We start from the raw sequence: 208,694 nt of genomic DNA, 5'->3' as shown, positions 1-208,694 counted from the left end.
GACAGGGTAGTGTGGTTTATTTCTGATGGCTTTTGTCACACGGGGAGGCTCTCCATGGTGCAGGTGGTGAGAGCCATTTATCCACGTGTTCTGCATAGCCAGACAGATAACAGAAGTCAGTTCACTTTTCAGCCCCATTGAGTTCTTGGCTTCTGTGAAGCTTAGAAATGGGAATTTGGGGGCCAGGTTGCTGCCATGAACATGGACACCAGAGATTTTGTTTCATGCACATCACCAGCAAGAGAACAGCATCACAGAGTCTGGTGCAGATGTGGGAAGATGAGAGGCAACGTCCTCCCCGAGCCCTTTTTCTCCATCACCAGGAGAAACCCAGCGTCCTTGAGCTTCAGCACACGCCATACGTAAAGCCTGACATTTCCCTGCAGTCGCTCAGCACATCCCTCGTGGCTCAGGCCAGTTTGCTTTGTGGGGATTGTCGTTTCTGGAGCTGTATGAGAATTGACAAAAGCTGCCCGAGCAGCTCGCATTCTGTATTGTTTTCCACGGTGAAGTCATTGCAGTGCAGATTAATTTTTTGGCTGAGTTCTGTTTGTCTGCCTTAAAATGGGAAGTGAAAGGGTTTTACCGAACAAATTAGTTCTCGCCTTCCCTGGAGGATCCGCAAAATGTGTCCTTTGCTGAGTGCTTCACCACCATTTGCTGAAGTACTGTTTGTTTTTTCCCTCTCCTTTTTAGGGTTGCAGCTTGTGAATGCCAGATGCTTTCTCTCCCGAGCATTGCAGGGACGGAGCTGCAACTTCCCCTCTGCAGGGAGAGGGGCAGCCCTCCTGCAAAGCACCTCCTTGTGTACAAACACATCTTGTTTTACTTCCAGCTTTGGTACAAATAAGGTGGCTGCTCTCCTTTTATTGGAACTAAACGGTAGCTTACAGCTGGAAAAACAAAACAAATTAGAGCTCTGCAAAATTCATTTTTCATTACTCTACACCACGCAAATTGAATGCAGACCTGGAGCCTGGCTGCTGCCTCTCACGGCGGGTTTCCTGCGCGTGGCTCTGACAAAATACCATCCCCTACAGCTGAGGATCACATTTGCTTTGCCCACAGCTTCACCCACTGATAGCTTTTGGCTGGCCCCTGATCAAGGGCACCCAAACCTTTCCCACCTCCTTTCTGCTGGGTCCTTGTGTGTCTGCAATAAGGCTGATGCCACCAAACCCCACTGCCACGTCTCACTCCAGCTCATCCACTTCTTCCCCTGCTGGCAGTGCTGCACGAGCCCGCCTGCTCAGCAGTTTTCAGTAGAAATCTCCAACTCTACGCCAAGGTCACTCGTGAAAACACCGAAGTAGCGTGGTTTCAAAGCCGGTCTCTCTAGGGGAGCCAACATCTTGCGCAGCCACAGCTGAACCAGGCATCAGCTTCCTCAGAAACTCACCATGGGCAGATTTAATTACTCGCATGCTAAAATATCCTGATTGCTCCTGTCATTGCCATGTTAACCCCCTGGATCCCCAGCCTTTGGCAGCTGGGACCTCCAGGTCCTTCCAAGGAAGCAGGGTGCCTACAAAGCCCCCAGGAAGGGGGTTTCATGTTGGAGTGGTTGGGCTGGAGCGATGCTGGTGAGACCCTGATGAGAAACGTGTTGCTCTTGCAGTGTGTTAGTCAAAGCTCGTCTCACATGGCATGGAATGTGACAGAGATCCACAACGCAGTAATTTTACTGCTTTTCCCCATGATCACACTTCCCACCCGGGTCCATTTAATCCCACTCTCCTCGGACCGCGTGTGACAAAACCTCCAATACAAATACCCCTGGCAGGAGCTGTGCCCACCGCACGGCCCCAGCTGGGCGCCCCGGGTCTATTTCGGGACATCTCCCCAACACCCTCCTCCTGCCAGCTCTCACAGCTCTTACAGGATCTGTCATCTGCACCAGGAGCACAGGCGAGGCTCTCCAGGACGTGGTGATGGGCTGGAAACCACCTCCTTCACTGGGCTCTCCTCTTGGTCAGCAGCACGTCCCTGAGATGTCCCCTCCTTGTTCCCGTGCCTGAGAGGTGTGCTTTCAGGGAAGGGCACCCTAAGAAAGCTGCTTTGCACTTAAATAAAGCAGTGGTGAGGGTTAATGAATAGATTTGGGAAGATGGGTAGGTCTTTTGAGCGGTTGGGCTTGGCTCTTGAAGGTGGGCATGGAAAGCTGGGGAGCTTTGTGGGGATCGACCCGCCTTAGGGAAGTGCTTCTCTGAGTGATCTGAATGATTTTGGCCCATCATGACCCCAGATTCCTGAGGAATTGGTCATCTCCTGGTGGCAACTGTGGGGACCAAGGAATGGAGGAGGCTCCAGGAGAGCTGCCTGGAGAGGGGCAGGGCTGGTGTGTTACTGAGACGGGAGCAGTAACCAGACGCCTGCCCTTGAATTATTGAGGAGCTGCGGCGTGTGCCTCCGGGGCATCGTGAGTCACAGCATGGTGAGCTGGGGTGGGCGGCGTGGTGCTGCCACCAGCGTGCTTCCAGGTCAAAGCCACGATAAATCCCGATGAAAAGAGGGGAGCCTGCAAAAGGCAGCTCGCGGCATGGCTGGGACAAGGCTCAGCGTGTTGAAAATGCAGTTTGGGTCATCTCCATTGCAAGGAAAGGTTCCTGGGGCACACCAGGCTGTCCTCCACGCCCCGTGGATAATCCAAGGACCTTTTCTGTGTCTGGGAAGCATCAGGCCTTCATTAGGAGGAATTATTAGGGAAATTTTCACAGCAGGCCAACCTGGGCATTGCACAAGGCGGGGAGCACGCTTACCAGGGGGGGCTGAGCTCCCCACAAGGCAAAAAAAACCGTGTTATTAAAGTGCCTCACAGGCCGGTTAGTGGTGGTTTTTAATCCGGTTTGGCCACCGACATTTTAGCTCGGAAAATGCGGTCTGGAAGCAGCCGGTGGAAGGCACTAGATGGCACCAGAGCCGGAGGCACGGGCTGCAGCCGCATCCTGCGCTCCCATCCCCAGGAGCAGGGGATCAAGGCTCCAAAAATCACGCCAAAAAGGGCTGGTGGGTGTGAAAGCATCCCAGGCATCGGCAGGGTTGGATTCGCACCTGGCTGCAGCATCCTGGCTACAGGAAAAGTGAGCCCAGCGGGATTTACCTGCAGCTGGACAAATACAGGGTGTAAATGCCGCCTTGCAGCGCTTGTGTATGTCCTGGGGCGAGCTTTGGCTAAAACGGGCACATTTAAACACTGAGCACACACAAAAGATGAGATGAAATTATGGAAATAGCAAAATAAGTGTGAATTTAGTTGAGCATAAGCCTCAAACAAAGCCTTGGGGTGACCCGGGTGTCAAAGCCCAGCTGGGGCTCCCATCGCACTGGGCCATGCTGTGGTGCCACGGCACCACCTCTCCCTGTAGGATTTCCTCTGATCACCACCCTCCAAGCCCAGCGGGGTGTTTAATCCCCCAGCAAGACCTTGAGAGCCCCAAAACCCTGTCAGCGTGCCACCAGGCGTGCTGGTGGTGTGGACACCACATCTTCCCATCTGCAACCCGATGGCATTGCTGCTGTGGGTGCGAGACGTCCTCCTGGAGCCGGCTGTGGCAATTTCTGAGGGAAAAAATAAAATTAAACGATACATTAAATAGATATATATCTATATATCCGTGTGTGTGTGTGTGTATAGGTGTTCACCAGGGCTTTTCTGCTGCTGTGGTGGAGGTCTGCAAGGAAAAGCCAGCTCCGGATGATGTTGGCATGTGGGGTTTTGAGCTGGCTGATCCCACTCCCCTGTCCTGGAGGGTTTCACCCCATTTTTGTGGAGATGGCAGAATCCCTGCCCTGCCATCCCTGCTGGAGGACAACTCGGGACCCCGAGACGGGGCTGCAGGGACCCCAGGGGGAGCCTGTGGGTGCTGAGCTTCAGCCGTGAGGACAGGTGGGGACCCAGGCCTCACTTTAATTTTAATTTCATTTATAATGCCGAGCCGTGGTGTTGGGGATTGGGCTGCTGTGTGTGTGTGTGTGTGTGTACGTGCCGCAGCCCCAGCCCCCCTCCACCACCTGCCACCCAGGCAGTTGGCGTTGGGGCAGCCGGCAGAAACGGGCGGAAAGCGACGATTTTTTGTGCGTGCGTTTTACTTACTTACTTACTTTATTTATTTATTTATTTATGTATTTACTTATTTATTTATTTATTTCCCATTCTCCCGTTACCCTGCGTGCACAAACGGGGCAGACCTGCCACAGGATAAAGATTAAAACCAGGATGGGTTTTAATCTTTATTTTATAAATGTAGTCAGGAAGCTGATTTAGCTATATCCCCCCCCCCCCCTCCCCAAACCCCCCCTCTCCCAAAAAAACTCCCCTCAGCCACACTGCGCGCGTGCCCGCGCCCCCTCATCATCATCATCTCCCCCCCCCCCCTCCCCTTTTAGTGGGCGGGCACGCGCGGGCCCGCGCCGCGCTGCCATTGGCGGCGGCCGCCTTTGTGCCCGCGTGCGCGCGCGCGCGGGCGGGGAGCGCGGCCCGGCCGCCGCTGCAGCTGCTGCTGCTGCTGCTGCTGCTGCTGCTGCTGCAGCCACCGCCGCGGGAAAGCAAGCAGAGAGCGCGAGCAAGAGCAAAGGGGGCCGGCGGGAAAGCGGGAAAGCAGCGAAGCAAGGAAGGAAGGAAGGAAGGGAGCAAGGGAGGAAGGAAGGGAGGGGAGGGGGGTTGGAGCTGGAGCCGCTGCAGCCGCTGGAGGAGCCGCTGGGGCCGGGGCCCGGGCCGCGCGCCGCCCCGCGCGCAGCATGGTCCTGGTGCACGTCGGCTACCTGGTGCTGCCCGTCTTCGGCTCCGTGCGCAACAGAGGTACCGCCACGCCGCGGGTTCGCGTCCCGGGGCCGCCCGAACCGGCTGGAGGGGGGTGGGGGTGGGGGGGGTTAAATAGGGTGGGGGATGCTCCCACACCCCCCTAAAACCCCGAAAACCTTGCCCCAAACCCCAGCCGGGCCCCCACGCCCCCTTCCCTTAATTCCCTATATTCTTTTGTTTCCCCCCCCCCCCCCCCTCTCCCCAGCATCCCGCTTGTTCCTCCCCCCCCTCCTTGCCTGCGCTTCCATAGATCCATCCCCCTTCTTTTTATTATTATTGTTATTATTGTTTTGTTGTAAACGCCGATTTCCGTTAGTTTTCGTTCCGTTATTTAATTCACCCTTTTTTTTTTTTTTTTTTTTTTTTTTTTTTTAAACCTGCCCCCCACCCCCGCCCCCACTCCCCCCCACCCCTCCGCGTAGCCTAGCGGCCACCCCCTGCCATCTGTGCCCCCATCCTGTGCGGCTGAGGACATGGCACTGTAAATCCCTGCTCCGGGGATTCCTTTTGCTGGGGTTTTTTTTTTTTTTTTTTTTTTTTTTTTTGGGGGGGGGGCTGCAGGGGGGTCCCGCTGCCAAAACCACGAGAAAATTAAAAAAAAAAAATTCCCCCAAAATTTAAAAAAAATTTAAAAAAAAATCACAATTCGGTGCGATCCGTAACATCCCGAATCAAAGAGGGGGGGGGGGCGGGATGGCAATTGGGGACCCCCCCCTTAAAATAAAGCCCCCCCCCCCCTTAGACACACACCCCACCAGCAAAATGGATTTCCATCAACCAGGGATAACATTATTTTCTGCTGTGCTGAATTACTTCCTGTTCTTATTTTGTGGGTAATTTTCTGTACCGAATACCCTTTGGTTGTGTATCTCCACCTTTTTTCTTGTACTAAAACTAAAGCATGGTCTGTATTTTTTTACATTACCTAGTTTCTGATGTAAATCTCTCTGTAGAGACATACCCTGCTGAAAAGTAATGTGCTGTAGCCTATACATCTGCTCAGTGTACGCTGCTTTTGTTCTGTTGCCCTTCCATAGCATGGTGGGCCTTGCCTTTTTGTATTGTGTGCATGATGACATTGTTACACACGATTCCACTAATACTAATATACGATCTCTCAATAAAGAAACTAGTTTTCCTATATTAACCTAGTGTGCTTTTTCTATTGCTGTTTTCCCATTTATTGTCGTATCCTGCTGTTTAGATTTTTTCCTTGCTTTCCCCCTCACCCCCCACCCCCCTCATCGTGAGGTCTGAGTGAGTGGATTTCTCCCTGGCGCACATAGGGGGGCTTTTTAACATAGATACATTTTTTTTCCCCATCCCATATCAACCCTCAGCATTACTCTGTGTATACATTGCTCCCGCAACGCACGCTCTGTGCTGCCAGTGTGCCGATGCAGAATCCTGCCTGATAACTGAATAGCCAAAAAAAAAAAAAAAGCATAAATCCAAGCTATTAATCAGAAAAGATGGATAATTAATGAAGGGTCCGCCACTGATTTTATCTTAGTTCTGTTACACCTTCCTTAGCAGACTGGTACCAAACCGAGGGACGGCCTCTGGATGGACGGGGGGAGTTCTCTCCCCCCTTAACTCTGATTAACAAGAGGTGAATGGCCCTGGGAAATATAAAATCCCCCCTGCCCGTGGCCCTATATCTGAGCACGGATGTGTGCTCGCCATCTGCCAGGCGAGAAGTCTCCGTGCCTTGGTCCCAGGGCTGTAAATATCCCCGCCGGGGCCCTAAAACCGTCCCGGCTGCTGGTGCCCTGGCTGCCTCTTTCTGCTCCGGGCCCTCCATCTTCTGACGCCCGCTGTGGTCACGGAGTCGGCCCCCGGGCTCGTGAGACATAAAATCTGCTCCAGGCCCGCAGAAGGGTCCTGTAAAACCCTCAAATTTTGGTTGCAGGGCGGTGCATGGGTGCCAGGGCCAGCAGGAGAGGGGCTGGGGCGCGGGGGGGGACCTTGTCCGAGCGGCGCCCTGAGGAGACGGGGAGCCGCAGGGCCGGGTGCTCATCCTCACCCAGGGCAAGGCGGATTTTGGCAGCTCCCAGCGCTGAAATCCCCTTGCCACCATCCCCACAGAGCTGCCCTAGCCAGCCAAACAAAAGCAAGCGGTCCGAGGCGCCCCCAGCACCCCTCCAGGAGCCGCATCATTCTGCAAAGGCCGTGCCTTTCCACCTCCCTCCTGGCTTTTCCCTCAGTTTTTTCTTTTGTTTTGTTTTTGTTTTTGTTTTTTTTTGTTTTCTGTTCCGTTTTTGAGTCACGACCTCCTCCTCCATACTTCCTCCTCTGTCTCTCTGGGTGCCTGTCGGGGCCCCCCCCCCCCGTCCCTCAGCGGGCCCCCCTGGGTGCAGTGCGTGCCGTGCCCCTTTGTTCTCCTCCATCCTCGCCCCGGGCCAGCGCTGAGCTCCGCACACATGTCCCCGCGCACACCCCGAGGAGGGAGACTGTGCTTCTCGCTTGCATGAAGGGAGACGTGCATGCCTGTTGGGGCTGATCATTTTCTGATGTGACCTTTTTTTCTTTTTATTTTTCCTTATTATTTTTTTTTCCCCTTCGTTTCTTACAGTTACTCAACCCCCCCCCCCTCCCCACCCACCCCACGTGAAACAATGAGAGTTTTGGTTATGGTGTAAAACAACAGCAAAAAAATGAATCCCTTCCACCCCACCCTGCCCCAAAACCCTGTCGTGGATAAACCCTGTCCCCCCTGGACCTGTGGGTGGCTGCAGCCCCTGAGGTCCTACCCTACAAAGCGGTGCTGGTACAGAGCAAAAGGGGGCGGTCAGCGTGCTCTCTAATCACACCTCGGTAATCTGGTAATAAAAAGCTGCTGGGTTAATGGCGACATGTCCTAAGCTATTGATCACCCCCATCATATTTTGACCTGTCTTGTTAGAAACACACCCATAGGAGAGGAAACATCTCCCCCCCTCCAGCTCCCAGCGTTATTAGTCGGTAACCAGCGGGCTTCCGCGGCTCATAATCCATCAAACACATCTGCACTTTAACGACTTAATTCCTTTGACACCCTGAGTCTCGAAAAGCCACCTGGACGGAGAAAAATAATCTTTTTTTTTTTTTTTTTATTTTAGCATCTGCGGGCTGAGGAAAGCCCAGACAGATCCCGTGCGGGTGCTGCTGTGGGTGTGGAGGCACACGCAGCGCTTCTGTCCCTCCAGCACCAACCCCAGCCCGCGGGCTGCTCTAAATAACCTCTTTCTGTAACAGGGAGGAGGATAATCCCGAACACGGACAAAACCGGCTCTGAGATTGGTTTATGTAAGGGTTGTGTAAAGGTCTTAAACGCATCTGCGGGAATTTAATAACCGTGCTGCTAAAAGGGGGCCGGACCCATCCGGGCTCGGGCTGTGGTCACCATTTCCGTCGTTTTTTAAGGAAAAGGTGAAGGGATGGTGGTCACGTTTTGCTGTTCCTCGTTTGGGGAATAATCAGCAAAGTCTGGTGAGCGTTGATGTGGACTTACCGTGTGGATCCGGCCCCATGGAGGTGTGTTAGTTAAGAAGCGGTGAGTTTGTGCCCAAGTGAAAAAGCAAATGTGTCTGGGATGGGATGGGAAGGGGAGTCCCAAAATTCCTCCTGGGGACCCCTCAGCCCTGGTGCTTGGTCACCAAAACCTGGCCCCATTTTTTGGGGGAGAGCAGGACCCCGAAACACCCACCTGTGGGCTTGGTCACTGCCTCCGCGAGCTGCCTGGAAGGAGCTCCACGGAGTAAGTGTGAGCTTGATTATTTTTGGATGGGGGGGAGATTTTTGTGGGGAAAATGTCTGGAAGTACAGAGCTGGGAGTATGTTGCAGGTCTCCTGTGCCTCAATCAGACTCAGCACCTTTAAGCCCCAAGAGCAGAGCTGACTGCAACTGGGGGAATTGTGACGGCACTGCCAGGCGTCAGGACTTTGGGGAATACCACGGGATTTGGGTGGTTTTACAAAACACGCAGCTCCCAGAGTCAAGCAATTACACCAGGGTTTGCTTTCCTGTTAAACGGGGGTCTCTGAAATAAAGCTTTGAAGCACTGCTTCCTGCAGGCTCCCTGCTCGAAGCCCAGGAGTTTGGGCCACCTGAGGTCTGGGACGGAGAAGGGCAATGTGTGGTTTGTGAGCATGATGGTGGGCTCGGGGCAGGGACAAGCACCCAGTGGGGAAAATGCCCGTTTTCCCCCGTTCTTGCTTCAGTTTGGGTCAATCTGCGGTAGGGCTGGGCACGGGGGTCAAGGTTCCCCTGGCTGCCCACACAGGACCCCATGGGAGGCCCTAATTTAGTCCTTCCTTGGTCTCATCTTACTGCTGAACCTTCTTAGGGTGAAACTCAGGTCTGTGGGGAATGGCTCAGCTCTCCCTCTGACACGGCAGAGCCCCACATCGTGCTGGAGAGCTCGGGTCTGCAGAGCTCAGGGCAGGCAGCACTCAGATCAAGCTCACTTCTGCCCCGAGTCCCCTCTGCTTAACCCTTTTTGCTCCTCCTCTCCTAATTTTGCAGTCTCCAGGACCTTTTCTCACCCATTTTCCTGCCTGCTGCTCCTTTGCATTTCACGGCCCCAGCAGTGGCTGGGTTGTGCTGTGGGGCACATGCTATGGATGTCTCTTGGTAAGTGTCCTTAATCGCCGTCATTTTCTCTCCCTTCCTTTAAATGTCCCTGCAGGAAAGTTGCATGCTTGTGGCTTGTAGCTCCTTAATGAAAATTATGGCTTTGGTTTGGGTGGATAAGCTGAGCAGGGTCCGCAGCAAAGCTGTGAAGATTATGGGGAGAGGCAATTTGGGGCACCTTGGTGGGCTCTGACCCTTGGATGTGAGGATGTACCTGTAGGGAGATGTTCCTAAGAGGATTTTGTTAGCTTGGAGGAGAACCTTGGTGTCTCCATCAATAACTGAGGGAACACAACTTTGCATATGCCAGCGTGCACAAAAATCCTGGTGCTTTCTGGGGGGGTCTCCCCCTGAAGGAGGAATTGGAGGTGATGGCTCTGCTACCGTGTCCCCGTCCTCCTCCCTGCCTGGAGGTGACACCCAAGGAGTGGGTGCAGGGGGAGGTCTGGGTGCCCCTGTGCAGAGGACCTCTCAAAAGAGATGAAATCCATCATTTCAGTGAGAGGAGAGCCTCTTCCCTGACAAAGGACCATCAGCCCTGCAGTGTTTGGCATCAGAAGACGTTGATCTCAGGTGGTGATCTTGGCCAGCTGCTTTGGTTTCAGATGGGTTTTGGCAAACGTTTCTTGCTCTGTGAGCTAACCGAAGCCAGGGATTTTCTTCTCTGCTTCGAAGAAACTGCTCTGAACAGTTCAGAAGGCACTGAGCAGGGACCCTGTGGTCTAGCAAAAGCCTCCTTTGAGTTTTATTGCTTCTGGGGATGGCTCACCGTGGGGTGATGTTTTGGGGGACTACCGGCCCTGATGGTGCTGCTGCCCATTGCTCATTTTCCTAGGAGGGCTCTGGTGATGCTGTGGAGCTGTTATCGTGTGTCTCTCTTCCTTGAATGGTGCAAGGAGCAGGCATTTCCCTAAAAGTGGAGAAAATGAGGCAATGTGTTCTTCATGGACATGGCCTTTCTTTGAAGGGCCCTCGAGGAGGACTCTTGGAGCTGGACAAGGCTGATGGTGGCTCTGGTGTCCAGGCACCCAAGGCTGGCTTTGGGTTAGGAGCTGCTCCAGAAAACTGCTCTCGTCTTCTCCAGGTGTGGGGAATCTCCAAAAGACGTCCAGAAGCAGAGTGCCCTGTGCTTCTGCCGTGCTGTGCCTGCTCCCAGTGCTGGGCTCCTCCCGTGGGGGTCTCTGGGCTTCCTCACCCACCTTCTGGGGGCATCCATCTCTTCCTCTGCTGCACTGCAAGCCCAAACACGGATGGATATATCCAAAGGGATCTGGGTGGTTTTGGAAGCTGTGGATGTGTTAGGAGCCACCACTCGTGAGCACCCCAACCTGTTTCCATGATATTCCTGCTTATAATCTGGGCATCTACAGAAAAAGGAGGCTTTCTCCTGGTTTTGTTTATTTGTTTGCTTGTTTGTTTTGCTGGTGAGGCAATGCCTGTTCTTGTGCAGCCCTGCAGGGCTGGATGGGATCTCATTTGTCTGTGCCCCTTGGGCACTGGGGGACGTTTGTCTGCTCCATTCAGACCATTTGTTGGCAGCTGGTGGGAGGTGAGGCTGAAATGGGCTCAGCTGTGAGCCCCAGACCTCAGAGAGGAGAAGCTGGAGCTGGAAACGAGTTTTGGGTTGGTGGTGAAGCTGCTAGGACACGGGACCTGGCTCTAAAGGTCTGAGCGTGCTGATACGTGCATAAAATCAAAATTACCCCTCAACCTTTAAAATAGTTGCTTGGGATTTATAGTGAGGTGAGTAAGATGAGAATCTAGTTTCAGGTGTTAAAAAATAATTGGCAGCAAACTGGTCCCAGCCTAATTATTTTGTTTTTGTGTGAGTTTGGCAGTCTTTGCAGGACTATCGGCATATTTTCAAAAATCATCTAATATTTGCTGGCAAATTTGAGCAAAGGAGCCCTGGGAGGAGCTTTTTAAACCTCAGAGAGTGTCTGAAGGTACTGGAGATGCTGGTGCTCGAGGAGAGGTGTCCATGTCCCCTGGGTGGCAGATGCCAAGTCTGCAACACGCCCGGTGGGACGGGAGCTGTAAATCCCATGCCCATCGCCACGCTTCTTCTTCTTGTTGTTGTTATTGCTAAATCCACATTTCTCTTTCTTCTAGCCTGGCCTTTAATATTAATACCTTAATTTCATTTATAAATTCACTTATCAGCTTTCATTAGTCATCCCATTAATGATCCCCGGCAAGAAGTTTGTCACTTGACGTCAAAAGGCAGATTAAGGGACTGGTGGAGCCTTGGGAAGCGGCTTCGCTCCGCACCAGCACGACAGCGGCTGGCATCTGAGGCTAATGCCATGTATAATTTGCATCTGCTGCTCGGGGGGTGAGCGATTATTTCATATATTTAGCCGAAAACAAGAGCGTTTCTCCATCATGAATGGTGCTACGTCTCCCCCAGACTCGGCGGCGCTGTGAATCACCTGCCTGTTAGCATCCTGCTGCTGTGGTCAGCCCCGAGGGGACAGATCCTGGCAGCCCCGGAGGGGTGCTTTACTGCAGCAGCTGCTAATTGGAATTAAGAAGCTCCCTCGGTGCTTGGGACTGGGAGAGGATTAAGATCTGCATGGCCAAAATCAGGCGTCCTTGGTCTCTGCTCCTACTGGTGGGATGTAGGGTTTGGAGATGGGCATCTTGAGGCGTGAGAATGGGGGGAAAAATGCAAATTTTGCTCAAAGCATGTTGAAAAGAGCAGGGTTTTGGACTGGAAATCGATGAGATACAGCATCCCCTGGCACAGGTCTGTTCGGGGCCATTGTGGTGAGGCATTTTAGATGCTAGGAGCTGGCACGTTGGGAAAGCCTTATCTTGTCCAATCATTATTTGTGATATCCCACAGATCTCCAGGGGCCGAGATAAGGAACGAAGCAGCTTTCTGCACAGAAACAGCATGACATGAGCGGGCTTGGACGAACAAGCCCAGAGAACACGTTTTCTAATAGTTATTATCTCAGTTGCATGCAAGCCTATGAGAAAAGGACCAGAGCAGGGAGGTGCTGGGTCTGCACAAGGGCGACCCCAGCTCAGCGCCCCATTTTGAGCCGTGCAGGCTGGTTTTGCTCAGCCCTCATTGACCTGAAAGGGAACTTCTGCATTAAGGGGAGATAATGGAGTATTGTGTTCTCTGGGAAGAGCCCTGCGGCCACAACGAACCTGGTGTGGGGCATTTTGATCACTGCCTGGGGTGGGAAACGGCAGCGTGGGCCAGCCTGGTGGGCAGGAGGCAGCTGGAGGTTGGGGACGAGGGGACACGGAGCCCCTCAACCCCAAATCTGCAAGGGCTGAAGGGTGACCAAGGGAAGAGCTTGGTGTTCTTGCTGAAGCAGCAGCACGCCCATCACCCATCCTTGCTCAGTCTCAGCTCTTTGGCTCCTTCCTGCGTTAAATTCATTGCTGGGGGCTGGATGTGTGGCTCCGAGGTCACTGATGATGATGATTTTCCGGTCCACTGGCTGAAAACCTATTTTCCTGGCTTTATTTTATTTTTATTTTTATTTTTTGAAATTTTCAGCAAAATGACAGGTGCTTTAACACCCTGTGATGCCATCCAGGCTTCTCCTGTAGGGTGCAGGGGTGTCCCCGGGCAGGACAGCATTTCCAGGAGGCTGTTACAAGCTTAGAAAAATGGGATGTGAACCAAGGGGAAGGGGGCAAAGTGAATCCCCCGTTCCTTGGCCAGAAGGAGGTTCCTCCTGAGCAGAGCCGGTCCCAGATCTAAGGCCAGAAGTGCTCATTACCCTTGGTTAGTGCAGGGGTTTGGACCAGGCAGTTTGGCAGCCAAACCCACACCACCCCGTGCCAGCACAGCCGTCCTGGCCAGCACTGCTGGTGGGTTTACCCCCACGGTGCTCCCTCACCTTCACCTCTTTCCCATTTTTTAAGCACCTGCCACGCTTTTCCCTCTGGATGTGGTGGGTTTTTCTCAATCGCTGTCCATGGCACAGCGTGTCCAGGAGATGGGGAACCTCCTGGGGAGCCCTGTGTGGGCTGACGGGACGGGGAGGCTGTGCTTGCAGATGCTGCAGAAGGAGCACCTGCCTTGGGAAGGGTGATGGATGCTGCACTAGCTGGTGCTGGGAGCACCATGGGGATGTTGGAGGCCTGCTCGTAACCTCAGTGCCAGCTTTAAAAGTGTGGGCATGTTGGGCACTTCCAGAAAACGCTGCTTTTAGAGGAGGGAGGTCTGGACAGGTGCTTTCTATAAAATAATTTTGCAAAAGCGCTGCTGCTTTTTCACCACATTGAGCAGGGGGTGCTGGTGCCTCGCCTCCCCCCACCTCTTGGCACGCTGCTGTTGTTGGTCACAGATTTTTGGTCTCAGTGATAGGAGCAGGGAAGCAGTGAGGGCCCCTGCCCAAATCCCTGCAATTCAAATGGGAAATGTAAAGATGGAAATCCTTTGCAGAAACCCAACTCACCAGCAACATCCCTTGATGGGAGGTGACATCCCTTGGAGGGAGGTGGCATCCAAGAGCCAAAAGCCTCAAATTGGTGAGTCCCTCCTGCAAGGGATGGCCACAGGGAGGAGAGAAGTGCCAGGGCACCCAATAACCCCACCTGGAGCTGCCACCGCTGCAGAGGACCCTGGTGAGTCCTCTCCAAAGGCAGTCCAATGGAGGTAAGTTCAACGTGGGCGTGCAGAGGTGGCACCCCAAAATGCTCCTCTCTGGATAGACCCAGCTCCTGGTTGCTTTTGTTTTTTTTTTTTTTTTTTTCAGTGTAAAGCCCAAGTCTGTTCCTAGCGATGCCGTGACGCACGCACTCCCGCACCACGCCAGGGAGCTGGAGCTTGGAGAAAGCCAACAAATATAATGAGACTTTGTGATTTAAAAAAAAAAAAAAGGGAGAGGGGGATAAAAGCCCAAAACACAACAGTAACATGAAAATGCAAATTGTTTGCCAAGGTCCAGGCACCAAAAGGCTAATGAAAAGGTGCTTTGTTCTTACTCATGCCTGCCGTGGGGGCTGCTCCCCGCGTCTCCCTGGGGTCTGGGTTGGCTGTGGTGCAGCCCCTAAGGCTCAGGAGTTGCTTTCTCTGTGTGTCCACACGCAGGATGCCTTCCCAGCATGGAAGGGGACTTTCATGCTCTTGTCAGGGCTCAGAAATCCTGGAAATCTTGCAGCTGTGGGAGAGGATTTGGCTTAGCCTTGGTGTGGCTTGGAGAGCCGTGGGTCTCCACCACGTCCAGTGCTGTGTTTCCACAAAACGCAGCGAAGTGGAAACTTGTCCGAAGTTGCTCTGAAGGACTGGGCAGCTCAGCTGAGCTGGACACAGCTCTTCACTGAGAAAACGAGGCTCTGCCCGAGCTGCATCCACAGTACAAGGGCATCCCAGCCTCCACAGCTGTGCGCAGGTTAATGCCAGTGGGGGCCACACTGCTGTGCGGCTCTCCGAATCCCAGAGCAGAAACCCATACACACCATCAGAGCAGGAGAGCAAATGACCCGAACCCAGGGGCCCTGGGAGGAGGTTTTCCATCAGTACAGCTTGTGTTGTTACTCTGAAAACCAGAACGATCCCTCTGTAAAGTGTCAGAAGTCGAATTTTCTGCATGAGGGCACTTGGGGCTGGGGACGGCCCCTGGTCTCCTCTCTGGGCTAGAGGTTTGCAGACCTGCCACATCGTGGGGGACTTCTGAGCCTGCTGGCACCTCCTCGTGGGGCTCGGGTTGATTTGCTTGGTCAAAATGCTGCTTCTAACTGGAGGAATGGGCTTTTGTGCGTTGTAGTTTACCTTTCTCAAAGAACACGAGAGAAATTTTAGAAACACAGTGTGCAACTCGGCAGTGTCCTAGGGACAGCGGGCTTTAATTAACGTAAACTTAAAAGTTCAGGTCCCAACTTTAATTCCTTTTTGTTTGTTACTGAGAGCTCTGTGGAGTCAACAGGGTTTGTGGCTTGAGCAGATGGTATTTTTCCCCAGAGCTGGGCTGGGTCTGAAATACCGCATTGTAATCGCTGCTTTTCTCTCTTCTACTTGGTATCTGCCAGAACCACCAACCACCGGGCATTGCTTGGGTTGGTATCGCTTGTGCCCTCTTATTTCAACTCAGGCAGAAATGAGTTCTGCTCTGGGATTCAGCAGTTAGCACCACAAAAAAAAAACACAACAACAAAACAAAACAAAAAAAAAACAACCACCAACTAACCAACCAAAACCACTTATAATCTATTCCTGCCTTCCCTAAAGGTTCAGGTACGCTGCGAGCTGGTGGTATAAATGGAAAATGCACACCTAGTGCTATTTTTATTCCAGTCTTTGAGTGAAATCTGCACTGCTCATGATGCAGAAGTGCTGTGCTGCATGCAGGGGTGTGCAGTCACAGGCACGCCCCTTGCAGATGAGGAAGAGGAGACTCTGCTGTGCTGTCGGTGCTTTTGGGGCAGTAATGGGGAGGCGCACACGCCGCTGCCCCATCGTGCTGCTTGTGGGTGCTTTGTGGTTTTGCTAGAGCATCTTCTGCCAGCTGACAGAGCTGCTGAGTAATTAATTTGGGAAGGGACCTCTGGAGGTCTCCAGCCTCCTGCTCGGGGCAGGGTCCTGCCCAGCCAAGGCTGGGATACGTGCAAGGATGGAGCTGACAGCACCTTGCTGCTGCCTGCTCCTGGGCCAGTGCTCCCAGGGAGGACACCTTCTCCCAGGGCCAGCTGGGTGCAGTTTGCACCTAGGGCATCTTCCCCGAACCAAATGATTAAAAACATAATGGAAAAGCAACTGTTTCCCCCAATTCCCACCTCCCAGAGGGCAAAACTGAGCCCTCCTCTCTCTCCACCATAAAACTCAGCGTAGGACACCTTCTTTCTGCTTGGCACCAGAGTCCAAACAAGGGGAATCCCTATGGGGATCCACAGCCACATCTGCCCAAACATCACCTGTGGGCTGGGTGGGCAATGGGTGTGTGGGCACATCAGGCTGAGCCCAGCTCTGTGGGACCCTCTGGGCTTCCCTTGTGGTCTCCCACCTTCCTGCCTCCCCCTGTACAACATGTTGGTGTTTGTCTTGCAGACCACCGGGTGTAAAATTTGGGGAAAGCGTGGATGAGTCTGCTCCTTGGTGGGTAAAGTTCCTGGGGAAAGGCAAATGGGGATGGGGAAAAGTGGATGTCTGGTTTTCATTCTCCTTTCCATGCTCCTTATGGAGGAAAGATAGAGGAGAAAGACTCTTCTTTAAAGAACGATTTTAACCTTATTTTGTTTTAATCCGAGGTCACGCATTTTCCCATTATCACCTATTGCAGCAGCTGGAAGAGTGACTCAGGCCACATCTTCTCTATGAAATCTGCTTAAAAATAATGATCTGGGGAAAACCCAGCTGCCAGCAGCAGCAGCTGTGTGACTTCCTCACCCAGCCGCGCTGATCAATAGCTTTGCTTTCCTCGTCTGGCCGACAGATCTCGGCTTTTCGAGCCCGACTGGTGCGGAGCCTCGTGGGCACCTCTCCATAGCAGGGGATTTGTCCAAGTCGATCAGATCTGGAGCCACCGAGAGGGAATTAATGCGAAATGCCTTGATGTTAGTTTTACAGTCTCTTTAATAGGCATAACTACGCTATTAAGCTGATCTGCCTATATTTAACTCTTATTTGTACTCAAGTGGAATAAATGTTTTGCTTTAGGAAGGATGAATTTTACGGAGTAAAAGAGCTATTGTAAATCTCCCACATGCCTCGGCAGTGACAACATGACGGCTTCCAGCCTGCAACCCAGGCTTTCCATGCTGTGGTACTGCCCCAAGGCCCTACCTCCTCCTCTCCCCCACCTCCTCTTCTCCCCCTCCCCGATCACTCACAAAATGCCTCTGAAATGATGGCGTTGGGCACACGGCTGATTAGACGCTGGGTATCACAAATGACTAAAGTTTTCATCCAGCCCAAGGGGGCCCCAATTTTGGTGGCTGCCGGTCTGTGAAAAGCAGGTGGAGAATAGCAGCCTACAGGTCTGAGTGGGTGGGCACATCCAGACCCAAAGCCCGTGAGTCCAGCAACAGGGGGGAAGCTGAAGCACCTTTAAATCCCCTCTGCCCTCTTTGTGGCAAGCAGGAATCTAACAGCAGGGTGGAAAACCTTTAACTTTGCTCATAAAGCGAGGGGCAGAAATTGAAACAGATCAGCCTTGCTGAAATCTGTGTCTTGCTTTTTCTCTCTTTCTTTATTTTTTTGGTGTTTTTGTTTTCCTTCCTCTCTTGGCTCTATCTTCCAGCTGAGGCTCGTGCTGATTTGTCACAGGTCAGGAAAAACGAAGCCGTGGTTTGCAGAAGATGAATGGACTTTTTAAATCAATTGCGTGGTCCCGGTGTCAGCAGGGTGCCAATCGCCCTGCATGGCGCTGCCTGGTCCCTCTGCTGGTGTCATTAAGGGGCGCGGGCAGCATCCATTACGTGGGGGCTGAGCCTCGCCACCCCGTAATGGAGCTGAGCTGCCTGACCTTAATGTGTGACTGAGATTTAATTTGAAGCTTCTCTGAGCACCATCAGGCTGTAATGGAAACAACGCCGGCCCAGCTCTGTGAAGCCGTAGCCCTGAGAAGACAGCAAAATAAATTAAATTTGGCAATCAGTAAAAATCCTTGGGGCTTGGAGGTCACATGCGGGGCTAGAAAAGGTGTATTTTTTTCCACTTCAGAACTCCAGGTTCTTGGTAGGCTTCTGTGTGCTGCTGGGAAGAGCGTGGCACAGTCTGTTTGCCCTGAGCTGGTGGGAGATTTCTCCAGGCTGGGAGCAGCACCCGGGTTTGTTGCCTGCTTGCTAAGGATGGGCTGTGGCACATCTGCTGTGGTGGGACGGGAGAGGCATGGGGCCTTCCAGAAGTGGGCTCCTGTGGGAGAGAGCAAAGCTGGGGAAGGAGTTCAGCATCCCAGCTGCTTGGCAGGAAAGGCTCAGTCCCCCCTCGGTCTGCAGCAGAGGGAGACGTCTCGCTGGAGCTAGGATGAGGCTCTGGGGTGGCAAAATGCCAGATAAAAAGGTCAGGTTACAAGTCCCTAAAGGCTTCCTGAACATCCAGGGCTGATGCTGTAGAAGGTGCTCCGAGATGCTTTGGGATGGCTGGGCCTTCACCCCCTGAGATGCAGGAGTGACACACGGAGGTGGAATCGAGCTCTCGTGTCTGTAAATCCACTGCCCCCGCCCAGGGCTGACCCAGCTGCTCCTGGGGTAACTTTTCCCATTCCTGGGCACACATCTGTATGGCTTGCTGGGCAGAAAACTGCCTGAGGCTGAGACAAAGGGGGTGTGTAAAGCAAAAGGAGCATCAAGCTGCTAATGGTAGGAACCCAGCCCTGCTGTTCTTCTTTGGTTCCTCTTACTAGCCATGGTAACACCCAAATCAGTGTTAGCATGGCCAGGATGGCATCCCTAAATGCAAACATGGGTGATGTAGGAGGTCTTGGCTGGCCATAGGAGAAAAGGTGGCTTTGGTCCTCGCTAAAGTGGGGAAGGGGATTGCATGGCATCAGCCTGTGGTTGTATGAGCACTTTCTCATCGGAGGTACTTGATCTGGCCACAGGTGTACCACCACCACCTCTGCTGCCCAGGCCAGGCTGTCCTCTGCCCCTCTCCTGTCCCCTCTGCAGAACAGGGTCCATAAACCAGCTTGGTCTACACCACACTGGGCAGGAGCTTTGCCACCTCCCTGTGTTACTTAAGCCCAGAATCAGCCAATTTGGGTGCGCTGTGATTTGCCACAGCACAAAAAATCTGCTTGAAGGTCCTGCGGAGGAACTGAAATCAAGCAAATTTCAGATGGCCTCACAAATGGAGCTGAAAGGTCATTGCAATACCAAGCAGGAGGTGGTGTGCTGCGCTGCAAGCCTCTGCTAAATATCAGCCAAAGATTAGCCCATCCCTTCTGAAAGGCCAAGAGCTGCAAAGGCTCTGAATTCTTCCTGTCGTGCGTTCGAGCTCGCAGAGTCTAAAAATGGCACCAGCCTCCTTATCAAAGGGAGATACAGCTTCAGGAACAGCAAATTCAAGGGAAAATGTCAGGCCGGTGAGGTACGTGAAAAGGAATTTGGGAGATTCTAAAATTTTTGAAGCCAAAAGGGAAGCTGTAGATCGTGTGGCTAGCACTAATTAACTTGGCGTTGTGCTGATTAAACTTCATTCCAGTTTAATCAGCAGCTGTGGAGAGGAGCATTGTCGCTGCCAGCCTCCCGTCCCAGCTCCTGCTCCACTTCCCTTGGCTTTGATGGATGGACAGCCATGCTCAGAGAGGAATTTTTGGGGGTGGAGGAAAGCTTGAGCTGCTCTGAGGTTTATTCACTGCCCGGCTGAGTCTGCGATGAGGTGGGAGCAGTCTGTGGGCAATGATCTGCTGTAGGGTTGGATCTGCATGGCCATTTTGGGATACCCACCAGACTCATCACCAGATCTTGTGTTTGTTTGGAAATCTGTTTTTTTAAAGGCTTCACCAGACCTACATGTTGCCAGTTCAGGGACTCTACTAAATACAGATTTTATATGGGAAAAGCAGCATCAGAGTGTCAGTTTTACCAGGGGATAGGCTTGTGGAAAGAGCTCAGCAAGGCTGCAGGTGTCTCACCCAGGCCTCCAACCTTCCCTAATGGCATTTTGTTAATTTACCTGGCAAATTCCTCACCTCTTGTGCTGGCATGTCTGGCTGGTCTAACTGGGCTCAGCAGTTCTCCCCACACCCAGTTCCTGGTGTCCAACACTGGGGCCTCCTGCCACCGCCAGAGGTACAAGACCAAGAGTTTGGAGAGCTGCTGAATCTCACAGCAACCAAAGCCACTAAAAGCCTGGATGAGATAGTTTGCAAACGTGAAATAACCCATCTGCATGATGGAAATCTCACCTCCTATGTGGCAGGTAGTGCCTGGCCCCCCAAATATGTGGGTTGATGCATCGGTTGGGTTAAAAGGTGCCTGTTGTGCCAGCATCAGCAGGGCAGGAAGCCTGGGGAATGCTCGCCCTGTCCCGGCAGCAGTTTTGTTTCTCAAAAGCTTTGGGAAACGAGGTAAGAGCAGCAACCTGGTGTTGCTGACAGGCTTCCCTTGGGGGAGAGCTGGCTGAGGGCTGCAGGGCCCTCCCCTGCCCGCCGTGCCTGCGGGCTGTGCTGAACGGCAGCACGCAGGTTTCCGAGGTGGATGTAATAAAACAACATCCACGTGGGAGAGGAAAAATGTTTCTGTCTGAGCGGGCTTGGCAAAACCGCTGTCAGGAACAGTAAAACTCATAACGGGAGGTCAGCTCGGGTGCCAGGCAGGCGGCTCGCTCCCGCGCCGCACAGCGGGAGGAGGCCGTGCTTTAAAAGGAACTGGGAAAGGGAGATAAACTGGGCTGCCAGCGCCTTGGAAACCCTCCCTCCAGGTGACTTGAGGCCACACGGTTTGGCTTGTGTCCCCCGGGAAGTGCCTTCTTATCCCAGCAGCTCCTCTGCTCCCCAGTGCTCTCCATCCCACTAGGTGCCCACCGTGCCACTGAGGCTGGTGCAGTGCGAGCACTCAGGACCCATTTCCCACCCCTGTGATGGATTTTCCAGTTTAGCTCTGCCTCACCTGGCTGAATCGTCTGATGGGGAGTAGGCTGCTGGAGGTTGTGTTTTGCCCAAAGGAGAGCACAGACCTTGCTGCTGGGGTCCCCCTGCTCCTCCCCACGCACCCTCCCTGCCTGCTCAAGCGCCTCGCTCCTCCCGTGGTAGCAAGGCTTTTCCCAGCCTTGGACCACGCTGGTGCTTTCTCCAGAGACCCTTATGAGATGTCTTATGTGAACGAGAGGTGGGAAGAACCTGCTGTGGCTGGAGGTACCTCCAGGAGGTTCCTATTCCCTCTGGGGCAAGAGCAAGCTATGGACCTTGCTGCCAGCCAGCAATCTCCTGGTTCCTCTCTCTTGCAAGCAATTCTCCCCTGGGTCTGCCAGGATTTGAGGTCAGCAAGCTGTGGGGTAACTTCCTGGGGAGGTTCTCTGTGTGTTGTTGGGTTACAAGCCTGGCTTTGAAGAGGGGAAGCTGGTGGGAGGTTGTTTTGGGGGAAATTTCCACTATGTAGAGTCACCTTCAATCCTCACCCCAGCAAACAGGGACATGGCTCAGAGGGGATGAGGGATGTGACTCCACACCAAGGAGAGGACTTTTTCCTAAGGCAACACCTGCAGAGTCCTCCCCAGGCTGTGCTGCATGACCCTGAACCAGCACAACCTTCCCATACTCCTCCAAAAAAAAAAAAACCAGCCCTACAGAAAACGAAACATTCAAATAACAGCACCAGCTGGGCAGCAGCCCAGCACCCCGCTGGGGACGCTCTGACATCCAGAGCTGACCTCCTGAGCAAAACCACAGCTATTTCCCTCTGTCCCAGCTGGGGTGGACTTTCAAAGCCTGGCCAAGCCTTTGGGCTGAGAGGCTTGGAGCATCTGTTTGGCTTTTTGGCCGCTGGAAAGTAGCTGATTGATGTAGGGTAACCTCTGAGTGTGGAGTAAATCTGGAAGTGCTAAAATCCTGTCAGGTGCGTGGTGGAAACCGTGGGGCTGGGGTGCAATAACCAGAGAAGTGGGGTGTCATAGGGCCACAACTAAAACAGAAATCCTTCTCCAGCATGTTACTGACATGGATTAAAAGGCTTGGGGAATTTTGCTGTGTGGTAGCTCTTCCTGAACACCAGGCAGAAGGTGCTGGAGGTTGAACCACCCGGTGCTGCAGCCACTCCTGGAGGTCTCGGACGAGCAAAGAGCTCTGGCAGCAAAGCTGGAGCTGAGCTGTGCGAAGGACATCGATCCCGCTGCAGGGTTGGGATTCAAAAGGCCAGGCCTTTGAGAAATAACACTGTAGGTCGTGCTCATCTGAAAACAAAAACAAAAAGCAACACCCTGCCATTCTTCAGTATAAGCTGCTTTTTCAAAATTTTCTGAACACAGCGAAAAAAAATCCCAAGCATTTCTGATTTCCCATTTTACATTCTTAAGCTGGAAAAAATAAAAGTGGCTTATGAGGTTTAAGCTATTTATTACCAAATAAAACTTCATTTGGGCCGTCTGCTTCTGTGCCAAGTTTTGGTCTCCCGAGAGCAGGCATATGGAGAGTTACGAGCCCCTCTGAAGCGAGGCTGATGACAGGAACATTGACTTGGTCTTAACTCTGTCCAGGCTGTCAGATGCTCCTGGGCTATTTTGGAAGCCCATCATGGGGACACCAGAGGCTGCCTGTGCTGTGGAGCCGTCCCCACAGCATCCCACCAGGATGCTGCCTTAGCATTATCCCTTATCCCCAGCCATCTCCTCTGGGTATTGCATTTACTGGTGAAATCGTGTATTTCTCTCTAAAGCTGTGTGTGAGCTACAGAGAAAGGATATTCTTGGTGGAATAAGCAGGAACATGATTTCTGTTCCCAGAAACATGATTTCTGTTCACACCATGGCTGGAAGGCAAGTTCCTTGCAGTCAGCCTCCTTTGACCTCAGCGGGAGGGGAAAATATCCACAAGCGGGTGGATGCTCAAGGTGTAAGTGAGAGCTGTTGTCACCTACTCCGTCATACCATCCCAAAATTAATCCCTGTCTGCGCCAGGGGATGCTCTTCAGGAAACCATCCAGCCTCAGCTTGGGCAACCCTGGTGCCACGGAGGGGATTTTGGCTGCAGGTACTGGGCCAGACCTGGTTTTGTTGGGCTTATTTGCTAGACCCAACCCATGCAAGGCATCATTTAGGCTGTCCTAAGCCACATTTTTTCCTCTTTTCTCAGTGCAGTGGGGCTGCTGTGGTGCTGCCTGTGGGGTGCTGGGTGCGAGCCCCTCTCCAAGCCCCCTCCCCATTTCTGGCACCCATGCAAGGGGCTTGTTGCTTCCCCTGCGTGCAGCACCAGCCTGGCATTTCCTAGGTGAATGACTTTACATTTCTCCCCATGAAATACATATTTCTCACTGTCTGGGTAGAGTTTTCCGCTCTGTGTTATTACAGCAGGACTCAGGCATTAGCTCACACCAGGATCGCGTGCAGAAATGTAAAGTAAGAGTGATTTCCACCCTGAGAAACTGATATTTTGTTTGTGCTTTAAACACAGCTCTCTTTCCTAGAGTGACACATACCTCTAAAATCAGGACATTAAGTTTAATGGACAGCAGGCTTCCAGGATCTTTGATTTCAGCTGCAGATTTCTTATTCACAGAGCATAAAAGAAGAATTGCCTGGGTGTAGTGGGGTAGGACCGGGGTTTCCCAGCCCTGAGTTCACCCAGCTCAGCTCAGGGACCTGCTGAGCTGCCCTGACCCGTGCATCTCTGGCTCTTGCTGTGGTGCTGGGGGTGCAAATGGGCCCCAGAACATCCCCTCCAGAGGATGCACGGTGATGGTCTGACCTGCAAAGTCCTTTTGGTTAATTGAGTGAGCAGGTCGGGGGGTGTGGGATGCTGTGGGCAGCAAAGTGTATTGGGTGTTGGGCACTTCCACAGGCTGGGGAGCCCTTTGGCCACAGGGCAAGCAAGGAAATATCAGACATCTGAGTGTTGGATTTGCTTCTCCAAGCAGCTGGCAGCACATTGCTGCCTGTCACAGCGGGGACACAAGCACCCAGACTTGTACATCACCAGCCCTGATGGGGACAGAGCTCACCTTGAGAGCTCCTCACTGCATGCGTGTATCATCATCTTACCTGCTGCTCTGTGCAGGCAGAGACAAGTAGCACACCTCTGGCATGTCAGGACTTTTATTATTTTGTTTTTTTAAGTTAGGGGTAAACAAGCTCCCTAGTGTCCCAAAAAGGTGAGCATGGAGGAACAGGCAAGTTTATTGCCTCAGTTATCCCAAGTGTTTTCTGTCCCCCTCCAATTTATTTTATTTTATTTTATTTTATTTTATTTTATTTTATTTTATTTTATTTTATTTTATTTTATTTTATTTTATTTTATTTTATTTTATTTTATTTTATTTTATTTTATTTTATTTTATTTTATTTTATTTTATTTTATTTTAATTTAATTTAATTTTATTGTATTTTATTTTATTTTATTATTTTATTTGGTGAATTGGGCTAATATCCCAAAACCTGGGGAAGAAATTTTGGGCCCAGGTGCCTGCCAATAATCTGGGAAAAACTCGTTTGCTCTGCCTTTCCTGCTGTATGGAACATAGAATAGGCTGGGAGATGCTGCAGCCCCCCTGCCCCTTAGCTCCCCCCCATGCTCCCCCTCCTTCCTCGCACCCAGATGGAGTGACATCAGGACCATTACATCTTGGGAAACATTTTTTTTTTCAGCTCATTTTGGCTTTTTATTGGTGTGATGATCCAAAAAGCATGCATACACCCTCGAACGCGAGGCATTAGAATAAAGCTATAATTAAAACATAGTGTGAAGTACAAAAGCAAAAAGACGACTTAGAGTGTAGCAACACCACCAAAGTGTTTCGCTTTCCTCCTCTGAAAACATTGCTGCATTCAACATGTTCTTGCAAAATGGCATCTTCAGTGGAAGGTTTTTCCCCTCCTGAAGCTATGGGAAAAATGTTGTAGGGAGAAAAATCATAGGAAGAGGTACGGGTCTGGGCTGCCCGGCTGTATCTCATCACTGCTCTCACTGAATCTGGCTGCTCAGTACCAGTTCAGCCTTTCCTTTCATCCCTGATGGAAATGTGCTGAGGAGTGCTGGTTGTCACCAGCTGTAAACATTGTTTGCTGAATGCTGAACCCGGGCTCTGGAAGGAGTCCTGTCCTGGACTTTTTGGGGTCCAGCGGGGCTGCATGTGGTTCCTGCAGGAGAGGGGTTGCTCTGCGGGGGATGTGGAGGCTCAGGAGAGCTGCAGGGGTGTGGGTATGTGCACGAGTCTCTGCTCTGTTCCATGGTTTTGGGATGAAGTGAGCTCTGCTTTGCTGTGCCAGCACAGAGGTGTGGGGAGGTGGGATGCAAGGAGGATGGCAGCAACCACCAAACAATTAAAAGGCAACAAGGAGCCCTTTTCTGCCCATCTCAGTCCTTTTCCCCTTAACCCCTTTGCTGCTCTTTCCAACCAAATATGCAAGACCTTGAGAGGCACAACGATAAAGAAAAACCCACCCCAAAAACGTGGTGCTCCCGCCCAGAACCCAACCACGCTTGACCATCAACCATCACATCAACCACGTGGAGCCCACCACGAGGGCTCAATCCTGACTGAGTCCTTGGTGCTGCACAGCACGGCCAAGCACATAAAGCAACCAAAAACCACTCCTTACCTGTCAGTAATGCTCACCAGGGCTGGAGCTATGGTCTGCTATGCTCGGCATGGCACTAGACGCGTGGGACGGCAGCCTGCGCCCTGGGCTGGTTTTGAGCCGGCTGCCTATTATTTTTGGCACAGCTCTTCCCATTTGCTAAACAAAATGACAAAGCTGTTGGCGAAGGTGCTGAAATCGGGACAGATTCCTTCCCATCTGATAAGCTCTTCTCCAGTTCTTTCCACCTCCTCGTCTGTCCTCCCCTCCCTGATCTCCTCTCCTCGCAGTTTGGTGTCCTACACCGGGAGGGAGAGGGCATGGTATCCCCTTCTGTGCAGGGACACTACATCTTTATGCACCTGAATATGTGGTGGTTTTGGCCTATAGATTTTAAAATTATTATTTATATATTATATTATATTATATTATATTATATTATATTATATTATATTATATTATATTATATTATATTATATTATATTATATTATATTATATTATATTATATTATATTATATTATATTATATTATATTATATTATATTATATTATATTATATTATATTATATTATATTTTATTTTATTTTATTTTATTTTATTTTATTTTATTTTATTTTATTTTATTTTATTTTATTTTATTTTATTTTATTTTTATATATATTATGTTATGTTATTATGTATATTTCTTCAGATTTATTATCTATTTGTACATTTTCATAAGGATTACATTCACAAAAAAAATTGCAAAGGGTTAAGAAAAGACTGACAGCACTCACTCATGGTGCCAGGCAGTTTGTAGCTTGTTTGTAAACACAGTGTGAGCCCCGTGGCCACATGAACCTGAAGCTGCTCCCACAATTTCTGCCTTTCCTGGCCACAAACCGTCAGGACAGATGCTGACATCTGACCATGTCTCTCTCCATGGGGAATGTGAATACACAGCTACAGGCATGTCCAGGGAAACAAAGTGCAGGCACCGTGGCGGTGCTATTAAAAGCCTGGCTCTGGTTTTGGGGGGGTTATCTGCCTTCCCAGGAGGGCTCTAATTAGCCCCAAATGGCCGAGATGGTGTGTCTCTGGTCCTCATCTCGGCAGATTGCAAAGGGCAGACCTTCCGTGGTGGCAAAATTTGTCAGTGAGCAAAGCCAGGAGGATGTATAAATAACCCCAGCATCCCTGCCACCCCCTGCCTGCCCACCTCCCCCGGCCCCCACTGTTAGAGGCTCAGCGAGCAGGGCCAGGTTGCCTTTCCCAGGGGAACAACTTGCATGTACCGTGGCTGCTTAACCGCATCGGACAGATTTTGTTTTCCCTGCAAACGCTGCTGCAGCTGTCTGCTCGAGATGCCCATCTCCAGTGTGAGCTGCAGGTCCGATCCTGCCCAGTCCTCATTGCTCCAAAAATACCGCTGCCACGAGGAAAGGGAGTGGAAATTGTTCTGATTTCTGTTTTTATTTTATTTTATTTTATTTTATTTTATTTTATTTTATTTTATTTTATTTTATTTTATTTTATTTTATTTTATTTTATTTTATTTTATTTTATTTTATTTTATTTTATATTGTTTTTGTTTTTGTTTTTAGAAAGCTGTAGTATCTTCTGTCTCCCGCCACACATTACCCAGGGGCTTTGCATCTCCAGGGTGGGCCATCATTTAATGAGCACTTGGATCCCTGCATCCTTACGAGGTGAAACATTGGATAAATCCACATGTGCATATGCACAGTCAAATCCTGCCTGCTGCCAAAGGAGGATCCCCAGGGACCAAAGCAGCCAGTAGCAGACCGGCACATTTCTAAGATTCGGTGTCACCTACCAAGCTGTAAAAATACATATGAGCTTGTCATTTGCAGGGGTTCACCTGGGAGTGCCAAGGAATTCACAGCATGTCTTGTTTCATGTTTTAATGAAAAAAAGGTCCAGGCTGCTTCAAATAATGTATAGAAACAATAAATATAACTGTAGAACTGAGAAAAAAAATAGCTGTGGAAGAGAGAAAGAAGCTGTGAGGACACGATGAGTTTCCAAAACCAGATTTATATCTCCTAAATTTAAGTCCGCTGCCTGTAATGCCATCTTCCCACGAAGCACTGTGAGCACTTCCCAAATAGCTGCTGAGTGATCTTCCTGGCACGGATTTTGGGTTGAGATCATCTTCAGGGTGCAGGTAGGGAAAGGGGCTGTGACATCACTGAGATGTGCAGCGATGGGACATACCCATCAATATCAGGGTCAGAGCAGGCCCAAGAATAAAAGTCCAAACTGCTTATGTCTTCTTTAACTCTCAGGAACCACCTTTTGGGCACTAACTTGTGCCAAAGAAAGCATCTGTGTAAAATCAACTGCATTCTGGTGATGTTCCCCTGTTCCTGCCCAGCCACCCAAACCCACGGTGCTGCTCCAGGGCTTGCTCCCGTGGTCACAGACCCAGACCCGTGCCGGGTCCTCAGCACCACTGCTGGGGGCCACAGCACCAAGGAGGTGAGCCTCCCCGGGGGGGTGGCCGCTGGTCTGCATGCCTGTTTTGGCAGCAGCAAGAGGTAGTGAAGTGCTGATTCCCCACCCTGTGGGCCCTCTCTGCTGGCCTTGGCTTTGGGGTGTGATGGAAGAAGCCAAAGAACAAGGAAAAAGTGCTTTTCTTTTTATTTTACTCCCTCCACTTTTCAGTGGCAAAGACCAATGAGGCTGGTGAACCTGCTAGGTGCCTTTGCAAAAGGTCATCAAAAACCTCCCAAGAACTGGCCAACTCCTCTTCCTGCAAGGTCAAAGCATCCCAATGGAGAACCTAATCCTGCAGCAGGATGAGGACCAAAACTTGAGCCCATGGTGGTGGGGAGCTGGTCTCTGTCCTGCAGAGGGATGTTGCCCTCCTGCAGCAGCACTAGGACAGGCAGTGGGGAACAGCTTGTGGATGATGCAGGTGGTGGCTCTGGAGCTTGATAGACAGAGCTTCCAACTCATCGCCTTTGCTGTAGAAAAGTCCTCGGGGCTTAGCTGAGAAATGGAAATATCAGTCCTGCCTCTGTCACGGGGAATAGAAACAGAAGGTGAAGCGAGGTGCCTGGACTGGTTTTCAGTCAGTGATTGCTCTCTGCGGTGGCAGACATTACTGCCCAGATAAAAAGCAGATTAAAGACATGAATCAAATTTTCTTGAGGCATTTTATGGGCCATGATTTTAAGTTAGAATGCAAATATGGTCTGGGACCAATCTGAGGCTCAGGAAAGAGAAGGAAGATGTGCTGGTGAGTAATCATTAATAGGCACGGACCAGGAGTGGGTGTCAGTGAGCCAGGCTCTTGTCTTGGTCACAGTGGGTTGTCTGGAGCAGTTCTGCTCAGCAGGGGTCACTGGGTTGTCCTCGTGTGTGCAAGATCAACTTGTGGCCTTGGAAACAAGTCTCCAAGATGCCCCCTCGCAGCTGGATATGACAAGCAGAACAGGGCAAACTTGACATAAGATAGCACAGGGATGAAATGTTCTTTTTTGTGTGCTTGTTGGCTTCCCAAAGCTTTCCAGGGTCCACCAGAGCTGTGTTTGGCAGCGACCGGCTCTGTTGTGCAGCCTGGCTCAGTTATGCCAGCTGCATGATTTGATGACAGCTAATAAGCACAGCTTTGCTGAAATATTCTCTGAAGACTTTGCTTTGCCATCAAAATCCTCATCAGCAATTGGATTAACTGTAGGAAATGAACAGCTACAACACAAGATAGTGAGTTATGTTAAGACAAATTGGTGGGGTTTATTTAATCATATGGTCTGCGTCTGGATAATATTATTCCTATGGAGTTAAATACATCATAGAACCTGTGGGTACAAGAAAAAAAAAAAAAACACTAAAAAATAGTTAATTCCAATGACTAGTGCCTAAAGTAAGAAAGATTAACTCTATATCAAAAAACCCTACAGGGCTGGGCTCTTACCTTAGGTTATATTGGCTCTGCATGGGCTGTGCATGCCCTCCCACCCAAACATCAGAGATGTTCTGGACCACAGCGAAGGGTATGACCAAGTCCTTTGCCAAGATTGTTGGCATGGGAGTAAAAAATCAGGTCAAAAGCCCTGACTGCATGATCTGCCCACCCTGTGCCCTCTGGTCGTCATGCCTCTGGCATCAAAGACCCTGTAGACATTTTGCTAAGTCAGACTGAGGTTTCCCCAGACACAACAAAAGGCTGAAAATCCTTGGGTGATGTGGCACCAGACATCAAAAAAAAAAAAAAAAAAAAAAAAAGCCAGAGACACAAAGGATAAGAGACTGGCTTTTTCTAGTTTTATTTTGTGCTGCAAAATTTGGCTCAGTAAATGTGTGATGAAATATCTCTCAGCTTCATTGCCCTGTGCTTTGTCTGACCTACAACCAAACTGCTGCCCCAAGGCACAGGCTGGTCTGTTTGGGTCAGCAGTGGGATTAGCACTTTAACCTCCTCTTGCACCTTTTCTTGAGGCCCCATGAAGTCCTGAAGATGTTAAATCTGTCTCCTATCACTTGCTGTAGCTGTTTTCCATTGGGAGGAGCAGAGCTGAGCTATTCACCATGAGTGACTCTGCCAGTGTCCAGCAAACACAAGCGTTAGGAGGCATCTCTCCATGGTGGTGGTGTTGCCCAGCTCGAGCGATGGGCCAGGTCCTCAATTCATTATTCATTTTTTACCTGGGAACTAGGGCAGCCAAAATAGCCTGTAGTATGGGGGGACAGGGTACACAGGCACCTCTTGGATGGGGTTGGTAGCTCTGCCATTCAGGAATGGTGGGTCTGGTCCCACCTCCTCTGGTTTTAATTAATAGGGCAGTCAAATCATGCCATTACCTGACAGCATGAGAAATTATCACCTTCAGAAGCTCTGCTGCTGGTGGAACACAAATTTGTTCCCCATTGCCTCTCTCAGGGGGGCACTACGGAGGATGAGTTTGCATTTAAGAGAAATTGTGTATAATTACTTATGCACTGTTTTAAAAGCTTTTCATTTCCTCTAAATCCTCTCCTGTTCTTTCTTCTGCTGGCATCTGGCTTGCTTTGTGCACCCTCTGTTTCCATAAGGGTGTGAACAGAAAGAGCCTGGGGCTCCCCCAGCTCTTGTGCTGGCCTGGCCCAGCCCATGGGTGGAAGGGAGATGGAAGCAGAAGGGATCTGGGACAAGGAGGCATCACCTGCACACCTGGCCTATGTCTTGGGATGACACTCAGTGTCTCACAGTGCTGTTACACCTTGACATCTTGTGCCAGTTCCAAAGATTAACAAAATTATAGGAATTTCCTTCCTAAAAGGAAGATGAGGCATTCAAAAAAGTGCATAAAAAGGCCGGTGTCCTATCTTGGGGCTGATACCCAGCAAAGAGCCTCTTCTAATGGTCTCTCTAGAGTCTCATCCTTCAGTGCTGAGCTGCCTCTCTCCTTAGTTCAAGAGCCAGAAGTTTTACCGTGGTGCCTGGAACTGTGCTGGGAATGTAGGAATTAACGTGCTGGGCTGGGCCATGGGCCCATCCAAGCAAGGACCTTGAGGGAGATGAAAGCCAGTGCCAGACGTTTGCAAAAAGCCTCCAGCACGGATATCTTTCACACCTCATTTCTTCCTCATCCCCACCAGCCTCACGGCTGATCTCACAGCAGCTCATGTTGTGTTTTCTGCAGCCATTCTCCATTTCCTGATGAGGCCGGGCTGCTGGAAAGGGTCTAGGCAAAGAAAAAAATATCAGCCAAAATCATAGCCCCTGCTTTCAAGGGAGGAAGGTGTCCTGTCCATCTCCTGCAGCCACTGAGAGGCACTTTCTCAGGGCAGAGACTATTTCCATGCCTTTTTAAGGGTCAGACAGGCAAATAAATACCTTTTTAGACAGGCAAATAAACACTTTGATTTGCATGCATGGAAAGTCAGCGACTTTTGGGAAGTTCTGTGGGCTGTTAACCTGCAGAAACGCATTTCAGACAATGCATTTTTTCCTTCTCTAAAATGTTGAGCCTTTTGTTCCTTTTTTCTCTTTAAGACAGGCAAACCAAAACAAGCTGAAATTTTCCATCAGCATGCACTTCAGTTCAGAGCCAAAAGACTACTTTAAACCCAAACCCATATTTTGGTTCCAATGTTTTTTGGAGGAAAAAAAAACTATTAGTCAAAATCAACATTTTTTTTTCCCCTGTGCAATCGACAATAGCTGACCTGCCCTTTTCCTCTGCCTTTTGGCAGGGGAGGCAAACAAACAGCTGCCTGCATAAAAATTCCTCTGGATCTGCAACTGGGTGCCTCGGCCACCGCCGGCCCCGGTGACGGCCGTGCTCTTCTCTTCCAGGTGCTCCTTTTCAAAGGTCTCAGCATCCCCATGCTACCTCCTGCCGGCACTTCCACCTGGGTCCCCAGCCTCAGCTCTCGGCCGACTTCGCCCTGCCTCACGCAGTGCAGCCCCAGCCGGGGCTGACCCCCCACATGGCCCCTGCGCACCAGCACAGCGGCCCCCTGCACCAGTCCCTGGCGCCAGTGCCAGCCCTGCCCTTCCAAGACGTGGCCGGACCCTCCTTCCTACCTCAGGCGCTACACCAGCAATACCTCCTCCAGCAGCAGCTCCTCGAGGCCCAGCACCGCCGGCTCATGCCCCATCCCAGGTAAGGTGTGGTCTGAAGGAGTCACAGGAACAGAAGGGGTTGGGTTGGGTTGGGTTGGGTTGGGTTGGGTTGAGTTGGGTTGCGTAGGGTTGGGTAGGGTTGAGTTGGGTTGAGTTGGGTTGGGTAGGGTTGGGTTGAGTTGGGTTGGTTAGGGTTAGGTTGAGTTAGGTTGGGTTGGGTTGGGTTGGATTGGGTTGAGCTGGGTTGAGTTGGGTTGGATAGTGTTGGGTTGGAAGGGACCTCTAAAGATTGTCCATCCAACCTCCTGCCATGGGGAGGGACACCTCTCACCAGACCAGGTTGCCCAAAACCCCGTCCAGCCTGGTCTTGAGCACCTCCAGGGATGGGGCATCCCACATCTGGGATGCTGGGAAGCTGTTAGGCTCAACTTTGCCAAGCAGCTTCTGGAAAGTCCTGTCAAAACTTGCTGATAACATTGGGTTGTCTTCCAAAGTTTGCCTGTGTTTTCCCCAAACGTATCCTCCAGGAGGCTGCAGGCCAGGATGCACTAGGGGGTGAACCCTTCCTGTGGGGATCCACGCCATGCTCACCTAGCACGTCCCAAGGCCACCTAGTGCCACCACTTGTAGGGGACTCACAGCATAACACCCCGGGGTGGCAGTGAACCTGTCCTGCATCCCAGAGAGAGGCAGACTGCATACATGAGCTGCTGCCTCAAAACCAAGTAGAAGATGAGATCCACGTGGCTCACAAGGTTTTGCACGTGCAGAGCTCACTCGTCTGGACCTAGGTGTGCTTCCCAGCTGTGATCCGCCTCTGTGAAGTGAGACAGAACAAAATCATTGATCTACAGCACATTCAATCAGGAAAAACAGCCTAAATTCAGACGGGGCTGAGGACTGCAGAGAGAATTACTGCAGCTCAGCAGAGGTGGGAATGGGCGCCCAGCCTCATCCTGTCAGTGTTTGTGGGGAGAGGGGTTTGGATAATGTGTAGGAGCAGCGTGCTTTTTTTGGAAGCATATGGAAGCTGCTTGTGGGCTGTACCCGTGCTCTGGGAACCAAAGGATGAGTCTTTGTGATAATACTTCATTTGGAAAGCATGCTACAGACGGAAAATGCTTTCTTTCTGTATCCTTTCTGTCTGCAAATTGCGGATTCTTCTCATCCAGCTTTTGTTTTGCATAAGCTGGATTTCAGGTGGATTTAACGATTACTTAATAATTGGGTAGCAAATATGTGCGAGGCTGAGGCACTGATGATACAAGTGTTTATCCCTTAGTCATAAGCCGAATTCAAACAAAACTACAGAGCACAGTTTCACATAGAAACTTCTCCACTACCTGCTGGCAGTGTTACATATGCAAACAGGTTGTCAGAGAAGAGGGACTGTGGTGGGGGAGAGGGTAGGAGCCTCTCACCCAGCCCTGCAGCCTGCTCTTGAAGGCATCCAGCACAGCTGCTTCACAGGAGGCTGCCAGAAACCCTTGGGTATGGGGCACGAGGTCCTGGTAATGGGAATATGGGGGTGCCCTAAAGATGAAGCCTCTTCATTGTGCAGTTTTCTTATGTGTTTGTCCAATGTTTTCCTGTGGATTATCTTTGTGATAGCTCCGTTGGTGAGTGGGGACTCAGCAGAGAGTGTGGGGTCTTGGTCTGTAATGCAGAGCCTGCTTGTGCAGCCGCCTCGCAACTCTCCATGCACAGACAGTGACCAAGCAGCACATGCTCTTCCCCTGAGCGGAGAGTAGTTCAATTGGATAAAAATCACAGGAAGAAACTTGATTCCCTAGAAAAACCTCACTGTATTTCCTACTACTTACTTCTCCCTGCTCGCAAGGGCAGCTGGAGCAGAAGAAGCTGGGTCCCAGGCTGGCACTTCCATCACCCACAGAAATGTTGGCAAAGGCCAGCAAGAATAAATTCTGCTGTCAGTTACTCCTGAGTGATCCTGTTATGAATGAGGTTCCCTGGGAGTTTATGGACTGCATGGGGAGACAAGACAACCTGCCGCTTCCTCATGATGATGGATAACACATGTACCGGGAAGATGCTTTGTCCTGTCTGTTGTTTATGGGGCTGACTGTGGAGAAAAAGAAAATAGTGAGAGAGACACAAAGGTGCTAAGGAAGAAGTTTAGTCTCCTCTTTATTTTTTTTCCTTGTTGCCACCAAATAACAGCTCATGTAAACTGAGCACATGAGGATGATTCAGGGGGTGCAAGTGGAGGTCTGCATCATGTCAGTGGTGACCTGACAAATGCCATAGCAGTGGCAAATGCCATAGCTCTGGGTTCCTCTTCCTATCATCCTTGACACCTGTCTGGGTTCTTCTGACTTGGATGCATGATAGCGATCCCAAATCTTTGGGTTTTCCCATTGTTTGTTGACTTGGGCTTGTGCCCACCCATTGTTAACTCGCTTCTGGTCTTTTCCTCCCGTAGGCGGGCTCAGGAGCGCATGTCCGTTCAGCCCCACCGCCTGCACCCCAGCTTTGACTTCAGCCACCAACTGCAAACTCCACAGCCCATGGGGCCCCAGCCCAGGTATTTAGCCGAAGGCACGGACTGGTAAGTCTTCCTCATCTCCCCAGTGTGTTGAATGAGGCACTTAAAAAGTTCCGTGGGGTTTGCAAACCCCTCATGGCTTGGTGCTTCCATGAGAGCTGGTGGTTCAGTAGAACAGAAATAAACTGGGGAGTGTGCAATGGGGAAACTCATCCCTGAGAGCCACAAGTCCATGCTAAAGCATTTATGCATGTCTACGATAACATCAAGGCATTGATATTGCCCAAACCTCTCCATACATGGATGCAGAATGCACCTAAACCATAATCTTCCTCAGGGGCTTGTCATGCTGCATCCTCCAGGGAAGCACCTTCCATGGTCTGATTCATCTAGACCAATATATCTCTCTGAACGAGACCCTCTGCTGCCCACCAGGCACTCAAAAACAGTGTCCATAACTCTTCCAGAGCCTAAATTAGTGGGCACAGCCCTGCCCTGCCCCGAAGGGTGGGGTGAACGAATTAGTAGCTGTTAATTGTTCTCCCATCACATTGTCTGATGCCTTGGAAAAGCTGAGCAAAGCATCGATTGCTCTGTTTTCAGAGCAAGTTTTGAGCTCCTGCACATTTAATAAGGCACAGGGCCCTACTCAGAAGAAAAGGAGAATAAAAACATATTTCTGAGTAGCTCCTTGTTAGCTGAGCAAAGCCCATTCTGTGCGTTGAAAGGAAAAAATAGCATGTGAACATGTAATTAGAGACAATCGTAGTGTGTATGCACAAGGGGACCAAAATAAAATGGCACAGGAAATCTTAATTATGGCATTTCCTAACATCTGAGTGGTTTGCTCTGCAAATGGAGAGTTCTTTTAACACAGTTTTTCTTCCTCCTCTGGGGTAATAATATACAACCTAAAATATGGCCAGATCCTTCTGTCATTTTCTTCTCAGGTGTTCCCATTACTGGTACTGCCATGAGGTGAATTTGGCCGATGTGACATTGTTCAGATCAGGCTGCAAAGCGTTTCATGCTCCATCTGGGTAGAGCCACTCTTTCTGCTTCTCTTTCTGTGCATATCGCTTAATTATAATCATTAGAAGGATCCGATAAAGCATCATTTAATCTTCCCCTCCTCCTCCCCTCTCCTTCTCCCTCTGTGTTGCTGCGTTGCCTTACAAAACCTAAGGAGTGGGCACGCCAGAAATCACATACCGTGTACACATATTGGGGTGACTCACTTCCCCTCGGGGCACATGTACAGTTTTGCCCAGTGATGGATATAAAAACTTCCCTCTGATGTGTTATCACCATGTGAGCTGTGACAGTGCTTGCTCAAAGGCAAGGGCAGTGAGGTGGGAAGTAGGGCTGGAAGCTGGGGCTGGAGGGTCATGGGTCATCTCAGACAGCCTAGCCTTGGTTAAAATCTTCTGCTGGAGGAGGAATAAACTCCCCCTGAGCTCCATTCTGCATAGGCATTTATTGATGACCATTCAGCCTGTTTTCTTGCCCTTATCCCTCAGTTTTTAGTTGTTGGCAGCCCACGGACTGTACGCATTGCAGCTCTTGAACCTCACCTCTTAACCTGACGATGCAGTACCTGTAGCACAAGGCAGAAGGTGATGGTTAGTTTGGGTTTTCTTTAGCTAACGTGCTCTGGATGCTTTACAGGGTTTGGTGCCCCAAACCCTGTAAAAACACTGTTACATGCAGTGTTCTGCATTCGGCAAGCATCACTTTAGGAGCTTCAGTGCTGGGCTTTTAGGATCCAGATGCAACACTGCACAGCAGTTCAGCAGTGCTGCTGTTGCAATTACTTGTGCAAGTTAATGATGCCCATTTGTCTTAAGGAAATCCCTTCAGCCCCTGGTCTCAAGGCGCTCTGTGGGTTATCACATCTGTCTGCAGGCAGGGAATATCAGCAGGCAGAGAGGAGATGGCTGGAGTCGTACATCAGGCCAGAGGCAGGGCTGCGATGAACCCAATATCTGATAATTTCCAGTTGAGCCTTTCATCCACCTGGGAACCATCTCAAGCAGCAGGATAGATCTCCAAAAATGTGACATGGGAGTTGGTAAATGCCCAGTCCTGTGGATTCCCACCCTGGCTCTGTTCCTGCCTGTCTCCTGCTGTGTCTTATCCTCTGCCAGGCTTTGTCTGTCCAGGATATGGCTAGCACACGGCCAGCACACAGCCAGCAAAGACAGACCCCCTCTTTGCTCCAATTTGATGTGGGGGGAATTATTAGGGGGCATGAAAGCACTGCAGTTATTACCTGGTATGCAGACCATGCTGGGCAAGAGATTTTTGCATTTAGAATCACAGAATAAAATTTACTGTCCCCTCCTGTCCATTAACTGCCGCTGGGCACACTGCTGCTGTTTCACAGCTGCTCCAGGACACGTCTGGGTTGCTCCTAACAAGCCGTGGCACTCGCTGCTGCTGTCCTCCGCGGAGAGAAGGAGAACTTCAGGCTGGAACGAGGAGCAACCCCTGTGCTCTAATTAGTTTTGCTTTGACAAATGCGAAGACAATAGCTATCAGAGCGCTGGCTTTTGTAATTACGATAAAGTGAATGACATTCGGAGCACTTGTTTGCTGAGAGACTCGGTGGCTCGGGGAGAGACAAGGGACCAGCTAATTGGGTTACAGATAGATGGATTATGGATAGGTGCTGTGCTAGGTCTCCTCCCATCCCATCCGTGCAGGCTGGGATGGGGTTTGCAGTTGTGGACTGGGCAGAGCTGCGGTGTTTGTTGGGATCTCGGTCACTTGAAGTGGCAGGGTTGAACTGGGCTGATTTCTGGAGGGACTAAGCACCCAAACCCACAAAAATGAGCCTCAGGACAGGCTGTGTGCAGGACAGTGGGACGGCCAGGGATGTTCTGCTTCACCAGTGGTGATCTGCTGGTTGTGTGATGCTGTTTCCTACAGCTGTATCATCCAGAAATATCTTAGAACCTTTATTATTTTTTCTTTATTGTTATTACTATTATTATTGTTATTATTATTGTTATTATTGTTATTATTATTTTGTACAAACAGCATTTCTGGGGTGCCCCGAGGCCAGGTTTGATGCATTCTCCCTTGCAGGCAGGGAATACCTCCCTTGTCCCCTCCAAACCTTCTTGTGACCTGGGCTGGGAGACCTCCAGAGAGGTCACAGGCACGGATGATGGGCCTAACAACCACCCAGAATGGCCCCTTGTTTCTTTGCCCTCATGCATTTATCTGCATTCCTGCAAAATGAGGGCAAAATGTGATCATCTGCAATGATGGTGGCACAGGGAGGACCTGGCCAAACTGAGTTACTGAGTCTGGGGATTGATCAGAGCCCTCAAAACACTGCTCTGCAATTTTCAGGCTACACCCTGCAGCTCTTGACCCCAGCTAGCACAAATGCTAAGTGCAATAAAATCATCCCCTTGCTCCTTCATTCTGCCCTGGTAGAGGGAAGGGTGATTGCCCAAATCCAAGGCTTTTAAAGCAGAAGCATCACCTCGTGTTGAGGCACCCCTGGCTGCTCAGAGCCCTCCCCTGCCGTGAGCGTGATTTATCACAGCCCGTACCATGCTGCTAGACAGCCACAGCTCCACCTTCCTCCTCCTCGTACCCACAGGGACCTCAGCGTGGATGCAGGCCTGACTCACGCCCAGTTCCAGGTCCGGCCGGTCCCTCAGCCCTATCAGCATTACTTGGCCACACCTCGGATGCACCACTTCCCCAGAAGCACATCCTCGACACAGATGGTAAGTGAAACGCCTTTACCGAGAAATGTTTTATGCATTGTCTGCCAGAAGGCAGTCAAAATAAAGGCTGCTATCTTTCTATCACCTGTCTTCTGCGAATCCCACTTATCTCCGGCCGTGGGAGGGAGTGTGTGAAAGGATAAGGTTGCATCATTGCACTCTGGGCTAGGGAAAGGAAAGAAAAGCTCAGCTGCTCTGGAAAGATTTGGTCCATTGCCTGCAGAGCACACACAGGCTGGTCTGCAAAACCTGGGAGACTCAATAATTATCAATAATAATGTTATTAATGCAGTGAACTTTGGGTTCCTAAGGCTCCCTTTATGCAGAAGGACTGAAGTTAGGTGGCAATTCCCCATGCCCAGCCCCCAAGACCATCCCTCCTCACATATTTGCCATCTGCATCAGCCTCGATGCCTCCTATTAAATTTGTGTGTGACCTGTTGCGCAGGTGGAGCTAGGATTTGACAAAAATATCTTAATAACATTAAGATGGGCAGACCAGGGTCATTTGCTGGTCCTTCTCCTAGCAGGGAGCTGCGTTTGGAGCTGAGCCACCCAGAGCCCCACTCATCTTTAAAGCAGCCTCAGAGATCCCACGAGGGTGCTCTTCTCTTGTACCCACAGTCCGACCCTGACACCTGCACACTGCTGCAAAGCTTTAAATACCAGAGGTTGGGTGAAGAGAAATCAACACATTTAAAAATGAAAATTAAATCTCTTTTTAAGCTAATCCATGTTGAGAGTTTGGAGCTGCAGTGTTATGGATGATATAGGAATAATTATAACAAAGAGTTTATTTGACATGTTTATAAGACATGTGAGTATGTTGTTATTATTTATAGGAGATCTACTTTTTTTTTTTTTTTCCTAGTTATTAATCTACTCTTTCTTTTTTTTTTGGTTATTAAAAGACTTCCATCGGGGAAGGTGTCAGCCTGCTCTCTCATTTTCAATTTTTGTAGCGCTAAATTTAAATCAGGGCACACAAGGGATTTCTTTGTGCTAGCACAGGTGGCTTTATTTTTCTCCCTCACTTCCTGCAGGTTGTTCATGAGATCAGAAATTACCCTTACCCTCAGCTCCAGTTACTTGCTCTTCAGGGACTGAACCCAAGCAGGCACACGTCGGCTGTGCGGGAGAGCTATGAAGTACGTATCTTGGGGACTGTGATTATTAAATTTTTAAGCCCTGGGAATCCATGCAAGCTCTGGCATAAACTCATAAGGCTGCCTTATGGCTTGGCAGCCGCAGATGGGAATGGGATGGAGATCTGCAGCCATTTGAGTAATAACCAGGCAGCAAAAGGGGTTGGGTGGCTTAGTGAAAGATGTTTTATTCCAGGGTGCCTGGGTCTGTCTCTGGCTGACTGGCTCCCTTCATGGCTGTAAGCGAAGTGCTGCAGTTCTACAGGGTTTTGTCTCCTGACCTGCCAAACAGGGCTCAAAATCCACCCCAGTTTCTGAAATATTGGGTATCCTGTGCTCCTCCACCACTGCCTCCCGTGAGCAATGCTGATGGCATTTTGTTGCTGTTCTTGTGCCGCAGGAGCTGCTGCAGCTGGAGGACAGGCTGGGCAGTGTGAGCCGGGGCGCCGTGCAGAACACCATCGAGAGGTTCACCTTCCCACACAAGTACAAGAAGGTGAGCTCCCCAAAAATATGGCATGGCTGCCACCCCCCTGCAGCTGCCCAAGGGTTGTGTGCATGGAGCGGGCAGAAGGAAGGACTTCAGTGGGTTGCAATCCTCAGAGGTGGCAAACCAGCATCATTGACTGAAATATTCCCCCAAATGGACCGTGAAATCCAGAACTGGTGCTTTAGCATCTTGTGGGACTGCTGGGTTGACGTGGTGGTGTAGCTCAGCTCCCTGTCGATGGTGTGGGGGCAGCTTGCCCTCCTTTCTCTTTGCAAGGAGCATCTCCTCCGTTGGAGCTGAACTCTTGCCCTTAAAAAACTCGATGCCAAGTTTTTGGGGTAGTGCTAAAGAAAACAGGAAAATTGCTCATTTGGGTAGAAATGTCATGTTTGTCATCCCCTGTGACAATAAATATGTTTCATTGCCCAGGTTGGAAGGGACCCAGCTCCTGCTGCACTTATCTCTGACCACATCTCCAGTGGATGCAGAAAGAAAATAAGTCATTTGGAATAGGTGTGGGGGGAAAAGGAGAGGAAGGATCTGGCAGGCTAAGAGCTGCCACATGGTGCAGTAAGGGTCTAAGCCAGTGCCCTAGCTGACAAGGGGCACAGTGGTTCTGTTCTTGCTGGCAGTGGTGACCCTACACATTTTGGGGTCTTCAGGAGAAGCACGCACCAAAGGAGACTGTGGCACTTCCATCAGCCCCACTGCCCCCAGTTCTGGGAGGAGGCATGTGGTCCAGCAGCGTGCTGGTGGCATCCTCCCCCCGCTGGCTGTTTTGGCTGGGCTGGGTTCCCCAGGCTGGAGGATCTGGCTGTTAGAAGAAGCTCTTACTATTTGCCTTCCTGCCACTACCCAGGCCTGGCAGAGCATTAGCAAATCAGTTCCCAACCAAATTATGTCTTTAACCTTGCTGCAGAGAAGACCGCAGGAGGGCAAAGCTGAGCAGGAGGACGGAGAGGAGTCGGACACTGATGAGAAATGCACAATCTGTCTGTCCATGCTTGAAGATGGAGAAGATGTCAGGTATGACCCTTCCCTCTGCTCCACTGCCTCTCAGTGACATCTGAGTTATGCTTATCCCAATAACACTGCCGTGCCTTGGTGGGGCTGTTCTTGCAGGGTTTAGGAAAGCACATGCCAATGTCCAACTGAAAGGGCCAGATTTTTGATTTTTTTTTTTCATTGGATCTCCTGGGTTTGGATCACTTGCTTCAAAACCTTGTGTTGGGTGGCCAGATGTCCTAGGATAATGGGTGCCAGGCCTCAGAGAGCCATTGGGAGCTCATGGGCATCAATGTCTTGCCTTTACAAGATGATCAAAGTATGATAAAAGGGAGATTGTGTGTCAAGTACAGGGGAATGAGGCTTGTGGCTGGGGTGTAGCTGCTTTTTAACAGAACAAGGGAGATCTCTCAGCCTGTATGGTCACAGCGAGCATCCGGGGCCACAGCAAAACCCCTAGTGTCAAGGTGCCCAGGCTCTTGGCTGGGTCAAGACTCTGCTTGATGGGGACAAGCAATTAGAAGATCTGAGCTAGTGGTGAAGGAGCTTTGGGTGGGCAGTGCATCTGCACTAGTTGGTCCTGCTCCTCACCCTTTAGCTGCCTTAAGCTGTTGTGAAGAGCTCTGTTTTTTTTTGCTGTGGGCCCTTGTGGTTTAGGATCCTTCCTGGCTAATGAGAGTCACCAAAGAGATGGCAAATGTGATATGGATGAAAAGGAACCACATTGCCTGGGGCACACCAGACACATAAGTAGGAGCAGTGGAGACCCACTGACTGCTGGTGAGCCACCAGGATCAAGAAGCCAAGCGTATAACTTGACACTCTTGAAAGGATAAAAGCAGCAGCCAGGGTAGTTGGTCACTGCAACAGCTCAGCTCAGGAGGATGTGGGATCTTCTAAGAGGTTTTGGCCAAGGACACCATCTCTGCCCTACTGCCCCAGGGTAAGCTGGTGTTCCAGTGCTGCTTCCCCATGATGAAAGCAGCCCCATTTGCACCTTTCTGGATGTCCTCAGTCCCCTGAACCCCCTCCACCCACGAGGTCCCTAACGGGTGGTGCTTCTCTCTCCACAGGAGGCTACCTTGCATGCATCTCTTCCACCAAGTGTGCGTGGACCAGTGGCTGGCCACCAGCAAGAAGTGCCCCATCTGCAGGGTGGACATTGAAACACAGCTCGGCTCGGACAGCTGAAAGGACTGGCTGGACACACCATTTTCCTTATCAGGTCGTATGGCCATAAACCCTTGCAGCAAAATTTTTGCCTTCTGAGCCATTTGATTGAGAGGAGAAGTCTGCAGGCACGTTAGAGAGGAGGAGGAGGAGGTGGCAGTACAATATCTAGCGGTAGGAGATATTGCACATACGCAGGATACGGGCCCGGTGAAAGGGAGCTGGCATTCCCGGAGCTCAGAGACCCCGTGCTGCAGAAGATTTAGTGTTGAACGTGAAGGAACTAGTTGTGGTAGTCTGGCCTGTCAATCCTGCATTTCATGAGGATTGTATATATACCTCTCGAATACGTAGAAACATGTTATAGGGGTCCTTTAGCTATTTCTATGGATGGCAGCTGGAGCATGTTAGCTTAAGAAATGTTGTGTTTGATGCCCTACTCATCTTGTGGTGGACATGTTGCTGTTACCTAATTTGCACCAAATATTTTTTCATAGATTCCTTATTTTGGTGCCTGATTAATACATTGCAGAGGGGGAATGAGGAGGTCAAGCTTTCCCACCCTTGGGGGGAAGAGGCGAAAAAGCAAAATCCTGTTTACAGTCAGAAGGGTTGCGCTCTTTGCCTCGGCCACGTGTGCTTCCTTTCCGTGCATTTACAGTGCTGCAAATTCAGAGACGCTTACAAAATAAAATGTAATTGGGAACAAAATGAGTGAAGCAATAGGGAAAGGCTTCCCTGTAAGCTTCCTGCTTATCTGCTGGTGCTGGATGCTTGCTGGAGGGGCACAATATCAATGGGGATGCTGTTTCTTTGCTTTCTGTATCTTAACAAAGTGGCTTGGCATGCCAAAATCTAAGGCAGGCCATGTGCTCTCTCCGTGCTTGCTATCTTCCATACTGCTTTCTCCTGTGAGCCAGGGGCTGGTTGGCTTCAGCACGCTGTGGCATGGCCCCCCTGGGGTTAGACACATCCCAGGCTCCTTGCTGGTCCAAAATGCTGGTTATGGAGCCAGCTCCTGTACCTGTGCTTTGGGGTATAATTGCTCAGAGGAAGCTCCAAGGGGACAAAGCCCAACGCCACATGATTTGGGGATATTGCTAACGCTGTGGCTGGGCTGGGGTAGAGCCGCAGACAAGATGCCCTGCTCCTGTTCCCCCTCCCAGCCCACAGCAGGGTGGGAGAAGGAGAGCAGGGCCTTTTTGTCACACACGGTCACCCTGCTTCACTGCTTCCCCAGCGATTTATCACAGCACAGGGAGGTTAAGCAGATATACGGCACAGGTGGGAACCTTTCTTTTCCATTTTTTTCCCTTAATCCGCTTGGGTTCATAGGCTGTGGGGTCTTTTGTGGGGTCAAGTCTCTCAGAGCAGGGATTGCAGAGACCCTTCTCTGATAAAGGGATGGGAGGAATTGTTTCTCATGAGACATCAGTGTGGGTGTTTTGGTGCAGGAAGGGAATGCCAGCTCTCGAGGGTTTGCTGCCTTCTGGAGGGGCGGGGTTTAGCCCTGTATCAGAGCATTGTTATACACAGATGCATTTCACTCCATATCCATATGGAGAAAAAGGTGATTATTAAAATGAAACCTAATTTACCACTTTCCATTATAAAAATGCACACAACTACATCAGGAGACAGTCCTTAGAATAGAAGTATCACAGAACCATTAGGGTTGGAAGAGACCTTCAAGATCATCTGGTCCAACCATCACCCTACCACTACTGTCACCCACTAAACCGTGTCCCTAAGCACCACGTCGAACCTTTCCTTGAACATCCCATGAAGGAATGGACCATTTTGACCCAAGCTCCCCCTGAAGTAAAGACCTCAGCTGCAGTGACGCAGCTGAAAACCCTTTGGTGAATAGGCATTTACAAACAAAAAGCTTTTTTTTTTTTTTTTGGAAACTAGGAAAAGAGAGATGCGGAGGAGCCAGGGGAACAAATCCTGAACTTTATATATTTATTATGCAGATGTGGTGGAGCTGAGTTGTGGCTCCCCAAGCACCCATTCTGCTGGAGCCAAGAGATGCTCTCCACGTAGAAATGATCATAAATTACCATCTGGGAGATTGCAGGATTCCCATGAGCTGTACCAGGAAAACACCGACCTCAGAGGACCCACAGAGATTAGTATTTTTATTTTTGCCAACCTGCTGATGAGAGTGAGGGAGGGGGCAAGGGGCAGCAGGCGACTTTCTCCCCTCTCACTGTGCCTGTGTCGGTAAAAAGGAGTGCAGGGGGGGTCACAGTGATATATATTTATTGTGGTGACATTTATTTGCCACCTGTGAGAGATGGTTTCACAGGAGATACAGTAGTCCCAGCCCTGATGTCCGGAGTGATGTGGACTCCTGCAGCAAGGAGTGACCCACTGGGACATAGGGGGCTTGCTCCAGCAGCAGCAGATTCAAGCAGCATTAAAAATAATCCTAATACTACCAATAACACGGACAAGAAAAGTGAGATGTTGTTCGTAAAGCACACTGTAAGCCGGGCTGGTGCACCCAGGTGTGAGCTGGGGGCGAAGCAGGGGAGGAGCGGGGCAGAGGGACCCTGGCTGTGCGGGGAGGGAAGGAGGAGCGCTTCCGAATCGCGCCTTTTCTTAAAGCCTATGCGAGAGTATTACTATCTGCCTAACGAACAAGCACAGTTTTTAGATATATATTTAAAAAAAAAAAAGTAACAAAAAGACAAAAAAATCTGGTGAAGAAAAGCACCAAACTCCCGTGGTCTCGTGTGAGTGACTGATCCCGAGGTGCGTGAGAACCGTGTGTCAGGTTCCTCTTTGCGTTGAAATCATTTCTACGAGTGGGTCGCGATGATAGGAGGAGTTTAAAAACAACAACAACAACAACAAAAAAACAAACCAACAACAAACAAAACAAATGAAACACACAGAAAATCTCTAGGAACAAAACATTGATAGTTTACAGGGTTTTGTGAGTTTAAATGCCTTATATTTAACAATCATAATTTATGACTAACTTGTAGATATTGTGGGTTCTTATTTAATTATTTTTATAGTTGTTTTTTGCATTTTTAATTATAATTTATTTATTTAGAAATTAATACTAATTTTTTTTATTACTCCTATTACCTCATTTTTGCATTGTTTCTGGGAATGGAATGCTTTGCATGCGTCGGTACTTAAAAAGAAATTAAACATGGGATGTGGGGGTAATGCTTATCTTGTCAAAAAAAAAAAAGAAAAAAAAAAAGAAAAAAATCAGGGTGTGTGATTACAAACTGTATTACTGTGGTGCTGTTACCTTGGATACATTCCATAAAAATGCAAACCTTTGATTCTGTATGCTGTGACATAGTGGAAAACTGCAATATAGTGACTGTGTTTAGCACATATATATGAATATTATTTGCACTCATAATCAAACTCTGGTGATCCTTTCACTCGTGTCCTTGAGCATTGAAGGCAGTTCGTAGTGCCCTGAAAAACCAAAATTTCAGTCAATTCCTGCCGCCACCCTGTCCCAGTGCCTGTGGTGATGCTCCTGCCCTTGCTGCATGTGTTACCTGCAATAACGCCTGCTGGGCCCCGCTGCAAGGCTGTGCTTGGGGCAATGCCTACATTCAGTGCATGACTCTGCAAATTGTTTCAAAAAAATGCGGAGGGGAGTCCAGGTGCTGTGGTTCTGTTGTTTTTTTGGTGCTTGTTGGTCTGGCTGCGTGTCCCCTGCCAAGCCACCCCTGCATGCACCCAGCTGGGAGCTCCAGGGGGATGCAGGAGGGAACTGGTGGAGCCTGGGTTTGGACACCTCAAAACCAAGGGTCTGCCAGCAGTTTTTAGGGGATGACCCCCCTCCATCTGGTTTTGCATGGTGTGGTGCTGTCAGGGGAGGGTGGTGGGACCTCAGCTCCTTCACTGCTCCCAGACGGAGCTGGGAAATGGGGGCTGGATGGACAATTTGGGATCCTTTTGTCACACCAGGCCTTGACACTTGGCTATAATCCAACCGTAAAACATGCCTGGAGCAGAAGCCCTCAAAACTAACCTTCCTGTGAACCTTCCACTTGCTTTTGGCCCCTCTGTTGGGGCAGAAACCTTGACTTGAGGCTTGTTGAACTGCTGTAGGGCTGCGAGAGGCACTGGAGCCCCCCTGCCCTGTTACTCCCGGGTCATCCCCAGGGGACCAGCCCTGGGCTGATGTCTTGTTCCTGCAGCAGTGGCCAAGCATCCACGTCCCCATCCCCAGCCACGACTGCACCGCTGCTAACACGCTGCCCCTTCCCAAAAGGCTCCTGAATATCCAGTGCTTGAACCATGCAGGAGGGTTTTAAAGCACCCCAGAAAACATTTTAAGCTTTAAGCCATAACTGCTGTGGGTCAGCACAGATGCTCAGCTGTGCATGAACGCAGAAGCAGGGCTCGATGTGTCCCCCCACCCCAAAAGGCTTTAGAAGCAAATGCCTTTTGGGGCTGAAAGGCACGACACGACTGTACCTTCATCCTTCCTCTTCGTCCCTTCAGGGTGCTGCTCTGCTTTGCTGCCTTTGCCTTACCCTGGGTTTCCGCGTCTTCCCTTGCTGCTCTGTAACTTTTCTCCCTTAAACTGTGTTTTTGGGCTGTATGGGGATAGGGGCTGGGTGTCACCCCACAAAGACACCATCAGAGGGACACGTAAAACATGGGGCAAGCAGACAGAAATCCTCCCCTTTAATGGCCCGGGCTGGTGAAAGGATCACCCACATTTTTGTACTCCTACTGCTGTTCTGTTGTGCTGTGCAACATTTTGCTACATAGACTATTTTATAGAAGAAAGCTAGAAAAATATTTATTATTAATATTAAAGCAATAGTGCATTGAAGAAATGAAAAGACATTAGAAATTGTGTAAATGCTTAGATTCACTTTTGGTGGATTTTTTGTACTTTATTTATAACTAATAAAATGAACTGCATTGCTAACTATAAACCTGTGCAAGCTGGCAGGACACTTGTATGGTCTTTATTTACCCCTGAATCCTGACCCCCACCTGTGGCCACCATGTGAAACCCACACAAGTGGGTGCCCAAAGCCTCCTGGAGAACCCCCCATTGAAGGTGAAGCCTTCAGCATGCAGAAAAGTGAATGCTGGTGGAGATTTTTCTGCCTCCTTCAGCCCTGGAGCAGGAGGAAAAGAAAAACCTACTGAAAAATGAAATAACGGCAATTAAAGAACTTTAAGGTGGACAGAGTTGAGGGTATTTTCCAACCTTTTGTCACCCTTGGAGAACACAAGGGGTAAAACACCCAACTTCACAACCCTTTTCATAGGTCCTCTTGTTTGTTTGTTTGTTTGTTTGTTTTCTTGCAATGAGTGGTGTCAGTCTCCCTCCTGCCTATTCTCCAGATGACTTTGCCTCCTCATGTGTTTCATGTCAAAAGGCTGTGACCAGTCTCAATTTAGTGATTAGACCGAGCATGCCCTGGGGACAGACGCTGCTGATCAGGAGATTTGGTTCCTGCAGCTGGGCAGAACTGCTGGCTCCTCTAGCACCCAGTAAGGGCTGTGCTAGGGATGCCTCCTATTCAGGCAAGCTGAAACTCCTGTTATAGCAAGCTTTTACAAATTCTATCAGAAAGCAGGGAAAGCACACTTGCTCAACGAGATCTCGCTGATGTCCTTCAAAAGGGTTACAGCACTGAGAGCTGCTGGAGATCACAATCGGTTTTGCTTCAAAGCTGCCACAGCAGAGCACAAATGTGCTGCTGAGATCTGATCACAGCCCTGCCAAGCACAACGAGCTGAAAGTGGCTTTGCACCCATTAGGGCACAACATCACGGCCACTGCAGGCATCCACTCTCCCCATTTACCTTTTTTTTTTTTTTTTTTTTGTAGTAGTAGCTAAACCATCAGCTGGCCCAGGGGTTGGAGGTCAGAGCTGTACAAGCCCACAAGTAAATAGAAATAATAATAATAATTATTATTATTTTTTCAACGGGGCATCTTTTCTGTAGGGTGGATGCTTCACAGCCATGAGTTACCCTGACTTCGTGCACATAGGGTTGGTGTGGGTGTACCAAATGCCATCGGATGTTTCACTGCTGCTTCCCAGAGATGCTTGGTTTAATTATCAGTGTCCTGCAGCAAGAGACAGCCAGTCCCTACCCGTTAATCTGACACTGCGAAAGTCTCCTCGGTTATATTTGCTGTCACTGAGAGCACCAAAGTGCAGAATGTCATCAGGCTCCCAAAATGATGGGGACCACAGAGAAAACAGACAACCCATTTTTGCAGTTTCCTCCTGGGTGCCAAGTCCTTGTCCTGTGTCCTCACTTCTCATCCACATTCCTGTTTTTTTCTTTTTCTTTTAATTATTATTATTATTATTATTATTATTATTATTATTATTATTATTATTATTATTATTATTTATTTATTTTATTATTATTTTTTTTGAAGGCATGTGCACTAAACCCACACCAATTAAGAAAAAAAGAGCAAAAAAAAAACAACGGTGGAAGGTAGGGGAGCAGGAGCTGTGCATCTGCCCAACACACGGCTTTGGGGAGCTCTGCCCCAGGAGGCAGACATGCCCTGAGCCCTGCACAAAGCACAGAGCTAGGGTAGTTTGGGCTTTTTTCCTCCCCAGTCTTCTGCTTGGCCAGGAATGTGTTGGGTTTAGCAGCTTAATGCAAATCCAGCCCTTGGAAAAACTCCACTCTGCTGATTACTTTTGTGGCGTTAGTAGTTGTAGCAACAGGATGACTCCCCAGAGCTGGGGTGGAGCTGGGTTTTGCACAAACAAAGGGTGTTTTTAGAGTCTTCAGAAGAAAAAAAGATTTTTTTTTTTTTTTTATGCTTTGCCAATATTGCCTTCTGGGGAGAGCGTGAAGTTGCTGACTCCATATCAGCAAACTCTCCCTTGACCCTCTTTTAGGGCAGCATAGCCTGGAGTTCAGCACAGATTTTGGGTTGAACGTGCCCATCCAGGGCTGGCAGGTGGTTTTGATGTCAGCCTAGGTATTTGCAATCCCTACACAGCAATTTGGTGGCCGCAAAGTTGCTCATTCCTGCTTCGACAGGACCTGTGATCTGTGAGTTGTGGCTGCAGCTACTTGTTACATGATTGCTTCCAGATGGAGCCTGTCCTGATGCCGTGCCACCTCACAAACACGTCCTATGCACGCCAAGGATTTCCCCGTTCTGCTTGCCCCACGCAGGAGGGTGTGGATCAGGAGGTGCTCCCAGGGGCTGGGAGCACGGAGCAGTGAAAATCCTACTCACACAGTAGTGAAATTCCTCCTGTTGCTGATAGAGGTCCAAGCGAGGTGCCCTAGTACACACCTCCAAGCTCGGCCATCAGTGCACGGGGAGTGGGGAGCACTGAGGGCTGCTGTTGTCCTTCCATCAGAGACCAGCAATGAGCTTTCCTGGGAGCACACACCCCACTCACTCTACTCCAAAACCATCAGTTTAACCCACTCTCAGCCCGTTTGATCCCTGTTTTCACAAAGGGATCCCCCTGGGAGGGAGAAGGAGCTCTCCTAGGACACAGCCAGGCTGTGAGGAAAGTCTTCTGAAGGCAGCTCAAACACTACAATCCCCATTCCAAGGGACATGTCCTACCACCTGGTAGGTGGACAACAGTCAGCTGAGTGTTGGGAGGAGGAAAGAAGCCTTCACCCCACCTGCTGAAGCTGCAACACTTGGCTGGGGGCAGCAGACCCCTTCTGTGGCTGCCTCGTTAACCATCCCGGTCTTGTTAGTGCACCCTGGGGGCTGAAGGTCTGCCTCCTCCTCCTCCTCAGCAAGCCTGGCTGCTGGGCAAACCCATTGCACTAAAGGCTGTGAGTTTAAAGATTAAAATGAATGACAGCTGCTTGGAAAAGGGGTTGGTGTTCAGTCTGTGAGGGGTAAGATTGTTCCAAGCCGGCTTTGAATACAATTAGCACAGCTTCCTTGAAGAGGAATGGGTTGTCTGCTGGGTCCTCTGCTAATGTGCTCCCAGGAGCTGCTCTGGCTGCCAGAGCCCTTGGACCTTCTGAATCCAGCCTGGGAGCTGTATCTGGCATGGGAGGAAAGCCCATGGGTGGAAAACAGCCCCCAAACCGCGCCACCCGAATCCCAGGCAGTGTTCATATGTAGGAACATGTGCTGCAGTGATGTGAGACAAAACCAGGATGTCCCTGTTCAATTTTCTTAAATATTTTGTCTCAGTTTCATACTTCCCTTTATTCACCCCAAAAGGGAAGCAGACAGCGTGGAGGCCAGTGGGCATTTCCAGCCCCAGCAGGGCAAGGTGCTGAAAGCAGGAGGTGGCAGCTGAGCTGCTGCTGGGAGAGTGCATGGGTCAGCTACTGGCAATCTCCAATTGTAGATAAGAAAGAAATGAATTTATTTCGTTCACAATTTTATATCCATTAAAAAAAAAAAAAAAAAAAAAAAAAAAGAGTATTACTTTTACAAAACTTTAGCCCAGGAAACACATCTTGCTACTAAAAATCTCTCCATACAAAAGGCAGCATTCCGAAAAGGAAAATGCAATATAAAACCACAAGGTGGGAAAAAAATGCATGTCCTGAATGGAGCAAAATGCTCCTCAGTACCTAGGGAAAAGCTCCCTCCAGATCAACCCATCGCCCCGGTTCTCATCCAGCCACTTCCCACAGGGAAATATGGTGGTGACGCCGGTGGCCGAGTTGGTGATCTCCACCCGCTCCACCAGCCAGCCGGGTGCCAGCCCACTGTTGTCATGCTCGATCCGGACTTTTTTGAGCTCGCCCATGTCCAATGTCTCCAGGTAGAACCTGTTGGTTTTGCCCCGCTCGAAGAGGTTCCTGAACTTCTGCTTCAGGGCGCGCTTGCCCGAGTCCCCGTTCAGCCCGAAGATGGTGATGAACACATTGGCGTCTGTCCCTGCCCCCTTCTCAAAGCCCGTGACCACGATGGTCTCGTATTTGACTGGCACCAGGCTGCGGGCTTTGCTGGCAAAGCTCTCGGTGACCTTGGCACACTCGAAGACTTTGTAGTCCCGTCTCTTGTACCGCAGCGGGATCTTCACATTGCACCTGAAGAAGTACCTGCCAGAGGGAAGGCACGTTAGTGGTGTGGTCACCTCCTTCTTGTGAGGGTGCTATGGACCTGTTGCAATACTTTTCCATCTACGTGATAGCACTGGAGTTCCCCCCCAGACAGACACCCAGGCTGAACACTGCAGCTGCTGGAAAATCCCCTCTTTCCCTGCACAGACAAGGACAGGCTGCATTATGAGGGCTGTAGTGGGGCAGCTCTCACCTCTGTTGGCTGTGTGATGGCACGTCTAATTGCAGAGCCACCGAGGAAGGCAGCAATCAGCCCTGTACCTAGCACAGCCTGCCTCTGCGGAGCTCAGCCGGTCTCAGAGGTTGCATCCCTGCAGCAGCAGCACGTGAAGGGAGCTCAGCAGCAGCCCTCACCCACACTGCAGTGAGGATCGGGTTAGGAATTGAGAAAAAAAGGACTGGGGAAGATGGGAGGAGGAGGTTTATATAGCCCCCTGTTCCTCCTCTATACCACCCAGCCCATCCTGAGCAGGCAGAAGAGTGCGGAGCACGGAGGTGATGGGTACCAGATGCTGAAAGCCCTCGGCTCTGTGCTGCTGCCCCTGGGGGTGTGCAGGGAGCAAAGAACGGGCTCACAAATTGCTGCACACCTGGCAGCCAGCCAGAGGCTGGGGAACGGCGCTTCTAATGATGTATTTCATTTCCAGTGATGCCGATTATTTCCCAATGAGTTTTTCCCCCTCCTCCCTCTCCCCCCATGCCAAATTGCAGCAGGTCCTCCCGGGGGGGCAGCGTGGCTGGACTGCAGCACGTGTGAGTAAAACCAGCACCTGGAGGAAGGGTTGCTGCTGCTCTTCGAGCTGTAGTGCTTCTTAAGCACTTCCAACTCTTTTGACATTTTATGCAGCCAAAGAAAAGCTCTCTATTCCCTGGAAAGAGGGATTGTAAATGAAAAATTCTGCCGGGAGCAAAATTTTAGGCTCAGGGACAGAAAAATTGCATGAAAATGGATGGGGAGGCTGCCTGATGCTGCAGTTTTATTTCCTGAACTGCATTATTATGGTCTGGATTATGGTGGAGCAAGCCAGTCTTTAAGAGAGGCAGGAAGGAAAAAGATAATTTCTCTAGCCCTGGGATTTGGAACAAAAACCTTCCAAATACATACATTTTGCAAACTAACATTGAATACCAAAAGGAAAAACAAAACAAAACAAAAAAGCAGTATCATTCAAAACTATTGCTACAGCAATCTCATAACTCTTTTAATATAGTCTTTTTTATTATTATTTTATTTTTTTTTTTTTACATTTGGGATCAGCAGTACCCAACATGAGAGCTCGCTCTCACGGTGAGATCTGCTCCAGTTGATGATTCGCAGCCTGCAAGCGCTACCTGTATCTCCTGGCTGCTCTCTTTTATATAAAACAACTTTAAAAGGCGTGGGTCTTTGTGAGAAAGTCTTTGTCCTCTTCAAAACATCCTCATTCAGCAGCTTCAGCATGTTCCCAGGGAGTTTCATGCGCAGACCTGACTGCGAAGCCAGGCACTGAGGGTTCCAGGTTTTCCCCCACCAGGAGAAAAGTGTTGTAGGTTATAATTGACTGAGTTTTCATTCAGCAAATGTTATTGTGGTTCTTCTGCTGCCTGATTAATTTGCTAGGAGAGACTCTCAGCATCTAAAAAATATATTCACTTCAAGGATTTCTTTTTAAACACTCAATTGTCTCAGCTGGAAAAAAAAACCCTTACAGTTAAATTCCCTTGCAGCAGTGGAAATATCACAGTGCAGAAAAATCCATTAACGTTGTGGATATTTTCTCTGAAGAGGAGTTTGTTCTGCAAACAGCCAGTCTCCTCCAGTTCCTCCATATACCTCGTGCCATCTGCCCCACAAGCCATGAACATCGCTCCTTCCACAGACAAGGACGTGTGGGCCCTGACATGCACAGAGCCCTTCAGAGATGTTCATTGTTCCAGCATGGAAGATTTCAGCCATATTTGAATCAGAGTAGCTGAGTATTTGTGAATCGGAAGCTACTTGTACCTTCCCAATGTGCTTTCAGATCATCCCAGAAGGATCATCCAGACTGATCTGAGGCTGAGGTTTTGTCTTACTCTCAACTTTCTTCTAGCAGCTGTATTTACAAGACTTACCTGATGGCCAGTCTGTGCAGAGCATCCTTCACACCCCTTAAATTTCAGTCAGTATGTGTACTTCCTACAACCTGAAATGTTTGTCATAGCTGTAAGACTCACCCCAGCTACCTTGTTCATGAATTTACTTGCATGTGCAAATGGCCTTGGTGACAACAAAATGGAACAGCAGGAGAGGAGGGGATATTGTCTACCTGACAACCCAAACAGCTTGCCCTTATCTTTCAGAAAAGGATTACGATTTTGTAAGAATTTCCACATTTGCTTAAGTTTGAGATGCTTTGGGAGGATGCATGCAGAGCTGCTCAGTGTCCTCCTGCCCTCCAGGAGCAGCTCCCTGCAGACAGCAGACACTTACTTGTTGCAAAGCTCCATCTCTGTTACGATAATCTCCTGGACATGCCAGTAGACATCAGCTTTCGCAGATGACTTCTTTCCATCCTTTGGACAGTGACCAACACAGATGGCTGCAATATCTCCAAGGTTCTTTGAAGAAAACTGAAACGTGTCTGTTGCTCCCCTATAGGAAACAGGGAGCATATCAGTCAATATCTTGAATGCTGGCAGTGCCTCGTCTCATATGGACATTAAGTAATTTGCACATGGCTATGGAAGATAGAAGATAAGCCTTCATTTAAAGTCATTTGAGTTAACCTACAATCATTCAACACAAAGTATAATTTCCATATTTAAATTCAGTATTTTGTCTGATTAGGGGTGACACTTTAAATTACTGCCACTAGGACTTTCTAGGATAAACTCAAGCAGTTCCACATACAAAATCAATTTGCCTCATTATAGATAAAGCTAAAGAATGACTAATTTCCCCTCCGGCACTTATTCATTCATTCTTGACAGTTACAGTATCTGTTACACATCTACCCACCATAGCTGTTTTAAATCTGCTAGTTCAGCCACCCTTCCTGCTTTAGGAGCCCAGACCAAAAATAGTTTAGAGAAACAATAGGTCTCTGTCAAACTCTTGTCTGGCTCCCCATCATGCCTCCTACATATCTGTTAGGTTTGTCTCCTTGGCTTTGGTCCTTATTCCAACCTGCCTCCAAGGATGGACTGTCACTAATGCTTTGAGGGATGGTGTCTCCAACTCCACTGTAGTCCCCAGCAGCTGAGTGTCAGGAGGAAACTCATTCATGTTTCCCATGAAATCTCAGCCATTCATACCAAAGTCCAGATCAGCTGTAATTTCACTTTCTACAGAGCTATAAAAAACAAATTTCCTCTCTGCAGAGCAACTGAACATCAGCAGCAGCTGTGACTTTGAATATGTTCTCGTCTCCTAAGGGTGTGCTGTGTCCTTAAACAAAAGAGAAAACCATCCCACATCTGGAGCACCTTGGCCCCACATGGGGAAAGGAACTTGCCCCACGTTACACAGATGTGCCTCCAGCCTGTCTGCACATGAGGCTGATACTCGGCTTTCCTCACACAACGGTGATCTTTCAGCCTTACCCCCAGATTTGGCTGGAAAGTCAGATCTGAGTGGCTCTGACAACATTTAGCCTCCAACTATTTTTACTTTCCATCTGATTCCCACTGCCAGTGAGATGCTGTAAAAGGAACTAAAACCACCTCCAGCTTCCTTCTGCTACTCCCTGCTCAAAAATACGCAGCCTCCCCAGAGGCTCACCAGAAGCCTGTTTGTATGTACTGATAAAAAAGGACACACATACACACACAGAGGTATGCATCATCTATATTGCCTTTTACCAAAGTTTTTTTTGTTTGTTTTGTTTTGTTTTTCTTGTCATTTTTAAAACCTGCTCTTTGTCTGCTCATCAAAAACTGATTTTACATCTTGCTTTTACTCCAGGTGACAAGTCTTTAGGCTTTTTTGAAGGGGGTTAAGAAAGAGCATGGCACAAATGCAGCTCTGTGGACTGTCCTGGAGAAGACATGGCATTTGTGGCAGACACACGGATGGTGAGGTATTCCTTTAGCCCACCACCCACTCCCACTACCTCTCAAATCTCCTTTTCTTGGAGGAGTTTTCCATTAGGAATTCTTTTGAGCGGCCCAGCTTCCCTTCTAAGATGATCCAGATGTTTTCCTTCGTTTCTGCATCCTCTCTGTCGCTTGTTACAGTGACAATTTCATAGGCTTTAAGGCATAATTAACACACGTGTTAAGCAGCACAGGAAGAGCAGATGGTCAAAGACATCTCTTCAGTTGACTGTCATTTTGGCTGAAAACCCTCTTCCTAATATTTATCGCAGCACACGAGACAGCATTTGCAAAACAAGGGTGGAAATGCACTGAAATCTGTGGGACTCGTGACATCTTTGTGCTTAGGATTTTGTGCAGGGGTAGAGCACGTGGAAAACCTGAGTACTGCTTGGTCAGCTGGCAGGATTAAATGGAGCTGCTCTTGAACAAGCCGTGTCCAACTCCCTGCTGTGTGAAGAACCACTATTTTAACACAGCACAAATACTTCAGTTTTGGTGATATAGTTCCTAACAGCATAGAACAGCCTCACAGAGACAGTGAGGGTACCCAGACACGCACAGGACGTGCTTGGATGCTGTGGTGGCATGTCATTACTCACGATGGCAGTCATGGGGTTGTCGTTTTGCAGGGGCTGAGTGGAATCACATTGAAGTAATGTGATTCTCGACTCCCCGGGACTTTCCCGAAGAAAAGCACTGTGTTGCAGGAGTTTCTGAGGTGTGCTTAGCAAATTATCAGTGCGGTTAAATAACATTGCTCTTTTTCTCTCACTTGTTCACCACATTAGACACCAGTGTGATTATCTTGGAGCTGGTGGAGTTACCCAGAGCAGGGAATTACCCAGGTCTATGGGGTGTTAAGCTCAGCTGTCATCTTCAGCTGAGATATGGGAGTCTGTAGCCCACAGCATGTTCAAGAGGAAGCTGGAGAAATGTTACTTGCAATGCTTTAAGGACTGAACTTATTTTCCACCTCAAAGATTTTCCCAAGGCCCATTGTTTCTAATGAGACTGTAACCACGTATGCATACAGCTTACTGCTGGATTGAACCACAGCAGATGGGCCCTTCTTAAGTTTTCAGCCCAGAATGAGGTGTTTTTCTTCCTCATAAATCCTGATTTGTTTCTCTCTGATCACAGCATTGCACTTTTGAACTAAGGTGTACCTTAACTAATCCATCCTTCAGAGCCCCAGTGGAGCATCCTCCAGGAGATGTGGCCCTGTGGCCTCTGAGGACCCTCAGCAAACACCACAGGTCACCTGTAAACTTACCAGTCCGCTCCTTCAGTTCCAGGATGTCATTATTGGCACAAGCCAGTTCCCTTATGAGCTGCCCATCGTCTTCACCTTTAGCCAGCCAGCGATCACACTGGAAGCGAAACGTCTTGTCCATGGCAGAGTCCGTCACGTCGATGTATTCCAAGTGCCAACCCGGCGCAATTCCTTTGCAGTAAAACAAGAAAAAAAAAAAAAAAAGTTAGGATATTTTTCACATTGTTTGGGTAAGGAGGTGAGATACCCATTGCCAGGAGTACCTGACTGGCACTGGAAATGACTGGTACTTGTTTCAGATAACGTCACTGGTATACACAAGGTTCCTCTGATACTAAACCAACATGGACCGGCTCAAGACCATCATCTGATCCCCCTTCCACAATCAGGCCATGGTTTTGAGGGACTCACAGGCTTGAGATCAGACATAAAGGTGTTGGAGTGTGGTCCCAGAGAAGCTGGATTTCAAGGGGTCTGGGCAAGGGGCCATCCCTTGTCCTTGCCCAGCACGTTGCAGGAGATGCAGCTCTGCAATGAGGAGCAGCCTCTGCACCACTGTCAGCACATCACACCTGGGGATGTGGGGCAGGAGGAAGCCCTGCTGCAGTTTAGGGATAACAAAACCTTACAAAACCCCCACAAAATCAAGGCCCCACAGAACTGTTTGCCAGAGTGAAAAGAATGAAATCTCCTAAAATTCAAAGGGCTTGGAGCAAAAAATGGAGCAGCTTGTGTTGCAGAAACTGCTGCTGATTCTTCCTTCCACTTTAAAGGAAGTGTGAAGCCTTAAAGCCTAAAGAAAAATATGAGTACTAGATGGCCACAAACTGTAGGGTTTAATGTCTTTTCCTCCGGCCTGTACTACACCCCCATCCCTTCATATCTGCATTTGAAGGTCAGAAGGTAAATTATCACTGGCTCCTTTGACCCTGTCAGCTAACACATGCAAGGAAATCACCCATGCTATCCTGCTCTTGCCAAGCAACCAGAGTGAATTTACTAATGCTGTGGCTGGGCATGAAAGTAACACAAAGTGATGGATGCTCCTCCAGGGACCAACAGATCACCTAACTTTTGCCTCGGGTCCTTTGGAGGAGACATAGCTCCCTCTTAGTTTTCTATTTCCCCCCATTTAAAAAAAATAAAATATTATTATTATTATTTTATTATTATTATTATTATTTTTTTCCACAGAGGGAAGCAACTTGAAAATCAAGAACAGAGCATTTGGGAACATATTCCAGATTTCTTTGTTGAAATAGAAGAAACTCTTGTTGGTTTAGGGGGCATGGGAGGTTCTGACAGTTCTGCTTACAAGTCTAGTTATTGTCAGACAAAGGGAGGTTATGTTCATGATGAGACATCTCTGCTGAATTATTACTTACATCCCATAGGCATAAAAGAGCTCTTGCTCTTCCAAGTGCTTAATGCCATGTGCCAGCTTCCTTAGTTTGCAAATATTAATCTTAATTAGCCTTTTAGCCCTGGAAGATAATGATGGCACCTTTCTGAGCTATGTCAACAAGTCACCCTGCCCTGTGAACTGCCATACAGTGTGTGTTAGCTGTTTCCTACCAGCCTCAGAGGCGTTCCTGATGTGTAATTTGGCTTTCTGAACCTTCTCTAGGCTAAGAAATCACCATACAAAGAGCTCAAACCTCTACTGAAAACACTATTTGCTCTTTAAATTCCAATTTAAAGATTACCAGCCAGCTACAGGGGGTTGCTCAGGGCTGAGTTCAGCCAGGCTTTGTATGTCTCCAAGGACAGAGACTCCACAACCTGTCTGGGCAAGCTGTGTTTGATCACCTGTGTGAAAGGGAAAATAGCAAAAAACAAAACAAAACAAAAAAAGTCTGGCTCCATCTTCTTTACTCATCCCCATCAGGTATTTATACATATCAGTAAGATGCGCCTGGGCTTTGCCGTCTTGAGGCTGAGCCTCTTCTCACACAACAGATGCCCCAGTTCCTTCATTCTTCCAATTCCAGTCATATTCCGGCCCTTCACTGAGCTTGCTCCAGTGTGTCCATGTGTCTATTGCATGGGGAGCACAGTGCCAAGGGAGCTGGGTGCACCTTGCAAACACGCCTGGCCCCATCCAGGCTTCAGCAGCAGAGCAAAGATGTGAAGGGTTTTTGGGGAAGGCCTGGCACATTGTACCCTTGCAGATCCTCATCAGTTTAGTGCCTGCTGGGCAGAGCTTATCAAGTTCCCTGGGGCTCCCACTGTGCTCCAGCCTGCTCTTTGGGGCTGGCTGGAAATTTATTCCGAGCACGTTGGCAGTGTCAGCCGTTAATCTTTTTGGCAGGCTCATTTCCATTTAAGTTGAATGAACATCTCTGCAGCATATTTGGGAGGCTGTTCTGCTTCCATCAAAACTTCAGTTAAAACAGTGCAGGATGAAAGGGAGAAAACATCCCATGGTTCTCCAGCGCGAGACATCAATGCCTGCAGACTAGGACGGAATAAATCGGTGATCTTAGTCCTGTTGCCAGCAGTGAACAGCTTGACAGCGGCGGGATCAGTGCTAAGCAGTGGTATCAGGAGATGGCTGAACGAGACCTGCATACCCTCCTCCCTCGTCTCCAGCCCAGCCCCAGCAGCTGCTCACCAGGAGAGCTGCAACAAACACCTGCACTTTTACCATGGGGAGAGATGGGCCAGGGCTGGCTTTCCAGCTTGTGTTGGAGTTAAGGGCAAAGAAAGCATGCAGTGCAACTTTTCCTGGTGTTCCCTGCAAAAAATGTATTTATCAGCTCTGGGATATCTAAAAAAAATCTCTGGGCTCTGTCAGGGGATTGATGCTGAAAAGCAAAAAACAATAGAACATCCCTTGCAGCACACGGGTACCTTGAGTCAAGGAGCTGGCTGGTCACCCTTAAAAAAGTGATGCTCCTGCTTCAAAGCATCCCCTGCCTGCTTTAAACAAAGAATGCTTCTCTTCCCTCTCATTAGAATTGCTCTTCAGTCTTTTCCTCTTTTCTTTCCTGATGATTAGCAGTTTAAATTAAATTGGGAGACCTGGAAGCTACAGACGTACCCTATGTTGCTTTCCAATCTTGAGAGAATTCACCCTGGATAACTTCTGTACTGCCAGCACCCAGGGCAGCACGTCTCCCTGCCCTGTCCTGTCCATCTGCCCTGGTGTCAGCAGTGGATGTCACATCAAGACCTTCAATGCCACAGCACTAAGCTTCATTTAAAACCTGATGTGAAAATGGAAGGATTTATCTGGGGCTTAAGAAATTCTGTTTTACCAGACAATTATTCTTCTCTCTCTCTTTTTTTTTTTTTTTTTTTTTTTTTTTCCACACTGGGAAAAAATACATTTAATTTATTTTTGTATTGATCTAGAAAATAAATGCCAAGTCCTGTTATGAACAGAGTCTGAGTGTGAGGCTTGGCTGACCTGGCTCTGCGTGCCACAGCAGTGGAAGGAGAACACGGTTTTCTTGTCTGCAGAACCATTTCTCAGGTTGTGAAATCCTGCTTTCAGGAAATTCCTGCTTTCTGCACATCGGTGGCATTTGCAGAGCAATGGGCTAAGAGAAAGGGAAGTACACCCCATAAGGATGTAACCCCAGAGGCAGCAGATCTTCAGCACAAGCTGGATTATGGCATAAGCATCAGTCAGGGGGTGAGGAAGAGGAGACAGCAAAGTGCTGTGGGCATAGCCAAGGACTTGGCCACTGCTGGCACAGCTGGAGGATCTCTTCAGCAATGGCTTATCGGCCTTTTCCTGGGTGCCAGGATGCTGCTGAATGGTGAACTACTGCAAAAGGCCACAGCCTCTACATCGCTCAACTTTCAGTGCTTGCACAAGAGCCAAAGCAGGTCTGTTCGTATCCCTTTGGCACCTCAGCCAACAGTACCAGGAATGCAAAAGCTCAGGCACAAAGCAGTGGCAAAAATGCCTCGGAGGATATCATGGGCTTTTCTGCAGGGACTCCAGGACAAACCAGGGCAACCACATTTGTCTCCGTTAATCTGTTATTTGACAGAGGGAAAGAAATAACAAATGTCTGGGCAGTTCCTGCTTGATTATGCAGGTCTTGGTCTTTAAAATAGTTTGGCCACCACTGTGCCTTTGTGGGTGATTCCCTATCTCTGTAACAAGTGTTCAATGTTTATAACAAAAGGAATTTCCCTCCAGGCCTGTTTCACTGCCATCGAAACCCCCAGCAGTAAACCTGCCCTAATAAAACCCGTGGCTGTGCCACGTAGACTCCTTAATGGTCCACAGTTGGAAGCGACATTTTCAATAGCATGCAAAACATTTCAAATGTAATTAGAGGAGGAGAAGAGCTTTGGGGAAAACAGAATCACTTTGCTTGCTTGACTCTGGCAGTTGTATAATTTAGTGTCATGTAGGGAAATGTATTCTCTTCCCAAGCGCCCCTATCCAAAAGAGCAGCAAGTTGTCCCATTTATCTTCCTTTTCAAAAGAGCCCAAGCTGGCAGCTGAGTGATGCTGGGCAGGGATCCTCTGTGTACTTCTGCGAGGTCTTCACAGGAGCATCTTGCTTCTTTCCCAGGTGATGCTGAAAGCCCGTGCCTTGTGTAGTGAATTCCTTGCTAATTCACATCTGGGGGAATCCAATCTCTGCTGGTAGACCAGGGAGATGAACCACATCCAGGCTGGGGTGCCCAGGTGCCCATACAAATGAAAATCTCTCCCTTCTCTGTGACCATTCTCAATGATTTTCCTCCCTATCCCCTCTCTATTTGAAACATTTCATTTTATTTTTATTTATTTATTTTGTGAAAGCATTTGATGCCCAATTAAAGATAACCATTGTCATTACTGGTGTTTATGTTCTCGTATGAGTAAAAGAAAAATCCTCCTTGCGACACTGACTGCTCAAGGGTCAGTGCAGAGCTGCTGCTGCCTGGCTATTCACCGCCAGCAACCAGCACTGCTCAGCCCCTTAATTCCAATTTTTTCTTTCACTTTTCAGATGTTCTGAAACTCAAAGTAATGACCATTACAAATGCAGTTCATTGGCCTTGTGTCCTCTGATGTCATTTACCCCCTGCCTGGTTAGATGACTGCCCAGCCTTAAATTAAATCCCACCACGTGAGACATCACCCAGAAAGGGATGGGAGTTTTGATAGACATGCCAGATCACTAGAAAAAGGAGCATTAATTGTGAGGTGCTAAAATCATAGCATCTAGCTCTGCATCGGTACATCTCAAAACACCTTAGGAAGGTGAATAATTTTTATCCCTGATTTACATAATTGAAAATTAGGTACAGGGATGTGATTTACACAAGGTCATTCTGCAAGCCAGTGTCAGAATAAAAATAGATAATAGATGCATTTGTGTATTTCTCCTTGAGGATCATGTTAGTTCACACCACAACGTTTCTCATCAGAGCAGACAGGCAATGCAAAACCCCACACAACCTTTGACAAAGCAAAAGCTTAACACTCAGGACAGTTTTAGAAAATAGGTTCCCTGCCCCCCACCCGTGTTTTCTGTGCAACTTGTTCAGTGCGGGATTTGACTCAGGGCAAAAGCATCAGTAAATTACTCTCAGAAAAAAACAACACTAACAACAACAACAACAAAAACCACACATCTTACTGACAAACTACTCCTGTGCAAAAACACTTAACAGCTCAGAATGAAGATATAACAGTTTCTCAGAGAATATTCTTGTGATTGAAGCATATTTCACGTTTTATTGAAGCATACTTGATGCAAAAGCATTTAACAAGGGTGCAGGATAATTTGTCACCAAGAGGAGCAAAGGAGGCTTGTAGCAAAGGGAAAATTTTATGGAATTGATAATTTTACAGCTACTGGTTGGCCCTGTGGCCTCTTTCCATTCTGTAGTGAAGGGTTACAGGAAATTGGGATGAAATGAATGACTGTGCAAGGTCAACATTGAAGTCTTTGCCTTCTCTCCAAATCTGATGTTTTGTTTGCTTACATCTTTTATTTTTGGTTTTTTTTTATTCTATTTTATGTCAACTCTGGACTATGAGATTTCTGCCGTGTCTTATGTTTCTGTTGTAATGACTGTAGCACATCTCTGTGATAAAGCAGTTGAGTGTAAGGATGAAACCTGCAGTTGAAGAGATAGGAGGGCACATGGCACCTACAGGAAGGCTCTGAAGGGCATTTGCTGAGGACTGAGGATGGATTTGGGCAATCTGCAGGACTGAGCAGCCACAGCATGGTTGCTGGCATGCTACGCAGGTCTGTAGTTGGTGGACACCAACATGTCTTGTCTAAGGAGCTGAGTTCAGTCCATGCAGAAAGATGTAGAGTTTGAAGTTGCCTTCCTCTCTACTGAGCCATCAGTAAGACATGTGGGATGGAGCAGCCTCCTCTCAAGCAGCTCGGTGCATCTGTCTCACTTCCTCTTACTTTTTACTTAAAGCAGAAACTGTTAAACAAACCTGCCCCAAGGATCAGCAGAGTTTATGAAAGAACAGGCAAGCTCTGAGAAGAGGGCTTAAAAAGACCTTTTCAAGTCTGATAGCTGAGCCAATCTTTGTAGAGAGCAGAAAAGCAGATCTTTAAGTTTCTTTTAATAATTTATGCTCTACCAGTGCCCAAAGGGCTTGGAATCATGTCAGTAAAATGCAGAAACATATCTCTGGATGTGCAGTGTGCTAGGAGTTCAAGGCCTGGGCAATTTAAGACCTGGTCCTATACATTGCTCCTGAAAAAGGCAGTTCCTTCAGAGAAAGAAAAGGAAAAACAAGGGCATACTGACATTCCCCTATTGCATCCATCTCAAGAAAGGGGAATAGGATGCTTCCTTCTTTGGAAGATCCACCCAAAATGAGTCATTGGGGCAGTTAGGCTATTTAAAACTCAATCAGACAATGTCATTGCAATTGGTGTAATTGAAAGAAGGGCCCCGTTGAGGCAAAGAAGGAGTTGGGCTGCATAACCTGGTTATTTGCTTCTATCTTTGCTTTTATAATAACACAGAGAAGCCTGGTTTATCCATAATTAGACTGTTCCTGGCTCCCCTTGGCTGATGGCAACTGAGATAATCAAGAATCTGAAATTAATGACTTTAGAAAGACTGTTTATCGTCTGGGTTCAGATCTACTCAGGCAGATGAGGGAGCTAAATCCACATTTCCCACATCTCCTTGTTGCGAAGAGAAAATGGCAAAACAACACCAAAAAGTTTTTATAGTTAAATAATTTCATTACTGAGATACTGTGAAACTTTAAGCCGTTCTTCCAGAATGGTGATTTAGTCCTTAAACCGGAGGGGAAAAAAATGAGACCTACATTTAGAAAGCCAGCATTTCCACAGACCTACAGATACTGATCTTGCATAAATGTAGAAGTAAATGAACTGAGATATGAGAAAATACATAGTGCCTATCTGAGATCAGGAGATGGGGAGGCTGGAAATGATTAAATTTGCTCAGGGAGTCTAAATATATTAGATTGAACATCAGTATCTCAAAGTGAACAAGGGCAGGATAAAAAGACGTGGAGCAAAACAAAGCTAAATTTCATTCACATCAGTTCATTGTTACCAGACTTTTGCTGGTGAGCTCTAAACATCTGAAAAATCAGGAACAAGTTCCTTGAAACTGCAGTTGCCAAGTCTCTAAACAGCCTGTTTTCAAACGAGCACCAACTTCCTCCCTACTCAATCTTACTGGAGTGGGAGGAATTAGATGGGGGCTTCGTTCCTGCTTTATATCTCACACAGAGGTGCCACTCTGTGGGTTTGGTGGGGAAAGTGACATTTAAAAACATTAAAGTGGGTCTATAAAAACTGGCACTCTGATATGCTTTTCCTAAGGAGACAAATGTAGTGTTTATGTTTTAAAGACCTCCTGACAGCCTTTGCTATTGCAATTACTGTCTCTTCAACTCTGAACACTCCAGTACAGTCAAATTTCAGTGAAATGATAAACAAAAGGGGGATGTGAACTGCTGGCATATCGACTGCAGTGAAACTTCCCTGATGCTGAACTGGATTTCATGGCAAAAAGCCACCTTAGGCAAGACATTTAGGTGCATATTATCCCCAAATGGGGATCACCTGGTTGACTTATTGATGGGACCATACTATTTTTAAAAGAAAAGGAAGACATTGCTTAGCTGTTCCCTTAAGAAGCCCATGGGCTAGACTAGTAGCACCTAGTGTGAGTCAAAACAAGTTGATGCTGCCATTAAGGCTGATATATATCATAATATAATTGATATATAGATATAGATATATGGTATATCATAATATAATTGATATAAAGAAATTTAAGGGAAGAACATCATTCACATTCCAAGTATGCAGCCTGTGAAGAGTGATGGGATAGTCCAACGTGAGGCTAAGTTTTCCACACAACATTGAGAGAGAACCATTTAGGCAAAAATAGGAAAAAAAATAAGGAAAGAATGAGCAAAATCTGATGCTTGAAATTAATGGTAAATATAAGCATATTTCTGTTTAATACCCAAAGTCCCCCAAGCATCTGATGAAAACCATACACGACCCTTGACCCCTGACCTCCCTACGCTTTTCCAAAAAAATGGAGCCAGGAATTTCTAACCAGTGGCAAAGCCAATCTATATAAATTATATAGAGAGAGCAGGCATGTATGCAAAGGACAGCTCTAGCCTGGGACCCCAGCAGTAATAAATACTCTACACACCCAACTAACTGTCATACTTTGTTGCGTGAAGCTGTAGATAGGATATGCCTTTCACATGACTAATGCAAGAACAATGAAGACAACATATGTTATGACTTAAACTACAGTTGTCCTCCTCACCGAGGGGAAAAACAACTACATTTATGCTGAACAAAACCTGAGCACATTGTTTGTCCAAGGCTTAACCCTACAGTCAGCTAGGTCTGGTAAAATCCTTATTAAATATTATTTATAAATGGAAACCAGAGATATCAGGGAAATAAGGAAAGAGAATATGAGGTTGCAAAGTGTACTTATATTCATAAATATGCACCATTTTTCCAGGTTCTGGACACATGGTATACTATTTTAGGTGGTTTGTGGTGACTCTGACTACATACTCAGCCTACAGCAAAATTATACTAATTGAGACTATTTACTGCTTAGCCCAGGGCTAAGCTCTGTTAACTCCCTTTGCCACCAACCAAGAGTGTGTAAAAAGCAATTACCATAGCTCAGCTGCAAAGTGGTAGCTCCACAGAGTGCAACAATAAAATCACCAGTGGCAAGGAGAAGGTGAACCATGGTCACTCGTCAAGAAGGAAAAGGCAACAGGTGTCCCATGTAAGATAAAGGGGAATTGCTCATCACAGAGCAGCGAGTAGACTCATTGGACTCAGTGCCATGGGTGCTAAATGTCTCCTGCAGAGTCTGGGTTAGCACGTGAATGAGAAAATCCACTGCACATTACTAAATGGACAAAAATGATAACCAGTGCAGGAGACGCCCTGAAGGATGCAGAGTGAGATGTGGAGGATGAGGCAGGATTACACACGCTTGCTCAGTTCCTTCCCCTCCTCAGGCACCCTGTGATGGCTGCTGTTGAAAACAGCTGCTGGGCTCGATGGCTCCTTGGTCTGACCCAGTCCTTGCCTTGCTACGTCCCAGCCTGTTCACGTGCCTGAGCCCTGAGGTTCAGCTCAGATCCGGTGGGTATATTTCATTCTGTTAGCATGATCGACCACTGGGAGCCACGAGGTCTCCTGAGGAAAATGCTCTCATTGTGGAAATTTTAGCTGGTAATATATTTACACAGGAATCTGCAAGTCCATGGTGGTTTTGTGCTGCTCTAAGAATGACATTGAAACCACCCCTGCAGCTGCAGAGATGCCTGTTTGCTGAGCTAAAACTCCAGTGGGAATTTTGATGGTCCTTTCCATTTCAGCATCAAAACAGCAGATTCAAAGAATTAAGTGTTTCTGCAACTAAGATCAGGTAAAACCAGCTCTCAAACCACCTAGTTAACACTGACTTGGTGGGTCCATGGGAGCCATCAACTTCACCTTTGGGCTGCAGCAAGGGCCTTCCATTAGCAACCCATTCATCATTAGTTCGTAATCACCTCCTTGAGACAAAGAATTCAGCTGGGTAGGGATGAGATGAGATGTCATCAGAGCAGTGTGGTTGATGCTTTTGTTACAAGATTCTGCCTGATACCTGAACACCACCACAAGTGACTATGGCAGCAGTACCAGGCACTGCTGCTCTTTGTGAAACCAGTTAGGGTGTCCAGCAGCAGGGAAACGTCAGCATCTCTCTCAGCAGGGCACTGCACACCCACCGTATGATGTACTGATTTTAATAAAGACAGACAGAGATCTTTATTTCTATCTTCCAAAGCTCACCGTGCTATGTCAGGCTGCATTACCCCATGTGTCAGCATCAGGCGGGGAGCATTAAATTGTGAGAAAAGTGCCATGCTGGCCTGTGACAAAAGTATTTCATTAAAGGAGCTGCTGTGTTGGGATAGCAGGCTGGATGCCCGTGCTTTGGAGGAGATATCATTATCTGTGCTGCAGCACTAGCTGTATGCTCTGAGGGAAGCTGGGGACCTGTTTGAGCAGATCCTACACCAGCATGGGAGGAGACAGACTCAGGCATGAAGTGAACAGGTCTAGATGAGCTAGGGCACAGGGTCCAAGGAAAATCCTTCAGGTTACCCAGTCTGCAGAAGAGCTGGGAACAATGCCCCCAGCCAACAAGGTGGCTGCCCCTCTTGGCAGGCTGTCCCAGACCCCATGTCACTGCCCTGACCTTTGTTGTCGTGCCAGATCCGCACTTTGCAGAGGTCTCCCAGGCTCAGCATGTCGGAGAAGTTGAATTCGTCCATCTGGTTCCTCTCGAACTTGTTGGACTTGTTGGACTCCTTCAGGGCAAGGATCCCGCTGTCCCCGTTCTCCCCAAATAGGACCAAGAACACGTTGGCATCTGTGCCTGCTCCTGGAAGACAGAGCAAGGCACATCATCACGAGCTGTCCTGCCTACAAATGTATGGAAAGGGAGGCATCAAAGGCAGCCTGGAGCTGGCTGCAGTGAATCTGGGGTTTCTTTGGGCACAGCCAGAAAATTTCAGTGAATCTGTTCAGGATCCTAAAAGGAGGACATGCCATGGTATCTAACAAGCCAGCCCTTGGATCCTGTCCCCCAAATACAGCTGGAACATCTTGTCTTGTGGTCAAGGTATGGTGAGTGTGATGGTAACAACACTAATTGTAGGCACAGATATGAACTTCTGACGGATTTGAAAGCAAAATGCAGATGATCAGCCAAAACACTGTGGCATTCTGAGGTCCACCCCCCTTTCCCTCTCCCATAAGCCTTCTCTGATATTCCCATTTCTCAAAATATTGTCCAAATTGAACCAATGGAAAAAGTCCCCTTTTCTCACACAACTCTCAGCCCTTCTCATGTACATGTACAGAAAATCCATTAAGATGATCTTTATTAACTAATATTGAATTTCAAATGTCCATATTTTGTAGAAGAAAACAGAAATGTTGCCAATTTTCATAATTTCTGGAGTCTATACCATCACCTGAAATGACCTTGCGAACATTTTAGCTGAAGACGTTACCACAGTTTTACAGGGTACTATTTAAAATTTGACCAAAATTATGAACTACCATTTTATTCCTTTTTATTTTTGATGCCACTATAAGGAAGCAGATTCATAGAAAGAAACTTGACTCCATGCGGGCAGATGTTCATTGGTATGTCAGAACTGAGACCCTTAAATTTTAGCAAATAAAAATAAGATCATCAAACCCAAATCTGGCTTACAAAGAAAGTCAGTGTCTGCTGCCCTTGGTTGGATATCCTAGCTCTGAAAACTCTAAGTGCCTGCCAAACCTTTCTTATATGACTGTATCGTAAATCCACTTTGGGCCACACAGACAGTATTTCCCACAGCTCCATTCAAAACACAACGCAGAGACAAAGTCAGGGGGGCTGAAAACTTTTAGACAAAGTTACCACTTCTTCAGGATAATCATTTGTATACTTAAATTAGGAAGAAATCACCACTTTTCTTATAGGACTAAAAAAATGCTAAAATAAAATTAAAAAGTGGGGGGAGGAGGTCATATGGACAAAAGGTAAAGCATCATTTGATGTCCACACGAAAAATTGTGTATGTTAAATTGGGGTTAATTTTCAGCAGTTCCCTGGAAAGGACTTAAGAAGGAAGATAAAACATCAGGGATTCAGGCAGTTCATCTGGCAGCATCTTTTATGACCCTAAAGCTTGTTGAGATGAGGGACAAAGCAAACTAAAGTCCATTTCCTTCCAAGGAGCAGGCTCCCAATTAATGCCAGGTCTCAAAAAGCACAGAACCAACCGTTTCCTAGCAAAACCTTCCCAGCAGGAAGAAGCTTATGGTGGCCTCATGCTGTGACATTTCCCTCACAAGCAATTAGCAGGAGATGCGAAAGAAAAGAACAGAAACTGCTGAATCAATGTACATTTCACCTATTTTGGTCTCTCTCTCCCTGCTACCCTCCCCCACTCCCCACCCCTCCTCCTTTTTTTTTTTTTTAGTTTTAATTCCAGGAAACATCAGGCACACTTAGGAACTGTAACAAATTTGACAAATGAAGGGATGAAGGCACTGTGGTTGCACAAGCTTTAGCTGGCAATGAGTGCAATAGTGCAGGGGTTGATACTGGGGTCTGTACCACTGAACTTCGTCATCAACACCCTAAATGATGACAGAGTGTATCCTCAGATTTGCAGATGACATTGGATCTGGGGCACTGAGTTACACACTGAATGGCAGAACTCCAACCCAAAATGGACCCTGAGAAACATGAGGGCCAGGCAAGTGGAAATCTCATGAAGTTTGGAGTGGAGAAAAGCAAAGTTCTGCATCTGGGGTGGAATAACCTCTGCACATGGGTGCGCTGGGGAGCTGAAGAGGACTCAGAGGTCCTCTACAACTCAAACCAGTTCTCAGTGTTCAATACAAATATGTAGCCCATAAATTGGGCTACATCAGGAGGAGTGACCAGCAGCTGAAGGAAAGATCTTACTCCTTTTGCTCAGTGCTGAGGAGCCTCCACTTGCACCGTTGTGTTAGTTTGTGTTCGCAGGTCAAGGGGGACATAGGGACAGCAGGGAGGGCCCAGCAAACGGTTGCCAAAATGAATGGGTGCTGGGACACATGGCCATGAGGAGAGGCCAGGAGAGATAAGCTGGCACAGGTGAACAAGGGCCCTGTAACTATGCAGAGGGAGCAATAAAACGATGAAAGGTCCAGGAGCTGTGGAGACGTCAGATAAACCCTAAGGAGCCACAGCCACAAATTGCAGCTAGGGACGTCCAGACTGGGCATTAGGAGAAAAAGCTTTCTTAGGAAAATGGTGCAGGTCTGGAACTGGTGCCTCGGGTGGCAGCAGCACCATCCCTGGAGGTGTCCAAGATCAGATGGACAGAACCTTGGTCCATCCAGCCTAGTGCTGGCAATAGTTCTTTGAGGTGGAAACTGGATTAAATAACCTCCAGATGCCCCTTCCAACAAAAGTGTCTATGATTTTATGATTCTTACTGAGCAGCTGTGTAGTTTTTAACCAAACTGGATTTGAGTCATAGCCTTCTGAGGCCAAAGAATGTCCTTCTTTTGACTTAATGGGGACTTGGATACAGCACTAGGAACTGACACCAACTGTCTTAAATTATGTAATTTGTAGGCTGTAGCTGAGCTGACAACATACTAATTAATCTTATAACAGCAGAGATAAAAACCTCCTGCTTCGTTAATGTTTGGAAAATGAGAAAGCAGTATTTATTCTTCCTCAGTCTTTATTGCATTACCATGTGTATGATGCCTGCCTATAGAGCACAGAAAGGCTGCATAAGTCAAAATTAAATGGTGAGGACATTGCTGTGCCATTTCACATGCTCTGGCTGTAACTGTGGGTCATGCCTTGAAGAAAATGAGATTGTGTTGTACTTCTCTTACAAGATCAAAAGTAAATCCAGATCTTGGTTTAAACCAAGGATTCCCCACCTGGCTTAGGATGTGCCTGCTGTAACAAGCTCTTCTCCCCTTATCTGTGTGTATTCTGAGAGCTGCCATTTGAGGTACAGCTGGTGGCCTTTGAACTTTGAGACAGGAGTTGTTCTTTTTGCAGGATGAGCTTTTCACTGATACAGCCTCTGTATGTTGTGTGATCATCCAAGGTAAACCACTTCTGGAAAGCCAAAGTTTTTTGTTTGTTTGTTTTTTAAGACAAAGTGAAACAGGACTGCTATTGTGTGCATGGTGTATGGTGGAGAGGAAATGACTGCGGCTTTCAAGTTTGTTGCAGGACAGTTTTGGTGGTATCAATTTTCCCCAACTTTATCCATCTAGTTCAGCTTAGTTGTCTTGACTTTGTCTAAATCTAATGAAGGAGGGAGAAGGTTACTCCAGAGGATGCTCCAGCCCACTGGTTAAGAATCCTCTCCTGTATGAATTGGCCAGAAAGAATTTAGCCTTGTCCTGGTTTCAGTTAGGACAGAGTTAATTTTCCTCCTAGTAGCTGGTAGGGTGCTATGTTTTGGCTTAGGATGAGAAAAGTGCTGATAACACGCTGATGTTTTAATTGTTGCAGAGCAGTGCTTACACCAAGCCAAGGATGTTTCAGCTTCTCACTCTGCCCTGCCAGCAGGCAGGCTGGGGGTGCAGCAGGAGCTGGGAGGGGACAGACCCAGGACAGCTGACCCAAACTGCCCAAAGGGGTATTCCATCCCATCTGGGGTCATGCTGAACGATATATAGGGGTGGCTAGCCGGGGTGGGGGGGTGGCTGCTCGGGGTTAGGCTGGGCATCGGTCAGCGGGTGGTGAGCAATTGCATTGTGCATCACTTGTTTGTACACATTAGTAGTAGTAGTACTATACCATCATTATTGTTATTATTATTATTGTTATTATTACTGTTATTATTATTTTCCTGTCTTAATAAACTATCTTAACTCACAGGCTTCACTTTCCCATTTCTCTCCCCCATCCCAGAGAGGGAGGGGGGAGGGTGAGTGAACGGCTGTGTGGTGTTTAGCTTCTGGCTGGGTTAAACCACAACAGAAGGAGTTAAGATCAGAAGTAAAATTTTTGGAGTGACAAATTTAACTCTGTGTTCTCTCTCTCTCTCTCTCTCTTTTTTCTTTTCTTTTCTTTTCTTTTCTTTTCTTTTCTTTTCTTTTCTTTTCTTTTCTTTTCTTTTCTTTTCTTTTCTTTTCTTTTCTTTTCTTTTCTTTTCTTTTCTTTTTTCTTTTCTTTCTTTTCTTTTCTTTTCTTTTCTTTTCTTTTCTTTTCTTTTCTTTTCTTTTCTTTTCTTTTCTTTTCTTTTCTTTTCTTTTCTTTTCTTTTCTTTTCTTTTCTTTTCTTTTCTTTTCTTTTCTTTTCTTTTCTTTTCTTTTCTTTTTCTTTTCTTTTTCTTTTCATTGTCTCTTATGGACTGGGAAGTTGAAAGGAATTGCAGAGAAAAACTTTATATCTAGAAATAAACACTGTTGATTCTATTCTCAGTGGAGTATTGCTGTCCCTAGACAATATCAGCATGTCAGGAAATGATATAACATATTTAAACTGACTGTCAAGGATAAAAGGTCTTCTCTCCTCAATTGGTCAAACCAGGAGTAATAGTGGAATACATAATGATCAAAGAGGGGAGATGGTTCATGACTTGTACCCTCTTTAGATAAGCTGGATAAAGTTCAGCGCTATGTCAGTGAGCTGTATGATCTAATCATAAACAGACTCTCTGAAATCTCTCTGTAATCTGCTCCTTCCTACTGGTTGTCGCTGCTCATAATGAAATAAAATGCTTCATGATTAATACCCGTCATCCCTCATTCAATGGGAAGGGCAGATCTGTCTCCTGTTGCTGTCATCTTCCATTCTCCTCTCGTTTCCATTTCTATTGCCTTTGTGTGCTAGGGCTGAATTTCACAAAAAGGTCACAGAAAGATCTACCGTTATACTAGATGGATTGCCAGATACATAAGCAAGTCTTCCTCTCTTTTGTTTTTAGTATTTCACTACATGTTTTTCAGACAAGCAGCAGGCAGAGCAGATAGATAGGTAGATGAAAAATTGCGAGGTGGCACTAAGACACTTTGCCAGGAGAATTTTGGTATTCTCAGCTAAAACCTCACAAGCTACATAAAATACCACTGGTAAAATTAAAAGAGAGAGAGGGAGAAGATAAAGAGAAGGGTGGAGATCAGGAGGTGATATGTGAACTGGTGTGGCAGAATACCCTTAGAGGGTCAATGTTTCAGACAAGTTCTCAGCAAGATAATGTGCAACATGCCCCAGGCTGGCATGAGGCAATTGTGTACATGGCTGTAGCTTTCACTCATCAGCCTGACAGAAGTTCTCATGCAAAGAGGCAGTGATCCCAGGAAAAGACACAGAAATCCCATTTCTTGGCTCTTGAAGCTTTTCAGTTTTTACTTCTTCTATATGCATTTAGGGATGCTTTTTCATGGCTAGGGATAAACGGTTTCAAAACACTTACAAAGGGAGGGTGAATTACTGCTGTCCTCTTCGGACAAAGCTGATGGTGCCAGCCAAAAATCCAGAGCCCAGAAACTTTGCCATTAGCCTGTTCATCCACCCTGTGTGGTCATTGGACCTGACCAAAAAGGAAAAGTGGGCTCCTGACTATTGCAGCATGGTCTGGCAATTCCTATGATTAAGGTTTCTTCAGAGGAAGCAGTCCTAGTCAAATCTAGACTTTGTGTCTAAACATTTCACTGCTCAGATGAGAACAAATCCCGTAGAGTAACATTGCTAAGATGAACATACAGCCAAAGTGACTCTTCCAGCATAGTAGGGTTAGATCATGCTTTTCTTAACATAGCTTCTAATTAATCAGGAGATTTTTTTCATTGTTAAAAATTGAGCTTCATACTAGAAAAGTCATAAAATATCCACCATGGACATACCTCCAATATCACTGGTTTTAACCTGAATAGTGTATGTTGTGTCCTCCATCATCTGCTCGTCATTTATCATGGCTGGCATCTCGCACACAAGGCTTCCCGTGGCATTTTTCACCTTTGACAGCCATTCACCATAAGTAAATGTGGCCACTTCTTGATTAGTCAGGTTCCTCATGACTATCTGAGAAGAGCCAAAATAAAGGAAAAAACACTACAGTTACAGTTTGAAGGAGAGCAAAGATTAAATTTATAAAGTGCACAGTGTGGTGTATAACATGGATAGAGCTTGGTCGTAGTTTGAAAGCCTGTACTGAGTTCTTCCAGGATAAACTCAACTCTCTCTCATGGACAACATTTTCTGTGGTGACTTGTCCCAAGAAACAGTCTTCATAGATGATTCTGTAATATTGGACCTTTCCATGTATGGCCTAAAGCATAGGAAGAAATTTGGTCTTCTGACATAAATTATGAGCAGAGCTCATCTCTATGAGAGTCAGACCTTTCCTGGATGTCTGTACGTTACTAACTCCAAAGAAGAAAGAACAGAGAGTTTTTAAAAACCTCATTAAGCTCTCCCTGAAATTCATAGTACCTTTCTTTCACCTGTCTCTTCTGTGCAAACACACAACGATCACTGTAGAGATATGCAAACCAACTCCAAACAAGTTAAGAAAATGCATAAGGAAAAATTAGGCCAGGAGAACTTAATGCTTTCACACACTTTTCCCTCTGGGAAAAGGTGACAGAACAAACAACATGCAACAGATATTAGTCATACTGCCTCATGTGTCCCTGGCAGGAGCTCAGATGCTGTGGTGATAAGAACAGAATAAGGACTTATTTAGAACATGGAAGACAGCTACTCCAGCACATAGCAACTAAAATACCCGTCTTTCCACGTCTTGGTCAAACTGGGCTTCTGCAGAGCATCAGTCGACTGGAAAAAAGGCATTGCCCTTGCCTACAGCAAAAATCTGGCAGTAACTTGTTGATAAATGGGGGGTGCTGGAGCAAAGGGAAGAGACAGGGATGGAAAGTATTATGTTACCATCTGACAGAAACAGAGACCATACCTAAGTGAAGCAGTGCATCAAGAAACAATATCTTGCAATGCACATCTCTGCAAAGGCCATGGAAAGACCTATCAGTGAAGTGTGACATGATATTAGGAAGAGAAAAATCATGGAATTGGGGAGAGTTAAGTTAAAAGGGCGTCTAGACCCACCTGCTACTCCAAGCAGGGCTAACTGCAAAGCCATGTCCAACTGAGTTTTGAAAATCTTCAAGATCAGAGGTTCCCCAGCCCTCTGGACCCCATCCCAAGGCTCCACAAGTCTCATCGTGAAGACTTTTCTCCTTATATCCGACTATGATTTTCCTTGCTTCAATTTGCGTCCCTTGCCTCATGCCCTTTCACTGCCCTCCTCTGAGAAGGGACTCTGTGCCTTCCTTTCAAGCAGCAGAAGTCTGCAATTGTGTTCTCCCTTAGCCTTTTCTCCTCAAGGCTTAAAAGCCCGATCTACCTTAGCCTCTCCTAGCATGTCATAGGTGTCCACCCTTGACTATCTTTGTGACCTGCTACATTCTCATATCTCAGCCTAAGAAACTTAAAAATCCTGAGAGAAAATATGCTTAAATTCTGTCCTCAAACTGCATCTGCTGACTGCAAGTAAGCTTTGCTAGAGCCTTCAGCAATTCCAAAGAAGAATATTGTTCCAGGTTATAAAAAACATTTTTAAAGAGAGCAGAAGCTGCTCTGAAGCTGAACAAGTGCTATGTGTGTATTGAACAATTCTGTGGGTAGGACACTCATCTGGGGTTTTCTCTCTGCCTAATGCTAACCAGGGACCCATCACACAGCACCTTCACCCCTACAGGACATTTTGCTTTGTTGAAGCTCCCCCGCTTTTCTAAATGGATGCTTTGACACTATTTGTGGTCAGAGAACTGTTCTCTGAGCCAAGAGAAGTTGACCCAAAACCCTGCTTTGACCCAGGTGTCTACCTGGTCACCTCAGGTCTCCTCCAGCCTGGCCGGGGCACCTCTGCTGGGGTACAGAGCAGAAGGAAGTCTCCTCTCTCACGGGTGCATGAACCACAACTACATCCTCTTGGGAGTCCGACCTGGAAACTTCACTTTGGCTGAAATTTGCAAATTTGAACCATGAATAACCTTACATCAAATTAAAATGTCTTTTTTTTTTTTTTTTTTTTTTTCATCCAGGTGTATAAACTCTTCACTGGAAAAAATTCAGCCAGCTCTACCTTTGCCCTGTTCAAAACCGATAGCGATCCTGTCAGTAGCAAAACTTCCTGGGCACAGCTTGCAGGGAAATGCCAGGGAAGCAGCAGGGGGTAGGAGCAGATCAGAGCTGCCAGCTGGAGCACCCTTGCAGCCCAGGAGGTCAGACCTCTCTCAAACAACCCGCCCAGTGCTCCAGATGCTGTCTAGGGGAAACCGTCTGGCTACTAAAATGCCCTAAATTCTAAAAGGGGCATGCAGGGAACAGGAGGCCTATGGCAGCTGGCTGCTAAATCCCAGTGTGGCTATGTTGCTACCTGACCTAGCATGGGTGCCCAACCCGCACATCACTCCTGTGTTGCTGTCCAAGCTTGGGACAAGTAAATGGCCATTCAAGGCACCTCTCCGACCCTCAGATGTCTCCCTGCTGACTACAAGAGGTCTAAATAATTTGGCAGAAAAGACAAAAGCTGAATGTAGCTTTTCATTGACTAAAAGGGCACAAAAATGAATCCAGTCCTAGAAGGAGATGTGCTGCACACATGCAGGCTGATGCAGAATTGTGATTTGGATGATGAGGGTCATGCTTCCATATAAACTATTATTTTAGGATACCTAAAACTCACTGTGGACATCCTGCATGCTTTTAAGCTTAAGCGTTATTGCTAGTTATGCATGGATTTTAACCGGGCTGTAGAACACCTATAAAACATGAAAAGAAAGTGGGAGAGGTGTGTATGAATAAAATGCTGATAATTTGCTTTGTAGCTGAGCAAATATTGCAGCTGCCAGGAACTTTAAGCCAGTGACTTGAAATTAATAGTGTGTTGTATGCTGTAACGGGAAGGTTTGACATGTCCATTCATTTGATTTACCTCTTGCCAGGCTTCTCCAAGCTGCAATAAAAAATAAGCTCCCCAGGGGTTCACACCCTGCTAACACCAAAATAAGTAGGTCCTGGATTTCATCTTTAAAGACTCAACCACACTTTTTTATGGTCCTGCTGCATGTCATTAGTCTTCACTTAAAGACAGGGTCCTCTGACTGTAAAACAGAAAGACTTTGTGGCAAAGAACAACAATCAGCTTCAGCTATAATGAATTGTCTCAAATTCTCTTAATCTTCATATAAAGGAAGAAGAACAGAATAAAGACAAAGTCCCACATTCAGGATTATCGGTGACGTTTGAATGCAATGCAATTAGTGCTTCATTAAGACAGCTTCTTATCTGCCTGGCTTTGACAGCACAAAGTAACATTAAAATGCCAAGGGAACCAACTCTGCAGAATTCAAGTCTGACAGTTCCTGTTACTTCATTTGGAAAGCTCTCATCCCTTCTTATTCCTAGCTTTTCAACTCCCTGTCTAAGGCACTGGGCAGCAGGTGAAATCTTCATGTGGCCTGAGGAACTGGCTAGCCCAGGAGGAGCTTTCCAAAGCATTCATTTCAATGTCCCTGAATTAGAATCACCTATTCTCTGATTTTTTTTCAGAAACACCAAGCAGTGTAGTCGTAGCTTGATGTGGCAGAATATAAGATTCAGCAATAGGTCAGAGGGAAATATCCAAACTCCATGTCTCTCCCAGCAGTGGTGAAGTCAGGAACTTGTTCTGCTTTGGAGAGCTTTCAGCATGTTTCTGTGCATGCTCCAGCTCATCAAGGTGCAGCGTTTGGGCGGAGGGGTTTTCTGTTTGCAAAGTGTGGCACCACATCTATAAAATGTCATACAATGTACATAGATATAAGTAGCTGTAGCAATAATAGCAATAATCTAAAGCATTCACTCTGGCCAGGCACATCACTAATTTTGTCCCCTCTCATAGATTAAGTACCAGCATTTAAATCTTATTGACACTTTTGGTGCAGTTGGAGTCTTTGGCTCCAAGTTCATTGCATTACTGAGATTCTGAATGAAATTTCAATGTATTTTATATAGACAGAAAAAAAAAAAAAGAATATATGACGACTTCTCTGCTTGTAAATTGAATCTTTTGGCTGTGTACAGAATCATTGATAATTCATGCATTTTAATTGGTATTTATGCACTTCTATTTCTGGTAAACCAAAAGCAGTATAAATTATAGCCAGCAAATAGTGTACAAAAAGACCAAAGAGAATTAAAAAGATCATTTATTGTTATTTTAATAGAACAAGAAAACTGAGAATATCCTGTAGATAAATGGAGCAACAAATGGTTAATTACGGGGTTGATAGCTTAATCTAGCTTCTCATTTCACTGTGCTAGTTAGCACTAACTGTGAACCATCTGTCTGAGAGTTTAGCACTACCCCCACAAGTATTTCATTATGCAGTTTTAATATGCACTTTTGACAGAAATGGAAATGGGCTTAGATCAGTTTTCATGTCACACCAAGCTACATAAGTTTTCAAGGCTGGAATACAAATCAGGGAACACAAATCCTTCCTCCCCTCCTCCAGAGCGCTCCTGTCCCGACTCGCTGCCTGCGAATGCCAATGCTGTGTTTACCTTTGCAGGGAAGGTGGGAATGAAAACTAATAAATAAAGTTCTCTACTTATCACTGGAGCAAGGAGATGATGTGTTTCTCTAAGAAAAACAAACTAGAGGTACGGTTTTCAAAAGTTTCTAAAATCTTTTTCCTCCAAGAGTTGCATGAGAGGTCCACCAGTTGCTTCTGTACAGCTGTCAGAGGGCTATAAACACATCAGCTGTCTCCAAATGAGAGTACGCTTTGCCTACACCTTTGGGAAAGCCTCACTTTGTGTGGGTTCCAGCAGGTTGAGGTGTTGGAAGAGCTGGACAGAGCTGGCGAGAGGAACGTGGGATATGCTACCTGCCCCTAGAGGTGCTGGCCCTTGCCTTTGAGCTATTGCTAATACATGACTGTAAGATCTGGAATGTCCCCTGGGTGAATTAGCTTTATATGATTTCACTTTATATGAATACAATTTATAAAACTCAGGGGGAGGTACAAGGGAGCAGGCAAAGGGAACTTGACCAAGACGACAGAATCAAATCAGAGAACAGATTGAGTTACTCCACAGCCGCAGGGAGATAAAATGTGTGTCTGTGACATCTATTTGGAAGACATATGCTGAAGGCCTACTGCTTTGGAAAGATGCACAAGAGTCACTATGAAAAAAGTTAGAAGTGGTAATGTTCAAAAAGCAAAGCTTTGTAGACCATGGTAGGTGAATTCATCACTGCACTAGAAACTAGAGGCCACCAAGGACCAATATTTAGAAACTTATTATTTTTGGGAAAATTAAAGACAGCTTCAGAGTAGCCAAAAGGATAAAGGAGCCAATTAAAAAAAAAAAAAAAAAAGGTAAAACCAAAAAAGTGTGCTATTCTTTCTGGCCATGGGTTAAGTCATTGGGTTTTTACCTATTCTTATCAAAAAGTTAAGCTACAGCAGTCCAGCAGGATACCTGCTCCATAAATAGCACACTAAATAAACATGGCAGAGATGCCTTCCTTCCTTAATGACTTCTGATTGTGTGGAATTGGCACGTTACTCTGTCTCTATCTTAGAAATACAATGATAGGCCCATAACAAGGAAACTACATTTTACTACCCAAACATAAGTGCTGTTTACATGGAGTTGGTGGTTGGGTAGAGAAGATAAAGGCAAGCACAGAGCTTTTTTGCAAGATAGGGCACTAGGGAAAAATACAATCAGCAGAAGCAGTCGGAGACATTTTGCATGCTGTATTCAAAACTCAGAAAGAAAATGACAATTTGCTTTTACGAACTGGAAAAGAAAGAAATCAGCCTGCATGTTAGATGAACGGAAAGGGAGAGATAAATTTGCCTGAAAGGATGGATTATCTGGACATTTACTACCCATCCCAGACTGCCTGGCAGAGGGGTAACCACTCTCCCATGGGGTCAGAGCAGGGCACGGGACTGCAGAGCTGGGGATAAAACACCAGGACCAGAAAAGAGTGCAGGTGCCTGGTGGCAAGCCAAGGCTCTTTTGCAGGGAGGCAGAGTCTACCAGCAAAGCCTGCTGAACAGCTGTACAGCACTGCTTTGCCCTTGCTCCCCCTTTTTTGGACTGAACTCCTGCAGGAACAAAACATGAGCAAATTAATAGAAAAAGGCAAGAAATGAATAAAAGCAAGTCTTTTGCTGTCTTTCTCCTGTTTCTCAAGTCCAGAGAGACTTCAACACAAGAGGTACACGAGGAGATGAGGTGTGAGGCACATTACCCTTTCCAGGAACCAGTGTGGGCGCGTCCCCCTCCCATCCGTCCGGATCCTCATCTTCCTCAGGGGTGCGATGTCAGCGATCTCCATAATGAAGCTGTCCTCTTGGCCTCGCTCAAATCTGGAGGGAGTGAAAGACCGAGGAGCATTCATGCTGCCTCACTACACCACGGTCCCCTGCTCACGCTGCAGCTTACACCTTGCCAGCAGCCTCACATTAAAAGTTTATGAGTGCACTTTATGGGACTCGAGCTCTTCTGCCCTGCAATCTCCAGCTACTGTGTTTTTGGCAAGACACCTCAGCCCAGATTTGACAGGGATTCCTCCTCCCCTGGAAAATCAAGCCCATACGAGGTACCTGGAGCCTTTCCAGGCAGCCTGCAACGTGCCTTACCATTCTGATTGTAACCAGAGCAGCAGGCAGGGACTCACAGCCAGGTTCCTGCACATCGCCTTTCTCTTGGCATCTGCCCACGTCCCTGCCCTTAGCCCATCCCTACAAGAAGGTGAAGCAGTTGTTCTTAATCTTCTTTCACTAAGATACATCACATAACTCTGCATTTGCCGTGGTGATAGACAGTTACTGCAGCTTAACTATATACAGCAACCTTGCGACTCAGAGCCCAAAGCCTACATTTAGTAAGTTCGGGCAAATGGTGTTAGAGAGGGGCCCAAACCATCCCACATCCTCTTCCTGAATTTGGGGAATTAGGATTTGCAAACAAGCTTTGTCTTTGGTGAGAACCAAGATGGGTTTGTGCAATGTTGCTTCAAACATCTTACCCTGTGCATGGCTGCTGCGTACAGACACAAGGAGGTGTGGGAACTGCTTGTCCACAACAATCAGCAGAAAGAAGGGAAAGGGAAAAAACATCTAACATATGCTTCTTGAAGAAGATATTACACTGGCCAGGACTGCAGGTACCTTACCTCTCTCTTAATGTTAATGATGACAAGAAGAAACCCTTGTAGCCCTTGCTCCTCTGCCTGTGCTGCCTGAGGCTCAACATTACTCTGTTCAGAGCAAATGTGCCTGACAGTTTGCCCACAGGTACTCTGGCAGACCTGCTGCAGCCTCAGAGATGGGAATCCAGCCCTAGCAGGGCAGAAGGGCAGCCAAGTGCATGGGTCTGCCAAGTACCAGCGTGGCACTCTGCTGCTGAGGTTCCTCCTTTGCACAAACTTCTCCAGGTCAGTGATTTACAAGGTGGGACCTGGGTCTTCTGAGAGGCTTGGAGAGAGCTCTGCAATCTGTGGGCACTGCCATTCTACAGATAATCCATAATGATGCTGTCTCATTCCTGGCAATGTACTCAGCTTCCTACAGCTGTGCAGTGCCAGGGATGTGAAGAAAAAAATGTTTCTTTACCATCCCCTGCTCAGATTACACCCTGCAGCATGAATGTGATTATCCTCACACCATTATCTGAGCCGGCATGGCTGCAGATGTTAGCAACAAGGATTGGCTTGAGCTTCTCAGTTTTCATCCAGGCATTGCTTTCTCTCCTCTTCCGGAGGCTTTTGGATGGGGCCTTTTGGTCCCAGTCCATTCCTAGTTATTAAGGGTTATGTCTGCTCTTTGAAAAACTCCCCTCTCCATTTTTTGTCTCTTTGTGGTACTGGATACCAAGACAGCCTTTCACCATGAGAAAGAGAATGTGCTTTTGTGTCCAGGTTGGATTAATTCCCATTTCCATGTCAGAAAAAGGTGTGACCCTTCCAACTTGAATTACCCCATGATCCTGTGATCAGTTTTCATTACCATCACTGTTTCCTACAAAGCTTCATTGAGACCTCTCACTCCACTCCTTTCCACGCTGAACAACTCTAAGCTAAACAATCTGTCAGCAAAACAAACCATCATTTATCTTCAGTGAATGCCCTGTTTACAGCTTGTGAGGCTGATGCTCACCTGTTACATCCAAGAAGTCATTATACGAGACGGTAACAATTGCTAAAGCGACAAACTGTGTGACCCAGGAGCACATTTCTATCCTAAATATATATGAACATGACCAGGAAAAAAATTGAGAAGGGACAAAGTGACGATATGAGCTGTCTGGCACCTTGCCTTTTCCAGAACAGTGAGGCATTTATCTGAGGGATTTCATTTAGCTTTCCTGCCATGTCTATGCTTATAAATATTTCTATTGCCCAGAGGCCTTGGCAATAGCAGTAATGTAGCTAAAATTGCCTTAAATCTGTGACAGGTTAGACAGACAGTTCTTCACAATGCCCTAAGCTGCTGTGAGTGAGTTGGACCCTGGACAGCCCTGGTGAAGAGGCAGAGCCTTCTCGGCAGCTCTTGCCCAGCCCTCACACAAAGGCTGGTGAGATTTCCATGTGGAACAGGAGCCAGGGAAGCCTCTGTAGTTACCAGCTGGAGGAAGACACGTGGGAGTGGTGTGGAAATCAGTAATACATGTATTTGGGCACACACATGTCCTCTGCAGAGGATAGTGAAGAGATGATGAAGCTCCATACTCTTGGTGTCCGAGGTGTGGTAAAGAGACCCTTTAGCTAGTGGAGATGTGCCAGTTCATCCCCAAAGATATTAATACATCACTAACTGTTTTTTACATGTCCTTCTTCTTTATATGACCCCAACGGATTTCCATCATCTTTTGCAGATCTTCTGGCAGAAGACAGCCCAGGCAACTAACACCCCACAGACTGTGTGCAATCCTTTACTGTGTCTTCATATTCTTATAGTAGAGTTTATCCATCCCACACAGATAAACAAGTGGGAATTTTTTGATAGGCCACACAGTTACGCATATTGCTCACCTGGCCACAGAGAGCAAAGCTGAGATCCCTCTTTTGAGGTCTTGAAGCTGCCTCAGTCCCTTTGGATATTTTTGGTGATGCACAGTGATATGACCCCTGCTTTGCTTTTAAATATGGGCACTCACAATCAATTTTCCCACTGACCAGAACTGAATGCTGGCCTTAAAACACTGGCAAACAGCCCAGTGTGGGGTTGCCTGGGGTCCTGAAGCAGGGATGCCCCCAGTACTGGGACATGCTGGTGGCCCAGGTGCATTGCCCACACGTGGGATGTGGGGAGCGGAGCCCAGAGCTCTGGCTGCCTGCGTGACTCAGCCTCCCTTCTCACGGAGATTTTCATCAGCAGCACCCTTGCTACATTTCCCTCAGAGCAAACAAGACCACACGAAGGATTCGAGCCTAGCTGAACGTGCTTGCCCAGACACCCACTCTGCTGTGACAGCAGCGAGTGAAACATCCCCTCAGCAAACAGCTCGACGCAGGGAGCCTTGTCTTCAGCTACCCAGCCCACACATGGTGCCCAAAGCTGCAGCGGAGGAGCTGCATTGCCTGGAGCTGCGAGGAGAGCCCAGCATCACCTCCGCAAGCTGAGCTGGAATCACGTGGCACAGTGCTCAATCTCTCCTGACACTCTGCAGGTGCTTTGCTGAGAACATCAAAATCAGAGGTCGTCAGCTAATTAAATTAAAGCGTGACGAAAGCCTGCCTCTGAAAGATGCCTAGTGCCATGCTCATTCTTCAGCACGCCAGAGCTTTCTGTACTGAGGGAGGTGTTAGGAACAGGAAAGCTTCAGGAAATGAATTGGTAGCATGTGGGTTTTTTTGGCTTGCAGAAGTGCTGGCGTCAAACTAGGGTTACAGCATTTGTTAGCTCTTTCTGCTGCAGAAAACAGGAGATTTCACCTTTTTAGCAAAATCAGAGCATGCCGTGCAGCACTCCATGTGGTTCACACCCTGTTTGCCTCTCTCTGCACAGTACAACCACATCTGTCCAGAGAGATTTTGTCGCGTGTCCCTTTTGTGCCAGCTGCAGGCAAGCCAGCCCCAGTTCCCAAACTGGGCATCTGATGTAGCATGGCACAGAGCCCAAACTAAGAAGCCCCACTTCTCAGCAGGGCCTGGAGCTTACTATCTCAGCTCTGGCTCCCCTCACGCAGCTTCAGGTCCCAGGCTGGCTCACATCTGCCCAGTGCACCAGACGGGAGGAGCAGGCAGAGCAGAGTCAGCACCTTCCCAAGGCACGTGTGTGAGGGTTGGTTTGTCTACCTTTCATTATACAGTTACATTCCCATCACAGCCACTAAATTATGTTGAAATTAAATCACTTGTTTTCCACAGAAGATGCATTTTGCAGAAATTGTACCTGTGGTTTCCATGCAATGTCCAGAGCTCCTCTTGGAGTTGAAGGGGGTCTCACCATTCATTCAAAAAACGTTCATGTTTTTGTTAGCAATGTTTATCTCTTAAAGCTACTGAGGGACAGGTTAAACAAAATCCTTATAGATGACACCAGATTATTCCCCTGGCTATACAGTGCACTCCTTTCCTCCACTCTGCTAAACACATTACAATAGCACTTAAAAAGAGCCCAGTTCAAAAGCAATAAAATCAATGAGTTGCAGTGGGAGCATGATCAAGCCCCGGAAGGCTCTTGCCCTGAAACCAGAATCTGTCATCACTCCACTTCTAAGCAACAAAAATGACAGCTACTGTACCTGTCTCCATTTTTTTCCAGCTGTATCTCCTCGGTGTTCCCATTGGATCCAAAGACAGTCATGAAAATACTGGCATCCGTACCACCGCTTTCAATGTCTCCAGTCACAACCGTGACTTCATAGAGGATCTGGGGAGGATTTGAAATGATCAGATCTCATGCAAACAGCTGTCCTTAACCCACACAAAAGCCTGGGCAAAAGGCTAGACAGGCTCAGAGGGAGACCTGCTTCTTTGTAGGAAATAGTCACAACATGGATTCTTGGGTTTTCTCCATACTAATGCTTTCTGAGGCAAAGTGAGAGAATGAAACTTGCTATGGGACCATCACCTTTGCATAATTTAGGACTTTTGGGGCAGATTTTCTCAGCCTACACACACTCCAAGAGAAAGGGACATTCATTAGGATGAGAAAATGCTTGTGGCATGATGAGGACCTGATAAACATTCAATGGGAATTGAGTGTGTGGGTCTCCAGCACTTGGCTACAGGCTTCTCCTCCCACCCCTTCAGACCTTTGCCCAGCATTATTGAAAAATGCTCATTATTGAAAAAAAAAAAGCTCCTAAAACCACATTTCTTTCTTTCCCTTAGCTGCAAAAGTGCTTCCCCCAAGTTCTTGGTGTCCACCTGAGTAACTTTTAATCCAACACCATTAACAGGTTAAACACTTTTTATGGCAGAAAAATGCAGCTACCCTATCTCCCAATGGGATGTGCAGCACTGCATCTGGGAACACATCAGATTTCCCAGATCTCACACTTGAAAGGTATGCCAATTTGTAAAAAGCTGCTTGGCATCATTTTCACCTTATTAGCCTAACTTTGTTCTTTCCTCCTGACATGTGAATAATAAGATTCAGAATAAAATATTTCAAAAGTGTGCAAATCCCAGTGACTGTCAGTGGCATTAAGACTTCTGGGCCACTTAGAGTCTTTCGAGCCTGTGCCTATGGTAACAAGACCTCCAGACTTAAGAGGTGGACGAACATAAAAAATTAGCCCCAACAAAACTTTTCAAACAGTAAGCTGTTATGCAGATTTTATTGACCTGAATTGTAGCTGCCAGATAAATCAGCAGTGCAAAGGAATAATGCCATGGTAAAATTATTTTTCATGTTTGTTCAGACCTGAGCAACTTGTCCATCACATATTCATCCACACTTTTAAAATCGTAGTAGGACAATATATTTGCTATAGGTAGGAGAAGAAAAACTCTAAACTATTTTAAATGTAGATTAAAGATTTTTAAGGACTGCAATGGATATTATTTTCTTCACATTTGGGAAGCCAGATAACTCAATTTAAAAGTACAAGAGTGAATATCAAGGCAAGAAGAAAATTAAATTGAAATGGGTGCATATGACTGTGTAGGGTCAAGCAAGAGCAAAGCAAACAAACAAACAACAAAAAAGCATGAACTTGTATTTGTCTTCTTTGAACTCTATTTAAAAAACAACAACAACAACAACAACAAAAAACTAACTCACTTTCTAACTACACTTATTTATGAGGGAACAGTCCCAAGTTCCCTCAACTAGGAGACTGATCAGAAAGTCAAATGTGTACTTCTGATTTCACGATTCAAACATCTCCCCTGATTTCCTACAAACCCTTCAATGAGTTTCTGGCTCAACATCACAGAAAAAATGTTAGTTAGATGTGTCTATTTGTGGCATGCTTATGAAAATAAATATTCAGGACTGGGCTTTTAAAGGAAGACTGACTGTAAGTCCTCATTAACATCTATCTCAATCTAGAGGCAAGCCATCAGATCACTGATAGGGTTTTCAAACCTTATCCAGGAGGTTAAACAATCAATGCGAAGTTTTTAAGCTGTTAGATTTTAACCTTGGTATTCAGTCTGAAGGAGTTTATTTCCCCACTTACTGAAATCTGTGCTGAGTTGTTGAATCCTCCACAATTGCTAAAAATGTTAGCAAGCTTTTGTGCATGTGTGTAACAAAATATTTCAGGAGAATATATTTAGCTTGGGGATCAAGAGCAGCGTAAAGAAAAATTAATGTCCTTTGAAAGTGCAACCTCACTGCAAACAGAAACAAAACTATAGAGATTTAAAATTGCCATACAGGTATTAAACAGGGTATTATTGTCCCATTCATCTAGACTGGTATTTCTATTATAAATCTTACCTCCAAATTCAGCATAGCTCAGCTTTCCAATTTGTCCTTTGTTGAAATATGGCATAGCACACATTACATCAGATTTCTTATATTTGGATGGAAAGACAATATATTTTTCTACTGTTTGTTCAACTTTAATGTGCTATTCATTTTAAAGATCAAATTTACGAATGTCTCCATGTTTCAAGAGCTTCCTATTATTATTATTTTCTAACTGAATTAAGGTTTCCCAATCCCAGATTAGAAAAACTGATGTGTAGCCACACTATGCAGAGATTAAAATATCTTCCTATGTAAGTAAAAGACTGAAACCACAATCATCAACCAAAGGATGAGAACTGCTTGCACATGACCTATATCAGCACAGGGCTGTGCAACCACTACAGATGAGCCTAGAGCTTACCTTGAGACCGATGTTAACACAGTCTGCATCAAGGATGTTGAGGATTCGGGAGGTGAGACCATCGCCTTTGTCTCGGGCCAGCCAGCATTTACAGACAAAGTTGTACATGACACCCTTGGTGGGCACGACGATGGTGAGCTCTTCCACCAGCCAGCAGCTCTCAGGGGTAGCACCATCATGCCCCACCTGCAGAGTCACAGGGAAAACACCTGCTGGTTAAATGGAATTTCTTTGGAGGAGAGGCCCTGAATGCTGGTTTTAACCAGTGATGAGGGGTTAATGGCATTGACTACATACATTTTCATGTAAACCAATTCCACAGTGGAACAGAGCGAGCTGTGAAATAGTCTGTGCCACCCCTGCTCAGCAGGCAAGGCATCAATGTACAAGGTAGCCAATATGGGCAAGGGGGTGCAGGAAATCTGCTGCCATGCATGAGGAAAGGCAGGATGCTGCTATCCCCAAATGTAAGCAAAGGGATCATGAAATAGGCAGGCTGCCCTGACTCACATGAAAACATGTCCATCCTCTGACTACTTTACTTCAGCCCCTCTGACCACCAACCACTGTTGGCCAGTTCCTGGAGGCATCCGCTTCCATCTGTCCAACCCCTTCCACTGCTGTAGCAATGCTTAAAAGTGACTGTCCGAGGCTTCATAGACAAGATGAAAGATGCATCTAGGCGAACATGCATGTGTATTATTCAAGCCCTTCTTCCCTCGCAAATCCGCGTCAGCATAAGTTGAATGCACGTATCAGGCTGTTTCTCTGTTTCCTATTTCCCCTGCCAGACCTAGTAAGGGCTCAGTGTGAGATGGAGAACTCCGTGTAACAGCTGATGGGCAGACTTCTCCAAAGACCCACACAAGTCCCTGTAAAGGATGCAAGAAATCCATCTCCTATTCAGATTTACAAGGAAGATTATGTATCTTAGCTGCTGTAAGAGACTCTTTCAGTCATGCAGTCATTCCAGAGAAATCTCTGCACATGAGAGGTTGGATAAAAGACCTCCCTACAGATCATTATTTTCAGAGCAAGTGTTATTCATGCCATTACTTGGAAAATGAGGCTCTTAGCTTTCATTTTTAAAAAATTAGGATATTTAGGGTTGCTCGGGAAATAATTTTAAATAACAAGTTCATCTAGGGTGATATATCTGCTATATCTAGGGTAATATATCTGCCATGTCCTTTTTTTGCCCCCAAACAAGTGATCTTTTTTATCTGTCTCAGCCATCACTGCTATTAGGAATATTATTACTATACTAATGTCTCTGCAGCTGCAGAAAATTAAAGTTAACCACTAGGGAAATTTCAAGTCTACAATGGATGCATTAATTCTCCGATTCCAGGGGTGTGAGGTGAATGGGAATATCAGCACTTACTTTCCTATTCCCCCTCTGCCAGGGTGGCTGCCCTTTTCTACACTGAAAGTTCCTCTGATAGTTTGTTTTTTCTAGACCCATTGCAGGATGGTGTGGACAAAGTGGTGGACAAGGTTCATGGCAATGGCTCTGCAGTGAAGCAGGGATGGAAGAGCTGGAGGTAAAATCGTGATTAATCCATTGAAGTCTGTTCTCCTGAGTTCATTACAGCCACCTCCTAATGCATTGTTCCAACACATGGCCAGGCACCAGATTTTCACAGCAACCTGTAATTCCAATGGTGTCAGTGGTGGGCCAGAAGAAAACGTCCTGCGTTCTGGCTGCCTTGGGGAACCTGCACACAAGCAGATTTTCCACAGTCCCCAAGAATAATATTATAAAGTCACTGGGATTCATGAGCTCATTTCTGATTTTAATTTTAAGCCTGGTAAGAACAAATACCTGAATCCACCAATGTAGTTTGGACATGCATGCTGATATCAAGACAAGTTGTTTAGGCTGAGATATCTGAAGAAATTTGAATGCATTTCAGTGGCAGGTAAATCCTTGTTCTGTTTTGAAATTTTTTGTAACTCACACGCAGTGTGCTCTGGAGATTGCTGGGTTCTTCATCAAAAGTAAGGCACATTTTTTGTGCAGAGCAGCTGACACACACGTTGACCACAATAGGGGAAAAATGGGAGATAATCTGAAGGTGGACAGAAGGAAACAATGCCAAAGAAAAGAAAAAGAAGGGGGGTGGGTGGGAGGGTTTCTGTTAATTCTGAAAGGTTCTGAGAGTATTAGAAAGACCTGGTGGTCTTCCAGTATCAGGTCTCCCTATTCAGTGGACAACTGGACTTATAATTAATATACTTAATACTTCTATCTCCTTGGCTTTACTCTGTGCCTGTGACTGAGAAAGGCACTGAACCAGAACTGGTTTGGAAACACACAGAGCAGTGCAGGACTCTTTGAACACACCTGTGTCTCTCTGCAGCAGCTGCAGTCTAGGGACAAAGACACCTTTGTTCGATAAGAGAAAAAAATACTAAAACTGATTTTAAGAAGACAGCATAAACTGCCTGTAACCAATAACTCATATTACTTATTTTCGTGTCAGCACGTCTATTAAAGTACACCAGTAGCAAATATTATATCTGTAGGTTTACAAGACAGGTACAAATGGGCCCCTTTCAACTTACTTCATGCTCCACTGTTTCTGCTTGCACTGTAGGATATTTGCCACAGGAGGATAATGCCAAACTAAAAATGACATCACACTGCAAATGTTACAATCCTGCTAAATCCCAGAGTCTACTGCCTGGATTATACAGAGCGCTCCTGGAACCTTAATCCCCATGCTATGCTGTTTTCACATGGTAACTCATATTCACAACCTCCTGCCTCCTTCCAGAAGCAGCCAAATGCCAACTCTGAGAACGAACTGTTCCTCACTTTTCCCAAGTAGATAACTAGCAATTTTCTGTAGTGGCCCTGAACACTGCAATTTTCTACAAGGAAAATATGGACTGGTTCCATGGCAACCAATGCAGACTGGCATGTGGATATCATCACTGGGGTGTGGATGGACAAGAAGAGACCTTCCAAGCATAGGGCACTGCAGGAAGAAAGGCATAAAACCGGGTGCAGATGGCTCCTTCAGCCATGAGCCTGGGGATTACAAAATAAAAAGGAAAAATGAGCAAGAGATGAGGCAACAGACTGGTGGGATCACTGAGGTTAACAGTGAAAGAGTGCAGAAGAACATCATCCATCTTGAAAGCTACATGTTAATTATTTTTTCTAACTCTGCATTTCATTTGCAACTTTTTCTCTTCTTTCCCATTTGTAATCCTTGCCAAATAATTTCTTTTTCCTTCCTTCCCTCTATTTCCAAGTGTCTGCTCCTATTTTCTCCTATTCTCCGTCCTTTCCTCACCCTAATCACTGTTCCTTTTGCAGCTTTCTTGCCCATTTCCTTCCCCAGCCACCTCTCCCTCCCTCTCTGACACTGAGGGGTTATATGGGCTTTTTTCTCCTGCTCTGTGCCAGGCTAAGCAGGCTGGAAGAGATGCACATGCACACAGTCTGGAAGAGAAGGATTTATGCACTGGCTTCACTTTCAAGTTTGACCCAGAAATGGCTAGATAGAAAGTGCCTCTAATACCCATAATAACCATGCACTTGGAGTGCATTAAGGAAATATCAATGGCTTGATAATAAACTCAAATCTAGTATGGAGATTTCTCAAGTGTCAGAATCCATTGCATGAATGAAAATGAGTGGGAATGCTTCAGTCTATCGGCTGTTACAACTGCAAAGATTTTTTAATTAGTTAGGATTTCTCTATGTATTTCTTTCACTTGTCACTGTCTGAATACACAAGTATGCTCACCAATATATAGGTTTACTGTAACCCAGGGCATGGTGTAAAAATAAAATAAAATAAAAATGAGAAAATAAAATTAAAGAAAATAGGCTCACGAAGTCTTCAGATGCTCTTGTTTTCAGCACTTGGGGGCTGAAACAGGCGTTCAGGAGATGGAACTGCCATATGAAACAAGAATGATGTACACAAACTGTCTGGAAGATTCATGTGAAGCTTAGGCTCAGTGATGGAGAGTCTATGCAAATTCTGTCTCCCTAAGCCATAGCAGAAAAAATGGCTCCTGTTCTGAAATCCATTTGTGCACGTTACTTATGAATGATGATTAATTTTCTTCTCTAAGCCTGGATCCTCCAAGCTGTGAAAACAATTTTCATGTTTAGCTAGAAAATTATACAAGATGTGTTCTTCACTGCAGGCAATTTATGAAACCCAACTGGAAGTACTATAAGAATCAGCTAGGAAAAAAGACTGACAGAAGACTGCATCCTGGGAACCTTCACTGCATCTGTCAATAACAGGGCTTGGCTAAGAAAAAACAGTGCCAGAGATAGGACAGAACTGCAACATGTTACAACTTCCTTATATTTTGGGTTTATCTTCTGCCTCCCAAGGATGTCAGTTTTGCCAGACATAAAGAGTACTTCTTTCAGGTTTGGGTGCATATGAAATCTCATTAGCACATCCTCATTTACATTCATTTCAGACCCAAGTGTCTTTCTGTCACCAACTATGACAGGAACATGTAGTTTCCTTGGCTGTGCGTTTCATATGCCCCCCATGCTCACACTGCATTCACAAAGTACCTCCACTTTTTTGATCTCCCCAATGTCCAGGCCCCAAACAGAGAATTTCTCTACGGAGCCATCTGCAAACTCATCTTTCCCTTCTGGGAGATCCAGCCACAGCCTCTCCGTCTTCACTTTCTGGCCCATGATGATGATGTACACTCGGCTGTCGGTGCTGGAGTCGTACTCCGTGCCCGTCGTGACAGTGATGTGATATGGGATCACTGTAACAGACAGGTTTAATCATCAGAAAAGCACCACATATACACATGTATGCAAGACTTCAGAAAACCAGGGACTAATCCTATCAGAGAAAGCAGTTTTGCATGCTAAATAGCTTCACGTCCCATTGAATTCATTAGGAGAAGGGATAACACCATGCTGCACTGAGCTACAAATGAGTATGGAAAACCACTTTCACATGCACATTTCAGACTGAGTTCTGCAGGGGTTAAATTCCCCTGACAGCCCTGCTGGCTGCAAGGAGTTTATACAGGTATAATGCTGTCCAATTTCCTCCCTAATAGGCGACAGAACAGCAGAGGGCTTGAATTTTTATTTACACTGTGAGACCCTCCTGAAGATAAGAGGCTGAGGACATAAATCTTAAGTAGGCTGTTAGACGAAAACGATCTCACACTCACCATTCAATAAAGGCAACTAAGTCTACGCTGACTCCAAGGTAAACCATCACTGCCTGAATATCCCAGCACAGCTGCAACTGTTCTCTTTTGTGCTTTGCCCCAGGATGGCTGTGATCTATGGGGCAGCTCAGGGTTTCAGCCTCCCTTTGCAAATCCAGACTCTTTGTACTAAAGGCAGGCCAGTCGATAATTTTATGCATTACAAAATAATATTGATTGGAGGAAAAACCTTCAGGCCAAGGTTTAGGACTTCGCTTAGTTTTTCTGTGTGTGTGTGTGTGTGCTTGTGTGTGTACGTGGTTTTCAGAAATTTCAGTTCAGCTGTTAAAAGGGAGGAAGTGCCAGACTGCTTTTCAAGTGCTTTCCAAAAGCTCATTTGGGTAGGCCGAGCGGGTGGTGCAGAATTAGAAGCTGAATACTCGTCTGATTTCTCAGAACATTTCTGCAAGGCTATCCAAGCTATTCTGAAAAGACTCCGAAATCTGAAACTTGCATTGCCACAGACTCAAAACTCAGCCCAGCTTCATCATCACTTTTCATTTTTCATGAGAGTTCATAAACCTTGACTAAAGCTTGGTTGGTTTTCAAATTACCATGATTTAAATCTAATTTTGCTTTATGATAACTAACAATATTTTGAAGTGGAGATTAGAAACTTAATGAAAGCTCAGAATATTTGAACAATATCAGGGAAGTCATGAACTCATGCACACCAAATCTGCCCACACTTCTGGACTGAGCAGAACCCAAAAAGGTTCATTCAGCCCCAGCCTGAGGCATCTGTGTACCAGCACAAAATGAACTGATGATTAGGCAAGACTTATTTTCTTCTTTATGGTATCATTTACATTTCAGTATGCACATCAGCATAATAATATGTGATGCCTTCTTCACAAAGTAACCATTGGAGCATCTGGTGTTAACAAGAGGAAAGGTTTAGCTGTAGGCAAGAGATTTTATAAGAATATTAAGGGTCCTGTTTAGAACAGCTCTAAAACAATATTTCTTTTATACAGTTTTTATCCTATCCTGTGACATACAAAGTTCACAGAACTATCAACTTTTCCAACTGATGTTGAATCCTGGAACCAAAGTACTAGAAGCACCTATGTTGAAAATGTGAAGGCTATAAGAAATTATCATGCCCCACTTTAAATAATGGGCACAAAAACATAGAGCAACCAGGCAGCAGGAAACATCTTTTGCTTTTTTTTTCCTTTAAAGCAATGAAAGCAGTCCTTTAATGTGTTTATATCCCTTCTCCATCGTCTTCTTCTTCCTCTGGGACTCTACAGCCCTACTTCTTAAATACCAGGAAAATGCAAAACCTGGAGTACATGGCCACACCTGAAGACAAGCCTGGGGCCAACCACAGATTCTCCAGCCCTTTTCCATGTGATCCCTGTGCCCTTAAGTCCCTGCACAGATTTTAGGTTGTTCAGGGGCACATGTCCTCCTTGCAGGGCAATAGGTTTCATGAGGGCTGTGGAGCAGGGTTCTTAGTCCAGACCCGAGAAGATTACTAGTCAACAGGGCTTGTCTCTATACTCCATCCTGACATCAACCCTTACCCTCAGAAGTATTCACTCATCTTGACCATGGGAGAGTCAGAACCAGGCTGCTCAAACCATCACTCCCTTTCCCAGGCAGCTCCCAATACCACTTCCCTAATCGACTAATTAACAGCTGGGTCTTTATACTGCTCAGGAGGTGCCTGTCTGGCTCACACAGCCCATCTTATCTGACATTCCTTCGAAATGCATTTCCTTAATGAGGCCATGTCACTGCGACAGGGATAGAGGTGGTGACAAGCTCCAGGACTCAAGGAAGAAGGACCACCCTGGCACAATGGGGAGGATGGGAACTATCTCAGTGCTGCTGGAGACAGGTTCTCATGGGAGTAATGCTGAAGCTTTACCCATTATTTGAGAAATGACAAGGAATGCCAACATGGCAGATGTTACCCATTGTCTCACCACAGAAGTAATATCAGAAAGAACATGGGAATCACTTATTTTTTGTTTGAGCACAATATGGGATTACAAAAAAAGAGTTGCCCCAAGACACAGTTACAGCCTGCGTTAAACAATGCACAGCAATATGTCTGCTTCACAGTTTAAAGCCTGGAGACATGCAACTCAGATAGCACATCACAGCAGCAGCTACTGGGCATCAGCTGAGCTGCAGTAACCAGCTCCCTTGGTCCATGTAAGTGAAGCCTACCTTAAACTCCTAAATTAAATTACATCATTTTGTACTTGGCTCACCATAGAAGTTTAAGGCAAGGCTAATTATTTTCTGTTCAACATGGACTAAGTAAACATATACAGACAGTAACAGCAACTCATCTGATACTCAGTTCCCTGTTAAAACATGTCTGAAATCTTGATTTAAGCTAAAAGACCTGCTGGAGGATAAAAAAACACTCTAAGTATAATTTAAATGGTAAATCAGCATACAGGAACTTAGAAGTAATCAAAAGGTATACAAATACAGAGAAAAAGACCTGTATCATACTGAGATTATAAAGGAAAATCAACGGACTGGGAAGTTTTCCACAAAGGCCAACTTCAGCTGACCAACACTGGTCTTCTGGTTTTCCTTCAGAGCCAGGGCAGAAGCAAAACCTGTGCAATTTTTGTAAACTGCAATCCAGAAACAGACTTTTGTATTCAGCTTTATTTGTCTTAAGAACCAGAGCCTAACAATGCAACTTTACGCCAGGTCAATCAACTGCTTCCATCAGCTATTTCAGCAGAAACCTCAGCCCAGATTGCCTGGACTTCTTGGAGCAACAGCACTTTCAGACTCTCCTCTGCCACACAGTTATAAGAACCCTCATTCTAACAACAAGGTCCCAGACAAAGCTGGTTTTCTGAGAGCAGAGAGACTTTTCTGTGCTCTTGCTCAGCTCTCTGTATCCCACTCTCCTCTCTACCTCACAGCAGCTGTAACGCAGCTATGTGTTGCAAGAAGAAAAACTGTGGAGATACAAAGCTAATCACACTCAAATTCATACTAAACAAACACCTTGGTGATGAGGCACTACCAGTCTGATCCTGAAATGGGAAGGTGGCTGAAGCATGGTAAATAGGGTCTCAAGATATTTAAAGCCTTCTTTGTTAATTCATGTCTAATATGCTACATGAAACAACATCTTGAGTAAGTCAAAGAAGAGATAAAGGAGGAAAAAACATCTGATATCAGCAATGAGAGCTATATTAAGGAATCACATGGAAAAGTGCCTCTTATAGTCCAAGAGAGGATCTTTTGGTGATAATGGCTGACTTTTCTATGGTCCCTCCCTTTAGATACTTTAAAGGATACTTCAGACAAAATTATACAATACTTGCATAAGCTGTATTCCCTTCACTGTATCAGTCCCCTTTATTCAGAGTGCACCACCACCCTTTCTTCTCCCCAGCTCTGAAGTGATGTATGCAGTGGTCATTGGTGGAAGGGGAGGGAGTATGAGTCTTCAGGTCTATGGGTTTTTATTTTTATTTTTTATTTATGTTTAGTTCTGAAGAGTCCTTGTGACACTTCAGCCATTCCCAAAGTGGCCACACCACAAGGTGAAGGGAAGCAATTTGCTGTTCTGCCTCTCCTTGCTATTCACCAGGACAAACACATCTTCTCGAGGAGGGAAAGCCAAGAGCACACACATGCATGCAACCAGACACGTTGCTCACTTACATAATCCTTCTTCTGCTGCCTTGACCAAACGGGATTTTCTCTTTTCCTTCATGTCTGCGTTGCTATCCTGACTTGACAGGCTGAGAGACGAACCACTCAGGCTGTTCCGTTCACCATCATAGCTCTAATTAGAAAGGCATGTTAGGCAGGGTAATGAGGTTCAGTGCTCACCATGTTGTCAGCTGTTCCTATGTACCTCAGAGAACAACTTGATGAGAAATGCCTCTAGTTCCCCAGGTAGCTTTTGGCTCAGTGTAGCTCAAATACATACAGCTTGTAATATACTTCAGGTCATTTATTTACCTCATTGTAGTAACTTTGACAGGCTGTTTTGGATGTGTGTTATAATAAAATAAAATATAATGGACCTAATAGACTTTAATGGTATGTTTGACTTTTCTTCTACCTGTGTGAGCAATAACAACAGAAAATTCAGACAGATGGAACAGTGCCAGATTTGCTTATCAGGTGTCAGACTAAATTTCCTAGCACAGGTTAAAGAGTGTAAGAGGGAGACTACTCCAAAACTGGATGATGCAAAACATCTATTGTATTAGAAAGTTATTGCAGACGTGTTCACTGTCACTGTACAATAAACGTGGTGATTTTACCACACAGTCACATAACTAAAAAAAAAGTGATTATTTTTTCCTCACTATGAATTAATATCAGCAATGGGGTAAGCCTGACCACAAAAATTCATAGCATTGTCTGCTGCAGTTTTATGAGAGGGCATATGGCAATACTCATCCATGGTGTAACTCTTCTTACATCCATTCCAGATGAGACTGGCACAATTTCATTGATGATAATTTTAGTGGTAACTTTCAATTAAAATGTCACTGTGTTTTGCTAAGTGGACTCCTTAAATACTATGCACTTATAATCAGCTGCTTTATTATGCATCACTGTATAGAAGGAAGAGAGGTCTATTAATCTTGTTTGCTAATTTTAATTAGTGCATGTACCTTGAATTTCAATTAGTTATATTAGCCTGATAAAACAATATAGAATGTGCAACTAGAAAGGGCATTTCACTAAAAAGCATTTGGTGCTCTGAAAGGTAGCAGCAGAACTAGTCTTTTGATGTTCAGCATCAGTGGAAAAAGAAGATGAAAAGTTAAAGTCCATACAGTCCAGTAAGAGTGAAGCTGAAGGACCCAGTATTTTGGCTTGAGGACTTAGAATGGTGGGACCTGTAACTAACCTACTTTGTGGGCACAGCAAGGAGAGCAGCAGGGAAATACACTCCGCTGTGCACTAGAAAGGCATTTTGACCCTCAGCTGAAGAGTTTCATTTACAGTCCTTGATTTTTCTATTCATATTTCAAATTACAGTACTAGCGATACTGAGCTGAGAGTGGCCACACTTTCAGTTCTTGTCTGAATGTCACAAATTCAATTTGGATAAGCTAAAAACCATAAGTCCCTAACAAGCCATCATGGACTTCAACCAAATATTCAACCGTTTTATTTTTATTAGTAGCAATTAGGCTGGGATTGCAGCTTTGAGCTGTAACTGTACCTGTTCATAAAGAGTACGCTCTATCTTTTTGTCCTCTTTCTTTTTGGAGAGCCAGCGTTCGCACAGGAACACGAACGATTCCTCTGTGGTCTCGTCCAGGATCTCTACTTTTTCCAGGAACCAGTCAGGACTGAACATGCTATTGTCGTGACGAATCTTGATCTTGTACAAAATGCCGAGGTCCACAGCCTGTATTGTAAATGTGTCCTCCTACAGGGTGTTCAACAGCAGTTGCTTCTGTTAATGAGCTCTGCACAGATCATCTACCAGACAAAAGCAAACGGAGTCTATGCTGCACAACATGTGTTTAAATTCTGTCTCACCTGATGGCATTTGATTAAAAGCTTTACAATGGTATGTAGAGGCATCTCTGTGCATTAAAACTGTTCTGCAGGGGAGCATTTTGAAGCACTCTTCTGCTATGAGGGCAACTGCACAAAATGTTACTTTCACAGTGAATTAGAATATCCTGGAATTTTACCTCTTGATTTTTAAGTCTAAGTAAGACTTCCCTTTCTAATCCAGTTAGATTTATATGGACTGTCCAGATAAGACAATCTTTGCCATCATTTTATCTGAGTATCATCATATGAGGCTGTGAATATGATTCATGGACTTTCTGACTGCAGAAAACCACTTTTGGAGTTATTTTGCCAAGGACAGGCACAGTTTAAGATCCATTAATTTATTATGCTCTAAAGTAAATTATAATATACAGCATGTATGTGCAAACCAGTTGCAGATAGGGTAGAGGAATGAGAGACCTCAGGTTTTGTGCGGTTTCAAGCCTGCAACTAAAAATTCAAGACAGTCTGTGTAGACAAAGCTCAAAACTGGTCTCTACCAGCAACTTCACAGAAACACCTACCTATTTGCTGCAGTGCCTGCCAGTTGTAATACATAGCTGACAATCCACACAAAGCATTTTAAGAGGTAATGAAGATGGTAAATGGAATCAATCAATTCATCCCTCATAGGAAATCTCAGCCTATAAAGACAGTCATGCAGTTGGTAGGTTAAAGGCTGCAAAACATCAAGTGTTATTAACCCGTTGCAATCGTACCTGTCCTCTTTCAAACTTGTTGAAGCTTGTTTCAGATTTGCTGAGTTTCCTCTCTCCAGTGTCCCCCAGATCTCCATAGATATTCAGGAAAACATTAGCATCTGTCCCAGCACCGTAGATATCTCCAGTGAACACGCTGATTTTGTATGTGTGAACTGCAGTAGGAAGTGGAGATGTGATTTCTGGCCAGGTGAATTCTCAACGTCTATCTTAGATACTGAATTTGCCTAAGAAGGTGGTCCCCAGACTTTCTGCTAATTACTCAGTTCCTGGGGAGTTAAAATCCCATATGCTTTATCCTTCTGTGCTTCTGATAATGATCCCAAGGTTGGGGAAGCACTCGACTGAAATTTGCTGACTTTCCTTTTCTCCATCTAATCAATGCCTGCATATTGCTTTGATCACACAGTATGTAGTTAAAAATGCAAAGAATCATTATGGTTATTACTGGATGCGAAGTCAATAGGAGGTGAGGAAACTCAACACCTTTTTGTACTGAGGCCCAAGGGACCTACATCTGAGAAGAAGTGGTTCAGTGTTGTGCATCCTTAATACTCCATCTTCCATAAACAAACTCCAGGGATTCAGATGTGCAATTATTACTAGAGTTAATGGCATGTATCTCTATAAATTCCCCAAACAGAAAGAGAACATGTTTCTGGGTACTTTTTTTTTCAGACAATATTTAATTAAGGAAGTGTTGAGATGTGTTGTTTAAGTATCCTTTCTCTTTTTCTTGCTCAATGATGATCCAATAAAGCCCCATCAAATCTTTAATAATGTGCTTTAATAAACCTGTTAAATACTCCTTTTTCTATTTTGCTACTCTTTTCCTAATTACATAGGGAAAACAAATCAAGAACATCTTCTCGAGGAAAACAATTAGGAACTGTGCAAGTCTCTGATTACCCTGGTGACATGCAAGCCCTAGAGAATGCCTCCTTGCAAATCCAATGGCAATACAGATGAGGAAGAGGGACAAAGTCTCAGTCATGGAGATTTGCTACATATGTTGTTAATATTCTTCTTTGTACCTTAACAACATCATAGAAAATATAAATCATGTTTTTTCCTTCTTTCCCAATAAAACAGAGACTATTCTTCTTAGTACATGAAATATTTCCATTTATTTCTCTAAAAAAAGTATCAAAATCTTCACATGAGAGCATTTATAGGTTAGATACAATGCCAGGCTTTCTGGTTTGCCTCTCCATATTATGTTTATACACAGCTGCAGCTTTGTGTTTGAGTGACAACTGCCACATTAGTAATGAAGGAAGGAACGCATACAGTCTAATTAGTCACTTCATCTCTCTTTGTTTTTTGCTTGTCATTTCCGGACACCTTCAGGACTGAAATGCAGACTTAACCCTAAATCTCAGCCAAAAGAAATATTCAGTTATTCAAATACCTATCCCATAGTTTGTAGAACTTGTTTTAAGGATTTGGGTTTAGCAAGAAAAAATGGGCCACCCAGATTAGTTAACACATGATAGTGACCACAAGGCAAAATGACATGGGTTAGTAGGTTAAAGTATGTCATGAAGATATCTAGCAGTCATGGTGCTTACTAACTGATAATACAACTGTCTTTTCCTCCATCAGAAAAAAAAAATAATATAGTTAAATAAATAAATAAAATATCACATAAGCTACCAAGTAGTTCCTAACAGATGGAAAGAGTACACCTTTCTCTTCTAAAGGAACAGCGCAAAGGCTGCACTCCATACAAAGTGCCTCTACAGACACCACACAAAGCACCTCTATACTTCCTTGACAGTAGAAAACGCTTAGCATTCATATATATTCCACCCTGACAATGGTGTACTGTAAATGCAAATCAGGCTGAGAGAAAAGAAACAGAGGAATGATTTCCTCTGTTGAATCATCTTGTTACCAGATGCAAGAACCAAGAATGAAGATGGCAGCTGCATTCAATTTGCTCTGCTCAGGATACAGGAAGGTTCACAACTTCTTCCAAGGGCAGAGGAGCTCAATGAGGGAAAAGGAGGTCCTAGTGAAAGAAAGAGTTAGGAACAGCCAGGCATACAGGGAAGCAAAGAGTTGAGGATGAAATATCAGTTGTTTCAGGTACTTGTACCATGAGGGTCAAACACGGAATCTGAACACTTTATAAGGTTGAACAGTAAATAGAGCTGGTAAATAAATTATTCTGCTCCCCAGAAACATTTGAATGAGGTGAGGGTGGCTGCCTAGAGCCAAATTTTTAGAGGGTATTTGTATGTACAGAATCACAGAATCACAGAATTTCTAGGTTGGAAGAGACCTCAAGATCATCAAGTCCAACCTCTGACCTAACACTAACAGTCCCCACTAAACCATATCCCTAAGCTCTACATCTAAAAGTCTTTTGAAGACTTCCAGGGATGGTGACTCCACCACTTCCCTGGGCAGCCTGTTCCAATGCCACCACTTCCCTGGGCAGCCTGTTCCAATGAAAATGTACCTGGAGAGCATTGTAAAAATAGCTTTGGGAGGAAAGAGGAGCATGAATCAGACTGACAGGGTAGGATAAGAATGGGTGGAGTGCACAAGACAGGTGAATTTGGGCAAGCATGTAAAGGTGTTTGCAGAGTCTAGAAGACAAGGTCAAGATATTGCGAATTTGCTGTACATCAAAAGAGATGTGCTAACTATGCCTGTGTGGAAGGGTGGCTGCAATGGGCTTTTAAATACCCTACAGGAAAACAATACAGTTATTACATGGGAGTGCTTCAGGTGTAAAGTGCTTCAGACCACGGGATGGGAAGAGAAAGAATAGTGAACAGGCAGTATCAACAGTACATTTGCTTGAACTACACATCCAAACACTTCCCCCCTCCCCCCCAAAAACAAAACAAAACAAAACAAACAAACAAACAAACAAACAAACAAAAACAGATAAATAACAGATAAATACACCTCTTTCTACTCCTACCATAGTATTACCTTCTAATGGGTCTTCAACCTCTTCCTCTATCTGTTTGAGTGTCCCATCCTTCATGAGCTTTTCAGTAAAGATATCAGACGGTACCAGTTCTCTGACAATCTCACCATCATCTTCAGACTTAGCAAGCCATCTTTCACATGGAAATGTGACAGTTTCTGAGCCCTTAAGTAGACAGGACAGAGAAGCTTTTCAAAACAAAGCGAACACGAGCTAGCATTCCTCCTTTGAAAACACTACCCTGACATGCAAGCAAGGATTTTCAATTCATGTATGCATGCCTGTGTAAGTATACACAGACCTGAAAGAGTAGGCATGGCAGCAAACAACCCACACGGGTATGGTTGTTGAGACAAAGCAGAACAGAGTGCATCTTTACATGACAAAATATTTCAGTCATTCAGACTCCAGGAAGAAGATATCTGAGGACGCTGAGAAGAAGCTCTGAACATGTAGCAGAGAGCAGTATTCCCAACGGCTGTGTGAGACTGGCTACACGACCCAGTAGATCATTGTCCTCTACGATAACCTGTGGGTTCCAGTTTTTGATCTTGCACATTCCTAATCAGGACTGCACCATTTCCACTGAAGCTATGTTTTATTGAGACTCTGCAGTCCCTCTTCTATCCTTACTCAGGCAGCATTCTCTTTGAAGTCAGTATTTTTTTATTTTTATTTATTTATTTATTTTTCTGAATCAATACTTCAAGATTTTGCCATGCAATTTTCTGACTCAAGCTGGTTTCCAGGCAATTCCCATACGTGCATTAAGAGGACAAAAATACCGAATTTTTGATCCTTTGTTTTGACTCACTTTGGTGGAAACAAATATGATTCCTATCATCAAAGAAACAAAAACAATAGAACATGTGTTTTCCACTTAGTAAACAAAATCAGTCCCAGGCTACTCATTAGGAACAGACTCCTGTAAGGCCTCCAAGATGGTTGGTAAGAGGCAGGAGATGTTCTGTGTGCTGGGCACCCCAGGCTATGTCTCCGTAAAGGAATGGGCATGAGCCATCACGCAAATTGCACAGACCACAAGTCTGAACTGAAAAAAATGTTCAGCTCACAGCAACAAAATAGAAAAAACGGCCCTTTCCTTACTGACCACTTCAGCATTTCTATTCTTTAGTAGCACAGGGGCTTTCTGCTGTGTCCAGTAGCTTATCTGTCACTGAGCTGTTACATATAGAGTACTGTCCCCCTTAATTATTCCCACGGTTATTTATCAAGTTAACATAGGGCCACTTCTTCATTATTTATTTTTTATTATTTATTATTTATTTTTTATTATTATTATTATTATTTTTTTTTTTGCTATTTAAAACTACTAAAAAGTTATATAATTTTATATAATATTTTTGTTATTTATTTTTTATATATATGTAACATAGTTATATACTAAAAAAGAAAGCTCTGTCTGTTACAATATCGAGCATCGTTATTGCTGGATAATATCACAACAGTCTTGAGCAGCTGGCTCCTGCCCTCCCAGACATGCTCACTGGGGAGGAATGGGCTGTGCACCTCAGATCAGTCCCCGCTAACCTGGTATGACCAGGTCATCATGCAGATCCCTGAAAAGATGAGAAGCAGGTGAGAAGCAGGAGCTGAACACCCCCAAGGGGCTTGTGTGATACAGCCGTTAAGTGTCCTGCTGGAGCCTACTGCAGAACTATCCTTTGAACCCAGATAGCCCAAATCTGTCAATACAAAACAATTTATCCTCCTTTCTGCTGCTCCATGTGATGCTGGTAGTTAACCCCAGACTTGAAATCCTTAAGCCCATAAGGTATTTTGGAGCATGACTTTTTACACAGTGTCAAACAGTTTGACACACAGTACGTTAGATGATTTCAAATATTTTACTCTGAAGTGATTTTTGTGCTGTATAAACAAAATACAGTGCTTAACATCTGGCCACACCGCTACTTCTGCATCTTTATTTCTGCACTGTCTCTCTGACCACATAACCCATGTTACCTCGCTGTACGCCAAGCCAACAAACAGCAATTGCAGTCCTTATCTCCCCACTTACATTTTGGGAAGAGAGGCCTTTCCAGAGCAATGTTTCAGTGATGAAACTCTCTCCTCCCAGTAGAGATCCCACTTCAGTCACTTCTCTTGCTGAAGCTTTTAACTGCTCCTTAAAGCTGATAATGTTGTTCATCCATGCCATTGATACGATCCCTGTTTATTTGGTAATAGGACATCTAGGGACTTGAGTGCCTGCACAGTTGTGCATAATGTGCAGTTACTGCAAGAGTTAATTGTGTCATTATTGTTAATCACCATGACATTGCTGCGGTTTTTATTGGAGCTTCCTTGTTAGTGATTGCATTAATATTTAAGTGATGTTAAGTGCACAGTTTTATGTTAGCCACAGTAAAATCCTCTTGCAGCTCCAAACAGAATTTGTTTCATTAGAGTTTGAGCCTGGCCCTAAGCTAGAGGCAGGGTGTGACAGTGTGTTAACAGTCAGTTCTTTGCCCTTCTCCAAGTTGTAACAAATGAAAATAATTATCAGATATAATTGGCATGCCAAGACAGAGCTTTATTGGCATGCGACAATTCTAGTTTCTTACCCAAGTGCTTTCAATTTAATCTGAAAAGTTACTGACCTCATTTTTCTTTTGCAGCATTACAGATACATCCAGACACATCTTAGCAGTCTAATCAGGTAGCACAGCTTTTAGAAGTGTTGGCAGCATATTGCTATCCTGTGGCAGGTCATAATATCCTGCGGCTGATCAGCGGCATCATGCAGTGCTCTGCTTTCTTCTTTTTTTCCCATGCCATAATCAAAAGATCAGCGGAATTGTAAATCTCTCCATTTTTAAGGTGTTAGTCGCTTTCCTCCCTTCCTCCACCTCCCCAGGTTTCTTGCTGTCTGTCCTTCAAAACCTCTGTAATGACTGCACAGCCGTGGAGCCCTGAGCACCTTTCTGGGGTGATGGCAGAGCACTTCACACTGAACTGTCAGAGTTTCCCAAAGTGTTTGGTCAACCACAGGTATAGAAAGAGGGAGCCCAGGAATCTCTTTTCACTTGGTTTCCATGCCTTTGCAGAGCACACTCTTTGTTTTTCCTAGTCCCTGACCAAGAACACATCATCGTCTTGCTCAATAATGTAATCCAGCTGTACAAGATTAGGGTTAGTCAATACACAGGGAGAGGACCTGACAACAGCAGGCTGGCAAAAAAATATGATCAGGAGCAAGCAATGAGTACTGGTTTGTGTGGAAACTTGTATAACAAGTATAAACAAGCTTGAGTGTAATGAGGAGGTTCAAGGCAGATGTTTTAGTCGCTCAGTGAGGCAAAGAGTAAAGTCTACCCCTGAAATTATGAAGGAGGAAACAAGATGAACAGTAAGTTCACCACATCTGAGCACACCAATGCTAGATATCAGAAGCTGCTTGAGGAAGGGGCAGACCTAAGCAATGGGATAGAGATGAAAGCTTAAATCCACTCAATGAGGGGAGGAAGGACAAGGCAGAGGACAGAGCCCAGGTGCTCCCAAATACAGCCACTGCCCAGAATTCTGAACTGGCCCTGAAAGAGGTGATTTTCTTCTGAATCTTCTGATTTTCTTCCTGGCAGCCACACTCATTCCTGTTCCTACAGCCAGCACCCAAGGCAGGGCCAAGGAACAGCTTCTTGTGTGGAGAGGTTCAAGACCTCCAATTTGGCTGCACTCTGTTAAACCTGTTGGCACGTGCAACCATAAGTCCTGTGGCCTAACTCAATGATTCTTACAAATGATTATGGGACTTACACTGATGGGCCTTTTGGTTGCCCTCATTGTAATGTTCCCTGCATTTACTCTGTCAGAATTAGGGGACTGATTAAAAATTTATTGTCCATGTTTAGCATCAATACTATTTATTTTTAAATGATGAATCTAATTTCTTCACTGTGATTGGTCAAAACAAATCTATTCATGAAAATATGTAGCTTTGGTCTCTCATATTACTCAAATCCACCATTATTTGAGCCCTGAAGAAGATATATGACCCTTGCACACAGATATCTGATCAAGTCTTTGGCAGTCTGCGATGCCCAGCCACAAAGGTGGAGTTGTCCACAAGGACAACTGTTCAGGCCCATAGTTCCTTGGCTGAACTTGCACAGCAGTAGGTACAAATTCAGGAATCTCCCCTCTCAGCCCAGCAAGACAGCCAGCACAATGTTGCTTCCAAATCCAGCAGGCAGATCGCTCCTTCAAACCAAGGACAGTAGCAAAAACAGTAGCAAAAACCCCCAAGGGTTAAGGAAAAATATCACTGCTATCCTCCCATCCATTGCCAGGAGAAAATACCTTTCATTCTATTAAAAAGTTACAATGACAACAGCACTTTTGAAAAAAAGCAATGATTGCACAATTGTATAATCAACTTTTTAAGAATAAAACATGATAATAAATGGTTGTTGTCCCCAGATCCCCAAGCTTGAAGAAGTTCATTAATGTACGTTGTAGTTTAGGGAGTATTTTTCACTGTTAATCACACTTTGTGTACTGAAAATCCTCTTTGTAAAATGGAAGCAGCTGCCAATGGAAGTGTATTCCAGAGCAACATGATTCACAGCCTACCTTCCCATTTGGTAACAGTCTTCGAATTGCCACACGATCCAAATGCCATCCAGAGTTCAACCCTCCACCGTTGTGTCCTATGCGAATCTTTTCAATAATGTCACCAACATCCTCCAGCTAATAAAATAAAATAAAATAAAATGAAAGAAAAATATGGCATGAACAACAGGTGAATTTTGAGACACTACTAATAAATCCTATTTCCAGTCTGTATGAAGTCCCTTGGGAGCAAATACTAGTGCTGATGCTAAATATGCCCTAACTTGTATTTTAATTAAAGCTGAGCATCTATCCCCAAAACAGAGAGAATTTTGCACTACATAACTTACCCTCTGTATCAGATAGCTTTGGTTGCACAGCAGCAATCCTGCATCCCAAGCTTTTTGTATTAGTGGGAATGAAGGTAGTTTTGGGGAATTGCAGTGCTGCTGCATCTAGAATTGTTCTTTCTATATCCCTTTACCTTTGAAAAAAGCTTATGTGATTAGATGGTTGTGCACTGTTATAACACTGGGAAAATAGCCTTGAGATCAAAGCACAATATTAACAACCTGGCATTTTATATTCCCTCCCTTGTTCTGCCACAAAACCCAAGTGCCATTCTGAGCAAGTCAACAGAATCGCTACCTTATGAAATGGCTACTATGTTTTTATGCCTCACCTTATTACTGGAGTAATTTGTCACTAGTATATTATATTTAAGACACTTTCCTTCCAAAGGCCTGAACAGGAAAATATATGTCTGCTGCTAAGCAATACCTTTTGGTGATTCCAGTGCACACTTTTGCATAGTTGGCCTTTGAAAAACCAATGCTGACTGCAAGCTTCCTTTGCACATAGGAGAAGGACATCCAGCTTTCCAAAGGGACTTGGAAAATTTTGTTCCTGGAGACATTACAAAACTGAACTTCTCAGCTTACACCACTGGAGACCACTCCCTTGTCTTCCCAACTAACAAAATTGTACCACACTAAAGTAAAGACATCATCATTTTTAGGACACTCCTCAGCACAGTAAGATTTCAGACAGCATAAGCATCAATTGCAAAATAATTAAATACTTATAATTCATTTCTAAACCTCACGCATGCACTCAGGTATACACTTGGGGGAAATTACATTCTTCCTCCTCCCTCCTGCCCAACTACTCATCTTTCAACGAAGCTTTCAATCAATACATCGCAATGAAATGATGCGTGACAGGAAAGGTTCATGTTAAATAAGAAAGGTTCCTTACTCTGCTGTAGGCATCTCCAGCAAAGCATCACTTTGGAATGTAGCTGAGGCAAGTTTAATGTTTTTGTGCCTCTTTTGCCAAATACAAAATGGCAGAGGCAGTAAAAACGCTAAAACAAATGGGCAAAATTCAGTTTGTGTTTCCTGAGATCCCCAAATTGTTTACAAGTTCTATTGAACTCCAAATTATGGATCTATACAAGCAAGTGAAAGAAGAATATATTTTGTCTCATCCTTCCCCTCTGCTGCAGCAAGAGGAACTGGTGAAGAGACAATGAAGTTCAGGGACAGGTTAATATAATGTTATAAATCTGAAGAACAAACTGCATTTTCACTTGCTTCATATAAGAAAACTACTGATGTTTCACATTCTGCCAAGCCTGAAATAAATCTTATGGAAAAAAGAAATAACAATAACACTCAGTTTAAGATTTATACCTATGTATTAATGCAACCTCTGCTTTAAAAAACTCTGTGGAAGCTCTGCCAAAATAAGTCATATTATTTGTTTTTAAGGAATCACGTTGGAGGTGTATTTTACAAAATTCATGCCATACAACAACACTGTGGGCTCAAATCATTTTGACTTGTTAAAAAGCTTGTTTTAAGATTTGCCTTCAATTATTTTGCAGAAAAACAAACAAACAAACAAACAAAAACCAAAACAAAACAAATTCAAAGCACAGAGAAGTTTGTAAGGCCCTCTACAACGTCAGTGTCATTTTTGCACCCAAGGAATGAAGGTGAGTGTATTAAGTAGTACCAAAAGAGCAGGCCAGGGCTGAAGTTCCTGTATTTTTGCCTCTGATAACTTCTCAGACATACGAATATATTATGAATAGGAATTGCTGAGTACTGTAGATGTAAATGAGCAGTCATTCACATGCAGTGGTTTACTATCTGTATACATGTGCAAATACTTCAGTAAACACTTGATAAGATCTTTCAAAAAGTTAGTCCATGTATTCAGAAAATCCTGGGGCCTGCAGCAAAGTTGCAATCTCTCTGTTGTAGGACACAGAGCAGGAAAGCATGATGCTGTGATGCTCAGCATGCTACTGAGTTAGAACAAAAAACAGACTATCCACCCAAATGGAGCACTTTGCAAGCAGTGAGCACTATGGACTAGACACTTCAGCATGATCTGCTGAAACAGGAGTGTGAAACAATGTATAGCATTCTTAAATACTAGGCCACCTAGTTTCAGAGATACTTCAAAGATTTGGTTCACTTCAAAATCTTGCAAACTGTGAGGGAAAGGAAAACTACAAGCAAATAAGGGTGGTAGAGAAAGGGACACATGATAGACTCAGCACACACTTAGGCTGGTGCCAGGAACGGTCTAGGGAATGGAAAATGTAAAAACTCCTATGCACTGACCTTCCAAAAAAAGTTGCCTTTCCATGTCTCAAAATGACATGGAAAGGCAACTCTCTATGTCTGTGCATGGGTACATCTCACCTCCATGATAAAACTGAATTAGCCCTTACAAGGTTTAACATGGCTTTAGGCCACAGGGACACTGAATGTTGATAACTTTGAGTTGCTACTAAATTTGAGTTGCTCAGTGAGAAGTGATTTGCTCCAATACATGGTGAGTCTGACGTAGAACAGGGATTTAAACTCACATTCTGTGAGCAAAAGAGCCAAATATCTTTCCTTAAAAGAGGAAAAATTCCCACTTTGTTACATTTTCTCTTCCTAATCCCCTCAGGGCAATCCAAGATGAGAGCAAAAGTCTTTGATTTTACCTCCACGATGAACTGATTCACTGAGTTCCTTTCAAAATACATCCTTTGCTCTCTCTTGTTGAGGCACAGGGATTTCTGCTGAGTGCAGATTGCATCGCTTCCATAGAGGACAATGAAGACATCTGCATCTGTGCCTGCTCCAAAGATATCGCTGGTGTAGACGGTGATCTCGTAAGGAACAACTGGTTTAGAAATTGGCAGAAAATAATAATAATTTTAAAAGTTAGCAAGCAGCAGATGAATGTTCCTAAAATAAAATCTGGGTTAGAAAACTCAACTATTAAAGAGGATGGGGTAGTAATTACACTTCTGCTCATTTAGTTATTATGCTCATCTGTATTATGAGAATCCAGAGGAATTTCTTTTAACCCTATAAAACCAACTGACCATGATTCAAGTCCATTTCCTGAGATTTTGGGGCTTATCAAATGATCAGAAAGTGTTCAGGATATTTATATCAGCCATCTAAAATTACTGAAAGAGGATTTACTTCAGCAGCTCAAGTCTTAAAGTAAATCATGATTTGACAAATTTTTGAGCAACTAGGCAGATGGATGAAGTTAAGCCAACTGTATGCATTATATAAATATTCAAGATAGCTTTGTTTGTAAAAAAAAATCTCCCGTTTCTTTTAGTACTGAACAAGTAACAAGAATCAGTTAGAAGGAAAAGAAATGAAACATCTTGCTATCCACTCTGATCTAGTTTTCTCATACCTTATCCTTTGACAGCAGATAGTCCTTAACACCCAGGCAAATGAGGTAAAATACCTGCAGATCAGTGGGGAGTGCAGGACAATAAGGATCAAGCCCCTACGTACTTCCTGACTCTGTTCCCTTGCTTTCACCAGAATGTCCCATTACCCAAGATCTGATGTCCCTTCTTGTCCTTCTCCATCTTCACAGTCCTGACTCCAGATGGAACCTGACTCAGACTTGCAGAGAAAGAAGACTGGCCCAGGAATAAGACTGGGACTCTGTTCCTGGCTCTGCTAGCTGAATATCCTTGGTCAAGTCCCTTCCCACTCTTTTTCCAAGGTGAGATGCTGTTCAGCTCACAGATTTGGAAACCAAAATTCAGATGTCCACACATCAAATAAGTGTCTAAATCTCCCTTGAAGCCAAAGGAGATGTAATCACTAAAGTCAATGAAGTTTGGAGAAAGAGAGAGAAAAATAAATAAATAAATGCTGGCATCTTTATCAGGATTAGCTGAATCGTTCTGCAAATCCACCACTTGTGAGTGACCAAACATCTATTGATAACAGTGGGAAATCAGACACTCAGTGTCGTGAGGACATGTAAGTTCAGGGGTGCCATTTCGCAGACTGAGTCAAACATCTGTCTCTCTTAACTCCTTTCTGAAATCTATAGGTAATAAATATCAGGTGAGACTTAGGCACTATTTATTAGCTTCAGGAACTTCTCTTTACTTTGGATAGACATAATCCCAGTATCCACATTGCTACCTGCAAGCACTGCACTCAACACCCTGGCTCTGTCACCGGGATCCCTGCTGTCCCTCTCCCATACACCACCCACCCACCTTCCACCATTTCACGTCCCTCACCAAGATCTTTTCAGCTGCTTGTCATCTGCACCCTCCTACGCTGCAGCAACTTCAGTCATCTTTGCTATTCTTTACACAACAGTGCTTTGTGCTGTATTTCAGATTCAGCATCTCTGTAAGGGTAGAGGGAGGGTTTCTGGCACAGTGTCTGTTACTGTTGGAGTAACTCTGATTATGCATATTGGAGGCTAATCATTCATTAAAAACACAGGCTCTCTACTTACAGCCCTCGGGAGAACAGAGATGAAGAAGTTTTCTTTTACAGAGAGTCAGCCTGGAGGTACTTAATATTCTTTCTGCCCAATCCAACAAAATCTGCTCTCCTGTGTTCCAGGTAAATTAGACTAGTTTCTCCAATATGTAAGGGGGAAAAAAAATTAAATCCTGGAGACCAAAAATCACATGCTATGCATTATGAATTAAAAATGATTTTCTCTACTGAAATCTGTGGTGCTTGCTTTTGCTGTTTGAATATTAACACCAGCTTAGAACTGAATCAGCAAAGCAGCACGTAACAAGGTCACTAGCAGCACAACTTTCGGTTGTCAGACTCCCGTCCCATTCACATGGCACTTTTAAAGCAGTATCCCCACAGGCATGATTTTAATTGCACTGCCAATGACATGTTTTCATCTTTCGTTCTTCATGAGACAAATCGACCAGGAGTCATCGTAAAACAAATCCAACCATTTTAGTTACCTCTGGCACACTGAAACCACCAGGTTAATAGTTAGGAAACTAGAATATGGTAAATAGTATGGTGGGAATGGTTTGAGTGAGGAAACTGCCAGGTCTGGTGTGACTCTTTTGCTAGAGGTCTATTCTCAAATGCTGAACGTGGACTGCTGACAAAAATCAGGTTTACATACACTGTGTACTCAAAGGCACAGCATTCCAGAAACTATTACATCATTGTTATGTACTGGGACATTAATAAATTATATAGTCAACGTCTGCATCCAAATGTGTATTGACTGGGATAACAGGGAAGAACCTGCTGAAAAGCACGTACAAGGTCTCTGATTTACATTCACTCCCATGAACAAGTTCACTATATTTACAAATTTATTCTTTCAAACATAAGGACTATATCATATTCCAGGAGACCGATGAAAGCAAGGAGGGAGCAAAGAGCGTCTGTTCTTCCACTCCAGACAGTTTAGGGAAAGGAAGACATGAGGAATACCTCAGTCAGAGCATCGTGGAGGTACAAATGGCAGATATCTTCAGAAAAGAAAGTTGATTTTAGCTTAGAGACTGCAGGATATGTTCATGTGGATATGTGGATAGCTGGCCAGTATGAAAGAGACATTCAGCATCAACCATGGTTGACAACTGAAAGCAAAGTGGTTGACAGTCTTTATGTAGTTATTCTTACAATTACTTCTGAAGAAGGAAACTGAGGCAGAGAAAGAGAGTTTGGGAAGCTGTAAATGTTGATATCTAAGTAACTGCAGGCAGTAGATTTTCATACCAGCACTTTAATACCAGTTTACCCCAAACATTAATTTAAAGGGGAGTGAAGTGAAGATTAAGGAAAAATGGAGAATCCTAAAGAGTCAGGCTGCTGCAATGCTGTGAGAAAAGCACCACACTGACACAAGTGTGGAACAGTGCCCTTCAGCAAGACTGGGGTGCACAGTGCCAAAGGCACTGGTGGGACCAAGGCTAGGAAGTGAAACCACAACTGTCTGCTTTGACATCAGAAGCAGCAATATTAGCATGGAGGGAGATCAAAGGGAAACTGGAGATGGGGAAACCAGCATGAAATGGGCTAAGGACTTGGAGATGAAAGGACAAGAGGGAGCAAAAAGGCAGTCATACATGGTCACATAGCTTCTAATGACACTTCAATTTGGAAAATACAGGAAACATTACTCTAGAGAACCCAGGGGAACTTTCTTGTAGTAATTGGAGAAACTGGCATATTATGTTTTTATAAATTTCTCAAAGACAATTTCAGGGAGAAGCCAAGCCAATAAAACATGAACTGGTGAGATTTTATCTTCTGTAATGATGGGTGTATCCTGGGGAAATAGTGTTCTGCTCACATGGGATATATTCTGTTGTCTGCAGTTCTGCAGGGAAGATAATTCTCTCAATGGCTCCATCATCCTCTGATTTATCCAGCCAACGGCCACAAGGGAACTTGAGGCATTGGCCCAGGGATGGGGCATCGATTTCCACCCACTCCAGAAACCAGCCCGTTGAATTACCTGTGGTTGGAGAGATACAGGCAATAACACACAAAACCTTTACTGACAACAGCAAATGAATCACTGCCTTCCAGGCCTCCAACAATAAATTTCCCTCTTTTGCCAATGGAATAGAATTTGTAAAGACCATTGCAAATGGATTGGGCAGGTTTGAATTAATGTATTTTATTTCTATATGCAACAAGTTAAAGACGCATGTGTGGAAGTGCCATTTACTGCATTGGTTGGATTAATTTAGATTAACGGGGAAGTTATGAACAGTTATCCCTCAGTGCCCCATAAGGAAGGAATCAGTGTGTCTTTTCAGTGCTTCCCTTGTTTGTAGTTGAGACACATCTATGTCTGAAAAGCAGTTAGCACCTGATAATGAAAACAACAAAAATATTGATAAATAGATGAGACAAGTCTGTAGGTCCCATGTGGAACAAGAAAAACTCTCTCTCTCTCTTTTTTTTTTTTTTTTTTAATAACATTAGCAACAAAGATAATGATAGCAACAGACGAAGTGACAGCAAGGATCCATCACCAAAAGGTAAATTACATTTGGGGTCTTGGAAGAGATTTTATACAGCAATGTGCTGAACCCCATAGAAATACTAAATTACAAAACAGATTATCTTACCTTTATTGTCATGGCCTATCTTGATTTTTTTTAGGTCTCCAATGTCCACAGACTCCACTGTAAACTCATCTACCTTCCCACGCTCAAATTTGTTCTTGTTAATCTTTGAGGCCTTTAGGCTGACTATCCCTGTTGTGGTGATGCAAAAGGACATTGTTCAGTGTGTGAAACAAATCCTCTGGGAACGTCTGCAGTGGAACATGGGAGATGGCTAAACGCATGAAAAATGGCTTTTCATCTCGAGATCTGAGCTTTATCCCCCCTGCCCTCTGAACCCAAACCTCTATCAACACCCGCACCCAAGGAAACTCTTTGCTTGAGTGATCCACTGGCTATGCCACAGGGACAGTGCTGCCGTGCTGTGTTTACAGCTAAGGAAAGGGGTCCTACCCCTCGGTTCCCTGCCACAGCCACCAGAGTCCCTGCACAGAGCTCATCAGCTGATAAATGCTCCTGGGCCACTCGGAGAGGCAGAGCAGGGCTGGTTTTCAGGAGCATGCTGATTCACTGCTGAGGAAAGCAAATCAGTCACCACATTCACTGCTCAGCAATGTAGTCCCAGGCAACTGTGCTGTTTCTATAATTGAAATTAAAGCCTTCAGACCGGCAGCTGGTGCAAATCAGCATCTCAAAGTTCGGCAATGATTTACAGCAGCTGGTGGTATGCTCCCAGCTATCATGTTGTATGCAGAGACAGCGAGAACATGAAGTTGTCCTAAAAAAGACTGAGGAACTGGCATTGAGGAAGCAAAAAATGACCGTGACCTGTCTTCTCAGACAGCTATATTCATCCATGAGGTGCCACCCTTTTCCATCACATGGAGACATACCTGTATCATCTTTACTTCCATAGAGAGTAATGAAGACGTTGGCATCTGTCCCAGCATTCTTCTTGTCCCCAGTCTTCACTTTCACGGTGTATGTAGTTGATTTAGCTGTCAGATAAAATTTCTTAATATAAGAGTGTGAAGTCTGAACAGGAATTAACTCTACTTTTACTGCATATGCTTGAGTCTGGTTTGAGTTTTATTTTGACTGATTGCAGCCATGTTGTAATCTCTAATTCCTGCCATATGCTGTGAGCAGGGCTATCTGGTTGCACAGTCTTCTGCTGCTCCAGTCAGTCAGAACATTGTCTACATATTTACAGATGAGAAATGTGCTCACCCTTCCTATTTGCTGCCTGGGCATCTCTAAGATGCCTCAAAGCTGCCTTTATCTACAATATTTCTTGGGGGGAGGAGGGAGAACAAACTGCTTATTCTAATAGCACCAAATAATACAAGGGCATATAACATATACCAGAACATATGCATACTTCGACATACACAGTTCATATTCACAAACACATTCTTCACAGCAGCATCAGTAGGGAGGTTCCTACTGCATCATCATCTAGCAAGTTCAGTAAATTCATTAAAAATATGGAAAAGTCTAATATAGCCTTTACTGAGCTACAAAAACCTGCTCAAGTTTTCCAGAACAGCACCTTTCTGCTATAGTGAGATATGCATTTTCCAAGATGCTGCTCAGCTAGCAGGTCCTACGCAATTTGTGGAAATTATTCATGTATTCAAAAGCTTTTGGAGGGCGAGCTAAGGGAGAGCTTAAGACCTTTTGCAGGCAGTGAAGCCAGTGGAAGTGCTGGACATTCGGCACCTTGACACATCAGACCCAGGAAACCACACTGTTCTGTGGTTTCTGTGTAAAATTATGTACAGTAGAGACAAAATTAATTTGGAGGATAACAGACACAAGATAGAAACGGAAACAAACTTAGGTCTCTTCCCCTTCCCTGATTATGCTTGCTCTCTGCTCAGTTTCTTGTTAAAACATTTAACCATTATAGTCCACCATGTGACTGTATACCTGGCATTTATGCCTTAGGTGTTAACAACTAATGTATGTTTCAGATGAGAGATCATGACTAAAGACATGATCCATCTTCCTAGCTTTCTGTCTTTGGGTCGGATCTTGCAAGATGATAAAATCACCTAAAAATGAGGAGTGTCCACCCTTTACTGGCTGACATGCACTTCACACTTCATTCACACCTGGAAACTTCATGGTTGGGGCTGAATTACAGCCCAGCCAATGCTAACCGGTAATGCCCTTAGCACTACTAACACCTTGGTTCCTTTTCAACCCCATACTGGAAGAAATACAAGGCTAACATAGACCTTTCTGTTCCAGGCCCAGCGTTGCAAGAGACTGGCCATCATTCTCCGAATCTTTCTTTACAAATGCTTCATCCACTGGGACCAGCTCCCTGACAATCTGACCGTCATCTTCCTCAACTGCTAACCACCGCTGGCAGGGAAAATAATACCTACAAGAATGACAGCAGCACCCAGCACTTACACAGGACTTCACAGGCTTTAATAACAGAAATATGCACAGATCAGAGCTTAGTTTAAAAAAAAATAAATAAAAATTGCTCAGAGCTGAATAATACATCCATTTCCATTCTTAAGCTTTGGTATTATTTGTTTATTATTTACTGGAAAGTTAATCCATAAACAGGTTAGCAAGCATTTACTGAAAAGTGCTGTTTCTGAATTGCCAGCACAATATGACTGAATCCTTTTCACTTTTCACTTCCAGAAGTTAAGTAACTCAAGGAAAACTGCAGTCTCCCAAGCATTCTATATTTACGAAGAGTGGACCCATCCTTATGAGCAGTCCCACCCACCAACACATTGTGAAACTTTTAAATAAGCTCCAGCTCAAAGGTGAGCATGTATTTAGGATTTCTAACACCTTAAGTTTTGTCTGTGAAAATGATTGGAGTTTGGTTAGATCAGGACTTGGTTGTAACCCAGCACTTTGCATTAGGTACAAAATAGAAAGGAAATGTGAGGTGAGGAATTTCCATAGCAGAGCCTTGGAAAGAGGCACGCAGCTACAGGCTCTGTGAGGGAACCTCTTCAGGAGGGAGAATACTCCCAGGAAAAACAGAAAAGGTGAGCTTTCCTTCGGAACACAGCTGGTTCCCAAACTGCAGAGATGCTGGGATGGCAAAACCCCACACAAAGGTTCCCCAGAAAGTCCCTGTGCTCACTGCAACTGCACAAAGACACAAGACTCCCATAGGATGCCTGCTCCCTGTGAGCTGGTGAGGAGCTACAGTGATGTCCTTCTGCATCTCCTCTGCCCTCCCACAGTTCTGCAGTCTCCTGAAAAAATGCCCCCTTCTCTGACCACACAGAAAAGGTGCTACAGGCTGCTCACGTGGTGCTCTCCTTGAGGTCAACAATCTCTACCCTCTCCAGGAACCAGCTTGGGCTACCACCAGAGTTGTCGTGGCGGATCCGCAGTTTCTTCAGCTCGCCCAGGTCGATGGCTTTGATGGTGAACACGTCCACCTACACAGGAGGCAAGAGGCAAGTGACTGTGCTTCCCAGAAAGGGGAAAGGAGAGGCAGGAGCCAGAGTAATTTTTTCCCCACTAAAATTAAAGGTGCTTGTAAGTCTTCCTTGTATTCCTAGGGTGGATGTATAACTCCAGAGCTGTGGGTTGTCCCATTAGCACTCATGTTTGGCTCCTACAACACAGTAACAGCGTTGGAGCTACACAACCCTTCATTTCTTTCTTTACCTCATCTCAATGTCAGCCTCCTGTAGGTTTAACTCATCTCTCTGAAATCTCATTCCTTTCAGGGTTAGCATTTCCCTTCAGTTTCAGTCTGGAACTGAACACAAACACTAACTCCTAGGAAACTCTCATCTGTGCTTCCATGTGCTTTACTTCAAACTGCAGTATTATTTTTTTTTTTTCCTTTTGTCATTTACTACAACCAAGAGGTTCATTTATTAACAGTATTAGTGTGACAGAATGGGTCTTGTTATGATAACAATTTAAACATCTTAATGTGATTAACTTGTTGATAGACTTTGGGTTTCTACTCCCAAGAGCAGAGGGCAATACATTTGCAGCTTGGAGCTCTTCCCACCGAATGAAGAACCACACGCAGGTTGCAGACTCACTAGTGCCAAGCTCATAAATCACAGCTAACAGCTTATTTAACAACCTTAGGCTCTCTTTTTCTTATTGCAAGTTTTCCACAACAGCTTACTGTCGCCATGATTTTTCATTATTCAAAATAATTCCCTCAATAATGTCTGGTTATAATACTTGCTTGTTATTTGTTCATAAGCATTTTTATGGCAAATATTCAACCTACAAGAGATGTTATTTAATTGGATTGGATTATAACCAAATTATAGCACACCACACAATACTGCTTTTATTCTCTGACTGGTTTAATCAAGAATTTAGAATTGTATTTGCAATCTAAATACTAACATGGCTTGAACTGCCTCACAAATGCTCTCCAATATTAATTTACAGTTTGTGGTTTTCAAGTATTCCTGGCAGGAAATGTTGTTACCAGAACACTTGCAGGAAGCAGATGCAAAAGGTGGCTCCAACACAGAAGAGTGTTCAGCTTATTATTCAAATGAATTTCCTCTGGAAAATATTTTGAGGTGTTTTGCTTTAAATATAAATTTCAGAAATAAAACACATCTGAGCTTTAAGCTAGAAGAAGAAACATAGACTCACAGGGAAGAAACAGTAATGATTGACCAGCATGATAACTAAGAGAGCTCTGCCACCCTTCTGCTTGCTCCAGTGAATTGAGTTCATGCATTACCTGGCCCTTTTCAAACTTGTTGAGGTTATTGGACCTTTTCAGCTGGCGCTCACCCGTGTCTCCTCTTCCTACACCATAGATGCTCAAGAAGACATTAGAGTCCGTCCCAGCCCCCCATACACTGCCAGTGAGAACGTGGATTTTGTATGTGTTCTCTGCAAGTGAAATTGCAAAGAGAGATCAAAGGACCCCAGAAATAGCCATTTATTGTCAGATCTCTGGCTCACCATAGCAATGTGTGACCCAAAAACATTTGGCAATTGGCTCTAAGAAAGCTTTTATCTGGAATGTATTAAAACACTTGCATCTATCTTAAAATATGAGGGGCATCATCTTTCTCTATCCCTTGGCATTAACCATATAAATAGTTAAAACTTTATAAACTCTCAGCTATGGTGGCAAATCATGGAACTCACAGCCCAAATTCTCCAGAAATGACTTGGAGAATCCTGTAGCCGTTCCCTAGGATATTCACATTTCAGTCTGTCTCCAGTTTCACCACTGTCCTCCTCCCCAGAGCTGATCAGCCAATCCATAGAGTAAGCCATGCTGCAGGCCTGGGGCAGTGGGATGGCTGAGGAGCCATAAGTGGTCATGCAAAGCACTGCAGCGTGGTTATCGACCTTCATGTCACTGCTGTATCCATGCACACATGCACATTCCCTCTGATATTTACCCTCCAGGGCAGATTCCCCATCAGGAACCAGTTCTACCACAAGCTCCTTGTCACCTTCATCTTTAGCCAGCCAGCGGTGCGCCACAAACGTATAGACATCCATTACTTCCTCCACCTTAGCTTTCTCTTCTTCCACCTCCTCAGACTTTTTCTTTTTCTTCTTCTTTTTATCAGACTCATTCATCTTCACAGCAAGCCGCTTCAATGTGACACTTTCCAGAAACCAGCCATCTCCAATGCCTTTCCCATCGTGGCCTATCCGAATCTTATAAATCTTGCCAACATCTGCAGCCTCTATCTGCCATCAAAGGAAAGGCAACACCCAACAGGACATAAGACATCTTCATTTCAGAAAATGCATTCATAAAAACAAGAAGCATCAACCAGAACAGCTACTTGACTGGAGAAATGAGAATAAGCCCTTTTTTTTTTTTTTTTTTTTTTTTTTAACTTGTTTACCTTTACTTTCTCCTTCCTGTTTTATGCTTTCATTAACAAATCACATTGGAACAGACTGATCTGAAGACATCCAGAACAACTGTGGATGGGATAGGATGGGATTCTTATTTACTGGGCTCCTTACTTCTTAATTTCTCTCTTCCCCAGCATTGTCTCCATATAATAAATAAAAGTGAATATGCCAAATATCATATTACTTCATGAGCTCCGAGGTGCCTGAGTTCTTTTTGAAAGGAATAATAAGATATATTTAATATCTAGCATGAGATATGAACTGTGGGGAGCAATAATAAGCAGTAAACTTGGACTCAGATAACCTAAGCTCTGATGTGGATCTTGGGTTTGGACTGTCCTTCTCCTTATATCTCATCTAGAAAATGTGATGTAAGAAGAGTATCTTCTCACATTGCTAGTGTTGCAGAGAGGATACAACCCATTCATGATTGCAATACATCAGTGACAGAAGGCTGAATAAGAAGGAAGATTTCCATTTGTCTAGTCAATACAGCAGATACAAAACCTTGTTGGTTTAGATTATTTGTCTGTACTATTACCTAATGAAGTTGGATCGAAGGCTTTTATGCCATGCAATCCTTCAACAACCAATCACTTTTTTCTGATGATTGCTTATGCTGATAGGAAGTGCATATGTTATAAAACTTGCAAACATTTGTTTCAGGCTGAAATTTGGCAACTTGGCAAAAAGGTTTCAGTCTATAAGCATTTTTTTCTGTAGTAGATTAAAACAAAGTCAACTGCACAAAAGATGCTTATCAGAAAACTAAAATTGATCCAGCTGTACTGGCATAAAGAATGCATCTCTCTTTATACTCTTTACTGTTAGATTTGCTGTAATCATCCTGCATTCCCTGTCTATAACTGATGACATTTCCTATTAACATTTACCTCACACAATCTTATTATTGTCTATATCTTTCTGTAAATATTCATATCATGAACAAGGTAGAGGCTATGTCTATTAATGCTTCACAGCTTCTGCCTCGCACATACAGGAGAAACAAACAAACAAACAAAAACAAAACAAAACAAAATAACAAAAACAAACAAACAAACAAAACAAAATAAAACACCAACACAGAAAATGGTCAAAACTTTAAAGTACAGTAATAAACATGCTGGAGAGCACAATTAACGCAGCTATGTAAACAGAAGACTGTACATATGGCTTCATTATAAATCTGATATTGGATTTAATCCTCATTATTTCCTTTAAAATCAGAGAAATCTAATCTTAAAATTATAAAGTTTTAAATAGACAAGCGTTTATAAGGTGTTAAGCATTTTTGGTCCCAAAGAACTCAATAGAAATAGATAAACATCACTAACTCCATTCTAAAAAGCAACAAACTGAGGCAGGAAGAGATTAACTGAACTCCAAAATACACACTACAAAAACATAGAAAAGCTTGTGAGAAGGGCAACTCTGTTGACCTCTGGCAATGGGAAGGATATCCCACTCTTGATGTTTCAGGGCAGGTTACACAACTAGATTGCAAGTAGGTGCGTAACTTTGTGCTGAGGTGGATCAGAGACCTCAAAGCACCTCAGTGCTGATCTTTGTGCTGTTAACACTTACAACAGGTATGCCTTACATTCTGCTTCCATCTGGACTTTGTTTTTTACCGTCCAAATGTTGGTCCCTCCTGAGGTTACATCACTAGAGAAGGATGTGGCTCTGACATGCCCTGATGGCACATGTCATCTGACTCCACATCAGGGCAAGAACCAAGACCATTCCTTTGCCTCATATCTCAGTTTCTTTGGAAAGAGAACCCAAGCAAGTGAGTAAGCAAGCCTGAAGAAGATGGTAGTCCAACATAGCCAGACCCGACTGTGGAGAAAATGCCCAACCACATTGTGGTGGTCATCTTTGTCAGTCCAGGATCTCTTGCTGGATTAGCTGGGTCCTGGCTCACACACTGCTTACTGTTAACTAAAAAGGAGTTATGGACACTGCTGTATAGATTTCAATGCTGGCCAGACTGATAGCTGGAGGAGAATGTTGTGTACCTTATACACCATGACCATGCTGTGCATGTTGGACTAATGTTATAGGTAGTAAAAACCATGGGGCAGTCATACGCTTGCAGAAATCACAGCAGCAAATCTATGTAGGATTGGGCCAACAAATTATACTTGTCATAAATAGCATGTGTGATTTGAGGCAAAGCTGAAATTCCTTATATTTTGTTTCCTTTTTCCCTACTGGATAAATAAAAGGGACAATAACATGTGGTCAGGCACAAAATGTAAGTTTACAATCTTTTGAAATCTAACATAAGTATCTCCTTTTGAAAGGAAAGGTAAACAAAAGCAGCTACTGGACTGTTTTTCTATGATACCTTTGCTATCAGTCCCCGAGAATATAAAAGTCACTCCATGAAATACAGAACTCCTCAAAAAGATGTAGAAGTCAGCAGATGCCAACAGACCTGTCAGTTTTTTTGAAGTCAAATACTTTGATGATTGTGGCAATTATTCTTCGAATATGTCTGTATGGGCTTGTCATATCTTTCCCCTCACAGAAGCAGCAAAGAATGTCTTCACCATACCTTGAAGATATCTGTGGCTCCCCGCTCAAAGTTATTCGATCTGTTTTCTAAGATGATCAATTCAGTTTTGCCAGTCTCGCCGTAAATCTGCATGAAGACTTTGGCATTGGTGCCTGCAGCCCGCACATCTCCAGTAACTACAGAGACCTCATAGTTTATCACTAGTCCAAAAATAAACAATTAAATCAGAATAGAAGCTCATATAAAATGATCCTGAGGGCTTAGGTTCAAAATTAAACTACCTTGTCTTAACAAATGACCGTGTAGCTGAGGTGACTAAATTTGCTCTTATCCAAACAAAGTAAGAGATAGCACAGCTCTTCACTGAGGACTAACCTAATAGTTTTCCTTTCTACAACTATAAAGCCATTGTCAACAGGCTGCAAAATAGAGCTTTAAAATGGATTTTAATTTCAGTATTAACTATAGGGTGGTTAAATGATGTTCATAATGTAACATGAGGGAGTGAGTTACACAGAACAGAGGAAAAACACTTGTAAAATAAGTGATTCCAAGGCAAATTTTAACCTTAGCCTTAAAAGAGAACAAATCTGCTGATATAAGTCAAATGAGCTGCACAGATTTGGTCTACATATATCAAACTATGTGGTAATACAGGCAGGACAGGATGTGTGCTTCTCCAGGCTTTGTCCAGAAAGACACATAAAGGTGAAAAAGGCAGAGCCCACTGATATTGTAATGAAGATGCATGGGAACAGGGGAAGGAGCAGTTGGTAGTGTTTTTCCAACTGTTTTAGGAAAAAACAAACAAACAAACAAACAAGAGAATAATTTACTTTCCTCACTAATATAAGCTCTCTGGGACAGGGACTTTTTGATGTCTAACACAGGGGTGTCCTGGTCCTTAAGAAAACTAATAACATGAACTTAATCCTATCTATTAAAAAAATTACACTCTTCTCAACGTGTCTTCTCTCACATTTCTCAATAGGCACAATCTCACTTGGGTAGACCTCCACCTCCACCCTGCCATCAGCCTCATCTTTGTCGAGCCATCGGTTGCAGGGGAACATGTACTGCCTTCCCTGGACTGGAACTGTGATCTGGACACTGGCCAGGAACCAGCCAGATCGGAGACCCACATTATCGTGTCCAATCAGTATTCGGTTGATCTTTAAAATAAAGCACACAAAAACCAAGAAGGCAGGAAAAACAAAACAAAACAAAAAAAAACAACAAACAAAAACAAACAAACAAACAAAACACCAGAATACACTTAATACATACAAATCTACTTCTCCTGGCACTCTGCTCTTCCACTGTGTTCACAAATAATTTCTATCTATATTTGAAAACAATCTCAAAACAGGCATTTCACATGCCTGCATATACCCTAGACCGCCAATTTAATAGTCTGTACCACATGCATTTCTCAATTTCCGATGTAAAGGTCAGAGCTTTTTACATCACACTCAGTCCTTAGCTATATATTGATCCTGAATTCAGCCACTTGCATGAAGCACAGAGCCACCTGCAATTAATTCTTACCTTCCCAATATCCATCGTGTCGAGAGTAAACTCATCCACTCGACCACGTTCAAAATAATTGCCTAGATCATTATCCGAGACTAGCAGAGGCTCCTTGCTGGTGTCTGCTTTTTCACCGTAGAGTTTGATGAAAACTTTGGAGTCTGAGCTGGCACCTGGGATATCTCCTGTCTTCACACTGATGTGATAACTGACATCTGAAGTGAGATCAATGTACAAAAAACAGATGCATGAGTGACATTTCCAGCTATGCAAACCACACAAAGCGGCTGCCACATCTTGGAGATATCTAATATATATAAGAGATGCAATAGTTGCATTAATAAACACAAAATATCTCATCTTCTTCCCTCTTACCATTAGATGATTACCAAGCCATAAAAATGAGCTTAGGCAAGTGGGGTGATTTCACTTTTTTTTTTTTTTTATACTTGCAGTTTAGTTCAGTAGGTTTAACTTTCTTTTTTTTTTTTTTTTTTTAGCCAAAAAAAAACACATCTCAATCTGATTTCAGTAAGCATTGTTTTTTTTTTTTTTTTTAAAGAAATTTATACTATTGAAGTGCTAGTTTTCTAGAAAAATGTCAGTGTAATTTTTTGTCAACAGCTTCCAGGAACAGAGCATCATTCAATGGAACTTTCTCTAACAAACCAGTGACAATTCAAAATCCTTCAGAGAAAGCTATACCACAAATAAATAAATAAATAAATAAAACACAATTCTTCAACTAATCAGAACATTAAAAATCAAAGTTCTTTTCTACATATGCAATGTAACAATTACTTTCTTTTATGTAACTTAATTCCACCCATAAGCTAGGATTTAAGGGTCAGAGGCATTTCCCTTGAGTGATCTACTACAGCTCCCTGCATAAGAATGGCAAAAAAAAAAAAAAGCCCAGTAGAAGTGTCATGAACTGACATGAATTCTTAAGAATAAAATTCTTAGAATAAAACAGGTAATTACGTGCATACACAGCTCAAATCCAGATCTTCCTTTTTTCAAAGCTAAACTCACTTTTTAGCATTGGTGACTCCCCAGCAGGCACTAATTCTCGGACAATCTGACCATCATCCTCATTTTTGTCAAGCCATCTGGTTTACAAAAAATAAGTTATTTTTGAATAATTAGGACCTAATAGACCTTTTAAAACCCAGGCTGGTTCCATACATAGTAAAAACCCACACCATAGTAAAAACGATGTTTTTACATGGCTCCATATTTCTGTGAAGTTTGCAGGAGTTTGACCAGACACTACAGCAGTCGTGTTTCCAACCTACAGTTTTCCAAGAAGAGAGATCACCAGAACCCTGCTCAGAGCACAGTAGATAAGCATTGCCTGTGACTTCCATCTGTCCGGCAAGATCAAGCTCTGCAGCCACAAGTTATTTCTGTAAATGGGCAGTCTTGGTTTCTTGAAAGCATTGGCTGTTACTGACTGGAAATACTTGCAGCCTTTATTACCAGCTGCCATGATTACAATCTTTATGACATCAAAGTTACAGAAACCCTTTTTCCTTTTTTTTTTTTTTTTCTTCTTCTTTTTCTGGCTAGTGTTTGTTTACTTTAGTTTATCATCACTTTTCCTTTTCTTACAGATAAGCATATAACCCTTCTTAAGAGAGGAGCCGAGTCTTCTTATTTCCATTTTCAGGGCTGGGTATTTGGAGGTAGCTGGTACCAGCAAAAGGAAGGGTTTCCTATTTTCTCTCAGTTTTTATCTAATGATATGACTAGACTGGACAAGAAGAGGAGACAGGCACAAAGCATAATGCAGCCACAGTCTCAAGGGAAAAAAATCCAAAAGGAAAATGGAGGGGAACCAATTGGTAAACTGGTACCTCCACAGATGTCCCTTTCACAGCCCCAAATGCATCATATGAAGTGGAAAGCTTCTTACTTTCCACTTCAAAAAACCCTTTTTCCCAGACTGCTGCAGCACACATTTTATTCCCATGAACATCCATGTAGGGTCAGGTTTCCCACACTGGTGTAGCAGGGCCATTTCTGTCCCCAGATATTATGCCATGAGAGCAGGAGCAGTTCACAGAAAGCCCTAGTACACAGCTATCTACAGCAGCATCTTTTGCTGTCAAAAATACTACCTAAAACCTTACAGGTTTTAGGTAGAATTGCATGAAGAATAACTAAGCAAGCTCTGGCAGGTCACACAGTGTATTTAAATTGCTATAATAATTCCAAGAACTAGAAATTGAAAAAACAAATTCTCAGAAGTGACTTCTTTTTAAAGAAGACCACAGCACTACGTGGATGACACCAGACCACAGACGACCTGCTTCTGCACAAACACATGCAGCGTAGGTGTACCACAGGCTTCTTGCAGTGACCCCGTGCCACATGGCCTCCGCCTTGCTGACCCTCACACCACAAAGGAGGTTGCCTTCCCAATTAAGTTTCCACCTTTGATTTTGCTGATGAGTGAAACAGAGGGAAAAGAGTGAATTGACATGAACAAATACCACTAATAGCTAGATCAAACACCTTTATGGCATCTTCTGGTAATAAAAAAAACAGATTACAGTCATGACCACTTGGACTTGCCATGGCAACAAGGAGGTAGCCAGGTATTTTGTGAGACTGAGGATGGATGCCAGGTGTCCATTTCATCCATCTGAAGGAATGTTATCTTTTTAGTCTCCTCTCCCTTCCCACACCCAATGTGCCCAAAGAAAACACACAGAAAACCTGAAGCAGGAAAGAAATCCAAACAGGAGCTGGAGACAGCCAGTCCCCCAAACAGCAGCAATAAAGTCCCCATGCAAAAGAGAGGTGCATACATTCCCCACCACACAGACACACACATCTACAGCTCCCCTATACACTTGTGCTGGTTGTCGGGTACGCAGACTACCCCGTATTCTTCCCTTTCACTCTAAAGCAGGTGGCCATGTGCAGGTGGCTTGAAAAGGGCTAAAAGCTAAGGGGATCAGCACAAGGGTTTAACACAACATGTGGGCATCAGGTGTCATGCCCTGGTGGAGTCTGAAAGGTGCAGTAGGGATGGAGGAGCAGAAAAATCTGTGGGGAAGACTGGGAAACTAATTACAGGAGTTGAGCAAGGGTGGAGTGCAAGGAGGGAGAAGAGGAGCATGCCAAGACATCAAGACCTAAAAGAGGAAGACTTTACATGAGTTGACATTTTTGGGGTGGGGGAATTATTTTTACCTGGTAGAACTGGTCCTTAATACCTTTGTATCATGTAGTTCTTGATGCTGGCTCAGGATTCACATCCTTGGACAGGTATCCAATGGATAGGGGATCACATCATCCCAAAAGTCAAGGTTCTTCTGCACACATGGAAGTTAACTGGGAAGACCAACTAAATCTGAGCCTGACCTCTACCACCCCAGGACCACTGAACTCAGCATGGCTTTCATGAAGGCAGAAGCCCACAAGGTGGTATAAACTTCTGCTTTCTAGTGCTGTTTTTTTTTTGGTCCTGCAAGCTGATGTTTCTGCTGCCAGTGTACATGCTGCTGATTTCACCTTTGCTATTGTTTTAGGGACACATGTTTTGTCACTCCATTTGCTGATGTTTTAGGGAAGCGTGGGATGAAGCAGGATGAACCACTTCTGCACCAAGGTGGCAGGATGAAAATGCATTCCACAAGAAACAGATCTCTGTGTGCAGCATAACAAATGCTAACTGCTTCAGCAGTCAGGAATCCAATAAAGGAGGACACATCCCTAGGTAAATAATTTCCTTCTACCAACATTGGCAGCTACTGATGGCAAGGGAAGGAGTTTGCCTTGGAAGAAGTGGGTTAAAGCTGCTGCTGTAGAAGAAGCTGATTACTTTTTTTTTTCAGCCAAGAGAATAGTACTATTTTCTCAAGAATATGACTTTAACTAGTGACAGAGAAAGTGTTTGGATGAGCAATGCAATTGTATTCCTTTTCTTCAGCACATATGTTGCAATATCCTAAATTTACTCCAACATAATTCCAAAAGCATATCACTGAGCAGCAGATTGCAACCAGGGGTTTATAGTTGTACACTGAACACAAATGGATTGACACATTATAAACACATCGGGCAACAGAAAATGGATTTTTTCTGTATAGTGCTATCATATTCCTAATACAAAAGACCTGTCAAAACATTCTTTCATTTTACCAAGCCTCCATGCAATTTCAGTGCATGTAATTCTCACACCAGTACAGATTTTGGAATGGTGTGCATGCATCTTGTGTCACATGCTTGGTTTTACAGGGTTATTGCATGCCCAATTCTCCAAAGTGGACACAAATACAACATGAAAGATACTCCAGCACAAATCTCTAGAGGATCAGAGAATCAGGGAAGCACTGGAAAAATGTAATATGGTATCACATATAGCATTTGAAATCCTGTAGATAATAGCCTATGTGCAACAAGAGTGATTAACATACCCAGATAAATTCAGACATGCAAGCATATCTGCATGTGTGTTTTTAAATTCAACTTATATATATAACTACGTACAAAATACGCAGAAATTGCAGAGTATTTAATGCAACACAAGGAGGTTTCTCTGGTTCTTTTGCATGATGAGCACTTTTGGCATCTGATTGAATAAATGTTCTTTTACAGGGACCTCCTAGTGCATCATCCCATTCATAGTCTCTGTTCTTCAGATAATTCATGATATTCCTTATGCTGGAGTAAAATTAGGATGTTGCAGTCCATATGCTTAGAAAAAAAAAATAACAAAGTATCATTAAAGGTTTCAGTAGAGCTGTAATGATTTATAACATAAAAAAATCTATCCTATCATGAACTCATGACTGCCTGATTGAAAATTCATTTCTGGCTGGGATATAAATATTATGAAAAATAGGCTACTTTAAAGAATGTCAGCTAGTCCATTCCTGGACTTCCACAGAGCCTTGAGAACAAACTGAAAACTGAAACACTCAGTCCTGAGCTTTGGAAAGGTTTGTCTCCACTTCTGGGGCAAAAGTTGAACTCCTTCATTTCAAATTTTTCAGTGTTATTTATTATCACAATAACTACTTCACATCAGCTAGTATAAGGCGTATATATAGTACAATTGTATCACTGAATGATTCAGGGTTCAGTTCCAAAAAACATGATATTATAATATGATGTGCTCATAAGGGAAAAATAACACTGCAGTGCATCTGAGTGAGGTATACTAATTCTGTAAATAACACTTGGAGAAGTTGCATTTTCTCCTTGCGTGCACAGATCAAATGACCGCTTTAAACATCACTGACTGTAGGAAGAGCTACAAGCCTTTCTCTTTACAGCCAACTGTTTTAAGAGTTGAAAGCACAGGCCTGGGAGTCATTATTTCTGGATGCTCTTCCTGAACCTGACACAAATTCACGCTTAATCCACTTAGCTTCTCTTTATCTCTGTTGGCTCCCTTGTAAAACGAAGACTGTTCTTCTCATAGAACTGTTGTGACTATTAGGTTATAGATGTTCCTATAGAACCATAAAAAAAGCTTTCAAATTAAAAGACAAAACATAGCCATGCATATGAATACGTAAAAAGTAGGAACAGAGACTTCAATGAGTCACATACAGTAAAGATCTATATGGGTATCCTACGGGCGTTAGATATAATGGAGGCTGTTTAGCAGCTCTCAGCTGTATTTTGTGTTTTTATAGAGGTAAGAAGCCTCTGGAGCTTTCTGCACATGTGAGATCTGTTCCTGCTGGAAAGCATTTTGTCCTCTAGCTGACTCAGAGGAACAGCTAAGCTGCAGCAAGTCTGCAAGAGCAGCTTTCAATAAGGATGCAGCAGCAGAAGCTGTTTCCTCCAGATCATGCAACTGTGCTGCGTGGTAGAGTTGAAGTTTATCAGGTCTTGGGGATGAAGGCAATGAGAACATCAGCATGTCCACCGGCTGGCCAGAGTCTGGCCAAGCAGAAAAAGAAGATTCCCCAGTGTACCCTGGATGGAGACTTGCATTAGCTAACTAACCCCACTTGCATTGGCTCACCAAAAGAAGGCTGCTCTTCTTGGACAAGCCTACTTCAGCCTCTTGGCTCTGAAAAAGCAGGCAAAGAAGGTCCTTCTGAGCACCCTCCAAAGCAGTGAGGATGTAAGCTGTCCTTGGCCCACAGGGCTGGAGGGGAACATCCAAACACTGCAGGTCATGGAGACATGTATCCCTCAGATGGAGGATGCAGTGGGTGAGCACCTTCGCCCTCAGATATCTCCAGAACCCATGACGACACCCGTATACTGCGATGATGCCCCAGTCTCCCCAGAGACAAAGGCACCAAAGATAGTGGTAGGGAGCAGCAATCCCCTGTGGTTGGAGGTGATCAGTCATGTTACCTTCTCAATCTGAGGGGAGGAGATAATGCTGGCACAAGGACAGCAAACAAAGCCGCACGAACAGCACAGACTTACTTGGAAAAAGAGACTGTAAGAAAGGTAAGAAGAGTGGAATTCCATCATTTGTGACTTGGAGCCTGAATGCACCCTATATATCCTAGGGATAAAGTCATTTTATTATTCTTTGTTGTTGTTGTTGTTGTTTTTCTCCCTCTGTTTTTTTTTTTTAAGTCCCTGGCCTGAGGGGAACACCCTGTGGACTCTTTTGATCCACTAGAGTAAACCTAGGGGGAACAGGGTCATCCTGCCAAGCTGAGGGAAGACACATAAGCAGCCAAAAAAGGAGGCAATTCAAAATGAAATCTTAAAAAGGAGCCAGTTGCACAGTGCATTTAGATATGGAAATATCTCTGAAGAATCTGAGCAAAACAGCTCTTCACGTGGACACTTCATGTCCAAGCAAAAACCTGTCTAGCTGGGTTGCTTAACTCAGTAAAACATATGGTTGTTAAATATGTATCAAAAGGCAGCAATGACATAACATCGTGGTTTGTTCTTTGAAAAGGGAGAGGCTGGCTTGCTTTTCACAACCAAGATGACACTGCATCTGCTGCTCAGTGCTGTCTCCCCAGTGAATGTGCTCTCTGATGTGATGAGGCTTAGCAATTCAGAGGGGCTGGGACTGGCTCCTGTTTTATATTAGACTGACTCCCCTGATTATAGTGGTGTTCTGTCTGATTTATAGTGACAGGAGACAAGTAGCCAGCTTACTGGGTTTACCCCTGTTTGCAATTTAAGAATAATTGTGTTTGCATTTTACAATTCCACTTGTTTCCCTGGAGAAGACTTTTTACAACAGCTACTTGATGTGGTTAAGTGGAGCTCAGTGGACTTCCATCCTACAGGGTGGACATTCTTCAAGGGCAAGTGGGACTGCACAGGACACTGAACTATGCTGAATGTCTGTCTCTTATGTTTTCACCCAGTTGTCTCTGGTTTGTGCTAGGACGTGGAGGACCCCAGGTAATGCCAGAATGGATGTTCCATCTGGCTCCCCATGGGCAGCCTCTCTACCACATATTTCTTTTGGCCACTTGATTGTCTGGGAAAGAGAAGAATACATTTATAACTACCAAAGGGTTGAGTTACAACCCTTCACTCTACAACTATCTCTGTCTGCATGATATGCATTTCCCTTCATGCAAGGAGCTCTTAGGATGGCAGCATAACGATTTTACATTCTCCCAACACGAAAACAGCATCCCATTGCTCCTGGAAAGATGGGATGTGCATGCAAGGGAGCAAAACCTTGTCCCTCACATGCAATAAAGCTAGCAAACTGCAGCAGATTGCAGAGCGTGTTTCTGCAGCAGGCAATTGCAATGACACTCTATGTGGGACTGGAAGGTTGTGTTTTACCTTTTGGATATTCTCTATATTACAGAACTAATTGCTGAAAAGTTCACAATTCAGATTGCTGTTCATTTGGTAAGGGGAGTTAACAGTATCTTAAACCTCCCAATCCACACTCTTTGCTTTCAGGCTTAGCAAAAATAAATGAATGCATAAATAAAAAGGATTAAGCTGTGCTCAGAAAATTCCAGTCTTGGAACAATAGCTAGGCTCTTTAAATGCTGGCAAATGCATAGCTGGAGGCATGATTTGCAAGCACAAGCATTGTTTCCAGTACCTGTAGCAGGGGAATTCCACAGCCTCGCTTTCTGGCTGTCCTTCTTCCCTCACTATCACTTTGGCAAGGTACCAGCCACTGCTTCCTCCTTTGCCATCATGCCCTATCCTCACCCTCCTCACCTGCTTCAGCGTTACTGCTTCAACGAAGAATTCATCAGCCTTTGAGGAGGAGAAAGACAAAAAGGTAAAGCAGTATTTCTCCTTAAAAACAAACAACCCAAATTTATTACTGCAATCAAACCAACATCATCAGCATGCTGTAAGATAATTCTTCATGAGATGAAGGGGTAAGTACAAATTAATTTACCAAAGCATGAAAGCTTGAATATTTGTGCTAGAAGTAAAATATTAGATTTACAAATATACGATCTGCCAGCATTTTAAATCTTCCATGTCATTGCTTGCCCTCCACAACTGTAAAAAAGTAAATAAATAAATAAATACTAATTTGATTATTAAGAAGTTCACACAGAGAACCCCCATTTGGATATCAGCTTTCTGGGAGAACCTGGGCAGGTCACTGTAGACCAAATCCACAGAGGTATTTGGAGGTACAATCTGAGGACACCACCCAACATTAAAATGAGCTGACATGGACTACTGGGCACAATCTGATCTCCCAACATTTCCTCGCATGCAGGTGTCAGACGTGGATACACAGGGGTATTTCCAGGTGCTCAGGAGCCTGCTCCCTATGTTGTATTCAGAAGCTGGTGTGAACCTAGCCCAGGAGCTAAATACCCTTAAATTCCCATACAGACCAACAAACAGGCAAACTGCCATGGCTACCTCTGGCTGAGATGCTGTTTTAGGTAAGAGAAAGCTAACCAAATGTGGCAATCTGCTCATTCTTTATCATCTCCCAAAAGCCTGTGAAGCATATATGACAGTAGCAAATATCCAGTTAGCTCCTGGAAAACATGGTGGCCTGATAATGGGGGAAGAATAATAATTATAAATAAAATCATAATTTCTTCCATTATTCAGGACTCAAAACTGACTTTTAAAATACAGACAACTAAACATACTACCACTGTTTCAAACCTTAATGATGGGCTCCTATTCACAAACAACTGTTACTTACAAACTCAAAACTGCTGTATGGGGATTTAAGTTATCCAGACCTCACTGAGTCAGACTAAGTCAATGAAGTCTGATTCATTAGGTCTGATGTTCATCTTACTTATTAACGGCTGATATAAATTAATGAGTAAGTAAATGGATGGAACTGAAGCAGGGCAAACACCTAATTTAAAGACATCTTTAAATTTTACCATCTATACAGGCTGTTAGTTTGCATCTGCAAGCAAACTTTTCAAGTTAAATTGGTAATCAAGGTGCTATTGGTTTAAGTGGTTGTAGATTAAAGACTGCACTGACTTAGCCACATTTATTTAATGGTGTATCTGAGTTAATCAGTGTAGATATACTTGTTCAGTCTCTTGAACACATGAGATCCACGTTTGTCAGGATCAATCCATAAACAGCTTTCAATTCATTCACCAGCTTTCAGCTCCTCGTGCCATAAGACCAGTTATTCATTAATAGATTCCAGTTTGGTTTATATCATCTGGATACTATTAATCACACGAACTGATTTCTGAAATTACTCTTCCTATTTTCTTGGGTATTTTTTTTTTGTTGTTGTTGTTTTGTTTTTTTCTTACTTCATGAAGCTACCATATAGCTCATTTTGTTGGGATTAAATAATACAGTAATAATAATTATAATAATAAGTAATAATAATAGTCTGTCTTCAGTCTTCTGTGACCAAGACTTCAGTCTTCTGTGACCAAGTATTTTTTTTTTTGGACTCCACTGAAACAGTCTTCAAACCAACGTGGCTCATGACTCATTAAGACTTCCCCAAATGACAAAATGACTCTCTTTTATAGTTTGGACCTACTTTTTCAAAATAAATAATCTTATTATGCAAATGCATAGGCAAAAATATAATGTTTGCAGTGCCTATGTCTGCAAACCTTTATATCATGTAGAAGCAGAATAAAATTTACCACTATGTAAATATCATGCATTTCCACAGACAGGTCTTACCAGCACAAGAAAAAACTAATAAAAGTTATTTTGAAGTCAAAAAACCTCAGTGATCTTAGTGAAGTATTGGAATTTCTGAACACTCAAAGGTAAATCCAAAGCATTAATGTATATTTCAGAAGCTTAAATTCAATGGTCAATTTAGAAAATATGACCTCCTTTCATCTTCATTTTCTTTCCTTTCCAAAACTTCAGTCAAATAATGACACAGAAGAAGGGAAATCTGCAGAGTTCTGTGATCAGATTCTCAAACTCTCCTCCTCCAGGAGATACTGATTACATTCTATCAGTTTAAGTCATACCCTAGAGATCCAATGTGCGCCTCGTAATTGAGTATATATTAAGTAGGTTGACCCCTTAGATCAGATCTGCACATTATTTGCTTGTTAATGTAGCAGGGGCTTAGCTACAGATTGACTTCTTCATTATCTCAGTTTTTCAGTGGAAAAGGCTCAGCCTTCATTTCAGGCCATTTCCCCCTCTTCTCAGGACCCGACCATACAAAACATGTTGACTAACAGACTGAATATAAGACACAGAAATTGAGTGCAGCACTGTTGAGGTGAGACTGGTGGAAAATTGAAAAACACATTAAGATTTTTGTTCTGATTTTCACATTAAATTAGATTTTTTTTCCTTCCTTTGCCCCAGAAGCCAAATTTGTGCAATCTTAGATGGAGGGGGACAGGCTTCCCTTTGTTCTTGGAAGCCAGACAGCTTTCCTGGAAGCCTTCTCCAGACTGAAGACACAACTTCAACAGCCACTACTTAGCTGGGGAGCAAATCAGGATGCTTATTTATGAAAATACCATTGTCAAGCAAGGGTACGCTGTCCCTAACCTAACCCCCCTTCCCAAAGCAACCAGTATGACACCCTGCAGCTGTGATTTCCTTCTCCCTGCTGCCCTAGGCCAAACCAGCAGGGAAGTCAGCCAAGATTGCAAATGCACGTCTTCAAAAACAAAAACATCTACAAACCATCACAAGCTTTGTTTGGCACTTTCAAGCCCACCTTAAGGAGCTGCTGCATGAACTTACGTTGCCTTTTTCGAATTTATTGACGTTGTTGATGCATTTGTAGAGAACCCGTTCTCCCGTGTCTCCCTGGTCACCGATGAGGCAGACGAAGACATTGGCATCTGTGCCGCTGCCGCTTACCATCCCTGTGCAAACTGTCACTCGGTATTTTATCACTGTGGAAGCATAAATTAATAAAGCAATTTCAGCAACACAGTTAATTGCCATTTAAATTTACAGCATTTTCCCACAAACTTGCAATTAATTTTAAGTGTTCACACTTCCAATTGGTAATCCTGTATGTGTATTGACTTTTATACTTCCATGCTATCACTTGGAAAAGAAAAAAAAAAAAAGAGAAAAAAAAAAAAAAAAAAAAAAGAGGAAGGCCTGAAATATTAATAAAGCCTATAAAACCCCTCCAAAGAAGCATATGGAAGTGCCCTTCCCTTTGTATAAACCTCACAAACTGGGGTGCACGGTTCCCTTGAGGCCTTGCCCTGGCTCTCCTGCCTCCCCTTCCTGAGGGGCCTTGTTCAGGAAAAGCCTTGGTTTTGGCATCCAGGGGCATGGCCAGCAGAGGAAATGAGTTACAAAAAGTTAAATGTTACACTGATACATGGTGGGGGCGACATGGCCAGCTGGCCCCATCTCCTTGGGCCTTCTTGCAGTGCAGGAGACTGGATCGTGCCTTGTCTCCTTGTTACCTCTGAGATATTTCTTCAGGATTTTCTGGTGGGATTTTGGGTCACCACTTTCCTCCCCCAACTCAATCCTCAGCTGTGACCTCCCATTCTGTTGTGGGAAGGACTTCCAGAAGAGGTTTCGACATGAAGAACCAGCCCACAGACCGACCTTCTTGAAAGTGAGACCAGAAGTCCAGCATCACTGAATTTCAGAGGGGTGCAGACATCCCTGTGAGCAGCTTGGCAGAGGGAGGTGTGATCTCTTCTCCATGGCAGACAGGATCACGTTATTACCCTGTGTCTGACCTCTTTATACTCAAACCCTACATTTTTTCTCTAACACTGAGTGAGAGCCTATCCTTTAGAAAGGGACTTGCTGATGGCACAGGCCAGCACTGAGCTCCTTCAACAAGCCAGGAGGCAGCACAGAAGAACCCATGTTTTGGGTGGTTTCAGGGACTTTCTACCATTCCTCCAGGCGGGATGAGAAGCAATGTTCCAGCCCTGCCTCCCAAACCCCCACGTGCGAGTGTCACGTCTTGCCTCCTCTCAGCACAATTGCTTCTTACAGGAGAGAGCCTGCATTTGAGTTCAAGCAGCCCTCTCCACAGCTGATTAAAAATACATTTCAAAAACAAATTTATTTACATTTTAATAACCTCTGTAATTACCATTACTCTTCCTCTTCTGAGGAACAGTTCAGCTGCATGCAGATCACTGAGTTTGTCAGAAATTTCAGAAAAGAGGGGACTTGTGGTCTGCAGAGCGTGGAGCCCCACTGGGTGCTTCAGCAGAAATGAAAGAAAACCCAGTGGCCATCCTGAGCTGTGCTGCTCTCCAAAATTTTCCCTACAAGTGCATTTAATTCTTGTGACCCAAGGTCAAGATAGAAGTGACCACTTCAGGAAGCCAACACAAAGTTCTGTGGCTTGCCTTAATTAAACTTCCAGTTTGAGCATAATTTACCCAATAAATATTTCTGACTGCTCATGCATACTGAAAGATACTTAATGCTCTTGCATGACTGTTCTCTGCATCTATCTATACATTTATACATTTAGCTGAATAAATGTGCATATATCTAAATAAAATTGTAAAGTGCAAAAATGATTGTGAAATTTTAGATAGGCTTTCAGCTAAGCATGCAATCCATGAACTTCCCTTCAAACCTAGCCTTTCATGTTTTAAGGGAGACTGGAGAAAATATGAATTAGAAAAAAACACAGCTCTGGAAACTGCAATGCTATGGCCAGATCTCTCCCACCTCCCAGCAGAGAGAAATCTGCTCAGAGTCAGAGCCTGGGATTTCTGATGCCTCATGCAGCTAATGATGCACACAGAAAATACTGCAGAGAGAAAGTGCCAGAAAGAGGAGCTAATTGAATGGCACCGCTCTGTCCGTGCATCCCTTAGACAGTTTTTTTTTTTTTTTTTTTTTTTTCCTTTTCAGGCCTCAAGTGAGCCCCTGCACAGAGCCCATGGCTCTCACCTGGCATGACTTCAGTCACCAGAGTCCCCTCTGCAGGGAGCTCCCGCACGATCTCATTGTCGTCTTCATTTATATCTAGCCAGCGGCCGCAGTTGAATGAGTATTTTTCTTTTGTCAGCGTTTTCAGCAGAGTTACCTTCATTAAACCAAAACACCGCGTGAGTTCAGAGTCTTAGAGACAAAAAGCAACCAGCTCCTGACAGGTCTGTGCCTGGGAAGCAAGAGCAGGTCGCAGCAGAGAAATAACACACATTAATAACGAGACTGTCGCAGCTCGCCCGGGTGCCTTCCGAAACGAGCACAGGCTGTCATAGCTGAAGCCTTTTTGTTCCTCTTTCCCCCCATCACTCCATCGTCCTGTGAAAGTTTTGATGGATACCGTGGCCCTGAGTAATTGCTTGTCATATGCCACATCGTGCCCAGACAAAACACAGGTAATCTGTTTCCTCAAATGGAGATGGAGAGAGGCAGAACAGGCAGGGTGTGCTGCCTAATGCATTTATTTCTAAAGCATGGTTATTGTGATAGCTTTGTTCATCACCAAGGAGAATGCATTTTTGTAGGGATCTTATACATTTTGGGTAGGCCTTGATGACCTACACATTTGCCACTGAGAGCCTGGGTCCTAACATTTACCCTACCCAAAGTAAAGGGCAAAAATAATAAAGGAATTTTATGTAAAATGAAGTTTTCTGGCTGCTTTGCAACACTGTAGTCCTGTTTCTCCAGCATGAACAAATTGAGGACCTTGGTTCTAGTTCTCAAACATTAAGTCACAATGCAGAATGGAAATACCAGCTCAGTCCTGAGTAGAGATTAAAAAATAATAATAAAATATATATATATATTAGGGATTATTAGGGAAAAAAAATAAACAATGAAATGGAAGCTGTTGCTGTGCTACTGTATAAATCCACAAAACAAATCTTGGACAGTATTTGCACTTCTGGTCCCCTCAGCACAAAATCAGTGCACAGCATGTTTAGGAAACACACAAGAAATGGCAGCAAGGATGATCAAAGTTGTGGAGTGTCTTCCAAATGAATAAGCAGCAAATAAGGTAAGAACCTGCTGAGGGCTGGAAGAGCACCTAAAGAGAGGGTATGATGAAGGTGTGAGAAACAAAGTTGTGTTTTTGTAGTAGAGAACTAATTTTCTGTATTCAAAGGTAGTTGTGTAGTCATAATAAGGAGAAATGCTAAGTAGAGGAGTGGACAGTAGAAGGTCTCACTGTTACAAAACAAGGGAGAAGCTTGAGAAAAACAGGATGAACAGTGTGAGAACAGTAAAACAAAGATCACAAGTTCTCAAAACATAAGAAAGGAGAAATTTAAGGGTTGAAAAAAAAATAAAAATTGTACATATATGGTATAGAGGAGTGTTGAGTGGCTTGTGAACCTGTAGTACTCAGCCAATGAGGAAACAGGGGAGGTGATCAGACGTCAGGTAATAGGGAATAAAAAGTTATGATTGGTTATGATTTGTTTACTAAAATGCGCTCCTAATTGACAGGATGCCCGCCATTGCAATCGCGAATAAAATAGCTTCACAGAAAGTCCTGTCTGATGAAAATTATGTGAGATTTTTTCTCACAAAGGTCTCCAAAATCACAGGTGGAATAGAGAAGGCAGAGGGGGTTCACTCTCTCTTTGCTATGAGGAATAGCAGGCATCAAATGATCCTAGTAGAGCAAAGTTCAAAGCAAACAGAAGGACATCTTCAACCTCTGAAGTCCTTGCTGAAGCCATTATGGTTGCTAAAAGTTTAAATGTTCTAGGGGAGACAGAAACTTTTGGGCAAATAAATGGAAGAGAAACCTGCTAAACTCTTTGTATTTAGTAGATCTGCTCAGGAAGTACATCTCCAATTGGGAAAAGTCAAAAGATGGGAGAATATTAGGGGAATATAACATAAATGCTTGTCCTTTTCTAATTGTTCTCAAATCATGCACTTATGTGACATATGAGAGAAGACGCTGGGATAGATGGAAGTTCGGACTGAGTGGTATGGTTCTTCTTGTAGTAGAAAATGTACGCTTGCCTGAAAGTAGAGTAAGCCCAGCATGACATGTGAGAGGACTGAAACCTGTTAAGGAACCATTGTTAAGTTTTCAGCTGGAAGTTCTGGGATGCTGTAATGTACACACAAGCAGTGGGATTTATGTGCTCTCAGCCTGATGCATCCAGAAAGTGTCAGACTTGCTGTCTAGAGGCAAACTGAGTTCCGGCATCATCACCATGTTTGGTCAGGCAGTTTGGCCTCAGATGAATCCTAAATACATTATGAGATCCTTTTTTTCTTCCCTGAACACAGTTGCTGTGCAGGAAAAGAAGACATACTTAGGGAAATGTAAAACTATGGAAAGTCTAAGCATTCTTGCTTATCATCTGCGAACAAACTGTTCAACAAAATTGCACTGGCCTGATGTCCGACCAGCACTTTTTTTCTGATAAATACCATAGCCAGGCACCTTCTCCCACCATGTGGAGGACACCACAGTGCTTGATGTGCTCCCCAGACTAGAGCAGCGTTTGGCTGTGTATGCTTTCACAGCTCCCTGGCCATGCAAGAGAGTAGAATCTGTCAAAGCATGTCAGAGGCATGCAAGACAAATCTCTAAGTGGTAAATTGTGATTTATCATCACAGTTATTTATGGCTGTGGAGCAAAAGTGTATGTTTTCTTGAGTGCAGAGAAAGCCTTCCAAGCACTACAGAAGAAGTAAGGGTGAAGCTCAGAGATGAACTTGCTGTTCTGCAGGCCTAGGTGAGGGTTGACAGTGTGGTAGATTGTTGCTCGTGCAACAAAGAAAATGTGACTGGAGTTCAAGCAGATCACCATGTTTATCCCCCACGCAACACAGTGCTGCTCTCTGCTGAATGGCCTCCACAGGCTCCTCCAGTCTGCACAGGTCCATCTCTGGCAACAGGGCTGTCATTGCTTCATGGCAGGTTACACTCCACTGTATAGTAGGAGTCTCCCATAAGTCAGTCTGTCTCTCTGACCAGCCTAAATAGGCCATAAAAGGACCAGTTTGCCACTCTTTACAGTAGCAATCTCAAACTAGAAAGATTTCTGAGAGGCAAGGGAAAACTTCTGGCAGCAGTGAGGGGGGACTACAATGGTCTGACACTGGAAAGAAGGGGGAATGCACTTTTCACCATCAATCTGGGCCGTCTGGAGCTGCCCTTTCACATTGCTCCCATTTTCCATACAAATCTTGGCTAAACTGAGAGGGATAGGAAGGAATGTCCTCACAGAATCATGCACTGAATCCATCTCTCCCTGCATATTCTTGCCCAGGCTTCAGCGTGCTCTCCTTTACGTCTTGTTTTCATGCACGATTTCCACTTCCACCCCTCAGCCAGCACAGTCTGTAAATGGATTCACCTTTGACCACTGCACATCAAACTCAGCTGCCAGCTGAGGAACACAGTGACCCAGGACTGACACGACACACCTCTGTGACCAATGTGCTTTGTCAGGTGTATCCTTCCTTGCTGTCCTCTCACCTTATTCAGATGCCAGCCAGCAAAAGGATTTCTTTTCTCATGCCATATCCGAAGCTTATAAAATGTGCCCAGATCAGGGAGCTCAATCTATAGAGGGGGAAACAAAAGAGCTTTATACATGTACATTTTTGTAAGTTAGCAAAACATCCATACCAAGGACACCACTGATCACTTTTTAAGAGACAAATGAGAGAGAAGTTGAAAACTAGACTAAAATACTAATGTTCTTTAAAAATAATGAACCTTACCCCACAGAGACGACGTGTGGCCTCTCTTTTCAGGAGGGGAGAACACAGAGACTGAATTCAGACACTCTTGATCATGAGAGCTGCTTAAAACCATTAAGAGCTAGTAAGAACTAAAGCCTGATCTCAAGCAGGGCCTGCAAAGCAGAGCCATGCTTCCTCCAGAAGGCAGCTGTGGATGTTGGTGCAAAAGGGGTAAATATTTTTGCTTCAGCCACAAATTAAAATCTCTTGTTTCTCAAGGTTTCCCTGACGAGCCCCCAATTAAATTTGGGAATGTATTTTTTTCCTAAAAGAAAACGGAGATGGGAATGAAAGAAGACCCTCACCAGCATCCAGACTCAATGTGCCATTTAAGTTCAGCCCCTAACATTCATGGAGGCTGAAGACCAGATCACAAAGGAGAGGAAACACCTCTATAATTCTCCTGTACATAGCTAATTCTTATTAAAAAAGACATGGCCTAAATGGGTGTGAGTGAGTTTGAAGGTAATGACTATTTCCTTCAGCAGCCACGGAGAAGATGTGGCAATTAAGCACAACCATAACTTGAAGTCATCACCACCTGAGCAATGTGGAACACCAGCCTAAGCCCTGTTTGGAGAAGACAGGTCACATCCACAGGTGAGGAAATCATTTTGCATCACCAGCAAACTGAATGACTTCATGTCCACTTCAGAACGATAGATATATAGAGGTAAAGGTCTCACGCTGGTGATTTTCTCTACAGGGCTGACTCTAATACCCCAAAAAACAATGCTAAGCCAAATTTATTACTAACATCAGATTCATACCATGAATTTGTCAGTCTGTCCAGTTTCAAAGTTGTCTGAATTGTTGTCCAGTTTCATCTCATCTGACTTCCCCTTGTCTCCATAAATCTGGAAAAAGATGGTGGCATCTGTCCCTGCATTCTTAATGTCACTTGTCCAGATCCACAGAGACCAGGGACTTTCTGAAAGCAAATAAACAAACAAATAAAACAGAATTCTTTCTTTCTTTTCTCTGGGTGGTAGAGAGGTCTGGATGGTAGCAAAGCAAATCAGGACATTTTATCCTGTTCTGCACAAACATAATCAGCTGCCACTTGGCATACAGAAATGAGATTGCCTAGAACTATAATTCTGTGTTTTCATTTAAAATAAAATGTGAAAACACATAAATCACCTTTTTGCAGGTGAGCCATATTCTTTCATGTCATACATTACTAACAAAGTAAGGACCCAAGGATGTGCTCCATCTGTGTAGTTTCGGTGTACTTCTCCAGCACCCACAACTCTAGCTTCCAGCACAATTACCTCCAGTGACTTTACATTGGTTTTCATCAGAGGATGGTTGCACATATGAAAAAGTGAAACTATTTCTTCTGGAGAGACCCTCATCTGCATTCTTTATTGGTAATACTGTATTTCATATCTGCAGCACCTACAGGAAAAGGAACAGGTTTCTTTCCTGACTCATACATCAACTGAATTATTAACAAATCCTAATGAAAGAGTTGCTAACCCTTTCAGTATGCCCCAGCCCGCATGAGTGCAGATTGACCTTCAGAGCCCAGAATGGAATGTAAAAGTATGATGACGTGCATATAAATTAGACTTTTACTGATCTCCTCAGCATTTGATTGCAAAAAGGAGATGACAGCTACCAAAAAAAAAAAAAAAAAAAAAAAGGATAAAAGTAAGTTTTCTTTTTAAAAAAAGTTTCACCTCTATTTTAATAAAATTCAAAATGTTCATGAAGACTCTCCTCCGAAATCAGCAGCAAGCTTTATCTGAGCAGCAATGAAGCAGAGCCAAGTCAGTGCACAGCACGTGATGCAGCAGCCTGGCCTCCCCAGGGAAGAGAGCAAGGGCAACGGGGACACCAGAGACCTCTCTCGTCTGCAGGGTTTGGCCCCTCTGACCTTTTGCTGAGGGAAAGGAGAAGCCATGTGTGCAGGGAGGGGCAAGGGGAGCTTGTACAGGGATTAAATGCAGATAGAGGGTTGTCAGAGAGAAACCACACAGGGAGAAGTCGGTGTGAGACAGGTCTGCAGGGACTGGGTGTCCCCTAGGCACACATCACCAGCCTCCTGGGGCTCATGGGCACCTTCCCCCATTGCTTATCTGCACGTCCCTTCACATCCAGGCAGTTGGGGAATTCTCAGAGCCAAAGCAAATATTCCCCCAGGGTACAAGCACCAGGGAGAGCTAGACCTGACACAACTGTTTCCCGATAACATTGAAGATAAGGGGGCAAAAAAGAGACTGTGGATAAACACGAGCTACACGCCGAGCTCCAATCTGCTGGGGGAACAGCCTGCAGACGCTGTGCAGGGACTGATTTCACCATGGATACCCAAAGCGAGGATGAACCAAGCTTTGATCAACTTGCAGAAAGGGACAGTCCTGCGTGCACAGGGAGATAGGCGAGATGACATAATAGGTCTTGTCTAACGCCGAGTCTTACGCTTCCATAATCTGGCAGCTAAAGGTCACGGATTTCTCAGGGCTAATGCTCTCTGTCTATCTCCTGCACTGCGGCAGCAGGGGAATTAGCCTGTCAATAACAATCAGAGCTGATAATAGCGGGTTAAAGGTTGCAGATGCTTTAGTTAAATGGACCGAGGCAGAGGCGCAATGTGGTTGTAACACCGACTAACATTTAGATAAAGCTTATTTAAATGAACTGCTGTTTAAGCAGGAGCCCACCCGAAGCATCCGGATTAAACTGCGTCTATTATCCTAATTAAAACGTTCTGCTCACACATGCACACCGACGCAGGCGAGAGAGCAGCGACCCAGCGTTTCCCTTCAACACAGCCGGGTGCCAGAGTGGTGCGGGTAGAGCACTGCCCTGCACCAGAGCTGCACATCCGTATAATACATGAGCCTGCCTCCTGCTAGAGAAAAGGCTTCAAAAGCCTTGCACACAAGCCATATTTGGCAGCTGGACAGGACTAAGAGATGTTTTTGTCTTCAATGACCAGGAGTAAAAAAGGTTGACTTCAGCAGGAAGGATGAACCAGCACCATCTAGACTGGTTGCACAATTCCCAGTTTGTGTTTTGCTGCCTGTTTTCCTCCAGTTTTGTCCTTTTAGGTTTTGTTTCATCTGGAGCAGCCATTCTTTGCTTCTGTAGTGGTCAGACATGTAGCCCTGCTTGTCTGCAAAGGTGAGGTGGTGGCTGCGGCAGCCCCAGCCCAGTGACCCTAGGTCACTGCTAGGTCCAATTCCTTTCTGTAAGGAAATGAGTGCTGTTCTTCAAAATCATTTTAAAGTTTCATTTTTATTTTATGTTTTGTTCTTTGTTTTTTTTTTTTTTTTTTTTTTTTTAAGTGCCCAAACAGGATGTTCAGAACCAGAACTCATACACTCATACAGGACCCTGTTCATTTATACATCTACTTTATCATAAGTCTACCCATGTCATGGTAAATGGGTGGCATGCAAGGTGTTGTTGCTTGGTGTGGGGGGGGTGTCACAGGAGATCATGGGCACTTGTACCTACTTTTCAGTCTTCTTTGGCGCAGGGACACCATTTCATAGAGCTCCCTCTCTATGAGGCCATCTCCTTCATCTTCATCCAGCCATTTCCCACATGGGAAGGTTTGCTCAATACCAGTGAATGGACAGTAAACCACCACCTAGGGAAAGAGATTGGAAAGGTGAGTTTATATTCAATCTCTGGCAACCCACAGGACCCTGGTACTGAGGTAAGTAACTGATGCAGACAGAGCTGGGGAGCTTGGTCCTGATTTCAAAGCCAAATTTTCTTAGACTTTCTGGCCGGTATTAACTATACTGGTTGCACAATTCCCAATCTGAAATATGTCTAAGACCTTTCTGTCTTGTTATTCACACCTCTCCAGAATTACACCAAAATGAGTCATCCAAGACAAGGCAAAACAGCTGATGCTGTACTCTTCCCCACATCCCATCGTGCTCCACTACCTCCCAGTAACAGCTGTGACCAGCCACTTCTTTTCTGGGCTCCAAAGCAGCATCTAAAAGCTTCAGGAAAGTCTGAATTTAGATGATAACTTTGAAATGCTCAGCACAATCCAAGACTGCATTTTTGCCTGGCCTATTGGGCAAACATCTGAAGGTGCTTTTGGTGCTGAGCAAAAAATAATCTCTGCCTTTGTGACTGCAAAGAGACAATCAGCCCAATTAGTAGGTGATTGATTTACACATCTAATGTGCCTTTGAGGCAATCAGCTACTTCCATGCATTATGTATAATATTGACTTGCTAAACTGTGGATATTGTCATCCAAATAAAGGCAGACCATTTTTTAAATTATTATTTTTTGTAATCAACTTATTTGGTTGTTGGGGTCAGGTTATGAATGAATAGGAAACAGCCTGAGAGCTGTCTACAGACGTCTTAGTCTCACCTTCTCACAATACCAGCCAGAACTGACGCCACAATTATCATGCCCAATGGTGACCCTGCTGAGAGGGCTGAGAAGAGCTGCTATCTCCACGTTAAAGAGATCTGTCCTGGCACGCTCAAATTCACCTCCTTCCAAGAAAATCTTCCCACTGTTCTTTAAGCCTTTGGAGCCATGGAGGATTACGTGGATCTTGGAGTTTGTGCCAGCTCCTCTGATATCTCCTGTCACTACAGCAACGTTGTACACAATACCTGAAGGAATCAGAAATTCAGTTAGGAAGAAAAAGAAAAGCTGAATATAAGATTTTTTTTTTATTATTATAGGATTTACATTGGGCCGTACTGATTTCCCACTGGTCTTTTTAACTTTCAACTTGCAGTGCAACGCTTCACTTGTTTTTGTTCCACGCATACTTCTGAGAAACGCATGGCTACCTTCAGAGAGTCTGAGAGAAACAGTTTTTTGCTGACAAACTCCCTGTCACATGGCCCAATGGAAAAATACTTTATTTTTAATCACCATATGGTGACAATTAGGTGAAGGAAAAAATGAATTGGCAGTTACATTGCTTGAATTTGAGAGGTCTCAAGCATCAGATATGTCAGAAGATGCTTAAAGGATGGAGTGGTGTTGCTTCAAACAGTGGTGGTGAGATTTGTAGCAGCACAAAACTCTGGAAATGTGAGAGAGAGATCTCAGCAAAGCAAGACTCGGGAGAGATATTGTCCCAGCTAGAAAAAATAAAAATATTTCTGAAAGGAAGTCTATTTGCAAAGACGTTTGCTCTTTTTTTCCATTGTAACTTTTAGGCTAAGAAATGTACCACTTCTTCTTACAAGCCTTATTTCTCAGAAAGCTCTTTGGCAGGCATATCTTAGATCTATATAGTGGTGAATAAGGAGACATCTCTGTAGGCATAACAATGTTTAAGGGACCAAGTTAAAATAGTTCAGGTCCAGTATAAGTCCTTCCTTTGCTAACTTCACCCAGAAATTTCAGTATGGACTTTGGACTAAGCAAAAATATCAGAACTCACTCTTTTCTAAACAACCATCTCTTTCTTTAAAGGTTACAATAAAAATTATATTCAGGCATCTTTTACCATGCATGTGGAATGTCTTCAACAAAACTCATGAGAGGAAGAGTACATATTTGCAAATGGTAAAAGAATAAAAACAGTTTTTAGTAAATTATTTACGTATTAATTGGAAAATTTCTTTCCCCCCATCTTCTCCCCATTTTTCACAGCATGTGCCCTGCAGTCAGGATTCTGCACCCAAATCATTTTCTTTGCACACATGCAGGGAGCAACAAAAAGACCACAGGTGTTGTAAAAACATAAAATAAGAAAGGAACTCCATAGTCAAAGTGTTTACCTTTACACTGCTGAATAAAAACAGGTCATGTAATATCTAAGACATCTTCTGCATCACAGTAATTTATTTTATTGACTTTTCAGGCAGGTTTCCTTTAACAATGACATAGCATTTTGTTTCCTCTGCTTTTTTTATCCATGCTGGATAATGAAAAAGCCAGTTCTGGGGCTCAGCATCACCCTTCTTGATTTGTAAAAGGATGCATGGCTCACAAGCCTGAAGTATAACATGCCTTACTGTGAGGCACCTTGGTGTCTGTGGGATTAGCAGCTGTCTGCCTTCTGGAGGCTGGTGAGTGCCTTGCACAAACACATGCTGGACCTTTCATCCTTTGCCCATCATTCTCTTATCCAGGTGTATGGGGTGACAGATCAGCATGTAGGTCCTGCACAGCTTCACCAGTGAGACATGGAGGGGGGAAGGGGAACGACAGTTCAGGGACCTTTCAACAAAACTGCCTGTCACCAACATCTGGCCCACTGTAGGTGTCCCTGAGCACAAGGCATTCAGTCTTCTAACAAAAACATGGCTAGAAGCAGCAATTAGACCTTTGTATCCTTGCATTTCCCACCATGGATTCAGCACATGCCTTTACCTGTGGCTTCAGTGCCCCCTACAAGGATGTCCCTCTGGATTTTTCCATCATCTTCATCTAAAGCAAACCAGCGCCCAACTGGGAATTGGTACACGCATTTATTGCCAATGTCTTCAATGATCACCTAAGAGAAAAGAAACAGCACTTTGCAAAATACATGTGGAAAAAACAAAGGTGTTAGACATAGAGACAAAGGTGTTAGACAAAGAGGTGACAGAAGAGCAGGAGCTCGATGTACATGCTCTCACCTGACATTTAATATATTCAACACTCAGGCAGATCCCTCACCACTCCCTAATTAGCACAGATAGAATTTCAGACAATCAGTGAGTAAAAAACAGGCACTTTTCTTTTTTCTTTCCTTCTTTCTTTTTTTTTTTTTTTCTTTTTTTTCTTTTTTTTTTCCCCTCCAGTGAACTCAATCTGCATCTCTCACAGTGTACGAGACCAGATGTCTCTGCTAGCAAGACCAGCTGGCTGGCCTGTCTTCCTTCTCTCCAGAGCCCCTTTGCTGGCTACTCTTCTCCAGCAGCTGAATGGCAGCTCTTTGTTCTGCTTTGGGAACAGGCTGTCTCCGTTCTCTCTCAGCTTCAGAGCCTTGTTATGAAATAATACCAAGGAATTTTAGGACAAATCAAGACCGTTGGATCAGCTTGTGTGACCTAGTAATACCTTCTTATCCCACTCAGTGACTCCGAGATGGAAACACTTGCAAAGACAGCCTTGAAACCCTGGGGTAGAAATAGTTTCTCGTTTGGAAGGATTTGGCTCTGGGCTGTACTCTAGACATATTCTGCTGCAACAAGGCAGGGAACAATCTTCCTCCTTAATATTAGATTAAGCCAGTGTTAACCACTTGGAGTTTCTTGCACATCCTGCTGCAAGGCATTTCTTACCACCATTCCTGAAGCTTGCCATAGAGTTACTGCAGTATTCTTTTGATTTCTAATTTTGATTTCACAGTGAAGAGCAAAGAGTACTGAAGATTTTCAGCCGGAAAAGAAGAAATCAAAATCTCTATTTACCTGTATGGCTTATGTCTCAGAGAAAAAAAATCACTATTAGGGATAGAAAGTCAATGCTTTTTTTTTTTTTTTTTTTTCCACACTCCCCCCCCCCTCCCTTAAGAGCAAAAAGGGAGAATCTGAAATCTGTTCTTCCTGATAGACTTGTGAGACCATTCTTTGGGAACCAGTTTCCTGTTCTGTCTCTCATCCCACAGTGTACTATTGCCTGTAGCATCACAGACTCTTGTTGCACCTCCATAGACGTGGACAGTAGTGTCTGCTGGGGTACTAGCTCATCCTCTTGGGATTTCTGTTAAAGGATTAATTCTATTCATTCATTTATTTAGAAAAACAGCACTGAGTATAAGCTACACAGAAAGCACAAGAAAAATGAGAGGAACCACTAATGATGCTTAGCAAGTTCATCCAGGAGTGACAATGCTAGAGTCCCCAGTATTAGAGCAAGTTAGAATAAAAACATCAACCAACAGTAGAAAATAATGGAGTTATGGTTTAGCTTCTTCCTCCAAACTTCCAACTAAATTTGTAAAGCAAAAGCTGCCTTTTACTTAATTACAAACATTTCAGAGGTTTTGTTGCAGAACATGGGATAACCCCTTGGCTGCAGCTAGTCACTGCTTTGGGTGACTTAACCTACCTAACCAGCATCAAAAATCATATCATGCAGACCACACCTGTTCTGTGAGAATGAGTTTTTTTTTCTCTATTTTTCCCTCCTCTGTTTATTACAGGGACCACAACAGCTCTGATTTTCATCTTCTGCATTTTTCATGGACAGTCAACATAATAACTTTTAGAGCTGCATATCATGATGGTGAAAAAGCATGTGCTAATATTTGCATTGGTAATACATCAAACCGCCCTGCTATCTAGGTTTTACAAATCTGGGGTTAGATTAAAGCCAGCTGTGTTAAACTACACCAGCAGAGGAAAAAAAAAGAAAAAAAGAAAAAAAAAAAAAGAGAGAGAGAGAGATTAGAGGAAAGAGTCATTTCTTCTTTTTAAATATTCTTTCAGCCATTTCACTAAAAGCTGCAATACCTTCACTCCTTAGAGCAGGAGATTAAAATGTGGAGGAAAGTGGGAGAGGAAGGAAGTGATCTTTGTGGCAAGTCTATATTTTAGTTGTGCCAGAGACAAATTACTTAAATTTTCCCAACCTATAAGTCTCTGCGAGTTTCCAGCGAGAACAGACTCAATATATATTTCTTAGTCTCTGGTATCATTACTGTCTGAGTAATGAGTTAAGTCAATAAAGAGGGGGGGGAAGGTGGCTTGGAGGCACTGGCTTGGAGAATTCCCCCTCATCAGTCAGAGAAACCACAGTGATAGAGACAAGAGAAATATTATTAGAGCGGGTAAATTCCAGTATTAACAACTGAATTTTCTAACTACCACAAAGCCCTGTGAGGTGCTGGACAATTTACCCAGACCCAGAGGTCCCTCGCAGTTGGAAACTGCTGCACCTGATTCGCAGGAACAGTGTGCACGCACAGCTAAAGGATGCACCATATTGCCACCAAACATCCTTGCATTTCTGGGCATTGGGCCATTAAAAAGGTAAAAAGTGAGACATTTTGATCCCACATCATGCTTACATTAAACATCTAAGGAGTAACTAACCTTTGCAAGGAACCAGCCAGCAGAGCCACCCTTGTTATTATGGCCTATATTAATTTTTCTTAACCTTCCCAAATTTGGAGCATCAAGTGTGAACTTGTCCTCTGCTCCCTTTTCAAAGTTGTCTTTGTCGTTGTCCAGTTTCCTCACACCTGAAAAATATAAAAATACAAAAGCTGAGGAGCTGTTGGCACAAGTGTGATTTTTAACTGAAGAAATGTTAAGGAATGCCACTGCTGACTGAATCAAATATTCTCCAGGTACCAGATCTCTCTCAGGATCCAAGGTAAAGGCAGAGGACTTTATATTCTAATAAAAAGGCACCTTTCCTTGAGCACAGAAAAGACAAGGATTTTCACTCTAATGTCACAGTTATTTACAGCTTTCAGAGTTTTCAGAAATGTATATCCAGATGGCTCTTGCATCTTTTTTTTTTTTTTTTCTTTTCTTTCATTTTTTTCCCTACCACCACATTTTCCTTTTATATTTTTAATGTCTTTTAAAATCTCCAAACTGTTTAAAAGAGGCTTGCTCACATGCGGCAGATTTTGACATTTCAGGACGCAGGATTCTTCACCACATCACACAGGAAGGATTTATTTTCAAATTAAGTCCTGACCAGGGGCATTGGCTTTTCCAGATCTTGCAGGTGCTTATCGTTATGAAAAGAATTAAAGCACTGACCCGGGTTGCAACCAGTGCTGCTTCTGTGCTAGTGGCAAGAGGGTAGGACAGAGTCTGCCTGAGGCACCCGGCCAAATCTGTGCAGGAAAGGCATCAGAGGGCAATGCATCCCGCTTACATTTGTAGGGGATGAATCATTTTCTAGAGGTGTTATTCCTCTGTGTAGATTTGACAGGGTGCCTGGACAACGGGCTGAGATTTGGACACCCACTTTCAAAAGTCTTTGGAGAGATCAAATGAATCCTCTTGTAAAAGTCTGGAGAATTAATCAAGAATGAGACCTCTCTGCTAGGTTTCATAATCTGCTCAAGGACACTTGGCAGGCATCATACCATTATTTCTTGACTTTGACAGGATATGTGAAGTACAGAAGAGAGAGGATATTTGCTAGCTGAGTCTCCAGGAATTTCCACCTGTTCTTCCCCATGGTGTGAGCCAGAGACTTTGGTCTGGGCACATCTTGTTAGTATTCAGATAACAGTATGTTATTTTTAAAAAATTTGAGTTCTTGGACCACTGTTGTAATATATTCTGTATTAAGGAGTAGCTACTACCATCAATTTAAAGCAAGCTAGTAAAAAATGTGGACAAATTATTTTTCTAAATGACCAGACAGGCTCAGCCACAACCTATGCCAACTGAAGGAAGAACGTTATTCTTCCAGGGTCAGAGAAAGGATGGAACATTTGACCAGAAAAGTTTTCCTCCTTGGAGATCTCCAAAAGGTGCCTGGATGTGGTCCTGGACACCCATCTCTGGATGGTGCTGCTTGCACAAGGGGCTTAGACCAGATCACCTCCAGAGGTCCCTTCCATCCTCAGCCATTCTGTAATTCTGTGACATTCAGCACACATTGCATGCACTGTAAATAACACATTGGTGTTGGGACCCCTGGTGGCCTGGTGCCTATCACACTGGTTTCTGCTGGTGGTGCATTTTCTCAGGTTTGGGATTTTTGGTGGAGGGTGACCACTGCCATGCTCACAGCCCCGCAACAACTGCTGCCCTGCAGACCCCTCTTCCAGGAGCTGCGGATGTGAGAAACCCCAGCACTAACAACAGCATTTGTTGTGCCTTTCACTCAGCCAAATTATTCTGCATTTGCCAGATTGCTGCTGTGCGTTGTTCAGATCGCAGGCCTGCAGAGCAGGAAAGAGTATTTTAGGAAACGATTTGCATTTGAATACCTGTGTCTCCTTTCTCACCGAAGATATTAATGAAGACATCCGCATCTGTTCCACTGCCGCTGACTTCACCCGTGAACACTCGGACCACGTATTTGTTGACTGCAAGGAGAGAGGCAGAAATCCCAACTCATTAATAGCTGAATGGTTAAAAAACATAATAGTACAAATCAATTCAGGCTGTGCTGTGCTATCTTGAGAGCACATCTGAACCACTGCTCCTGGATCCTTTACACTGACCCTCAAACTTTTTTTTCTCTTCTCCACAAGAGAAATAAAATCCACAGACAGAGACCCTGTCACTGACATTGTCTGTGGACAGATACGAAGAGCTCTGGTACTTTGGGTATTCACTGCCCATGGCAATAGACAGAGATCACTCAATTTCAAGCCCTGACATGGCCTTTTTTCCCAAAAAAGTTGAAATAGGTAAGAGGAAGGTGCAAATTTTGATGCTGATACGTGGCCATTAAGTGATCTCAGACCTACACACAGTCTTTGCTTTTTCAAAAACATTAGTGAATTACAGAGCCAGCCATCTGCTCCAGCTCAGACCTGACCCCTGTGGTCCAAATGCTGTCCTAGAGCTATTTTTGCAGCTCAGCTTGTATTAAGCCTGGCTGGTGACACCAAGTATTTTGAGGAAAGGTCAGTCACACTTCAGGAGCCCCAAAACCTTGAGGGCACCACCCTGCTACTCTGTCCAGTTAAAAATAAATAAATAAATAAATAAATAAATAAATAAAAATCCTTTTCCATTTAATGGAAAAGTATGAGTAAAGCCTAGTAGCTGTGACACTACAAAGCTACATCATGTGTGGCACAAAGGAACACAAAAATGACACAGGTGAACCACACCACGAACATTTCTCTCTCCCCATGTCAATGAGTTTGAGATGCAAGCTCTTCCAGGGATCAGGATGGGATTAACGTAGCTCCAAAGGACAGCAAGGGTTTGCTCTGCTTCTTCTAAAATTGATAAGAAAACTGCCATGGCCTTCAGTGTGACCATACGTGGGGCAAACTTGAGCAACTTTCAGAATCTACCACCAAGGTCTACCTTGCAAACTCCACCATGACACACCTAGTACCATATCTTCTGTGCAGCTCCAGGGCTGGAGACAGGCAGCAAAACACAAAATAAAAATTACAGAGTAATGCAAAGTCTACGGTACATGCCCTGATCTATGCCCTCAGCAAAGCCTCTGTGACAGCCTGTGTTAGTGACCACCACCTCCTCCCATCCGACCCCTGGGCACTCTGCATGTGCAAAAGGGACAAGTGCACAAACCACATTACCCACATCTCCCCTGCAAAAATAAAGCTTCTTGCACCATGATCCACGGTAAACAATTTTTTCTCTTTTCCAGGTGAAAAGTTAGTGGAGAAGCTTGTTTGGGCCTCCAGTCAGCACCAGAAACCAGTTAATTCCCTCAGAAGCTATGGACCATCACAAACCCTGAGCTGCTACTCTCAGAGCAGGTCACCTGCCTCCTCCACCTTGATCAGTGTATAGTAAAATTATTCTAAAAGACAGCAGACACTTTGGTGCACATGCTCCCCTGAGGCAGAGGATGTGAGAGCAAATGTATGAGGAGAGGTTGTTGGACCATTCCCTGAATTATAAAGATGCGCTCAGCTCCCGGGGTGAGGAGAACAAGGACAGAGCCCAAAGAGAAGAGAAAATCACCTGTCATGGTTTAATGAATGTGCTCTGAAAGGGCTAAAAATCGAGCTGACATTCTTGGTGCCCCATCGCAAAACATGCCGTTACAAATAAAATGATAATGATAAAAGTCCAATAAATACTAAATAACAAGAAAGAGGAGGGCAGAACCTCCTCTTTCAAGGGAGCAATGTGATAATATTTCTCTTTAACTCTTTTTCTTCAGTTTGAAGAGCTCTCACAACCTGCTGGAGATACACCAACACCAACAGATTTTGTTTGCATTAGCCAAGGATAGGGACGCTGCAATTTACAGCTCCCATGTGGTTACTGAACTGCTCCAACTAAAAGTGACCCACTGTACACCGGGATCGTCAATCACAGACCACATTTTTCAAGAAGCTTTGCTCTGTGCACCTCCTCTAAATTATTTATTCTGGTGTCAGTGATTAATTTTCCACTCCGTTTTCCAGGGGCCAGAAGAGCCCGATAGGATAAAAGGATCCACAGAAGGGCAAGCGTCAGTGGCCAAGGTTAGATTACTCTTGTAGGATCAGGCTTTATGCCTCCAACGAATAGTCTGGAAGGATGCCTGAACACATGCAGCAAGGGGGACAGGTAGGGAGCAAGCCAACGAAGAGCAATCAGCAGCAGTGCCCAGAAACAGGGTAGGAAGGGCACCTTGAACAGCTTCTGCAGGAACAGAGCTAATCAGCAAGCAAAACCCTGGCAAAATTCTTGGCCCCATCTGATGCCTTGAAAAGGTTTTTAACATTGCTATATCTCAATTCTACGACATACAATGTCATGACAACTGCAAGAGTTTCACTCTGCCCCCTTACAGATATTCATGGCATACACTTGGATGCCTCTCCTCCATGCTCCATACCTGCCCCTTTCAGCTCTAAGTGCAGGACCAGGTTTAATTCCATCACATTCAGAGAACAAGCAGGATCAAGCTGAGCCATGCTGGATTTTTGCCATCACCTTCTCCCTCTCTGCAATCCAGGACTCGGTTACAGCAGAGGGAGCAGCACTTCACGCTGCTCAGGGGTCCTTCTGTGCTTCGTACATCAGCTCGTCTTGCAGAATTACATGGTGGAGATGCAAATTTAAACAGAAAGAGATGCTACATCTCAAAAAGGCAGGGAGGATTCAGCTGCTGGGAGCATGCAGAAAAAGGCTCTCATTGCACCCAGGCAGAGATCTGGCTGAAGTCAAGCACCCTCCATTTCGAGCATGGGTGGATGTCGTTCCCGACTCTGCAAGCCCTTAATCATGAATTATTTAAAACAGTAACATCATCTTTTCAAAAATACCCACTTGGCTTTTTTTAATCTCAATACATGGCTCCAAGTTCATCTGCAAAACAGACATCAAGATGTTGCCTGGGTTTTTATTTTTTTCCTGAATGCTTCTCCTAGCACCGGGAACATGCAAAATGCTAATGTAAGGCTGGTAAAAGCTGTGACTCCATCTAGCAGTGCAGGCTCGGCACAGCTCAGCAGTGCAGACACAGAGAGGAGAGCTTTCCTAGAACTGAAATTAGCAGCCTCAGAGGCACGAACCAAGAGAAAAACAGCTAACAAAAATGTAGCAGGAAGAGCATTAATTATTTTCTGCTGCCTTTCCTCTTCCCATCGCAACACACTTTTGCAATTGTCCTGTATAGTTACAGCACCTTCCTTTTCTCTGCCATGGGTTGTCTGCTCAGTTATGGGCCATCCAGCTGCCCTGACACCTCTCATCCGACACACTGACGCACACAAAGCTGCCCTGAGAAGGCATTTGGAAACATTTCCAGGATGCCCTCTCAGGGAAGCAGGGGGCTGGCACTAACTGATATGACCTCACTGCATTAATTTAGCAGAGGTGTGATAGTCTGTTACTAACCAACTCAGACACAGCTGCTAGAAGCTGTGTCTGAGTTGGTTAGTAAGAGGGAGGATGAACATTGCACCATGGACACCATTGCACCATTGCACACTCAGGCTCTTTCCAGTGAGAGCTAAGAGTTATATTTTTGGGGAGAGCAGTGGAGCAGTGTTGCATTCCTCATTGGGGGGGAAGGGGTGCACCCTCCTGGTGCACCTCCTACAGGCTGGTCCCATTGCCACCTCCACCCCAAGGAGACAGGGTGCAGCACTAACCCAGCACCCTGCCCAGGATCTTTTTACCCAGCCCCACCACCCCAAAATGCCCTCATGCATCCTCACCCCTGCCTGCTGAAGTGGGAAACTCATGGAGGCATCGCAGCCAGATCCTTCCACCTGCAAGCTGCAGCTGGCTGCTCAGCCATGTGAGGTTCAGCTGTTAGTGCCGTTTATTTGGCAATACAATGTCGTGGTCAGCTGAAGCACCACAGGATGGAGTCGCCTAAGGAAATCTTGTGGCTAAAATTATTTGGGGCACTAGATAAGGTGTTTACGCACAAACTGCTGAATTTGTAGCAGCAGGAGAACCAGATTTAGGCAGGGAAACCAACTCAATCGTGCTTCATTACGGAGAGTTATCACCTCCTGCGGGGCGCAGTGAATTCTCCGCTAGACATCTCTGCCTCCCTCCCTGGTGCATGACCTGCCGTGCAGCAGGTTAGCAGCACAGCATGCAACAACCAGGAAACGTCACAGCCTTCAGAAGCGACACACGCCGGGTTAAAAGCTGGGAACTGAGTCGTAGGCAGAGACAGATTCTTCTCATAAGGCAACTTTTAGCAATTATCCTTCTGTTTTCACAGCGCTCCCAAGGGTGGCAGTGTCTAAGATCCATCCTGCACTACTCAGTGCCGAGCAGGCAGATTTCAGAGCAAAGAGGGGAGGGGAATGGATAGGAAAGAGGCAGCACTGATGTCCCTGAATTGCTGCTGCCAAAGAAATACATGTGTGGCTAGTATGAAAAGCAAAAAGAATTGCTGCTCTGGGGAGAGGCAGGGGCTGGATCCATGGATAAGAAGCAGTTTCAACCTGAGCCCACCACAGCCTTTCTGCACGAGCTCAGGAAGGTGGTTGAATGTCCATATGCCTCAGTTCCTCGCTGTCAGATCAAGTCAGTCATTCCAGCCCACCCAAAACACTCTGGCAAAATCTCTCTGTGATGACTTGTCAAAATGGGAGCTCGTTTCTACCACTTCTGACAGCATATTCCTCGGTGACAGCTGGTCAGAGCAACCTTAAAGGTCAGACAGCCTATGGTTAGGCACGAAGCCTGTGGCTTCCCAAGACACTAGATTCAGAGCAAACATTTGAATTTCTCTCTCCTGACTGGAAAAGAGCCCATCTCCACCTCATAGATGCTCTTCTGGTGGAGATGCCTCACTGCATGGCCATCCAACAAAGTGCTGCCTCAGGAGTTTATACAAACACTGCACAGAAAATTAGCCTAGCCCTAGTCATTACACCTCTCTCTACTACAGTAGCTAGGACCCTAGAGATAAGTGTGCAGAGCAAGACGTAGTAAGAGCCTAAAGCAAGCCCTGTAAGAGCAGAGGAGCTCATCAGGTGCTACCTCTGCCTCCAAGGCACAGCCCACCGCTGCATAAAGCAACCCCACTCAGTTAAGATTTTTACCCCATCCAGCAAAAGGCTGAATTCAAAGGATTGGTTTTGAGCTTGAGAATAATTAAACTGTCAGGAGTAACTGACAGCTATCTTTCTTAATGAGCTGCACCCTCGCTGGTGGTGAGCATCTTCTTAAACCAAGGGTTCAGGCTGGAAATTACATGCATGCTTGGAGTGCAGGGATGCTGATGAAAGAGCTTTACACTGTTTTTTGGCCATCAACACCCCAACAAAAACATGGTGTTAGTGGGGAGAGATGCTAAGGAGCCTTTGCACATCTGAGATGCTGAAGAGCCTTTGGGGTGCACATCAATAAGGGCAGCATCACGGTTGTAAGGTTGGTGTGACCCTGCGTTAACATTTTGATAGTCTCAGAAGAGCTCTCTGAAACCATGTTCTGAAGAAGGAGAGATTATTGCTGCTACCCAAGGAGTCATAACACAAAGGAAAAGGAAATGAGTATGTTTGCTCTGCTGAATATTACATTATCCTCAATCACTGCCTTGTGCACCTCCTGTAATGAACTCAGCTGCTTGGTCTCCCCATCCAGCCTAGAGACCACAAGGTTCAGTCCCATTATGCATGGATCTTACAGGAAATCAAAGCATGCGTCAAAACAGTTAATATATTAGGATTCAGCCCAGATCATCCCTCTGCAAAGCTTGTGAGAGGCAATCTACCACATGCAGGAGCCTTTGGTTGTAGGATATGTTAAACTGATGTTCCTACTGTGACTTCAAAGTGATGATGATATTTTGAAGTGAGCTTTAAATGACCTTGCTCAAGAGACAGTAGTTTAGTTGCAGAGGCATGGAGCTTTGCACGGGGCAACCCGTCTTGTTACAGCGGCATGGAAGCCCTTGTTCATCTAATTCTCCAAGATTTCTCATTATTTTTCATTAGTTCAGCCCCAGGGTGGGAACCCATTAAAAAAAAAAAAAAAAAAAAAAAAAAAAAAAGGGAAAGAAAACAGACTTCAGACTTTTCAAAAAAAAAGAAACATTCACTTCCAGCTTTCTCTGGGTCTGTTATACTCAGGTTTGGGGAAATCACTGAAAAGAACCTCTTGGGTAAAATATTTTTACTCAAACTGAAGAGTGATGTAATTTTAGAGGACTGTTTACAATCATATTGCTGTCATTGTACTTCAACTTTATTTGTATAAATCACATTTTAATTTTTTTTCACAATACCAGTTTAAATAATTACAATATCTAGACATAATTGGTGAAAATTATGCCCATCTTCACAGCTGTGCTGCACTGTTCTGTGTTGGATACACATAGATCTATATATACCAGCTATACATAGAGATGTCTCAACCCTCTCCAAACTTTTTTCCCTTGAAGCATGAGATCTTTTATGTGAATTACAAATCTCTATTTACATCCTACATGTATTTCTGACCTCTGTGTATCTCATCTTCCTTGTGGTTTAAAAGTCACTGGTGTTTCTTTTTTTTTTATTTTTCTTCTAACATTTTAACTCATTTGACTCATTTTTAAACATATTTTTTTTTCCTAACATTTCCACTTGTCCAGTTTTAGAGACAAAACAAGAAGCAAAATAGACATGACAAATGAAATGCTCACAGATGACTCGTTTAGCGAGTAGTGACTGAAATGTACAAAAAAGACAGAGTCCATAGGAAGAGAGTAAAATCCTTATTAGATTAACTGGTTAATATTGGGTGGAGAAAAGGGGAAAGAACAAAAACCAAAAATTGTTGAATGCTCAGTCTTCCAGGTAACAACTTGACAGGTTTTTCTTTCTTCTTTATTTTTTTCCCCAGTGATATCAATTGGGTAGTAAAAGGTATTACTCACTCTATAAATGTTTGTTGAATATTGCAGCATGTAGCAAAGCTTCATCCTTAATACAGTGAATATCTGTCATTATTCAAAAGTAAACAATTCATATTTATTTCATAAATATATTTAGCTGCATTTTCATGTGCTGATTATACACTTCCAGTTCTCAGCACAAAGAAAGATAAGTTTCAATGAGCTGGTAACACCTATTAATATTTAATTTCTCCCTTTCACATTCTCTAAAATAACATTTTTTATTTATTTATTTTTTTTTCTGATCATGAAAGTTTCCAAAATGTGACATTTTGAACCATGACTGAGGGTAAACAGGAGGGGGACCAGTCCTACTCTCCAGGCCTGATGTAAAATGAGGCTACAAAGCCCATAGGACATCACCTAGTGTTGCCTCTTATCCAAAACTCTCTTTATCAGTGCTTTTAGCAGTAGTACATTATTGAGAAATACTGGCCACCACTTCAGTTCAGATCCAGTCCAGCCCTTAGGCACACATGGTTCCCACTGGGTCAGGAAGGATTGAGCTACTGACTCAAAGCCAAGTGTGAGCATCAATACCTGCTGCCCCAAGTGTCTCCTCAAGGCACAGCCAGGTCCTCATAAGTCTTCAAGTCAGACAACATTGAAACTCTGAACAATGAACGGTGAAGGCTTAACGCAAGCCTCCTTTGCAGAAGAAGGAATTAAAACAGCTCACATTCCCAGCTCAAATATATGAGTTTTAGGCCCTTGAGGATCTAAAAACCTCAGAGAATTTCTTGGGCCTGTTAACTCTACCTGTGCTCACACAGATGCTCTCAAAAGCACACCAGGCAGAGAAGCCTAGTGCAGGCTGCTGCTTTGTGTGCACAGACTGTCTTATTTTTGTTTGAAGGGAACTGTTCTGTACTTCTTTGTGCCCGTGGTCTTCTCCTCTGACCTGCCATGAACACAAGCTGTCCAAACCTCCTCGGGTGATCTCATTAACTCTGCCCCAGATGAGGACAGACCGGTGGGTCAAGGAAACTCATGAAAGACTAATGGATTGGGGCTGACCTGCAACTTGATCAGCTGAACTTCTCTCATTTGTAAGTATAATAAATATTGTTCTCATTCTGTAAAGGCGAGGCTACCCTCTGCATGCACAAACACACGGGCATGTTACACGACCAATCTGCCTTCACAGGACTCCAGTTGGTCCTTCCAGCGTGACCTCCCAGGCATTACCTCTTAGGATGCATGTATTCAGGGTGCAAAATCTCATAGGCACCATATAGCAACCCAAAATCAGGCCAGAACTGACACAACCACCAACCTTCTAGTTCAACACTCATTCTTGTCACAGTGAGGAATAAAACTTGTGTCTGCATGCATAAAACCATGGGGATTAAGCCCTAGATACAGCACAGCTACCCCTAATCTGGACTTGCAATCCATTTTTTTGGACACAATATTAATAATAATTAAAAACAGTAAGTGACCAATTCTTGGCAATTTTAAGTATGGTAAAAATCAAATGTAACACAACCCCGTTGGATGCTCCCATTCTCAAGGTGTGGGTATACAATGCGCTGTGACTGCCCTGCTGCTCAGAACTGTGCTGCAAAACACATCAGTTTAAATACCCTCCTTTATTACTAAACTAAATAAGATTAAACTTTACACAGAAAAAAAAAAAAAAAAAGTGCTATTATCAGCTAAAGGAATGGAGCAGTTTTACAGTTTGAGGTCGCATGCATGCAGTTCTGTTCTACTGTAAATAAAATGTCTTGAAATAGTTTCACATGAGCTGCCATCCCATGAACATTTTTAACCCATCACGTCCAATCTTAAATAAATTTAGACTGCTGATGGCCAAGGAGCCAACTGGAAAGCAGTCCTTGGCTCTGAAACTCATTTGCAACAGACAAGTTGGCAAGACTTCACCAAAATTTGACAGGTCAGTATAAATTACAATTGCATGGAAATCTGAATTACTTTTCAGGTATTTGTGTTATTTTGCATGGTTTTAAGGGCCAGATGAGAAAAAGACCCTTTGCAAATGAATGTTTCTGCTTTCTCTTGATAAACAGACTGTTGTTACCCCAGAAAGAAGATGGCTCATGTATAACTAACACATCACCTGACCCTACTTAATCTCAGCTTCTTTTAAGAATGATGAAAAAATAAAGCCTTTGTACTGGGTCTGGCTGGGATGTTAACCTTCCCTGCAGCAGCCCACACAGTGCCGTGCTCTGCACTTGTAGCTAGAACAGCAGTGTTATCACACCAGGGTTGTGTGTGCTACTGAGCAGTGCTGGCACAGCATCAGGACTCTCTCAAACCCTCCTAGGGGGTGGGCAAAAAGTGAGAAGAGAAACATCACCAGGGCAGCTGACCTAAACCAACCAAAAGGATATTCCATACCATGTGGTGTCACACTCAGCAATAAAAGGTGGAAACAGGAGGAAGAGGGGAGGGGTGGGCTGTCATGAAAACATCGGTCCTCCTCCCAAACACCGGCTACGTGCGTTGAGGCCCTGCTTCAAGGACGTGCTCAAGCATCGTTTATTTGTGGGAAGTAAAGAGTAATTTCTTTCCTCTGCACTTCCACATAGCCTTTATTTGTTTTGTTCTTTCCCTTTCTCCCTTTCCTTTTTTTTCCCCTTAAGCTAAATTGTTCAGTTAATAATAATCTTTCAGTAATATTTTTGTTTCCTTTATTTAAATTATCCTTATCTCAACCCATGAGTTGTTCTTTATTTTATTTCTTCCCCTCCTCATCTAGGGAGGGGAAGTGTTTAGCTGCCAAGCATGGTAAAACTACCAAAGCCTTGTAGAAATATTCCAGTATTACATATCTTGAAACACCCAGGCTCAGACTGGAGCTGCAGAGCAGCCCTGGGGCTGCAAACCACCAGGGAAAGAGTGGCGAGGCCCAACCAAAGCAGCCTCACCATGGGGTGTGGGACATAACTGTCCTTCCAAGGAACAGCACAAGTGATTCTTGTCTGCTCTGCAGGTATCAGACAGCAGGCTGGGCTCCCAAATTTCCTTTGCTTTTGCATCTCCACTGGGTCAGTAGTTCTTATTAGTGCTGCTACAAGCTATTATTAATGCTCTCCTCCCCCATCACTTAGGCAGGACATCAGACACCCTTGGAGAGATCCAACACCTGCAACGCTCAAATAAAACCCAAAACCCACCAGATTAAATCAGTTTTGAGCCAGTCCCTTGCATTAAGGCTAAGCCACAGACATACAAACCCAAGGTTTCATAAACACAAGTGAAGCAGCATAAGGCTGAACAATAGTCCTTCCTTGTAATTAATACCTGTAATGTAAATTAATCCAGGCTGCCAATAGCAGCTGCTGGGTAAATAAGAATCTGTGACACCATCACTATCAAAGCACGATGGGCATATGATGCCATGGATGTGAATACAGGGAACAGAGAATCATTCAGGCAGGAGCACTTAAAACGTAACCTGTTCTCCTTGAAAAATGTGTGGCATTCAATGGGGAACCTAACAGGAGTCATTTTATCCAGTTAAGCAAATGCAATCATTCAGCTGTCTGCAATCACTAAGTCTTCCTGCCTTCTGGTTTTTTTTTGTTTGTTTGTTTTTTGTTGTTGTTGCTGTTGTTGTTGTTTGCTTTTTTGTGTGTGTGTTTTTTGTTTGTTTGTTTGTTTGTTTTTTGTCAACTTTTTCATTTATATGTTGACAATTTCTAGAGTACATATTCTTTTCTGTCTTTTTAATAATGCCATTATTTTTTTACTTTAAATTAACCTCTTCAAAAGCTCATAGCCCTACAGGGATTCCCCAGCTGGACTGCGCTCTGTACCAAGAAAGAGACCAAATCTCCCCATGGCTTTAGGCTTTGGTCCAAACACCAACAATCCCCTTCAAATACAAAGTCTCTGCAGAACTTCAACAAAACAAAAACTTGACAAAATAAATCACTCTACTTTTCACCAATCCACATCCCACACACATCACAGAAATCATGCACGTCCCAGCAGTGACCTTCAAGAAAGGAAAAATAAATCCTCACAACAAAGATGTGAAAGTTCTTCTCCAGCAGAAGATCAAAAGCTGAAGATGTTGAAGGAGAAGGGACCTGGACAAAACTCATTTGGTTACCTCCAAAACATAATGGACTGTGGCAGCAAATGGAGCATGAAAGCAAACACAGGACTAAGGTCTTTAACATCAGTGCCCAGATGGTTTACAAAGAAAAACGGGAAGCAATGACTGAAGATCCATGACTAGAAAGAAGAGTACAGCAGTAAAAGCTGCTAATGGGAACACAGACTTGAGAGGGAGAGACCCATCTTTCTCTACAGGCACATAAAATCACCAAACTACATAATTATTCATTTGTCTAGTAGAAAATATGAATACTCAAAGAGTAAACACAACCGTTCAATTCATTTGAAATAAAAATAACAAAATAGGGCAAATTACTTGTATGTATGAAGAAAATCATATCACAATCTCATTTCAGATCTTTATGAATTCAGAAGGAGCCAAATGAATTCAGATGAATTTACATTTGCAGCTGACAGTTCACCTCAGCAGCCTGGGAATGTTTATCCTTCATTAATTATGGTTCAAGGGGAACTGCAACCTGAGATAGCTGAGCTAACCCTCTCCTCTTACAGCTTCAGACCTGCCGCCTGGAAGGCGTCCAACCCTTCACCCGTGCCTCTGGCCTCAGCCCAGCTCCCTGCATTTATGGGGGCAGCTGCAGAGCTCCTAGGCTGTGGCACTCAAAAGTGGCATTTTCTATCTGATAAAGGTGACAAGAACAGATGCATTTCTGACAAATGCCTGCTTGAATCTCCTCTTTCACACCCTTAAGGCCAGGGACAATCTCCCTTGTATATTTCCTGGACATCCAGGGCCAAGCACAGCATTAACAGCTGATCTATAACCCAAAACCACTCCTCCAGAAGAGCATGTGCTTTTCTGCAGCTGAAGTGCAAAGTCTCTCCAGCAGTTTCATTGTAGCTGCACTGATTTTTACCAGCTGAAGGTTTAGCCCACCAATCTTTCCCTGCTGAGAGACAGGTGTTGAACAGGATGGAGGAAATCACAGGCATTCATTTGAATCAGCTCTCCCAGGCAGGAGCAATAATAAGTTCAGAGAAATTGTTGTGTCATTTAAAGATCTATTAAGATTGAGTAGTTGACTTCCTCCTCGAGGGAACCTCTCTTTAATTGTGTCTTGCTTTGACTCATCCACTACCTTCTCCAGATCCCTCCTTCCCCACCCAGTGCAAGTATGCTGAGCTCTTCTTTTTAATAAACTGAGAAGATAAAAGAGCAGTGAAACACTGTGGTGCTCTCAGTCCCACAGCCACTGGGTGGGTGGGGTTTTGGCAGAGCATCTCCAGACATTATCTCATCCCCCGATGGCATCCACCCTGGAGAGGTCTGCATCTGTAAAATACTTCCACATACATTTCTTGTCAATGTACATTATTTGTGTATGATAAATATAATGCAGCCTTTCATACATTTCTCTTCAACACACCGAAACTGTTTTAGGAGATCCCATCTGAGCAAGGAGAAATCATTTAACAATTCTGGGACAAACAGCATCACAGTATATTGTTTGACTGTTAACTTCAGCAGGATATCAATAAGATAACAATGCTTTGCCCTTCCAGAGCATCCATCAATACTTAAAGCACTCTATTAGGACTTCCAATAACCTGCTTTACCCTCTAAAACACTGCTAAGTGGTCATATCAACAATGGCAGTGCAACTCAAAAAGACGTGATACTAACAAAAACACAAGTTTTCCCTCCTTTTTTTTTTTTTTTTTTTTTTTAAACACACTTTTCCCTTACTTCAGACTTATGGCTAATGGTGGGTGCACTTCACTTTCCATGCCCGAAATTAAACTCCCATAAAGAAGTGGTGCACTGGTGAGGTGAACAGAGGAATACAACTTGGTTTCCTCGTTAACACTAGCAGACAAACTGCTGACCACCTGAGGCTGGTTTGCTGGCTCCACTTTCACATCTTGCTCGCCTCCCCACTCACGTTACATGCGCTGTACATCACCACATGGCCTACACACTGATATCAATTTGGGAGTACATGTCTGGTTTGCAAGCTGTTCTGGCTCCGTTTCAACATCATTAGCTTAAAACCACTCTGAAAAATAGGCACTGGTTCAATATGGATATCATACACATTCAGTAAAGCGGTGTAGGATTGCAGTCAGAGGGTTGGCTTGTTTGTGGAAATTTCTGGCAGGTCCTCACCAGGACCTGGAAACACTGAACCTCAGGCATAGGATGTATCCACAGTGCCTCTTCTGATAACACTCACCGTGCCGGCTACCTCTTCTGGGGTGGGATGCCACGCATCCCTTTGCAGATATTTAATCTAATTTAAAGCAGTCATCATGTATTATCCTCCTGCATTCAACCAACAAGTGGAGCTTCTCCAAACAGTGATTTATCCTACCCTGAGGTGTCAGGTGTAATGCTGGAAGAAGGAATTACCCTCTGGAGGCATCTTGCATCTTCCTATTTCCCTCTCCACTGACTGTAACGAAAACTTAAATTAGCTTAGGCCACACAATTACTTTTTGTATGGCTGAAGCAATCTGAAAGCAACCTTGTCCTTTCTGACAAGGCACTGGGAAGCCAAGCCCATTGGAAAGCACTTACTTTTGGGTACATCCATGGGATTCAGGCTGCCTATGAGGTCCCTGACATACAGCCCGTCCCCATCCTCCTTGCTCAGCCAGTTGTTGCAGGGGAAGTAAAACCGGAGGTGAGGTCTGTTCATGTCAGTCACAATCACGCGGTCCAGGAACCAGCCTGCGTTCAGTCCGGTGTTATCGTGCTCAATCCTGGAGGAACAGCAACCCACATGTGAGGGCCCGGATTTGATATTTTGGTTCAGGGTGGCCACCAGAACTATAATTTGGGGGAATATTTAATATTAGACAAGGCTAGGGTGACTGTACACAAAATGCCTTCTTACACCAGGCTATTGAAAGTGTTTCACAGGATTATGGGCTTCTATGGGGTATTCTGCAAATAACAACCTTCCCTATGTATTTGTGTGAAGATGCCAGGTATGCTACTATCTGCTAAGGAATGCACACATATGCACACCTGCATGTTCATTCAGCATATGCATTTATTCACCTTCTACTGCATTTCAAAAATATATGTGACTCTACCCCCTACCCTGGATCTTTTCTTTTTTCTTTGCTTTACCACCTCTTCCAGTCTTACCAGCTTTCTTTGCACTCCTTCTTGATTTTTAATTTTATATAGGTCAGTCAGATGGTGGTTAAACATAATAATTATCATTTACATTACACTAATTCAGCAGAATGGAACAACAAACCCAATTTAACTCCATCAGAACATAAAAACAGCCTTAAATCCTTTCCTCTGTGATTGCGTATGACAGGAATACAGTTCTTGATGGGGAGCGTGGATAGTTATAAGCAATACCGTAGGTGATTTCATGCTTCAGTTCAAATCTTAGGCAGTAAACAAGCTTTTACCACCCCTTAACTTCACCTTGATGGGAGCGTGTTAACAAATAATGAATAAAACATGGCAAGACTAAAACCCCTGCAGCCTGTCATTCGATTAGCACCTCACAGAGCACGTCGTCTGGTGGCAGTGTTATGCGGTTACCTTATTTTCTTTATTTGTCCAACATTGTTGGTTTTCACTCGGAACACATCTGTTTTGCTCCTCTCAAAGGCTGTGCTGCTCCTGTAATAAACATGCAACAAAAGCTGTGGTAAGAAAATTACCTTGCCAGCCAGCCCGCTTTGGGGTTTCAGGACCAAGTGTCATTTCTAACAGTGGGCAGACCTAATTTTCAATGTCCTCTTTGCCATAGTATGTTTCAGATAGCTCTACATGCTGGCGTTTAACAGACCTTTTCCTTCTCGAACTCTAAGCATCCTCTCAGAAGCTGAGACCAGAGCTTTGGGGGAAATGCAATGCTGGCCCAAGTAGATGCAAGCCTTGGATCACATTCCATATCGCCTCCAAGAGTAAAACATAACAGACGTTTTCAAAATCCTCAGCTAAATCCCTGTACAGGTAAGAGCTGGGGGAGACTGTAAGCCTTTGCTGCTGGCAAGTGGCTTTCAGAGATGTCTGAAAATAATTTTTGGTGAAAATATATCAAGGCAGCACTAAGGAGGCCAAAAATATTTTAAGAGCTCCGACTCTAAGAGCTCCAAGTCTTTTTGGTAATACCTCATTTGTGGTTGCTCAATTCCACCAACCCACTCATCAGCTACTAAAACACAAAGGCAATAGCAGAAACAAAGGTATGTTTCCAGCTGCTGCCCTCGGGGGTGGCTGCAAAGTGCTCATTTGGAGAGGTCGAGCAGGAGCTTCATTTCACCCTTATCAACCAGCCCTTGTTGGCTGAACCAGGTGGAAGACTGGTGGATCTAGACTCATGCACACCCACATTAATTGCTTCACTGCCCTCAGTATGCCTCTCATCTCTGTTTCCCACTCCCAGAGGTGTACTTTCCTGATAGCCTAGTCCCTGGGCACTGAGCAGATCCACTCTGGGTGATAGAAAAAGGACTCCATGGTTTGAAGGTGCTCCACAGCCCAAAGGTGCTCCCTGCAGGCCTGCCCAGAGCTCAGCCAGAGACAAAAGCATCCGCCTGCCCCAAGGGTTTCTTCCCACTCCCATCTCCCAGTGCTTTTGTAATAGTCAGTGAAACTTCCTTTGCAGCTTTCTCCTGCAGATTGTATCCCATTCAAAGCCAAATGTCTGTAGGACAGGGACCCATTCCATTATTATTTTTTTTTGTGAAGTGTGCAATTACTATTTCACAGGTGCAAGCAGAAGGCAAAATGAAGTACATTGGCCTAGGTCAAAAGATGTAGAATTTAATTCCCTGTTCTGTCTTCAGCCTTTGGCTAGCACCTCCATCATTTGCAGATCATACTTTCCACTGTGAATAATATCAAGGCAAAACCTGCCCTTGCTCTCAAGATACAGCCTCTCCCACCTGTGCTCCCTGACCAGCCATGATTTCACCTGGATGCTAATCCTAGAGTCATTAAGGCTGGAAAAGGCCTCCAGGATCATCTGGTCCAACCACCGCCCTACCACCAATGTCACCCACTAAACCATGTCCCTAAGCATCATGTCCAACCTTCCCTTGAACACCCCCAGGGACAGCGACGCCACCACCTCCCTGGGCAACAAGTCCTAAGCATTGCTGAAGATGATTAAACACAGCAAAATCCAGAAGTCATATTAAAAGGAACAAGAAACTGCCGTGCTTCAGCAGCATAAAACCGCAGTGACAAGCAGCTTGTACTTGGGAAGTTAATGAATATTAATAACCCAAGCAACGGGCTTTGGTTTTGCTCAGCACTCTTCTCCACATCATTAAAGGATGTGCACATGCCTTTGTTTAAAGGTTATTTCACGTGTTCTCCTTCTCCATCCTGCTGTCCTGGGCACTGTGCTAGGACCATCGCTGCTACATGAAAAGGCTAAACTGGTTAACCTTGCCTCGCAGACAAGAGGCGATTAAATCCATCCCAGCTTCCCCCAGCCTGGCTGTCAGAGGGAAAACAGCCAGCAAGCGCGAGGCAATTAGTTTGCCAGGCTTGAGCAAACGCCGCAATGACAGTGGCTTCTCAACGGAGATCGATGCGGCGCTGCAGACAGCATATGGAGCTGTGGAGATGGCTCAGAAGTAGTAAGTGGGACTAATTAGCCCAAAGCTCACCAAGCGCCAGTCCTGGCGGCTGCTGGTCTAATGGAGGAAAGGTGGAGCACAGCCCCACAGCGCCCAGCAGAAAGATGCTCCAGGAGATGCTTCTTGAGACAAATTCCTACTGTCAAGGGGTAGGAAGAGTCTGAGCTGCTTAAGAGTGAATGGCTTATACCGAAATTTATCCAAACAGAGAAAGGAGAAAGAGAGATTTCAGCTGGGCCATGTCAGAGGCTGGTCCAGGCTGGGCTGAGAAATACACAGCCTGATTGCCATGAGGAACTTGTTATGCCAAACAATGCAGCACATGGGGTAGCATAGCTCTGGTGACAAATAAAGCTGAGAAAAATCTGACTTGGAAATGGTAGCTCTAAATCCCCAGTGTTCAGGCTTCACTGGGTTCAAACCCAGGTCTTGGGCATGGATTGCCATAATCAAAGGCTTTATCTGGATCTTGGAAGAATTTCATTCTAACTTTTGGATGGGAATTCAGGCCAGGGTGACTTCAGAAATATGTTTAAATCATTGTGTTTTTTTTATTTTACATATTTAATTGACTTTAGCAGCTCTATTTTTATTTTTATTTTTTAATTATCTGCTGTAGTGTTTTACCCATATGCAATGTAAAAAACATCTAAGGAAGCTCACTAGATATTAGTGCATGAAATGTTCGGTATATTTGGTATCTGAAGCCATTTTCAGATTAATTTGGTTGAATGACTGCCTGCAGGTTGCATTCAGTACTCACAGCACTGTAAATGTACAAACAAGGATTTAGAGCACTCTGTCCCCTGCCTGGGCAATTCACAGTGCTAAAACGCACCACAAGACCTGGTGCATGCTCAGGCGTGGTATTTATAAATCTCTGCATGGATCTCCTCTGTAGACCATCAGTGCAGAGGACACAGCCAGTGCCATGAGAGTTTCATTGCTACTTGGTGTGCTGACAAAGAGAAACTACTATTTGTAGAAAATAATCTTCACCTCTGACTAGCTAACAAAACTCTTTCCAGAGGTGGCCTCAGAGGAACAGAGGAAAAACCTGAGTACTGATCATAGCAGAGGCATAAAAATAAAAACCAGAACCTTTAGCAGCAACACAGCAACCTGAACCAACAGCACCAAACCACTGCATTAATGACAATTTACATTGCCTCCATGCTCAGTGTTTTAGCTGATGACACTCTGTACACACAGAACTGCCTGCAAAAGCCCATGGAGACCATGGAGGCACAGAAGCACAAAGTGTTCTACCATGGATGTTTGTTCAAACAAAATTGTAAAGAAGCTTCATTAAAACACGGGGAAGAGCCAGCTCCCAAAAGCATCTCCCCATGGGTCTGTCTGCTCCTGCCACCAATGTTCAGAAGCAGCAGAAGGGAGCAGAGCACCAGGGGAAGATCTCAGAAAGTCACTCAGGGAAAATCATCCTACAGCATGCCACTTACTAGGGAAACATTCTGTTTGGTTTACCTGTACTCTCACAAGAGGAATGCTGCTCATATACTAGAGGTGGGCAACAAAGTTTTTACATATACAGGTGGCAGGACTGAGTAATCTCCAGTTCTTGCTGGTTTTCCTGGCCCAGAACAACAGACAGCTTTGCTCATCCTCATTCTATATATCTTGTAGGCTGGGCATCTCTGGGTTATCAGGCTCCAATGGAGAGGGCAGCTTGCCAGAAGATGTAAGATAGTGGGAAAACGCCTACAATGCATTCACCTTATTCTTCTATTTCTCCCTATGCAACCACTATCAATCACTGCTAGAGAGAGGACACTGCCTGGATGGACTTACAGACAGCCTCACTGAAGAAAAACACATGTTCAAGGCATATTTACCCTTAACGCAAAGTTCCAATAGCAGCATCATTAACCTCCTTCTTGGAGTGAGTGAATACTCCAGAGAGTTTGGACTGCAAATATTTTGCCAAGACTGTTGCCATGAAGCTGACAACATCAGTCAGCGAGCGGCTGGAAATACCGCATAAGGCAGCATGCATCTAAAAATACTCCAGATGGAAAAGAAACCAGCCGAAAAGAACAGTGACAGCAAATGTCTCCATACAGAGGACATGATTTTCCTTTTTTTTTTTTTTTTTTTTTTTTTTTTTTTTACTACAAATAACCTGACCAGCAGAAGAAATTCTGCTTAAAGAAGCACAGAAGAATTACCAAATAATGAAAAAACAGTTCCACCTGAAGAGATTTAATTGAATGAGATAGATTACTATGGAACACTGATGACACCCAGGAACCAAACACCAGCCCAACACCATGGGAGCCCACATCTGAGCTTACCCTGAAACTTTGCAAAGTGCCATAGGGCACATTGAAATGGCCCTTGTTTTATCCATAAGCATCCACATAACAGATTTCAACAGCCTTAATAACACTCATTGAATAGCTCCTTCACTTTACATCACAAGGAGCAACAATTAATTTAATGTCAGTTTTTCATGTTCAGTGGCATGATTTGCAGAGAAAACAAAAGTTGTATTTAATTTAGATAATCTCAGCTATACGGTGTGTCTTTGTTATCTATACATTGTCTGTTATAGACAAACTGTATACAAAGCAATCTATAATGTTGCAAAGCCCACTCAGCATTTCCAAATATTAAAGTACATTTTGATTTACATCTACTTCAGCAGATTTGGGGGCAAATTTTTCTCTGCTGAAAATTTCTATCTCATTCCCCTGGGGAAATATTCTGCAAAATTTTATTAAGAACAAGCTTAGACATTCCTAAGGCTGAGATTAATGTCTTCTATATGAAAACATTCTTTCAGTTTCTATTGAGAACCAAACTTGCTGTGTGTTGGGGTAGGGACAGGATTTTGCACAGGACAAAAAGGTTGGGTTTGTTCCAGGAACACATCTTACACTCATCTCATGGAGAAAACCAGACAGGTTTTACAGTAGTTGATGTTGACACTTGACCAACAGGGAACTGATCAAGCAGCTGAACTCCCTGAAACATCTGAGTAAATTCCTGTTCCTCCCTGTAAGTCCTGACCTGGCTGTAGCTGGTACCATGAATGTTACTTGCATTGTTGCACATGGATTATATCTATACGTACACCAATCACAGAATCACAGAATTTCTAGGTTGGAAGAGACCTCAAGATCATCGAGTCCAACCTCTACCTAACGCTAACAATCCCCACTAAACCATATCCCTAAGCTCTACATCTAAACGTCTTTTAAAGACTTCCAGGGATGGTGACTCCACCGCTTCCCTGGGCAGCCTGTTCCAATGCCTCACAACCCTTTCAGTAAAGAAGTTCTTCCTAACATCTAACCTAAAACTCCCCTGGCTCAACTTTAGCCCATTCCCCCTCGTTCTGTCACCAGGCACGTGGGAGAACAGGCCAACCCCCACCTCGCTACAGCCTCCCTTGAGGTACCCATAGAGAGCAATAAGGTCGCCCCTGAGCCTCCGCTGAACAAGCCCAGCTCCCTCAGCTGCTCCTCGTAGGACTTGTTCTCCAGGCCCCTCACCAGCTTCGTCGCCCTTCTCTGCACCCGCTCAAGCACCTCCATGTCCTTCTTGTAGCGAGGGGCCCAAAACTGAACACAGTACTCGAGGTGCGGCCTCACCAGAGCTGAGTGCAGGGGGACGATCACCTCCCTAGCCCTGCTGGTCACACTGTTTCTGATACAAGCTAGGATGCCGTTGGCCTTTTTGGCCACCTGAGCACACTGCTGGCTCATATTCAGCCGACTATCCACCATCACTCCCAGGTCCTTCTCTGCCTGGCAGCTCTCCAACCACTCATCTCTCAGCCTGTAGCTCTGCTTGGGGTTATTGCGCCCCAGGTGCAGGACCCGGCACTTGGCCTTGTTGAACTTCATGCAGTTGACCTCAGCCCATCGGTGCAGCCTATCCAGATCCTTCTGCAGAGCTTTCCTACCCTCAAGCAGATCGACACACGCACCTAGCTTGGTGTCATCTGCAAACTTACTGAGGGTGCACTCGATGCCCTCGTCCAGATCATTGATGAAGATATTAAAGAGGACCGGCCCCAGCACCGAGCCCTGGGGGACGCCACTAGTGACTGGCCTCCAACTGGACTTGGCTCCATTCACCACGGCTCTTTGGGCCCGGCTATCCAGCCAGTTTCTAACCCAACGAAGCGTGCGCCAGTCCAAGCCTAGGGCAGCCAGTTTCTTGAGGAGAATGCTGTGGGAGACTGTGTCAAAAGCCTTGCTGAAGTCAAGGTAGACCACATCCACAGCCTTTCCCTCATCCACCCAGTGCGTCACTTTGTCATAGGAGGAGATCAGGTTTGTCAAGCAGGATCTGCCTTTCATAAACCCATGCTGACTGGGCCTGATCGCCTGCTTGCCCTGCAAGTGCTGCGTGATGACTCTCAAGAGGATCTGCTCCATGAGCTTCCCCGGCACTGAGGTCAACCTGACAGGCCTGTAGTTTCCCGGCTCTGCCCTCCTCAATCCTACAGGCTCTAATCTTCAGAATGTTGAACATCACTAAACATCCTCTCAGGTGGCTTTGTTGATGAAATACATGCTCTATCTAGGCTAGAGGCAGTGTGAATGGGTGGGAGAGTGAACAAATTTCCCTCTTGGTGTCTTTTTCAGAAGCAAATTCAGACTCCAAAGTGCGCTGTCAGGTCACTCTGCCCCAGATCATTAAGTCTTCACAGTGCGGTGTTAAGTGCTGCAGATTTGTACCAGCATAAATTAGAGGGAGGTTAGATACATACATAGCTTTAACACAGAAAACATCCTGTGCTATTAAAAGTATTGCAACTCATTTCTGAAGTGCTTCTGCAGCTATGCAAGAAGTATTCCTCCACTGCTCTTGTGGTTCATAGGAAACCTCTTCTTTTGCTTTCTAGCTGAGCAGCCCTTTCCATGCCAACTTTCTAATACTTTCCAACTTACTGTTTGTATTATTGAGAGTATTTGTTCATTTATTCCAGAGCTGTTAAACAACTAAATCAGATCTTCTGCAACGTGGTACAGCTCAGTAGCAGCAGGGCCACACAGATGAACATGCTCTTAAGTCTGCCACGTAGATACTCTGCAATTCATCTGTACTTACTGGCATTGGGAACTGGAAAAGCTCTGTACAGTAACTCAAGACTCGGTGGAAGGGATGGCTAGTTTAAGGTATTCAGCATGGGAAATAAAAATAAATAAATAAATAAATCTACTATACAGCTATACAGCTCTCAGATTCAGTGGCACTGCAAGAAGCCAGCTGTCACTTAGCATTTATTTCATCTTTCTTTCAGAGTGCCAGAGCTACTAAATCTTTTTTTTTTTTTTTTTTTTTTTTTAAGGTGGCAGGGGATCATGAGTATTTATCACAGTTGCTACATGCACAAAGTGTAAACCTGTCACTGAAAAGTGAATTCCTTTATATTAAACACACATAAATTTGCTGCTGAACACTGTGACTGGCTAAGTTTCATAATCAGTCCTATCCATTCTTAACCCCGAAGTGGTAGAGAGTACACAAGCAAGAGAAAATAAAATGCTGGGGAGGATCAGCACTGCTGGTTGGTGTTGTGTTGGACCACAGAGAAGCAGCTCATAGCCGCAGGAGTGGCCACAGAGGATTCTGAAATGCCACCAAGCAATGCACATACAGCTGCCTTGGTGTCCACTCATGCTGGTGATGGAGCTCATGAAAAGAAGCCTATGTTCAACAATACTTTTAGCCTCTGGCTGAACTGTAACTGATGCAGGATGGCAGGTGGGAATCTGGAGAGCTCTGTGAGCTGGGTTTTTTGCTGAGTGCAGCTGGGACCAGTTCCCAGCCACCACCTCAGGCACCAATGGAGACCACTCACAGAGATGGTGCCATCCCCAACTCAGAGAGAGCAAATACAAGGATTTATTCCAGCCCCCCTATACCCAAACATTACTTGGCTAAACCTCTTGGCCTAAATAACTACATCTTGTTGGACAGAATTTGGGTGCTGCCACTTCCAGAGGCGATGTTCCTTCAACAGGCCATTATGAAGATTTGTGTCTGTTTTTCACAGTTACCTTATTGTTGGCAAATGATAAAAACACATGATATTTCAACAGATTGCCATGTCTTCCTTTCACTGTACATGACAAAAAGAGCTGAAATGTCATGTATTTCACTACCAGCACACAATCACAAAAGAAGTAAGAAAAACCTATTCTAACCAGAAGCTGAAAGGGTAGTACCATCTTTAGTCAATGCAGGATATGTTGTCTTTCTATCATACACTGGGAAATGGAAGCACCTAGAAAAATGTCATGCATTTGCAGTCATGTCATAAGTGAAATCATGTAAACATTTAGTTGAAAGATGCATGAGATTCCATCCTTTTGCCATATTCACAAAACCGCATAATAAACTGGGGGCAAGTAGACTCAATATTTAGAAGACAAGACTATCAGCTAAACAATTTCTATGTTCAGAGGAGCTTTTCTCATGTTCTTGCTTGATCACTGTGATGCATGAGGCTTTGCTTTCAGATGCAGAAGCATTGCTGATGTTTGGGAAACCCCCAGTGGAAAATTATAGTTGTAGTTCTAACGGGCACCTCCTACAGGGCTGGTTTCAAGAGCCCTGAACTACAGAAGGTTGGCTTCCCATCCTTTAATCCTTTCTTACCAATGCTTCATCCATCTTCTCTCTGCAGCAACAGGGACCAAGCTAAAATGCTCACCCAAATCTGGACAGGCTCAGACTGATGCTGCCCCAACCTAAAATCAACCCTGTGCATCCTTGATTTTGGTCACTCACAAAAAACAGTAAGTACAAGAGGAAAGAGTAGGCTGAGATGACTCGTAGAACCATTAACTCATTTATGAGTTAACTCATCCTTAACTCATTTAAGGTTATGGCTGATTAAGAAATCTATTACGGGTTCTCCTGACTTCTTCTCTAAAGGGCATGCAGTATTTTATTTTAATTTTGGAAAGATAACAATTGGGTGCTTTCCACAGCCACGTGCAGAAGAGCACTTTCCCAATTAAGTGGCTCTTTATGTAAATGCTGACCACAAGAAAACTCCCTGGAAAGCAGACGCTGCTTTGATGGCTTTGCCAAGCACTTGAAGGCAGGTCTGGGCACAAGCAGCTCTTCCCCCAGCAGAGCTGCTGCTGCTTCCAGCTCAGCCACTGACCTGCCACGGGGCCACAGCATCTTTTACTTCCTCACCTCAGTTTCCTTCTCTGAGAAATAGAGAAAAACGGTACTCCGTTTTATACGTTCATTGAGATATCTGGATGAAAATCACAGAACAAAGCATACTGATTAGATATTTTATTATATATATATTAGATATTTTATAATTAAATTCTATTAAATTAGATCTATTATATAATTAAGTTCTCCCTGGTGTTTCTGAGGATGATGGGATAATAAAACTCCTTGGGCTAGCTCTGATTTCTGAGTTTCAAATATGGCAAACAGGGCTGAAATTTCATGTATTTTCTTTACCATTCCCATATCATTTTCTTTACAGACTCTCATGTTTGAGTTGCTTCACTGGGAAGAGAAGCTCTTTTGAGGGTAAAATTTAAAATAGGTGCAGGTACCTCTTGTCGGTGCTGTAGAAATGGAGAAAATGTGAAGTTACCGTGTGACATTAGCATAGGCTTAATAATTTCTGAAGCACATTTTCAAGAAAACCAAAACAATAAGAACACAGAAAAGCAGAGACACACAGCCTGTCCTAGACCCCGTGGAGAAGGACTTTGTACTTTCTTAGTGCAATTATCTGGCTGAGGGGAAATTAGTGTATGCAGACTTTTAATAAAGTCACCTTGTTTTCATGGGAGGTGAGCAACTGCTGACCCTGATGTTATTCTTTTTTAAAAAAAAATTGTGGACTGAGTCAAAAGCCTCATAATAGGACCTTAAGTTATATAATATGTTTTCCACCACATTCAGTGCAGTGATAGGAACTGGGAAGCTGCATACAGAAGATGGCATTGGCATCAGCTGGAGAAAAACAGAATGGTGGGACCACAATGGGTGTGCAACTATGCACAGAGCAGAGAGGCTGTTTCCTAAATTACACTGTTTTCACCCTAAATTATTCCATTTATGCTTGCCTCCAATTTTCTACAGCTGGGTGTGGGTGGTTACCCATCAAATTTACTTTAGACCCACTGAATTACTCTTCAGAAACCTTTAAGGACACTTATCGCTCTGTACCTGATTTCACACAGGCTTCAGTGGGATTTAGGCATATGAATTTGGACCATCATGCCCACTCTGAAAAAGTGGCGAACATTCTCAGCTCCTAAATTGGGAGCTCCTAATTTAAGCTTTAAGAAAAGCAAGTATCCCCACACCTTTCAAGTGTGAGCCTTACATAATATGGATCTGAACACACGTTTCCACCTACAGAAGGGAATACAGGTTTACAAGAGATTTGGTAGGAAGCATGTAACAGCAAAAATTCAAATTTCCTTGGTGATCTCAAAATACCTTTTAGATTTATTCCCCCTATATCCATCATACACATATCCACAGTATTATGTTTCATCAAAAAGCAATAAAAGTTACTGAAGAACAGGCCTGAAGGGTACAGATTTCCTTCCAAATACTCACTTGCTTGTCAGATGAGTCTTGGGGGTAATCCCATGCTCTCCAAAAAGAGTAACAAAGACATTGGCATCTGTTCCAGCTCCACGGACATCTCCTGTCACTGTCACCACTTCATAAACTGTGGAAGGAGAAGAGAAATATCAGGACAACAGGAGAAATTCCTTAACCCATGCAATGTAGATCCAAGACATTTCCCAAAATGAAGCAGATCTGCAAACCCTGGAGATGGATCTCGACACCCACCTTGAACAGAGAACATCATCGCTGCTAAGAATCCGCACAACTGGTGAAAATCACCACATCAAGCTGACACACAGGCAGACAGGGGTTGAGTTAGGACAGATTTTGCTGAAAATTGAACACTTCTGTCTGCGAACACACACTACCTCACCTCCCATCCCATAATGTATGTGCATGTATTATATGTAACAGACGAATTTATGTGAAGTGTTAGAGTAAAGCTGTTGAGCCATTTTTCATTTATGCACATGTCAAGGCAATACACACTTCCCTGTTTGCTTTGGTAATATATTTGTATGAAGCTGAGAAATCACTACAGCCAGAAAGTTTGCTTTTCAGATGTTCTGGAGATTTTACCAAAGACCAAATGGTAAATCACGATGAGAACAAGACAGGAAAATGTTTAAATTAGACTCTAAATTTGTGGAGCTTTGAGACTCTCAACGCTCTGCTTTCTGAGCAGTAGATTGAGTGGTGACTTTATCACCACACATCAGTACCTTCTTGGGAGAAGCACAATTAGAAAAGAGGCTTCTGCTCAAGTAGAGAAAGGTATAACAAGATCCGAAGGTCAGAAAGTAAAGCAAAATAACTTTGGATTACAGTCAGACACACATCTCTCGAGCAGGATGGTAAATGCAGTTGGAATAACACTTTGGGCTTGAAAACAGGTCACCTTTCTGAAGGACATGTCTTGGGGGGCTCGGTACAGAAGGAACTAGATGAAGTTATAAAACTCTGCTTATAGCAGACCAAGTATCCTGACAGCTCTTTTTGGCTTTAGGCTATACGAAGGTCATTAGTTGGTAACAGTATTTTACTTCAGGCTCAGACCAATAGGCTAGAGGAAAGGCGAAACTTCATTTCATCTTGCACAGCCTGACTGGTAAGTATGTGATTTCTCAGACCTAGCAATGTAAAAATGTCTTTCTTCATGGATGCATCAGAATCACGTATTTTATTAGGGCCCATTTTTTACTTATAATATTACACATTTATTAAGAAGACATCATAAAGGACTATCTACTTCGAGATTCACAGCTCTGCCCATTCCCCTGCCCCCCCCACACACACACAGTTTGCTCAAAGCATCCTGGAGAGGAAATTAAATCAGAATGTTAACTGAAAGGTTTGGCGACTGAGTGCTAGAGCAAAGCCCAGGCCACTCAGGTACAACTGATTGGAACTAACTCTTCATTTACAGTAGAAATGCACTGCAGTGAGACAGAATGAAATACCACAATATTTTCCTAACCACACCTTTCCACAAATGCAAACAAGACAGAAAGGGGATAGTATCATAATAACTGCAGTAAGGTATAACCTGTGCTCAGCTAGATTTTAAGAATGTTTTGGTGTGGCATATTTTATTTATGGGCTCAGGGAGGGAGAGATTTCTTTGCAGCAGTGCAAAGAAGAACATGAAATCCACAGCTTCCATATAAGATGAAATGAGAACACTGTACATAAATCTTCCTCCTGTTAGCATTCACACATGCCAATGGGGGATGTTTGGCACAATGTAGACAGACAGTGGTCGCCTTAACTGTTAACAGAAGGACATGCAATCCACCTTGCCTTTGTGATTCACTGTGAATTAACTTCATGGTTTTCAGTGCTGCATCATTTCTGCTTTGGAAACTGCTAGCATCATTAAGCTCCACTCATTTATAGCAGCTTTTTATGTTCAGTCATCTCAGAGCTTATTACAACATGTCTGTTTCATGTAAGTACATCTCACCATCAGTACTTCTCACCCTCAGCCACCAGCAGAGACACAGAGCACTGGGGAAACTCGTGCATCAACAGTGTTGCATGCAAAACTAGCCACCAGCCAACACAATGCATCTAACACCATCAACAACCCACAACACTCCCCCCTTAAAAATCAAGACCCTTCTCCAGTCCCCACAACAAGAGTCACACAGCTGTCAGAAGCCTCAAAACACAAGTGAGTACAAATTTGCACTTCAGGTTCACAACCCCAAACTCAGCCTCTGTGCACGGAGTGAGCAGGCAGCAGGTGGATCAGCAGTTTTCACCATGAGCAGATCCGGGAGTGGAGGACAGATGTGCTGGAGCCCAAGTAGCTCATGTTATTACTGAGCATATGCTGTGGTTAGCACTGATTTAATTAACTGTGCACAGAGGGACAAAGTGACGGCTAGATTGGTGACATCAGCACATCAGCACACTTCAGACATGTCACAGCGTGCCCCTGGGAGAGGAAAGAAGCCTGGCCACCTCCTCTCCATCACTACAGCTGTGCTGCCAGCTGTGCAAATAAATGATGTCACAGCTTTCCAGCAATGCCATGGGAGCAAGGCCCAGGACTCCCCCTGGGGGAAGAAAATAAAAGTTAAATGCTACTACTGATGCTAAATCTTTCTAGAAAACACACCTGGGAGATGCCGCTTATTCATCTGCTTCCTTCAAATGCAAGGAGCCTGAGAGCTCAGTGGTCTGGATCCCGGGTCTTTTTCTTTCTTTGCATTTATTTTTGATCAGCCTGATCTGACAGCTGATGGGTGTGATCCTGACAGGGAGTATGTCTGCAGCTTGAGGACCCAGCAGGTAGAAAAGGTCAGGCAGCTGTTGGGGCAATGTTTTGTACACCAAGCCTCTTCACTGGGCACAGCATCCGTGGCATAAGACAAGAGCTGCAGAGTACTGACATTTCTCAACCACCCCAGGAGTTTTCTCCTGAATAATTGGATATTCTGGCTTTGAGAGAACATGTCCAACCTTAGCAAATCCCAGGCATAAACATCTTCTACTTTACAATTTGAGACAATAAAGCTGAATTAGCTGAAAAGCTTGAAATTGGATTTCTGTGGAAGTCACACTTCTAACCAAATGTGGAATCTGGGCAGAAAAGATCGATTTTGCTACTTCAGTGCCCCTGCTGAGAAGGGGAAGATTAACAAAAGACAGAAATGAAATATCTCAAGTATAATATCTATTTCATCGTAAAAGTTAGGTCTCCCCCTTCCCACCAAGTCCCTTACTTTCTTTTGGGGTGCCATCACAGGCTTTCCAAGCTTCTTCCCTGTTTGAATCAATTTCCACATTCCTCTTCCCCACTCAGTTGGTCTGAATTTGCCTCTCATTGCTATGATTATCAGGAACATGGGCTGTTTTCACTTATAAGAGTGTATTTACACTCAAAGGTTTGCCTCTATAGTGCAAAACTGCCAGCCCCTAAAACCTTCCACAGATAGAAAATATCTGTCCAAATTTGCCAGAAACTGCTAACTCATTTTTAGAAGGACTGCTGGGTAAATACATCTGACCACATATTTATTCAGTCTTTCTATCACCATGCATCAGTCTCTCAAGGAATACATGCTTATTACCAAAGAAAATTTTATGTTATAAAGTAAAAAGGAAAAAAAAAATGCAATATTTCTTTGCAAAGTAATAAGCTACAAAGGTTGCTGTTTTCCCATCCTTTGACGATGATGCTCATTGTCATTTCAGGGTATCTCCTGGGGCTGTTGTATGGTCCTACAGCTGAAGACAAATTATAGCAAAGTTTTTCAGAAGAGAACAAGGTTTCGGTATATCACTCCAGATTTGGCTGTGTCCTGCCATTTAGACTCCTGCTCGACAGAAGCAATCACTGAATGCAAATAAAAAGAACATCCATAGGGATTTTATAGTTACCACTGAAGCTTCCAAGTGCATCCACGAAATCTCCCTCCTCCCTTTCTAATTTATGGGATGTCAGCATGTAATGGCTCTGCTTCCAGCTAACACCGATGAGAGTAATAATGAGGAACCACTGAGCTCCTCAAAGAGTTTTGCTCTTGGAGCAGAGTCTGGGAGGGCCAGCTGAACCACACTGACATCTCCACAGGGTCAGCAGAGGCAACACTCCTAAACAGGCACCACAATGTTTTGTCAGCTGCACACCTCGAGAGTTTCTGACTTTCCCATCCTGGTCAGCAGGATTTGAAACACAAACTTTCTTCAGAGTTTTGCAATAATTTTTTATTTCCAAAATATGAAAACCTCATCTTATACAGATTTCTGCCTGTCTTACACATCAAGACCTACTTCAGCAGAAGGCTCTATTCACAGATAGATATTTACATCTAGCATTCTCCTATTTCCCTCTTGGTCAAATACAAGGTGCAAACAACGACATTCCCCAAAACAAATATTGACATTGGTCACCCACTTCCCTTCAGATAGGGACAGGATGTCCCAAATGTCCCTGCCTCTTCCTCCAAGCTGATACTTGGTCAGGCCATTCAACCAGTCTTAAGATGCTCCTGCCTATTTGTGTTGTTCCTACCAATGTTGGATGAATTCATCACATAACATGGGCAGGGGCCACCTAAGGAGAGGTGGGACTGTCGCAAAAGCAAAAGGGAGAGTACCAGATCCCAGTATGAACATTAATCTCCATGTGGGACACTGCTCACAGGAAGACAGCTACATGTGGGTGCTTTTCGTCGACAAACAGTCTCACCTCTAAGGTCAATGTCAGCCTATTCTGAGTGCCAAGACACAGTCAAGTTACAGTAATCTACAGTGTTATATATGGGAATGCTTGGTTTTCAGGCTAGTCTCCAAATCTTGCTTTTCTCCCAATGGGCTAGGCAAAGTCAATACAAAGCTTTTAATACAGCCACTGATACAGACTCTTGTTCCAAATATTATCTCAATCAAATGGAATTTGGTTCACTTATCTCATCTGGTAGATACCAAATCCCCAGCTGACTCCACTCTTCAGCTATCTGGCATTAAGACTTCAGAAACTGGTGAAAGTTTCAGCAAGCAGAGCAGAGCTGATTTGCTATGGACTACAAACCCATTACTACTTTTCATGGGCATACACAAGAGCAAAAAGGGAAATAATCGACACTAGATTCTATTCTGAAAATAAGCATTCAAAACCAGTCATTTCAAGCACAAGACACAGACAGCATAAAATCAGTATCAGGTTACATTGCAACGTTGCTGGAAGAACTTACATCTGTTTTTCTGTCTTGCAGAAAGAGCAGATACTATTAACTGTCCATTCAACAGCCAGAGAAGAAAAACACTTGCTTCAAAATGGTTGCTAAAATATTACTGTAAATACCAGCAAGCAGAGACTGAGATCTTCTAGCCAAAAGGCATGTAAAAGTTCCTTAGCTCAGTAGGGAGGGAATTTCTTCAGGGTTGAAGAGTGCTTTGACTGATTAATTTGGCTTTCTCTGGCTCCAACTACGTGGGACTGCTTGGCACCAATTATAGCAGTGACTGCAGATCCCCTAGGGTCACATTCTTATACTGCGAGTAGTGAGAACTGAGTTAGAGGTTATAATGGTGCCTAAAACTTTGTCTAGCAAGATTAGTGGCCCTGGGTAAAAATAAACAAATAATAAGGGTTATGTCAGAGGAATGTTTTACCACATGGAATAGGATATCAAAGCTAGTGGGGAGTCAAAGAGTTTAGGTAAGGAAGAAGGAAAGCAGAAAAGAAGCTGAGCCATGCTGTGAGCATGAGTAAGGAAACAGAGGATGCAAATGCTCCAGGGCAACTGCAGACATGAAACGCTGGCATCCTGGAGGCAGCCTGCAATGCACTGCTACCCTTCAGTACCTCTGCCTTTTATCCCTCCCTGAGCTCACCTATCAAGCACCATCACACACCATATCCATCACAGCTCTCATCTCCATCATCATTACCTACTGCCTCAAAGAGATCTGCAACCCCAGCCTGTACTTCTGGGCTGCATGCACAAGGCGAGCAAGAATTAAACCCTCCTACACCACAGCAGTACAAGAAAATAAACAGATGTTGCCTTTATCTTGCCTATAAACCCAAAACAACACAAACTGCTTTGAGCCTGTGGCTATCAGACCTACCCTCATCCATTTATCAGGATGCATTTACCTCAGCAGCTGTAATAGTTGTTTGTACTTCACGCTTTCCAGTTGGGAATTCACTGATTATCCTCAATATTCACACATTCTCAAGACTTGCCTAATGCTGATTCATGCAATGCACCTATCACCCTGGCTGATACTGAAGCACTTCAGTATGTTTGTCTTAGAGCACCTCGACATTTATGCAAAATCCCTTGGAAGTTTCTAAGCACCTGTGCTGCCTGCTTCAGGTTATAGCTGCGCAAATGATTCTTGATGCACATGAACACACTGGTTATACACTTGTTGAGGTTAGAGTCTCATTGAGGGACCATCCTTTAGCCACTGTGAAGATGGGCCTTTGAAATTATTTTGTTTGTTTTTATCAGGTCACAGTTTGAGCGATAATCTCTTGTCATACACAAAATGAGTCAAATTCTTCTCTTGTTCTCTTTGGGGCAAATCCTGACTGACTCCATTGACTTGAACACAATGGCTATGGATTCATATTGGCTAAACCGTGAACAGATTTGGGCCTCACACACTATGAGAGATCTCTTGCTCTTTTTATGCTCTAGCAAAAGCAGCTTTTGAGTCTGGCATGGATGCCAAATTAATTACTCAAAGCAAAAGAGAAGGATTTTTTCCACAACTATTTGGACTAGTTACACACTGTTATCCATTTTTCCCATTCATAGATTATATAAAGAATTGTGAAATTATTCTATCTTGCATTCTGAGACGCTTCACAGACATGAATTAGGGAAGCTGCCCCACAGACTTACCACTGTCTGTTCGTACTGGTATTATCCTGAGCTCCAAAACCTCGTTTCTCTCTCAGAACTGAAATCCAAAGCTGAGTACTGTCCCACCAACTCCCACAGGCGGGGTAGCAGTATTTTGGGGTTTGTCATGCTTCATCATCTATTGCAAAATCAGCGATTCATTCTCATGCACCATGGGAAGCCAAACTTGTTTCATCTGGTGCTCAGGCTATCACTTAAAAGTGCTTTTGCTTTCATACCACCAGGAAAAAACATCAGTTCTTTGCTGGAACAGCAAATTAGAATTAGCTTAGCAATCGACATCTTTGTTATTCAAGTTTAAATTGCACTGGAGGAAAACACTGTGCCTCAGGGGAGAGAAACATTTGCGAGAAAAACCTGTGCAGCTTCTTTCATTATCTTTGGAGGCAGGGAAGGCCAGCCAGAGCACAGGGTTTCTCTGAATCATGACCAAGAACAACAATGTTAGATGTTACTGTCCAGTGGAAAGTAATGCAGCCCAGATAAAATTTAATATTGTTTTTATTTGCAATACTGAGCAAGCAAAGCCTGCAGCAGAACAACGCATCTGCAGAATGCAATGGAAACCTCTCCCCACCATTTGCTCCAGGACCAGACTCCAACAAGAGCCCTGTTTTCTTCTAGCTGTCCAGGCAGCCGGACAACCATGATTTAGAAGAAATGCTCTCCTTGCTGCCAGCTCCTTTTCCCAATACCCAGAAGATGCCAGGTAGCAGGAAGGGCGATTCCACCACAGATCCCTTTTTGTGGCCCCCTTGGCCTGAAGGCACTGAGGGGCTGGATCCTTCATCTTCCCCAGGGTGAGCAGAGCAAGGCCTTTCTCCTGATTAGTTCCTGGAGAACTGAGTTACTTTTACAGACAACAAGGTGCTGACAAGGAGTGGTTTCAAAACCACTCATCCTAAGGCAGAGAATTGCGTAGGGTTGTGTTCAGTGCTGTGAGCCAACAGCTGGCAAAGTCATCAGCACACAAGGACCAGGCAATGCCTCGAGCGGGGACAAGGCAGAGGGTGGCACAGTGCCATCTAAACATCCCAGCTGAGGAACCGGCACCTTTTGCTCCTCAGACACAGTTTCCAGCTCCTGTTGATGCTTTGCATTAGCAGGGCCTGATACCTGCCAGAAGCTTGTTATAAACACAAGCAGCATGTGTTGCTATATTTACACACACACACAGGTTGTTGGATGTCATTATGAATTGATCATAATACCCTAACTTAATCATTCATGAAAGACTGTTGCTACTCCCCAAATAGCACTTTTAAAAAGAATTTTTTTAGCTTGAATTGATAGAAACTATGACCTTCCAACCTCCTATCTCTTCCTTTTCTACCTTTCTCTGTTAACTGAGTGTTAATCAGACAAGTCTGATACTGTTGTACAAACATATATCAAGTGAAGTGAGTGTACCAAACCAATGCAGAAAAAATACAGAAGGTCTGAACATCCAGGGTGAAGAGTAGGAAAGATTGATAGCTTCCACCAGCCACCACCACTGACAGCAATGAACCACCAGTGCTTTCTGATATCTGTCCGGTGACACTTAATTCACCAGCAAAAAAAACACAATTATTTTGCATTCTCTGAAGTATCATCACAAATGTATTTGTGATACTTAGATGGATAAACCACCCCATTTGAAGCTGCATGGGGATTAATTAAACCTGGAATTTAAAAAATAAAAAATAAAAATGGTTTACCCTGGTTCCCTCTCTGCTTATAGTTCATAGTGCTATAGTGCCTTACAGTTCAGCACAACTTTCTGCCTGGGCTTTCCATACAGATGAGGGCATTTCTGCCTTTTTAATGGCACAGTATTCAGGCAATGGACCAAGTGCCCTGGGACAGGATGATAAACAGCTCAAAAGACACATTTAACAAAGCATAAGCAGGACCAAAACTCACAACCCTTAAATCACAAGCGTGATGCTGAAATGGGGAATTTGATACACCAGTGAAGGGGACTGCTGTACCTGTGAGCAAGAGCAGCTGCTCAGTTTTCTTTCTTCCAAACAAAGAGTGAAGGACTGCCTAAGAAAAGCTTGGATTAAAACACACACATCCCACACTAATTGCAATCAGCTTAAGAGTTTGAAATAATTCAACAGTGTTTTTTTATTTTTATTTTTTATTTTTAATGTGATTCTACAGCCTTCCCCAGAGGACACCTTGCCCTACACCTTGGATGCTACATATAATTAAATCCAGGCTGAAGGGACACAAGGGCTGAAGGAAGCACGTTCAGACTTGAATACATTAATCTACATTTAACATCTGCTTCCCAGTGAAATCTTGCTCAGTTTCTCTTCAGAAACTCTCTTCTAGTAACGTCCAAAAACAAAATATTCATCCTAAAGAGCAGCCACAGATAATTAAGGATATAAAACTGAACTGACCATTCTGCTCACATTTAAATATTTAGGGTATGAGGAGAGCAGCACTGCTTGAAAGCTGCGGCCCTTGCGCCTGTGGGTTTTCCAGGCACCAGCCGGCACACCAGCTGCGGGGGCACTTGGCAGCCCGGCACGTACAGCTGTTCCCCGATGCTGTTTTTGGTGCTGCCAGCTGGGCTGAGCTGTCCCCAAAGGGTCACATACATGTGGCAAGGATGGCTTCTGCATGTGCCTGAGGCTGCTGAGTCCTGCCCAGGCAGGGAGGGGGACACACAAGTGCTCAGCACAGGAGCCAAGCTCATCCCCTCCCCAGCCCCTCACACACACAGTTGGCACAAAGCTGCACGTAAGAGGGGACATCTGCAGGGGCCCAGACCCTAGGCTGGTTCTTCCCACAGAGGATTTGCTCCAAAAGCTTTGTGATGCCAATTTCCCTTAGCATGACTAGCGGCAGAGCCATGGCAGGTGGAAGGCCGACCACAGAGGACAAGGACCCATTGCAATTCTTTCCACAAAGCCCCCACAGCATTTTAACCATTAACTACTCCTTTAACTACTCATTTCCAATTCATATGTCTTCATTTCAGCAGGGCACATCCAGACATTTCCAGCTCTCCAGTGGGGCTATTCAGGTATACAGTGGGGGGAGTCAAATAACCAGACCCAAATATTTTTGGTGCCCACATTAAAATATCAAAGTGTTCCTGCAACTTAACCAACACTTTAATATCATATTTAGTTTAATACTAGTTTGTTTGTCACACAACCAGATAGTTCCTGGGTGTACTCACCTAGCAAACTCCAGAAGTGATCTAGAAACTTATATTTCACATTTCAAAATGTATATTTCACACCATCATGTATAACTACGGAAAACACTGATATGTAAACAAGGGCAATCTTCAAGGCAGGTGTGACACCATCTCTCAGCAGCAGGCTTTGCATGTCCCACTGCATCACAAGCCATTAAATTGCCACTGGTACTAAATGTTTCTCTGAATATTTTACACCTAAAACCAAAGCTCATCCTAGAGGTGAGGAGAAAAATCTGTCTTCTGAGGAAGATTCTGGTTTAGAATATTAATCAAAACCTCAGTTCGGGAAGATCAGTGGGTGCAGGGCACAGATAAGGCAATTCTGCAACTGCTGATCATCTGTCATAGAAGTATGTGATACATCTGCCCAGTCCTGAATATAGCACAGGGAGAGCCAGAGCTGGCCACCGCACAGCACTTGCTCTCCTCCTCCATTCTGCTCCTAAATTACATTCAAGAGAACTCAGCAATAAACTCAGCATGTCCTGAACACTTTTTCTGTGCAACCCTTCATTGCAGTTGCTAAAGGAACACAGTGTGATAGATGTAATACAATAAAATGGATGGTGCACATCCAGAAGGAAGGATGAGCTGCTCATAGATCTACTCACAAATCAACATCGGCCATTTCCCTCCTCCCATCACTGTTTGAGACAATGTGTTAAATAAAACATACATTTCTAGAGTAGCTTCCTTCATTTTATAATTATTAACCATCACTGCCAAGATCACTGAGGTCTGGCATCCCCATCATTGTGCTGTGTGGACAAACCAGCAGTACTGCATACAAAGTGCTCAACATCCACTGGAAGAGAGGACTGCAGCCTCAAAGCCTTACTTCTCCTGGGAGCTGATCAAAGCCTTGCTTCCTCGCATGTGAGCATACATTTCTCATGGACCTCTGCAGTGTCTTTATCATCATGAGCCACCTCGGCTTTCCTAGTCATTTATTGTCACGCAGACCTGTCATTTAAGCAATTGCATGTGTGGAGTTGCCTTATCTTTCATCCTTTATGAAACACTCCTGGGAACCCTGGAGATGGAGGCTGAGTGAGCACAGCATGGCAGATCTGGCTGCACACTACAGCAACACTTCCAAGAGACAAGGAAAACTTGCTATGGGATTTGCTACTCTAAAGGGATGACACCCAGTTCTGAAATTCTGGTGGGAGAAAGAGGGGTTAAAAAAAAAAGTTTCTCACCAATTGGGCATAGAAAATAATGTTCAGTGACAGCTATGCAAGCAGAGAAGCCCTGAGAGGTCCCAAGCCAGGGGCACTTCCATGTGAATCAGCACAGGAGAGACACAGCTCCCCAGCCTAGGCTGGGCTCTCCCCCATCTGCCACAGCCCCTGGATGGCTCAGGATGGAGTCACCAGCCAGCAGCTGTCAGTTCAGCCAGGAGGAAGACTTGGTTCATGGAACAAAAGGATCTGGGAAAAGAAACATTTTCTTTCTTCCTACCAACCCATAGATACATAGGCTTTGGGAGAAGTGATCCTGAGAGCAAATAGTGACACTTGGTCCTCTGACCCCAAACATGAGCAGGAGGATAAATAACCATACCAGCCTCCCTCCTCTGTATCACAGGGCAGTCCCTGGAGATATCCAGAAGACAGCATGGGGAAAGAGATGTTGTTCCTGCAAGGACTGGGTTTCAGGCCTCTGACATCCATGCTAAGCCTCAGCCAGCTGGGACCTACAGAGCCTCTAGTGACAGGTAGGCAGCCAGGTGGCAATATCAACAGCCTCTGGATGCCTGCTTCACTTTAAATCTACTGCTTGCACCATTAACCTCACTTTACGCAGCGTGTCCTCTTAGGAGCATTATTGGTGATTCGAGATGTTCTGCAGTAGAAACTTTGCAAATACTTATTAATAACTGTCCTGGTTAACACCGGGATCACAGGAACAGGCAGAAGCTACAATGGAGTTAAAAATGCCTGCTATAATTTCCACACTATCACACAGTCACCGTGTCTTTTGCTTTTCTGTCCCTGGGAACCAGATTCACCTTGTTCTTCAGTCATCAGTCGAATGCGACAAAGGCAGGGGGAATCCTCCTCTTGCTTGCTAATACAATAAGAGGACATCAGATGACACAGACACCACCAACTCCCTGCTTATAAAACATTTACAACATCTCCCTTCTTTTCACAGCAAAAGAAATTGTGGCTCATGAACTGAAAAGCATCCCTACTGCATATTCACCAGTACCAAGGGCAGCCCACATCTCCAGAGCAGCAGGGAGGCTGTTTGCATGGTTTACACGTTTCCTGGAAGCCTGACCAACATCAGTCCCTTCAGTTAGTGATCCCTTTGGAAGAAAAACAGCAACAGCCTCCAGAACCAAGTCACAAATAAATAATAAAAAAAAAATAAATAAAATCTTCTGCTTTGAATCAAAATGCGAAGAACAACAGCATTGTGCATGGCAAAGGGAGTAGCTGCAACGCAAGCAAGAGAATAGGAAGTTAGAGCTTGCTCCTAAGCTTTTGCTTTCTGTGCCAAATGGCCCATAGAAGGTTTTCACTGAGGAAAACCTCAGTGGGTCATTGTTTGGGTGCGTCCTACCCAATGCCTTTCTCCCCTCCCTGCCCTCACTTCCATAAATATCTGGAAAATGAGCGTGCAAAAAACCCAATCCACAGCTAAGGAAGGAGAGGCCCTGAACTAAAGCAGCCACCAATGATTCACTCTTGGGATGTCTGGCCACATGAAAAGTTTCTTGGGGGTCCTGGAACTGTCACAATAGTAAGTGTCACAGCTTTTGGCCCAAGTTTTTTTAATTTCTGATGGGAAGTATGAGAATCCATTCCCTGCTTAATTCATTTCTCAACATACTTAACCACAAACTATTACCTCCCCTGGAGAAACTGTTGACAAACTAAGCAGAAGACCATGGGGAAACTGTTACAGATTTTTGCTGGAACTTCTCCCTTTGCATCGTGCAAAAGTTAATAGCCCTCTATTATTAAAAAATAAGATGGTGGTATGAGGGGGGAGAAGTTGTCTCAGAGCCATCACAAATGAAACGGATTAAGTGTACAGCCTGAATATTGTACTCATACGGGCTTTGCTTTACCTGCATCAGAGCTTTTGCATCACTTTCCCTTTCCCAGTGCATGCAGAAGGCACCATTACAGAAGTCATCAATTATATTTAATCTATATCCAACCACAAGTGTGAGATACTTCACAAGACTCCTTAGGCACACCCAATTCTCCAAATTGGCATGCACAAGGTGTGTTATTACCCCATTTAACACAGTGCTGAGAGGCTAAGCACCTTGCCAAGATCCAGTTACACAGGTAACGTGCAGCTGGTGTCACCCCTTGGCAGTCCTTTACCTCTTTGCTGCCCACCCCGATAAGGAGATAACCCCACTGTGGTTGGGAGCACCCTCCTTCCTACCCAGGGCTCCCAGATAAAGCGTTCAAGTACAGATACAAAGAGACAAAATGCTCAAGCCCAGCAGATAAAATGCTCAAGTACAGCCTTTTTCCAGAAGCTAACTCAGTGTAGATGGCTACGAGCCTTCTCTAGACCATGTATTGATCTAAAGTACCCTGTGCATATAAAACAGACTATTTATCATACAGAGTATTAATGTTTAGATACAACCAGACATATTTCCCCACCTATTTGGTTACTGGCAACAGCAAGAGAGACTGTGTGCTGAGCATCCTGCTACTACACCCACCCTAAGTGGTGCACTGCCTGCTTGATCCAGTGGCTGCTGTCACTGGCATACTCCTGCTGCGTGCACATGAGCAAGAACACACATCTTGGCTACACATCCTGCTTACACAGGGGAGTCTGACCGCTGATCCAGCTTCTGAGCAGCACCACAGTGCAAATAATGTTAATTAGGAGAATGCAATTACAGCAGTACCATGCACACAGCAAAGAGACTTCATAAACTGGAAAGCTAATACAGACACAATCTGTCGGTGCCATCTCACACAGCAAAAATTCTCATTTAATTAGAAATGTTCTCTACAGAGGAAAGACAAGTGCCTGCACTGCCAGGAAGGGTCCTGGGATGGACATCCACAGGGCTAACAGCACCACTGCCTGCTCAAGGGGGGAATGGGAAACAATGGAGCTGACCTTTTTTTTTGTTGTACTCATCCTCTGTTGCATTGGAGGAGTCTGAGTGGTAGTCCCGAAGCTCCTGTTCATACAACTCCAAAAAATTGTCCTCTTTCTTTCCTTTCTTGGACTTGTCACCTTTCTTCTTTTCTTTGCTCTTTTTGCCTTTCTTCTTCTTTTTCTTCTTCTTCTTCCTGTGCTCATAGTCCTCCTCTTCCTCACTGCTGTACTCTCTTCGTTTCTTTTTCTTCTTCTTTTTCTTCACTTCCCCATCATCCTCTGAGTCCTCAGACTTTGATTTCTTTTTGCTTTTCTTTTGGCTTTCATCATCCCCATCTTCCTCCACTACCTCCTCCACTACTTCTTCTTGCTCCTCCTCCTCCTCCTCCTCCTCCTCTTCTTTGTTCTTTTGGGTCTTTTCTTTCATAGCATTGTTTTTTACCCCTACACTTTAAACAACACACCACAATTGCCTTGACTTGACTTCTGCAGCCTGTTCTGCCTCCTCTACCAATTGTTGAAGCCCTCCTGACCTAGGGCCAGGCTGCCCTCATTTCAGTGTCCTTCCTCCTCTGTGGCTCACCTATGTCCTGGAGTCCCGTGTCCTTCCCAACAGCTCTCCTCCTTCTGACTCCTCCTGCCTTACTTCACCTCCTTGAAGGAGGCACCTTCCTCTTCCTCCCCTTCTGTCTCTTCTGATCTTTGGGTTTTCTTCTTTTTCGCTATTATTTATTCATCGGTCGGTGCTGAGACCTCTCTTTTTCCAGTGCCACCTTGGGCCGTGTTCAGGTCAGTTAACAATCTGGGTCTACTCTATCCGGATGTGTCGGTCACGGTTGTAGCTCTTTGGAAAATGGCTCGGACAAGGGCACATTGTCCTCTTGATTCTTCCCTTCACGTGCCAGCTGCCAAGGGGCAAGAACAGGGACATTTCTCCTCCTCACAGCCTGTAGCAGCTTCAGAAACCTCATGAAAAATTACTTAGTGTTACCCAGACATGTGATTGTAAGACAGACAGGCAGGTGAAAAAGGAGACCCACCAAGCAACCATATCATGCTGGTCTGCATTTCCTTTCCATTATTCATGGTGTCAGGATCACCTTACTGATAATGGAGGTCTCAATTTTACTTTTTATTTTTTGGACCAGCCAGGCCAGTGGCCATTAAAAGCAAACATCTCCAGGATCTGTCTGGAGACCTTCATCCCATCAGCAACACGCTACTGCTTCCAGCAACTCCATCCCCTAAATAGCAGGCCATGCCTCCAAGCAAATGAAATCAGCATTCAGTAAAATAAATACAACAAGCAGAAGGTGACACTGTGTGGGCTGTGCACAAGGTGTCCTTATAACTGCCCATCTTGGTCAACCAAATAAATAAAACTTAGATTAATAACCAAGGACAAGCACAAATATACCCATCTGGCAGCTCTGACAGGCAAACGTTGAGGTGAAATAGGTGGAGGAAAGGAAAAATAAATGATGCAGCATGGTCAGAAGGACACTGCAGCACAAAGCATGCCCAGCACCTGGAGATGTCAGCATCGGGCTTGCCCAAAACCCAGCACGTGCAGCAGGGGATAAACGTGCAGCTCCAGCTGCTTCCTCTCCCAGGACAAGTAAGGGAAGGACAAACAGGACTGGGTCACTCCCAGCTGCAGTCCAGAGCAGATGATTTACAGCCTGACAGCAAGTGGGAAGAAAAAAAAAGAAAAATTATTTCTTATTCAAATTTGCTTTTTGTGCTTTCCATAGAAAATGGAGCTTAATTAAGAACTGACACGGAAAACTGTACTCACTTTCTCCAGCATAGCTCAAGCATACACCAAGCAAGGCAGGCAGCCTGTCATTAAATCACACTAAAGGAAGGGGCCAGAGCTGAATTTACGGCAGGGCTGTGGAAGGATGATACAGAGCCTCCTGCCACCACTCACTCTACCTGTGGGACAACTCAGCCACATGCTCCTCAAGTGAGGAATGAAGTGTGATGTGCTGGATGGTTTGCTGCTCAGATCAAGGATATGGGAAGTCCTGAGTGGTGCATCAGAAGGTTCTTAGATAAGCCTTTTAAAAGTCTTCTTGGATACATTTTGGGGTTTTCAGCAGCCCACCCTCTCCAGCAGCATTCAACAGGCACCAGTCTGCAATAATTTGAATCGAATAGTTAAAAATGCACCATATATATTTTATGGCCTCTGTTAGAAAGGGAAATCTTTCTATAAAACATCATAAAACAAATTATTCAGAGACAGCTTCCAAGTAGGTTAAAGCACAGGTTTGAGATGAAACAGAAGCATGGCTTTTCCAAGGCCTCAAAATCATACCAAGGATAACAAAAAAAAAAAAAAAAAAAAAAAAAAAAAAAAGTCCTAAAGTCCTTTCTTATGATACAGCTTTCTCTCACTGAAATCCTGGAACATGCCTGAAATCTGCTGCTTTATTTACAGGTCTCTATTTTATGGAAAGCAGCAGAAAGGCACACAGAGCCCTTTTGCATGGCACCTCTGATAAGCATGGGTGCTGCCAGTCCCTGGAGGCTCAGGGTCCAGTGGGGTGGACGATGACCCAGAACATTTTCCCAGTTGCTTTGCAGCAGTGCATTCACAACCACTACCTTTCCCCCTCAGGAACAGCCCACAGCAGAGAGAATCAGGCAGAAGCATTTCAGCTGGAAGCCAAGTATAGGCTGGGGTTGCAGAAAAGCCCAGCCTGTCTGCCACGAAAAATAAATAACTATCAGAACAAAAGTGAGCCTTCAGAAAAAGAAAAATCATGGGGGCTGTGAGAAAAGCAGAGCTCATCTCCCTGTTATGCTTCCAGAAGGGAAACACTTCATCAAGCTGAGTCCCCAAGTGCTGCTGCTCCAAATGGCTGCAGTTCACAGCAAAATGCTGACAGCACCAACCCCTAGGGTCCAAAGGCAGTGCTGTGATGACTCAAAGCAAGCCATCCGGCTGCAGGACTGGCCCCTTTTGCCCTAAAAGGCTTCTCCTAATGTTATGTCCTGGCCATCCCGTAGTAAGTTACCCACCCTTGACAGTGGGGCTGTTGGGGGAGGATGAAATGTCACTTCCCCACAATGCTTGGAGACTTGGATGTAGTGTTGGGATGCTCAAGGCATCTCTGGGAGCAAACAACACCAGCCCAGGCTGCATTTTCAGGGTCACCCTATTTAATGAGTGGCATGTTAGAAAAAAGCAAATCCCAGGTGCTAAAATTCACCTTTCGGACACCCTGTGACCTACACAGCAAGCAGCTGCCCCAGTGGGATCCATCTCTGAGCTTCCCCAGGCATCTCACTTTGCTTTCTCCTGGTGCAGCAGAGAAGGACCCCAGGTATAAGCCAGGAGAAAAAAAAAAAAAAAAAAAAGAAAAAAAAAAAAAAACCTTTTATCAAGTAGCTAAAATGATTGGGGCTAGGGGTGAGAAAAGATATTTACAACGTCGCATTCAAACTTTGCTCCATATGCTTCCCTTTTCTGTTGTTTTAATTAAAGAAATGTGCCAAGAAAGCTCCAGCTCGCTTTTGTTCTTTTGGTGAATAACAGCTGGGAGAAGAACAATAGGGTTTATTGGTGCATAAAGAACTACTGGGAAAACAACCAAGCCATTGGTGAGGACCATTAGTTACAACTGTCAACAGTATTTATGCTGGTTTAGATTCTTACCATGCATTCAGCAGGAGCTTCCCCCAAAACAGGAGGTTCTCCCCAATGGGCTGAGGCCAGAAGCCACCAGAGCACCAAGAGCAAATTGCTGCAGACCAAGAAGTTGGAGGAGGGCTCGTTGAGCACTGACCTTTTTTCCTGGAGTGCTAAAACCTGTACAACAATTGACAGTGGGAATTATCCCATCACTTAAGGAAACCTTTTCTTTAGTTCATTTTTATGTTTTTCCTGTTTTGCACTTATCACCATAAAATGCAGATGCCCTGTAACCAGGCATAACGCAAAGAAATCCCACATCCCAAAGAAATATTTGTTTCAGCCTCTTTCCCAATGCAGACACAGTGACACCTCTTGCTCCAGGAGAGGTTATTTTTCAATATATGCAGCTCTGCACTGTCTGATTCTCATTGCACAGTTGTGGGTTAACTTAAAGAAAAAGTTGGTTTCTGCATGCAGGGCCCATATTAAGGTGTTCTTTTGGTTAGCAACATGGATTTGGTTACCCATAGGGACGAAGGTAAAGAGATGCTGAGCCCAGGGCTCCGGCCAGCCCCAGGGGCTCAGCAGTGTAGGCAGTCACTCCCTCAGCTTTAGCAATGCAGGATTTTCTTTTTTTGTGCATACGCTTGGCAGTAGAGCAGGATCTTCCCCCATCTCTGGATAGTTTCTTGAAAATGTTCCCTGCAGCCCAGTATGCCATATGCATATAATAGATGTATACACACAGCACATCTCCTTTGGAAAATAAATGTATTTAACGCCACAGAAATAAATACCAAAGGATTCCTTTAATGGAGCCATTTCATTTCCCTCTCATGTACATGAGTAATGCACAATATTACACCAGGCTGGAGAGAGGAGGTGCTGGGGGAGCCCCTTGCCAGTGTTGCAGCACCAGTCATTAGATTTAATCAGACCTCACGATGCCTAGAAAAGCTTTCCTTTTTCTTCCAGCCCCCAGTTGACTACTCACTTTTTTTTTTTTTTTTTTAATAACATTCAAATAACAACAAAATCTGCATCTGCATTGCAATCCCATCAGCCCAACAGATCACCGAGGGGTGGTTTGGGATGCCGGGTTACAGGATCCAATCCATCTCAAAGACAGGCTGGAAAGGTTTAATATGTCCATGGGCTTCGGGGGAGCTCGCTGCCTTCAAGCATATGGGCATAACGGCCTCTGCTGGTAAAACAGCGTTTAGCCAGGAAAAATGTTTTCCCCTAGCAAAACACCAGGGAGATGCTGCGTCCCATCACAGGAGCAGCCTTCCCTGGTGCTCAGGAGCAGCAGGAGTCCATCAGCAGGGACGTGCTTACAACCCTTGAGCCCTCAAAAGCCTGAAACAGCAGCTCCTGTAGCCATCTCGGAAGCAGGACTGGAGAAATTGCTTTACAAAAGGTCATTTTTATAAAGCCTTGAAAGCAGGAGGGCTATTAACAGAATTTGCATGAAAAAGGAGCCAGTTATTAACCCTCAGAGACCCAGCTGTTAAACTGAGCCATGTATACCATCTCTTTCAAAAACAGGTGGTTAAAGTTGGTGTATTAAATCCATGTCAGGACAGGTATTTGGGCAACTTCCACAGTGCAGAACAAAGTAGCTGCCATTGCCCAAACAAGCAGATGCCAACCCTGTGTGCACAGACCCCACCAGCACCCCCAAGGTGACACCTCGAGGAGCTCCCCTGCACCCCCAGGACACAGCCAGGCAGGTGTTAAACATCCCCCGTCCAGTTTCAGCTGACAAATGAGCTGCAGAGCTCAACATCAGCTCAATACCCAAACATTTCCCAGAGGTTTTTAACCCTAATGGCATTTCTTATTGAAGCATGGAGGTGCTGGAAGAGTGCAGTGCTCCCACCTACTTCTCCATGGGGCCACAGCTCCTCTGATTTAGGGCACCTGCCAGACCTCTAGGATCTACCCCAGATACTGCAGCTGGCAAGTTATGCTCGCAGAAACCCATTAAGGTTTATTCACACACAAAATATTTTAAAAGCCACAGAAGAAAGCAGCATCTTAACACTGCTGGTATAAAACAGCACCCTTACAAGAACAAGTGGGTAATGCTGGTGGAAGAGATGTTTTCCTTTATCAATTTAATTCACAGGGCTTGAACTCAGCCAAGAATTAATTAGCAACAATTAAAATAGATTGAAATGTGATTATGGCTTATCATGTGTCCTTAGAAAGTCAAGCTGAGCCCACGCGCACTCAGCAAATGCAAGCAGCTCAAAATGTCTCCCCGCAGCTCTTTGCATAAACAGAGGGGTCTCAACACTGATAAACCAAAACTGAGTGCTAAAGTAGACATGCAGTGTGGGATTGGGAAGAATGTAATCCAAGTCTTCTTGTTCAAGAGAGTTTTGCAACATGAGAAAGTGTGAAGGGAGCTGACCGCATTTACACCAGCTTCTCCGACTGCCTCTTAACAAAGTGATAAGGAAATAAGCCCCACAGAGACCAGGAATTTCAAGTGGACATCGATGCACAAGGGACTAGATTAGCAGCTGGTTTAAACTGCTTATGGGACATTGCTTCTCTTTATCCCAGTTATGCATCCAGCCTTAATTACGGCATTAACTACAATTATTTGTGTTACCCATGATTTCCAACCAAAAAGGCTTTTCCTTTAAGATTCGGTTCAAGTCCTGCTGTTTCCAGAAGAATGAGAGATTCAGCCCCAAGACCTCTTATTCTTCTACCCTTTTTGAAGACAGTACACATTAATCTGGCCACAAAAAATGGGAAGAGAGCTTCTGGCCACTTCTGTATGAAGTGCTAAGCACCTCCGTAGATGGCGATGCTCCTTCATCTTGTGCAGGAGTTATTTTAAAACTTCTCCCAGAAGGGAATCAAGCTACCTCTTCATATCCTAAAGCTTTCTGATCTATCTGTCCTGCCAGGTGGCTATAAAATCCAGTGTTTCTTAAAAACTGTGACTCACATCAGCTTTAACTATTTCAAAGGATGCTATTATTTCTCCCACCAGTGAACACCACCCCAGATCACAATAAGAGGCAGCAGCAGCAACAGGGACACCTGGAAAAAAGCAACAATCTGCAGGCACTGCGTAAGTGTAAAGAACCAAAACCATTCAGTTTTGCAAGGTATTGAGGATGGTGAGATTTAAAGCATGAGTAGAAACGCTGAAGTCAATGGGATCAATGCCTGAAGCCCTATCTGGAGCAGGGCAGACCAAGCAAACCCAAGAGCTCTGCTCCCATCGCAGTGGCCCAGAGCACGTCACTGCTGCCTGCATCCCTGAGGGTGGCTCTCCCCAAGGAGCCCAAGCACTGCTCCGCCTGCTCTTGCCCAGACCCACACTCCTGCTAACTCCCAAAGGACAAGGCTGCATTTCCAACTATCTTCTACCAGTGTCTTGAGGAACATCTGCAGCACTTCTTTGCCATTTGGCCCTCACCTGCAAAGAAGATCATCCATTTCACTGGCCTGACTGCTCCAGGGACTACATCTTCTCCCAAATAGTACTGGGGAAACAAGTTACAAGCTGAAAGGCATGTTTAGGGAGCTCAGATGTGGACAACTCTTCTGCAAAAGACTTCACCTGAAATTGCCTCCTCATTTAAAGGCAGGAAGAGGAATTTGGGACCGCACAGTGTAATGGCATTAGACTGAGATGCACACACACACACACAAAAAAAGGATTTTCACATTGGCTATGAGAAACTAGGTCAAGAAGGGAGAAACATCAACCACCTGCCATCTTTGCTAGGGCAGATGTTACTCATAAAGGACTAGAGATCAGAAAAGAGAGGGAACAGGAGTCGGGCAGGGCAGGCCAAGGAAAGCGATTCTCCTGTGGATTAAGAGTAAAAACACCTTCTTTGAAAAACACAATAATTAATGGCATTCATTAGGGAGCTAGCCAGGAAACTAGGTAATTTAATTTCTCAAGTACACAATGTCAGGAAAGATAATGGGCCAAAAGCCAGTGCTGCTAACAAGGTGAAACCTCTTTCATTTATTATCTGAGAGGTGGGGAAGTCAAGCATGAACATCAGAGTGCCGCTAGAGAAACCAGATACACCGAGCAAGTACTAAATTATCCAAATGAGTCCATCATACCTATTGCTGTCACACACCACCCAAGGGAGATGGGAAGCTCTCCCAGCTCACCAGTGATGCCAGGGCAGAGGTTTCACTGGGCCAAACATCACACAGAACAGGTTCTCAATTATAGATAAGGTGGTGGTAAAAAAAAAAAAAAAAAAAAAAAAAAAATTGCAGAGGGAAATCAAGAGAAAATAATTAAATTCTAATAACATTCCTCTAAAAGATGTTGATGCCTATGAAATGCTGATTTAACCAATAGTAAAAAAAAAAAAAAAAAATCATTTAAAATTTGCAGGCAAGTTTGAACTATTAAATACACAGGGAAGCTGTGTCAGTTGTTCTTATCAAGGGATACTCTATCTTGACTGTTTTGGGAGAATATGGGGAAAAAAAAGAAATCACTCAGGTCAACTTTTTTGCCCTCAAACATAGTAGTGCTGGAGAAAATCAGGCTTTGTCATTTTTGCTAGGCATCTCTGATTTTCTTCCAAATACATTTAGAAAGCTTGAACAGAAATCAATCCTTACAGAATAGGAAGCAATCACATCAGAGAGTTTTGCCACCCTCTAAAAACATAGTCTGAGGCTTGGGGAGATACCAGATTTGTTGCAGTACTTGCCCAGGAGCCAGATCTCACCCTTCTTCCTCAGCCAGAGAGCTCGGAGCTTATGCCTGGGTTTGACCCAGCCTTTCCTTGCCAGTAACCAGGGAAGAAACCCCAGAGAACCAGGGAGGCACCTGGCCAGAGCTGGGAGGCTTGCTTTGATTTGGCAAGGCAAGACCTCAGCTCCACATGTGCCTTAGAGGCACACATTTATTTATTTATTTTAAATGAGCTTAGAAACGGCAAAAGGCTACCAGCACAATCAGTCTAGGACACCATAATGCTTTAAAAGGAGCATTGAACCAAAAATAAGGCTCTGGGACAGAAAAAACACACACCCCCCAATTTCACAAGGTACCAGAGCAGTGTAAATATTTCCCATATTCTTTATGGAGAAGCCCAGGATAGTTTCACTGTGCTTGCAGCACAGGCTACAGTGATCAGCAGGAATGGAAGTGCCCCCAAATCAAGTACAAGGCAATTCCATTCCTTTTCCAGCCCTAGAGAAACATAAACATTTTTCTCTTTTAAAAAATTGTCATCCATGTCAGTACATTATTTTTTGTAATTAACATGATGGCGCACCATTAAGCTCTCCTAATTCATAAAGAGAAATTCACCGTAACATTATAACCAACAGGGAAAATGTTTTCTTTTGTTTCAGACAGATTTTAAATTACTTTTGGATATGTCTAATCCCTCTAAAATTGCCTGAATTCAGGCAATCTCACTGAAACCCCGTTTCATTTTTATATTCAGGAACAGAAACCCTATTCAGTGCTTACCTCCAAGGGAAAACATTACTGTTATCCAAAATGGCATTAAGATTTAATACAAACAACACAGTAATTCAGCCTTTTAAAATTCAATAATGGCTCCTCTGATTTGACATATAGTGAAGCTGATTGCAGTACTACCATTAACTTCAGTGATTTGGCTGTGAGCTTTCTGACAAATTCAAAATTACATCCAAATCACACCACATCATTTATTATGATGTAAGCTATTATACAGTAAATTAAAACCAAAGCTAACAGATGTTTCTACAGCTCAGTTTACTTAAAAGTTACACAACTAAAACCCACCATTTTAAATTTTTTATTTAAACCCAGGTACAGACTACTGAATCTAAGTACATTTAATATTTAATACAAACAGTGTGATCCCTAAGAGAATTTAGTGCTGCCAATGAAGCCAGTGCTGCTGTTGACATTGCTCAGCAGGAGGGAGTGTTTGCAGAGCTCAGGCCCATAACTGATGTACCGACAGCAAACACACGGACCCCGGTGCATGTCCTCCAACTGCAGAGCTCAATTTCTGGGAATCAAGCTGGGATCTCAATATCAGATTCATATACCAGAGACCAGAATGGCAGCAATGATCATAGCAGAAATGATTAAGGCCCATAGTACACAGCTTGTTGTCGAATTTGGGGACACTTGCAGCAAATGTGTCAGTTCTGTAAGTGTGCCAATTTCTCCACCTCCTTCACTGAAAGACAAGGATCTAAGTCAATAAATGCAAAAGGGTTCAAACACCCAGCTGCTGCCAAATCAGCCCTGGAACTGTCACAGGTTTCCTCTCCAGCACACCTACAGCCTCCCCAAAGCCCATGGCAGGGCTGCCAGGATGTTGCTCAGCATCCTGTGCATCCTCTGCTCCTCCTGCCCTGCGCAGAAGTGTTTGCCCAGGCACACCTCTGCTTTACCACTGCGGAGCACCTAAATGTCTCCTGCGAGTGCTGCTTCACCTTTTCAGATAGTCATTAATGTAATCAGCTTCAAAGAAGCCTCTGCATACTCTTTCCCCAAGTAATTGGGGAAAAAATGTTTTTATTTGTTATTTCTTATTAGCTTTGCAATGACATTAGCATTCCCAGCTGAGGCCGGTCCCTGCTGTGCTGAACACTGCAATAACCACATTGAGAAGCAAAGTCCTTGCCCCAGGGGCTGTATACAGACAGAACATATGGGATTAATAGGACAAACCAAAGCCACCAAGCAGGTGATACCTCCCTCTAATTCCCCACCCTGTTCTGGGAACCACAGGGGCACCAACAACCCAACATTTGCTGTCTTTACACAACTCCCCAACTGCACACAGCCACCTGTGTGCTGGAAGGCAGGCTCAGAAGTGACAGAGATGCTCCTGACAAACCCCAAGGAGGTAAACGCCAGCTGAGGAACCATTTAAGCAGTGGCAGGTCATGAATAAGTCAGTCACGAGCAAGTTAAAGATTCTTACAAGAAGGTTTTAAACCTTCAGAGGCAGGAGGGTCCCCAGAAGCAGCCCAACAGCCCCCAGAAGCAATGGTCTGCTCCTGTGGTCACATACACTGGCTTTAATATAGCAGCGCTTGTCCCCACCCTAGGTCTTCCCTTAGGGCGGTACAGGTGGGCTGTATTTCTTCCTTTTTCCTGTGGGGAGGGTGACATCCCATCACTGATAACAGGGGGCAGCTTACAGCAGCAGCTCTGACCACAGCCAGCCTGCTGGCAGGCAGTCTATTGAGTCAAAAGCCCTACAGACACTTCACAGACAGCTGCTAGTGCCTGCTGGAGGACCTAGAATTACACAGCCACTTTCATCTAGAAGCCCCAGCTTTCATCCTAAACCCACAATTAGCAGCTCTGTGCAGACAGGACTCAGAGAGAGGAAGGCTGAACATCTTGCCAACAATCTGGGCCAGAGCTGGGATGCTTTTTCGGTACACAGCGCTGTCTGTGCTGTTAAAAGAGCAATCCTCTCCCCTTGCACAGCACCTTGGAAGCAAACACACCAAACATTTGATGTTTTTCTTCCAGATGTGGGTGTTCAGCACAATACCTCAGGCCCTGACTGACCACAGCTGCAAGTCCTGTGCGTCAGCTCTGCTGGAGGAGGTGTAGGTGTACTGAGTCCTTAAAAATACGAAGAAACAACAGGAGTCAAAGCTGCAGCTTCACAATCCTGTATAAACATGTGCATTCTCTTCATCTTGTCACTCCTTCAAACACCAATCATCCCCAAAAAGCTTGTGACACAGGTAAGGGATGAATTTCCGTGACCCTGTGTTAGAAAGCAACCAGAGACTGGATTTTGCAGTGCTATCACAGGCTGGGAACACCATCAGTCCTACAAAAAACATCTAAACTATGATATGGGATTTCAAGTGGTACCTGTGAGTCTGCCTGCACATGCATGGGCTGTATGGGTTTACTTCTCTTCTCTTGTTCACACTCAGTCTGAGTCACCCAAGTGGCATTGCCTACCTTCCCAATATCCTCCTCCCAAGGGCCTTATCTTGAAGCATTAAGGCTCCACAGCACACAAACTAGACAGGCACCAAAAGAAAAATCAACTTCTGGCCAAAGTTTCTTGCCTCGGGTTATTTTATCTCTGAAGCAAGAATGGAGGAGGAGGAAATATCACCAAGGTTTTCTTATGCTAAAAGAATTATTTCAGAAGATTTCTGCCAAGAAGGATTAGAGACATTGTTACAAGCTGCCAAGAAACAAGAGGGCATGTGTACATATGCTCATCTGGGAAAGGATAAAAGTAAAATAATTGCAGCTGAACTTGCCCAGATAACACAAAATAAATACAAAACTTTCTATTAAGCTGACATAAAAATAGAAGAGCTCCAGGAGTTACAGGGATCCAGACCTAGCCCAAGAAATATTAATACTCCTTATCTGTCTGTGCCATGGATTTACTCTCAGGCTGTCAGAGTTGATCTAGTTATTTCCTGCAGGAGTTGCCACTTGCCGTACTTTATCTGAATGTGGCTGTAAGCAGCTGTCAGCATGCAAATAAACTTCCCCAGCATGCACTACAGCACTTGAATTTCCTCCGCAAGCATCCTCTGCATTATTTGTCTACAGGTGACTCTGTCCTCAGCTGCAGAAGTGCTCTCCATCCCAAGACAGCAAACAAAATCCAAACAGGTCTGCATGCATTGCTAGTGAACCAGGCAGCCAGCCCCGCCTTGGTTTCATTTCTGAGCCTGGCTGGATTTCAGAGGGGATGGGGAATCGGTCTCCCTCCACCATTACAAACCCAAAGGGCCATTCAGAGACAAAGCCGTGTATTGAGACAAAACAGGCCTGGCTACCTCCTACTGGCAGAGAGGCTCCTAACTTACCTTACAGCTCCCTGAGGTTAATGCCTATTTGTACTGGTACCTCCACCTCCCACGGCATATATCTGTATTTCAATCTGGTGATCCCAGGCCCTATTGCCTGCACAGCACAGAGGCAGGGCAGATGGGATGGCAACTTTCACACCTGCTGTTAAATGGCTTTAGAAACAAAGCTTCCACTGTTGGAGAACTCAGCACAGACAATAATCGTTCATCGCCTCCACTGGTGAATCTCAGCTGTTCATTTCTTGTTGGAGTTTGTCAGATTTCAATGCCCCACAGCACCTTTTGCGTGACTTTTGATGCCTGCCAGGCTGAAGCAGGACCAAGCCTGGGTGCCCAGGAAGGCACTGCAGTAGTTCATGCTAAGCCTGCTTTCATACCTCTGGACTTCTTTCAAGTCGCTGCATCTATTAAAGATGAGCAGATAGAGTTTTCAGCCCATGAAATGTGGATGAAGATCCAGAAGTACCTGAGAGCCTGCCCCAGGTTTTGCTCCAGCCCTGGTGTGCTTTGCCTGCAGAAGTACCTGGGCAGAACCCCCTGCCGCTCTGCACTGTAGCATCAGGCACACAGCTCTCAAGAGGAAAACAAAGAGTGATTTTTGGAAATGAAGGAGTGATTTTTCATGCTCTAAGCTTTGAAAGTCAGATTTCTGGAGATGTTGTTTAAAGCCCTGCTATGACTCTCTTTGCAATGGGCTGCAGCACACAGGACAAACACCAAAGAATGAGGCAGGTGCACGATATCAACCAGGTGACATAATTCACTACAAAAAATTAGAGGGCACCTTTATGAGGAGGAGAGGGGGAAGGAAGTGTTATTATCACACACTCCCAGTCTGGGAGTCATAAGTCAGTCCTAATCCATGCTGAGAGCAGCTCTACCAACTAATTGAACTGAAAAGCAAGCTGAAAGCAATCTAAATCCTAGCATTTTCCAGGGGGCAAAGACTCCATTCAGAAAGCACGTTCACAGCTGATCAGCTCTAAGCATGTAATTAGAGCCACAGGGTAAAGTCCTGGCCTTCGCAGCAAGCTCCTGCTGAGTGGGATCCAGGCAGGATTTTGCCTTTCAGATTTCATGAGTGCTTAGAGACTTCCCTGAATCCAGGCAGGAATTTCAGCTCCTCACAGAGAAAGCACATGTGCAATTTATTTCTATTCCCTTCACAAAGAAGTTGCACAAGGCCAAAACCTCCAAATGTTGGTGTCCTACACTGAGGCACATTTTGAAGCTCTTTTGCTAGAGCTGGAGAAACACAGATAAGCATCCCCTCTGACCGTCCCTGCCACAAGCCCTGGTTCCCAGGCTCAGCATCTCAAGAGTGAATTTGAGACTTGGCTTGAGGCTTAACTTCCCCAAGCCTTCAAAATACTCAAGCATCTCCTTCACTGCAAACCTGTCAGCAGTCTCAGTGGAGCCAGTACTTGCCAATAAAGCAGCTCATTAATTGTTATGGTGGATGAAGTTTGCGTCCTTCGCAGGGGATGTGATGCTTTTTGCAGTACAAATACTGTTGGGTAGGCAGTCACTTTGTGTATTCAGCAGTTTAACAAGACAATAACTAGCTTTTTGCTCTTTCTTTAAATTATCAAAGAAGGAGATTTTTCTAATTTTTCTGAAAAATTCCCCAAGAAAACAACTGGTGGTTTTCCAGACAAAGGTCACCAGGACTTGTTGGTGTCACAAGTACAGCAGCCAGCATATGCCTGAGGGGCTCCAGGCAGAGTTGAGGACATGCCTCCCTCCATTTATCCCTTGCAAAAGTGTGGAATAGTCTCCAAGATTTAAAACTGACCCCCCAAAAAAGCTGCCTTTGAGGTTACAAATAACATACAATATTTTGTTGAATTTATAAAGATATCAGAGAAAAAAAAATTAGTCTCATGCGTGCATGCTTAAGCATTAGTATTTTAACCAAAGGTTAATGCAAGTATTTTAACCAAAGTTAGCCCAGACCATGGTACCCCATGCACCATGGGAGGTCAACTACTGTGACCATGCAACACCATGAAGATCCCATCCTCTGCATGGGACGGAGACTGGCAACACACCTGAGATGTGCTAAACCTTAAGCCTCAGACCCCAGATTCTAAATTAGGGATTTCAGGTGTAGCATTGAAGCTGTTTAGGAACTGGGCGTTGCTCCAAAGTTCAACAGTATTTTGTCTGCAACACAAAGACAAATCATGCTGTCATTTGAAAGGCATCTTTTCATGAGAAATTACAAAGCAGAATAATTCAAATACACAGATGATAAAGGACTTGTGAAAGCATAACTCTTCTTGGTCTTTTGACAGAGATTGTTAAAATTCACTAGCGCATCACTTCATATGCAAATAAATGAAAAGAAACGGAGCAGGAAAGTACAAAAGGCTCCTCACCCCTGATTTACTGTCAGGACTTCCAGCACAGTTCAACACTCGTTGCTAGGGCCAGATCTGCAAGGTTCTATTAGACCACATTTTTTATTTTTTAATTTCAAATATCAAATTATAAACCTCTTACTTCACAGTGCAGCAGCTTAGCCTATGTTTCCCCAGTCCACGTGAATTTGGGAGAGTTTATTAGAAGAAGAAGTTTTCAAATAATCATCAAAAAGTTTTTAATTCTCCATTATTAACTGAGGTCAATTCAGCTGCTCTGAGAGTGAAGCTGTGGCAGGGGAGCAAACAGCACTCCCTGCTCCTCCCTAACCCAATTTTTCTTCTCAGGGATTTCCTCCACCTGTGCTAAAAAGCAGCAATCTTTCTTATCTCTTTTCTCCCACAGAGGACAAAGTGATGAGGCTCTGAAGAGCTAGCAGAGTCCCTCAGCCAACATGCTGCTAGTTTAGGTTTTCTACCTTGCTGTTAAACATTGGCATCAGGCTTGAGATAAACAGGAGCTGTTATGGCATTTCTTTGCACACAACCAGCCTCAGAAATTTTTACCTGCATATTCTAACTGCTCTTATTGATTTTATTTTTAGCTTTTTAATTACATCAGGAAGAAAGATTTTAAAACTTTTGGATACACCTCAAATTGTTGTTGGGTCTTATTTGCTTACTTTCGGTAGAGAAGGGAAATGGGGCTGTATGCATCTACAGCTTAGAGCATAAATGACAGAAAAGTGAATATCACCACCCACCAGCAGACTGGAGCTTCTCTCCCCACTGCATTACAACTGTGCCTGCAGAGCTCAGCCTGTTCCCTTCTTGAGCTGCTGGTTGCAGATTGCTAAGTGAAGCCACCTGGGGGAGAAAGCTTTCTTCCCAAGGCTCAGGTGTCCTCAGCAGAACTGGCCGAGGCAGCTAGGAGGTGAGGCAGGGGGTACAGGCACTAGCACGGTGGGTATTTATGCACCAAGGGCAGTCAGCTGAGAGCCCTTTCACAGTTAATGAGGGCTTTAAAAAAATATGAAGCCAGAAAGGACCTATTGACCTCTGAGACATGGAGGGGAGATGAAAAGAGGAAAGAAAGAAAAAAATAAATTAAAAAAAAAATAACCAGTTGAACATTAACCATTTTTTCTGCCATCATAAGGCTTGCCCATTTTTGTTTCTCCCATTTAGCTCACCCTGCCTTTCTCTATATAGTAAGGACTAGAGTCATTTTAACTTTTTGTATGAGAGAGGAAGAAAACTCCACTTCTAACATCGGTACAAATCATAGCAAAAGCCTCCTCTCAAGGCACAGACCACGTTTTTTTGATGGAGTCAATCCTATATAATGAAGAATGTCTTGAGTCCCTAAGTTAAATAAACCTCAATGTATTATTTTGCTTTTCTTTATTCAGACTGGTAGATTTACTCACTTTTCTCCACATGAGCACAGATATCCTCCCTCTTTCCCAAGTATTTTTTAGTTGGGTAAAGGAAACTGAGGGAGAGCTGCACGTGATGTCCAGCTTTGCCTGCACAGGACCATCAATCACTTCACCTCTACTTTGCAACAGAAGCAGATTTAGGTCAGTGCAGAATGCTCAGAAAAGTCTTATCAAGGAACCCTGGTTTGAAGACACCATCTGCAGATCTTCCTCAGGTCACAACTTGCCAGATGCATTTTCTTTAAAAGAAAAAAAAAAAAAATTACAAAAAGATTTCACTGAAGTTAAAATGCTACCTAAATAAATCTGGTTCTGGTTTCATGAAGACCTGGTCATCACTGCCAGCCAAAAGCAAACTAAAGTAAGTGACGTCTCATGAAGCCTCTTTGAAAGAGCTACCTTTAAGGCTTAAAATTGAGCTTTGTCAACTGATGTTGCCTCAGTTACCACTGATCTGATCACCTTTTGAGTGCATGTCCTGCTCAGTTTTCCCTCCAAGCCCTTCTCCTAAAGAAATACCCCTAAGAAACCTGCAAGACGTATCTCTGTGTTATAAATAAAGCAGCAGCATTAATACTTAAAGCACTTAATAACCATCTGTCAGGATATGACAATAAAGTAAATTAATACTCCAAAGTCCTGATTTTGATCTTGCTTTTACTGGTTTTAGAGCACTAAAACTATTGGTATCATTTGTGTCATTTACGGTCAAATAACTGTGATTAGTCTGACCTTGCATTGCTCTAATAAATACATTACAATAACAACAGATCTGGAATCAAAAAAGTTTCCCACTGTTTGCAACAGTAGCATGGTGTAAATAATACATGGATACTAGAAAAGCAATTACATCCCAATATCAGAGCCCTCATCAGGAGCACATACTGCTCTGCAACACAAGCTGGCCCTGTCAGGATGAACGCCCATGCTAAATTACAGTGTTACAGGTCAACCAGATATTCACTTTGTTTCTGTAGTTATGCATAACAGGAGACTGCTCCAAGGTTAAGGTCAGCCTGATATATACGTCTATGTATACATATTTAATAGATCTCCTTTAGGACATGAGCTCATCCGTCAGAGAACACAGAACCCAACCTTGGCCTTGACAGGTGCAGGGGGATGTCTCCGTTTGACTCCAGTCCCTTCTGGGTGATGCACAGGGTGGAGAGGGAAGGCACAAGGAGGCTGTCTCAGAAAAAATGCTGTCAGTCTGATGTCATTTTAGAAGAACAAAGCCAATCCCCGCCCTCAGCCCATAAACTGGGATGTGTTTCTACAAACAGAGCCCTGGCAAGGAGCTCATCTGTGTAGACCTACACTGGAGATGCCTAAAATTAGGAGAGGTGAATCTCACACTGAATATTGTTCCTTTTTATGTGTGGGGAGTGTGGACTCACCTTTTCTCTGTCCCTGTTTTTGCACCTCTAAACTGAGAATACAAATACAAGATGCAGCTGAGTTCATTAATGCTGCTCAGGCCGTTGGAGATCTGTGGCCAAAGAGGGAGCCCAAGGTCTCACCGCTCCATTTGTCGGGGTCTTACCACCTTGGAGGTGCTTCTCATAAGGTCAGCAAGCAAAACCTTGGCCTCAGCTTTGGTCAAAGACATTTGCTACTTGGCAGAGATCTCATTTGCCGCTCAGAAAGGCTGAAAGGTTGCACTCTGAGATGAACCACATTCAGTCTTCTCATGCAAAGGTTATGATTGGACTTAAAGAAAGGCGGTCAGGTCTAACAACCCAGCTAACCCATGTTATTGTCCATGATTTATGGATGGATTAGAGGGAGCTTTTAAC

The 208,694-nt window shown here is 44.6% G+C and overlaps 2 protein-coding genes across 3 annotated transcripts; one reads left to right on the top strand and one right to left on the bottom strand.

Moving 5' to 3' along the window:
• The first annotated feature begins 4,671 nt into the window (after nt 1-4,671).
• ARK2C (arkadia (RNF111) C-terminal like ring finger ubiquitin ligase 2C) lies at nt 4,672-47,053 on the top strand. 2 transcript variants are annotated; one of them, XM_082784156.1, is made up of 9 exons: nt 4,672-4,798; nt 31,841-32,150; nt 34,554-34,679; nt 38,233-38,362; nt 39,406-39,510; nt 39,908-40,003; nt 40,917-41,023; nt 42,076-42,227; nt 44,149-47,053. In XM_082784156.1, the coding sequence occupies exons 1-8, from the start codon at nt 4,738-4,740 to the stop codon at nt 42,191-42,193; spliced, it is 1,053 nt and encodes a 350-aa protein (XP_082640282.1). In that variant the 5' UTR covers nt 4,672-4,737; the 3' UTR covers nt 42,194-42,227; nt 44,149-47,053. The 2 variants fall into 2 exon arrangements, with proteins under 2 accessions (XP_082640282.1, XP_082640281.1); XM_082784155.1 differs by having other exon boundaries at nt 42,076-47,053.
• Nucleotides 47,054-50,603: 3,550 nt separating this feature from the next.
• Nucleotides 50,604-191,042, bottom strand: LOXHD1 (lipoxygenase homology PLAT domains 1; the record flags this gene model as incomplete). The annotated part of the gene is made up of 41 exons (XM_082782804.1): nt 50,604-51,199; nt 53,673-53,834; nt 55,294-55,432; nt 56,553-56,723; nt 67,269-67,454; nt 73,445-73,622; nt 79,879-79,996; nt 84,378-84,505; nt 86,922-87,107; nt 91,480-91,685; nt 95,802-95,925; nt 97,327-97,536; nt 98,390-98,544; nt 101,339-101,501; nt 105,933-106,049; nt 108,919-109,100; nt 112,539-112,703; nt 113,326-113,454; nt 114,156-114,260; nt 115,506-115,654; nt 116,557-116,690; nt 117,980-118,134; nt 118,656-118,953; nt 121,688-121,848; nt 122,628-122,820; nt 123,197-123,393; nt 124,214-124,290; nt 131,202-131,362; nt 134,297-134,451; nt 136,451-136,586; nt 139,962-140,048; nt 141,001-141,161; nt 143,699-143,834; nt 144,587-144,837; nt 146,558-146,681; nt 149,209-149,357; nt 151,077-151,175; nt 164,775-164,959; nt 165,765-165,845; nt 176,408-176,522; nt 190,838-191,042. The coding sequence occupies 41 exons, from the start codon at nt 191,040-191,042 to the stop codon at nt 50,719-50,721; spliced, it is 6,714 nt and encodes a 2,237-aa protein (XP_082638930.1). The 3' UTR covers nt 50,604-50,718.
• Nucleotides 191,043-208,694: the final 17,652 nt, after the last annotated feature.

This window comes from Aythya marila, assembly GCF_965140915.1.
Source record: "Aythya marila genome assembly, chromosome: Z".
NCBI classification, from domain to species: Eukaryota; Metazoa; Chordata; class Aves; order Anseriformes; family Anatidae; genus Aythya; species Aythya marila.
Note: the sequence above shows the minus strand (reverse complement) of the source record. Positions and strands in the feature narration are given on the sequence as shown.

What these genes read in the sequence shown, in the direction of transcription:
- ARK2C (XM_082784156.1), top strand. Translation starts at nt 4,738, where the DNA reads ATGGTCCTGGTGCACGTCGGCTACCTGGTGCTGCCCGTCTTCGGCTCC. An exon ending in TTAGCCGAAGGCACGGACTG is followed by an intron (nt 34,680 to 38,232) that starts GTAAGTCTTCCT and finishes TCGTACCCACAG; the next exon opens with GGACCTCAGCGTGGATGCAG. An exon ending in GAAGATGGAGAAGATGTCAG is followed by an intron (nt 41,024 to 42,075) that starts GTATGACCCTTC and finishes CTCTCTCCACAG; the next exon opens with GAGGCTACCTTGCATGCATC.